A 256,213-nucleotide genomic window follows, 5' to 3' on the forward strand; every position below is an offset into this window, starting at 1 on the left:
AACATTGAAAAAAAAAAAGAGGGAAGACATACCTCCAGAATTTTACAGCACAGGTGCCATGATTGACCGAACATGGACAAAGGAAAACTTCGAAATGAGACACGTGATCACCAGATTGGCAGTCCATGGTTTCCACCACCTTATTTGCAACAACACGTTTTATCATGAACCAAACGAAATGTGTGAGTGTAAACTGTGTCACCAAATTTGCAAACGTTACCATATAGAGCTCTGTACCAAAAGGACACGAACAGTAAGTGACTATGCAAATCACAATATGTGAAATTTTTAATTTATCTTATTATTATCACTGTACATTGAATTTGTATGGCTATTTGGCTGCAATGAACTTATTATTATAATGGCTTGAAAATAACGACAGTAAACATATTTAATAGGTTCCACATTTCTATCAGAGCTAACAATGTGTAAGGCGTGATTTGCAGAACGCAGAGATTTGCTCATATCCGCAACTTGGTCTGACCAATTTAGTTTGCCGTCAGTTTGTAGACGCAGATATTTTGAAGCATCCATCCCATCTTTCTGCCGTACAAATTCGAATAAAGACAACCTTACGTGATGCACATCTCGAATTTCTTGGATACAGTTCTTTAAATCATCAGAAATGCTAACAATACATACGAAAACATTGTGATAAGAATTTTAAAAAAGCATAACTACAGTTATGTCCTTTGTTCATAACATTAGTATCACGTGGAAAGAAATGAGGCCAAACATTTTTCTCTCGCTCTCCTATGGCTTAAGCAGATCGTATGGGAAAAAATCCACGACTTTCCATAGAGAAAAGGACCCGAATTAAGGACAAGAATAATACACAGAAGAATGGAAGGGAAAATTGAAGGTCTGTTAGATGAAGATCAGTTTGGCTTTAGGAAAGCAATTCTAACGTTGCACTCGATAATGGAAGCAATATCTAAGAAGAATCAAGACACGTTCATAGGATTTGTCTTCCAGGAAAAAGCTTTTGACAATGCAAAATGGTGCACGATAATTAAAATTCACAGAAAATTAGGATAAATCTATAAGGAAAGACGGGGAGATATATTTTGTGTCAAGCGCGCCCTTACGATTGTTTGTAGGGCGGTGGCAGCTAGAGCTGAAGTTTTGAGTATTTTTCTTATTTTGGAAGACAAATGGCAACTTGTAAGTAGCCATAAAAAAGTTCCATTTCTGAACATGTTGAAAACCTACCCAACGCCGACTTTTAAATCATTTCCTTGAAAGAAAAACACTAGGGGACAAGGATGCAGCTTTTCTCTCGTGTTGTTAAATCTGTGCACCAAAGAAGCAATGACGGATATAAAAAATAGGTCCTGGAGTGGGCTTGAAATTCGGAGTGAAAGAATATCAACGATAAGTTTTGCTAAAGACACAGCTATCCTTATCGAAAGCGAGGAAGAATTACAGGAAAAACTCGACGGAAAGAACAGGCTATTGAGCACAGAATACGAAATGAAAATAAACCGATGAAAGATGACAGTAATGATAAGTAAAAGAAATGAGATTAGTGACAAATTAATGTCAAAATTGTGGATTATGAAGTAGACGGTGAAAGAACTCTGCCACCTTGGATGCAAAATAATACATGACGGACGAAGCAAGGAGGATATAAAAAGCACACCAGCATAAGCCAAGAGGGCATTCCTGGTCAAAAAAGATTTATTAGTATCATATAGTGGCCTCAATTTGAGGAAGAAATTTCTGATAGTGTTCTTCTGGCACAAAACATTGTATCGAAGTGAATCATGGACTGTGGGTGATCCGCAGAAGAAGAAAACTGAAGCGTCTGAGATGCAGTGCTACAAAGGGCGCTGAAAATTAGTCGGACTAATAAAATACGAAATGATGAGGTTCTCCTCAGAACTGGCGACGACAGAAACACATTATCAAAGATGTCCAGACACATATTAGTGGATATTAAAATGGGGTGTGTCCACCCTATTGCCTTTATGACGGCTTAAACCCTGCTGGGGACATTATTACCGAGCTTTCTGAATGTCTGTGAAGGAATGGCAGGCCATTCTTTCTCAAGGGCCGAAACCAGAGAAAGTAGTCATGTTGAAGGCTTGGACCTGGAGCGAAGTTGACGTTCTTCAAAGGCGTCCCTTGCGGAAGTCAAGAAACACGGCATCTACCAGGGAACCCGTGTCTATGGCCCTCTGAGTCTCGTGGACGCATAGCGCGAGCTGGGTTTCACACCATCGTCTTTTGCGAATCCCATGCTGATTCCTACAGAGTAGATTTCTAGTCTCCAGAAAAGTCATTATACTCGAACATAATACGTGTTCCAAAATTCTACAACTGATCGACGTTAGAGATATAGGCCCGCTGCTAGAAGGGGGGCAAGTTCCTTCGCGTACTCTGTGTAAAATCGAACTGGTATCCCATCAGTTCCAGCGGCCTTTCCTCTTTTGAGCGATTTTAATTGTTTTTCTATCCCTCTGTCATCTATTTCGATATCTACCACTTTGTCATCTGTGCGACAAGCTCGAGTAGGAACTACAGTGCAGTCTTCCTCTGTGAAACAGCTTTGGAAAAAGACATTTAGTATTTCGGCTTTTAGTCTGTGATCCTCTGTTTCAGTACCATTTTGGTCGCAGAGTGCCTGGACATTTTATTTTGATCCACCTACCGCTTTGACATAAGACCAAAATTTCTTAGGATTTTCTGCCAAGTCAGTACATAGAACTTTACTTTCGAATTCATTGAACGCCTCTCGCATAGCCCTCCTCACACCACATTTCGCTTTGTGTAATTTTTGTTTGTCTGCAAGGCTTTGGCTATGTTTATGTTTGCTGTGAAGTTCCCTTTGCTTCTGTAGCAGTTTGTAGCAGTTTTCTAACTCGGTTGTTATACCACGGTGGCTCTTTTCCATCTCTTACGATCTTGCTTGGCATCGAATGCATAGTGTACGATGGTTTTGAACTTTGTCCACTGATCCTCAACACTATCTGTACTTGAGATAAAACTTTTGTGCTGAGCCGTCAAGTACTATGAAATCTGCTTTTTGTCACGTAGGCTACACAGAAAAATTTCTTTCATTTTTTAATATTTCTATTTACGGCTGAAATCACCGATGCTGTAACCGCTTTATGATCGCTGATTCCCTGTTCTGCGTTAGCTATTTCAAATAGTTCGGGTCTGTTTGTCACCAGAAGGTTCAAATGGTTCTGAGCACTATGGGACTTAACTTCTGAGGTCATCAGTCCCCTAGAACTTAGAACTAATTTAACCTAACTAACCTAAGGACATCACACACATCCATGCCCGAGCCAGGATTTGAACCTGCGACCGTAGCGGTCGCGAGGTTCCAGAGTGTAGCGCCTAGAACCGCTCGGCCACCCCGTCCGGCTCACCAGAATGTCTAATACACTCCTGGAAATTGAAATAAGAACACCGTGAATTCATTGTCCCAGGAAGGGGAAACTTTATTGACACATTCCTGGGGTCAGATACATCACATGATCACACTGACAGAAACACAGGCACATAGACACAGGCAACAGAGCATGCACAATGTCGGCACTAGTACAGTGTATATCCACCTTTCGCAGCAATGCAGGCTGCTATTCTCCCATGGAGACGATCGTAGAGATGCTGGATGTAGTCCTGTGGAACGGCTTGCCATGCCATTTCCACCTGGCGCCTCAGTTGGACCAGCGTTCGTGCTGGACGTACAGACCGCGTGAGACGACGCTTCATCCAGTCCCAAGCATGCTCAATGGGGGACAGATCCGGAGATCTTGCTGGCCAGGGTAGTTGACTTACACCTTCTAGAGCACGTTGGGTGGCACGGGATACATGCGGACGTGCATTGTCCTGTTGGAACAGCAAGTTCCCTTGCCGGTCTAGGAATGGTAGAACGATGGGTTCGATGACGGTTTGGATGTACCGTGCACTATTCAGTGTCCCCTCGACGATCACCAGTGGTGTACGGCCAGTGTAGGAGATCGCTCCCCACAGCATGATGCCCGGTGTTGGCCCTGTGTGCCTCGGTCGTATGCAGTCCTGATTGTGGCGCTCACCTGCACGGCGCCAAACACGCATACGACCATCATTGGCACCAAGGCAGAAGCGACTCTCATCGCTGAAGACGACACGTCTCCATTCGTCCCTCCATTCACGCCTGTCGCGACACCACTGGAGGCGGGCTGCACGATGTTGGGGCGTGAGCAGAAGACGGCCTAACGGTGTGCGGGACCGTAGCCCAGCTTCATGGAGACGGTTGCGAATGGTCCTCGCCGATACCCCAGGAGCAACAGCGTCCCTAATTTGCTGGGAAGTGGCGGTGCGGTCCCCTACGGCACTGCGTAGGATCCTACGGTCTTGGCGTGCATCCGTGCGTCGCTGCGGTCCGGTCCCAGGTCGACGGGCACGTGCACCTTCCGCCGACCACTGGCGACAACATCGATGTACTGTGGAGACCTCACGCCCCACGTGTTGAGCAATTCGGCGGTACGTCCACCCGACCTCCCGCATGCCCACTACACGCCCTCGCTCAAAGTCCGTCGACTGCACATACGGTTCACGCCCACGCTGTCGCGGCATGCTACCAGTGTTAAAGACTGCGATGGAGCTCCGTATGCCACGGCAAACTGGCTGACACTGACGGCGGCGGTGCACAAATGCTGCGCAGCTAGCGCCATTCGACGGCCAACATCGCGGTTCCTGGTGTGTCCGCTGTGCCGTGCGTGTGATCATTGCTTGTACAGCCCTCTCGCAGTGTCCGGAGCAAGTATGGTGGGTCTGACACACCGGTGTCAATGTGTTCTTTTTTCCATTTCCAGGAGTGTATGTTATCGCCACGAGTCGGTTCTCTGTTTAACTGCTCAAGGTAGTTTTCAGATAAAGCACTTAAAAAAATTTCACTGGATTCTTTGTCCCTGCCACCCGTTATAAACGTTTGAGTCTCCCAGTCTATATCTGGTAAATGAAAATCTCCACCCAAAACTATAACATGGTCGGGAAATCTACTCGAAATATTTTCCAAATTTTCCTTCAGGTGTTCTGCCACAACAGCTGCTGAGCCAGGGGGGCTATAGAGACATCCAGTTACCACGTTTGAGCTTTCTTTAACCGTGACCTTCACCCAAATTATTTCACATTTCGGATCTCCGTCAGTTTCCTTCGATACTATTGCACTTTTTATCACTATAAACACACCTCCCCCTTCACTGTCCAGCCTGTCTCTGCGGTATACATTTCAATCTAAGTTTAGAACTGCATACTGTTTACATTTGGTTTCAGCCAACTTTCCCTAGCACTATGTGGGCATTGTGACCGTTTATTAATGAGAACAATTCTGGGACATTTCTCTTGACGCTCCTGCAGTTTACTATTACCGCATTAATATTGCCATTCCCTGTTTCGTTTTGCCTACTGCTACCTTGTCGCGTCTCAGGAGGCGTCTTGTCGGGCCTAGGGAGGGAATTCTCTAAACTAAAAAACCCACATGTGCACTCCACACGTACTCCGCTACCCTTGTAGCCGCTTCCTGCGTGTAGTGCACGCCTGACCTATTCAGGGGGACCCTACATTTCTCCACCCGATAGCGGAGATCGAGAAATTCACGCCCCAGATCTCCTCAGAATCGTCTGAGCCTCTGGTTTAAGCCTTCCACTCGGCTCCAAACCAGAGGATCGCGATCGGTTCTGGGAACGACACTACAAATAGTTAGCTCAGGTTCCAACCGCGAGCGAGGCTCTCCGCCTTCACCGAGTCCGTCAACCGCCTGTATGAACTGCGGATGACTTCTGAACCCAGACGACAGGAGTCATTGGTGCCGACATGAGCAACAATTTGCAGTCGGGTGCACCCAGTGCTCTCTATCGCCGCCGGCAGGGCCTCCTCCACATCTCAGATGAGACCCCTCTCCCCGGAAAGCAGACAGAGTGAACACTGGCCTTCTTCCCTGACCTTTCCGCTATTTCCCTACGGTGCTCCATCACCCGCCTAACATTGGAGCTCTGTACCACTAATAAACCCCTCCACCCGTATGCCTGCTCGGACCTTACTGAAGGAGCGGCCACGTGTCCACTCACAGGCAGAGCGGGCGATGCCACACGGCCAGCCTCCACATTGACCCTCCGCCTCGTGCGACGCGAACGCCGTTGAACCCTCCCCCCCCCCCCCCCCCCCCACTGCCCTTCGGGAGTGGGTGGCCCAACCGCGCCCGGTACCCGCGAAGATATCTCGACAGCAGGGACCGTAGATGAAGCATGTAACACCTGCATTGTACCATGCGACGCACCAGACTACCCACTGCCGCTACACTCCGAGGCAGCAGCCTGAAGACGGCGAACGTGGCCATCAGTACGTTCAGCTTTTCGCGAACAGTGGCCAGCTTCTCCTGCCTCCGTACACAGCAGTCACACATATTATCCATCCTAAGAAATCAACAATTTACTGTGGAGAGTTAAGTAATCAACTTTTAACTAAACTGCTAATTCACTAAAGGCGGCTGATAGCTGACTAAACTGTGGTTACTAGACACTTCTTGTTGGAAACAATGAAAATAAGCACTAACTGTCTCTGGACTGTAATCAAAACAAACACGAAATCTATGGAACACTATTACAAGTACCCGAAAAATAAAGCTTCCTAAAAGCAAAAACTCACCGAAAAATAGGTGACAAGTAAGAATAACACAGTTAATACTTCAATTTACACAGCTTGCTGCACAGGAGATGTGAAGCAGACGACAGTTACGGCGACACTGGCATTTCAATAATCTTAAATACAATAAGAGAAGCATGCCCTAACCATCAAAAATACCCACATACCGTAACACAACCTCATATGTACACCTGTTGGTCCTCCACATGATGGCACTTAAAGCTCTCCAGGCATTTGGTGGGCCCAAAAAAACCCTTCCATCGGATTTCCACAGGGAATAGCGTCGTTCGTCACTCCAAATCCTCGTTTCCATTCGCCAGTGTGAAGTGGCGTCGCCCTTTACACCACATCAAGTGTCGCTTGGCACTGAATATAGAAATTTGTGGCTGATGAAGAATCGGTCAAGCATTGTACTCTGTTCTTTTACAATCTTCTTCTTCTTCTTCTTCTTCTTCTTTTGCTGCCGCCTTTATCCCGCATTGTGCGCAGGATCGGCAGGGTTAAGTACGGAAGTGGCATGGTTAATTTTGAGGAGTGGCGGGATGCCCTTCTTGCTGCCACCCCATACCCCCCGGGATGGAAGTAGTGTACCCCAGCTGTCTGCATCTAGTGTAAATCGTGAAATAGTGTGAATGTGTTTCAAATGTCTGCAAGTCATGTAACTGAGGCGGGACGTGGGGACCAGCCCAGTATTCACCTAGTAGGATGTGGAAAACCGCCTAAAAACCACATCCAGGCTGGCCAGCACCGGCCGTCGTCGTTAATCCGCTGGGCGGATTCGATCCGGGGCCGGCGCGCCTACCCGAGTCCAGGAAGCAGCACGTTAGCGCTCTTGGCTACCCTGGCGGGTTAACTCCTTATGTACAATCATTCTGTTAAATGGGCCCCAAATAGCACTTTTGAATCCACGAGTGATTCCTTCCATTTATTTCACGTGATATTTTACAACCACCCTCCACAATGCTCGATGGTTGCTTTTGTAGATGTGCAATCTGTTGCAGTTGACAGCTGGTACAACAGCCAGTAGATGGCACTGCCAACACAGCTTGAATTCTCCACCCTGCCCCCCCCCCTCTCCACAAGAGGCCAATGCACTGGGAGTTGGTGTGGTGGGCGGAGCTTGTTTTCCTTCCACTACCAACGCCCCCCCCCCTCCTCCCTCCCTCAGAATTCATTCATCTCCTTCTGAACAGACTACTTTCGCGATTCACACTCAGTTTCATCTTGCCAGTATTTGGGTGGCAAGGGGAGGAGAGATGGTGCCAACGAGTGCTTGAAGACCAAATGTTGCACAAGAATGCTGGATTGAATTCCAAATCTCTCTGCAATGCCTCTTAGAGTGAGATCATGTGTCACCGGTGATAGTGAACGAACTGTAGGATGGGTAAGTGAAGCTTGGCAGCCCCCTTGGCGCTATTTGAGAGAAGTAATCTATGTGCCAGCACTGTGTTTCAACCTCTTCCTTCTCTTCACCCATAGCAATACAAATGCAACACTATATTACTTAATAACACTATATCATGCAATGACACATCACATGCCACAGATACATACACGACATTTAATAACATATAGGAGGCAGACGATGGCTCCTGCTACGACCTTGTCTGGAAGAGTACGGGATCCCTGTATCCTCACCCAGTACCCATGTCTTGAGTGTGGAGACAGTTTTGACGCTGATGATAGCGCTATCTCATTATATTACATATCATAACGAGTTGTCCAGCAAATGGTCTATGAATCGAGAAATAAACAATACAGTACCAAACACGCTTATTACAGAAGTGTTGTACAGAGTGCGACATCAATCTTTGTTAGTAAGGTAACTACTTCAACACAGAATATTAGTGTTGCCTACTTAATTTGAAGTTAGTCACACATATGCGTAAAAATAATTTTCAGACATACTTGTTTCCCAAAACTAAAGACACATTATCACAAAATAACAAGGCCTGGGAAAGGTACAACTTCTCTCCATTTTTCATATAAAGATTATTATTCTTTTACATGGTTTAAATGAATCACTTCTCCCATGACGTGTTAATATGATTTACTTTGTATAATAGGCCTGTTATGAAAGACACATGAAGAAAAGACTGGAGGTAATGGTCATAATAAGGATTTAAGCAATGTATAATCATGACGAAGTAGTTCACAGATGAATGGGCCGGTGTCAGCGTCCAACCACGCCACCACATTGCCATCATTACATGCGCTGATGAACTGACCACTCAGGTGCCGGCACTGAGCTTTAATTTCTCCCCGTCCCCTCCCACTTCCAATCTGCCTCTCTGTCCGCCATCCGAATCCAACATCTCCTCTCCAATCCCGCCCGCCGATTCGTTGTTCCGTACTATGCCCATATCCAGGTACTCATTCACCTTTGCTTCTTCTCCACCTGACTCCAAAGTTGTTGTGAGTTATCTCCTTCTTTTTCTTAATTAGGCTAACAGCTGGCTCCCAGGCCTTACTACGGATGTAATCACTATCACGGTTGATCAGAGATAGAGACTGTCCTAGAAGTTAGTCATCTGTGTCAGAACTTTAGTATGGTTGTAATCCATTTCGCGTAATTCCGATAGGCGATGTTTTGCGACTGTCAGCTTGTTAGGCTGCTGCAATCTGGAGAGCTGTTGGTGTTCTCATTAGCATTATTGGCAGGTTATCTCATAAGCCTAAGATTTCCACAGTCCAAGCTCGTCTTTGACACTACCAAGCAGTGCCCATGTTTTAGCTCGTGGCCAGAAGACTATCTTCACTTGGTGCTTCCGGAGAAACTGTCCTTTCTTTCCGGATAACGTGCCACAAAAAGGAATAAACGTAATGCCTGCATGCTTCTGAGGATCCTCATCTGTTTCCGCCTGGTGTCAGGGAGGGAGTGAGCCCAATGTACCATTGTATTGATCACCACGATCCTCTGCCTCGTGTGATGGCAGCCGGCCGCATGTTAAGTAGGTGCGCATCTTCCTACAGTACACACTGCGTCCCAAAGTGCAGACTGCTCTTCTTTTTATGAGGGGAGCACTTCATCCACTGCAGATTCCAAGGTAAACTGATATACTTGTGTATGAAATTGAGATGTACAAGAAAGTCATTCAGCTTGTCTCTTTCATGTGGCAATATGACGAAGATGACGTCTACATAGCGGAGGAAACAGGTAGGTTTTCATTGGGTTGATTTCAAGTCTTTCTCCTCAAAATGTTCAGTATATATGTTGGCGACAACTAGTGAAAGTGAACGCTCTGTGGCTATGCCATTTGCTCATAGTAGCCACTGCCAAAATGAAAGGATACCAACGTCAAGACATGCCTTAAAAGGCTGGTCGTCCCTGTGTCAAAGTTGTGACAAATAAGTTTTAAGGATTCTTGTAGAGACAATATGATAAAAAGAGAGACAACATCAAAGGTCACAAGGATGTTGGTATCCTTAAGCTTAAAGTTCTTAAGATATCCAACAAAATCCGTTGTGAATATGAAACACTGCCTAGCATAAGGGATAAGCAAATCCTTAAAGTACTGTATTTGACGATTGAGTATGTTGGGGCGCCAGTGATGGTAACAGTATGGTGTAAAGGCAGCCCATCTTTGTGAATTTTCGGCAGGTCATATCTCCTTGGGCCTCTGAAAGCTGGACTACGTAGCGAACATTTTCAACACTCAGATGTTGCTGTCAAAGCTGTAACGAGGAGGTTAGCCTCACCTGGTTGTGATTTTTAAAAGCGCGGCATGTAGACTCTGGTTCATTGTTATCGAAAGTGCATAATGAATGGTCGTGACTGTGTGGGAAAATGACAGTCTGCAGCTGAAATGTTGTTCTATTTAGCTGAGCTGTTCTGATTTATGTACACTATTGAACATTAAAATTACTACACCGCGAAGATGACGTGCTACAGACGCGAAATTTAGCCGACCGGAAGAAGATGCTGTGATATGCAAATGATTAGCTTTTCAAAGCATTCACACAAGCTTGGCGCCGGTGGCGACACCTACAACGTGCTGACATGAGGAAAGTTTCCAACCGATTTCTCATACACAAACAGCAGTTGACCGGCGTTGCCTGGTGAAACATTGTTGTGATACCTCGTGTAAGGAGGAGAAATGCATACCATCACGTTTCCGACTTTGATTAATGTCGGATTGTAGCCTATCGCGTTTGCGGTTTATCGAATCGCAACATTGCTGCTCGCGTTGGTCGAGATCCAATGACTGTTAGCAGAATATGGAATCGGTGGGCTCAGGAGGGTATTTCGGAACGCCGTGCTGGATCCCAACGGCCTCGTATCACTAGCAGTCGAGATGACAGGCAACTTATCCGCATGGCTGTAACGGATCGTGCAACCACGTCTCGATCCCTGAGTGAACAGATGGGGACGTTTGCAAGACAACAACCATCTGCACGAACAGTTCGACGGCGTTTGCAGCAGCATGGACTATCAGCTCGGAGACCATGGCTGGGGTTACCCATGACGCTGCATCACAGACAGGAGCGCCTGCGATGGTGTACTCAACGACGAACCTGGGTGCACGAATGGCAAAACGTCATTTTTTCGGATGAATCCAGTTTTTGTTTGCAGCATCATGATGGTCACATCCGTGTTTGGCGACATCGCGGTGAACGCACATTGGAAGCGTGTATTTGTCATCGCCATACTGGTGTATCACCCGACGTGATGGTATGGGGTGTCATTGGTTACACGTCTCGGTCACCTCTTTTTCGCATTGACGGTACTTTGAACAGTGGACGTTACATTTCAGATGTGTTACGACCCGTGGCTCTACCCTTCATTCCATCCCTGCGAAACCCTACATTTCAGCAGGATAATGCACGACCGCATGTTGCATGTCCTGTACGGGCCTTTCTGGATACAGAAAATGTTCGACTGCTGCCCCGGCCAGCACATTCTCCAGATGTCTCACCAACTGAAAACATATGGTCAGTGGTGACCGAGCAACTGTCTAGCTCTGCTGTCTGTAATAACCCTAACGTCTCTCTTTTGGATTCGGAAGGTCCCTGGGGTGCTGGCGAATTTCTCTAGACTATGAGCCCATATTTGAGATTTGCATTAAACTGAGCATAATATTAGTAACTGTCGGTTTATACATTCCCAGGATAACAGCCTGTAGAGCTATTCAGCTTGGAATTCATGTAGTAAATATTTTTTGTCCCTTTTAGGCCATTTTGCATCCAAATAATAAGAAATTTTGTTGCCTATTTATTCACAAATATACTAGATTAATGGCAACAAACAAACCTGACGTCTTTGAGGATGTCTTCATAGAAACGGGAATCAGTTACCACTACACGGTTGTGGCAACAATGATTGCAAAAGTGCAAAGAACAACTAAAATAAACAGAAAGATATATATGCTCGGTAAACTAGATAAGAAGTCAGTTGTGTCACTGCTCAATGAGTATCTTGAAACTTTCAGACAGGGCAGGAGCATGTAGAGGAACTACGGCTCACGTTTAAAAGAATAATTGACCATGCACTGGATAGATACTATGATGTATCATGCAGGATAACTTGCTGTGACAGTGCGAGAGAGAGACAAAGATATTGTTTATTACTCTGTGGCGGTCAGCGCTCACATAATTATTCTTAGGATATAGTTTTTGTTGGTTCTTGTTAAGAGTAATTTGAGGGGAAGAGAGCCATTCTTGTGATGTAAAAAATCGATGCCATTGCGAGTTTTTGATTCACATTGTAAAATATAAGTGCATATGGAAGGAAATCAGTTAATAGAACAATAAAATATTGTTCATTTCAAGAAGGTACGTCTTATTATACATCCAGCGATATACTGCTATTGTGATTTACTAATAAACACCAGCTGAGAACAGTTCCGACGGGAGCGTTCAGTTCTAGTGAAATAGTTCGATGTTTTCTTCGGAAAAGAAGTCACTTCATCGATCATTCAAATCCACCATAGTAACATCTATAAAGACTGGTCTTATTACTTGGCTAATTACTATTTAGCTCTATAGGGCCTTTATACTGAAATGGTTCTCCACACCACCTAGTATTGTCTTTCTACGTGTGTGAGTAACTGTTTGTTCACTGTTGTGGGTAAATACATACAGCGTACACAGGGCGGTGTGTGAAACTGATAGCGATTACATTCTTCCGCTGTTGTAGAAATCTGCTCAGATGCTGCAGATACCGTGTTGAGCTGAAAGTGGTAACCAAAGTACGGAGAAATATTCTTCGGGGCTCTGTTGCATAGCAATCAGATTGCTTTCAGTTCTGAGAAATGTCCAGTTACTATTGTGGATTTGAATGATCCATGAAGTGACTTCTTTTCCGAAGAAAACATCGAACTATTTCACTAGAACTGAACGCTCCCGTCGGAACTATTCTCAGCTGGTGTTTATTAGTAAATCACAATAGCAGTATATCGCTGGGTGTATAATAAGACGTACCTTCTTGAAATGAACAATATTTTATTGTTCTATTAACTGATTTCCTTCCATATGCACTTATATTTTACAATGTGAATCAAGAACTCGCAATGGCGTCGATTTTTTACATCACAAGAATGGCTCTCTTCCCCTCAAATTACTCTTAACAAGAACCAACAAAAACTATATCCTAAGAATAATTATGTGAGCGCTGACCGCCACAGAGTAATAAACAATATCTTTGTCTCTCTCTCGCACTGTCACAGCAAGTTACGCTGCATGATACATCATATATGCCCCTCTTGTGGACGAACGTTTTTGGGCAAAACAAACACGAGCGTTCACACAACACTATATCGGTGATTGTTTATGACACTGTATTAAAGTCCACTAGAGTATTAATGTCCACTGTATTTCTTATGATATTTTGGTATTGGTGAATGACTATCTAAATGTAAATTATAGATTTGGGTGTATATACTGCTGACAAAGGCTGTGCTGAATTCCTGATGCAGCATATATGCATAGCTTAGATGCTTGCTTTCATTCATTTGTCGAGGATGGCATGAGATGTGATCAGAAACCTTTTTTATCATCACTCAAAGCTTCTGTCACTCGCCTTGGGATGTCTCAAACGGATAATCTAGCCATTCGGCCAAGCCCCACAAAGGAAAACCAAGGAAAACCTCGGGGTAGATTTACCATCCTCGTATTTCTCATTTGCAAAGATAATTAATTGAATTACAATGGAAAAAAAATAAAAAAAAAATATTTACAATATGGATTTTTTTTTGTTGAATGAAGTTAAACACTGTTCACAAAAGAAACACAACACTGTTAATCTTCTGTGTCTTGAGGTGAACCGTCGACGCGTTGGTTTACGTCCATCTACGATTCCCCTCTATCAGTCATCTCCGGGTAACTGATTGAATTCTATTCCCATTTCACCGTCTCCTCGTGGGTATTATGGTTTTCCGCATGTGGTTAACATGAAAATAAGAGTCAGTGTAAGTTCCGTGGAAAAGGTGTTTGATCTATGCTGAGCTGAAATAGAATCTAATCTAAAGTTCTTTCTAATTCTCTGTCCTGAATTCGAAATATTCGGAAGTCGTAAGGTGTTCTTCATTTCTATCAACAACCCTAGAATGCACTATACACTAATCCAACTGGAGCTGCTGTGTCAACTTATGCTCGTCATCTTTCAGATGGACTTTAACAGTTGTTGATGTGCTTATAACTGAAAAGCATTCGCTGAGTTGGTAACTTCGCGAGCAACAATTGATATAACATAATTTACATACACAGGTATGTTACAACAATAGTACAATTTTAAAGACAATGTTCATCACAAAAGATTAAAACAAAGTAATAGGCGTCCTTTTAAAACTGAGAACGGTTTACCCCTTCCGAACAGCATGACTTCAGCTCAGAGAGTAAAAAAGCAAATACAAACATACATTGAGATTGTTAAATTGACATAAGAAAAAATATCTTGCCATAGACCAGATTCATTTGAGTCACTAACCCATGGTCATTATGCATTGTGAAACCTGATTGAAGTTACTATCAAGTAAATAAAAAAAATTTTAAAAGAAATCATTCATATTATAGCTAAATTCTCTGCATACTGAAAAGAAAACTTATCTTTACAGTGGAAAACAAATACATAATGTCTGCATATCTCTCGTACTTTATGCCTGAAAAGAAAAACTAACTACTAAATTGCAAAAAGAAAGAAACTATCCTAAGTATGATTCATAGGTTTAATGAAAATTTTCTAATCAATATTATTTGATAAGAATAGTATTTTCAATCTTCAGAATCTTCAGTCATCATGAAATTGCTTTAACAAGTGATGAGGATACATTCCTTTCACCTTTCCATTCTTCACATCCTTCAAAACATAAGTTCTTGGATGGGGCATTTTGGTAATCACAAATGGTCCTTGATACAATAATTGCCATTTTGTGTTCTTCCTCTGTATAAGTGAAGCCTTAGGATGAGTTTTTACTAAAACTTGGTCTTTCACTTTATATGTTTTATTTTTCCAAGTCGATTGTCAAAATATATTTTCCTTTTTCTTGCCTTGTCCATTATATTAAGTAAGGATTGTCGTACTTTATTTTGTAGGTCTATTTTGTTAATAGCTACTTTCGGAATTGGTCGAATCCAGTCATTCTGTTCCTGTTTTCCAAACATCAGTTCGTATGGGGTGTATTCTGTCGTAGTATGTGGCATATTGTTTACAATTTCCTGGAAATCGTGAAGAAATCGATCCATTTGGGTTGCTGGTTGTGGCAATATGTTCTCATGAACCGGTTTAATTCACGAAAAATTCGTTCCACGGGATTCGCCGAAGGGTGGTACACTGATGTTACAATTTGTTTTATACCACAACTGGCTAATGTTTGCCTCCAAAGAAATCCAGTGAACATTGACCCATTGTCAAAAAGAATAGCCTCTGGTTTGCCAACCTTGACTATATAATCCTTGACCAGCTTCTTGGCTATGGATGCAGCAGTAGCTGATTTTAATGGATAAAGTTTGACATACTTAGTAAATATATCAAGAAAAGCTACAATATATTTGCATCCTCCCTTTGATGATGGTAGAGGACCACAGACGTCGACCGAAATGATTGACAGCGGTTTAGTGGGTATAATAGGATGTAGGAAATCTTTCACACAAAAATTTCCTGGTTTGGCTAGCTGACAAATTTTACATTTCCTTACCTGTCTGTGCACTTTCCTGCGAATGTTTGGGAAGTAGCAATATGCTTGAATCTTCCGAGCACACTTTAATACTCCAAAATGTCCCCAAGTGAAGTGCGTGTGCAAAATTAAGTCATTCTCATTCTTCTCGGGAATACACACCTTCCAATTATCTGAATCAAGATGCCCTTTGAAAAATAAGACGTCGTCCTCAACTTTTTAGAGTCTCTTCAGATCATCGTTTCCAGGCTTTGCTAAAGTTTCCTTTATTGAATGCCAACGAGGATCTTCATTCTGAAGTTTTTCCATGTTCTTACACATGTCAAGAAAATGTTTCCTATATATTCTATCAGTCATTATAAGAACATTAAATTCGGACGGATTGTCCGTGATGTTGATAGTTGACAAATCTCCATCTGGCATTCTAGACAGTGCATCAGCGATGAAATTATCCTGTCCGCTTAGGTATTTAATTTCAAATTGAAACTCTTGGAGTGAGAGCGTCCATCTTGCTAATCTTGGATGTAATAATTTACATGTTTGCAAAAAACTTAACGCTTTGTGGTCACAGTATACTGTTGTCTTCGCTCCATATAAGTAGTAGTAAAATTTCTTAAATGACCAGACTACGGTCAATGCTTCCCTTTCGGTAGTCGTATATGTTCTTTCACAAGCAGTTAAGAGTCGGCTAGCAAAGGCTGTTGGACAGAAAGTTGATTTTCTGTCTATCATCTTTACTTGGAAGAGGCATGAACCTATTCCAATTTCCGAAGCATCTGCCATTAAACCGAATTCTTGGCTCATATCTGGATGATATAATATTTGTGAATTGACTAAGGCATGTTTTATTGCTTCAAATACACTCTGACATTGTTGCGTCCACACCCACGGAGTATTTTTGCGCAACAAGCTGTACAACGGTTCTGGGTTAATAGAGTGGTCGTGAATGAAACGCCTGAAGAAAGAGACAACTCCGAGGAAGCCCTTTAACTGCCTTTTTGTTGTTGGAAGTGGAAAGTTTTTGATTGACTTTAGTTTCTCGGAGTCCGGTAAGATGCCTTTTCCATTTATAAGATGACCCAAAAATTTGATTTTATCTCGAGCAAAGTGGAACTTTTGCAGATTTGCGGTTATGCCTGCTTCCTTGAAACGTTATAACACTCTTCTCAATAAATCAACGTGCTCCTCCCATGTGGTCGTAGCTATGAGCATGTCGTCCACAAACAAAGTTAAATTGCTTCGAAGTGCAGGTCCCAATGCATAATCTAGAGCATTTATAAAAACTCCTGAGCTCACGTTTAGCCCAAAAGGTAAAACCTTAAATTGATAGCTTCTACCTGCATGTACAAATGCGGTGTACTTTTTTGATGGTTCGTCTAGAGCCACCTGCCAAAATGAACTTCTCAAATCAATATTTGTTAAGTATTTCATCCCCTCGAACTTTTGAATTAGCTCATCGATATTTTCCGGATGAGTTCGCACGGGCACGATAATCTTATTTATCTGTCGTGCGTCTAGCACGAGACGAACTTTTCCTCCCTTTTTCGAGACAACATGAAGCGGACTACAGTATGGACTCGTCGAAGGTTCGATCAGATCCCATTCAAGCATCTGGTGGATTTCCGCATCAACTGCCTTTCGTTGGTGCCACGGTACTGGATAAAAAATACGGCAGAAAACTTGGTGTGGTATCACATCTAAATGGCATGTGTATCCCATGATTACACCAGGTCTTTCTTGAAAGACTTCATGATATTCCTGTAGAAGATCATATAATTGCTTTCTTTGGTGTTGTTGCAAATATTCAGGTTCTTGTACCTTTTCATATACCATATCTTCAGGGTTTAAAACTGGTTGCAAGTAATTAATTTGGTAATACCGTACAGGTTTGCTATGTATCCACTTTATTTGCAGCTTTCGTCCCTGACAATACTTTCCATGGGTACTATATTCCCTGAGAAGATTCGCTTGATGTTTCTGATCCATTGTTGTAAAACTGGCACGGCCTAGAGAAAAATCGATATGCCAATTTCTCTCTCTAAATTCATCTATACCCAGGATACAGTCCTCAACCAATTTTTCTATTACAAGGAACGTGCAATTTATAGCTACATTTCCTATCTCTAACTGGAGTTGAGTCTGCACTTTAACCTGAGAAGACTTATGACCAGTAGGACCTACAATTCAACAACATTGAACAGGAAAAATCGGTGGATTTGCTTTCTGAAGTATTCTTTGAAATAACTTCTCAGAAACGACATTTACTGCTGCTCCTGTATCTAAAGTAACTTGCACAGTAATGCCTTCAATTGCCGCCTGAATGTTCGCAACAGGTTCAGTGATATGCTCCTCTTGACAAGGCATCATATCCTGCTGAAGTTCTTCTATTAATAATTTGCCATCATTGTACCGAAAGAAATTGACGCTTGAATTTTCGCCCCTGAAAACTTCCTCGACTGCACCGTCGGGGCTTCTGACAGTCGAGTTTAGTTGGACGATTGTCCATTATTAGTAGATGTCTGCTCCGTTACGTCGGTTATTATTGGTGGTTGATTTCTCCATTCATTTGCATTATCATTTGGTATCCAACCTGAAGTTTGTGGTTGGTCGTGATATTCTTGGGTTGGTTGCTGATATCGGCGTTTTTGCTGATAATTCCCTTCTTGATAGTATCCTTTCCTCTTCTTATTATTCTTCCTCCATTTCCGTTTATATGTTTGTTCACATTGTTGGTCATGATTACACTGGTCGGGATTTTCGTTACCAAATTTCACGTTTTTCTGGAAATAATTCACCTGTAGGTTTGGTGAATTGTGTGCAGAAGGTTTGTTTCCATACTGTTTGTTGTTACTATTGTATTTGTTAGGTTGGTAACTTGGCTGGTTATAGCGCACACGTGATTCTTCGAACAGAATGTCTATTGAATCCAATGTGGCTAGAAAATCTTCCACATGTTGTTCAGGCACATGTATAAGTTTTTCCTTAACTTCAAGAGGAAGTTTGCCCTTTAATATTCGAATGATATCCTGCGTCGGGATTGGTTCATCCCAGTATTTGCTTTTATTTATATACTTCTCGAAATACTTTCTTAAAGATCCATTTTTGAAAGAAAAAGGTTGTGGGTCAAAAACTTCCTTACGTAGTCTTTCTTGTACTCCCTTATTCCAGTATTTGTGCAAGAAAGCGCGTTCAAATTGGTCATAATCTTGACACCAATCGGATGCTTCTGACGCCCACATCGATCCATCTCCATGTATGAAACCTGCAACGTACACAATTTTTTGTTGCTCAGTCCACATTCGCGGCAATATCCCTTTAAATTGCTTGATAAATACCACGGGATTGATCGACTTCCTTTCGGGAATAAATATCTGGAATTGACGATATTTAAGGATTTTTTTCTTCATTCATGGTCACAGGTGTATTCTGGTGGCTACTTCGCGGCGAATGACAATCTCGATAATTTGTTTCTGGTTGATTACGTAAATATGCACCAATACATGGATATTGTTGCATGGATTCGGTTTCACTGGTTTCATCAGGAATAATGCCTGCCTTTGATAAACTGCAAGTAGTATGTGCCCCTCTAGTATTAACTAGACCTTGCTGGCATGCTTTTAATGTATTTTCTATCTTTGCTTTCCAAGCAGGAAATTCATCATCTCCTATATTCTCCTTAATCTCTTTAACTTCTGCCTTAAGTTGTTCTTGTGCAGCTTCGTTGTTAACTTGCACGTTAGAAACCGTTTCTTTCAAGGTTTTGTCAGCATAATTTCGCACTGTCTCGGTTTGCTCTTTCGCCCAATCTTCAATGTCCTTAGAGAATGCGATCTTATGTTCATTGAAAAGTTTCTCTATGTGTTTCTCGCCTTCGAGACTGAGAGTGTCTATCCTCCGAGTCAGCTCAATGACAGCGTGCTCGTTATCGTGCTTAATTGTATTCACGTCTTGCGCAATAGTGTTCTGTACATGAATAACTTCCTGCACTTGATGATTTAGTGTATCTTGACGACATAAGATGTCTTTGTATTTGTTTGTTAATTCCTGATACTGTTGTTCTTGTGTAACTATGAGTTGTGCCTGACTGGTAATCAAGTGACTCTGCTTTGTTTCCAAACTCTGGAATTTTTCAGTAATCTTATCATTTATTTCTTTTAGTTTATTAGATTGCTCCTGAGCCAAATTAAATTGCGCACTCTCCAATACTTGGAATCTACGATTCATGTCGTTTGCAAACGTGGATTGTGCCGTTGCAAGATTAGACTGCGATGTTTCCAATGCCTTAATCCCTTGTGTTATGACAGTCAAACTTGACATCAGATGGGATAACAAATCGGTATTCTCAGCAATTGGCGATTGCACTGGGCTTAATGAGGATTGTACCGACACAATTTTCGGTGCAGTCATTTCGTTTTCGCACGCGTCTGTGTCAGAGATGAAATTCATGTTGTTTGTTGGTTGCTGCATATTTCTCTGGACTTCTTTCGACATATGAATGTCGGAACTAGCAACCGTTTGTGTCGACGGCGTGAGCGCATTAATTATTGCTGGTTGCTCAGCCGTAATCGACATATCGCTAACTACGGCGGTATTAAATTCTGTGGCACTAGTTTACGATGCAATCACACTATTTAATTCATTTTGTGGCATTGTGATGCGTGCTTGCTTATTGGCTTTGAACATAGATCTAGTTATCACCATGTAAATAAGCAATTGACAGTTTCTCCTCTAAATAAGTCCTACAAAAGTGACTATTGAACTTTTACACACGCAAAAAACGTTAATGTCCTAATGCTGTCAATGTACACTTTACAATGTGACACAAACACAGTACATAGATAACACATAAAATATTGTCTTACTATATCTACTGAAATACAGGAATTCTAGTAAAAGTAATATAGCAACACTATTTATACTTAGAAAATTAATAGATGAAAAGTCACTAAATGCATAAATATACCAGAAAGCTAGTAATTCAAATGTTCTGGCCTTTTTGAAGTTTCTGCTCGGTTGCTGGGACGGCGTACTCGTTCTCTTCGCAAGATACTCACGCACGTTCAGTTAGCATGTAACATACAAAGGACCGTAATGTAGTTACTCTATAAAACTAGACATATATACACACAATGAAACATTAATTACTAAATTACTAACATGGTTATATTTCATGTTCACTATGAGTGTTGTATCAGGATCGTGTCCTGTCTAACGGGAGACATATATAAAGACTGGTCTTATTACTTGGCTAATTACTATTTAGCTCTACAGGGCCTTTATACTGAAATGGTTCTCCACACCACCTAGTATTGTCTTTCTATGTGTGTGAGTAACTGTTTGTTCACTGTTGTGGGTAAATACATACAGTGTACACAGGGCGATGTGTGAAACTGATAGCGATTACATTCTTCCGCTGTTGTAGAAATCTGCTCCAGATGCTGCAGATACCGTGTTGAGCTGAAAGTGGTAACCAAAGTACGGAGAAATATTCTTCGGGGCTCTGTTGCATAGCAATCAGATAGCTTTCAGTTCTGAGAAATGTCCAGTTACTATTGTGGATTTGAATGATCCATGAAGTGACTTATTTTCCGAAGAAAACATCGAAATATTTCACTAGAACTGAACGCTCCCGTCGGAACTGTTCTCAGCTGGTGTTTATTAGTAAATCACAATAGCAGTATATCGCTGGATGTATAATAACACGTACCTTCTTGAAATGAACAATATTTTATTGTTCTATTAACTGATTTCCTTCCATATGCACTTATATTTTACAATGTGAATCAAAAACTCGCAATGGCGTCGATTTTTTACATTACAAGAATGGCTCTCTTCCCCTCAAATTACTCTTAACAAGAATCAACAAAAACTATATCCTAAGAATAATTATGTGAGCGCTGACCGCCACAGAGTAATAAACAATATCTTAGTCTCTCTCTCGCACAGTCACAGCAAGTTACGCTGCATGATAAATCATAATACGTACCCAGTAGAACTCTTCAAAATGGGAGGAATGCTCCATGGTATACCGTCACTGTAAAGACACTTCTAAAGAAACAGGGATCACTGCATAATTGCTGCAAAACAACGCCTAGGGCTATAAATAGAGAGATGCTGAATGAAACGAGTTTGGCTGTTAAGAGCAATACGCGAAGCCTTCAACGACTTCTGTAGCAGAATATTGTGAAATGATCTTTCATAAAACCCAAAGAAATTCTAGTCGTATGTAAAGGGTGTTAATGACACCAAAGTTAGTGTCCAGTCCCTGGCAAATGAGACAGGAACTGAAATTTAGAGTAGAAAAGAACAAGCTGAAATGCTTAGCTCCGTTTTCAAATGTTCCTTTACTAAGAAAATCCCAGGAGAATTGTCGTAATTTAATCCTCGACCCACTGAAAATATGAGTGTAATAAGTATCAGCATCAATGGTGTTGAGAGACAACTGAAATCGCTAAAACTGAACAAAGCTCCAGGGCCCGATGGAATCCGTATCAGATTCTATACTGAACTTGCGGCTAACTTAGCCGCTCTTCTAACTACAATCTATGGTAGATGTCTCGAACAAAAAACCGTGCCCATTTCTTAGAAAGAAGCACAGATCAGCCCCTTCTACAAGAAGAGTAGTAGAGGTGACCCTCAAAATGCCGTCCAGTATCCTTGACTTCGATTTGTTGTAGAATCTTAGAACATGTTCTAAGCTCAAACATAATGATGTATCTCGAACAGAATGACCTCCTCCATGCAGACCAGCATAGATCGACCGTTTGAAACACAACTCGCTCTCTTCTGACATAACATACTGAAAGCTTTGGATCGAGGCAGTCAGTTAGATGCAGTCGTTCTTGATTTCCGAATAGAATTTGACTCAGTACCACAACTACGCTTATTGTTAAAAGTACGATCATACTGGGTATAAAGTGAAATTTGTGACTGGTTTGAGGACCTTTTGGTAGGGAGGATGCAGCATGTTATTTGGATGAAGAGCAACTTCGGCGGTCTCAGGGTAGTGTGATGAGACTTTCGTTCATGTTGTGTATTAATGATCTTACAGACAATATTAACAGTAACCTCAGACTTTTTGCAGATTATGCAGTTATCTATAATGAAGGACTATCTGAAAGAAGCTGAATAAATATTCACACCGATCAAAGTGATGAAAAGATTGACAACTTGTTTAAAATCTTCAGAAATGGTAGATTGTACCTCACAAACCGTAAAAATGTAGTACGAAGTCAGTTCAAAAAATTCCGGAACATTTGTGATTTCGCGCCAATGGTGTGTTGCAGCGAAATGCAATTGACATCCCCGCTCTCACCTGTGTTTAATATGTTACTGCTGGAAGTTTCATTGTTGTACATCTGTTAGTTATTGTTCAGTGCTGTATTGAGTACAACGTCGTGTCGCACAGTTTTCGAATTAAGAGATGGCAGAGTTAGAGGAGCAACGCGTCTACATTAAATTTTGCGTGAAGGAAAACCTTTACAGACACACACCAAATGATGAAGGAGGTGTACGGTGATGAATGCTTAAGCCCTACTCGGTGTTACGAATAGTTCACACGGTCTAAAAATGGCCAGACGGAACTTAAAGATGACCCTCGTTCAGAACGCGCTTCGATGTCTACCAATGACGCTCAGGTCAGGAACGTCAGCTAAACTGTGCGCACCCATCGAACATTGACTATCCGGGAGATTGTAGGGGACTGTAACATTTCAGTTAGATCATGTCGTGAAATCCTGACACAGTATATTGCAATGACTAGTGTTACCGTCAAGTTCCTCCCACGACTCATGAGTCAATACTAGAAAGACCATAGCCCGCAGTCTGCGAAGAGCTTTTGCATCGCGCAAATGAGAACGAGATGGTCCTTAAGAGAGTCATAACTGGTGATGAGACGTGGGTCTACGGTTATGATGTTGAGACCAATGTTCAATCTTCACAATGGGTCGGGAAAGTTTCTCCATAACCAAAAAATGCTCGTCAGGTCTGGTCAAATGTCAAAGCCATGCAGATAGTTTTCTTTGATTTTGAAGAATTAGTTAATCATGAATTCTTGCCACAGGGACAAACTGTTAATCGATGGTACCATCGGGACGTGTTGAGACGCCTGTGAAAAAATGTGAGAAGGAAACAGACTGAAATGTGGCGCGACAATTCTTAGCTCTTGCATCGCGGTAATGCACCCGCACATCCATCCCTGTTGGTGCGTGACTATAGCACAAAAAATGAAATCATTGTGCTGCCTCATCTCCGTACTTTCCGACCTCGCCCCTGCGGACGTTTTTTTCTTTCCAAAGTTGAAAACGTCAAAGATTTGCAACGATAGACGAGCTGAAAGAAAATTCGCAGACGCTGCTTCGGATGATGCAGCAAGAGGCGTTATCAAGACTGCTTCCGGAAGTGAAAACGGCGCTGGGAGCGGTGTATCCGTTGTGGAGGAGAGTATTGCGAAGGTAAAGTAAAAGGTAAGCGTAAAAAAAAAAAAGTTGTGGACAAAGTTAGATAATTATTTGAAGAGACGTATCCTAATGACCAAGGGCGGATTCAGACAGACCGAACAAGGAAAAGAGAGAGAGAGAGATAAGCTCGGTTAATTACAATAATGTTTACTTACTGGCAGCAAAAATCGTGAATTTCAAAAATGCAAATAGCCTGGAATTAACGGAACGTAAATGTGACTTCTTCTGTTATGTGTTCATTTCATTGGTTCTTGTTTCTTCTTTGTCAGAATTTAGATAAAAGTACATCAAAACATGATGTCATTTATCGTTTCGTGTTTGCGTAGCAGACAAATCAGTTATTGTGTCGGTTTTACTCGCTATGGAAGTAAAGTTAAATCTTTTACTTTGTGAAAAATTTGTAAACTTTTGCGGTTGTGTTCAGGTTCACATATTCAGATATTTTCGGTAAATATATGATCTCTCTGGATTCTTTTGCTATACAGTAAGAAACAATACCACCACCAGTTACTATTGTTATAGTAACTTTACTTGAAGCTACACGTTTCGATTTTCCAGCATCGTCAAGGTTCTTACAGTCAGTACATTTGTTGTTCTACAGGTATGTGCCTTGACATTTCACCAAAGTCCTCGTGTTGGCAAATAATACCTTGCTTTCTGCTTGGCGTTTTTCGCAGGATCCATCGTATTTCAGTCACAATGTAGCACTTCATTTCTTGTTGAAAGGCACCTTAAGTAATCCGCAAGGTACCAATATCGTAAGTGTGAAAGTAACTATGTCTGCCACCTTTTCACGACTGAACCACTGAATCGAATTTGATAAAGGTTGGTATAGAGACAACTTGAACCCTGAGGAAGGACACAGGCTACTTAAAACAATTAAATCAGTAGGCAAAGGTGATAATAATCGATAATTTTGAATCAAGGCAGCAAAAAATTTGTTGGCAATGCATTCTCTCGCAAGAAGAGCTACGTCAAGTTGGAAAGTATTAAATTGTAGCTCTCAAAAAGATGTGCACATAAGTTCACGTTAGTAAATGCTTACCTTTTACGGTTCACCCATAATCATCATTTTTGCCTTTTGTTTGCGCCTGGGGAAGCAAATCGGAAAGGACTGGTGATTTTTCGTTAACCACAAAAGATAATGTTCTCGTGGACTTTTTTGTAGACATTTTTGAGATCTTTATGTTAGTATGATACCCAATTATGTACCACATGCTGGTTAGGCAGCGTGTTGTTGCCGGCAAATTCTTTATTTTATGAAGCAGATTGCCTTTAAACGGATGAACAAACTTCTGCCAGAAACATGTCGCGACAATTCTGATTAAACTAATCTTCAAATATATATAAAGGAACAGCACAATCGATGCATTCTTGTTAGAGCTGTAATGCCATAGACAGAGAAAGACGCTCAACTCACAACACCTGACTTCGTGCGATGAGGCAGCAAGGGGCGGCGCACACGCGAGTTATGCTTCTGCGATATTTACTCATCATAAAAATACTGCTCACAACGAGCGAAGCTGCGGGTAAAAGCTAGTTGAATATACAAATATACAAACACTATTAATAACCGATCGAGAACTTTCGGAAAGGCTTACAGATGGCACTCTGTTTACGTAGGAACGTACTGCTGTGCTTGAAGTTATTTGATCTCCTGATGCAGGATCAGTCAAGCTCACTTTGTTTTCGAAGAAGATTTAAGCTTCCCTAACTATTATTGGAATTCAACGTCACGTTTTTGCTGCTATTAAAATTTTATTTGTTCCAAATTAGAAACTTCGCCGGCATTTTTGTAAAAAAAAAAAAAAAAAAAAAAAAAACCATTTATGTATGATTTTTTTTTGACGTAAAAAGGTTTTTGAAAACGTATTACGTTTTGTGTAGAAACTTTACAAAGCACGACGAACGAACTGATTCAGTACAGCGCAACACTTAGGCCGTCAAGGAATTTCAAACTTAGCGCGGTATGAGCGACGTATTACTGACTGTTTGATTCTGACCTGTAATTGGACTGTTGTTCCATACTGCACTGTGTTCAGTGAGTTGTTTGATAAATACACAGCTTAGCCGGTTACAATAATCCGCTAATTTGATTCGGTTGTCGAATTTTGCAGTGCTAGAGTTATTGTGCAAAAGTCCACTACAGACAAAGAGGGAAAAAGACAGACCTGTATAAATAAGTTTTTCCTTACATGAAGACACAAAAGTGATGGTAGCGAGGAGGAAGCCCTTCGCCCCATACAACCAAGAAAGTCACCTTGTGTTGATGAGACGTCTTCTTTTCCTTGCTCGGACGCAACTACAGTTACTTCCACCAGTTACGTGAGACAGGAACGTGATACAGCAAATCAACGTTTCAAAACAAATTTATACACTACTGGCCATTGAAATTGCTACACCAAGAAGAAATGCAGATGATAACCGGGTATTCATGGAACAAATATATTATACTAGAACTGATATGTGATTACATTTTCGCTCAATTTGGGTGCATAGATCCTGAGAAATCAGGACCCACAACAACCACCTCTGGCCGTAATAACGGCCTTGATACGCCTGGGCATTGAGTCAAACACAGTTTGGATGGCGTGTACAGGTACAGCTGCCCATGAAGCTTCAACACGATACCACAGTACATCAAGAGTAGTAACTGGCGTATTGTGAGGAGCCAGTTGCTCGGCCACCATTGACCAGACGTTTTCAGTTGGTGAGAGATCTGGAGAATGTGCTGGCCAGGGCAGTAGTCGAACATTTTCTGTATCCAGAAAGGCCCGTACAGGGCCTGCAACATGCGGTTGTGCATTGTCCTGCTGAAATGTAGGGTTTCGCAGGGATCGAATGTAGGGTAGAGCCACTGGTCGTAACACATATGAAATGAAACGTCCACTGTTCAAAGTGCCGTCAATGCGAACAAGAGATGACCGAGACGTGTAACCAATGGCACCCCATACCATCACGCTGGGTGATACGCCAGTATAGCGATGACGAATACATGCTTCTACCAATGTGCGTTCACCGCGATGTCGCCAAACACGGATGTGACCATCATGATGCTGTAAACAGAACCTGGATTCATCCGAAAAATTGACGTTTTGCCATTCGTGCACCCAGCTTCGTCGTTAAGTACACCATCGCAGGCGCTCCTATCTGTGATGCAGCGTCGGGGGCAACCGCAGCCATGATCTCCGAGCTGATAGTCCATGCTGCTGCAAACGTCGTCGAACTGTTCGTGCAATGGTTGTTGTGTTGCAAACGTCCCCATCTGTTGACTCAGGGATCGAGACGTGGCTGCACGATCCGTTACAGCCATGCGGATAAGATGCCTGTCATCTCCAATGCCAGTGATATAAGGCCGTTGGGATCCAGCATGGCGTTCCGTTTTACCCTCCTGAACCCACCGATTCCATATTCTGCTAACAGTCATTGGATCTCGACCAACCCGAACAACAATGTCGCGATACGATAAACCGCAATCGCGATAGGCTACAATCAGACCTTTATCAAAGTCGGAAACGTGATGGTACGCATTTCCCCTCCTTACACGAGGTATCACAACAACGTTTCACCAGGCAACGCCGGTCAACTGCTGTTTGTGTATGAGAAATCGGTTGGAGACTTTCTTCATGTCAGCACGTTGTAGGTGTCGCCACCGGCGCAAACCTTGTGTGAATGCTCTGAAAAGCTAATCATTTGCATATCGCAGCATCTTCTTCCTGTCGGTTAAATGTCGCGTCTGTAGCACGTCATCTTCGTGGTGTAGCAATTTTATGGCCAGTAGTGTAATATGTATCTGTCTCGAAAAGAATATGGCGAGTACTGTACTCTCCGTTATCAGCTACTGAAATTACGTGACAAGTTTTATGAATATGAGACGGAGGGGAAAACGCCATGCTACAAAGGTGAAAAATGCTTTAACATTGTGACAAGAATTTTCCTTCTTCCACCACCAATTAGTGTCAAAAAGAGCAGCTACCTTTGAATGTAAAATGCGTTCTTGATGTGTTTTATATTTATACCTGGATATTCCCAATGATACTTCACATTAAGGCTCTCTTCCAGACCCTTTTTTTCGAGTATGGTGTATTATGTAACAGTAGTGGGATGTGCGACTTCTGTGTATAAAGGTGTGGTGTCTCTGGCGTGGAGCGGCCTATCTTTGACTCTGACCTCTTGAAACTGCTTTGTTCTTTCTCTCTCTTGGCGCGCAACTTGTGTACTGCCACGTTTTGTTCTTCTTCCTTCACGTCTAATAAACGCATTTTCGATATTTAAACCGATCAGCATTACATGATAACCACAGTGGTGACCCTGACATTGTCATCGTATGATCGCAAGTTATTTTGAGCTTCTCTTCATCATTAACAAACTTCGTGTGCCAGCCCACGTTGACTTCGGAACAATGGATCTACCAGTGTCTTTCGGTGCTAGTGCTATCCATCCTGTTAACTGTGCTTTTGAGCATGAGTGGTCAAGTGTACCTAATGTGCATTTGGTTAAAAGCGAACAATTATGTACGCTCAATCTTGCCAACAGCCACTTAACCTTAATCGCCCCGATATGGCCACCATCAAGTGTGACAGCTCAACAACGGCCGCAACATGGACAGTGCACGCCACCTAATGTAACACTGTGGAGGATCACTCAGTTAAGGACGTTGTGGTTTACCCCTCAGCTATGCCATCTCCTTCAGTTTGGTCTGATGTGCTGACGAAGTTCCAGAACTGTGATTCGAACATTTCTATGCATGGGGTTGCACATTCATATATGTCTAGTGTCACAGCACCCCCCCCCCCCCTCCCACAGCACGCCATCATCTCAGCGACACCAGTCGCCTCAACCATGCTGGTTTCCACAACCATCGCTCTGTGGTTACACAATGACTGCCTCCAGCCTGATTTCATAATGGTACCCACTGTTCAACCCACGCCGGTTACTTGATCACCCCCTGGCTGCACCGAACTGCCTTCTGCCCACTGTTGCAATCGCACTAGCCGTTACACCCACACTGTGTTCATCATCGGGCCTGAAGTCCTTGGGCAACGCACCGTCCATCGCTACTGCACTTCCGGTGTTGGGAGCTTCCTGCTCTGCTCGCACGGATCTCCACCTGCCAGTACTGCATCAACATGTGTTACCCAGCAGGCTTCCTATGCTGCCAGCTTTGCAAAAAGCTAACCCAAAGACTTGGTTCGCATTAGTGGATCACCTACTGGATATCCATGGTATTCTGGACGACGACGCACATTTTGTCTGCCTGGTGAGTCACTTCCACACTCATCCAAACCTCATCAGCGATCTACTTCTCTTACTACCCTCCTCGCAAAAGTATCTGACAGCAAAACAACTGCTCATCAAGCGCCTTTCTCTCCCCCCCGGTGGAGGCTCTCCACCACATTATTCACGATGAGCACTCGACGACTGCACACCTTCGCAGCTTTGGTGGTGCTCCGTGCATTAATTGATGATCAAGCATTACCTGACGCCGTGATTTGGACTTTGTGGATGGTCAAAATGCCTTCGGCTCTAGAACTCCACCTGCTGTCCCACATCACCCACCCACTTGAGGTTCGCTTACACATGACTGATCGAGCTTATACTATCATTTGTCACAGACACCACCAGTCACGGACGACTCCTTCATCACCATCAGTTGGCACACCTTCACCTTCAGATCTGCACCCTGCTGGCAGAGGCCAGTGTGCTCGCCTCGGCACCTCAGCTGACAGTCAGGAGCTGACACCCAGCGGCCTACATGAGGTGATGCCTGTGGTCTCCCAACAGCAGCCGACTTCGCCCTAGCGGCTTTCAGCCCCAATGCAGGCATCAGTGGCCTCCTCCCTCTCCACACCACCTCGCCTCCCACCCTACCCAGTGTGCTAGTACTATGGTACTTACAGGGATGCTGCGTGCAACTGTCACACACATTGTGCCTATCCAAATGATTCCAGCAGGCACGTATAGGCGCCACGTTCCTTAACAGAGCCTACCATCTGACGCCGCATCACTCGCTTCAGCGGGGCGACGCCTCTACACCACTGACTTGTCATCGGGCAATCGCTTTCTCATCGCCACCGGCGCCGACGTCAGCGTTATTCCGGCCAAGCACGCAGGCAACATGATTTCACCTGCTAACCTCGCCTTGATCGCTGCAAATCATTCTTCTATTGTGGTACTTGGCTCCATCAAGATGTCAGCTCTCCTATCGCCAGTCCACACTTTCCCTTGGACTTTCCACGTCGCCAATATGGATGAACAAGTGATTGGGTTGGACTTTCACTGGACCTGCAGGTCGCCACACTTCGCCATGCATCTGGTTCTGCTGTTCCGTTCTCAAATGAGTTCAGCACGACTTCTTTCCACCTCCTTGGCTATGCTTTCCACCTGTGCATCTCTGCTTGACCATATTACTACACAGCTCTCTGATTTGTCGGATGTACACACACATTTCGACGACCTCCGCATCCAGAATGATCGTTACGCGCCCGCATTGCATCTGCCTCTGCTGAATTGTCACATGCTCAGTGCACCATACGTTGCCTATCTGCAGAACCGCAACGAGGCGACCCAACACACGCCTCTACTGCATGTTCTCCCAAATCTGCTCATGTGTCGAGCATTCCACCACCTGCTGTCGTTTTTGCATCACCATGGACAAATCTACAGGATACACCTGCTCGCACTACTCCGTATTCCTCACACCACGTGGTTGCTGCACCACGCCTTCCTTCGTTGACTACAGCCGACATCTCGCCTACGCTGTCCCAATCCAGCAAGGTCAGTGAACCGACGTTGCTGACCCTCTCTACCCTTCTTGCCAGCCTCCCTTCGCGAGTATCGGCCATCAGTAATGACATTTGTCATAGGATTTCAAAAAATGGTTCAAATGGCTCTAAGCACTATAGGACTTAACATCTGAGGTCATCAGTCCCATAGACTTAGAATTACTTAAACCTAACTAATCTAAGGAAATCACACACATCCATGCCCGAGGCAGGATTCGAACCTGCGACCATAGCAAAAGCTTCGTTCTGGACTGAAGCACCTAGAACCGATCGGCCATAGCGGCCAGTGTCATAGGATTTGTAAAACAGACAGCCCAGCTGTACATTATAAGGCCATGCACATTGATGCCTCTAAACTTCTGTGCGCAAAAGTAATCTTTCAGGATTTGTTGGCTTCGGGCATGCTCCGCCCCTCCCATAGCAACTGGTCTTCACCTATCAACCTTGTTCCTAAAAAGGATGGTTCCTTACACATGTGTGGGGCTACAGGTCTCTTAATGCTCGCACAATTGTTGATGACTACCTGATTCCTCATATCCAGGATTTCACGCAATTACCACATGATTCTAAGTTTTTCTCTGTTTTAGATTTTTCGAAGGCAAACCATCAAATTCCTATGCATCCTACGGATATTCTGAAGACAGCCATCATCACCCCCTTTGGCATATTTGAATACTGTTACATGCCTGAAAAATGCTGCACAGACTTTGCAGCAGTTCATTGATTCCATTTTGCTACCTTTGCCATTTGCTTATGCTTTCTTAGATGATATACTGATCTTTTCCTCCTCTGCTGAGGAACATCAAGTTCACCTTGATGCAGTCCGTTTCGACCTCGCTGCCAATGGCGTGGTGATCAACCATGATAAACCTCAACTCTATTCCACATTTGTTACTTTCCTAGGCCATACAGTCTCTGCCGACGGCCTCTGACCGACGAATTCTCGTGTCGAAACTGTACTTCATCTCCCTCTTCTTGAAGATTACTCTCAGCTCCATCGTTTTCTGGGCATGGCAAACTTTTACCGCCACCATATTCCTCAGGCTGCCTCCGCCCAATTGGCCCTCATTGACACCCTCTCCGGCAAAAACTCCACAGGGAAACAGAAATTGACCCGGACCAAACCCATGCTCGATGCATTTGGTAACCTTAAAACTGCCCTCGTCAAACCCGTTACACGAGCCCAGCCTGACCCTGAGGCCCATGTTTCGATCACGACTGATGCCAGTGACTCAGCTGTAGGCTCTCTTTTACAACAGTAAACTGCTGACTCAACCCAACCACTCTGCTTCTTTTCCAAGAAACTGACTAAGAGCCAGTGTAAGTAATCGGCTTTCGATCGTGAGCTTCTCGCTGTGTACGAGGCGATTAAACATTTTACATAGCGACCTCGAGGGGCAACCTTTCACAATCTACTCAAATCACAAGCTATTCGTAATCCGGCTAAGGATCTTCCGCTGAGGCGTTTTCGTCATGTGGACTACATCTGTCAGCACTCTTCCAATGCATGCTATATCAGCAGCGCGGAGAATGTTGTGGCAGATTACCTATCCTGCATCTGCATGCTAACCGCACTGTTGAACTTGGAAGAGCTCGCCCGACTTCAGGCAGAAGACGATGAATACAGCGATTAATTTCAGACAATGATTCATTGCTCTGTGTCCAATCCCACATCCTACATGGGTCGACGACCCTGATCCTTTGCGACATCTCTACGGCCACTCCCCACCCTCCGGTCCCTACCGCTCTTTGGCATGGGGTCTTTACTGCTTTGCACCGCTTGGCCCAATTGGGAATATGGGCTGTGAAAAGGCTGGTTACTGAGCTCTTCATCTGGTCCGGTGTGAAGCACAACTGCCACACATGGACCCACGTGTGTGTACCTTGCCAGCACAGCAAGGTTGGCAGGCACACTCAGCCTCCATTAGGCAAGTTTGACGTTCCAAGAGGATGCCTTCAGCACATCCACATCGACATCGTTGGCCCCCTCCGCCCTTCTGGGGGTACAGATACATCTTATCAATCATCGACCGCGTAACCCGCTGGGTTGAGGTGGTCCCTCTTGTGGACATTACGGCCAAGACTATTGCTTGTTCTTTCGTTTCCACATAGGTCGAGTGATTCGGCTGTCCTCTTTACCTCACACCAGACCAGGGACGATAGTTCGAGTCCGTTCTCTTTGCATGGCTGTGTGAACTCTGCGGTGTTGCTGAATTCCACACAACAGTCTACCACCCACAGGCAAATGGCCTGGACAAACGGTGGCACCGCATCCTCGAGGCCGCGCTTATGTGCCACAGTGGCTTATGGTCTGAGGCACTCCCTTGCGTCCTGCTGGGCATCCACTCAGCACATAAAAAAGACTTGAACGCATCACTCGCTGAGATTCTATACAGGGAGCCCCTCCTCCTTGCAGCAGAGTTCGTGGAGGACTCACTGATGGCTGATACTATGGACCTTCCGGCTCTGGCTGAACAGGTTTACGCGCACGTCGCACGCCTCCGCAGCAGTCTGCCTCACCCTCATTCCACCCCACCTGTGTTCGTCCACAAGGAACTTGCATCATGTGAATTTGTGAAGCTGTGTTACGACTCCGTGCGAGCGGCCTTGCAACCACTTTATTCGGGGCCTCACCGAGTGTTACGCCAGGGTGTGAACACGTTCGTAATTCGTCTACATGGACGACCACAGACCGTGTCTGTTAATCGCCTGAAACTAGCGGCGTCACTCTCTGACCCGCCTTCCAATGCTTCCGATCTGCTTTCCGTTGCTGCAGCCTCGCCTCCGACCTGCCCTCGACCGATGCCTCTCCGCATGTGGAGTAACTGGCCGCAAGGGACTCTTGCAGCGCAGTTTCCGATGCGCCTACTCCTCGCAGCGGCCGCCACCTGCAACCAAAGCGCTGGCGCAAGGATTACGCTTTCGAGTGATGAAGCTTCCGTCCGCCGTGCTCCACACTGTCGAGGGGGGTGGGGGGGGGGGGGGGGGCGCTCTGTGGTGTCTCTGGCGCGAAGCGCCTTAACTTTGACTCTGACCTATTGGAACTGCTTTGTTCTCTCTCTCTCTCTCTGCCATGTTTTGTTCTTCTTGCTTCATGTCTAATAAATGCATTTACGATATTTAAAATGTGTTATCCCCGATCAGCATTACGTGATAACCACAAAGATTTCGCCATTCCATTGCTGGCAGGATATTCAAATAATTAGATTCTAGTACAGGAAACTTCAATGCTCTTTAAACACTTGTTCTATGCTCTTTAAACGCTTTCTCCGTGGATTTGAGAAAGGAAGTAAGAAGGCTTCGGATGGCAGTATTATTTCAGACTGAGAGTAGCTTTTCATAAAGGAAATCATCTTTCACTTATCACAGTGTCTTTTTAGTGCACTTGCACAAAGCAAACTTCAAAATTCGGTATAGAACAAACTTAACATTTTGCATTATTTGGGGAGCGAGAGTGAAGATATTAGCTATTAAATTAGTATTTAGGGCATCGTAAATAGCATCCAAGATATGAAACAAACATTTTGAAATTGTACTTTTCTGGAAGTGGTGTATGTCAAATACCGAAGTGTCACGTCTAATTTTGCTTGAGCTAGAACTGCATCTTTAACGTGAGTATCGGATTTTTTAACTGAGCTCGAATCATACTTTTGCAAGTACTGGAAGTTAGCTTTCGTTATCTGGAAACGTTTCACATATTGAGGCTTCGTCTTTAGATATACAAGATGATTAATGGTGACCCTGAAAAGCAAGATTAAAAAAACTATGTTTTGCGAATTTATTTGAAGTTGTGCAGGCATACTTAATCTTCAATGACTATCATATAGCATACTGTGAAAGATAAATAAAGCTTAGAATAAGATACTCCAAACATGTAAAACACTAAAAGCTGGATACACATAACACCACATATGCAAACCACTTCATGTAGTAGAATCAGCCCCTACTGATATAAAAACGTCAGTAGGCAGTAATAATAATTTTTAGACAGCTAATATCCACCTACCACCACACAAAAAAGATCCACTATAGTAACCTTAAGCATAAGATACTCCATCCTTCCCACGTGAACAAACTATTTTTTGAGGTCGTAATTCACACTTACAATTTCCGATAAAGATTTTGCCTACTTGTGGTTTCCAATAAACCTGCGATTTCTGTAGATACATTCCGAACTATATTCCGATTATGGTATTTTTACCCTCAGCATGCCACAAATTCATTCTTCCTTGGATTAAACATCGGTTTCTCAAAGCTCACATCGGTCGATTTGACCGACGAAACAAAATGATTTGAATTTCACTAATTGTTGTCCGAAGTCTAAACGTTCGGGTGATGAGATCGGCTACAGCGTGACTGCGCTCATAGTGGCGTATGATGTGAAAAAATCGGTCGATGTTGGCCGTCGGCGGAATTCACCGATATTGGTGCCACTATGACAGCAGCCTAATGGCCGACTTCGCCGGTTTTTGCCTTTGCTGCGATGCGTGTCTCGCAGCGCTCCAAATGCGACACAAATGTAATGCATGGTGCATCTAAACACAGTCTGCAGCGTTCGCTTGCGGAACCGCTTCTCACAACATTGATGCAGGTGAACGGAAATTGGATGAGGTGGAGCTATCTCCGCCGATGTCTATCGTTAGATGGACGTCGTAGCAGGGTACAGGGTTAAAAACGGCTGTGTGACCATTCCAATTTGCCTGTGAGCGCTGGGTAGTCCAGACAGGGGCCAAAAACATCCATTTTGCTCTAGCCTCTTAACCTAACTGCATGAAACGGAAGATGTTGCCTGTTCTGGAAGGGCTGATTGCTTGGTTACGACTACACTTAGTGTATATTGTTTCATAGCGTATAAATTTGCAATATTTTCATATCTGCTTTCTAAAGCTTTGTTAGTAAAGGCTAATGAGGGTCACTGCGGTTTATTTAGTTATTTAGTAAACCCATTACTGACTTCTTGACCTCTTACAGACACCATGTACAAGTGTCGATCAGAAATGTTGTGCTCACTGGCCCAGAAAAGGTGGGCAGCCAACCACTTGCTAGTGTGTGACGTAACAAGGTCGACTGGAACACTTCGGTGTGCTCAATAATTATTTAATTTTTCTTGTAATAGCCGACATTCGCGAAAGAAGCACATCTGGCTGTAAAATAATATTATTAGTCATTTAAGACGATTCCTCTAAAACAGACAAAAACATAGTTACAATCTGTCACGAAAACTAAATGCCAGTTCGATAAATAACGTACCAAAATAAATGTAGATGTAAAATTTGCTGTAACAGTAGTGCCAGTGTGGTATGCTGATACATACCAAAACATTTCTAGCACTGTATCTGTCTGATTGCACCCTTTTATATTATTCATTTGTGCTATGAAATGGATGTAATTATCTTAGACAGTGACAGACAGAAGTGTAGCCACTTCTTATAAATAATTGAAATTAATATTTACTCACAATTAGTACTTTTTTTAACTATGTGTTTCCATCCACTAATTATTTTTATAATGTGTTTGAAGAATTCGTTCTACAATGATTAAGAAACAGGTGTATAATGTTTTGTTGGGTAGGCCAATGTAAATAATTGTTTTCCTGCTATTATTACAATTACAGGTAAACTATTCAACCTGGATCAAACATGTGCTCCCACAGATGAAGGAAGGTGCCAGTGGTTAGAAAATTGTTGGCAGCCTACTACCGACTTTAAGTTTCCACTGGACCCTGAAAGCAAGAAAAACCTTTATTTCCAGTTATGTTGGTAAGGGGAGTTGGAACACCCTATCCCAACAACGTTAAATTTAGTGACTCGGCTTCCCTATATTTCAGGAACCACTGTAGCCATTGACATGAAACTTTTACAGGTCATTAAACTGTATGTTCTAAGTCTACTGAACTACAAAAATTGCATTTCAACCACAGCTGTCGGAAATACTATCTTTTAATTACACAGTTAAAATTTTGTGTACTTTTTTGTACGTTATCGTAAAGAATTTTAATTATAATTAACATTATGGTCTTCTTTTACTTCAGTAGACTCAGGATATGTATGTTACTACTCCCTGAAAATTTGAATACTCTGCTCAAAGTGGTTTCTGAGATTGAGGGAAAAATGCAACAGAAAATGTAAATTTCAGGAATGGCTTCTAAAATTTGAAAATACTGTAACTCACTTAATGTATGCTTAATTTTTTATTTTTGGTCAGTCAGAAGTACCCTGCACCATATTGCATATCATCCTCTTGATCTTTTACCAAGTTTTTTTCTTCTTTCTGGATTCCTTATTGGCCAACTGTGCTGCATACTCTGCTTTATCAATCTGGACCTTGACCATCCATTCAAGTTCTCTGATGCAGTTTGCTCCAAGATTAATTCCCATATGCTGTAGCACTTTCACCCTAGCAATGCTGCCATCATTAAAAGCAATAACAGCATCACTGACCCCCCACTTTAGTGTCTTCATTCCAACAAAAATATTTTTTGGTAAGCAAGTCCATTTAAGATTATTGAACGACTCATTGGGATTTTGAGTCTGACCATGCAGTCACTTCTTCAGTAATTCAGGATTTGCCAGGTCTCTGTAAACAGGTTTCATGATATCCATGACTGCTGCTGGGATGGAATGTTTATGGTTGTATGAACTGTTTGAGTGCTGGGCATTGCAGTAATTGCACCATGAATTAGGTCCAGGAGGGCAAAGGTGGTGTATTGGTTTTTCATCAGGTGACAGTCTGTGGAAGATGGTAGCCCATACTGTATGCTTCATTTTCAGCAAATCCTCAGTATTATTTCTGATGGCCATCCCATAATACTGCAGTAGTTCATCATTCATTATGTCTGTCAGCCTACCTCTTATGGTTTTACCATCAGAAAGTTTCTTGTCTCTCAAACTTTGTTTCAACTTCCCAACTTCCTCAACCTGATGCCCATCCTCTTCTGGACATGGCCAACACATTCCAGTTCTTCTCACTATAAGGCTGAGTGGCTACTACACTGTTATATGCTTTTGAGTCTCCATCACCTAAGAATTTAGTGTAACACACTCCCCTTTCATTCACAGATCGACTAAAAATTTCAACAGCTGCAGAGGCCTCCATACCACCACTTGTTCCTTCATAATTTCTGTCACAGATATTCCCTTCTTCATTCCCTGATTTACACTTATAACAATGTTTGGTTAAAATCTGGAAATCTATTACCTTTCCAGTTTCTACACTGGTCACCATAGCAACAGAATTCTAAGAACTGTAGCTGTGCTTCTGCCAAGTGCCATCAAAAGCTACTGGTATTTCAGTCATACCATCATTTACTTCAACAGCTTCGTTTAAAGCACCCTTCATTGAATCAAATGCAACAGACTCCACAGCAGTTCCAATAAGTCCTGCACACTTGTCGATTTTACAAGGTGGGCATGGCATATTCATCACGACACCTTTGCCAATAGCTCTCAATCCATAAAACCAGCTAACATTTATTTCAAAATAATTATTTTTACACTTATCAGAATTCCAAAATGAGTGAGTATATTTACAACTGGCACAATTAATGATATGTTTCCTGGCTAGTCCACTTGATACCTCACTGCTTCATGTAAACTAACTGGCCCACCACACATTTTACAATACACACATTCACCTACCACCCTTGTAAGTCTATCAGAATATAAGCTAACCTACCATTTACATCACTTTCGTTTTGAGGAAACTGTGTATCACAACGTTTTATCTTAATCTTTGAAGCACTAATGGGTGTTTCTCTAGATACTTACGAGTTTTCCTGTATTTCATTGTCTGTAACTTCACACACCACATGTTGAATAAGATGTTTCCCTTTATTCGAAAATCTATTACCATGAAACCCACGTTTCTTAAAAACACTTTACTTTTTGAGATATTTAGGAATCTATATGTCACTTTTCCTCGGAAAAACATTAGCACTTCGACATACAACGCATGTTTACTGTATGAAACGAAACGATACTGTTTTTGACAGTGCTACCAATACAGACACGTAATTAATCCTTTATAACACAGTAATCCACAGCCTTTCACACAAAAAAAATACCGATTTTATTAGATCTTGAAGTATTGGACGTAAAAATTTTAATATTTTCAACCGGTGTAGATTATATTTAAAAAAATAAAATAATCCCATGTGAGTTTATAAGTGATATATACAGGGTGCTACAAAAAGGTATGGCCAAACTTTCAGGAAACATTCCTCACACACAAATAAAGAAAAGACGTTATGTGGACATGTGTCCGGAAACGCTTAATTTCCATGTTAGAGCTCATTTTAGTTTCGTCAGTATGTACTGTACTTCCTCGATTCACCGCCAGTTGGCCCAATTGAAGGAAGGTAATGTTGACTTCGGTGCTTGTGTTGACATGCGACTCATTGCTCTACAGTACGGTAGCATCAAGCACATCAGTACGTAGCATCAACAGGTTAGTGTTCATCACGAACGTGGTTTTGCAGTCAGTGCAATGTTTACAAATGCGGAGTTGGCAGATGCCCATTTGATGTATGGATTAGCACGGGGCAATAGCCGTGGCGCGGTACGTTTGTATCGAGACAGATTTCCAGAACGAAGGTGTCCCGACAGGAAGACCTTCGAAGCAATTGATCGGCGTCTTAGGGAGCACGGAACATTCCAGCCTATGACTCACGACTGAGGAAGACCTAGAACGACGAGGACAACTGCAATGGACGAGGCAATTCTTCGTGCAGTTGACGATAACCCTAATGTCAGCGTCAGAGAAGTTGCTGCTGTACAAGGTAACGTTGACCACATCACTGTATGGAGAGTGCTACGGGAGAACCAGTTGTTTCCGTACCATGTACAGCGTGTGCAGGCACTATCAGCAGCTGATTGGCCTCCACTGGTACACTTCTGCAAATGGTCCATCCAACAAAGTGTCAATCCTCATTTCAGTGCAAATGTTCTCTTTACGGATGAGGCTTCATTCCAACGTGATCAAACTGTAAATTTTCACAATCAACATGTGTGGGCTGACGAGAATCCGCACGTAGTAGTGCAATCACATCATCAACATAGATTTTCTGTGAACGTTTGGCAGGCATTGTTGGTGATGTCTTGATTGGGCCCCATGTTCTTCCACCTACGCTCAATGGAGCACGTTATCATGATTTCATACGGGATACTCTACCTGTGCTGCTAGAACATGTGCCTTTACAAGTACGGCACAACATGTAGTTCATGCACGATGGAGCTCCTGCACATTTCAGTCAAAGTGTTTGTACGCATCTCAACAAGAGATTCGGTGACCGATGGATTGGTAGAGGCGGACCAATTCCATGGCCTCCACACTCTCCTGACCTCAGCCCTCTTGACTTTCAATTATGCGGGCATTTGAAAGCTCTTGTCTACGCAACCCCGGCACCAAATGTAGAGACTCTTCGTGCTCGTATTGTGGACGGTTGTGATACAATACGCCATTCTCCAGGGCTGCATCAGCGCGTCAGGGATTCCATGCGACGGAGGGTGGATGCATGTATCCTCGCTAACGGAGGACATTTTGAACATTTCCTGTAACGAAGTGTTTGAAGTCACGCTGGTACGTTCTGTTGCTGTGTGTTTCCATTCCATGATTAATATGATTTGAAGAGAAGTAATAAAATAAGCTCTAACATGGAAAGTAAGCGTTTCCGGACACATAACATATTTTCTTTCTTTGTGTGTGAGGAATGTTTCCTGAAAGTTTGGCCGTACCTTTTTGTAACACCTATATATTGCAAATTTTATGAGATACAAATCCGAAAATGTGAAAAAATTTCCGTTCTAACTCCCCTTAAAGAAATGCGAGTGGCTTGAATACAGTAAAATTGCCAGTAGGGGATTATATATAAGGTGTTCCTTGTTTTTGGACAGCATGAGGCGTGTACGAAAGATGTGAAATTGTGAAAATTAGTGGAAGAACTGCAGAAATTATAAAAGGAAGCTGTTCAAATTCTCACACGTCACGAGAACACCAAGCTAATATGGTAACCTGTCACAAATTCCTGATGGTGATGATGGATGGGAAGTCAGTGGATATTTTTGGCCAAGTGAGATGCCAGGAGAGCAAAGCTGTAGAAGACAATCGCAAAAAGCTTATAGTCATTTTAAAAACAATTATACTACGTATCATGTGAATCATTCCATTAAGAGGACATAGGGATGACGGTGATTTAGAATCGAAAAGTTCTCCTGGTGGAGGCAACTTCAGAGCATTGTTGAAGTTCCGAGAAGATCCTGGAGATGCCATACCTACTCCACTACGTGAAACCATATGCTACAAATGCTTCCTGCATTAGCAAATCGTTGCAAAATGAATTAATTGGAAGTTGTGGGCAGTCAGTAACAAACAAATTAGTAGCCAAAATTTAAAGATGTAAATGTTTTTCTATTTTAGCTGTTTTAGCTTCTATTAGTGAGCAATTCCATTTGTAATCACTATTCCGAAGTGGATACAAATCAAATCAAAGAAGATTTCCTCGAGTTTGTCCAGATTGTGGAGCTTACTGGTGAATACACAGCTCGCAGTACAGTGCAAGAATTGGACAGCCTGAACCTAGACATTTCACTGTGCCATGGAGAAGCATATGACGGAAGTGCCGGTATGAATCGTAAAATAAGTGTCCAGGTGTGCATATCCGATATTCAACCTTTATGGTTTTATACTCATACTTAGCCATCAGTACTGCCTGCACAGTACCTAGCGAAGCAACTGTTGTGGGAGTTATTTCAGCTGTGACAACCTTTGTCCTTGAGTCCGGTGGAAGACTGCATCTCTTCAAGGAAGATGTTCAAACTCATCTGCCCTGGAAAAACAAAGCATACTAAAAAAATGTGTGAGCCAAGATAGGTTGAAAGACATGAGGCGATTTTGAGATTTTTAGACATCTTCCTACGTCTTCCTGGAATTTTGCAAAAAATGGATGATAAAGGAAACAAACGAGTTACACATAAGTTTCGCTGCTCCAAGCTATAATTTCGTTGGAATTCATTGTGAGCTTCATCATGCTCACTGACGTTTCGGGAACAGTTCTTTCTTTACTTCGATCGTTACAGGCCTTTCAAACTGACATACATTCGGCGAAGAAGCTTGTCAATACAACCATAAAAATCCTCCAAAACAACGCGAAATTAGCATAGATGCATTCAAAATAAGTTTCAATAGGACCGAAAGTGTAGCAGATCAGATTTGCACAGAAATCACAGTCTACAGACCAGAAAACTGTCAAGCCAACAGACCCAGTTGTCTGTAGAAGAGTATTACCGCCTGTGAGTGTTCACACCATCTCGATCTTTTGTTTAATGAAATGTCATTAAGAGTCCCTACATCTCAGCTACAAAGAATCGGACATCTACAACAACAGTTGTCGCAGAACGAAAAAACTTTGTATCCTACAACTATAATATCAATGAGTCACTGTTGGAATCGGCCAACTCATACAGATAATTGGATGTAACACTTTGTAGGGATATGAAATGGAATGATCACATAGGCTCAGTCATGGATAAAGCAGATGACAGATATCTGTTTATTGGTAGAATACTGGGGATATGCGATCAGTTTACAAAGGAGGTTGCTTACAAATCAGTTGTGCAACTGGTTCTGGAATATTGCTCAAGTGTGTTTGACCCAGATGGGACTGGCAGGAGATATTGAACGTATACAGAGAAGGACAACACGAATGTTCACAGGTTTGTCTGATCCACGGGACAGTGTCACAAAGATACGGAAGAACCTGAACTGGCAAACTCTTGAAGATTAACGTAAACTATCCTGAGAAAGTCTACTAGCACAGTTGCAAGATCCGACTGTAAATGATGACTCTAGAAATATACTTCAACCCCCTATGTCTCGCTCACATAGTTATCGGAGGACACGATTAGAATAATTACAGCACGCAAGGAGGCATTCAAACGGCCTTTCTTGCCGCGCTCCGTATGTGAATGGGTCGGGAAGAAACCGTAATAACCCGTACAATGGGACGTATCCTATGCCTTGCACTTCCTGGTGGTTTCCACAGCGCAGATGTAGAAACACTATTGTCTTAGTTTTGTGTTCATAAGATTAGATTAGAGATTAGATTAATACTAGTTCCATGGATCATGAATACGATATTTCGTAATGATGTGGAATGAGTCGAATTTTCCAATACATGACATAATTAGGTTAATTTAACAACATACTTAAGTTAATATAACAACTTTATTTTTTTGTGTTTTTTTGTTTTTCTTTATTTTTTATTTTTTTTTTGTTTTTTTTTCTTAATTTATATCTAAAAATTCCTCTATGGAGTAGAAGGAGTTGTCATTCAGAAATTCTTTTAATTTCTTCTTAAATACTTGTTGGTTATCTGTCAGACTTTTGATACTATTTGGTAAGTGACCAAAGACTTTAGTGCCAGTATAATTCACCCCTTTCTGTGCCAAAGTTAGATTTAATCTTGAATAGTGAAGATCGTCCTTTCTCCTAGTATTGTAGTTATGCACACTGCTATTACTTTTGAATTGGGTTTGGTTGTTAATAACAAATTTCATAAGAGAGTATATATACTGAGAAGCTACTGTGAATATCCCTAGGTCCTTAAATAAATGTCTGCAGGATGATCTTAGGTGGACTCCAGCTATTATTTTGATTACACGCTTTTGTGCAATAAATACTTTATTCCTCAGTGATGAATTACCCCAAAATATGATGCCATATGAAAGCAATGAGTGAAAATAGGCGTAGTAAGCTAATTTACTAAGATGTTTATCACCAAAATTTGCAATGACCCTTATTGCATAAGTAGCTGAACTCAAACGTTTCAGCAGATCATCAATGTGTTTCTTCCAATTTAATCTCTCATCAATGGACATACCTAAAAATTTGGAATATTCTACCTTAGCTATATGCTTCTGATTAAGGTCTATATTTATTAATGGCATCATACCATTCACTGTACGGAACTGTATGTACTGTGTCTTATCAAAATTCAGTGAGAGTCCATTTACAAGGAACCACTTAGTAATTTTCTGAAAGACAGTATTGACAATTTCATCAGTTAATTCTTGTTTCTCAGGTGTGATTACTATACTTGTATCATCAGCAAAGAGAACTAACTTTGCCTCTTCATGAATATAGAATGGCAAGTCATTAATATATAATAAGAACAACAAAGGACCCAAGACTGACCCTTGTGGAACCCCATTCTTGATAGTTCCCCAGTTTGAGGAATGTGCTGATCTTTGCATGTTACGAGAACTACTTATTTCAACTTTCTGCACTCTTCCAGTTAGGTACGAATTAAACCATTTGTGCACTGTCCCACTCATGCCACAATACTTGAGCTTGTCTAGCAGAATTTCATGATTTACACAATCAAAAGCCTTTGAGAGATCACAAAAAATCCCAATGGGTGGTGTTCGGTTATTCAGATCATTCAAAATTTGACTGGTGAAAGCATATATGGCATTTTCTGTTGAAAAACCTTTCTGGAAACCAAACTGACATTTTGTTAGTACTTCATTTTTACAGATATGTGAAGCTACTCTTGAATACATTACTTTCTCAAAAATTTTGGATAAAGCTGTTAGAAGGGAGATTGGACGGTAATTGTTGACATCAGATCTATCCCCATTTTTATGCAAAGGTATAACAACAGCATATTTCAGTCTATCAGGGAAAATGCCCTGTTCCAGAGAGCTATTACACAGGTGGCTGAGAATCTTACTTATCTGTTGAGAACAAGCTTTTAGTATTTTGCTGGAAATACCATCAATTCCATGTGAGTTTTTGCTTTTAAGCAAGTTTATTATTTTCCTAATTTCAGAGGGAGAAGTGGGTGAGATTTCAATTGTATCAAATTGCATAGGTATGGCCTCTTCCATTAACAGCCTAGCATCTTCTAATGAACACCTGGATCCTACTATATCCACAACATTTAGAAAATGATTATTAAAAATATTTTCAACTTCTGACTTTTTGTTCGTAAAGTTTTCATTCAATTTCATGGTAATACTGTCTTCCTCTGCTCTTGGTTGACCTGTTTCTCTTTTAATAATATTCCAAATTGTTTTAATTTTATTATCAGAGTTGCTGATTTCAGACATGATACACATACTCCTGGATTTTTTAATAACTTTTCTTAATATAACACAGTAGTTTTTATAATTTTTGATAGAGTCTGGGTCACTACTCTTTCTTGCTGTCAGATACATTTCCCTTTTCCAGTTACAAGATATTTTTATACCCTTAGTAAGCCATGGTTTGTTACAAGGTTTCTTACGAGTATATTTAACTATTTTCTTGGGGAAGCAGTTTTCAAATGCATTTACAAAAATGTCATTAAATAAATTATATTTTAAATTGGCATCAGGTTCACGGTACACCTCATCCCAGTCTAACTGCTGTAGGCTTTCCCTGAAATTTGCAATTGTTAAATCGTTGACTGAACATACTACTTTGGAGGACTGTTTAGTATTGCTGAATGGAGCTATGTCATAAATTGTAACTAGCTGTGCACCGTGATCAGAAAGACCATTCTCAACAGGCTGAGCATTTATCTGGTTAAACTTATCTTGGTCTATAAAGAAGTTATCTATCAGTGAGCTGCTATCCTTTACCACCCGAGTAGGAAAATCAATAACGGGTGTCAAATTGAAAGAACCGAGTAATACTTCAAGGTCGTTTTTCCTATTACCCTCTTTCAGAGAATCTACATTGAAGTCCCCACAAATAATAATTTGCTTCCCCCTATCTGACAGATAGCACAACAAGGAGTCCAAATTTTTCAGAAATAGATGAAAATTTCCTGATGGGGACCTATATACAGTTACAATTATAAATGTGCCTTTATTTAATTTAAGCTCACAGGCACATGCTTCTATATGTTTCTCTACACAAAACTTCTTCGTTTCTATACTTTTTGCACAATGATAACTTTTGACATATATGGCAACTCCTCCTTTCTCCATATTTTCTCTCATTACATGTGCAGAGAGCTTATAACCACTTACATTTACCTTATCCATATCAGTAACAATGTGATGCTCAGACAGGCATAGTATATCTATTTCATTCTCAGCTTCTAAATCTTCTAAACAAACCAGAAGCTCATCTACTTTGTTCTTTAAACTCCCAATATTTTGATGAAATATACTTACATTATTTTTAATTATACTTTTATGAGAACCTTTCCTTATTCTAACATTTGCAGTACTCTCCTGTCTGAGTTTCTCATTGTGCTTAGGCCTAGTTCCTATACCAGTGGTCACATGGTGTTCAGAGAGGCAGATTATGTCAACTGGGTTGGGTGACTTTAATTCATCAATGCAATTACCTAGGACTGAGATACAACTTGGTGGAGATAAAATTTCTGGTGATTGGTGAAAATTTATAATTGATAGCTGTGATTGGTGATCCAATGTGCTAGAATTGTGCTGTTTAATTTCTTTCCTAAACTGAAGATTTGTTTCAATCCTGACCTCTCGTAGAACTTGACATCTTTCTGTCTTACCTATCCTAAAAAAGGTGCTGCTCCAACACCTGTAACCACTGGTATTTTACCATTCATGGCAGTGCCTCCCCCCCTTAAATTTCCTGCTATTATCCCAGCCAGTTTCCCCTTCCCTTTCCTATTGAGATGCAGGCCGTGCCTGGTATAGTCCCACCTACTGAGATAATCAACAGGAACCACACCAATATGAGCCCCCGCACCCGACCCAAGCAGCCGTTCCAACTCCAAATTAACTCTCCCAACAGAAGAGTTCAAATGAGGCCGGTCATGGTGTCTCAGGACAGATACAAATTCAACATTGGTGTGTCTCGATGCCGAAGCAATCTTTACCAGGTCACACTCTATACTGTACCCAGGATCTCTGTCGATGCTGTTCCCTGGCCCTCCCACAATAACCACGGTGTCTTCCCTGGTAAATCCTTTACAGAGTGAACCTAAATCCTCTGTCACCTGATCCAGACTAGCACTTGGTTTGAAAAAATTAGTGACCTGGTATTCTGGTCCTAATTCCTCCTGCAGAAGTTGGCCTACACCTCTGGCATGAGAACTGCCTAACAACAAAACTTTCTTCCTTTTCGATGACTTTCCTACATTCTTTTTCAATTTCCTATTGAAAGTTTGTTGTGTCCTGTCTACACCTACCTCTGCTTGAGGCTCATCAGTTTCTAACTGAAGCAACAGGTCAAACTTATTGAAGGTTCTGCAAAAACTATCCAACTAAACCCAATCCAAAATACGACTGATAGACCGCAACATAAATATGCCGAAACATGTCTGGGCAAGAAAAATAACGGAAGAAGATTATGTGGTTCACGTCAACAGGAGGAACCCAATTTACGTAACTCACAGTGATAGATGTAAGTGCGTATGATGTGTGTGTCACAACCTGTTTCTGCATGTAGCACACAGAGCTCGATGAAAACGAATTACAACGGTCCTACATGTGGTTTAGTTCAACTAAGGTATGTTGTCAAAAACAGTAAATGTAACTGAGTTAGAGCATGCGTTTTTACCATGTCATCTGTCAGAGAATCAAATTCTGTCCGAATGATTGAAGAAAACACACCTGAAAAAAGAGACCGAAACGTATTGCTTTCGAACAATCGTCGATACTGAAATTAAGTTAATGTTTCTGTCTACTGTAACAGATTACAGGGTATCATTTATGTTTTCTTGCATTCGCAACTCACGAAAGTGTAGCCAATAGTTGTACTTCAAAATGTGATATCGCAAAATTATACGTTGAGGTTGGATGCACTGCCTGACAAATGTGGAAAATCGAAATGTCTGATCTGCGAACGAAAGAGATGTTAAGGATGTGAGGGTGTTGGTTTATAGCGACAGTAAGTGCTTTGAGACATTTGTTTGTCAAAATATATACTATGTTGAGTGAAAGTGTAAGGCTTACGGCACTCGTCAACACATGGTGCTACTGCTAATCGTGTAATTCTTGTGTAGCTTTCTATGATGCTTGTGGGCGTTGTTCAGTTAGCGTGAATTAGAGGTGTTAAGTGATGTTTATGATGCTAACGAGTAATAAATCATTAAGCTAGATCACGTCGCAGCTTAGATTTTTACTCGTGGCCTAATTTAAAAAGAAAAAAGCGCTATCATAGCTAGAACGCCAACTAGCGACCGAGTTTCTCGAAAAGTTCCAGGCAAGTTTTGTTTTTGTTTTCTTTTTATTGTGACAGGAGTGCAGATCGTCTGCAGCTGTTGCTGGTACAGCACATTGTTTACAGACCTAGAGCTCTTCGTTAAGCGTAGTGAAATATAACTGCTTGCGATATTATGTGTGACGCTGTAGTTAAAATGTAGGTCGGCGTTTCTGTGTAATACAAGTACCTTGCAGATGATGTTGATATTTACGCTGACGGTTCATTGGCCAATAGTGTAGATATTTTACCAGTTACTCTCGGACTTGAGTGCATTCGAATTAATCATAGCATAAGGATTAATGAAATAGAGTTGGGCGTTCATTTCTTGATTGGTTTGAGTTGTGGACGATAATTTTTGTCTGTTAACGGACTGTTGAAAACATTTTTTGTGAATTGCAATGCGGTATGTTTCCTTCGTAGCAGTTAGTGTACTGTAAATTTGACTTGTAATTATTCATTCATATTTTGCCATTATATTTTACAATAGATTGTTTAAATATGTGGCCTACTCCTATAACACTGATACATTGAACAGTCATGATGTAATGAAGTCCCTTTCTACTTATGAGCTAGATGTTATGTATTTCAAAAAATCATCGTCATTTTTGTTACAATGTATAGGAACACTGGCCTGTTTAATGTTTCGTTATTTGAGTTCAGTTTCTGCTATATTGTGTTAGATTCAAGGGATTATACGATGAGTCATACTTAATGCACTTAATAGATGTATTTTGTAGGCTAGTTGTTAGTAATTAGCCAGAAATAGGCTTCTAGCATTTCATATGATGGAGCTTATATCACAAAGTGTTGATTGTGCTGTGCTTTTATATGCCATAATCAGGGGGTTTTGTTATAAATATTTTAATTTCAGGCTCTGAAGTGGTGTATTTTTTGTTTAAAAACTACGGATATCTCATACTCTGCCAAGATTTGGGGAACGGTAAATAAAGGAATGTATCAGGGACGCTAATGTCCTTAAAGAGTAGCTCAGCATCCCACACATCACTACACTGATTAGAGCAGTTAGGAATGTAGAACAATGCTTTATTGTGGTTAACAGTCTTCTAGATGGCATTGTAAGAGGAGTATAACACTGGACCCAACAGTTCATCCAAATTTGGGTTTCCGAGGTTTTCCTTAAGTGAATCGGGCAAATGCCAGACGATTCCTTTGGACATACTTGATTTCCTTCGGCATCATTGTCCTATCCAAGCTTGCCCTCTCTCTCTCTCTCTCTCTCTCTCTCTCTCATATATATATATATAATCTCATGTGACCTTTTCACTGATGGGATGTTAAATTATTCTTCTATTTACTTATGTCATTTTGTTTTCAGGTTTCTTTAGGTTCGTGCTCATGGGGTATCCCTTTGCCTGATGACATGGTGTCATTGGGAGTGTGATAAGACCTTTGTTATATTGAATACTTTATAATTTGTGGTTAGAGAAAGAAAGAATGTGTACAGTGAGTGGGTAATAATTGTTGACACGTCCAACTACTGCAATAGAAAGAAGATTAAAGGGAATTTACAGTTAATGGGAAAGAAACATTGTGCTGTGCACACTTCTGTGTTCTGGAAGTACTAGACCTAAAAGTAGAATATCCTGAAAAACAGATTCCTGTACATAAGTGGAAATATGCTGAGTAATCTAGCTTCTTCATTTTTAACTCACCTATGGCAGAAGTCATCATCATCATCAGGATTTCCTTCCAGCGAGCCGGGTAGGAACTTTGTAAATGATATGCCTCCATTGGTTTTTGTCCTGGTGTAGCTTTTCCCTCTCCACTACATCCCATGTTACTCCTTTCCTATTGAGATCCTCCTTAACCTGGTCTATACATCTCTTTCTAGGCCATCCAATTGGTCTTCTTCCTGGTACCTCAATCTCCAAATACTGGCGTGGAGTTCGAGTCGGGTGCATTCGCTTCACATGACCAAACCACATCAATCTCAAAGCACTCATTCTCTCCTCTGTAGTCAATGTCACCTGCAGGTCTCTCCTTACAAAAATCATTCCTGACTCTGTCTCTCCTAGTTTTTCGTAGAGCTGACCTAAGGAACTTCATTTCACATACTTGTATTTGACTCTCTTCTCTCTTATTTATGACACATGCCTCTTGACTACACATCATGGTTGGAAGGAGATAAGTTTTATACATGATCTGTTTGGCTCTTTGAGGGACTTCCTTGTCCCACATTAGATTTCATACTTGGTGGAAGAAGCTAGCTCCTTTTGTTATTCTGTTTAAGACTTCTAGTTGGGAACTTCCATCACGTGATATGATGCTATCCAGATAATGGAAGCTTTTCACACATTCAGCCTTCTCCCCCTCCAGTATGATGTGACAAGGTGTGGGTGTCCTGCTCATCTTCATTACTACTGTCTTGTTCCTACTCATCGTTAACTTGAATTTTTTAAATTTTGTGTTTCAATAATCTAGTCTTCTCTGACTCTCCATTTCCGTCTCTCCCCAAATGGCAATGTCATTAGCAAAAACAAAAGCATTGAGATCTTCATTTTCTTCTTCCTTGATTTCTTTCATGATTCTGTCTATAAGTGTAATGAAGAGTAAAGGGGAGAGCGAACTGCCTAACTAAACAGCTCTCTTTGTCTTAAACCATTTTGATCTTCCACCTCCTACTTGTACACTGCTCTCACAACTATCGTACAGTGTCTGGACTTTTTTAATTAATGAATCACGAACATTGTTTTCTCAAGCATTTCCGTATTTTATCCCTTGGTACACTGTCATGCTTTTTCCAAATCCACGAATACTACTATCAAGTTCTTTCCTTTTTCCCAGTATTTCTCCATCAACTGACTGAGGGAGAAAATGAGATCTATTGTTCCCCTATTACTTCTGAACCCGTGCTGTTGTTCCTCTAATTGGTGTTCTAGAATTTCCCGCAATCTGTTTTTCTATTACCTTTTCCATTATCTTAAGGCAGTGCGATAGCAGTGTGATTCCTCGGTAGTTGGTGCATTTCTTCCTACTACCTTTCTTGAACAATGGTATTATAATTCCTTTTCTCCATTCATTCGACACTTTGTTTTCTTTCCATATCACCCCCAGTACCTGGTGTAACCATTGTATTCCATGGATTCCTGTGGCTTTAATCATATCTGCTGTCAGCTCGTCTACTCCAGCCACCTTCCCATTATTTATCTGTTTCAGGGAATTCTCAGTTTCTAACCAAGAGATTGGATCCTGCTTTTCCTCTAATTCAATGACTTCGGTGTCAGTTTCTTGTGCATCTTCCCCATTCAGTAAGATTTCAAAATAATTCTTCATCTTTTCTCTGATACCATCCATGTCCCTGATAATATCCCCATCGTCTGTTTCAATCGCTTTTATGTCTTCTCTATCAGATCTTTTACTTTTCAATAATTCATATAGCAGTTTCTGGTTCCCTTTGCTATCCTGCTCTAGTTTCTGGGTGAATATTTCCCAAGTCTTCTTCTTTTCTTCTTTCACAATTGTCTTTGCTTGGCATTTCTTTTGTCAGTATTCCTTCTCGAGTGTTGTCGCCTCGTGTTCATCTTTTAGTACCAGCCCCTGGTTCTGATTTCTTTTTTCAAACTCCATGTTTTTCTTTTCTTTTTTAAAATTGCATCTTCTATTTTATTGTTCCACCAACTGATTTCTTTGTCTCTCACTTTACCCTTTGTTTTGCCATGTATCTCCACAGCACTGTTAACTATTGATGTTTTAAATAGGTTCCACTCTTCCTATACACCACCCCTCTCAGTGTTTGGCATTTTTTTTGCTACTAGATTTTGGAAACTTTTCTTATTTTCTTCTTCTTTCAACTTCCACTCCTGAATTTTTGGCATTCTTTGTACAGCATTCAAATTTTTCATCTTATAATTCAGATCAGCCACTTGTAACCTGTGGTTACTATCCCATTGCTCACTTGGTATGACTTTAGTGTCCCTTACTTTTCCTCCAGTTAATTTGTCTGTTAATATATAGTCTATAACTGTCTTAGATTTGTCATCCCAGCCATATCTAGTAATCTTATGGCTATCTTGTTTCTTGAAGAATGCATTCTTCACTAAAAGATGATCCTTTATGCACAGATTTAGAATTTATTCACCCTCAACATTTCTTCTTCCGTATCCAAAAGGGCCCATCACCTCCTCATATCCATTTATATCCATGCTGATCTGAGCATTCAGATCCCCAATTATCATAATGTTATCTTCTCTTACTTGGTCTTCCAGTTCTTCAAGGAATTCCATTTTTTCTTCCTCATTGCACCCTTGCTGAGGTGTGTACACTTGAAGTATAGGAAAACTATTCTTTCCTAAGTTCACTCTTGCTCTAATTATCCTTTCACTTACTAAGCTCACATCTGTAACTGAGTCAGTGTCTTTGTGAAACACAAACCCCACTCAATTTTTGCCTCTTTATTGTGTACCCACCTCTCAGCAGTTTAGAGTTTTTTCCCTTCCACTTGGTCTCACTCAATCCAAGGATATGAGTCTCTCTCCTCTCCATCATGTCTACAATCTCTTCAGTCTTTCCTGTCAAGGTTATTACGTTTAATGTTCCCATTCTCAACTTGTTTTTGTCTTTTTGTTGGGTTCTAGTTTCTGCTCTTGTTTAGTGTATCTTCTTACGTTCCTTGGTTTTTCTTCAGGCTGTGAAGAACTGTCATTCATTCCAGAGGAACAATAAGTGCTGTCTACATTAGGTATTTTTAATCCAAGGCTCGTTCTTTGATTGAAAGCAATGACAACTTTTTCTCAGCCTAACACATCCAAGGATTTTCTTTCATGGTTTACTCCCTCAGCCTTTGGAGATCCCTCTTCACCACAAGGCAGTGGTTCCACTCCTCATTTAGGTCTATCCTTAGGAGGGGAAAGGGTGCCTCCTCTACCAGCTGCACCGTAGCTGCCATTAAGGACTTCGCCATATCCCTGGGAAGGGTTTGATAATGGTAAGGAAAAAGGAGAGGTATAGGATAGGATATGATAGGAGACAGGCTAATGATAGGTCATATATTCTGCAAATATAGCTGAAACTAAAAAAATCGTAGGATACATGTTTCCTATTAAGGTTGTGATACATTTGTAGTTCTAAAAACTTAACATTATGTGCTTCATCTTGTGCACTCTGTGTGTATGACTGGAGGTTGAATACATCATGTTGAATGCATTGGGGGAACAGGGTGCAAATAAATACATATTGTGGCACATGTTGGAATGAACTATGCGTGCCACTGAGCTCGAAGGTCATATTTGGATCATTCCTGTAGTAAAAATTGAGAAGATGGGCCTTGCTTGCTGAATTACAGTAAAGCTCACAATCTGCAGCATTGTCACCAATACTAATTGTGGTCCCCTGGTTCTGAGTTAGGTGTCTGGCTTGAACCAGAGACTTCCTAAATATGCACAAGATGTTGAGAACTGTAGTCCTCTGCTACATGCACCAGTGGTGCACTACGTATTACATGCTGCTAACCAAATAGCTGCCTGTGGGTGGGGTGCACACACTTTTTTTTTAATCTTCTGTAGATGGGGCAACTCCCTCCCCCATGCCATGGTGGGGTGGGTTGTCTGCGCAACCACAATGAACGGGTATATGTGGAGCGTCCAGACTAACCCATGGTTCCTGAAGAGGGGCAGTAGTCATTTTAGTAGTTGTTGGGGCAACAGTCTGTATGATTGACTGATCTGGCTTTGTAACAGTTGACAATATGGTGGTTCACAGCTGTACTGGATGGTTTGAACATAATGGCATTCTACTGGGTAAAATATTTCTGAGGTAAAGTAGCAGTTTGGCTCTGCTGAACAGAGTGAACAGTCTAATGATTACAGAATATGGATTGAGAATAATAATAAAAAAAGAAAGAAAAAGAAAACACGAGAGTTATGAGAAGTAGCAGAAATGAGAGCAGCGAGAGACTTCACATCAGGATTGATAATCACAGAGTAGATGAAGTTAAGAAATTGTGCTTCCTGGGCAGCAAAATGACCCATGACGGGTAGAGCAAGGAGGACATCAAAAGTAGACTAGTACTGGCAAAAAGGCATTCCTGGCCAAGAGCAGTCTACATAGGCCTTAATTTGAGAAAGGAATTTCTGCGCCGGCCGCGGTGGTCTAGCGGTTCAGGCGCTCAGTCTGGAACCGCGGGACTGCTACGGTCGCAGGTTCGAATCCTGCCTCGGGCATGGATGTGTGTGATGTCCTTAGGTTAGTTAGGTTTAAGTAGTTCTAAGTTCTAGGGGACTGATGACCACAGATGTTAAGTCCCGTAGTGCTCAGAGCCATTTGAACCATTTTTGAATTTCTGCGAATGTGCATTCGGAGCACAACATTGTATGGTAGTGAAATGTAGACGGTAGGAAAACTGGAATAGAAGATAATTGAAGCATTTGAGATGTGGTACTACAGAAGAATGTTGATAATTAGGTGGAGGCGAGGAAAGGGATATATGGAAAATACTGACAAGAAGAAGAGAGAGGATGATAGGACATCAGTTAAGACATCAGGGAATAACTTCCATTGTACTAGACAGAGCTGTAGAGAGTAAAAGCTGCAGAGGAAGACAGAGATTGGAATAAATCCAGCAAATAATTGAGGATGTGTGTTGTAAGTGCTACTCTGAGATGATGAGGTTGGCACAGCAGAGAAATTTGTAGGGAGCTGCATCAAACCAGTCAGAAGACTGATCATAAAAAAGGAAAAATATTGTTTCCCCTTCATATCTCTGGCAGGAACTATTCAGGAGGATGTCATCATCAGGAAGAACAAAACTGACATTCTACAGGTCATAGTGAGGAATGATAGATCCCTGAATCGGGTAGGTAAGTTAGAGTTTAAAAAGGGAAACCAGTAAATTGAAGTTGGACATAATGGGAATTAGTGAAGTCTGGTGTCACTAAGAGGGTAATGCAGATAAGTCTAATGAAGATAAGATAATGGGAATGCCAGTAAGCTTTTATGAACAGCATAGTGAAAGTGTTAGTGTAGCCAAAATAAACAAGAAGCCAATGCTAACCACAGCAGTACTGCCAACTAGCTCTGCAGATGATGATAAGATAGAAAGAATGTATGATGTAAAATAAATTATTCAGATATTTAAATATACAAACATTTAAATGTAATGGGGGACTGGAAGTCAGTAGTAGGAAAAGGAAGATAAAGGAACATAGTAGGAGACCATCAGCTAGGGTAAAGGTATGAAAGAGGAAGCTACCTGGTAAAATTTTGCACAGAGCATAATTTAATCATCACTAATACTTAGTCTAAAAATCATGAAAGACCCATGAAGACTGAACAGGCATCCCACCTAATCTCCAGATTTGAAGATGATGATGATGTTGAAGAAATTTGATATTGGGCAGTTATTTGTATTTACAAAACTTCTCAAATGTTTTAATGATTATAGTTTGAAATTGTCCATTTGTAAAACTGATTTGAAAAGGGGAACTGAAACATTGGGACCATTTGTTTAATAGGATATTGGTCTCCTTTAGATGGTAATGAAGCAGTCTTTCTGCATGACATGGCTTGGTGGGTATCCAGAAGTTCAGTTCACAAAATTCCATTAAATTAATGGATGTCGAGTTGGTGCTTGATAGTGCCCCAGGTGTGTTCTACTGGGTTCAGATACGGTGAATAAGGTGTCAAAGACTTCTACGTGAGTTCACTGTCATGTTCACCAAACCACTGCAGCATGATTATGGCCTTATGACACTGACAGTTACTCTGCCGGAAGATGTCATGATCTTAAAGAGGATGCAAGTTGTCTGCAATAACGGTCGCATAGTCCTCAGTTGTCGTGGGGCCTTGGATTACTATCACAGGTACCATGGAAGCCAAGGTGAATGTACCTCATAGCATGAGGATATTATTCACCTGCAAGGCCTGATGCTGATTATTCAAACCTACTTAGTCTTATCGGCACATTTAACATGTGCTATTGCTGCTTAGAGTGATCCTTGCTGAGTGAGGATATCAAGCTGGTTTGTCTTTGGAGCTGAGCTTATCCTAGTCAGTCCTGAAACTTGAGCTCTTGTTGGCTGCTTCAGGGTCACTCTCATGACACTATTGTTTAGAGAAGCATTAACCATTTACACAGTGTCTCACACACCATACATCTATATCAATAACTGCATTCACATTCATATTCTGCAAGCCACCATGAATGCTTGGCAGAGGGTACTTCATATTGCACCATATATTAAAGTTTATTTCCATTACACTCACATATGGAATGCTTAAAAACCTGTGTGCAATCTGCAGTTTGTTTAATGTTGTCTTCATGGTTCCTGGAAGGATGATACATAGAGGGCTGTAGTATATCCCTCACTTAATTCTGGTACTCAAAATTTTTTTAACTGGTTTGTGGGTAGATATTTTGGCTGAGTCTTCAAGCCTCTGCCAGCTTAGGTATTGTCTGCATTCCCTGGATCTTTCTTGTAACAAACAAATGTCGTCTCTGGGGTTGCCCTTCTTTGAATATGATTGGTATCTTGGGCATTAATGTAGGATTGGTCGCATGAATGTTTTGTATGCAACCTCCTTTGTAGAGTGACTGCATTTTCCCAGTATCCTACCAAAATAACCACATTACACAGACAGTGATGTTTGTTGTGAGCTTATGAGATAATTTCAAGAGAGTATTTAAAGTGACAGTTTTAAACAGGAACTTACTGCAACCATTTTTTGACGCTAATCTATTTTGGACCAGAGGCATCATCACAACTGCTTCATGGTGGATAATATTAGGATTTAATAGTACTTGGATTTAATGTTTGGTAATTATTTTATGTCTTTCACATAGTTTATTGTTTGATACTTTTTGATAAAATATTAGTACAAAAATCTTAAAATGGCAGATGTAATACTTGAAGTAGATGTGGATAAAAACTGAGAAAATAATACCACAGTGAGTATTCCTACCAGTCACTCTTTCTAGAGAAATTGCCTTAGTAAGATTGCAGGCCGAATTGTCTTATGTTTAACTGTGGTGATACGTAAATTAGAAGAGTAGTTCTTACAGCCATGCCTCCTTTCTCCGTATTAATAACCGCATTTTTGGTGTGAGCAAATCCCTATTACTGTCATCAGATGATGCAGAGAGTATGATTTTTGCTTCATCGAACCTATACAACTGTCGTCATATGATTCAGAGAATATAATTTTTGCTTCATATACTGCAAGTAATCCAGTCAGCTAGTGATGTGAACAGCCTTGGGGTGAATGTTCCGAGTGAGGTGCCTGTGCGACGCAGTGATGTGCCACCAGCAGGAGTGCAGCATCAGTGTAACAAGGCTTCTGATTAGCAGCGAAATGTGGTGTGCGAACAGTGAGGTGCTGGCAGCAAGACTGTAGCACATATATACTGAACACTTCCCCCACCTGCCTGTGTCTGTGACGTGCTGCATGTTTGAGCAGCTGTTTGCCTATATAACGGTGTATCCAGATACATCATCATGTAACAAGAAGCTTGATTCTTTCAACCATTTGACACGTTTCCATTCATTTGTGGTCCAGTCGAAATGAACCTGTGCCCACTGCAGCTGTAACTGATGATATGGATCATCTTAAGACAAGATAGGGGTTGTCTGCTGCGAAGCAGCATGTTCAGCAATGTGCACTCAACAGTGTGTTCCAAAACCTTGTGCATGCATCAGCATTGCATGCTGTCATCAGATCTGCCACAGATTGCTGCCTATACTGCTTTATGGAGTGGACAGGCCTCCAAACTTCATGTTCTGTGAGGAGGTATGGATGTCCAAAACCACCTCTCTTACTTGTGGTTCACTGTGCTTCAGTCACTTTCCACAGGTGCTTTAACATTTCTGAGATACTTGTTCCCGAGCACTGGACCATATTAATCTGCCCATTGTCATGGTCACTTGAGTTAGTTGATTTCCCCATTTGCAGCCCATATCATCACTAGAATAATTCCCCATTTGCCTCTGCTCCTCTTATGGACTTTCCTTAACTGTATCACCTACCCACCATGCCATCAGCCAGCAGTCAATCTTGCAGTGACAGTGATCATATTGTAATTGTTGGCTCATCAGTGTAATTTCTTAAAAGTAAGCTTCTGTTACAAAATAAAAAATGTCTTTATTTCATGCATTTTCCAGGTATCTATGATACAGAATGACATATTGAAATAAAAAAAAGTCAGAAAATGTAGCAGTTGATGAAAATGATTCGGGTGCTGGAGTGATCCTTCTGACAGTAGGCCCCTCATTTGTAGGTAATGAAAAGTTTGTCTGTTAAAATATAATAATAATTGGTTTACCATGAACCATGTGTTGCTATTTTCAAACATCTCATTAGCTGCCTTTTCAGTGATAGGACTGATATTACTTTTTATTCCTGTATTTTTATGATCTGCCACAAGGACTAAATATGCGCCTTCTGAGAATGTAAGTGGAAGATGGTTTTTATGTCTTGGAGACAAATTAGTATCTCAGTGCAACAGGTAAAATTCACAAGACCTTCCACAAATCTTTTCTGTACCAGAAAAATGTAACTCGTCCAATCACTATCTTGATTGTGTCAGTGTTTCTATCCTAAAGTTAATTAAGTCTGTTAAAAATGATATAAACACCTTACCAAGTGCGGATCCAATTTACATGGACAATTTTTGGACTACAGATCTAGAGGTTCAAGATTCAATTCCCAATCACTTCTGGTATTTTCCGTATCATTTATCGCTTCTCTCACCTCTGGCATTGATTTGTGCATGTGAAAAATGCCAAGCTGTAACATGGTTGTGAGCCCAAGCTAAACTCTAAACCTCCCCTTCAACTGACTGGGCAAGTAAGTTCAAAGATTGGAGGAAGGAACCTTCAAGCTGACAGCTTTATCTTACTCTAAAGATTGGCTGAAGTTTTGGCAAAGTAGATTATTTATACCCAGTTGGAGAGCATTTAGCCACAGCTTCAATGGAAAGTAAGATACCAGTTAATTTGTTACTCCCATTGGTGTCAGTGGACAAGTCCTCCTCCTCCTCCTCCTCCTCCTCCTCCTCCTCCTCCTCCTGCTGCTGAACACAATGGTCTTTCCTCTCAGTAGTGTCACATGGCTGCCTGATCCCGATCTTCTTGTGACCCTACGTTCTCTTGAGCACTGTTGCCAGGAATCATATACAGTGACTACATTCTTGCCAAGCATTTCTGTGGTACCACAGAAGGAACATTCAGCTGATAGGAACATTCAGCTGATAGCACTATTACATGACCTTGTTCAAACTTGATGAAGTGTTGATAATGGCATCTTTGTCACCTTAAAGGTATCTTGACTGACAGCAACTCACCATGTCAAATCTCAAAGGTAGCCAATGCTCATGGTGGTTACAGTGTGTATTCAAAGCAAATCTGATTTGCTGCTTCACAGTAGCACTACCAGAATCACTCTTACGTGGCTTGTGCAAAATTTGCATAGATATCATCTTTCAGATGTAGAAACATGCCTGTCAACTTTTGTTTATGTTGGACAACTTCTTCTTGGTGTTACAATTTTTTCATCAGTGTATACATGTCCTTTCCCTTGTTTTTAATGTAGACTGTAGAAACAGACTCCTCTGTAGTGTAGCCTGAGGTATAGGTTAGGTTGAAAGATGGTTTGGTTGTGAGTTGACAGTGCAGTGTTAAAGGCTTCAGTTAATCCAGACTTTTTATAAACTGGGCTTTTGTCACATGCATTGATGTCATTCTTCAATCTGCTTTGTGAGTGACTTTTGATTTCCATCTTGGATGATATGTGCAAGGCATGAAAGATCTGTTTTTCAGTGATAGCATCTAGCAAGGCATTCAAAGCTAGCAGTTTTTGTTTTCATTCTTTGTTAATTCATTTGAAAGATTTTCCCCAAGTGAGGTGACTCATTGGTATTGGTTATAGGAATATCAGCATTTAATGTCCCATTAAGGACATGATCATTAGATATGAAGACTAAGATTGGGTAAAATGGGGATGGAAATAGACTATGACATTTTTAGTGTTGATATCCAGACACTTGCCTGAATAAGTTTAAAGAAATCCTAAAACTGGATGGCCAGGTGCAAGTTTGAACTCTGTTCCTTCCAAACACTAGTCTAGTGCCTTAGAAATGAGCCATCCCACTGGGGATGTATTAAGACACAAGACGTGCATGTGGGAGTGATGGACTTCAAATCGCTGCCCGGCCATCTTGAGTAGATTGTTTCGCATTGTTATCTAATTAACTGCAAGCAAATGGCGTAATGTTGTTTCACCAAATTCTAGTTTGGCTCTTCCTTGGTTCAGTGAAGTAATTCTTGGTTGATCCATTCTCTTGTTCATTGCCAGTTAAGTGACCCACCTCTCTCTCTCTCTCTCTCTCTCTCTCTCTCTCTGTCTGTCTGTCTGTCTGTGTGTGTGTGTGTGTGTGTGTGTGTGTGTGTGTGTGTAAAACACTAAACTTTAACCTTATTTACTTTCCGTTTTCCCTGAAGTTTCAACAGAAGTACTTGGCATATCTATGAGTCAGCAATAATATCAGATTATCAGATAGCTGATTCTTTTCTTGCAATGTACAAAAGCACTCTAGCACTCTGCAAGCATATGTATAGTCTGTTGCTGAACTGAAGAGCGAGCGAGCGAGCGAGCGAGCGAGCGAGCAGAGTCCCCACTCTGCCAACCCAGCTATGTCACAAGGCGGTTCTACAGGCTGTTTCACAGCGTGGTACCGGCACTGCCGCGGCGCGCGCTTCAAATATGTGACGAAGCTGTGTACAGATACGTCTCGGCTGCGTTCATTTTCAGGCAAATGCGTTAAGACCATTAAAAAAAAAAAACTATAGCTTCTTCCGAAACACAACATTATAGAGTAAATAATATTAAAATAAGAACGGAAGTCAGGATTCTACTACAAACATAGAACCAAATGCCTGTTTATGTGAATGTATGTTCCTCTATTACTATTTGTAAAATGAACCCCATATAATGCAGTCAGTCTGTAGAATATTAGGCTTGTTCTTATTTTGTGTTTCTACTAAAAGGTAGAAGTTTTCTTTGAAGAGCGTCATTGAAACTTAACAATTCTTGCAACACGAAGTGTGTTTAAAAAGTAAGCAGAAGTTTATAATTTTGTGTGTTGTATTAGCCCAATTTGCACTACTTTTTTGTCACTGTCTTCATAAACATGCCTCAAAAGTATGTGTTCAATGTTATGCGTGTTGGGTATTTACTCTGTTGTCAGCTGTCAGAAAGGTTACACGTGTTTTGGTAGCATCAATGATTATTTGTTTTGTATAAAAATAAATTAGAGAATGTGTATTAAATTTTGTTAGAAGAATGGAATAAAGTGTATGAAATTTTTAGAAATGGTAATATTGCTTTTGGTGAGCCTGTTATGAGTAAACCAAGGGCAGACAAGTGGTATAAACATTTCAAAGCAGGCCTTAAAGGACAGCGGTTTTACAAGCATGGATGAGATTAAAAATGCACAGTTAAGAGACTATAAACTATCCTGAAGAAACAGTTTCTAAAGTGTTTCGGGAACTGGAAAAATCACTGGCATAAGTGTATAGTATGTAATAGGGAATATTTTGAAGAGGATGACATTGCTGTAGATTAAAATATCAAAAAATAAAAATTAATATGTGAACGCACCTCGTATGTCAAGCTTTTTGCTTATTAGTCCAGAATCTGTGTACATGTTTCGAAGGAAATTTTAGCATTGTTTAGAAAAGCTATTGCCTACATGTTTTAAGCTATATGTCTTAGAATCAGGTCAATAGCGACCGAGATAGAGATTTAGTGTTCCATAAGCATCAAAGGTTTTACGTGATTTTGAAACTGTCTGTAACGATGGGTTTCCTCCCAAAATTATTAGTTTTCCTTCTTGGTGATTCCAGTAAACCATGTGGTTTATGTTTCCATTCCTTACTTATGCATCCTATTACGTGAGGCTGACGTTTGCATAAATTGCAGCCCTTTGATTGGGACTGGTAATATTAGCCAACAGTTCTTTTTCGGTCGCCACTTTAATACACACTGTAATAACATTAGAGACGATCGGACGCTCGTTACTCCCCAAATACCTTCTCTTCTTCGTATTCTGCACATTGTCTTGCAATGCTAGACGATTATCCATCACTTCCAGATATCGAAGTACATCGGTAAGTATACAAAGTTAACTCACTGACACTGGCAACTAAGATCCCACGAACAGAAACGACGTATATCACTGCACACCGATCTACACTGCTAGACATATAACGGGCAACAGATTTTGGGTGCCCCTGTAGGCTGGTGGCAGCGTTCTTCCGGGAAAGGCCACTTCCCCCACCAAAAGTGCTGCTCACTCTTTAGTTTACAGACAGACTATACACACCTCAGTAACGGTATTTGTTACTATTACATGTTAAGTCCCTCAAATTTTCTTGTTATTCATAAAGAAATTACTCTTTGTATACCCTAATCTTCTTCACTATATATTCAAAGATTAACAATATTGCATGACAGCTTTGTTTGAGTGTTTGAGATCAAATTTTCAGGTATGCTACAGATCTATCCCAGAATTTTCCATATAAATTGTGGAAGAATGTCTGTGTGCTGTTTTGTCATTACCCTAAACTGTTTGCCCAGTGGATATTTAATTTATACCAAGAAATGTGCTCTCTTTGCAACTTACTCTGTGTGAAACTGAAAGGAATTTTATCAGCACTTGATGTTTGGTTGATTTTTCATCATTTTATTTGCATTTGAACAAAATAATTCCTCATTTTATCATCACCCATTTCAGAATTCTGTGATGTTTATGTGAAGTCATGTGCCATCTGAACTGGGATGTCTTAATTTACAGCAGGGTCATCAGAGAAAAGCATATTGCAGGAGAGAACAAAGCACTACACACAAATATAGCTGTCTTTGTGTCTGCTACAGCATTTTCATAACAGCTAGTACTAAATGGAAATTTAATTATTTGGGAATTTGTTGTAGATTGGTACCAAAACTTACAGTTGCGCACAATGTTTCCACTGTAACTTTGCACATTTTAGTGGGCTTGCTGGGATTGGAAGAATCCTTGGAAGTTGGCAACTACTAGCTAGTATTGCCTTATTTGTGGGAAATGGCAAACTTGGCCATCAAACAGTGCTCTTTGTAGTGATATTGTGGTAGCCAGTGAGCTCCACCAGCTGTGTAATGTTTATTTTATTCGTTTCTTATTCGATTTCGGAAAACTATTTAGTCCGTCATTCTGCTTCTGTACAAGCACATAACACAGGTATATGCAGCACTGTGAGAGGGAGCCAGGGTCTTTTCAGCTCTTTGACACTCCTCTCCCCGTGCCAGACTGTGCCCAGTGAGGCTCCCTTTCTACTCTTCTAAAAGTGTCTTGTCACAATGGGGGCACTGCATTTGGGGAAGTAGTGTCATTCCATTCTCAATGGGTCTGCAGTGAGGGATCTTGTTGGATTTTTTAATTGTACATTTTTTATTTATACATTAGTATGAAAATACTGAGTTGCACTGCGGTTCAGAATTCACAATACACTATAAGATCCCCAATGGGAACGTACCTGATAAAGCACTGTAATTTCCAAGCCAGCCTCAATGACGTTTACTGTTAGTTTTCTTTCAGTTGTTACAGCTTTTTATCCTGGTATGTGTTCTTCTTGCTTTAAGCACAGATTATTGTAAAGACCTTCAGTTGTGGTTTGTTGCATGCAATCATGTTCTGTAATAAGTGTTAATTAATTAGTTAGGTGGTTGGTTAGTTGGTGCATTCCATATTTTGTAGATCAGTACATTCCATATTTTGTAGATCATGATCACAATAAGTGTTATGATGTGGAACATGTCAGTTGAATGAAAGATTTCACATGTATATTTATATAGCCTCATGCTGCCGTTGACAAGTTTGCAATTGACTGCTTATTTCTATTCATAAATTTGTGTGTGGCAATATGAGGAGTTGTTAAGGAGAAATGACTCTTAATCAATATTGGAAAACATTTCTGTGTATCACATATTTTATTTCCATTGGAATATCTTTAAATAGTTTTATAGCTGTGCTTCACTCCTTCCTGTGGCTATGTTGGGTTCATTAGAGATGATTAGAGATGATTTTTCCTTCTAATATTGTATATATGAATATGTCTAACTGTAATGAGTTGTTAACAATAAATTTCATCAAGTGACTGAATGAAATGTGAGGCTGTGATCAATATTCCAAATTGCTTAAACAGATGCCTGCAAGATGCACTGTCGTAAAGTGTTGTGTAGAGGCAACATACTCCTTATCTATTTCAAAATAAGTATATGGCCTAGGAGAAACTGTGAAATTAAGTCTGTGTTGTATAACAGTATGCTAAATCAGTGGACACATTATTTAATACTTTTATAATTTCATAATTTTCTCGTTCTGGTGCTAAAATTGTGTTGATTGTAAATAGCAAATTTTAATTTAGGCTGCTTGATGCATTAAAAACAGCCACTTCTATAAACAGTATTAGGCATGAGAAAGAATGCATTTGAAAAAATGTTGTTAATGATGGACAATAATAGGGAGTCTCCTCCATCCTTTTTTATTTGCCCAGTTGACCTGACTGAGCAAGGTGGGAGGAAAAGGGATGGTTGAGACACAGGGGAAGGGGGGGGGGGGGGGATCAAATTTCTGCCCAACCATGTGGATGTAGGTTTTTCCATTATTTCCCAAAATCACTTGGATAAAATGCAGAGCCATTTCTGCCAGTACTCGCACAAGGTTTCCCTTCCCTATACCCTCCTCCTCCTCCTCCTCTTCCTACTATATCTCTGATGATGCCAGTATTAAAAAGACATGAAAATCTCACCTTGTTTTATTTGTGGTGGCCATTTTAAATCTTTATGGGTCTCTGTTGCAGTGTATCAGACACCTTAGAAGGAGAGTGTTGCTATGCATATGTATGTTGGTGCATATGTATGTTGATGCATGCGTATGTCCATGCATACGTATGTTCCAGTGGTGCCCATGTCGAGGGGCAAGGGTGTCTGCAGACCCCACATCTCTCAAATAAAGGAAAAAAATATAGTGTAGCCAGGTGTTTTTCTTTCAAGAAAATGATTTAAAAGTTGGTATTACGTAGGTGTTGAATGGGGTCAAAACTGGAACTTTTTTATGGCTACTTACAAGTTGCCATTCGTCTTCCAGACTGTTGAAAGTACTCCATACCCCCAGGTCTAACCCCGTTCCCACCTGAAATCTATCATGTTGGTGGCCTTGATATGTTGGATGAAACATTGCCACCCTGTATGATGCTGTAATTATAAGTTTACTTATAAACAATAATAATTATACTTCTACCAAAGTTTGCATGTGGAAACTATAACCCAATTACATCAGTGATGATATTGGGCAGATGCTAAAAATGATTATAGGGGTGACTATGAGTAGGGGAGAAGATAGAAATAGAAGGGAGAAAAAAAATTAAAAGCACTGTTTATGACGTAATAAAACAGACTCGAGAGGTAGCATGCCCAAGAGAAACTGAAAAGGAGTGTTTTAAGCTCCCATTACATTACCATTTCATGACCCATAAGTTGCATTTTATAGATGATAAATCTTCTGACCCTGTAAGGCAGCTTCTCTCAGAAAGCAGTACCATGTGTGCAGATGAACTGTTACTAGGAGAAATGGAACCTCATCAAATTCATCACTAAGAACATAAGTCTATTGGCCAACACTACATTTCAGTCTATACGCCAGGTGGGAAATATTCCTGTGGAGTTTTACAATATTCCTTTGTCTTAACTGCCCAGTGAGCATGATTTCAATTTGCTTTGTATTCTCCATGTGGTTTAACTCTAACTCGCCTAAGAGAATATCTGTGGCATATACAAAAGATTCTTCTGAGCTGAAATTGGGTATATTAACTCCATTTCCTTTTGAAACTTGGATAATCATAAATAGGTCAGTTATACAATGTACTTAGATATTTCATAAAATATTTTTATGTTAGCAGTGAAAATACTATCAGGAAAATTTCATTAATTATTAGCTAAGCAAAATTAGTGCTATACTGAGGCTAGGGGAAATTAGAGTGTTTGAAATGTGCTCAATAATGAGACAGTTCGAAGCATTTTCTGAAACCCTGCATGTGTAAGTATTCCCTGTGAGACATTACAATTCAGCAGTTAATCATCTGAATATTTCTCACAGTGTAACACCTACCAATATTTCTGGTCTCTGCAGATTTTACTATCAGAACATCCTTGCCGGCTTGTCTCTCTTTTTGCAAGAAGCTTGCTTCGCCATATCTGTACTCTACAAATGTAAACGTTACTGTGTCTCTCAAAACTTTCATTTGATCCTATGCTTCAACTTTCATTCTGTATCAGTATTTGCCTTTTATTCTGCACCAGTTTTTGCTGCTTAATTTATCATGATTCTTAAAACCTATTTTCTCTGCTTTTCTTTCCTGATAACAGAGTAGGGCACAGCATGTCGGCCAATGTTGAAGGTGGTGGGAAGTGGAGCTGAGAGCGAGAGTCATGCCTCATGGCAGGAGAGGCTGCCTCTAGGAAGTCTCTCACTGTAGCATTCCAGAAGAGGCAGGACCTTGAGCTACGTAAGCTGAGAGAGCACCTGCATGAACAGTTGCAGCGAGATATAGCAAGGTGTGTCAACCTTTCCACTTCTTTGTATCTTCACCTAATTTTCAGAAATGTGTGCATTCTGTTTATGAATAATGGTCAGAAGTGGATGTTAACAATATCCATGCTAGAAGAAGAGAATCTACTTAGCAGCTGCTGAAACAGGACTATCTGGAACGAGCTGACACACAGATGGTGGAATGTCTAACTTTCAAAATTTTCTAACCTTTGATTATCAGTACAAGTATAAGGAACAGGAGTAGTGAAGCATATAGGTACGGGCACTGAAAGGAAGGAAATGTTGCTCCAAATCCTTTATCATGGGATGGCGGGGGGAGAATGGGGGTGAGGGGGGGGGGGGGGCACAGGAATGTTTAAAAAATGACAATGAACTGGTTCAAATTCCAAAATATTTGTAATAATTACATGTAGCTGGTTGGTTGCTAAGAGAGTTCAACTCAAATAGAATAAATGCCAAATAAATAACAAACAAAATAAAGTATTTGCAAAAATGAAGGCATGAAAATGTGTAGGGCGCACGCGCGCACACACACACACACACACACACACACACACACACACACACACACACACACACACACTCCACCATCGGACGCTGTTACTGAGCTTGTACCACAACACATGGACTCTATTCAAGATAAGTAGCTTCCTGTTCTTGTAAATAAAGAACCATGTTGATCCATGTGAGCATTTGTGTCATAGAAAGAGGATACTGGCCACCATAGCAACATTCTCTACCTTGCTCCCTTGGTCCAAGGCAGACAGTAGACATTCTGTAGCAATACTGAAAAGAACCTTATAGTCTGATTGAATTATTTGTTTGTTTAATGCAGCATGCGTGGAACCTAGTCCCTCCAATGAGAGCTCTCAATGTCTGACACTAGCTGTCCACCACTGCCAATGTGCTACAACAAACTGCCACTTCACTTGCAGTTTGAGTAGTTGTATACACCCATCAACCACTATTGACCCGGCAACCCTTTTAACTGTTAGCAGCAGCAGAAGGCAAAACTGCCATCTGTGTAAACTGGTTGTCCACTCCTGTTGTCCAAGCCGTAAGAGATGTAAAGCAGGAAGGTGATATGTTACCACAGTGGTACTACATAATAACTATTAAATAGCAAACAGTTTTAATTAGGGAGCAGGGGTCAGTTTTTCCAGAATGTGTTCCTATATGGCTGTTTCTTTCAGTATAGCATAGACATATACAGTGCATTGTATTGAATAGTTCATGTGGCATGAGAAGAATCAGCACATTTTGAGGCAGCCCATAAAAGCAGCTGAAAATAGCTTTACCAAAGACTGGCTGTAGATGAGGGCAAAGTCAAACCCTACCATGGTTGAGTTGAATCTGATGCAACGTAGGCCAAGTGAAAACATTAATTACATAGCAATGTACAATGTGTACTAATGTTCCAACCTGTAGCACAGTTATAATATTACAACTGCGAGACAACCACAAAGTACTAATAGCACTTCAATGGTCAAAATGTGCTTGGTTGAAAGCTTATAGAATTAAATAGCTTGAAGTACATGAAGATTTTATTAAATCAAAACCTATCGCTCACCCATGCTGGAGTGTATACACCTTTTTAATCAAAAGTCTGCACATGAGGGATTTATTTGGCACATGGGTACTCAACATTCAGTGTTCATGACACTAACCTGTTTCATCAGAAAATCACAGTTGTACATTGAATGAAGTGTCTTACAACTGAATTATCATTAGACAAGTGTAGTATTTTATTACTATTATTCTATTGTTCCTATTGTTGCTGCTGGCTAACGTTAAAGGTATCATATTTGAGAAACGTTTTAATCTGCCAGGAAGTTTCAGCTAGCCACTTCACTATTAAGGCAGTTTGAAACTTATTTCAAAGGCTCCAGTAGATCACAAGAAATTCTTTTTTGTCAGTTACTCCCAGGTGAGGGCACACCAGGGTGAATGGCTGCAGGATGTGATACCTGGTACACTCACTTTGGCCAGTAATAAGTGGCTTCAATAAGTTTATATGAATCCTGGGGATTTCCCCCTGTTAGTGAGCATTTAAGTGTTAATGTGACAATGAGATACATGAATGTCTCCTTGCCCACAATTTATGTTCCACAGTCTTCTTTCCTCACTCTTTCCAATTTAATGTGCATTATCGTTATCTTGGTCCCTCTATACTTATATTTACACAATTATTTAATTCAACTTTATTTTGGTATGACCTTTTTCTGTCAGTTTATTCCCCTCCTGATTTGCATCATTTTCCTTAGTCTTTCATTTCTATTATAGTTTACTTCCTACTAGCTCTCTCCAACATCTCACTTTTAACCAAACCCTTTCTGCATTTTGTTATTGTTTCATTTGACAGAGCAATGTGGTTCAGTAGTAAGACACTAGGCTTATATTTGGGAGGATTGGTTCAAATGTCTATTTAGGTTTTCAATATTATGAAAAGGAAAGTTGCTACTCACCATATAGCAGAGTTGCTGAGTTGCAGATAGGCACGACAAAAAGACTCTCATAAATAAAGCTTTTAACCTGTAAGGCATTCATAAAAAAATCAATCACACACACACACACACACACACACACACACACACACACGACTGCAGTCTCAAGCAACTGAAGCCACACTCGCTTTGTGTGTGTGTGTGTGTGTGTGTGTGTGTGTGTGTGTGTGTGTGTGTGTCCGCCCATCATCTATTTTTGACCAAAGCCTTACTGGCCGAAAGCTCTACTTGTGACTGTCTTTTTGTTGTACCTATCTGTGACTCAACATCTCTGCTATATGGTGGCAACTTTCATTTCACAATATTGTTACATTCCATCCTGGATTTTCTATTGTTTTGTTTAGGTTTTCTGTATTTTTCAATAAATCACTTAAGGCAAATGTCCGGGTAGTTTCACTGAAAGGGCATGACCAATTTCCGTTTTGATCCTTCTCAACTAGAGCTAGTGATCTAATGACCTTGATGTCAACAAGATGTTAAACCCTAGTCTTTCTTATTTTTTTCTGATTTAATTTGTACTTGCGAATGGTGGTTAAGATTGTCAGATTTGTTCTGGAATTTGAATCTCGGCTGTCAGTCATAATTAATTCCTTATTACTTCCTGTAGTTTCCGTGACTACTGATAAAGTGTTTGGAGCAATCTTTTCTTCCTTGCAGTACCCTTTCCTTGGTTCCCATCTTTATCGTGAAGGAGCGTTGGAAACTTGGAAGCTAGAGTATCAGTCGTATTTTTAATTGGTATCTTCCTAGGGCTATTCTCATTGTTACTTTTTGTGCACGTGTTATATTCTTTTTCTTACAGAACAATGAAAGTCACAATTAATAAAGAAATAATTTATGGTTTATTCCTTTTCATAAAGAAGTGAAGTGACTATTGTGAATGCTCTTTCGTTGGTTACAGAACAGTAAAGTGCTGTCAATTTCTCAAATGTGATACCTTTAATGTTAGCCAGCAGCAACAATATGAACAATAGAATAATAGTAATAGAATACTAGGCTTGTCTCATGATAATTCAGTTGTAAGACACTTCGTTCAATGTACAACTGTGATTTGCTGATGAAACGGGTTAGTGTCGTGAACACTGAATGCTGAGTACCCATGTGCCAAATAAACCCCTAATGTGCAGACCTTTGATTGAAAAGGTGTATACATTCGAGTATGGTTTGATTTAATAAAATCTTCATGTACTTCAAGCTATTTAATTCTATAAGCTTTCAACCAAGTACATTTTGGCCATTGAAGTGCTAACTACACTCCTGGAAATGGAAAAAAGAACACATTGACACCGGTGTGTCAGACCCACCATACTTGCTCCGGACACTGCGAGAGGGCTGTACAAGCAATGATCACACGCACGGCACAGCGGACACACCAGGAACCGCGGTGTTGGCCGTCGAATGGCGCTAGCTGCGCAGCATTTGTGCACCGCCGCCGTCAGTGTCAGCCAGTTTGCTGTGCCATACGGAGCTCCATCGCAGTCTTTAACACTGGTAGCATGCCGCGACAGCGTGGACGTGAACCGTATGTGCAGTTGACGGACTTTGAGCGAGGGCGTATAGTGGGCATGCGGGAGGCCGGGTGGACGTACCGCCGAATTGCTCAACACGTGGGGCGTGAGGTCTCCACAGTACATCGATGTTGTCGCCAGTGGTCGGCGGAAGGTGCACGTGCCCGTTGACCTGGGACCGGACCGCAGCGACGCACGGATGCACGCCAAGACCGTAGGATCCTACGCAGTGCCGTAGGGGACCGCACCGCCACTTCCCAGCAAATTAGGGACACTGTTGCTCCTGGGGTATCGGCGAGGACCATTCGCAACCGTCTCCATGAAGCTGGGCTACGGTCCCGCACACCGTTAGGCCGTCTTCCGCTCACGCCCCAACATCGTGCAGCCCGCCTCCAGTGGTGTCGCGACAGGCGTGAATGGAGGGACGAATGGAGGCGTGTCGTCTTCAGCGATGAGAGTCGCTTCTGCCTTGGTGCCAATGATGGTCGTATGCATGTTTGGCGCCGTGCAGGTGAGCGCCACAATCAGGACTGCATACGACCGAGGCACACAGGGCCAACACCCGGCATCATGGTGTGGGGAGCGATCTCCTACACTGGCCGTACACCACTGGTGATTGTCGAGGGGACACTGAATAGTGCACGGTACATCCAAACCGTCATTGAACCCATCGTTCTACCATTCCTAGACTGGCAAGGGAACTTGCTGTTCCAACAGGACAATGCACGTCCGCATGTATCCCGTGCCACCCAACGTGCTCTAGAAGGTGTAAGTCAACTACCCTGGCCAGCAAGATCTCCGGATCTGTCCCCCATTGAGCATGTTTGGGACTGGATGAAGCGTCGTCTCACGCGGTCTGCACGTCCAGCACGAACGCTGGTCCAACTGAGGCGCCAGGTGGAAATGGCGTGGCAAGCCGTTCCACAGGACTACATCCAGCATCTCTACGATCGTCTCCATGGGAGAATAGCAGCCTGCATTGCTGTGAAAGGTGGATATACACTGTACTAGTGCCGACATTGTGCATGCTCTGTTGCCAGTGTCTATGTGCCTGTGGTTCTGTCAGTGTGATCATGTGATGTATCTGACCCCAGGAATGTGTCAATAAAGTTTCCCCTTCCTGGGACAATGAATTCACGGTGTTCTTATTTCAATTTCCAGGAGTGTATTAGTACTTTGTGGTTGCCTCGCAGTTGTAATACTGCAACTGTGCTACAGGTTGGAACATTAGTACACATTGTTAATTGCTATGTAATTAATGTTTTCACTTGGCCTATGTTGCATCAGATTCAATCCAACCATGGTAGGGTTTGGCTTTTCCCTCATCTGCAGCCAGTCTTTGGTAAAGCTATTTTCAGCTGCTTTTATGGGCCGCCTCAAAACATGCAAATTCTTCTCATGCCACATGAGCTATTCAATACAATATACTGAAAAAATAGCCATATAGGAAATTCTGGAAAAACTGACCCCTACTCCCTAATTAAAACTGTTTGCTATTTAACAGTTGTTATGTTGTACCACTGGTACCATATCACCTTCCTGCTTTACATCTCTTACGGCTTGGACAACAGGAGTGGACAACCAGTTTACACAGATGGCAGTTTTGCCTTCTGCTGCTGCTAACAGTTAAAAGGGCTGCTGGGTCAATAGTGGTTGATGGGTGTATACAACTATTCAAACTGCAAGTGAAGCGGCAGTTTGTTGTAGCACATTGGCAGTGGTAGACAGCGTCAGACATTGAGAGCTCTCATTGGAGGGACTAGGTTTCACGCATGCTGCATTAAACAAACAAATAATTCAATCAGACTATAAGGTTCTTTTCAGTATTGCTACGGAATGTCTACTGTCTGCCTTGGACCAAGGGAGCAAGGTAGAGGATTTTGCTATGGGTGGCCGGAATCCTCTTTCTATGACACGAATGCTCACAAGGATCAGCACAGTTCTTTATTTACAAGAATAGGAAGCTACTTATCTTGAATAGAGTCCATGTGTTGTGGTACAAGCTCAGTAATAATAGTCCTCTTCCAGGCAATATTGGTAGTCTTGCTGTTGCTAACTTTTATGTCGCTGCTAGTCTGAATCTGGTCGCCATGCCCTGTCGTAGCCCGAATGAGGCAGTGAGTCACTAATTGAGAATGAATGACAGACGCCAAACTGGAATGTGCATTAGTGCCAATGAGTTAGTGAGTTAGTGACTGAGTGCACGTCCTCCAGTTTGCGATGGTGGCCTAAATACTTGCTGTCGAAGGGGCATTGTCGGTGTGTTGGTTGTAAGTCTTTCTCTGGCCTCTCTTGTGATATGCGCACTTGATAGAGCATCTTCTATCAAGCTTCACGCTACATCGTTGCTGACCGGTGTGCTGGCGACAACTTACGCCAGCACATTCCTCCCCCCCCCCCCTCCCCCCCAAAATGCCCCTAGTGTTGTCATGTAGGGAAGATGCGAATGACAACGGGGAGGGATGTTGAGATGAACTGGGAGCTCTGACTGTGGAGGAAGGTGAACTCCCAACTGTACCTTGCCATCTGGCTTTTGAGGAACAGGAACATCCTCCTGAAAACTGCTGCCAGGGCACACGTCCAGACCTGAGGGCGTGTCCTGGGCCAATGACTGTGATGGCAGGTCTATGTCCATTGGGTCTGCGAGCGGCGACGGCAGGGGTGAGGGCACATCATCCATCCGCTCCTCCTGAAGTGCCCTGGTGGCACTTTGGGGTGGCTATGAAGGCCACACGGTCCTGTGAGGCCTTGAATCTGGGGGAAGAAAAGCAGCAGAATCACGGGGCAAATGAAATGCACGAATTTGGTTCTGATGGTGGTGCAAACCATTGGGACCTGCAATCGAGTACATAAAAGAGCCAAGACATTCCTGGATCATGCTTCTTTCCCAGCGCCCACAGTTGCCATAAACACTGGAAAGAAAAACATGATGTGGTGCAAAGCGATACTTGCAGACCATTCACAGTGCCGGATGCTGTGGTGGGTGTAGCAAGTGTAGCAGCGTGCGATGGCGGCGGCCATGCACAGGTTCTGCTGGTGATGGTCCATCTTGTGGGTGGGAGCGATAGGAGGTGAGAAAGAGTTGCAGTGCCTGTTCCCGTGAGTGGATGATGTGAAGCTTGGCCGTCTGTTGTTCGAAAGTGTGTATGAAGCATTCTGCTTCTCTGTTGGACTGGGGCTGAGACGGAACACTTGTTACACAACAAATGCCATTTTGTGCACAGAACTGTTCAGAATCAAGCAAAGTGAACTGTGGTCCATTGTCTGACACAATTACTTCTGGGAAACCTTCTGTGCAAAATATGGAGGACAGTACTTTAAGGGTGCTACATATTGTGCGGTAGAAGCCATAGGCACCGCAAATGGGAATTTGCTAAAAGAGTCTACCACTGTGAGCCAACAATTGTTCCTAAATGGACCTGCAAAGTCAGTTTACACCAGTTGCCATTGCAATTGATTCTTAAGCCAAGCTACGGATGTTTGTGGCGGAGCTGACTGTTTTTATCCGCATGCGTGACACTGTGATGTCATCTGTTCAATATGGGCATCCATGCTCTGCCAAGTACAGTACCGTTGCGCTAACTGTTTAGTGCGAACAATTCTCCAATGTCCTTGGAGCAGTCACAACACATCCTTTTGCAGTACTTTGGGAATAAGCATACATGATTGTCCACTGTCATTTTGAACTAGAATCACACCCTGTTGAACTGAAAAGTTATGCTGACATGCAAAATATTGGCACAGGAGTGAATCCTGAATGTTGTTCAGTGAACAAAGCCAAGAAGTGTGAACATAATGCAACAAAATCTTGAGATCTGGGTCTGCTTCTGTGACCTGTGCAATTTTTCTGTAGTGCAAAGGAAAAGATTCCAGCAGTTTAGAGTCCTGCTCTTCGATTTGGCAACAAGATGTGGCAGATGCATCAAAATTGTAGTCTGGGCTAGTCGGAAGGCGAGATCGGGCGTCTACATTGCCATGCTTTGCTTTGGGTCTGCACACAATTTCATACTGGTACCGCAAAAGCAACAAAGCCCAATGTTGCAATTTTTGAGCAGTGCTGTAGGAACTGGCTTTGATGAATGAAACAAGGACTGCAAAGGTGTGATCTGTCACTATGAAAACTTGTGACCATACAAATAGTGATGGAATTTGGTCACACCATACACAATAAAGAGAGCCTCTTTTTCTGTTTGTGAATAATTGCACTGAGAATGAGTTAACAACTTTGAGATAAAACAATAAGTCCATCTTGTACACAAATTCTGTGCAAAAGCACAGCTCTGATTCCGTAGAAAGAAGTGTCGACTTGCAAAACTACCGGCTTGGCAGTGTCAAAATGCAATAAACATCTGTCACTAAGCAAAGCATTTTTGAGTTTCTGAAATGCATCTTGGCAATCTTTAGTCCACACAAAAGGTACATTTTTGCAATGCGGTGGAGCCGCAATCTGAGTGACATTCAGTATAAACTGAATGTAGTATGTCGTCTTGCCTAGTACTGACTGTAGTTCACACACATTGCGAGAAACAGGTAGGGGGTTCTCACCCTAACTATTGATCACAGGACCTAAATACTGTAGTTCAGTTTGAAAAAAGTCGCACCTGAGTGCTGCTTCTGACACTCGAAAAAGAGTACGCAAATTATCAGTGTGTTCCTCTGGTGTATGACCTGAGACAGCAATATTGTCTAGGTAGTTTGAACAAAATGGCACTTTTACAGTCAGCTGTTCCAAGCAATGTTGAAAAATGGCGGGTGCGGAAGCACTGTTGAAGGTCAAATGCAAATACTTGAGCGGTCCTAAGTGCGGATTTACAACAAACACTTTTTGTGATTTTTTTTTTCATCCAAAGGAATTTGCAAGTACGTATCATGAAAATCTATCTTAGAAAAAGTAACATCCTGTCCATGAGTTCCTCAGGGTGAGGTAATGGATAAGTGTCAACTATTGTCTGTGGGTTGACTGTAGACTTGAAGCCAACACAAATGCAAATACAACCAGAAGACTTGGGCAACAAAACTAGTGGACTTGCCCATTTACTAGCTTGAATGAGAGCAATTAACCATTATCTTGCATTTCTTTCAATTCACTGGCTGGTTTGTCTCTTAAAGCATTTGGAATGGGGCAGGCCCAAAAAAACTTAATCTGTGCATTGTCTTTCAATATAACATGTGCTATGAAGTTATTAGCTTTTCCCATTCCTACTGAAAATAGTCCAGGAAATTCTTTAAGCACACTAGTAACACTGTCATTTGGTGTGAAAGCCGACTCTGAAAGTACATTGTCTTGGATGCTAAGTCCAAAAAAGTCAAAGGCATCCAAACCTAATATGTTCTTACTGTCTCTTGATTTCAACACGGAAAAATTCACTGTCCTAGTGTGGTAGTGTGAGATTTATAAGTGACAGGCAAATTACACTGTCCAAGCACTGGAATTTCCTGTTTATTGTAAGCAGTGAGGTGCTTGCTAGATTTAGAAAGGCGTGGTGAGCCAAACTGTTTGTATGTGGCACAATTAAGCAAGGTTACTGAGGTACCGGTGTCTAACTGAAAGTTCACATGATGGCCAGCAATTTGTAATGAGACAGTTTGTTAGAATGTTATTGTACAGCACTAGTGTGAGGAAGAGGCGCAATCTTAATTTTACCTTTGTTAGGATCTTTTGTGGATTTTGAAAACGCAGTGTTCACTGCATGTGCATGAGCCTGGTTTTCCTGGGAGTGCGTAAAATTAGTGTTTTTGTGCCGTAGCAAACTAACTGTGTGGACATGGCCTTTTTTTTTCCCCACATGTGTAACATGTTGTGTTACACGATGAGCAGTCCTATCTTTTATGGCGAGTGAAACATCCAGGGCAAGACTTCACTAAATTCACAGGTCTGTTTACATGTCTAAGAGTCTGTCCATGCGACTGTGTATGTGCTCTATGTTGTGGGCGGACGCGAGCAAGGGGCGACTTAGCCCAACAAATCGGTGCCTGGTCGAACTTATCGGCTGCTATGGCACCCGAATCATATTGCTCTTAGATTTGCAATACTTGGAAAAGTGATGGATCAGAGTACTTTAAGATCTGTTCCTGTATTCTACTATCTGGGACATGGAACTTCATAGCATCCCCTATCATTAAATCACTGTAAAAACTGCCACAACTACACATAAATTTGCGCTTCCTAGTCATGCCTATTAATTCTGTGTACCACTGGTGGTATGTCTATTCCAGCTTTTTCTGCAATTGAAAGAACTGATATCTAGCTGCAGCTACTTGGACTTGCTGGTTATGTTATTGAGTTAAAGCAGTGATTACTTGGTCATAGCAGAGTTTTTTGGGAGACATGGTTTGGAATAGTTTTTGTATGAACCTGAACACTGGGGATCCCACAATCAAAAGGAAGTATTGTAACTCAACAGTAACTTGAACATGATGAATTTGACAATGTGCTTGGAACTGAGTCAGGTATTAGAGCCATTCCCCTTCTGTGTTGTTACATCACCAGAATGTTGTCTTGCTGGTTGGTGGCACATGTTGGGCTGGTCGGTTAGTTGTGCAGCGATGCAGCTTGTGCGGCCAGTAGTTGTTGTACGGTCATCAGTAGGGTAGCAATTTGTTGGTTCTGAAACAGAAAAACTTATTTTAGCTCCATCACATTTGTCATCTGCAGCTGAGGTGCAGGGGCAGGGGGTGGAGGGGTGGGGAATTCATGGTTTACACAAATACATTATATCGAAAAGCAAGTAAAGTAGCTGAAAAGAGAAACTTGATTAGTTCTGCGGCTCTCCTCCTGTAATATGCGCAAGAACACAACAAAAAATTAGCACATATAAACACGATCACCCCTGCAAACTGAAACACAGGAAAAGCTAGCGTAACCTTTGGCCAAGTTTACTATCTATGGTCTCCACTGAATTATCCTCATCACCACTGTACTATACTCATCTTATACCAAGGGAGCAAGGGAAAGAATGTTATGGGTGGCTGGTATCGTCTATGACATGAATGCTCACAAGGATTAACCCGGTTCTATATTTACAAGAACAGGAAGCTACTTATCTGGAATGGGGTCTGTGTATTGTGGTATAAATGTGGTAATAATAGTCCTCTTGCAGACGATATTGGTAATCTTGCTGTTGCCAACTTTAATCTCGCTCTAGTCCCCATCTGGTCGCTATGCCCTGTCATAGCTGGATTGAGGCAGAGAGTCAGTAAGTGAGAATGCATGACAGATGCCAAACTGGAGTGTGCATTAGTGCCAATGAGTTAGTCACTGAATGTGAGTCCTCCAGTTCGCGATGGCGGCCTAAATACTTGCTGTCGAGAGGGCATTGTCGGTGTGTTGCTTGTGAGTCTGCCTCTGGTTTCTCTTGTGAAAGGCGCGCTTGATCGAGTGCCTACTATCCATCTTCGTGCTACATCTTTGCCGACTGGTGTGCTGGTGACAACTTACTCTAGCACACTCCACATGATATTTTGTATATACCAGACATTAGAGTGTCCCATGTAATTCTTCATAGGCCTCAGTGGTCTATTTTGATTTTTGATGGAGACCTAAAAAACTGATAAGTCTCATCAGGAACTGGTTAATGTACCCAGCTGTTTGCTACATTTAGGTGCAGACAGGTTCTGAAAGTGAAAATGCATTGTCAAAAAATGATTTTCACTAACAAGCTTACTTGTGAAGATTTGAATTGGTTACTAGCCCAGTTAAATACCAGTTTTCTGATAATCACTTGTTTTACATGAACAGTGTGTAGAAATCAGATGTTCTGGTTTCTAGTTAATCAGCACTGTAGCTGTTTTCCTTTAATTAAATATAGCAGCTAGTCAACTTCTTTGTCCCTTCTTTATTTTTTTCCCCCTTAGTTTGCCATCTGGATTAGCTGACATTTTTATAAACAGATTCATACTTGACAACCCAAGCTCATTTCAGAAATGGTTGAGCACATACATTGTATGGAACATTGATTGTTAAAGAGTAAATCTGGCAGCGAGAACAAAATTTCCAGAATAAATATTGGAGTATTTACAAGTCCAGTCAGAAGCAGTATTGGGAAATTGACTGTTGAAAATTGGACTGCGAGACCTCTGTTATTGTGGTGATAAGTGACGCATAATGGCAGTAATGCAGCATTGATGTTTTCCTTTATGGCAATCAACTTGTTGGATTGTCTTGAATTTGTGTGGGGAATGAAGCAGTAAATATTTTGTACACCATATTGGATGCCATTTTGTGTAGTGCAAAATTTCAGCTGCTAGTCCCATACTGCAAAACTAATTTACTTTAATCACAGTTATTAATTATAGAATTTTACTCTGAGCATGACGTTTGCAGTTAATAACTAATAACATTTGCAGTTAATAACAAATAACCCCCCCCCCCATGAACCATAGACCTTGCCGTTGGTGGGGAGGCTTGCGTGCCTCAGCGATACAGATAACCATACCGTAGGTGCAGCCACAATGGAGGGGTATCTGTTGAGAGGCCAGACAAACATGTGGTTCCTGAAGAGGAGCAGCAGCATTTTCAGTAGTTGCAGGGGCAACAGTCTGGATGATTGAATGATCTGACCTTGTAACACTAACCAAAACGGCCTAGTTGTGCTGGTACTGTGAACGGCTGAAAGCAAGGGGAAACTACAGTCGTAATTTTTCCCGAGGTCATGCAGCTTTACTGTATGGTTAAATGATGACGACGTTCTCTTGGGTAAAATATTCCGGAGGTAAAATAGTCCCCCATTCGGATCTCCGGGTGGGACTACTCAAGAGGACGGCGTTATCAGGAGAAAGAAAACTGGCATTCTACGGATCGGAGCGTGGAATGTCAGATCCCTTAATCGGGCAGGTAGGTTAGAAAATTTAAAAACGGAAATGGATAGGTTAAAGTTAAATATAGTGGGAATTAGCGAAGTTCGATGGCAGGAGGAACAAGACTTTTGGTCAGGTGAATTAAGGGTTATAAATACAAAATCAAATAGGGGTAATGTAGGAGTAGGTTTAATAATGAATAAAAAAAATAGGAGTGCGGGTAAGCTACTATAAACAGTATAGTGAACGCATTATTGTGGCCAAGATAGACACGAAGCCCACGCCTTCTACAGTAGTACAAGTTTATATGCCAACTACCTCTGCAGATGACGAAGAAATTGAAGAAATATATGATGAGATAAAAGAAACTATTCAGATAGTGAAGGGAGACGAAAATTTAATAGTCATGGGTGACTGGAATTCGATAGTAGGAAAAGGAAGAGAAGGAAACGTAGTAGGTGAATATGGATTGGGGAGAAGAAATGAAAGAGGAAGCCGATTGGTAGAATTTTGCACAGAGCATAACTTAATCATAGCTAACACTTGGTTCAAGAGCCATAAAAGAAGATTGTATACATGGAAGAAACCTGGAGATACTGCCAGGTTTCAGATAGATTATATAATGGTAAGAGAGAGATTTAGGTTTTAATTGTAAGACATTTCCAGGGGCAGATGTGGACTCTGACCACAATCTATTGGTTATGAACTGTAGATTAAAACTGAAGAAACTGCAAAAAGGTGGGACTTTAAAGAGATGGGACCTGGATAAACTGACTAAACCAGAGGTTGTGCAGAGTTTCAGGAAGAGCATAAGGGAACAATTGACAAGAATGGGGGAAAGAAATACAGTAGAAGAAGAATGGGTAGCTTTGGGGGATGAAGTAGTGAAGGCAGCGGAGGATAAAGTAGGTAAAAAGATGAGGGCTAGTACAAATCCTTGGGTGACAGGAGAAATATTGAATTTGATTGATGAAAGAAGAAAATATAAAAATGCAGTAAATGAAGCAGGCAAAAAGGAATACAAACGTCTCAAAAATGAGATTGACAGGAAGTGCAAAATGGCTAAGCAGGCATGGCTAGAGGACAAATGTAAGGATGTAGAGGCTTATCTCACTAGGGGTAAGATAGATACTGCCTACAGGAAAATTAAAGAGACCTTTGGAGAAAAGAGAACCACTTGCATGCATATCAAGAGCTCAGATGGAAACCCAGTTCTAAGCAAAGAAGGGAAAGGAGCAAGGTGGAAGGAATATATAGTGTTTATACAAGGGCGACGTACTTCAGGGCAATATTATGGAAATGGAAGAGAATGTAGATGAAGATGAAATGGGAGATATGATACTGCGTGAAGAGTTTGACAGAGCACTGACGGCCTTGGGAGAGCCAGTCCTGACAAAACTCTACCATCTGGTGAGCAAGATGTATGAGACAGGCGAAATTCCCTCAGACTTCAAGAAGAACATAATAATTCCAATCCCAAAGAAAGCAACTGTTGACAGATATGAAAATTACTGAACTATCAGTTTAATAAGTCACGGCTGCAAAATTCTAACGCGAATTCTTTACAGATGAATGGAAAAAGTGGTAGAAGCTGACCTTGGGGAAGATCAGTTTGGATTTCGTAGAAATATCGGAACACGTGACGCAATACTGACCTTACGACTTATCTTAGAAGAAAGAGTAAGGAAAGGCAAACCTACGTTTCTAGCATTTGTAGACTTAGAGAAAGCTCTTGACAATGTTGACTGGAATACTCTCTTTCAAATTCTGAAGGTATCAGGGGTAAAATACAGGGAGCAAAAGGCTATTTACAATTTGTACAGAATCCAGATGGCAGTTATAAGAGTCGAGGGGCATGAAAGGGAAGCAGTGGTTGGGAAGGGAGTGAGACAGGATTGTAGCCTCTCCCTAATGTTATTCAATCTGTATATTGAGTAAGCAGTAAAGGAAACAAAAAAGAAATTCACAGTAGGTATTAAAACCCATGGAGAAGAAATAAAAACTTTGAGGTTCGCAGATGACATTGTGATTCTGTCAGAGACAGCAAAGGACTTGGAAGAGCAGTTGAACGGAATGGACAGTGTCTTGAAAGGAGGGTACAAGATGAACATCAACAAAAACAAAATGAGGATAATGGACTGTAGTAGAGTTAAATCGAGTGATGCTGAGGGAATTAGATTAGGAAATGAGAGGCGTAAAGTAGTAAAGGAGTTTTGCTATTTGGGGAACAAAATAACTGATGATGGTTGAAGTAGAGAGGATATAAAATGTTGACTGGCAATGGCAAGGAAAACGTTTCTGAAGATGAGAAATTTGTTAACATCGAGTATAGATTTAAGTGTCAGGAAGTCGTTTCTGAGAGTATTTGTATGGAGTGTAGCCATGTATGGAAGTGAAACATGGACAGTAAATAGTTTGGACAAGAAGGGAATAGAAGCTTTCGAAATGTGGTGCTACCGAATAATGTTGAATATTAGGTGGGTAGATCACATAACTAATGAGGAGGTACTGAATAGAATTGGGGAGAAGAGGAGTTTGTGTTAGGGATCGGTTGGTAGGACATGTTCTGAGGCATCAAGGGATCACCAATTTAGTATTGGAGGGCAGTGTGGAGCGTAAAAATCGTAGAGGGAGACCAAGATATGAATACACTAAGCAGATTCAGAAGGATGTAGGTTTTAGTATGTACTGGGAGATGAAGCAGCTTGCACAGGATAGAGTAGCATAGAGAGCTGCATCAAACCAGTCTCAGGACTGAAGACTACAGCAGCAGCAGCAACAACAACAACAACAACAACAAATAAAAGATTAGGTGTACCAGTTGCAGAAATGTAAATATAGTTCTTGACAAATTATTGAAATATTTAAAAAAAATGACAAAACACTGCACCAATTAGATTTTTTTCATGCATAGCATCTCATTATCAAGTGCACATATTTACATTGGTATTTTATGTGATATTTGAATTCTTGCTGTTCTGCCTCTCGTGCTCTACAGTCTTTTTCTTCTGCAATTGGAAGACAACTGCTGGATAAAAGAGGCAGAAAACACACACACACACACACACACACACACACACACTCAAATTTTCATACAGAATACTAATGTAAATATTTACACTTGATAATGAGAATAAATTCTTAAGTGTAATGCTGACCATTAAAAAAATTATATTCTCTGTTGTATTAATAAGTATTTTAGGTTCACTTTACATGGTGTTAGGTATTACTTCGAGACAAACAAAGCATTGGCAGGCAGAATTTTGCAAGAGTGCTTTAGTGCATGCGATTCCCAGGTCATGATCGATCTGTTAGCAGCATCGAGCAACTCGTGTTGTGTGCGGAGCATGTTTGTCAAGCAATTGTTGCATGAAGGCAACTACTGTGGCAGGCAGGTTAAACTGTGCAATGACTGACTGTCATAGTTAAATTCACAGCCAGTATTGGGTGATCTACAAGCAGCCATTGAGATTCCTCATCAGAGGTGTAACAGCCAAGTGTTCCAGTAAGACCATCCTTCTGACTGCATTGTTCTACAAAATTTGAGTGTAACCATGAATCCAATTGAAAAACTGAATTTTTTTGTCTCGGCAGCCAAATTATTTATTTGCATTTTTTTTTTTTTTTTTTTTTTTTTTTTTTTTTTTTTTTTTTTTTTTTTTTTCTGTGTAAGAACTATTTCTTCCATGGTGAAAGAAACATACATACCCCAGGCATGTTCCTTTCTAAAAGAATTCTTATGAAATCTTGAGAAATGTTTACAATGTTTACAAAACTCAACCTTTTGAGTTGTTTAATTTGTCAGTTCCATTCAATTGTGCTATTATCTTAATCTAAAGATGGAAATATGTGCTGTGTGCCTGTATGGACATAAAATTCCTGGGTAACATTCCTGCCTTATGAGGTAGGTGATCTGTTTGGCCCTGGCTTAGGGTCTTTGCGATACACACATTACACAGATCCCAATTAACGCCGTACTGAGTTTATGGTCTGTGCTTCAAAAGTAAAACCCTGTAATGTATTTTAATGCCTGAGATAAACGCTTATATTATATTCTACTACTCCACACATCATTTTCATTCAACTCTCTTCACATGACTGGGAATTACATGTAACAAAACATTCAGGTGTTTCCCAAGCCTTAGGATTTTCTAGAATGTTTGTAATCTTACCTTTCTAAATCTCTAAAATTATATCTGTTCCTAGACAATAATATCACGACAGATGATCCCAGCAATTTTTCAAATTCTACACCTATGACTACATGCTAACTACTTAACCAGATATGCTGTAACCCTCGTTATGACTACACGTCATGACGTGTCTATAAAAATAAATGAGAGTTCTGTTAACACACACAATAATTATGACAATTATTGTAACTTTTTCGATAGTCCAAAGTCTGCATACTGTTAAGTGACACTCATATTCATTCAGCAATATTTTATATGTTTAAAGGAAATTCAGTATACAGTAGTAGTAAAAATCAAATAAGTATCAAACTCTCGGTAAGTGCAAATAAAATTGATAAAAGTCAGCAAACTGCTACTCTTCTTATGAAATCACATTCACTGAGTAGGTTACTACGGCAAAATTCCCCCACCTTATTTATGTGTTTCAGTATACATATTTAGTGCTATCCTGATGACTTAACAATTTTTTGGAAATTGTCACATTTCTGATGTGTATGCTTGACCAGAACATCCAAGTGTCACAAATGTAGCTACATCTGTACATATCAACTGCCAACCTGCAAGTGAATCATTACTTATTGTTATAGTTATTTTCAACCCATAGTTGTGGTCTCAGCGATACAGCTTTCAACACTGTTTTTCATTTTTTGATATTTTCTGCCAACAAAAATATAATACAAATATGAAATTGTATCTACATCCAATCCCAGTTTCCATATAACCACTAGAAAAAAATTGTCAACCTGTGGTCAGATTCATAGGTAACCTGCTGCACTAATGACTCTCTCAATTTCAGACTTTGTATCATCTTTCAAATCACTGTGTGTGTGTGTGTGTCTGTGTGTGTGTAGGTGGGTGTAGGTGGGTGGGTGGGTTTTTTGTACCTCACAGTTATGCGACTATTGCCCTTGCAGCTTGTTCTTGCTGTCAAACAAACCACTGATTGCGAAAAATTCACTTTCTGACTTTATGAAAATTAACATAATATGACTGTATGTTGTTAAATTATTTAGGAACAGGGATCTTACTACTACAAATTGCTGCCATACCTAGAAGAGATTCTCTGTACCCAGGACTATGCTTCCTTTACTTACATCAGTTTCTTGCTCCACAACTACTTTGTATAGTATTGTCTCAATCTCTTGATTCCCTGTTTTGATTTAGGATGAAGCCTGGTCAACGAGAGCTGCACTGTCCTCCATTCTTTCAAATGTATGGCTTATAATTTACTCATTAGCATGCAATACCTTTTGTACTGTTAAGACTTGCTCATTTTCTTGTGTTTGGTTTTCCTCAGCATTTATTATGCCCTGTGTTACATGATGGTGTTCATTGGAAAATGCTTCTTGCATTATAGCATTCTCTTGTACAAACTTTTGATCAATGTCTTCTGAGATATCTTTAAAATCTATTAGCGAAATCATTTCATATATCAGAAAATAGCTATACCTTTTTATTTAACTCCACTTGTGTAAGATCTGTTCTTGCTTTAACATAATAAAGAACTTCACACACACATTATTTTCTGTTAGATTTCAAAGTTGACTTGTATCCCTGCGGTCAGTAATTACAGTGAGGAAAAGTTCTGGCAGAATGTAAATACTTCAGGAGTCTGCAGAATACACAGTGCTGGGATTGCTGTTTTGTAGGCAGACTGGTATTAATGGTTGTGTTGGATGGGATGGGTGGGAAGTGAGAGGCAAGAAGCAGGAGGAGAGGTTGAAGATGGGTAGCTTGTTACTTGGGAAGAGGTGACAGATGTGCAGGACAGGAATGTGGTAGGGATTGGCAGCTGATGCACAAGTTAATCATGTGGCACATGCGCATCAGAGCTGGCTCACGATGAAGGTGATATGGAGGTATGGATTCAGAGGACGTGACAGGACAGTGGAAGGAAAACTGTTTTGTAGAGGGTGTATGGAAAGTGGATTAGAGAAGATTGAGGTGAGGAGAATTACGACACTGAATGATGCATTGCAAGCATAATTCCCATTTAGGTAGTTCAGGAAGGCTGTTGCTAGAGGAAAGGATGCAGATGGCACGAATTGTGAAGTAACCGTTGAACTTGAGAATGTTGTGCTCAGCGTTATTCCACTGGGTGGTAAAATCTGTTCTTGAACACACTTTTGTGGCAGCCATTCATTCTGGTAGACAGCTGGTTAGTCATGCCCACATAAAATGCTTTGCATAAATTGTGGTAGAGCTCATATATGACCTGGCTGCTTTCACAGGTGGCTCTGACTTTACTTTGATGGGACAGGCTAATCCTGTGACAGGACTGGAGTAGGATTTGCTGACTGGTTGTATTGGGGTCAGTTCTTGTACCTGAGTCCAGGTCTTGCACTTGTCTTCCACAGGGATAAGGCCTCTGTAGGAGGGCTGGGGAGTGGCACTGGGATGGACCAGAATGTTGTGTAGGTTGGGTGGTTGAGGGATGGTTGGGTGGTTGAGAGGTGGCCAGAAACATGGGTAGGGTGTCCCTCATTTCCAGGCACGAGCATAAACAATCAAAGCCTTGGTGAAGAATGTGGTTCGGTTGTTCCAGTCTGGTGTGATACTGAGTGAAAAGGCAGGCATTCATTTGTAATTTGTTATTGGGGGTGGTAGGGGAGGATGTGTGAGGATATGGTGAGCTGCTAGCTGTCCATCTCCAGTGCCTCCTCTTGCTTCGTGCCTCCGTCTCCCTTTGCCCACTCCACCTGTCACAACCCCTCATCCCAGTCCACCTACCGAGTTGCAATCTGTCTGTCCCAGATTTCTGCTGTTGAACTCATATTGACAGTTACCTTATCTAAACTCATTTTTCTCTCTGACCTCAAAACATGAGCTATGTTCAGTATGTAACTCTGCTATTCTTCTTGAATAATTAAATAGAGGAAATAATGTCCTTAATTTCCCAAATAAATGAAAGAATGATCAAAGGAAAGATCATAATTGTAACAATATTTGAGATCACATACACAGACAATATGCTCATGTATTCAGCTCATATGTTTGCTGCTAACTACTTGCCATACCAAATATTTGTGCTGTTAAGAAGAAAATTAAGTCATAAAACAACAAAATATGAGAATACAATAATACAGGGTATTTCAAAATGGACTTTACAACTTTTAAAAAACATATAAATTTATTGAAAGAAGATATAGGGCAGGATTTAGTATTATTTTGTAAGGAAACACATTAAGTTTTTGTACCTTAAACTAAAGATGGTGTATGTGGTTTCCATTGTTTATCCTGCACATATCCCATCGGAATCCAATTTCTTCCCAAACTCGCTGTAGGATTGCAGGTGTAACTTGCCCAGTGACGGTGTAAATTCTTGCTCTAAGTTCAGGTAGAGAAGTGAGCACAGGAAGTACATTCATCCTTGATGAATCTCTATAATAATAGAAAAAAAAATTGTGTGGTTTCAGGTCTGGGGAACATGGGGGCCATGCAATTGGCACATCACGGCCAATCCTTTGACCTGGAAAGTGGTCACTGAGAAAATCCTGGGCATCCACCATGTAGTGGGGTGATGCACCATCTTGCGTGAAGTAAACATTTCGTTCTTGGTCATCCTCATTGCCTGTGGTATCAAAAATTGTTGTTACATATCCAGGTACACTATACTGTTGACGGTTCTCTTGTGGAAAAAAAAGGGGCCGTACACCAGCAGTGAGTATGACTTTGTACGGGTATGTCACTGATAGGAGTAGCATATTTAGAAAGAGAAAATGAATGTGTTTGCCAGAAGCAGTTTGCTGTCGAATTGTTTCCTTTTTTTTATAAAATTGTGAACTACACAGGCTTGTTTCAGAGGTGAATGTTGTGGTCTCAAAATAATGTTGAAATCTGTACCACAAACATTTTTTAGTTTTGCTAATTTGTCAAATATAATTGGACACACTAACGAGATGTACCTGTTGGTGCTGAGAAGTTAACTTATTAGGAAAAAGTAGTAGTTTTTCAAGTAAATGAGTGTGCCAGATATGTCCTGGAAGAATCACTTTTGTTTCATTCTTATTATTTATTAACACCAGTTTTGTTAATTGCAAGGACCAGGTCTGCTACATGTTAAAATCAATTGTACTGTACCCTCTTGCTGTGTCACCTTTTCCAGGCATTTTGTGGATTCATAGTGATAGGTGGTACATGATTGTCTTCTTAAGCAAGTCTCATTGACAAGTTCACAAGGTAAGCAATGAAAGGACATAACTTTTAGTGTAGTTCTCCCCCTTCAACTACCTTGTTATGTGTATTTGAGAGTCATGATGTATTATTCCTTCAGAACTCTCTAGGGCCACTTCAATAACTAATACAATTAGGTGGTTCATAAAGCATACAAATATCTGTGTTATACAGCATGATAAACGCTTTGCTGTCAGGGGGTTTGTTTGTGGCTGAGTTGTAAATCATATCCAATCTAACATACTATTTGATGGATGCCAGTACCTGGTTGTGGTCACATGATGTCATTTTAAACCAAACTATCAATTCTAACAAGTTTGGACTGCTTAACATGAATTTATTTGTGCAGTAGTTTCATCATCAAGTCATAGAGTGGTTGTGGAAACAGATACCAAATTCCAGAATGAATCTTTCTTTCTGCAACAGTATGTGCACTGTTTTGAAACTTTATGACAGATAAAAAGTGAGTGCCGGAATGGGACTTGAACTTGGAACAATTCCTATGGCTGGCAGTGCTACTACCAACTGAGCTATTGATGCGTGACCCACAGTCTACCCTCTCAGCTTTACTTCTGCCAGTACATCTCTCCTACCTTCAAAACTTCAATTCCAGGAGCAATACGCTATACTATGCAAAGCCCTTTCTGCCCAATATCTTTCCTTCTATTAGCATTAGTTGAACAAGGCATACAGGAGAACTTCTGTGAAGTTTACAAGGTAGGAGATTTATTTATATAGCTTATGGCTAGCACCACGTTACATAAGAAAACTTTTTTAACAATACGTATATACAGGTTGGTCAGAAACAATTTGAAAAACTTGTAAGAGTGTTGCAAGGGAGGATGTAGTTAGGAATAGCTGTTCAGAAAAAAAAATTCAATGCATTGTGCTGTTCTAGAGTTATTTAGCATTGAAGTTAGCCAGTCACATCATAACGTGTGCAAATTCTAGCATTTGCACATGTTAAAATGTTGTAGTTCAAGTTCACAGACATCTGTGGATCCCTGAGTTACCATTTGTTAAAATGATCATTACTAGTTGAAATGTGCCTTTTTTGGAAGTGATAAATTTAAGCAAGATTAGCAAAAACTGTTTGCTTGGTTTGACGAAATCAAATGCGGAACAAGTTTAGCAACACACTGTCTGGCACCCACAAACTGCTCAAATTTGTGCACACGGTGACCTGATAGGTTAACTTCAATGCTTAGTAACTCTGAAACTGTGGAATGTATCAAACTTTTTTCTTGACAATTATTTCCCAGCAGAACCTCTCTTGCAACATCTTTGCAGTCTTTCTAGACTGTTTCTGACCACTCTGTATATACTTAACACACACAAAAATTCATAATTATAAGTTATCCAGTGAACATAACAGTACTTCACAGTTGCTAAATATGTTGTTGTTGTTGTTGTGGTCTTCAGTCCTGAGACTGGTTTGATGCAGCACTCACTAAATATGTATGGGAATTTTAAATTTGATATACATCCTAATTCTAGGTTGATAGGATGCAAATTTTGGCTCTTCGTTACAACTTCAGCTACGTATGGGACTCAAAATTTATTGTGTTAGAATGTGAATGGAATCTAGTTTCTGGGATAATTCGTTGGAAGAGTAAATGAAAGAGCACATTCGCTTAATCTGAATGGATAAATCGGTTGGGATGATTGGTATACAGGGTATGAGAGAGACTACTCCAGCTGCTGGATCTGTGAGGATAGAAGCTTCATTTCATTATTTTACATAGTTTTAGTCTGTGAATGGGTAGCATTACAAAGTTGATAATTTAGATTGTGTAGTAGTATTCTGATCATAAGCCAATAAGCCAGAAATACAATGTTCCTCATATACAGGTTTTTCGTTATTACTGATTACGAGGAAGAAAATGAAACCAGCAAAGCATTTGCTTTCTCACAGTTGATTTTAACAGGAGACCTGTACATCATTGGTCAAAAAAATTATATAGTCTGTGTCCAGCTGAATGTTTATTAGAGTAGTGTGTAAAAATTTGAAATAAATTGGTCAAGAACTTTTTGACAACAAGATTTCCCATTTATATAACAATATAGATTAAATTTATAGTATTTACAGAGCACAGAAGCTTACAGACATTAACCCAATTGCTGAATACATCCAGTTGATGTCATTGTTGCCATCAGTACATTCTCCAGAGTGCTGGGAAATGATCATTTTGGGCACACACATAAGCTGAACTGTTTGTTGTTCTGCACCACAGTCACAGTTGGAAAGTGTTGTTAATCCTAATTTGTATAATGAGTCGACACATCTTCCACTATTTGTCCTTATACTATTGAACACCAACCAGATCTTGTAGTGCTCTTCAGAACCTGGTATCCTGGACAAGATGCAGCACAACTTGAGCTCTTCTGGGGTAGCATTGTTTTGCTATATTTCCTCTCATGAATCTGTTACTGTTACTCCATTGCCCGTCAAAACATTTGCACCTCATAGAGGTGGAAGAGGGAAGCAAAAATGGTTTTTACTAAGTGCAGAAATGTGCTTATATACAGGGGAATAACAATCAGCAAGTACTTTTGTGAACCTCTACTTTGGAGCAGATTCTCACCACAAAAGTGGGAGAAAGGGCCTGGCAGAATTACTGCTGTGGGGGTAGGTCATGAGTCATGCCTGAATCATTCAATTGCTAGAGCATTTGTGTGCAAAAGGCAAGGTTGCCGGTTTTTGTCTGGTTTGGCTAACAGTTTCATGCTAATCTCTTGTCTCATGTATAGTCAATGTGTAATAAAGTATGATTGTAACTCCAAGTTGTCGGAATACTGACTTAGTAGATGTTGGTGTCAAATCAAGATGATTTCATCTAGTCAGGAGTTCGATGACTGCTGCAGGGCAGATGTATAGTTAATTAGTAATGCACATATTGACTGAAGTCTTGCAGTTGAGGTAGGCAGTACAGAAAATAGCCAGTGAATTTCAAAGTAAAATTGTGTCTATTGATTAGTGGCTGGCCATTATTGGATACTAGTAAGATTCTATATGGATTGTATGTTTGAGTGTTCAATTCAAAGACTGGTTTGATACAGCTCTCAGTGCTGTTTTGTTTTATTAAGGCTCTTCAACTCTGTACAGCTACTGAAATCTAAACTGAGAAGTATGTGCTTAATATATGCAAGCCTTGGTCTCCCCCTTCCCCCTCCCATTCTTACCTCATCATATGTACCTCCATTACAAAAGTAGATAAAAGTTTCTTCCCTTTTAAGCAACAGTTTTTTTATATTCTGCTGAAGCAACAAAATTGTGCTAGTTATTTCTGTTTTCAAGAAAGGTCATCACAGGTGTTTGCAACTAAAGGCAAGGCACACGGTTCCTACTTGTGTTTCATGGCCTTGGTGAGGGGGCAGGGGATGAGAACCTTCAGAGTTAAATACATAGGGATTCTAAAAAAAAAAGTTTTCCAAAACAAATCTGTCTATTTCTCTGTGAGATCCAGAAATCAGTAGATAATGTCACAAAGGCTTATGCTCTCTTCTTTGTGTTCTGGAAAGCATTAAACACGGTCCTGTACTTGCTATCTGTCGAATGTAATATGAGCTTATGGAATACTGGACCAGCTTTGGATTTATGAATTTCTAGCAAATTGAACTTGAAACACTGTTCGTAACAGACAGAAATAATCTTTGAGTGTATACCAAGGATGGGGTACAGACTGTTACTGTTCATGATTTTTGTATATGACTTGGTGGGTAACATTGGAAGCTCCATGGGGCTTTCTGGAGATGGTACTGTTGTGTATAGGGAAGCTGAGCACTAGAAAATTGTAACAAAGTGCAGGAAGATCTGCATAGGATCAGCATATGGTGTAAAGACTGGCAATTGAACCTAAACATAAACAAATTTAATGTCTTGTGAATAAACAGGTGGAAAGACTGATTATTTATTATTATTTTTACACCATTGACAATCAATAACTGGCAGTCAGGACTGGCCCACTTTACATTATTATATCATGTGACATCTGTGGCAGGGTAGAGTCTGCATCTAGACTTTTCCATGCAGTACAGTATCCAGCGAAGTACTGAGGTTCAAGGACTAGTCATTCAGCTGGCTCTTGTCCAACTCCTTTTCGTTTTGTTTACAATAATAATTACATTTAAACTCCTGTGTGTTTTTTGATCCAGTTGTCATCATGCATCTCTTTTTGCTCACCGAATAGTCCTGAGTTTTTCAGCGGCTTTCACATTGGAGGTCCTTGTCTCACAGCTTTGTCAAAACTGTTGAAACACTGATTGTAAGCTTTTCTTTTCAAATACTTTGGAAGCATAGTTTTGGAAAACCTATTTAATTTATCAAAGCCCTCCGGATTTTTATATTCCTCTATTTATTTATTTTCTTGTCAATCCAGTTGTCTTCAACTACCATAAAAACAAAAGCTTATCAACCAGTTATATGACTACATTCTTAATTTGTACCGTTCTCTTTCAAACAAGTTGGTTGTATATTCTTTTAGTCTTACTGTAACTGAGTCTTTGTTGTACTTCCAAACTTGCTCTGATAAGTTTCTCCATTTGTTGTTGATGTTTATTTTCATTATTTGAACCTTAAATGTAACTGGAGTGGAACAATCACATAAAGTTGTAGGAAAGGCAGATATCAAGCTGAAAGTCAATGGAAGAATCTTAAAGAAATGAAATTTACCCACAGAGGAGGCGTCTTGCAAGAACTTCATTCTGTTGCTCCTCAGTATGGAACCTTTATTACATATCATAGAGGAAATAGAAGAGATGAAGAAAAGAAAATGCTTTGTGTTTTGTCATGGGTTCAAAAAAGTATTTGAGAATATCATGGAGATGCTTCTCAGTCAAGCAACATTACTTAGTTCCACAAACAGCACACAAAGTGACTATGACATTAAAATTGAATTTGTACAAAAGCTGACAGCCTTTATTCCCACACGCCACTTAACACTGGAACAAGTAAGGGCAAAATGATGATAAAGTCCGCCAGTCACCATGAAGTGACTTATGGAATATAGAAGTAGATGTTGATAATAACTCACCATTGGACAACTTTTACTGAACTAAAAATTCAGTAACTCCAAATTATGAGATAAATCTTGCCTTCAGTGTGAGCTATATTTTCTGCCAATGTATTCCACTAATGAATTTTATTTGATGTGTAATCTGATTCAGGAAGAGAGACTCAACCAGATTTCATTGGATATTTGCACTAGCGTATTGCCAAAATACTATCACCAAATGTATTTGCTCCAGCCAGTACTCTGTTCTGGACTGTGTGCACTCTGAAGAGAAATATTTGAAAGCTGAGCCACTGTGTTCAGATTCTCATTTGGGTGCCTACTGTTCAATGCTTCTATACTCAGAGTGGTTGTCTGGAAGTCTGTTATGTATACTCAGTGTGAAATAACGCATCAAAGAGATCAAATATTAATCTTTCTATTCGCTTAAATTAGTGCTTTGACATACTGTCTTATTGCCCAGTATGCAGTAAAATATTGCAATCATCTTTTTAGGAGAAAATGTATGAGATGTTTCCAAATGTGGGAAATTAAATTGCAAACAAGCTGTACATGCAGGATAATCTGGAGCAATTTTTTTGTGATAGAAATGTGGGATATTAATTCCCCTTATACCAGTTCTTCCAGGTGAACACAGTGCTGTCTGAAAACAACCATGAAGCTATATTCTTAATACAGTTTCCTACATGTCACAAACTGTTAGTCACATTCCATCAGTGTATTTCGAGCAGGAGGGTACAGAGACATTGAAAGATTTATTTCTTTCTTTCCTTCTTTTTTTAAATTATTATTTATTTTTTAAGAATACTTTAGGTTTGTAATTCTAATTGTGTTTCTGTTTGCATATTGTTTTAACTGCACTTTTAATTAAGAGACATGCTACTTCTTTACAGAAGGGCAGAGCACCACAATTTAAAAGATGTTATGGTTTCCAGACAGGTGGAATAGAGAAGCAGCTTTTTTCTGTATTTTCATTCCTAGCCCTTTACTGGTTTTAATTTAAGCATACCCTGCATTTTCATAATCATTTCGTATTTCCAGACTAAACAATGCATAGGCTAAATCAGCAGCCACGTAAAGATTTTGTGAAGCTGTCATGTTAATCAAAAACAATAAATTTTAGGGAGTATGGCCATTAGATACAGATGTACATACAGTAGTTTTCAGTTATGGCTTTGATTTTTGTATTGCCTTTTTAGTCAGTTTTTCAGTTAAGTTTGACTGTGTCATGTTCACTGCGAAAGAGAAAATAAATTTCCACCAATCCTGGGTCAAATTTTGAGTCTCCCCGCTTTGTTCCATGTTTGGTGAATCTTAGTGAGTGGAAATTAGATACTTCTAGTGTTTTTGGGATGTTCTATATTTTTATTTATTTATTTATTATTATTATTATTATTATACCACAGCTTTATCAGTTGGCCTAAATTTTACAGCTTCATATGTGTTGCCAATACATAAATTAAATCCCCTGCCATATTTTTCTGTCTGTATATGAAGTTGGCTTATCTCGGGAACTACTGTAGGGATTTTGACATAGTTTTCACTAATAGATAGACTGATTAATATATGTTTATGTATATAATTATCACTATGCCAGACAAGTCATCTGACTGTAGATACTTTGTATTATCCGTGCGAAGCCAGGGCAAATTGTTAATTATTTATAAAAGTAAAGTTAGGAAAAATAAAAGTAGATCCTCAATTTAAATGCATTCTCCTGTACAGTTGTTGTATTTATATTTATTTTTGATGTATTATGTTTTTCTTTTTTATGGTGAAAATGATTTCATAGGAAAAGAAATTGGTAGCAAGACTGTTATGTAATTGAAACATAAACAGGAAAGTTCTGAAACTTTTAATAAACGAGTTTTACAACTGCATTTTCAGTTTTGCTTGTCAGGTATGAAGGTTTTTTTTATGTAATACAGGGTGAGGCAGTGAAACGGCACGATTTCGATAGTGGTTGTCGGGCGCGGAGGGGGGTTGCGAGAGTGGGGGAAGTGACCTTGGGCGTCTAGAGTGGTGGAAGTTTCAGTAGCCATGGAGCGTTGATCGAGTGCGCAACGTGCATATGCCGTAAAGGCATATTACAAAAACGCGGATAGTGTGGTTGGTGCTCAACGCGCCTTTCGTCGTGAATTCAACCTGCCGCCACGGGCTCCCGTGCCATCAAGGAAAGCCATTCTCCTTTGGGTTAAAACCTTTGAAGCTACTGCTAGCACAACAAAGAAAAGAGTCGGCAGCACAAAAACAATCCGGACACCCGAGAACATTAATCGTGTGCGCGAAGCGTTGGGACGAAGTCCGCGAAAATCCGCGAGACGGCACAGCGCAGAACTTGGTCTCAGCAATCGATCAGTAAGACGGATTTTGAAGAGTGACCTTCACTATCATCCATACAAAATTCAGGTAGTGCAAGCCCTTAAACCTAATGACTACAATAACCGTATACGCTTTTGCCAGTCAATGCTTAACGTTATTGAACGAAATGAAGAAAGAGTGCATAACTTATGGATGAGTGATGAAGCCCACTTTCATCTTAGTGGGTACGTAAATAAGCAAAACTTCAGATATTGTTCCTCAGATAACCCGCACGAACTTCATGAAAAACCTCTCCATTCTGAAAAAGTAACAGTCTGGTGCGCAATGTCATCTCGTGGAATCGTGGGGCCCTATTTTTTTGAAGATGAAGATGGCAACACAGTGACGGTAAACTCTGGACGTTACGCTGACATATTGACCATTTTTGGTCTGCCTGGAATTGATCGACATGATCCAGATGCTGAAACACTCTTCCAGCAAGATGGTGCAACAAGCCATACTGCTAATGTCTCAATGGAATTGCTCAGACTTGCATTTCCACGACGTCTAATCAGCAGGAATGGCGATTTCCCCTGGCCTGCCCGTTCACCAGATCTGACGGCACCAGACTTTTTTCTTTGGGGCTACCTCAAGTGCAAAGTCTTCCAGGAAAATCCACCAAGAACAAAAGAAGACCTGAAGGCGCGAATTCGACAGGAAATTAACAACATTCCAGTACAGATGCTACGAAACGTCATGGGACAATTTCATCTCAGGCTTAGACAATGTGTGCAAAACCAAGGACGACACCTCACTGACACCATATTTAAAAAATGATTGTTTTTAAGTTAAATCTTTAATTTCCACTCTTGTACTTGAGATCCATGTTCAACTATTATGATTTTACTTGTAAATAAATCTTTGGTGGTTTTACAAAATCGTGCCGTTTCACTGCCTCAGTAGAAGAAATTATTTGTTTTATGAAAGTTATTGTAGTTGCTGCAGTTAAGTTGTTTTTGCTTTTGTTATTCCTGTTTAGTTTATTTCCCTTATTGTTTTCAGGCTTCTCTTATAATTTTGCTGGATCAAAATATTAATTGAGGCTTATTATTGTGAAAAAAGAAGCTTCTTTTCAATCGTGGTCCTCTTAAAAATAGTAAGTATGTAGCATCGGATTGTCATTTGCTGTAATTCTGGTGTAACTTCGTACTTTGCGGTAATTTGCCATGTCTGCTACCACTAAGATATGAGAAATTAACAACAAAAAACACTCCCACCTCTTTTCCACTAGTCTTTGTGAAAAATCTGATAATTTTTGTTGTTGGAGCATTTGAATTTATATGTAATGTCCTGAACAATGTGAAAAACAAGACTTTCATGTTCTTCTTCTTCTTCTTGGAGATTTTGACATATGTACATAATCCTAATATTATGTGGACCATTTTAATAATACCTCTTAATGCTTTTTTGCAGTCAAGAGTTATAGTCTTCCACTTTTCTTTTCCAGTAACTAGAACGTGTCTGTTGTCTTGTTGTATCTAAAACTTTGGATCTTGCCATCCTGTCTTTTTAGTTGTTCTTCATGACCTTTCTCTTTATCTTCAGTAACTTCATTAAAAGTTTGGATTGGCTACATTCTATTTCTGTTTAATGTGGCATGAAAAAAATACTCATATGGAACCTCTTTTTAAATAAGAGTTCATTGTTAGTTGTGAAGCAGTTGATCTTCTTGAAGAAACTTTGTCTCGTATCACCTAATATTTACCACATTGCTCTTTAATTTAATTCTGCTTCTGAAAATCAAAAAATTTGACTGACTTAGGAACGTAATACTTTTCTTCTTCCTTTTGCTAAAGTATACTGCCTATTTAATCTACTGTACAGTGAAAGTTTTCAGAGATCAATGTAATTCCATTTAATAATTTTACTTACCTATGTTTTGGATAGAACAGTAGCAACATGAATCATACCTTACTGCCAGCATCACATTCATAGGTAGGTGTTCCATTTGTCATAACCGCCATTACTTTTGTGGCATGTAAGATAATTACTCGCTAGTTAATGACTGTAACAAACACTGAAAACTTAGAACAGAAAGCTGTATTAAAAACAAAGATTCCATGAATTACCAAACGGGAAAGCGCTATATGGTCATTTTTAAGATTAAAATCTATATTTATGCACTATTGGTGATTTTACATAAATTAGGCGTTGTCGTATGCAGATAACAGTAGTGTAGTCAAATCCAAGGGGACAGCCACAATCTTAAATGCTAAAATGAACATTGCCCATATCATGGAATGCTTTTCTGTTGTACCAAGGTTTTTTTTCTGGTGAATTTTTTGCTGTAAAAATTCAGTAATATTCAGTGAGGTAAATGCAGAGTCAGAATGTGAGCTTAAAAGTGAACATGAACAGTCACAACTCCACGAAACTCCTTTCTGTATGAGGTCACCAGTTTTGGACTGTTTTAGACCATCTTCAGACCTACCATAGTGACAGTAGACTGTAGTAGTGAACAGAGCAAGCACTACACTACAGAATGTTCCTCTGTGTGTTTGGGGGCAAGGGGCCTTGCACTTGCACATGCACATGTACCTGTGCTTCTGTGCAAATGCACTGCACAAGAGATTGTAATGTTAACCCCCTCACACACAGAGTGATTCATAAAGATATACAAATATTTTAATATGTTATTCTACAAGTAAAGGTAAAGAAAGAAGTTCATATAAACATAGATCCACAAATGTTTAGTTACGGAGTTATGGCTCATAAAAGATTTTGCCTGAAATTTAGCAATTTCGCTAATATGAAGCCTTCACAAAACTGTATGAGGTTAAAGTAAAGCATGATTTCCATTTATTTTGTTGTTTTCGATCTGGTGAATCTAACAAAAAATGCCCAAGATGTGTATCTGCAGTAGTTTTCCAGAACATCCAGAGAAGCAAAGAAGTAATCTCGTAAAATTTTTAATTTATTAAATACTTGGCCCAGTTTATTTTTTAAATTCCAGACGATTGCTTAAAGTTTTTGACAGAAGTTGTAGAGAATTTAATTTTGAAAAAAATGATGGTAATAATGTTAACTGAAACTGTATGAATGTGTCAGGTAATCTGCTTTTATTAATACCATAGCACATGTGAATTCATGTTAAACCAGAAAAAACAAAGTTCATTGTTAAGGATGTTGTACAGTGTACTCACAGTTTCACAATACACTCACAATAAATGCTCAAAAATGCCTCCACCGAGTTCAATATGTTTAGCTGCACGTGTATGAACAGATTTTGTTGTTTATTTCAGTTTCACAGTGTTGTTTTTAATTTTGTCGATTGCATTCATAATGCGAGCAAGTAATGCCTCACGTGTATTGATTTTGTCTTCATAAACTGTCTTTCATTCATTCCCATACACAAAAATCCATTGGTATTAAATTGGCCGATCTGGGTGGCCACAGACATGTAGCACCACGACCAATCCATTTGTGGGGAAAATGTCCATTTAAATGTGTAATAAGTTGGTGAAATGTGGAGGTGCGCCATCATCTTGAAAATACATTTGCAATCGCGTAGCAAGTGGAATATCTTCGAGCCAGTGGAGCATTTCTTTTTGAAGGAATTGTAAGTACATCTTGCCAGTCAGACGTCCTGGAAAAATGAATGGTCCGATAAAGTGTGTGTTGATTATACCACACCACACATTCATGCTAAATCACTGCTGGAAATTGTGTTGCACTGTTGCATGTACGTTTGCTTCAGACAATATATGCTTGTTATATAAATTGTTTATACCCTCTCCAGTAAGTTTGCCTCATCAGTAAATAAAATTTATTTGTGTAACTGCCGATTAGTATTTAATCAAGTTGCACAACTACAAGCGAAGGGCAGGATCTCCTAGATGTAAATGATGCACTTTTCGTTCATGGTAGGATACAGATTATTGTATTTCTGTGTACGCCATACCTTAGATTTTGAAATGACTAATCGTTGAGAGATACATCATGTACTGGTACCTGGGTTACGTAGAACAGTATCCATAATGTCCTCATTGTCGTCTTCACATATTGAGTGCTCGTGCTGATTATGAACGCTAGGTAGAGAACCTTTCTCCTGTAACATTCGAAATACTCCACTAATGGTTTGTGCATTCGGAATCCTCGGAGTTGGATAATGTATGCGATATTTGTTAACTGCAGCTGTAGCATTACCATCACATTTGCCATAAATAAACACCATATTGGCATATTCCTTTGTCGTAAATTTGAAAGGCATCCCTCTATCATAAATAATCTACAAACTACAACAGTTACTATGTGGTTTCACTTAAATACACTGTTGTTATGTTCTTTCACTGAACAATACAGAAAACTAACTTGTTTCAGCTTTCGGAAATGACTGAAACAACTCACTAACGGTTGCCAACAATGACAGAAACATTTCTACATTCTTTATGAAAAGTAAACACATTTACTTGTATAATAATCTTTGCTTCTCTGGATGTTCTGGGAAACTACTGTAGACACATGTCTGTGACATGTTTTATTAGATTCACCAGACCAATAACAACAAAATAAATGGAAATTGTGCTTTACTTTAACATCGTACAGTTTCATATTAGCGAAGTTGCTAAATTTCAGGCAAAATCTTTTATTAGCGATAACTCCGTAACTAAAAATTTGCGGACCTATGTTTACATGAACTTTTTTCTTTAGTTTTACTTGCAGAATAACATATTAAAATATTTGCATGTCTTCATGAATCACCCTGCATATACTCTTCCCTCCATTAACCAACTGACTCTTTGTTGATGAAGCCTTGGGATATGCCTTATCAACTGAGCCCTTTTTTGTCGAGTTCTGCGATTAATTTCTTGGTACATCTTCATTAGGTATTCAATCTGCCCATCTAATCTTCAGCAATTTTAGATAGCACCATATTTCAAAATCTTCTGTTCTCTTGTTATCTGCATTGCTTATATTGTTTTACTTCCCTCCAAGGCTACACTCAAGACAAATACCTTCAAAAAGTTTTCATATTGCTTAAGTTTATATTAGATGTTAACAAATTTCTCTTTTTCAGGAAAGCTTTTGTTGCTGTTGTTAGTCCATGTTGTATTCTCTGTTTGCTTCATCTATCATCAGCTATTTTGCTGCCAAAGTAGCAAAACTTATCCACTACTTTCAGTGTGTCATTTCCTGAAGTAATGCCTTCAATATTGCTTCATTTGATTTGACTAGGCACTATTACCTTTACTTACTTTTGTTGGCTTTCATCTTATAACCTCTTTTCAAGACACAATTCAATTCGTTCAATTGATCTTCCAATTCCTTTTCCATCTCCGATAGAATTACTGGATGGTTACAATTAAACTTTCCCTATGTAATGCATTATAACATGGAAACTAATTAACGTACGAGGAACAAACTTGGTAACATCATTGTCAAGGACATGGGGAAGAGAAATAATGCAGTATCAGTTCAATTGAAACACATTTAATGTGCTGATACGGTACATAATACCATTAAATACCAGTGCCATTACAGCTACAAAAGGGACTCAGTATGGTGCTCATCAGTGTCCAGAAGAGTCTGAAAACACAGGATTGCATTCTGCATAGTGTGCCCATAGGTATGTGGCTATTGCTCTTGATATGCGGTGCTTCAGATTAGCATGTGTGTGAATGTACCCCTGGTAAACCTTCTCCTTCAGGTAGCCCCACAACCAGAAATCACTGGGATTGAGATCAGGTGATCGTGCCAGCCAAACATTTGGAAACAATTGGCTGATAATTTGATTGTTTCCAAATGTGTTTCGGAGAAGCAGGTGAACTTCATGACCGAAGTGCGGTGAGGCCCCATCTTGCACGAAAACTATTGAGTTCAGTGTGTCTCTCTCCTGTAGGGTGGGTATGACATGCTGGCAAAGTATATCACAGTAACACTGGCCTGTCACACTGCACGTCTTTGGTCCTTGAGTGCCAACCCAACCTGTTTGAAAAAGAATGTGCCAATGATGAAAGTAGTTGTGAAGCCACACCATACTGTGACCCATTCACCATACAGAGAAACTTCATGCACAGTGACTGGAGGTGGAGATTCCCACACTGCAATTTTGTGTGTTTACCTCACCCGTCAGAGAAAAATGAGCTTCGTCTGTCCATAGGATGGTCCAGGGCCAGACCTTATCAACTTCAATCCTTGCAAAAAATGGAGAGCGAAGTCAACACATCATTGTGCGACATGTGATGCAAGCTACTGTACAATATGGATCTTGTACGGATATAATTTGAAAATGGTTCAAAGCACCTTCCGTATAGTGGACCACGGCATGGTCAACTGTCGTCACAAAGCACGCACACTGCCTGACAATCGGGAATTGTGCGCAGCATTGTCTGCCTTAGCAAAAGCGATTTCCTCAACCACTTGTGCAACCGGTCATCCGATCATCAGCCTCTTCCCAGAGCAACGCCCGGTTCTGCAGTTGATTTGAACTTAATCAAGCTTTGCACAGCAGGTGGAGAAAGAGGACCCTGCCGTAATCCTTTCAGCCAGTGATATTCTCGAAGTGCAGCTGCTCCTTTTGCCCAAGCTTATGTTCACATGTCAACAAGTGCACTACAGCTGGACAGGTGTGCGATACTATGAATCATGATGACTGATGACGACACTTAGTGACCATAGTTGGAACTGGACAGTGACGCTGTGATACATGGAAGTCATACACCCCACACTCAGGACATTAATGCTACCAAGTTTGGTACTCATACGGTAATTAGTTTCCATGTTATAACGTTAAGTAGGGAAAGTTTGAAACTTCCTGGCAGATTAAAACTGTGTGCCGTACCGAGACTCGAACTCGGGACCTTTGCCTTTCGCGGGCAAGTGCTCTACCGACTGAGCTACCCAAGCACGACTCACGCCCCGTCCTCACAGCCTTACTACTGCCAGTACTTCGCCTCCGACCTTCCAAACTTTACAGAAGCTCTCTTGCGAACCTCCGCTGCAGAGTGAAAATCTCATTCTGGAAACATCCCCCAGGCTGTGGCTAAACCATGTCTCCGCAATATCCTTTCTTTCAGGAGTGCTAGTTCTGCAAGGTTCTCAGGAGAGCTTCTGTAAAGTTTGGAAGGTAGGAGACAAGGTACAGAAGTAAGGCTGTGAGGACGGGGTGTGAGTCGTGCTTGAGGACAGGGCGTGAGTCGTGCTTGGGTAGCTCAGTTCGTAGAGCACTTGCCCGCGAAAGGCAAAGGTCCCGTGTTTGAGTCTCGGTCCGGCGCACAGTTTTAATCTGCCGGGAAGTTTCATATCAGCGCACACTCCGCTGCAGAGTGAAAATCTCATTAGGGGGAGTTTGTTTATAAACACCCAGTATAATGTCATTGGCAGACCTCAAAGTTTTTATTTCTTCTACCTTTTCAAATTCCTGCTTGGGTTCCACTACTGCTAGTTTAGTGCACAGATGGAATAACATCTGAGATAGATTACAATCCTGTCCCATTCCCTTCTCGACCACTGCTTCTTAAAACTGGAGGACATTTCTTGAAATTCTGAATGTAGCAGCGAGAAAATACAGAGAGCGAAGGGTTAATTACAAGTTGTACAGAAACCAGAATGTAGTTGTGAGAGTTAACGGACATGTAAGGGAAGCAGTGATTGAGAAAGGAGTGGTACAGAGCTGTAGCATTTGCGAAATATTCTGTCTGTACGTGAAGGGAATTGAAATGTACAGTACTGAGGTTCCACAATAATATTTCTTTCATATTGTGAATCGGCTTTCAGTTTTCTAGACGATCATCAGACAACTTAAGATGAAATTGATCGCACAGCATCAGTGAGAGTTTATATCTCTACAAAGTGGTTTTTCAAAGATATATCACTTTTTACGACCACCCAGGGATATATATAAAATTTTCTCAATTTTGGGAGGTGAGAGTGTTTATGAAAACAAGATAAAAACTCCAGTAAACAGGGGCTCTAAAATGCATATCTTACGAGCTATGTGCACTTGTTCATCTTTGCTACTCTGAAACATACCTGTTCTCCTGCTACCTCTTTGCTATTATGAATGACCTTCGGAATGCAGTAAATAAATGAGTAAAACAATAAGAATAGTCCCTCAGAAAGAACTAATGTATTCACTGCACATAGCCGGAACTGCGAATAGGGTGTACAGATGTTTACTGTATGTTGTACCTGTGGACAGTAAATGAAGAATGTGTCCTCATTTGTTTACTGCGTTTGTTGTAATAGGAAAGAGCTTGCAGTAAAAGTGTTGTTTTTTGCCAGTAACAAAGATGAACAAGATGCTCATAGCTGTTAAAATGCACCCGAGTCTCACCCATGAACTGACACAATCAGTGCCTGAATGAAACTCAGGTGTCATCCCAAAAGGGTTAACATTATGACAGAATGAATCATTCACAAGAACAGAATGACCTTAATGGTTGTTGTTGGAATTACTTGAAAATGCTGCCACTTTAAGTGTTTTTACTGGTCTAATGATGTCACAGGCACTGGAATCGTCTGCAGAATAGTAAACACACTCATTCTTAAGGGCATCTGGATCTTCATTTTCACTACGAGCAGCTGAATAATAATCATCAAAAACCTCTTGACAGTGTTCAGATTCATTCATTTCCTTCAGTTTTCTGAATAGTGCCATCTCTAAAAGCAGGAAGAACTTCAAGATGGAAGTATAACTACACTACTGGCCATTAAAATTGCTACACCACGAAGATGACGTACTACAGACGCGAAATTTAACCGACAGGAAGAAGGTGCTGCGATATGCAAAAGATAAGCTTTTCAGAGCATTCACAGTAGGTTGGCTCTGGTGGCAACACCTACAACGTGCTGACATGAGGAAAGTTTCCAACAGATTTCTCATACACAAACAGCAGTTGACCGGCGTTAACTGGTGAAACGTTGTTGTTATGCCTCGTGTAAGGAGGAGAAATGCATACCATCACGTTTCTGACTTTGATAAAGGTGGGATTGTAGCCTATCGCGATTGCGGTTTGTCGTATCGCGACATTGTTGCAGGCATTGGTTGAGATCCAATGACTGTTAGCAGAATATAGAATCGGTGGGTTCAGGAGGGTAATACGGAACTCAGTGCTGGATCCCAACGGCCTCATATCACCAGCAGTCGAGATGACAGGCATCTTATCCGCATGGCTGGAACGGATTGTGCAGCCACGTCTCGATCCCTGAGTCAACAGGTGGGGACGTTTGCAAGACAACCACCATCTGCACGAATAGTTCGACGACATTTGCAGCAGCATAGACTATCAGCTCGGAGACCACAGCTGCAGTTACACTTGATGCTGCATCACAGAAAGGAGCGCCTGCGATGGTGCACTCAACGGCGAACCTGGGTGCACGAATGGCAAAACCTCATTTTTTCGGAATCCAGGTTCTGTTTACAGCATCATGATGGTCGCGTGCATGTGTGGCGACATCGCAGTGAACCCACATTGGAAGCGTGTATTCGTCATCGCCATACTGGTGTATCACCCGGCGTGATGGTATGGGGTGCCATTGGTTACACATCTCTGTCACCTCTTGTTCGCATTGACAGCACTTTGAACAGTGGACGTTACATTTCAGATGTGTTACGCCCCGTGGCTCTACCCTTCATTCAATCCTTGCGAAACCCTACATTTCAGCAGGATAGTGCACAACTGCATGTTGCAGGTCTGTGTGGGCCTTTCTGGATACAGAAAATGTTCAAATGCTGCCCTGGCCAGCACATTCTCCAGATCTCTAACCAACTGAAAACCTCTGGTCAATGGTGGCCGAGCAACTGGCTCTTCACAATACGCCAGTCACTACTCTTGATGAACTGTGGTATCGTGTTGAAGCTGCATAGGCAGCTGTACCTGTACACGTCATCCAAGCTCTGTTGACTCAATGCCCAGGTATATCAAGGCCATTATTACGGCCAGAGGTAGTTGTTCTGGGTACTGATTTCTCAGGATCTACGCACCCAGATTGCGTGAAAATGTAATCACAAGTAAGTTCTAGTATAATATATTTGTCCAATGAATACCCGTTTATCATCTCATTTCTTCTTGGTGTAGCAATTTTAATGGTCAGTAGTGTATTTGAAATATCAAAATACAAGCAAAATGCTAAATAAGTAAAAAGTACATGAAGACAATTAAATTTGATTCATTGATTACTGGTGTAAATGCCTAAATAGACAAAGTAGGTAAATATATTGCAGCAGATAGCATCTACAGCCAGCATGCAGAAAACCCAAGTTATCTCAAGATCAGTCTGTAACAAATGGCACCATGAAGCATGAGCATAATCAGTACGCATCTGCAATGTATTGCTGCCACTTCAGCAAGGGTGAATAACAGAACTGTATTTGAGGCTATGAGCCCCATAGTGGCCTAACCCATATTTTTGGAAAATATGAGATATTCACACAGAACATCACTTTGTGCCCTACCATTATGTCCTACAATTGCCAGACATGAATTCGAACACCAAGGACAATGTGGCAGCATGATATGTTGTTTATGCACCATGCAGTGCCATATGAAACAGCCGCAATAGTGGCCTATGCCACATAGGCCACTATTGCGCCATGTATGCATAGCGAGTAGGTCGGTGGGACAGTGTACCATACGTCATACAGCACGTGACAGCCAGTGGAGGACACAGCTGCGGCATAGACTCATAGTATTGTCATCAACACACTGCTGAATGGTCATTAGTATGTGTGTACTACAGAACGACATGTGCAGTAGCCCTGGTGACGATGTCAAAGCCGCATTGTGAGGTAAGGGTGGTGTTATGTTCCCTTGTTGGACTCATATGATTTGATATGGACACCAGTGCAGATAAGTAACATTTTCATTTCAGCCGTTTTTGGATCGGACACTACTACCGATGCCTCAGACGTGGAATGTGCACCTGGCCAATTCAGCCAGCGTGCAAGTGTACAGCGGATGAGTTGCGTGTCATGTTAGCAAAGTCCAGTGTACCCAGTTCATCGAAGGATACCACACCCACTACATCAACCATGGACTGTTGGAGGGGGATTGTAGTACTGGTACTGTAACTGCACCACTACGAGGAAGAAAATGGGTCCGGAATGCACACCTGTGGGCACAGAACATTTGAAAAGAGAAGCGATCGAAAGGGGAAGAATACATTAACATGAAGGGAAATGCAGTGCCAAAGAAATGTCCCACCCTTGGAGCATGCATGTGTGAGACAGAATGTGGTCGACAATTTTCACCTGAATAGCAGCAACATATATTTGACTTGTTCTATGCATTAGATAGTTTCGACTTGCAGTCAGCATATATTCTTGCTATGGTGAAGATAGTCCCTACGGCATGCGCGTATTCCTCTGGTACCACAGAGTCGCGGTGGGTAACAACATGCCTATACCATTTCCAGAATGAAGAGGGAGTGGACATGAAAGTGTGTAAAATGTTCTGAAAGAACATTTTGCAGATATCAGACAGTAGGATTACAAGGGTTCTTCTGCACAAAGTGCAGCGCCAGACCAAACCCATCGAAAAGTGTGGTGCTTGCCCTGCTAAAAACAAAACACCAATAGCAAAGATGTTTGCAGTAGAGAACTTCATAAAACGGTTTCCAGCATAGATTGGAGCAATTATGCACGAGTGAATGAAATAGTGGATCAGAAGTATTTGTCACCTGACCTGAGCATGGGGAAGTTATACCATTTATATAAAGCCGAGCATTATGATCTGGTCTCGTACTACATGTTTAGTCACATATTTAATACAAGATTTGATCTGTCCTTTCATCCCCCTGTACGTGATTCCTGCCATAAATGTGACCACTATAAAATCAAAGATACTGCAGCTGACACTGCGGAAGAGAAGGATAAATGGGAACGTGAATGAGAGTTAACATCAAGGAAAGGCCGAGAACGCTCGTACGGGAATGCATCCCAATGCAGCAGAAGGGAGGCATCAGGATAACGATACAACAGTGATTACATTTGATTTGTACTGACACCGGTAGTTATGACAGGTATTTGTTAGTACAGGCGGCAATTGTAGACATACTGCCTTGGAATACATGAGTTATGTACCAAGAAAGGTACCGTCCATGTATGGAGTGAGAGCGAAGCATCCTGAGGACTGCAAGAAATTGTATTGTGTCTTATGCATTACATTAAACATAACATCCAAACAAAGTGATTGGTTATGTTCTCGGATCAATGTGGCGCACAAAATTGGAATATAAAAATGGCATTACTGTGTCAATTCGTGGTTCTGCATGCAGACTTCACATCAGAAGTAATCCGCCATAAATTCCTAGTCAGTGGGCATTCATACCTACCATCTGACCAGGACCTCGGTATCATCACGAAGAACAGGTAATTTCACCCAAACATATACACACCCTCTGACTGGATCATTGTCATTTTCGCTGTACGAAAACAACCACCCTTCACCACTATAGTGATGACAAGGCATGATTTCATGTCCACAGTACGTTTAGAGAGAGACATGTGTAACCGTAAAGTGTACACACAAAATACCAGGGTGCAATGGTTCCATATTCAGTGGCTTCAGTATAAAGCATCATCTCCCCATATCATGTTTTATAAGTACTCCAAAGAGCCAGATGTCCCCTTTGCTGACGTCAGTTTTACTAAATGAGGGTTGAAAGTAATTGAGACTCTGGACGTACTATATCCCAATGGACACACTGTTAGTGCATTGAAAAAGACTGATTTAATGACCTTACTGCAATTTGTACCCTTGGTGTACCACGGTTATTACTGTAACTTGAAGACATCTGCACAGCCATGTGATGACACCATCCCTGTAAATGATGATACAGATGATGAACATTAACACCTCATGTGTATCTTGTCCAGTGTTTGACTACAGTGTGTAAAGCAATAACGGCCTATCCCACATGTTTCGTATATTATAGCCAAGAGCGCCGAAGCAATAGTAGACCAACGAACACAAAAATTTGTCTAAAAACACTATCACAGTTAACTCCACGTATAGCCGATTACCGGACACCATACCGCTTTATGTATACTACAATCATTGCTATGCATCACAATCACTAACTTGCACATCAAATCTGCAAACATCAGTATCTTCCAGTGGCCATTTCCACAAACCAGTGTGCTGTGGGTTAGGACACTATAGTGCTGATAGCCTCATTTGAGCATTAAGGGTTAAGTCTACATCTACATCCACACTCCGCAAGCCACTATAAGGTGAGTGGTGGAGGGTACCTTGTAACACAACTAGTAGTTACCTTTCCTTTTCCACTTGCCGATAGAGCAAGGGAAAAACGACTGTCTGTATGCCTCCAAATGATCCCTAATTTCTCGTATCTTTCCTTTGTGGTTCCTACGCAAAATACGTGTTGGCAGGAGTAGGATCGTCAGCTTCAAATGCTGGTTCTCTGAACTTTCTCAGTAGTGTTCTTCAAAATGAATGTCTTCTTTCCTCAAGGGATTCCCACCTGAGCTCCTGAATCATACTGATTGAACCTACCGGTAACAAATCTAGCAGCTCGCCTCTTGAATTGCTTCAGTGTCTTCTTTCAATTTTAGCTGGTGCGAATTCCAAACACTTAAGCAGTACTTAAGAATAGGTCACACTAGTATCCTATGTGCGGTCAACTTTACAGATAAACATCACTTTCCAAAAGTTCTCCCAATAATCCGAAGTAGACCATTTGCCTTCCCTTGTACAATCCTCACATGCCCATTCCATTTCGTATTGCTTCACAGTGTTATGCCCAGATATTTAAACAACGTGACTGTGTAAAGCAGGACATTACTAATGCTGTATCCAAACATTATGGGTTTCTTTTTCCTACTCATCCTCATTAACTTACATTTTTCCATATTAAGAGCCAGCTGCCATTCATCACAACAAATAGAAATTTTGTCTAGGTCATCTTGTATCAACCTACAGTCACTTACTTTAGACACCTTTCTGTACACCAGAGCATCATCAGTGAACAACCACAGATTGCTGCCCACCCTGTCTGTCAGATCATTTATGTGCATAGAAAATAGCAACGGTCCTATCACACTTACATGGCGCACTTGTGATGTTTGCCATGTTTCTGATGAATACTTGCTGTCGAAGGCAACATACTGGTTTCTATTACTTACAAAGACTTAGAGCCAGTCACATATTTGGGAACCTATTCTGTATGCACGTACCTTCATTAACAGATTTCAGTGGGGTACTGTGCCAAATGCTTTTCAGAAATCTAGAAATATGGAATCTGCCTGTTGCCCGTCATCCATAGTTCCCAGTATATCGTGTGAGAAAAGAGCAAGCTGGGTTTTGCAATAGCGATGTTTTCTGAAGCCATGCTGATTCGTGGACATGAGCTCTAGGAAATTTATTATATTCGTACTCATAATATGCTTTAGAATTCTGCAGCAAAGTGATGTTAAGGATATTGGTCATTCAGAGCATGTACAGAAAAGTTGGAGTCTTTCTTTCTCAATCTCCAGCTAATTTCATGTTCAGTCAGTCTAGTAGTCGTAGACTTACCTGATTGACCTACACACAATTTGCATGAAATGTTGTAAATCCACTCGCTACTAAAGGGGTAAGCTTGTCTTTATTGTTGAACAGAATGTGGACAACAGTATTCCTAGTGTAGAAAGATGGTGTATGTTTCCTGGATTTTAGTTCAGTGGTGAATACCTGTGAAGTCGCACCTACATGCAGAATGTGTGCCAATTTATTGTCAGTGTGATTTTTCTCTGAGAATGATACAGGAGTGTGATTATCTGTGTCTTTTTATTTCTCCTAAATGTGTTAGATAACTAGGTAAAACTATAACCATGACTGAGTGCAATTTCTTTGATTATTTTTTCTTCATTTTCAAAATCTGATTTAGTTTATGGTATAGATAGCAGACAGTGTACCAAATCAGATCAGAGAATGCAGATTATCTCTGTTTTTATTCAGTCTGTATATGACCTAAAGAAAAATTTGGAAAAGGAATTTTGGCTCCTGCAGAAAAAATGTAAGTAGAGATGAGTGGGGTGAGTAACTAATGGAGAGGTACTGAATAATCTCGAGAAAAGAAATTTGTCGCCTGAGACAACTTGACTAAAAGAAACTTTATTATAGGAGGGATGTAGTTTGAGGTCATTACTCGGAGATGAGATGGCTTCCTCAGGATAGAGTGACGTGCAAGGCTGCATCAAACCAGTCTTAAGACTGAGGACCAAAACAACAGAAACTTATGAAACTGACGTGTTTGTAGTATTCACACCTATCAGCAGCTGACTTTTTTTGGAATTGGAATTATTACATTCTTCTTGAAGTCTGAGAGTATTTTGCCCATCTCGTGTATCTTCCACACCAGGTGGAATAGTTTTGCATGAAAATGCTAGGAGAGGAAGCAGCTGCTTGGGTGCACTTTAATAACTTTTCTTATGTCTTGACCACACAGCGTATTATTTCCAAAATCACCTTATGTGTTTTGACATTCTGTCATTTTCAAGGGCAGTGCTATGACAATCATACAAAATTGTTCATTAAGGTAATTGGGTACATAAAAAAATCTACTCACCAAGTGGTGGCAGAACACACACATAAAAGATTATAATTAGGCAAGCTTTCAGAGCCAGTCGCTCCTTCAGGCAGAAGGGTTGAAGGGGTCGGAAGAGGGGTGATGGAAAAGGATTGGAGAGGTCTAGGAAAAGGGATAGATTTCAGGGAAGTTACCCAGAACCATAGATCAGGGGAGACATACTGAACAGAATGAGGTGACTTTCTCAAAATCTACTCCTTTTCCTAGACCTCTACAGTCCATTTCCTTTAGCACTTCTGTCCCCTTCAACCCTTCTGCCTGAAGGGCTTCAAAAGCTTGCCTAATTACAATCTTTTATGTGTGTGTTCTGCCACCACTTTGTGAGCAGATTTTTTTTAGTCAGATATCCAATTACCTTATTTTCTCAAAAATTGATTGCTTTCATTGTTATAAAATTGCTTATTAGATACATTGTATGTTGTGATTGAGAATGTTAATAAAGTATGTATCTAAATGGACAATTTTATATGATTGACATAGCAGTACCTTGGAAAATGACATAATGTCGAAAGACTTAAGGTGATTGTGGGAATAATAAAAAGTGGGGTCGGGACATAAGAAAGGTTGTTAAAGTGGAATAGTTTTGCTATGGCTGGTTCTCCCAAAGTTCTTAATAATTCTGAAGATAAGTCATCTACTCCAAGGGCCTTGGTTCTGCTTAGATCATTCAATACATGGCTTGTGTGAATGAATGTGTGTGTTTGCTTTTCTGATGAAGACTGTGGCCGAATGCTAATGTATAAGCATCTTTTAGTTGTGCCTGTCTGCAGCTTAGTGTGTCATTTTTGCAGTGAGTAGCAATTTATCTTTTCCTTATATTGTTGATATTCCAACCTGGAGTTCCCGTTGTTTGATTTTGCCTAACGGCTTTTCTTCCATTCCACAAGCCTCTGATGTTCTCCTTTGTTACTATTCTCTGTAGCATTATTCTTATCAGTGTCTGCTCTTTCTCTACTTTCCTGCATTTATGCACCACTTTCCAAAATGCATACTCTTATGAGCCACACTGTATCAACAATCTCATCCCCACACAACACATGGCTAAGTGGTAGTGCAGAATGTTGATGCAGCATCTGATACTGCAGATTATTCCCACTGATAATTATATTTATATTTATTCCTATTGATCCCACTTCCTTCCTCATCCTCACGTATTTTAGTATTTTTTTTCCACACCCAACCATGCCACACAACTTGTGACCCTTGGTCTAACTGATCGCCCTTCCCCCTCTCTTCTTATTGTAACATACACATGCAACCGTACTCCACCTGTTCCTTTTGTCCCACATTTTTGTACGTTTTAACATATTTGTGTGTATTTTTATGTGGTTTCACATGGTTTAATGCATTTGTACATATTTTTGCATATTTTTCCTTTCCTGTGCATGTCTTTATGTATTTTTTGTGTGTCTTTTCTGTTATCCATCTCCCCTCACAACCATCCGACACCTTCTTTTGCCCTTTTCCACGTCATTCCCGTTTCCCCTTGCCATCCCTGCAACAGTGCACTCCTGCACCCTCTTTCTGCACCAGTTCAGAAAAGTATCGCTTTCCCTGGCTAAAATCCAGTCCCACATCCTGTTTTAAGTGCTGCCTAAATTGTGGAATGCCGCCAATGGCCTAACCATAAAAATTCCTTTCTCTGGATCCCACCCCTTCCTTTACCAAGAACCTTCACCTTTTCACATTCTGCCAATCATAGGCCCTCACTGCAAAAACATATTTCCATGGCACAGGCATCCCAGAACCACCTCTGCTCCCTCCATAAGATGCTGCTACTGTGCAATCCCTGCTACATACATCACACACATCTCTGAAATTGAATCCTTTGCTCTCCAGCACCTGGAGGAGCACTACAGACATCAACTCCATAAGTTACCTAACCTGCTGACATCCTGCTGCTGCTTAGCGCCACTATCCAACCACTATCCAACCCCTATCCTACCCACAGTATTCCTTCTTGTCAGCCCCCTCATGACACTCAAACCATGCCAAGCTGACCTTTTCAACTTGCCACATCCTCCAAAAAGTATCTACCAACACTCCACCAAATATAAAGCTGAAACATTCCCGTAACACTGCTGTTAACCTTTCCACTGAAACCCTCAGCCATACAGAATTTTGTCTTATCCCAGGGCCTCATGTTTAGCTCTACATACAAATTTAACCATACGGAACTTGTCAAAGATCTACTCTACTTCTCCTGATCCCTGCAATAGAAACACTTCTTTGCCATCAAATCCCTTCAACCAAAGCCAACCTAACCCCAACATTAGATGCTGCCTCTCCCAGTTCATACCACTATCCAACTGTGATCACCCACTCCCACCTAACCACCTGCTGGTCATCTTCCAGGGATGCCTTACCTCTGACTTTGCTTCACCATCCTTCCCCAGGTTACTTCCTCAGAACGCCAACAGTTCAGCAGAAGAAAGGACACACATACACAAGCTCAAAACAAATCCTGACCTAAGCACTGGGTTTTAACAAGAAATCCATTCAACCACAGCATAATAGCCTGGAACATTTTAGTAATTGTAGTGCTGACCTAATCATGCTACCTGCAGACAAAGATTCCACCACTGTTTTTAGGAATTGCAGTAACTACTTGCTGGAAGGCATCTGCCAATTATCTGACACCTCCACCTATAAACTCTGCCTCAGTGATTCCAGCCTTGAAGTACAACATAACCTCTGATCCCTGCTTACAGTCCTAGCCCCTCTCCAGAACCTCTTCCATGAATCTATTTCCCTACTCATCCATATGACACTCCCCCCCCCCCCCCCCCCCCACACACACACACACCTACTACATGCTCTCAAAGATCCACAAATGCAACAGTCCTGGACAATCCATTGTGGCTGGTTATTGTGGCCCCACTGCGCCGACGCGGACTCTTCGAGTATTTGCTGCACAAAATAATTATAAAAAGCGTTGTTATAAGCTATTTTTAAACGTCTACAGGTGTTATAAATATAATATAAGTGTTGTTAAATTAGTGGAAGTGTTAGTGAAGTATAAAATAAGATTAAACGGTGTAAGAAGCGTATTTTTCTTCTCGCGCCTGTAGCACGAATCCTAGGCCTAATTTCACGCGCGCGAATCGTAAGTAAGCAGTGAATTAAACTTATAGGTAAATGTTTCCAGTTGGTATAAATATATTATAAGTGTTGTTACATTAGTGGAAGTGTTAGTGAAGTGTTAAATAAGATTAAACGGGGTAAGTAGTTTATTTTCCTTCTTGCACCTATAGCACAGACTTTAGGCTTAATTTCACGCGCGCGTATCGTAAGTAAACATTGACTTAAACTTATATGTAATCACCAGTGTTTTTTATTCATTACTCTTTCAACTTATTTATATCTGCCTGAATAGTTTCTAGGGTCCTTTGTTTACGTATTAGCCAGTACTTAAATCAGTTTATACGATTTCTGTTTTTGCAATGAGTGAGAAGTGTGTGACATGCCATAGGATCGCCGGCCGCGGTGGTCTCGCGGTTCTAGGCGTGCAGTCCGGAACCATGCGACTGCTAGGGTCGCAGGTTCGAATCCTGCCTCGGGCATGGATGTGTGTGATGTCCTTAGGTTAGTTAGGTTTAAGTAGTTCTAAGCTCTAGGGGACTGATGACCACAGCAGTTGAGTCCCATAGTGCTCAGAGCCATTTGAACCATTTTGCCGTAGGATCGTTAGTTCCGGGGTATGTTGTGATGGGTGTTGTAGTTTCTTTCATTGGGGCGAATGTAGTGGCGTGGGAAATGGGGACATACATGAGGCTCACCAGTGGTATTGTAGAATCTGCAGTAGAGATAGGAAAATACTGGATCAGGAAGGGAAAATTGCAGCTCTTCAAGCTGACCTAGACAAGGCAAGGGAGGATTTGGACAGGTTAAAGAGGGAGAAGGGTGAACAGAGGTGGGAAGTGGCAACAGGTAATAGGGGGAACAGGCAAAGGAGAGCATCAGACAGTTTTGTGATAAATCTTGAAAATGGATTTGACCTGTTGCCTCAGTCAGAATTGGATGAGCCTCATGTAGTTGAAGCTGTAGAAAGGGCACAACAAGCTTTCAAGGACTTGAAAAAGGTGGGGAAATTTGTAAAGAGAAAGAAAGTTCTGTTGTTAGGTAGTTCCCATGGTAGAGGTGTTGACCAACTACTGCAGGAAAATCTAGGTCCAAAGTACCAGGTCACAAACTTTTTCAAGCCTAGTGCAGATCTGGGTCAGGTAACAGAGGATATAGGTTCTTTATGCAAGGATTTCACGAAGGAGGATGCCATGGTTATAGTGGGTGGTCCGGGAAACAGCATTGACAGAGACTCTGAATATTCCATAGAGAGTGACCTGGTGAAGATAGCATCAGCAACAAAGCATACGAGTGTGGGATTTGTATCTGTGTTGAGACGCCATGATTGGCCTCATTTGAACTCTTCTGTAGGGAGGGTGAACTTGGAGTTGGAGTGGCTGCTTAGGATGGATATAGGGTCCCATATTGGTTTGATTCCTGTGGATGCTATTGATAGGTGGGACTACACTAGGCATGGCCTTCACCTCAGTAGGAAAGGGAAGGGAAAACTGTCTGGCTTGATTGCAGAAAACTTAAGGGGGGACACTGTCACAAGTGGTAAAATACCAGTGGTCACAGGTGTCAGAGGGGTGCCTTTTTTAGGATAGGGAAGGGGGATAGAAAACGAGTTTTAAGAGAGATTGGCAGACACACTCAGTTTGAGAAAACAGATGAACAGGAGTCAGATTTTAGCATACAGCCTCATTTAAACAATGTTTAACAGAAAGTAATCAGTAACTGCCATTTCATCTTCACCAAAGCAGTCATAATCCCATTAGTATGCAGTATCAGTTATCTTTATTACACCAGAACATTCCGGGACTCAGAAATAAAGTTGATGAACTACTCATTTGTATCGATGAAATGAATTCATCTAACCAAATTGACATAATCTGCCTCTCTGAACATCAAGTGACCACTGGTATAGATATGTTAGACATTTCAGGATTTAAGCTAGCTTCCTACTTCTGCAGAGTAGATATGTATAGAGGAGGAGTTGCCACATTTATTAAAAACTGCCATAAATTCAAGAACATTGACATTAATAAATTCTGTTTAGAGCAGCATCTAGAAGCATGTGCAACAGAAGTAGGGTTCCATAACAGATCCTATATAATAGTAACTATTTACTGAGCACCTGCAGGAAATTATAATCTATTCATAAATCATCTAGAAGCTCTTTTGGGTTATTTAACAGTAAGAAACAAAGAAATTTTGATTGCTGGTGACTTTAATACAGATTTTCTAATTCAATCTTCCAGTAAACATTTACTGCAGTCAGTAATGTTGTCTTTCAATCAAACTCACACTGTAAACTTTCCAACTAGGATCACTAAATCCTCAAGGACAGCCATTGATAACATTTTTATAGACAAATCAAAGGAACAAAATCATATCATAAAACCTGTAATAAATGGACTATCAGATCATGACATGCAGCTCCTTGTTTTAGATGTAAATTCTAAGCAGATTATCAAGACTGCTAAATCTGAGTACAGGAGAGTATTCAATCAACCAAAAATTGAGTGTTTTAGAAAACTGCTCAAAGATATGAACTGGAAAGATGTTTATAGTGCTCATGACATGAATGAAAAATATAACACATTCATGAACAATGTCAGTACCATGTTTGAAAACTGTTTTCCTCTAAAAGTTACTCAAATTAAACAGAAGTCTATAATAAAACCATGGATCACTCAAGGAATAAAGATTTCCTGTAAGACAAAAAGGAAAATGTATCTGTCGACCAAGAATAGCTCCAATGCTGATGATTTAGCTAAATACGAGGAATACTGTAAAGTATTAAAAAAAGTAATTCAGACATCTAAACAAATACACTACGAGAAGAAGATAGCAATGTCAGGGAACAAAATGAAAACAATATGGGATATAGTGAAAGAGGAGACTGGTAGAACCAGAAAGGAACAGGAGCAAATAGCACTAAGGGTAGATAACACATTAGTAACCGATGGGCATAGTGTGGCAAATCTATTTAACAAGTACTTTATATCCGTTACTGATAGAATGGGATTGTCAGGATCAGTAAATAATGCCCTTGAATATCTGAAACTAGCCTTTACAAATAGCTTCAGGTACATGAATATGTCACTCACTTCACCAAAAGAAATAACTTCCATAATAAAATCTTTAAAAACAAAGCATTCTAGTGGTTACGATGAAATATCAACAAAGTTAATTAAGGCATGTTCTTGTGAGTTTAGTATAATTCTAAGTTACTTGTGTAACCAGTCAATTATAACTGGAACATTTCCTGACTGGCTGAAATATGCAGATGTTACGCCTCTATTCAAGAAAGGGGATAACGAGATGCCATCAAACTACAGACCGATTTCACTTTTGCCAGCATTCTCAAAAATTTTAGAAAAAGTAATGTACAGGCAGCTTCTCAACCATCTGACCACAAATAACATATTATCAAGAACACAGTTTGGATTTCTGAAGGGTTCTGATATCAAAAAGGCTATTTATACCTGCAGTGAAAATGTACTTAATTCATTAAATAACAAGTTACAAGCAGCGGGTATTTTTTGTGATTTGTCAAAGGCATTCGATTGTGTAAACCACAACATCCTTTTAAATAAATTAGAATTCTATGGTGTCACGGGCAGTGCTGCAAAATGGTTCAAGTCATACCTCGCTAACAGGAAACAAAGGGTGTCAGTGCAAGGGACTAATGAATTAAGTCATCAGTCATCATCAGAATGGGAAGAAATTACATGTGGTGTACAAATCTTTAACATCATGCAGCGCGTCAGCAACCGTATATGTATAGAAAATAAACAATTTTTTTGGCAACTGAAGGCTGAAAAAAATTGTTTATTTTCTATACATGTGGTGTCCCACAAGGATCCGTCTTAGGGCCATTGCTTTTTCTTGTGTACATTAATGATCTCTCGTCAGTTACACTGCCAGAAGCAGAGTTCGTTTTGTTTGCAGATGACACAAGTATTCCAATAAATAGTATGTCGAGTGTAGTTCTAGAAAGATCTGCTAATGATATTTTCATGGATATTAATAAATGGTTTAAAGCCAACTCACTGACATTAAACTTCGAAAAGACTCACTATATGCAATTCAGAACCTGTAAGAGGTTTCCACCCAGCATATGCATAAAGTACGAAGAAGAGCAGATAGAAGAGGTTGACAGTCTTAAATTCCTGGGATTACAACTTGATAATAAATTCAGTTGGGAGGAGCACACCACAGAACTGCAGAAACGCCTTAACAAATCTGTATTTGCAATTCGAGTGTTAGCAGACATAGACGACATGAAAATGGAAAAGCTTGCATACTTTGCCTACTTTCATTCCATAATGTCATATGGTATAATATTTTGGGGTAACTCTTAAAGTCAAACAAAAGTTTTCGGAGTCCAAAAGCGTGTAATACGTATTATTTGTGGAGTAAACTCACGGACGTCTTGTAGAAACCTCTTCAAAGAACTGGGTATACTAACTACTGCCTCTCAGTATATTTACTCCTTAATGAAATTTGTCCTAAATAATATATCTCTTTTTCCAACAAACAACTCAGTTCATACATACAATATCAGGAACAAAAAATGATCTGCACAAGGACTTAAAAGCACTTACTTTAGTTCAAAAGGGGGTCCACTACTCAGGAACACTCATCTTCAATAATTTGTCAGTAAACATAAAAAATTTGGGTACAAATAAAGATCAGTTTAAAAGGAGTCTGAAAGACTTACTAGTGGCCAACTACTTCTACTCCATTGACGAATTTTTTTAATTGAAACAAATGATGTGTTGTATATATTCATAGTATTAGTATTGTTATTTCAGCTTCAACACGGATCTATGGAACGAAAAACTAATCTAATCTAATCTAATCTAGTCTAATCCACCACTGTTAGGAATTGCAGTGACTACTTGCTGGAAGGCATCTGCCAATTATCTGACACCTCCACCTATAAACTCTGCCTCAGTGATTCCATCCTTGAAGTACAACATAACCTCTGATCCCTGTTTACAGTCCTAGCACCTTTCCAGAACCTCTTCCATGAATCTATTTCCCTACTCATCCATATGACACTCCCCCCCCCCCCCCCCCCACACACACACACGCCTACTACATGCTCTCTAAGATCCACAAATGCAACAGTCCTGGACAATCCATTGTGGCTCGTTATTGTGGCCCCACTGATAGACTTTTGGGCCTCATTATCCAACCAATTGCCCTTAATCTAGTGTCCCATGTCAAAAATATCATTTGCTTCACTGACTCTCCACCATCCCCCAACCCCTTTGCCTCCTGGATGCCTACTCGCCACTGTTGACATCTCTTCCATACAGACAGATGCCCTCATCCCCATGGTCTTATTACTATTGCACACTATCTTTCCCGGTGCCCTTTGGACTCTAAACCCACTACCTCATTCTCCTTACTAACATTATCTTAACTCGCAACTACTTCTCCTTTGAAGGGAAGGTATACAAATAAATCTGCGGCACAGCCGTTGGCACCTGCAAGGCACTCTTCTATGCCAACCTTCTTATGGGCTGTCTAGAGGAGACCTTTCTAGCCTCCCAAAATACCAAACCCATAGTTTGGTTCAAGTTCATTGATGATATCTTCATAATGTGGACTCAGGGCCAAGACACCCTGCCTTCATTCTTTCACAATCTCAACACCGCCTCTCCTATCCGCTTCACTCCTCAAACCAGTGCGCAACCTTCCTAGATGTTGACCACCACCTCTCTGATGGCTCCGTCCATATCTGTGTCCACATTAAACCAACAGTACCTGCATTTTTGACTGCTGTCATTCCTTTAACAACAAAAAAATGTCTCCCATAGAGCCTGGCCACATGGGGACAGTGTATCTGCAGTGACAAGAACTCCCTTGCTAAGTATGCTGAGGGTCTCACCAAGGCCTTCACAGACAGACACTGTCCGCCAGACACAATCTGCAAACAGATCTCTAATGCCATTTTCCCTCTTGCCCCTAGTACTCCCACCAACTCCAAGAACCAGTCAGAAATGAGTGTCCCCCTCATCACCCAAAACCACCCTAAACTGGAATAAGTAAACCACATCCTTCGCCAGGGCTTTGATTAGCTATAATGTCCTGAAATGATGGACATCCTGCCCATGATCCTTCCCTCCCCTCCTGAAGCTGGGTGCTCCATTGCCCACCCAATCTTCACAACACCCTATTCGATACCTATCCCACTCCCAATCCAAACCCCATGCCACAGGATCATTTCCCTGAGGAGGAAGACCCAGGTGCAACAACTGCCCAATCCACCCACCCTATCACAGGCTTATCCGATCCTATCAGAGGCTGGACCAACTGTGAAGGCACCTGTGTCATACATATACAAGCTCTGCTGCAATCATTACACAGCTTTTAATGTTGGTTTGACTACCAACCAGCTGTCCAGTGGGATGAATGGCCACCACCAGACTGTGGCAAAGTCAAAGTAGACCATCCTGTGCCACAACAGGCAGCTGAACATAATGTGCTTGGTTTCAGTGGCTGCTTCATTACCTCAGCCATCTGCATCCTCACCTCCAGCACCAGTTTTTCTGAACTGCACAGATGGGAGTTATCCTTACAACATATTCTCTGCTCCTGAAATCATTTGGCCTCAACCTATGGTAACATACTGTCCCCCCAACCTCCACCCAACAGTTTCTGTCACCACTGCATTATCACCTCTCCACCAGTCTCATCTCCCACCCTCTTTGTGTGCCGCCCTCTGCCAACGCACCCACCAATCTTTCCCCATCCCAACTTCTCTCCTTTTTCCCCCTCCCCCCCCCCCCTCCCACCTCCCATCCCCACCTTCTTGTCCCTCAGCCTCCCAACATTGCCCGCTCCATCAGACAGCGCTCTTCTCTTCCCCATCCATACACTGCTGTCCCTTCCCCTTCCCCTTTCCCTTCCTCCCCTCCTCCAGATAGCTGCTTCCATTCTACATGACAGCTACACTCTGGTCCGAGCTGCAGGAGATGGTGGTCATGTATGTGTGAGGTGTGCTGGCTTGTGCTAATGAATGTGTGTGTTAAATTTTCTGATGAAGGCTGTGACTGAAAGCTGATGCGTAATAGTCTTTCAGTTGTGCCTGTCTGCAACTAAATGTCTCATCTTTACTGAAAGTAGAAATCTATTTTTTCTGTGTGTTATTAATATTCCAGTGTGGAGTTTCCATTGCTTTAAATTCAGTATCTCTGTGTGTAATCTAAGTATTTCTTCCAGGCCTTGTCTTTTTTTGTATTATATCCTCTGCTGCCTTAACTATTACATCTCTGAAGGCTGTCCATTCATCTTCCAAGGCTATCATTTCTTCTTCCTTTGTGTTCTTTACCCCTGTTTTGGTGAATCATTACCTACTGCCATCTTTGTATTGCCCAACCACTACAAGTTCCTTCAGTTTATCCAAATCCCATCTCTTTTATTTCCATCCTTTTTACCACTTGTTCAGTTTTAATCTACAGTTCATAAACAGTCCACATCCACCCTTAAAGATGTCTCGAAGTTTAAAATCTGGTTTTAAAATCCCTGTTTTATGATTATAAAATAAATCTGAAGCTGTTCATTGTCTCCAAGCCTTTTCCATGTATAAAACCCTCTTTGATGATTCTTAAACCTAATGTTATCAATAATCAAATTATGTTCCGTCCAAAATTCCTCCATGTGGCTTCCTGTTTCATTCCTTTCCTGCACTCCATTTTCTACTGTTTCTCATTCTCTTCCTTTTCCTACTGTCAGATTTGAATTCATCTCTCATCACAGTTAAATTTTCTTCTCCCTTAACTATCTGAATTATTTCTTTTATTTCATCATGCATTCATTCAATCCCTTCATCATCTGTGAAGCTAGAAGACGTATAAACTTGTACTCTACTGTAGTGGGTTTGGCTTTGTATATATTTTGACTATGATAATGTGTTCACTTTGCTATTCAAAACAGCTTACCAACATTCTTTTTTTCTTATTCATTATTAGACCTGTACTTGCATTACCCCTATTTAATTTTATATTTGTAACACTGTACTCACTTGACAGAAAGTCCTGTTCTTCCTGCCACCACACTTCACTTGATCCCACTATATCTAACTTCAAACTATGTGTTTTCCTTTTTAAATTCTCTAACATACCTACTAGATTAAGGCATCTGATATTCCTTGCTTGACATTTAGAATTCTAGGTATGTGTTTTCTGATTGCAGCCTCCTCCTGATTAGCCCCTACTGGGAGATGGCACCCTTGCAACTACTGAAAAGGCTGCTGCCCCTCTTAAGAAACTGGACCTTAACCTGCCTCTCTACAGATACCTTTCTGTTCTGATTATATCTATGGTATGGCTATGCGTATCGCTGAGGCAAGCAGGCCATCCCACTTTGGCAACATCTGTGATTCATGGGGCGATAATAAGGGAAATATTGTAAAACAGAATCTTTTCTCTAGTAACAAGTACGGATTTAGAAACATAGCTCTCTTGCTTCCATCGCACATTAGACATGTTGTTGGTTTTCACTTGAAACTTGTGGAACACCATCTTCGATGCTTGTCACAGTTCCAGGCAAAATGTCAAGGATAAGATGCACAGCTATTGGATCTCATCATATCACTTCTGCAAATTTTGTCTTTATCATTTGTGATGGCCATGAAAACCTAGGAAGAACACCATGAGATTATCCAAGAGATTCAGTCACGGTGAATATCCTGCTAGCATGTGATTTGGCTTGAAGAAATCATAATGGGTAGAGAACAGTATATTGTGCTGAATGGTGTGTTTGTCAGAAAGATAAGCTTGTACAAGCACTAAGAAAACAACGTAGACTCATCAAATTCTCCATGTGGAAGTATCGTTGAGTAGATGGTAGGAAAGACAAAACTACTTCAGTAAACACTTTACTTGCTGAGTGTGTAGTGATTTGCCTTAAATGTGGCATATGCAACATAAAGTATAAAATGGGAGTAAGAATTCGGTAGTATTGAATAACTGCGTTAATGATACACATTGGACTGAGTCAAATCATTTAACATCCTAGGGTAATGCTTTGAAGCATTATCAAATGAAACAAACAAAACTCTCTCTTGAAGGACAAATTGGAATTTTCAGTATCTGAGGAACTCTGACCAACACACTGCACATTGCCAGCTGATAGCTGGGTGCCAAGTACAGGGTTATTTAATTAAAAACTCTTGCTACATGCCCCCCCCCCCCCCCCCCCCCCCCCAATGAAAAACAAGTGATTGTAAGACAATGCAACATGTGGAAACATTTTTAAGGACATACGGAAGAGGGAATAATGGAATAAACGTTGAAAGAAACACATTTTAGTTTCCACATGAGAGGATAATATTTGTTTGTTGTGTTACCATGTGTACGTTAAAGGTTTAAGATGTTGCTCAATGTGACAACCATATGCATCTGTGACAGCCTGAAACTGGAGATGAGATCCCATTTCATAATTGCTTGCAGCACTTTTCAAACAATGGGTCGTGGAATGTTCAGCTGCCATGACACAACTTGTGCACCACTTGAAGATCTCACGTTGCGCCCAGAATTCTCAGTCGTGGAAACAGTAACTTCTTCAATAATTTGTGGTGCAGTTGGCCATCGGCCTGTCTCTGGAGCAATTCCCAAATCTCCAGTTATTTTGAATGTCCAAATAATATTCTTAAACTTCGGTGTGGATGAGGACCTCTCCGTATTTCTTTAATGTGTCAATACTTGTGAAGAGCAGCAGTAATATTGCTATTGTTCTGATAAATTTACAAGTAAAGTGCTGCTTGCCTTGTCCAGTCCTGTGTTGACTGTCTGCAACAGTTATGCACTGTGTCGCTGTACCAATACCAGCACCTGACAGCAAGTCGTGACACTAACAGTACTAACAAAGCAAATCCTGCAGTGCACAGTCTGAATGCCATCCCAATAAAGTTGGGTAACCATACACTAAATACTTTTCCTTCTACACTGAGTAAAGTAGCGAAAGTTTTAATTATATCTGTCCTGTATTGGATTGCCTCATCCTCTTATAGTTGCACTACCAGTTGTGATGTCACTGGTGCTCAGCATATTGTGAAGAAAGGCAAGATGGTAGCAATCACATGAAATTTTAATGGATAAATAAAAAAAACTGCTTATACAGAGACATACAGCAAGTCACTTTTCACATGTAGCCCTGTGTGTAAATGGAACAGGAAAGAAATACTGAGTCGCGATAGGCACAGCAAAAAGATTCACACAATTATAGCTTTTGGCCATTAAGGCCTTTGTCAGCAGTACACACACACACACACACACACACACACACACACACACACACACACACCGGTGCGCGCGCACACATACGCACGCAAACGCAACTTGCACACACGTCTGCAGTCTCAGAGAGCTGAAACCACACTGAGAGCAGCAGCACCAGTGCATGATGGGAGTGGTGACTGGGTGGGGGTAAGGAGAAGGCTGGGACAGGGAGGGGGAGGGATAGTATTGTGGGAGTGGCGGACAGTGAAGTGTTGCAGTTTAGATGGAGGGTAGGAGAGAAGGTGCGGAGGGGGGGACGGGATAAGTAGCGGAAAGGAGAGAAATAAAAACAGATAAAAAGAAATTAAAAGAGTGGATGTGGCAGTGAAATGACGGCTGTGTAGTGCTGGAATGGGAACAGGGAGGGGGCTGGATGGGTGAGGACAGTGACTTACGAAGGTTGAGGCCAGGAGGGTTTGGGAACATAGGATGTATTGCAGGGGAAGTTCCCACATGCGCAATTCAGAAAAGCAGGTGTTCGTGGGAAGGATCCATATGGCACAGGCTGTGAAGCTGTCATTGAGATGAGGGATATCATGTTCGGCAGCTTGTTCAGCAACAGTGTGGTCCACTTGTTTTTTGGCTACAGTTTGTCGGTGGCCATTCATGCGGACAGACAGCTTGTTGGTTGTCATACCTACATAGAATGCAGCACAGCAGTTGCAGCTTAGCTTGTAAATCACATGACTGGTTTCACAGGTAGCCCTGCCTTTGATGGGATAGGTGATGTTAGTGACTGGACTGGAGTAGGTGGTGGCAGGAGGGTGTATGGGACAGGTTTTGCATCTAGGTCTATTACAGGGGTATGAGCCATGAGGTAAGAGATTGGGAGCAGGGCTTGTGTAAGGGTGGACGAGTGTATTGTGTAGGTTTGGTGGACGGCGGAATACCATGGTAGGAGGGGTGGAAAGGATGGCGAGCAGGAAATTTCTCATTTCAGGGCACAACGAGGGGTAATCGAAACCCTGTTGGAGAATGTAATTAATTTGCTCCAGTCCCGGATGGTACTGAGTTAGAGAGGGGAATGCTCCTTTGTGGCTGGACTGTGGGACTTTGGAAGGTGGTGGGAGACTGGAAAGATGGGCACGGGAGATTTGTTTTTGTGCAAGGATGGGAGGATAATTATGGTCAGTGAAGGCTTCAGTGAGATCCTTGGTATATTTTGAGAGGGACTGCTCGTCACTGCAGAAGCGACGACCACGGGTGGCTAGGCTGTATGGGAGGGACTTCTTGGTATGGAATGGGTGGCAGCTATCGAAGTGGAGGTATTGCTGGTGGTTAGTAGGTTTGATACGGAGAGGTACTGATGTAGCCATCTCTGAGGTGGTCAACATCTAGGAAGGTGACTTGTTGGGTTGAGTAGGACCAGGTGAAGCAAATGGGGGAGAAGTTGTTGAAGTTCTGGAGGAATGTGAATAAGGTATCCTCACCTTCAATCCAGATAGCAAAGATGTCATCAATGAATCTGAACCAGGTGAGGGGTTTAGGATTCTGGGTTTTCAGGAAGGATTCCTCTAGATGGCCCATGAATAGATTAGCGTAGGATGGTGCCATGTGGGTGCCCATAGCCATACCGCAGATTTGTTTGTAGGTAATTCCTTCAAAGGAGAAGTAATTGTGGATGAGGATATAGTTGGTCATGGAGACTAGGAAGGAGGTTGTTGGTTTAGAATCCATAGGGCATCTGGAAAGGTAGTGTTAGATAGCGGTAAGGCCATGGGCATTAGGAATGTTAGTGTACTGGAAGGTGGCATCAATAGTGACGAGCAGGGCACCATGTGGTAAAGGGACAGGAACTGTGGAGAGTTGGTAGAGGAAATGGTTGGTATCTTTTATATAGGAGGATAGGTTCCGGGTAATAGATTGAAGGTGTTGGTCTAAGAGAGCAGAGATTCTCTCAGTGGGGTCACAGTAACTGGCCACAATGGGGCATCCTGGGTGGTTGGGTTTATGGACTTCAGGGTGTATATAGAAGGTAGGAGTGCAGGGAGTGGTAGGGGTAAGTGGAGAGATGGACTGTGGGGAGAGGTTCTGGGATGGGCCTAGGATTTGAGTAGTGACTGGAGATCCTGCTGGATTACTGGAATGGGATCACTGTGGCATGGTTTGTAGGTGGAAGTATCTGACAGCTGACAGAGTCCTTCTGCCATGTAATCCTTGTGGTTACATTCCATCCTGGATTTTCCATTGTTTGAACAGGAAAGAAAGTTATAGCTAACCTTGCTGACATAATGATTGAGACTCAGAACTACTGTGCAAGAGCAACTGATTTAAAATCACTGTTTGAATTTCCTGAGAGTAGGTTTCCATTTGTTACTTCAGGGGAAAGACATGCTACTTCCTTCAGGAAGTCGATGACTAAATTTGTGCCCCGTCGTTATGAAACAGGTGCTTGTGTTCCATCTCTAATGACCACAACCTTATTTCATTTTGCTGCAGCTGTGCTTCATAGTGACTGTGTTGCAATACTAACTGCCTTATATTTTTTTTACAAAATTGTTTGTATTTTAGTATAATGGGACATTCTTTATGTAGTACATGATAGGTCATTTGTAGAATTCTCATTTAAAAAATTGAGCATGATAAATTGCACAAACTAATTTCAGTATTGAGCTTCTTAACTACATAACACTTCGCATCAGGTGAAAGAATAATAGGGCTGTTGCATGTACTGTAGAGTGGTGTTGGTGGCGCTGGCGGCAGTGGCAGTGGCGTGGAGGTAGTGTTGGCGGTGGCTGTGACGTATGACAAGGTTGAATTTATGAAGAGGGTGATGTAAGGTACTTCATAAATAGAAGTGGTCTCAGTATTGACAGAATTACAAATATTAGAAGACAAGGAAATGAAGTGCGTAGAATATGAGCTCTTTCAGAAGAACTGCATGTGTCAGATATTTTCAGAGGATGAGAAAATGACAAGGCATGGAAGTAAAAAGAATGTTAACTATAGTTGGGGCAAAAGTACTAGTGAATGGAAGCAAAGCATAATTCTGTGTACATACTGAAACCAAAATGTTGTGCGGAGAGGATTTGACAGAAGGAAGGTACAGACTTTGTCACATGTGTTAATGGAATCTGAATAAAAAAGAGAAATATTGGCAAGGGTATGAGTCATATAAAGAGAATATTTGAAGTAATGGACACTTTCAGCGAGATGGTTTTTGTTGTGGAAGATTAACCAAAGGTTACAAAATCTTCCTAAACAATGCCTTTAACGTAGCCAGGGCTGGGTTCATACAGTGCAATTACAAGAAAACCTATCTGGACCAAATTATTGGTTGTGTGGGCAGAGAAATATTTTTGAAATCAACTTAGTACTTTGTTTGTTAAAGTCAGTTGCAGTATTCAAAGTCTGCTAAGCCTGATACTATTTTATATTGTGTAGATACAGGGCTTGACAATGAAAATGACTCTGTGGGTGGCATTATCAGTGCTGCTGAGCAGGAGGTCCAAGAAACATAATTTGTAGGGAAACTATAGTTAAGCCCTTCATTAGTAAGAAAAAGAAACTTTGATTATGGAGAAACATTATTGTTTAATTTAATTTTGTAGCACACAAATCTTCTAATACTTTGACCTTTCTCCTTCGTGTTTCTAGGTATTTTAGTTTTATAATTATAATACCTATATGCATTAGAGGAAGCAATAATAAAAATAATCTTTTTTTAAATACAGGATCTACAGCAATTCATTATATTGTGATTTGGAACTGGTGTTTAACACTACTACTATACATACACACAGCAGTATTTTAAAAGTGCGTGCTGAAAAATTTTTCTCAAAGCTGCGCGCCATTCCTTCTTTAACGTCCTTGCAGGATGGTTTGCAGTCAGTATATTTTGAGAAGAGATCTGTGGAATGCATAAAAAGCTTCATAAGGTACTGTATGGTAAATTCTCTCTCTCTTTGTCTCTCTTGTGTTTTTTCTTTATACCAGTGCAAGAAATTCTCTCTCTCATTCAAAGTATTGTTCTTGTTGCAGGGATATTTATTCAAAATGCACAGTTACTGAGGAGGAGAAAGATGCAGTTCGGTGCTTAGAAGAAATAAGTGATCAGGTTCATGGTAACACCCAAACATTCAAAAGGAATAATAGTTTTGATACTGTTTTGAGCCCTGAATCTGACATTTTTCTAACACCAAATTGTTCCCCCTCTGAATTGTATCCACAGAGTGGAAACCAAAAGCCTGTTGCCTCATTTGTTTTAGATGGAAGTTATCTGAAAACTGTTGAATCAAAACAAGATAAATCGATTATAAACCTTCACAAAACAAATCAGTCATACTATTCTATTGTTCCAGTGGATGAAATTTTTGTTTGCTCAGATTCTGTACCAAAACAGCAATGTACAATTTTGGAAAAAGAACTTGAAGAACAAGATGAGCTACTGAAGTCTTTTCAGTCTATTAAGTCTAAAGAAAATAACAAAAATACTACCAGAAAATTAAAAAAACCAACTACTTTGCCATTCTTATCTAGTCATTTAACCAAAAAGCAAAAGCGTGGTTGTGATTCTAATAGTAGAGAGCAGTTTTTAAAAAATAGCAAACGTGTCATTGATACCAGACAAGATAAGATTCATCAGAATTGTCGGAAAACAGACTCGAAAACCAGTGTAAATGGAAAGGTGAATTGTGAGACAAATGGACCATCTTGTGAGCAGTGTGAGAATAAAGAGAGGATAATTAAGAAAGACGAAGAAAGAGAACAAGAAGAAACTGAAGTAAAAAAGAATTCTAAGGTGAATTTTACCCTCCACTTTTCTGATGAAAAGTTTATAAATACATTTGTTGATAATACAGTTGAAGATGATTTTATGTGCAGTCCCATTGAAGTTGTAGACAGTGTGCTAGAGTGCTGCAAGAGAAGGGAAACTACTGAAGACCTGCCTTATTTCTCATGCAGCCCTGAAATGGATGCAAGTGGTGGTGGCCCAGACTCTGGCCTTGACACAAGTTCTACGGGATGTTTACCCGCAGGCGGTTTCAGTAGTCCTCGAGAGCACACAGTGTCAGAGACCTCCGGAGTTGATCTCACAGAAGCAGCCATCGGAGAAGATATGCCTCATGATGGTGATGATGGCGGGTTAGTTGCTCGACCTGTAAAGTCGTCTGCATCGTCTTCTGTGTCCTCAGAAGCTGGTACATGGGACAGTACTTTCCCTCCTTCAAATAGTGACACTGGTCAGGAGCAGAATACCGAAGATAAGACTAACACAGACTCCGTGAAGACTTTACCAGCTAATAGAAAACAAGACAGTGAGTATTGGAATGATGAGAAAGACGTAGATGGGGAGGCTGTAATAAAGCGTGAAAAGAGTGACAATGGTTTTAGCAGCCACGTTTCAGCTCCAGTTCAGGAAAAGCCCTGCATATCACAACAAACAAATAATGTTAATAGTGACTTGCCAATTCCTGTTACATCAGTCACTAATATTTCATTGCAAACAAAAAGTGAAGAAAATTTAGGAAACTCAAGTGAGCTTCCAAAAACTAAAATTTCAGGGTCAGCTGTAGTGAATAAGAAGCAAAATGATATTTGTGATAAATATTCAGAAATGCATGATAGTGACAAAACAGAAAAACATGAGGATAGGGAAATAAAAGAAGATACCAACAAGATTGCCCCTGAAGATGAGGCTTCTGATACAGAGGGAAAGTTGAAGGATGAATTTGGAACTAATTATGTTGAAACAAAATTCATACCTGGTTTGTACAGCTCTTATAATGAAAGATGCAATGACTGGTGGCTAGAGCCATCACCACACAGTTCATTGGGTTCACAGAATTATTTCATAGATGCTGCTAGTTTAGTAGATGATAGTGAAGTTAGTTTACCTCCCTTTCAGATGAGTAAATCAGATCAAGTTGTGAAAGATACCAAAGAGAATGAACTACCTGTAATGGATACAGTAACAGCAACACCTCATACTTCACCTGTAAGTGAACGTAGCAAACTCTCTAGTATCGCTGCACCTGAAATAGACATTGTTAGCAGTACAGCTCCTCCTGTCTCACAAGTTTTAAGTGCTGTCAAAATAAAACAACAAAATTTATTAGAGTCAGATCTGAACGTTGTTAATACGGATGAGGAGGTTGTTGATAGACCAAATGAACATCTGAAAGGTGCTCCTGAACTCGCCCAGCCTAAGTATACACATTTAAAACCCAGTGCTACGAGACTTGATGGGCAAGATAGTTATGCTGAGTTTGAGAAGGAATTGAAGTTGTCAGAATCCTTTGCACCACAGATTGCTTTACAAAAACTGCACAGAGAAGGAATGAGGAGAAGATGGGATTCTTGTTCGGAGGAAATGTTAGGTGGCAGTTCTAGGCAGTTTGACACGGTTGATGCCTTGGCAGAGGTTTGCAAGAGTGATTTGAATATTATACACACAGTTTCAATAGAGGATAATAAGGAAAAAGATGAACTGGGGCATGCAATTTCTTCTTCTGTGCAGAAAGTTGTTAAATTGGAGAGGGAGTCTCAAGCCAAAGATTCGTCTTGTGAGAACTCATTTTCAAATGTTGAACCTGCAACTGAAGCAGCAGTAGATTTGGAGTCTGAATTTGACAGACAGAAACAGTGTAGTTATATTTCTTGGGAAGGAGATAGCTTTAAACAAGAAATTTACCATGCAACAAATGAAAAAAATGATGAGTCTGTGCGTAATGCAAATTTGCATGAAAACCCTGATGCAAAGCACGAGGGTAATTGTACTGGCACTGAGCAAGTAGATGGTGGTAATGTAACTGTGGCCGCGGATGACAAAAGTAATACTTCAACAGAAGCAGAACCACGACCAAGTTTGATAAGAAGAAATACATTTGAACTTGATACAGATGATGAACATTTGGCTATTTTGCGCCAGGAATATGAGCGAAGACAAGGAAATCTGGTATTTCAAAGTCACATACCTCAATTCTCTGGCCACATTACAGGAAATGAAGGCTTTCGTGATGCTCAGAGCTTAATCATGGTTGGCTCAGATTTAACAGCAGAAGGGATTATGACAGAATATATGCATGGCTCTCATATTTCAGCTCCTAGCTCCTTGTTACTTGATTCATCTAAGTTAATTGCAAATATTGACCACACTTTGAATGTCGCAGTTCCTGCTGCTTTATCTGGTACTACTGTAGGGACTGTTGCAAATCCTTCTACCCGTATTCACACAGGAGAGGTGAAGGAATTAAGTGAGATGAGGGAGTATACACTTACAGATGGCTTAAAAATAGAACCATACTCAGAAGTGCCTGTTATTGAGTTAGGTGTTTCTGAGGATGCAATGTCTCTTTACACAAATGAGTATAAAAAGTATTGTGAGTCAATGCCACCTCAGAAGCAGGAATTTTTGAATTCAAATGGGTTGACTACTGATTTGGCTGCATTATCTGAGACTGATAAAGACTCACAAAAATATGCTGCTATTAATTATGATAGCAATTCAAAACCTGTTGTTTCTGGTGCATTAACATTCAGTGATATTGTTGAGGAAAAGAAACCGTGGGATAGCCCAAAGAAACAGAAACGCACAGAGTCAACCCCTATAATTTCTGGAGGTGTTTCAACAGTAGATTTTTCTGTGAAACCGAGAAAGATAAATGACAGCCCTGTCTTATCCCGTAGAAGAAATGAATTGGCTCCTATTCTTTCTGGTGCTGCCCCAGCATTACCAGAGACAAATGTAGATACGATTGATGCCCAGGCTCCCAAAAACGTATCTGCAAAGTCAGCCTGGGTAGTGGATATGAGTGACTGTGCAGTAACTGTTGCAAAAAAGCCACCTTTAGACTCCAGAAGGCGTCGCAAGAGTGATATTGCTATGGCACCTTCAAAAAATCTAACTGATTCTGTAGAACAAGATCAAAGTGTTGAAAACAAAGAAGCAACTAATGGTTATGTTGTTGAATTAAAAGAATCAGCATCACAAGGACATGGTCTAAATTTGAAGAGTAGTGAAGTGCTTCCGAAGGAAAACAAAATTCAGAAAAGTGCATCTGCATCATCAGTGAAGAGTTGTGGTTTAGGATATTTTGTTGACTTGTCTGAACCAAAGACTGGAAAGTCTGAGAGGAAGGTACCCAGTAATACAGAAGTAAAAGTTCGTTCCTTAAAATCAAATGCTCAGGAGGGCAAGTCGTGTGGATATTTTGTTGGCTTAGGAAAGGAAGAACTGAGTCAAAAGAAAGGAATTAATAGCATTGTAAAACAGCATTCTGCAGATGAAATTAAAGATGTTTCAAGTGAGAAAAAAAATCTTATGTTCTCAATGTTCATTGACATTAGTGCTCCAAAACAAGAAACTCATCCAGACATGAATGGAACAGATGAAAAAGAGCTCTCCCCTTCTTCTCCAAAGAGAAAAACTGTACAGTCTATAAAAACTGAGGGTCCTTCAAAATCAGGTAAACAAAACCGAATTGCTGGAACGACTTTTGATGTAGCTGATGAAAAGCAACACTCTTCGAAAGGAACGTACATGTATATAGATGCCAGCAATCCTTCATCTGTAACAGAGCATGCTGCTTCAGCCATTGACAGAACAGTTAAGGAAATGCCTGAGAAAAAACAGGCAGTATTTATGTTCATAGAATCTGATTCCCCTGTCACAAGACGCAAGACATTGCCCTCTGGTCTGAGGCCAACCTTCAATCGCCATTCTTGGAACCCAGAAACTGAAGAAAGGGCTGTTTCTCGGAAACAACATAAGCGTGCACACAGTCTATCTGTTGATAGGAGCTCTCTCTCAACCAGCAGCGAAGAAAAATCTTCTAGTGCCTCTTCATTATCAAAAAGTCGATTCCAAAGCAGCAGCCAGTCTCTTAGTGAAGATGGCCATATTGTTAAGCAAATGTCCTCATCTTGTCATGGCCGTCTGATGTCAAAGACTTATGAGAAATACGTGAAGCGTTCATTGAGTTCTGAAGGGAATTCTGAAAGTGAAATTAATACAATAGCAGAAGAAAAAAATTACAGTGAGAAAGTGCAACAGAAAAGCTCAGAAGCATTGTTTATAGCACTCGAAGAGACAGATATGAAGGACTCTGACTCACCAGTAGCTACAGACAGGTCAGATCAAAACAAGGGTTCATCAGTTGTTGATAATAAAGTTTACAGACAGCGTCGTTTGGCAAAGGGAGAGAGTGAACACACTGTTCTGGAGAAAAATGTTTCCAGTAGCTCACATGGCTCTGACGTTGAATGCTCTTCTGGAAGTGGTGACAAGAGATTACCAAAAAAATTGCTGGATCAGGAATGTCATTTACAAACAGGGAAGGAGCAGGAGCTTACTTCAGAGTCATCTAACAGAACTTCCACTGTGGAGGTCACGAAAGATGGGAATGCTGCAGAAGTCGAATTTCGGGAGTCTGAAGCAAAATCGGCCGTTAGTGGAAGCTTTGTGAAACTTTCAGATCTGGACAGAGAGCCAGAAACAAAACCAGATTCATGCAGTGTAGATCCTCTGCCTTCATTTAGTAGTACTGGCAGAATGACACGCAGCATTCCAGAAACATCTTGGATTGAGAATAAGCTATTGATGACTCGCTCTATTGGTAGCGGGGCAACAAGCAAATCGTTAGGTAGACTTTTTCCACACCTTCATTCAACAGCTGCTTCCAGTTCTTCACCCAAGACTGGGCACAGCAAGTCTCCTTCTTCCGGGCAGCTTGAAGGCGAAGATAATGAAACACAAGTGTCTGAAACATCTGACCTGAGCAGTATGCAGAGCAGTATGGGTCCTTCAGGATTAGGTAAGAATGTATGGATTTGTAACTCTTCTAGTTTTCATTCTAATGAGATGCCAAAGAGAACTGTTAGCTTTAAGAGAGATAATAGTATCAGAGAGAAGGAAGATGGCATGCATAAAAGCACTAATAATTTAAGGAGTAGAAGTAACAACTCACCAAATGGTAGAGGTTGTGAATCGTCGAATGTCGCACAGTGAAGAAACAGAACTTGGCTAGCTATCAAACAGAAGCTTATTGATGTGCCTTTTAGCAACTCAGTACCTCTACGATTTGGTGAGTTGTTACCTTTATTCCTTCAATTATTTACATTCCGCCAGGACTTTCTAATACCTGTTTATAAAGCAGAGGGTCACATCAATGTGAATCTTTACTTTTTGTGCTATTTAGAGTACTGTTGGAATGTCATGTGTTTTGAGTCAATATGTGATGACAATAACGTTTTTGAGCCTTCAGTTTAAAATTTAACATTGCCATTAATTTAGTTTACAGGGTATGGGGAAGACTATCATTTCATGCATATTACATTGCTCATTAGGGACTATTTGAGCCAAAACATGTAACTGAATTGCTTCATATGCAATTAAGAATGTGAACTACTTCTTCCATAAGTAATGACTTAATTCCTGTCAATTGCTGTACAATTGTAAGTTAGTTAGTTATTGAGAAAGAACAGTGCTTATTAGCTAGTGTAGAAGTTGTGGAACATAAAAAATGTCATGGGTAGTGGAGGTGGAATGTGTACAGCTTTTAAGATAAGTGACAACAGGTCCTAGAAATAAACATAGTGATCTCTTGGCTATTTTAAAAGTATCTTGCATGATTCAGCTGATGGCTCATAATGATACTGACATTTGAAATATCTCTCATTCCTACACCCCCGTGCAATTCCTGTAAAGGAAATTTTGTTTCTAGCAGTGTAACGTTCTGCATTTACTTCAGAGGCATCCTACGTTGTCTTATTGTTTGTGGCAAGACGGGGGAAAATAATTTTTACTTAATAAGAGTACAGACTAGGGTGGAACCAACAATGGAGCTTTGAAAAGACTGTATTGGACCAGCAATAGTTAAGAAAGGGGTGATGTAAAAGTCACTCAGAACTGTGAAACACGAGAGATGCAGATTGAGTAAGCAACAGTGGATTGTAACAACCAAGTCTCCAGTTCTTGTCTCCAGAAAGTTCAGTACCATAATCACAGTTGCTTCAGACATTATGTCCAGTTATTATTATTATTATTATTATTATTATTATTAAAAGGTGTACAACTTTGCTTCCACCGCTTTTTCCCCCAACATTTGAGGCTTTAATGAAACAAATTGGTTACACATGTATCATTCAAAATATTTTCCATTGCTGGCCAATACTTTCTCCCACCTTTTGGGCAGTGTACGAATCTCGCATCAAAAAAATTGTTCACCTTTTGAAGCGATCCACGATTCAATCCAATTTGTGACTTCTTCATGAGGTCAGAAGTGTTGGTCAGCCAGGCCATGCGACATTGATCTAAACAGGTGATAGTCAGAGAAGCAATGTATGGAGAATACGGCAGGTGGGGTAGGACTTCTCATTTTAATGTTTCCAAGCATGATTTGACCTCTTTTGCAACGTGGGGTTGGTTGAGCATTGTCTTGCTGCAAAATCGCTTTATCATGCCTCTCGCTGTATTGCGGCCGTTTGTCTTTAATGCTCTGCTCTAACACATTAATTGCATTTGATAAAGAGCACCTGTGATTGTTTCACTTGGTTTTAACACCTAATAGTACACGATGCCGAGCTGGTCCTACCAAATGCAGAGCATGATCTTGGAGCCGTGAATATTCGGTTTGGCTGTTGACGTGGAAGCGTGGCCGGGATATCCCCATGATTTTTGTGTTTAGCGTTATCGCAATGAACCCATTTTTTGTCCCCGGCCACAATGCGATATAAAAATCCTTTCCATTTTTGCCTCTGAAGCAACTGTTCACGTTCAACATCTCTTGGTTTCAGCTCACACGGGACCCAAATTCCCTCTTTCTAAATCATGCCCATAGCCTTGAGACATTTTGAAATGGCTTGCTGTGTCACTCCCAATAATCATGCCAATTCTTCTTGAGTTTGACGCGAGTCTTCACTCAGCAATGTCTCCAATTCTGCATCTTTGAAAACATTCTCTCTTCCACCATTATGCTGGTCTAAGAGGTTAAAATCACAGTTCTTGAAGCGTTGAAATAACTCACGATATGTTCTTTCACTAATAGCGTCCTTACCGTACATACTTGAAAGCATTCAACGAGACTCAGCTGCTGTTTTCTTCATATTGAAACAAAACAGTAACACCTCCCGCAAATTACGAGAATTAGGCTCATAAACTGCCATTTTCAATCAAGAACAACTTTATGATGCAGACACAAATCAACTAATGTTTGAATGAGGTTATGTTAACCGAGGTCCAAGCTGAGTGCCTGACATCTGCGATCTGTTTCTTTCGTCTGCTGCGTACCGTTGATGCCACCTATTGGCAAATGGTGGAAGCAATGTTGTACACCTTGTATTATTATTATTATTATTATTATTATTATTAAGACAAGCACCAGTAGAACACCAAATAAATGCTGAGACTGTATCAGTTTTATTTCCTTTAAAGGATGGTTGTCGTTGTTGTTGTTGTGGTCTTCAGTCCAGATACTGGTTTGGTGCAGCTCTCCATGCTACTCTATCCTGTGCAAGCTTCATCTCCCAGTAGCTAGTGCAACCTACATCCTTCTGAACCTGTTTAGTGTATTTATCTCTTGGTCTCCCTCTAAGATTTTTACACTCCGCGCTGCCCTCCAATACTAAGTTGGTGATCCCTTGATTCCTCAGAATATGTTCTACCAAGCAATCCCTTCTTCTAGTCAAGTTGTGCCACAAATTTCTCTCCTATTCAGTACCTCCTCATTAGTTATGTGATCTACCCATCTAATCTTCAGCATTCTTCTGTAGCACCACATTTCGAAAGCTTCTATTCTCTCCTTGTCTAAACTATTTATCACCCACTTTTCACTTTCATACATGGCTACATTCCATACAAATACTTTCTGAAATGACTTCCTGACACTTAAATCTATATTCGATGTTACGTACTTGATGTTAGCAAATTTCTCTTCTTCAGAAACGCTTTCCTTGCCATCGCCAGTCTACATTTTATATCCTCTCTGCTTCGATCATCATCCATTATTTTGCTCCCCAAATAGCAAAACTCCTTTACTACTTTAAGTGCCTCATTTCCTAATCTAATTCCCTCAGCATCACCCGACTTAATTCGACTACATTCCATTATCCTCGTTTTGCTTTTGTTGATGTTCATCTTATATCCTCCTTTCAAGACACTGTCAATTCCGTTCAGGTGCTCTTCCAGGTCCTTTGCTGTCTCTGACATAATTACAATGTCATCGGCGAATCTCAAAGTTTTTATTTCTTCTCCATGGATTTTAATACCTATTCCGAATTTTTCTTTTGTTTCCTTTACTGCTTGCTCAATATACAGACTGAATAACATCGGGGAGAGGCCACAACCCTGTCTCACTCCCTTCCCAACCACTGCTTCCCTTTCTTGTCCCTCGACTCTTACACTGCCATCTGTTTTCTGTACAAATTGTAAACAGCCTTTAACTCCCTGTATTTTACCCCTACCACCTTCAGAATTTGAAAGAGAGTATTCCAGTCAACATTGTCAAAAGCTTTCACTAAGTCTACAAATGCTAGAAATGTTGGTTTGCCTTTCCTTAATCTGTTTTCTAAGATAAGCCGTAGGGTCAGTATTGCCTCACGTGTTCCAACATTTCTACGGAATCCAAACCGATCTTCCCCAAGGTCGGCTTCTACCAGTTTTTCCAAAATAGTATCATCCTTATCCTGTGTGCTGCAGCTATGTATTTAATAGAGCTGTGCTGTTACCTGTTAAAGAATATGTAAATTACTTAGGACAAAGTACAGTTACTTCACAAAAACAATTGCAGGGAAAATAAAAACATGAAGCTAGAACAAAACAGAAATGAAATTAAAAAAGTCATACAAGGTTTAACACATGTTGTGCAATACATAACAAACAGTAAAAATGTGTTCATAAAGGGTTTATGCATGTGTCAAAAAATTTTGTGTCATGCATAACATGTTTTATCAAGAAATATATCTTTATTTTTAAATAATTTAAAACCCACATAGACCTTTGATGTTATTCAGTAATGATTTAAATATTTTAATACTGTACTCCTTTTTTGCACCAGAGTTAGATTTTTGAAATCACAATAGAGGTCAGCCTTCCTTCCTCATAATATGATCATGGTTCATTTCATTGGTTTCATAGTGCAGAGGTTTGTCAACCATGAAGCTCATAATGGAATAGATATATTGGGAAATTGTAGTAATTATCCTAAGTTTCTTAAAGAGATTAAGACGATGTTCTCAAGGGAACTCTGCACATAATTCAGACAGCACTTTTCTGCCAAAATGAAATTTTCTTTGATGTGAGTGAATTCCACCAGGAGATAATTCCATAGTACAGAACGTAGTGGAAGTACGTGAAGTAAGTGAACTTGGCGACACTGATGTTTCCAATACGAGAGATTGTCTGAATAGCAGAAGTAGCCTAGGACAATTTTTTTATGATATGGAGAACATGAGGTTCCAGGCGAACCCTGCTACCTATGTTGAAACCTAGGAATCTGGTGCATTGTACTCTGTAATTTGCTGGCTGTCAGGTGAAATAGTTTACCTTCTGTGGGAATTTGTAATCAGAGCTGAACTGGATATAATTAGTTCTTCTCAGATTTATTGACATTGATTTTACTTTGAACCAGGTTAGGAGTTTTGGAAGTAATTTGTTGGCATCAGTCTCTAGACCAGTGGTATGTTCAATGCTTATCACAATGCTAATATGATCAGCAAGCATAGTGGACTTGTATACTTTGTATCACAAAAGATAAGTCAGTTATATACATGGGAAACAGCAGTGGACCAAGTACAGTTGCCCCTGTCAGACTCTACCCCTCACAAATTTTGCTGCTCTCCTCAAAAAGTACATTGTGCTTCTTGTCTTGGAAGTAGGATTTTAACCAGTTTCCCATTGCCCCTCTGATGCCATAGTGGCATGCTTTGTGAAGAAGTATTTTGTGATCCACGCAGTCGAAAGCCTTAGAAAGATTACAAAATATCCCAAGTGGTTTCATTTATTTACGTAGGGATTTCTTGAAAGAAAATACAGCTTCAATTGTGGAAATACCTTTTTGGAAACTGAACTGTCTTTCACTGATGATGTCAAAGTTTTCAATGTGCCTTACAGTTCTGAAATACAATACTTTCTCAAGGACATTCGTGAATATGGTCAGGAGACAGAGGGTATGATACTTTGTGTCTCATATTTTGTGGAGAGGCTTCACTATAGCAAGCTTCATTCCATCTAAATCCATGCTCCCATCCTGATTCATAGAAGCATTAAATATGTGGCTTATTTGATCAGAGCTGGCTTAATTTCTGGTTATGGAGGCTATGCGTATCTAACATATAGAATTAGGAAAAAGGTGTTTCAGTATTTCCATGATACTCTGTAAAAATAAATTTGTGGGGAAAACTGACAACAGGGATGAAGTTGTAGGCGTATACCTGATTTTGTTGGCCCTTCTTCCCCTTATTGTTTGTTTGGAAACTTACATTGAAATCTCAAAGTACAGTTAGTCATCTAATTTGGAAGTCAGTATCTCACTGGACAGCATCCGATAAAAAAAGTCTAGTTTCATTTGTATTATAAATGTGGTTTAGGTTTAAGTTTTTGGAGAAAATAACTTCACTGAAAGATGGCATGTGCTATGAAGAGCTTACCATATTTCCAACCAACTTTAGCTTACTGTGAAGTTAGGATCGCAATTGGTTAGCTTACTGTTTAAGTTTAGTGCCTTTCTGCAGGATTGGACTGGATACCAGAACATATGCTCTCTTTTCTCACTTAAACAGATAAATAATGCTTCACCCAGTGCTTCATTTCATGCTTTCTTTATTGTACCGTAATTCCGAAAATAGTCTTTAGTCGTCATTTTGTAGCACAAGTGTTCCATTTCATTTTGGTTTTTCTTCCCATCTGTCACAATTGATGTACCTACATCACATTCTGCAGCTATCTTTTTCAACGGTTTTCCTTGTCTAGTCTGTTTAGTGCTTCCAACTTTTTGTCTATCAAAACAACCACTTTCTTTCTCAGTGTAACCATTTCACTCACATGCACTCAAAACAGGGGAATGAGAGAACAATAACGGTACATATTATTAACTCTGTAGGGTCTAAATCCACACTGACCATAATAATGGTTGATGGAAGTTACCTTTGGTGCCAACGTAACAACTCTATGTATACCATACTTTATCAACTGTATACCACACATTTTCGTGTTCAAGGAAGGGGAAACAAAAAACTGAATCCAGATAAATCAGAAATCTGGATTAATGAGGGCCAAAAAATGTGGTTCTTAGATGCTATGATATCTCTCTTACATTTAAACAGTTGCAGTGAAAACGAATCAAGCTGGTTTAAAAGTGAGCCAAGATTCCATGAAGGTGCCCTGTATACTGCTACAGTTAACAAGGTAGACTTATTTACAGACAATTTATTGGCATATGCTCCAAAACATCACTCTAGACAAATATCATATACATCAATTGAATCCCACTTGACACAGTTCTTAACAACAATAACAATCCATACTCTTTCCGTTTGCTTTCTCCAGTATGAAGTCGTCAGATTGTGATCAGCTATTAAGGCTTTCCACTCCAGAGTAAACATCGTGCTCAGTGAAGCACAGTATATGGGTGCAGTGTGTACTTCCATGGTCATGTACATTGATTCTTCATTTAGCTTATTACACAAGCCTCAAACATTCTGGTGGAAAATTACCAGTTGATGATGCTTTCCAGAAACTGTTAGCGCTTTTTGTGACAGCCTTCTTCTTCTTCTTCATTGCAATCCCCTCTGTATGTGCATATAAACTGCTTTTCCTCATATTATGCTGCAATAAATGCAGATATATTAGGTCATAGTATGTTTTTGAAAGAGTATCTTCATTCTGGTCTAGCATGGACCAGCGGCTTTTTATAGCCATTTGAACATCTGCCTTACTGTAGCTATGTTACAGTATATTAAGCAGGTTTTGAACAACAAACTGGAGCTGGTGCCCAGGCAAATTGTGCGAGTAGATTAATTCCTTCTGCAAAGGATTTTAACTGGGCACAGCTAATGGTACAGTTTGGATTTTACCTGTGGACTGGAGTGAGTCCGATTGTTCAGATTTGGTCAACTGGTGTATGTGACCTTTGTGTAAGATAAGTTTTAACTGTTTTAAAAAAAATCTTGCTACGGTCAGATTTTCTGTGCAGAAATGCATTTTTGTGGGAGGTTTTTGAAGTGCGCTGCTTGTATGAATCAGCTGAAACTTTGCATGAAGGTAGATTAATGAATAAAGTAAAAAGAAATCTTTTTATCCAATAATTTTGAGCCATTCTTGAGAAGCAATGGTTTAAAGTCAAGCTACATGTAGCTTGTAAAATTTGTTCTCATGTGAATTGAATCTGCGTAAACGATTTTAAATGAATCAGATAGACAAAAAATGCATTCTTATGATAAAATTGAAAATTTGTTTTCAAAAATCCAGCTTCATTTTAATTTTACATGGAAAAGACATGATTTTTGTTAGTTTTTTTACATGCACCTCTTCTATGTTTCAAACTTGTGCAAAACTGTTTTAATTATTTATGAAGGTAGACAAATACATCTAATTAGTTGTCATCCTGTTGTTTTGTGAAGTTTTTATCGACTGCCATGATGTGGCAGTCTGAATTTGCACATAAAACAGACGTAAAATCTGGTTTTATGTGTGTCACACATGCTGAGATGGTTTAAAGTGATACAGGTGACAGTAAAAAATATATTCTTACAGTAATTATAAGGTGTGGTTCCAAAAATCTTTCGTCATTCGGATTTTATATGCAAAAAATCACGCATTTGCACATGAAACTGTGTTTTGTAGAAATGTATTGCATTTTAAGTGCTGTATTCAGATATAATTTTAAAAAAACTGGTCGTTACAGTTGATTATTGTTTCATTGTTTACACATTAAACATGGCTTAAAATCATTGAAAAATCTTTGGACATGCAAAACAGTGAATGTACCAAACCAGAGTCACCTATCCCTGTAAAAGATGGTATACTGTTTGATCAAGCATTCAAAGCTTTATTGATGACCATGCAGAAAATTAAACAAACCCAAAAATTGCTTTAAAACAACTCTCAGAAAAAAAGTCACCTTATTTCTAGCCAACACAAAATGTTTTACTGGGTTTTCCTTCAAAGACTACTATATTATTGTGTAGAAAGTTTATTTTCAGACAAAACAAGCTTAAGTTCATCAATTTTCATACTGGATTGAAAAGTTGGTAGTATTGAGTTGTGCATTTATTGTTTTGCAGTTCTGTTTATATCAACCAATCAGACTCGTACTTAATTTGGATTGTTTGTTGCAACATTTCATGCAAAAATAATCATGTGCGATTTTCTAGTGGGCAGGTCTTAATTTTCAGTTTTTATTATTGCATACTGTAAATAAACAATGAAAAGAATTTCAAGATAAGAGATAATAACTAGATGTATAATTTTCAGTAGTTTAGTATTTATTGTCTGAATCTTTCAATTTGTTATATAATAAACTTTTAAGTAAGTTTGTGACGTTCACCTGCTTTATTTCTTTGTTGATAATCCTCAGTGTCAATGTACTGTGTTGTTATATTGGTAGAAAAATGGGGGGTGGAAGTTCTACACTGACTACTGTAAATGATGTAGCCGACAGTTGCACAGTTGTATTTCACAGTTCTTTGTTTTCACTGTTCACAACCCCACAATATTACACAGTTAATATGGCCAGTTCACTATTGGTTAACTTTTGATAAAACTCATTAATAGTTTGCAGGCAAACATCAGCATACTGCTGCAATAGTTTACCATTGAACATCTATGACCAGTAAAAACCTAACCACACAGTTCTTGCAGAATAATAAAGTACGTGTGGCACTATTGAACAGACACTGTCGTTATTTTAACACACTGCCTATATGTGTTACACTTATTTCATGGTTAAGTTGATGCATTGTTGCTGACCTAACCAGTACAGGTTTCTCGTCTGAAAATTGGCCATGGAATGACTATCCTGGGACCAAAAATCAGGCCTTTATATAGCCTCACAATAATAGGTACTGAAACTATACATTGTTTGAGGTTTAAGTTACTGAAATTACAATTAAAACATAACTCATTCAATTAACTGAATATATAGAAAAATTCCTCCTTTTAAACAGTTACTTCTACTACAAAGCTTAGGCCAAATTATTTGTTTAAATAATGTAATTAACAGATGTAGTTATACAAACAATACTTTTGACAAAACTGGTAATTACTTTGGAATTAATTAAGGGCTGACTTCGTTAATATATTTTAGAATAGAGCCAAATAAATATTTAAGACTGTTAGTGGTTCTTCTTCCAAATGTTTATCATTAGTAGAATCTTTGTCATGAAACAGTTACTGATTTCACTGTGTAACAAAAGATATTAACTAGGGTTAGTCTAAAGAAATTAACTACATACACAAAACTAAGCACAAAATTAGACGTGATGCTGTATTCCTAAGACTGAGGGCCAACCTTTCTCTTTTGTGGAAATGAAGATTATACTCATGTATGTTAATGGTAATTTGTCAAAAATTTAAAAAATGAATTTAAGATGGCAGGTGGCAAAACAAGAGAGGAAGTAAAGAGATCCCAGCTTGCTTCGTCACAAGTTACCAGGCAGGTAATTGTAGAGGAGCCAGACTAATGATCCCTAACTCGAGCAACATGGTTTGAAAGACAATAAAAAAAAAATCTGGATCAGTCTTGTCCAAGTCAACAAAAATCTTCATCGGTTGCCAAAAATATGGTAGAGTAAAAGCTGCAAACTAGAATGAAAAATGCTCCTGTTGTGGTGCAAAAAAGGCGAATATGTCCTGCGCAGAGTTAGGGATATAAAAGAAGGGAACTAGCTTTTCGACCTATCTGGCATCTCAAAGACATTTAAATTAAAACATCTCGATATATTAACACTTTTTTCTGAGTTAATCCTACTTCCTCAGTGCAATGAGCTGTCTCAGCCGCAAGGTGGTGGCACACCTGCATCTTGTAATTTGTAGGCTAATGTCTGTGGTCCTGCACCCAAAATCCAGATGATTTGCCAGCCGTAGTAAACAGCATATAATATCAATATCTTTGGTGTGTCTGGAAGCCTGCAACATATCAGCACGATACTTCAATAACATAACTTGTTATCTACATCAGATGCTACCTGAGACTGCTCTTTGAGTGAGTGGAATGGATCCAGTATTTATACCTGGACCCCCCTCCCCCTCATGGTCAGTTCCAGGCATACCCTCTGCAGATGTGTGTTCTTAGGCATTCTGACTTAGTTCTGGCACGCCTGTTGGCTCGCTGGTGTTCCATTTTCAGAATCTCAGTGCACTGGCATGCACATAGCATCGTACTCACCAGCACCTGTCAATTGGTAGCTTTTTTATTTTTTATTGTTTTTACACAAACCCCATGCAGGACATGAAGATAGGTACTGCCTTGAGTCTTCTGCAACATGTACTCAAAATGATTAGTCGTGAAAGTTCTCTTCCTATTAATAATTACCTCTTCTCTCTCGTAGTATGACAGTGGTGGTGGTGCAGCAGTCATCTTCTTGAGGATTATTCCTGTGTGTCCGAAGATCTACATCTACATCTACATTGATACTCCGCAAGCCACCCAACGGTGTGTGGCGGAGGGCACTTTACGTGCCACTGTCATTACCTCCCTTTCCTGTTCCAGTCGCGTATGGTTCGCGGGAAGAAGGACTGTCTGAAAGCCTCCGTGCGCGCTCTAATCTCTCTAATTTTACATTCGTTATCTCCTCGGGAGGTATAAGTAGGGGGAAGCAATATATTCGATACCTCATCCAGAAACGCACCCTCTCGAAACCTGGACAGCAAGCTACACCGCGATGCAGAGCGCCTCTCTTGCAGAGTCTGCCACTTGAGTTTATTAAACATCTCCGTAACGCTATCACGGTTACCAAATAACCCGGTGACGAAACGCGCCGCTCTTCTTTGGATCTTTTCTATCTCCTCCGTCAACCCGACCTGGTACGGATCCCACACTGATGAGCAATACTCAAGTATAGGTCGAACGAGTGTTTTGTAAGCCACCTCCTTTGTTGATGGACTACATTTTCTAAGCGCTCTCCCAATGAATCTCAACCTGGTACCCGCCTTACCAACAATTAATTTTATATGATCATTCCACTTCAAATCGTTCCGTACGCATACTCCCAGATATTTTACAGAAGTAACTGCTACCAGTGTTTGTTCCGCTATCATATAATCATACAATAAAGGATCCTTCTTTCTATGTATTCGCAATACATTACATTTGTCTATGTTAAGGGTCAGTTGCCACTCCCTGCACCAAGTGCCTATCCGCTGCAGATCTTCCTGTATTTCGCTACAATTTTCTAATGCAGCAACTTCTCTGTATACTACAGCATCATCCGCGAAAAGCCGCATGGAACTTCCGACACTATCTACTAAGTCATTTATATATATTGCGAAAAGCAATGGTCCCATAACACTCCCCTGTGGCACGCCAGAGGTTACTTTAACGTCTGTAGACGTCTCTCCATTGATAACAACATGCTGTGTTCTGTTTGCTAAAAACTCTTCAATCCAGCCACACAGCTGGTCTGATATTCCGTAGGCTCTTACTTTGTTTATCAGGCGACAGTGCGGAACTGTATCGAACGCCTTCCGGAAGTCAAGAAAAATAGCATCTACCTGGGAGCCTGTATCTAATATTTTCTGGGTCTCATGAACAAATAAGGCGAGTTGGGTCTCACACGATCGCTGTTTCCGGAATCCATGTTGATTCCTACATAGTAGATTCTGGGTTTCCAGAAATGACATGATACGCGAGCAAAAAATATGTTCTAAAATTCTACAAGAGATCGACGTAAGAGATATAGGTCTATAGTTTTGCGCATCTGCTCGACGACCCTTCTTGAAGACTGGGACTATCTGTGCTCTTTTCCAATCATTTGGAACCCTCCGTTCCTCTAGAGACTTGCGGTACACGGCTGTTAGAAGGGGGGGCAAGTTCTTTCGCGTACTCTGTGTAGAATCGAATTGGTATCCCGTCAGGTCCAGTGGACTTTCCTCTATTGAGTGATTCCAGTTGCTTTTCTATTCCTTGGACACTTATTTCGATGTCAGCCATTTTTTCGTTTGTGCGAGGATTTAGAGAAGGAACTGCAGTGCGGTCTTCCTCTGTGAAACAGCTTTGGAAAAAGGTGTTTAGTATTTCAGCTTTACGCGTGTCATCCTCTGTTTCAGTGCCATCATCATCCCGTAGTGTCTGGATATGCTGTTTCGAGCCACTTACTGATTTAACGTAAGACCAGAACTTCCTAGGATTTTCTGTCAAGTCGGTACATAGAATTTTACTTTCGAATTCAATGAACGTTTCACGCATAGCCCTCCTTACGCTAACTTTGACATCGTTTAGCTTCTGTTTGTCTGAGAGGTTTTGGCTGCGATTAAACTTGGAGTGGAGCTCTCTTTGCTTTCGCAGTAGTTTCCTAACTTTGTTGTTGTACCACGGTGGGTTTTTCCCGTCCCTCACAGTTTTACTCGGCACGTACCTGTCTAAAACGCATTTTACGATTGCCTTGAACTTTTTCCATAAACACTCAACATTGTCAGTGTCGGAACAGAAATTTTCGTTTTGATTTGTTAGGTAGTCTGAAATCTGCCTTTTATTACTCTTGCTAAACAGATAAACCTTCCTCCCTTTTTTTATATTCCTATTAACTTCCATATTCAGGGATGCTGCAACGGCCTTATGATCACTGATTCCCTGTTCTGTACATACAGAGTCGAAAAGTTCGGGTCTGTTTGTTATCAGTAGGTCCAAGATGTTATCTCCACGAGTCGGTTCTCTGTTTAATTGCTCGAGGTAATTTTCGGATAGTGCACTCAGTATAATGTCACTCGATGCTCTGTCCCTACCACCCGTCCTAAACATCTGAGTGTCCCAGTCTATATCTGGTAAATTGAAATCTCCACCTAAGACTATAACATGCTGAGAAAATTTATGTGATATGTATTCCAAATTTTCTCTCAGTTGTTCTGCCACTAATGTTGCTGAGTCGGGAGGTCGGTAAAAGGAGCCAATTATTAGCCTAGTTCGGTTGTTTAGTGTAACCTCCACCCATAATAATTCACAGGAACTATCCACTTCTACTTCACTACAGGATAAACTACTACTAACAGCGACGAACACTCCACCACCGGTTGCATGCAATCTATCCTTTCTAAACACCGTCTGTACCTTTGTAAAAATTTCGGCAGAATTTATCTCTGGCTTAAGCCAGCTTTCTGTACCTATAACGATTTCAGCTTCGGTGCTTTCTATCAGCGCTTGAAGTTCCGGTACTTTACCAACGCAGCCTCGACAGTTGACAATTACAATACCGATTGCTGCTTGGTCCCCGCATGTCCTGACTTTGCCCCGCACCCGTTGAGGCTGTTGCCCTTTCTGTACTTGCCCAAGGCCATCTAACCTAAAAAACCGCCCAGCCCACGCCACACAACCCCTGCTACCCGTGTAGCCGCTTGTTGCGTGTAGTGGACTCCTGACCTATCCAGCGGAACCCGAAACCCCACCACCCTATGGCGCAAGTCGAGGAATCTGCAGCCCACACGGTCGCAGAACCGTCTCAGCCTCTGATTCAGACCCTCCACTCGGCTCTGTACCAAAGGTCCGCAGTCAGTCCTGTCGACGATGCTGCAGATGGTGAGCTCTGCTTTCATCCCGCTAGCGAGACTGGCAGTCTTCACCAAATCAGATAGCCGCCGGAAGCCAGAGAGGATTTCCTCCGATCCATAGCGACACACATCATTGGTGCCGACATGAGCGACCACCTGCAGATGGGTGCACCCTGTACCCTCCATGGCATCCGGAAGGACCCTTTCCACATCTGGAATGACTCCCCCCGGTATGCACACGGAGTGCACATTGGTTTTCTTCCCCTCTCTTGCTGCCATTTCCCTAAGGGGCCCCATTACGCGCCTCACGTTGGAGCTCCCAACTACCAGTAAGCCCACCCTCTGCGACTGCCCGGATCTTGCAGACTGAGGGGCAACCTCTGGAACAGGACAAGCAGCCATGTCAGGCCGAAGATCAGTATCAGCCTGAGACAGAGCCTGAAACCGGTTCGCCAGACAAACTGGAGAGGCTTTCCGTTCAGCCCTCCGGAATGTCTTTCGCCCCCTGCCACACCTTGAAACGACCTCCCACTCTACCACAGGTGAGGGATCAGCCTCAATGCGGGCAGTATCCCGGGCAACCACAGTCTTAGTCCGATCAGGGGATGCGTGGGACGAGCTGGCCGTCCCCGACAAACCCCCATCCGGACCCCCACAGTGATGCCCATTGGCAACAGCCTCAAGCTGTGTGACCGAAGCCAACACTGCCTGAAGCTGGGAGCGAAGGGATGCCAACTCAGCCTGCATCCGAACACAGCAGTTGCAGTCCCTATCCATGCTAAAAACTGTTTTGCAAAGAACGTCTGAAGTAATCTACAGAGAGCGCAAACAAATCGACAAAATTTAAACGGTTATTAAAATACAAGATTGCCTAGTAAATGCAGTAATGCTGCTACTTGCGCACTGCTGACACTGCTCGGCGGCGGAAGGAGACTAAGCGAAATTGCACTATTCAGGTACTAAAACACGATGCTACACTCTCAAATACTATAATACGCCCGAAATTTATGAATTAAACAATGCAAGTACCAAAAACACGCAAAGAAATTAAGAATTAAACTATGTAGCAAATGGGTGAGCTAGGAGTATACGACTTGCTGCTGCAGCTGCTTATCCAACGGCGGCAGGGAGCACACTGACTGCGACCAACCGACACTGGCCGTTCAAAACAAAAACAGTAGACAAACGACTACGCGAATTTACACTATTCAGGTACTAAAACGCGATGCTACAACTCTCAAATACTATAATACGCCCGAAATCTATGAATTAAACAATGCAAGTACCAAAAACACGCAAAGAAATTAAGAATTAAACTATGTAACAAATGAGTGAGCTAGGAGTATACGACTTGCTGCTGCAGCTGCTTATCCAACGGCGGCAGGGAGCTGTAATGGTTCATGATGCACATAGAGGGGAACATGGGTACTTGAAGCTTGTAGAAATAGATACTTTTCTTTCACAAGCTATCCAATTTTTAGTTGCTAGACAAATAGAGAACAAATATACGTCTGCATACCTCGGCAGACAAGAACAGAAGAGCTATGTTACAAGCATTAAAACAAGAGATGTGTTGTAAAAAATCTGAAGGTAGATAATTTTTAATTTTTCTGCTGGCCTCTTAGATTACATTAATGTGGCGTAATACGAATTAATATATCTTTGGGACATTCAACTGGCACCTGTATCAAATAATACATCTCGTTTGTCTATGGAGATAAACATTACAGGTACGTACACAGTACAAATGCATCCAGTGGGTGCAGGCTGCAGAGGGCATGCCTGGAACCAACTATAGAGGGAGAAGGCCACAGATATAAAAACTGGACCTGTTCCATTCGAAGAGCAGTCTCGGGTAACATCTGGTGAAGAATGGCTCTGATATTTGGCAGAATACCCGACACTTCAAAGATGTCAACAGGTCGCTGGGGAAGGCAGAAGAATTACATCGATATATAATAGCATATGGCTGAAGAGGATACATGTAATAGCTAAAAAAGTTTTTCTCAGTGGGATAAAATTCGGGGGGTGGGGTGGGGGGGGGTGTGTTTGTTCTAGGCGCTTCAGTCTGGAACCGCGTGACCGCTACGGTCGCAGGTTCGAATCCTGCCTCGGGCATGGATGTATGTGGATGTGTGTGATGTCCTTAGGTTAGTTAGGTTTAGGTAGTTCTAAGTTCTAGGGGACTGATGACCACAGATGTTAAGTCCCATAGTGCTCAGAGCCATTTGTACCATTTTTGTGTTTCTTCCTGGGGTGGTGCTAAATCAATCTCTTTATTTCTGTGTTGGGGGGTGTTGATATTTTTTCACCAAGGTGACCATTTCTCCCCAAAACTCGCTCCCTGTTACATGTATGATGAGAGTTACAAGAACAAATACTTACAAATTTTTGTGCTTGTAGAGGGTGGGATGGTTCTACAATAGGAAGTATAATAGGAAGTATCCCACAGTGAGGGGTCCATGCATCCTAAACTTTAATGACACATCATGTCATGTTGGATGACATAAGTTACTTTACTTGACACAGTCCATTATATTACATGACATGTGTACTAATACTAATAAGTAAAAGAGTGTGAATATGTCAAGAGGTTTTAATTTAAATATCTTTGAAGCTACCAAATGAGTTGAAAAGCTACTTCCCTTCTTTTACATCCCCAACTCTGCCAGGACATACTCACCTTTTTGTGCTACGGTAGGAGCTTTTTCTTTCTGGATAGTTTAATACCCAGACTTTCATCATGCTGTACATTCTTTGCAACTGAATCTTCTAGTTTGGTCTGAAAAATATTTTGCCTATATGGCTTGGCTTATACATATGTTTAGGCTCACCTTCAAAATCAAACAATGGAACATCTAGAATGGAATAATGACAGTATTGTGAAAAGGATAGTTGATACTCAGCGTATAGTGGAGATGCTGAGTCGCAGATGGTCACAACAAAAAGACTGTCAAAAAGTGAGCTTTTGGCCAACAAAGCATTTGGCAGGGAGAGGCAAAAGGTGCCCCCCCCCCCCCCCCACTACACACACACACACACACACACACACACACACACACACACACACACACACGACCGCATTCTCTGGGTGCTGAGGCCACACCGCAAGCAGCAGCAAATTATGGGAGAAGCCATCCAGGGGTGGGGGTTTGGAGAAGGTGGGGGGGGAGGGAGGTGTAAGGGATAGCAGGATAGGGTTGGGGCATGGTAAAGTGCTGCTTGTAGGAGCATACAGGAACAAGGTGGAGAGAAGGTAGGACAGCTAGGTGCAGTCAGAAGGTTAGACGGAGTGCAAGGGGTGGGGGTTGTTAGTAGAAAAGGAGAGAAGTAAAAAGACTTTGGGTGCATTGGAGGAATAAAGGGCTGTGTAGTGCTGGAATGTGAACAGGGAAGGGGTAGATGGGTGAGGACAGTGACTAATGAAGATTGAGGCCAGGGGGGCTATGGGAACGGGGGATATTCTGCAAGGAGAGTTCCTACCTGCACACTTCAGTAAAGCTGATGTTGGTGGGAAGGATCCAGATGGGACAGACTGTGAAGCAGTCATTGAAATGAAGATGGCACGCGCACCAATGGGGGTTCAACTGTTTCTTGGTAACAGTTTGTCAGTGGCTATTCGTGCGGACAGACAGCTTGTTGGTTGTCATGCCAATGTAGAATGCAGTACAGTGGTTACAGCTTAGCTTGTAGATCACATGACTTGTTTCAGAGGTAGCCCTGCCTTTGATGGAATAAGTGATGCTTGTGACTGGACTGGAGTAGTTGGTGGTGATGGGAAAATGTATAGAACAGGTCTTGCATCTAGTTCTGTTACAGGGAATGACCCATGAGGCAAGTGGTTGGGATCAGGGGGTTGTGTAGGGATGGACAGGGATGTTGTATAGGTAGGTGGCGGAATATTGCTGTTGCAGGGGTTAGGGAGGGTGGTGGGTAGGACATTCCTCATTTCAGGGCATGAGGAGAACAGTCGAAACTCCGGTGGAGAAAGTGATTCAGTTGCTCCAGTTCTGGGTGGTACTGAGTCATGAGGGGGAATGTCCTCTGTGGCCAGACGATGGGACTTACGGAGGCAGTTGGTGAATGGAGAGATAGCATCTGACAGGTGGACCCCCAGTTGCTGAGCACACTGCCGAACACGACATTCTTCATTTCGGTACTGCTTCACAGCCTGGCCCTACAATATATCCTTTGTTCCCGTAACCCTCCTAGCCTCAACCTTAGTCAGTCATTGTCCTTTGCCCACGTATCCCCTTCCATGTTCCCATTACAGCACTACACAGCCCTCTTTTCCAGCTTCTCCCATCAACTGCTGCTTGCAGTTTGGCCTTGGCAGCTAGAAACAGTGGTTGTGTGCGCGTGTGTTGGTTGAGTGTGTGGAATTCTGATGAGAGCCTGTTTAGCCGAAAGCTTTGTTTGACAGTCTTTTTGTTGTGCCTATCTACAACTCAGCATCTCTGGTTTATGCACGTCTTGTATTATGCTGAGCACCACTGTTTGTACTTTCTACATTTGAGATGCTGTTTTCTTTCTTTCTTTTTTTAATAAAAGTTTGTAGACTGCCTCAATGTAATAATTTGTGACTTTTCTGAGATAGTTTATCATAATCTTTTATGAGAACGGTGTGTTTACCCAGAGTTATAAATACTTAGAAATATTTTTACTGTAGCTACAGTTTCTGTTGGGTAGAATCTGTATTTACTTTCTCTTAATAGGTGCTTCTTCTTCTTCTTCTTCTTCAGATAGTTGTCAGGACTGTTTTGGGCTTTGTTGGTCTGCAAGTTATTGTATACCATTTTATATGTTTGTTTATCTTCAGGCTTGCAGCTTTTGGCATTTCTCTAATAACCCAGTGTTTGGCAGAACTCTGAGCTTACTTACTTGTCAGTTGCATTTTTTGCCTACTGTTAGCTATGTTAGTAGTTAAATGATGTATTAGTTTATATTCAAATGCAAGTGCGCATGCACACAGAGATTATTTTTGCTTTCTGTAGAGATAAATACACAGCTTTTGCTTCAGTGCTGGCTTTTATTATTTGACAGACAATTTAGTGTTAACTGGTAATGAATTATTCTTCAGAGGGCAGCACTGAGGAAACTGATGCATCATCTTCATGTGCTGGTCGCAGTGCACCTGTGTCAAGATTAGGGGAAGACTTATTGAGGATGTTCCTTGAAGAAATAAATCCAGATGTTACTGTGGAAGTTGGAGGTAGACGGATGAAGGCCCATAAATGCATTTTGTCATCTCGCTGCCAGTATTTTGCTGCCATGCTTAGTGGTGGATGGGTTGAAAGTGCTGGCAATGTTATTTCATTACAAGGGTAAGAAACTATTACAGCTATAACTAAATTTTTAGTTGTAATGAACTTCATGTCAACAAATACAAAATGTGTTTGTTATCATTTATCATATAGTTTGCAGATATTGTTTTTCTGTATCAGTAGTAAGTATTGTCAGTCACAATAGTTGTTTTGAACTGTAAAGTGAAATGTTTCATGCCTGGCAACATAAAATACAGGGGAACTGGTTATATTGGATTTTAAAGTGGAAATTCACAGGTCATCTCAGTATGAAGGTATTGTGCATTGAATGATGACAAGGTTAGAATTGCACTCTGCATAAGCAAAGACTTCCTGTTTTAATTATGATGTTGGCATTGTCATCACTCGCAGAATTTGAACACTAAAGCAAGCACATGAATCTTAGTAGCCATATCGTTTGCGCCATTGTGGTTTTGTTTTGCAGAAATTCTTAGTACACTGTTGTAGAGTTATATGAAGTCTTCTGGACACACGAAATCAGAAATCTTCCAAGCACACTAGATTCATGTTGACTGTTCGTAAAGATAATTATTATTTGTGTTGCGACTTCATGGTTTTCAATCTATGAACAAGGAACAAGTGAATGTGAAAAATAGGCCTTTCGTTTGGCCAAATTGTCCCTTTATGAACAGCTATTGGCTGTTTACATCTGTCAGCTAATAAAAGATGTACAGTTGGTGGTATACCTACTTTTTGAGCATGGAATGACTGCTATCTGTTCCATACTTCAGTTCCTGGATACTCAAAAAATAATTCTATTCAGATTCAGGTGAAACATCCATCAATGGGGATCTGATACTCAATATCCCTAAATATGTGTGGTGGATAATGGTGAGAATTGCATTTTTGGTCATAAATACGTACCTGACTACTTTTTCACAAAAGTTCTTCGTTATGCCAAATCTAAATTCAAACACTAAGAGTTTATGTAAATTTCTGAGGTAAATGTTCTGCTCAGTTTTCATTACTATACACCACATACAATGAAAGCTGCACTGTAAATTATTCTTCAAAGGGTTACCACAGTTTATTACTGTCTCTCAAACTTGTTGAAACATAACTTTTCTATGTTCTGAAACTTTTTATACACACGTAATGCATCTTGTATTTCCCTATGTGCCTGTAAATACTCAGTTCAAATTAACATTCAGAATAATAAACGATCTGGTTTGGTACAACGTACAAGCATTAGATCAGTCTGCTAGCTAAGTAATACAATGACTGATGGGTACAAAGTTTTTAATCATCTATTGGATAGCTGCAGTGGTGCCCCAATGCACCTTGGCAGCCGTCCCATTGTCACACTGCTGCCCCTGTGCACGATGCTGAGAGCAAGATTTGGTAGGTGATATAAAAAGAGGCAAATGAATGGCAGCTATAGACGGATCGTTACATGCATCCCCTTAGAGACGAAGCAGCTCAGTGTAAGTTGCAGGTTGGACAAAACAAGTCGTTAGTTGGGTCAACTGCAAATTGACATCTTCAGAGGCAAAAACTTTAAGCTGATAACAAAAGATTAGACATAGACTCATGTTGGAATTGCTACAATTTAAGCACTGTGTACCTCTTTATGTTTTTACAACACTTTTCGTTGTCAATCAATCATCAGCAGGGCCAGGAAAATTTTGCGTAAATGATGAAGTGAAAAATAATGCAGTTTTCAGTGACATGATGCAAAATTAGCAATTTTTATGAAATGTTGTGAAATTTTGCATTTTCCCCATTGCTTTGTAAAAATATTGTAAATCTGTCAGCAGCAGTTTATATTGATAATTGATAATTATTGAATGCTGAAATTGGTTCTTTATTTTTTTTTCTACGAGAATTGCATATAATCTTAAGATCAGTTGCTTTTTGCCTAAGGAACTACGGCTCTAGATGTGACAAGTCTTACACTGAAGTAACAGTTTGTTATCTTTGTGACACTTTTCACGTCCAACTCTCTCGCGGATTGTAAAATTGTTACTCTTTGGTTTATTTATTCTCTTTGTAACAACACATTTACGAAAAGAGTTACGTGAAATACTTTTAGCAATGCTGTGCTTTGCTTTTCTTTATCATCATTACCTTTTAGCGGAATAAAATGTATATATGGAAGTCTTATTGTTCTGTATCTGGCCTACAATTTAAGGAACGATTTTTCATAACTGCAACTCATGCTAAGAATCAATATATCTTCCCTACTTCATAGTGATTAAAAGTTGAAATTACTTTGTTATGAACACTGATGTTACAGTTCGTGTGATCGTTCAAAAACACAAGTTCGCAGTGGATTTTATTTCTCGTTAAAATGCTATTTCATACCACGACTAGCCCAAGAACATGAGACTCTCATTAAAAAATACGTTGTCACTATAAAGTTTGCCAGATCAGAACGGAGCACAGCAAGATTCCTATCAGATTCTGAAGGTACATTAAATTTTTTTTGCACTGTAAATTATATCCTATCAGCAGCCCGCGTCAATCTGCAACACATCATAAAATCTGCTGATCTTCACTGCCAGTCTGGGAGCTAAAAGAAATAATATTATTTTTACTATTATTTTACCGCTTCCTTGCGGTATGCTCGACTATATTGTAAGTCGTTTAAATACGCCGCGGCAGCGGCTCTTCGTTCTCCACGCAGCTCAGCACCACAGATAATATTTATATAACTGAAAAATGTCTCAACAGGATGGGATAATATGCAAGCAAGCTTAACAATAAATAATACAAGTTTTCATTTAAACACCTCTATTAAAACCTTTAAATATCTCAGTGATTACAGACCTTTGTGAATTCACACGTAATGGCGTACATTGCTTAGTCTCGACAAAAGAATGCTACATTGGCGTTCTCTACGACAACAACAGGAGATCTTACTCGCACAACTTCCAAATTAAGACGACAAAGACATTCATATTCAACACGTATTATATACTAGTTCCTTTTTTAATCTCTGTTTAACATTTATCTTCTGTGTCGGTTTTATTACTCGCCGACGCAGACGTTTTCAGAAATAAATAATAAAAAAAATACATAATTTTATACAATAACACAATATGATACATATAATTTTCTCGTTACTACATAATATGCTGTTTTTGTTTCTTACTCGACGTTACACACTTCCTGACAATTTTGCACAAATTCTTGTACAAAAAAAGGTGTGTTTTTGAGAAATCTTTAACATTGTGCATTAGTTAAATTAGTTTATTTTTCTAGTATGCAAGCTTGCTTATGTGGGGTGCTCCTGTTGTCTAAATAGAAAAAAGAATACATTGTATTCTCCAGAAGGCAGAGTTTAAAAACCCAAAAATGAAAACAAATATGGCACTTTAGTTGTGCAAATTTCATAACCAATTTTTGACCGAACCTAGTCCCCGGCCTACACAACAGGTGCAACCAACTTCGTTTACAAAATAGTAAAAGGAATATTGACTAAGGATTCTCAGTGATCTGTTTTACTACTGGAAACACATTTGCCTGACATTGTGTGTCCTGAGCGGTGATTGGCTGATGGAAACAAACTGAGTGAATGCAATGTTGGTTTGTGTGTTTATGAAGGTAAAGTGATGTATTTTGTGCTGTTCATATTTATAATTGTGTACTAAACAAATATGCAGTTAAACTTGTGCATCATGTTAAAGATCTCTCCAAAAGACTCTATTTCTGTGACACAAATTGTACCAAAAACATTGGGAAATCTGATGTTGCTGGGTAAAATGTTACCTGTTTCCAATTTAAAGGTAAAGATTGCTTCAGTACTGTGGGAAAATGAAATTTTGGTCATCAAACCCATAAACTTGTGAGAAATGTAAAGGGACTAATACTTCAAGCAAAAGTGAAGGAAATGCTGAAACGCTGGGTTGCATCTTCAAATTAGGCTAACAACTCTTTTAGCCATTGATCCATGTATTAAGTCTGGATTCTTGATTCAACAGTGGGATGATAATGAACTGCTACAATGCTGACATAATAGTCTATATGCACACATAGAATGGCTGATCTCAGCTGTCTAAGATATTCTGAAGATATACAGATCCCTTTATAATTTAGTGGGAAAAGCAACTTTTCAAGCCAATAGGACATGGTGTTGTGCTGAAGACAATTTGCCTTCCTGTTCAAATGTAGTCTCCTGACACTTGCTTTCACATCACAGGAAAGTATTACACAATGGAAAATCCAGGATGGAATAACGACAATACTATGAAAAGGACGGACTGATACGCACTGCTATATAGCAGACACTCATTCACAGACAGGCACAACAGAGACTGCTACACATTGAAGCTTTCAGCTAAATGACCCTCATCTAAACTAGAAAACTCATACACACATCCACACAAGCTCAAATCACACACACAAGACCACTGTCTCTGGTCACGGTGTGTGTACTGTTTATAATGTGTGAGAGTGAAGCATTGTTGAAATTTACTGTTTTTTTTTGTGTGTTTTAATTTGTTAGTATTAGTTTCAAGTTGTAATTTGGTCACTGTAAGGTGTCTGTGTTTCTGCTCCTTCCCTCAGATGAGCTGCAATACGATTTATGGTTACTGTGATGGTGCAGACACATTTTAGCATGAATGCAGTAATCATATTTAAATCGAACAAGCTGAAGTAACCTTTGAAAGATATGACTGGAAGCTACTCCTATAAATAAATTGTGTAAACGTAGTAACATTACATTTTTGTGTTGTGTCATCAGTTAGAGTAATTGGAAGAGTTTTGACTTTTCAGTCATTTGGGATGAATTCTTTATCATATCTGATACTATTTTTCTATGCAGAAAGGTGCTATATTTCACAAATTTTGTGTTCATTTTCAGATTCTCATATAATGCAGTCCATTTTGCACTTTGCCACATCTATAGTGGAGCAAGCAACATACCAGATAGTATTAGCATAGTAGAGTTAGCAACATTGGCTGACATGCTTGGTCTGGAGGGCCTGAAAGAAGTAATTATGTATACTTTGAAAGTAAAGTATTGCCATTTTTTTCACAAGGTAGGTCCATACAAATATATTTATTATTAGGCCAAATATTTTAATTTGTCAATAATGCAGTAAAGCAATTTGTACTGACATTGAACAGACATGAGATATGTCTCAGTAGTGTTTTAATACACTTGTCAAAGGAGTGATCATTTATTTACTATATGTAATGAATGTACATTATAAATGTCAAAATATCATAAATTGTTGTAGTTAGTTTTAACCGCTTGATATGGAAACATGACCTTTTTATTCTGACGGATGTTCACTGTTCACCGTATTTGCTATAAAAAGCTTTTGAGTGACTGCATTTTATTTGTAAAATGCAAAACTGTCCTAGGTCTTTCTGAGTGTTTGATTTGCCACCTCTCATTGGGGCCCATTTATTAAGGAAACAAAAGATGATTTTAAATTACAAACAATGGAAAGTCTAGAATGGAATGGATAGATTGCTTCCCACTCTACAAAGGTGGTGTTGAGTCACAGAATGGACAATGAAGAAGAATGCTGGAAATATTTCAGCTTTTGTACAAAGTTCCTCTTCAGAAGCAGAAAACTCGTGTTGCATTTCTTTTATTTTATGTATTTCTCCATCCAAGAATTTCCATTATTGTTGTGTATTTGCAGCATTCTTTTTCATTGTGCTGGTCTTTGACTCAATGCCACCCCTGTACGGTGAGTAGCAGTCTGTCATTTTGTTGTAGGTTTCAGTTACAGTTCACTTTACACTTTATAGTCAATAATACAATAATTTTTTTTTCAGTGACAGTACCTCCATAACCACTGCACTTCCTGTTCTTTAATCTCATACCCTGCAAGCAGGTTTTGCACTTGATATCGGAGGTCCTGATTGCTTAATTGTTCTTTGTACAGCATTAGTTGATGTAATTTGTTTTTTATTAATGATGACACATCTTTCCTTTAACATATGAGAAGCAGATATGGTTTTGAGAGTGTAAAGCACTTTTATTAGTTTTTTGCTAACAAATTCCTATATCAATATGCAGGGTGAGTCATAAATAAGGAAAATATTTTTGTGCAATGTCACACATTGCATTACAAACACACAAAAATTTTCCCATGTTTTTGTGGCAGTAAATGGAACTGCAGCAAAATTTTGTAAAATTGAGAAATGTGGAGGGAAATGTTGAGTGTTCTTATGCAGCTACCTGAGCCAGGAGGAAAAACTGGCAAGGCTGTATAACTTATCTGCATTATAAGCAGCATTCTTCCTTGCATCATCACCCACTCTTTCTGTTTACAGCTCCAACTTCATAATGCATCAGACTGTTGTAGTTGTTGCACTGTGTGGTTCTCAAGTCCTTACACAATTGTTTTTACTCTGTGATGAGATGTGTTTTTTTCCCATATCTTCCAGTGCTGTCAAATACAAATCAGGACTTTAGAGTATCCTGTGATAAGTTTGTGGAAGACCAACATGTTCATATCTTTGAGGTTCAGTGTTTCATAAAAAGGTCAATTTGTTTCTTATTTTGTGAACAAGCCCTGGAGAAAAGACATAACAGCAATAGATCTTGATTTGTGTGTAGCAGTATGCGATATTTGGAATATTTTTCCTCATTTATAACTCATTGTGTATATAAGACGATATATTCCTGCTTATTGAACACTAGAGACATTGAGTAGCAGATAGGCATAGAACAACAATATGCAAAGATTAGAGTGCCACTCATGGCAAGGAAGTGTTGAGTTGCAGAGAGGTGTAATGAAAAAGAATACAAGAAATATTTTTTTTTGCTTTCGGACTGTCTTCCTTCAGAAGTAGAACTCTCACATACACGTACACATACACATGGCCATTGTAGTCACAGAATGCTAAGGCCTGACTCTGAGTCTGGCTTTAGTGCCTGATGACACTGAATCACTGTGTGTGTGTGTGTGTGTGTGTGTGTGTGTGTGTGTTTGTTGTTGTTGTTGTTTTTGTTTGTATGAATGCATGAGAGTTTGAATTCTGGAGAAGTATTGTTTGAAAGCAGAAAAAATGTTCCTAGTGTTGAAACTTCCTGGCAGATTAAAACTGTGTGCCCGACCGAGACTCGAACTCGGGACCTTTGCCTTTCGAGTGCTAGTTCTGCAAGGTTCGCAGGAGAGCTTCTGTAAAGTTTGGAAGGTAGGAGCCGAGGTACTGGCAGAAGTAAAGCTGTGAGTACCGGGCGTGAGTCGTGCTTCGGTAGCTCAGTTGGTAGACCACTTGCCCACGAAAGGCAAAGGTCCCGAGTTCGAGTCTCGGTCGGGCACACAGTTTTAATCTGCCAGGAAGTTTCATATCAGCGCACACTCCACTGCCGAGTGAAAATCTCATTCTGGAAACATCCCCCAGGCTGTGGCTAAGCCATGTCTCCGCAATATCCTTTCTTTCAGGAGTGCTAGTTCTGCAAGGTTCGCAGGAGAGCTTCTGTAAAGTTTGGAAGGTAGGAGCCGAGGTACTGGCAGAAGTAAAGCTGTGAGTACCGGGCGTGAGTCGTGCTTCGGTAGCTCAGTTGGTAGAGCACTTGCCCGCGAAAGGCAAAGGTCCCGAGTTCGAGTCTTGGTCGGGCACACAGTTTTAATCTGCCAGGAAGTTTCATATCAGCGCACACTCCGCTGCAGAGTGAAAATCTCATTCTGGTTCCTAGTGTTCTTTTTCATTGTGCCTGTGACTGAACACCTCCTCTATGTAGTTAGTATAAATGTGTCCTCTCCATGTTGTTGTTATTGCATCCAGTTATTTTCATTGTCTGAACTTTTGTTTTGACTACAATTTCGTGTTTTAATACCTGGAGTAATTTTATTGCAACTAGATACAGTATCTACATAATTTAAGGCGTTTTCATGTAGCTTGTAACTAATGAGTTTATATTGTCATAGTTGAAAACTGTTTCTTTATTTTTAAGCCATGTTCTATGTGTGCTGTTGGAGTACTGGAATGCCTTCCTCTGGCTGCAGCATATGGATTGGATGATATTTACAGAAAAAGTTTAAAGTGGATCACCAAACACTTTGTGAAAATTTGGCCTACAAAAGGTTTTGCTACCTTACCAAGAGAATTAATAGATAAATGTTTCCAGCAGCATGTTGTTCACATGGTAAGCTCTCAGATAGCTAGAAAACCAAACATTCATCTTTTAAGCTCAAGATCATTTGAATCACACACTCTCATCTGAAAATTGTCATGAATATTTTAAACAGCAGTTTCGCAGTTGTGTGAAAGAGCCAGTGAACTTGGCTTTGTGTTACTTGGCTGTTATATGAAAGGGACTGCTCTGTTTTTTAGCCCCCCCCCCCCCCTCCAAATCAGTTGCTTGATTAACTTTGAGCCTTTGTTGATTACACAATAGATTCTTTTGGAGTAAAGTTCTCTGCAGTCAGTTTTACTGAATACTGTGTCAATACCTTAGATCTCAGTAAAGTTGTGTTTTGCAGGGTATTGAAATTGTGTTTTGCAGGGTATTGAAATGTATTGCAATTGCTCTCTCTTTTGTTTTCCTCCAGTTCTGAAACGTAGTTGAATCTCGGACACCTTGATGCTAGTTATTCATTCACTAAAATTTCAAAGTTAAATAAATAATAGGAGACTGTTAATTGTCATTGATTCTCCAAGTTTTTCCAGTGACTAGAATAATTAATATTTTCATGTATTATTTGCACGTTTAATATTTAAATTGGAACCTTTCCTTTCATTATTAAGGTGAGTTAGTGATTGGCTTCTGATTGTGAGAGTTTGTTTGTTTGTTCCTCGAGATATTAGGAACATGTCATTGAGATGTAACTTGCGTGGTTAGTGCTGTATACATTACTGATGACAAAGTAGGAGCAAAAGTGGGAGTCAGTGTAAAAAAACTGTAAATTAAAGTTAAAATGTTGCAAGTACTGCTCATCAGAAGCTGTAAATGTGTAGTGATGTTGAGTAAGATGGTCGTCTCTCAAATTGGTGGCAAGTGTTTAGAGTCCCAGGTGATAAGAACTCTGAAAAAAATTATTATTTCTTGTATCGTAGCATAATAGCTGAAATTTAACACAGACTGTTACCCTCAACGTCAGCTACTCTCATTTAGCACATCCTTCCAAATGTTTTCAACTAGTGAAACATCATCTGCTACTGTGGCTAATGTAGTACTAGGGCTATAGGAAAGTTCTGGTAGATTTTAAATACTTCTGGATTAAAGGAGGCCACTCACATAAAAGAAGAAATGTTGAGTTAGGCAAAAAAAAAAAAAAAAAAAAAAAACCTTGCTAGCTTTCTCAAGCTAGAGTAAAACATGCCCATGCACGTGCCTATGCTCATGCACAGTGCCATTGTTGCATTTCGGCAGGTGGCCTAGGTTGGGGGGGGGGGGGGGGGGGGGGTTAGAGGGAGAGAAGCAGGAGACAGGGAGAGGGATTGAGAATGAGTGGCTATTAACTTGGAAGGAGGCAGCCAGTTTGCCAGCTAGAAATGTGGGTAGGAGGGGTGACAGGTACAGGGGCTAGGTATGTGATACACAGCTCTTGGAGCCTGTGGGGAGTGTTGCACGTTGAAGGTGACATGGGTTCATGAATTAGGAGGGGGAGACAGGACAGGGGAAGGGGAAATGTTGGGTAGAGGGTGTGAAGACATTTTGGTTACTGTTGATTGAGGCCAGCAAGATTATGGGTGTGAAGAATGTGTTGTAAGAATAACTCCCATCTGAGTACTTCAGAGAAGCTGGTGGTGAAGGGAAGAATCCAGACAGCTCAGGTTGTGAAGCAGCCATTGAAATAGAACATGTTATGCCCAGCTTCATGTTGTACCAGCATATGGTCAACTTTTTCTTAGCAACAGTTTGACAGTAGCCATTCATCCTGGTGGGCAATTGGTTGGTAGTCCTCTGACATAGAAGGCTTTGCAGTATTTGCAGCAGAGTTGGTATACACTGAGATCACAAAAGTCGTGGGATAACACCCAATATCACGTCGGACCTTCTTTTGCCTGTCATAGTGCAGCAGCTTGTGAGCACACTGGACTTACGTTCAGGACAGTGGTTCAAACCTGTGTCCGGCCATCCAGATTTAGGCTTTCTGTGATTTCCCTAAATTGCTCCCGGTAAAGGCCGGGATGGTACCTTTATTTCCTTCCCTATCCTTGACACAATCTGAACTTGTGCTCTGTCTCTAATGATCTTGATGTCAACGGGCTGTTAAATCCTATCTTCATTCCTTTTTTTGACATGGCACAGACCCAACAAGTCGTTGCAAGTTGCCTGCAGAAATATTGAGCTGTGCTGCCTCTGTAGCCACCCATAATTGTGAAAGTGTTGCCAGTGCAGGATTTTATGCACAAACTGACTTCTCATTTATGTCTCGTAAATGTTTGGTGGGATTCATGTTGGACAATCTGAGTGGCCAAATCATTTGCTCAAAGTGTACAAAATTTTCTTCAAGCCAATTGCGAACAGTTGTGACCCAGTGACATGGTGCACTGTCATCCATAAAAATTCCATTGTTGTCTGACTGCAAATGGTCTCCAAGTAGCTGAACAGAGGACCCAGTCATTCCATGTAAATGCAGCCAACACCATTATGGAGTCCCACCTTTGCACAGTGCCTTGTTGAAAACCTGGATCTCTGGTTTCATGGGGTCTGCACCACACTCGAACCCTGCCATCAGCTCATACCAACTGAAATCAGGACTCATCTGACCAGGTCACAGTTTGCCGGTCATCTTGTGTCCAACTGATACAATCATGAGCCCAGGAGAGGCACTGCAGGCAATGTCATGCCGTTAGCAAAGGCACTTGTGTCAGTCGTCTGCTGTCATAGCCCATAAATGCAAAATTTTGCCCCACTGTCCTAATGGATACATCTTATTTTTGCTGTTATTTCACCCAATGTTGCTTGTCTTTAGCACTGACATCTCTACTAAATGCCACTGATCTTGGTCGTTAAGTGAAGGGCGTTGGTCACTGCATTGTCTGTAGTCAGAGGTAATGTCTAAAATTTGGTATTTTTGGCACACTGTTGACACTGTGGAACTAGGAATATTGAATTCCATAATAATTTCTGAATTGGAATGTCTCGTGCCTCTAGCACCAACTACTATTTATGTTCAAAGTCTATTAATTCACGTCATGTGGCCATAATCATGTCGGAAACCTTTTCGCATGAATCAACTGAGTACAAAAGACAGCTCCGCCAATGCACTACCACTGCCCTTTCATATCTTGTATACGCAATACCACTGCCATCTGTAAATGTGCACATCACTATCCCATGACTTTTGTCACCTCACTGTATGGCATGGCTGCTTTCACAGGGTGGGGGTGGGGTAAGCCTGTGACAGGACTGGAGTAGAAAATGCTGGATGGGTGATTGGGTGGATCTTGCACCTTGGTCTGCCACAGGGATATGATCTCTATGGCAAGAGGTTGGGAGTGGGAGTGGCATAGGGATGGACTGGGGTGTTGTGTATATTGGGTGAGTGACTGACTGCCACTTTAGGAGGGGTGGTATGGACCTTGGGTAGGATGTGTCTCATTTCAGAGCATGATGAGAGGTAATCAAAGGTGTGACAGAGGATATGGTTTGGCTGTTCCCGTTCAAGATGATACTGGGTGACGAGTGGGGTGCTCCTTTGCAAGAGTGGCTAGACTGTATAGGAGGAATTTTTCGGTGTGGAAGGGATGGCAGCTAGTTGTTTTGTGTGTGTGTGTGTGTGTGTGTGTGTGTTTGTGTGTGTGTGAGAGAGAGAGAGACAGAGAGAGAGAGAGAGAGAGAGAGAGAGAGAGAGAGAGAGAGAGAGAGAGATCTCTTACCATTAATTAATGCAACATGTCTCTGCTGATTTCTGCTGGTCCCCTGATTGCAGCAACTGATTGAGGTAATGTACTGGTTAAGACAATTGATCCTCATTTAGGAGAATAGAGTTCAAATTCCGATCTGAGCATCCTGATATAGGTTTCTGTGGTTTTCCACGTTTTTTTTTTTTTTTTTTTTTTTTCCATGTGTTGCTTCTTTTAACTCTGGCACTGATTTGTTAATGTTGAAATTACCAAGTTGCACTGTAGTTCAGCATCCATGTTAACCTGTAAATCCTCATATAACTGTGAGGTTAAGTCCAAAAAAAGTGTACACCACCTCCAGTAGGACCCCACTGTATTGTTCAGACCAATCTATGGCCTGAGCAGAGCTTTACCTTCACCTACAAGAAGACTTTGAACATATATTAATACTGAGAATTAATATGGAAGTCTGTTCAAAACTTATTATTTCTTTGCATAACTATTTAGTTGGTATTCATATCTGTATGAATAACACTTTTTATAATAGATTGCCATGTCGTGTTAAGGTAATGTGCATTACTAAAGTAGTTGGCTGAGGATTATCTGTTCATTGATGTGTTGGCAAAGTGCCAAATGCCAAGTAAATACCCAGTTTACCCAGTTACTTCCCTTACTATTATTATTTTGAAAGTGCACAAAAGTACTTACAACATCTCAACAGATTTCCACAGTAACAGGATATTCAAACCGTCCTTTAACTTTTTGGACAGGCTTTCTATGTTTGGAACGTAATTGAAGGTAAATGTAACCATCCTCTTACTGTAAGTCCAGCTTCTTTGCTGTAGCACTAAAAGTTTTGCAGAGGGAGGCTTTTTAGGTTTGTAGCCAATGAGTCATTCCTGGTATGATCGACACTCAGCTGATCATTGATCAGCTCTGTACGAGCACGACACCTGTGCTGCTGGTATCGTGCAGCACTTCTGAATCTGATGCGATGTTCCGTTGCTTCTTTATCGTGTTACTGACTGTTGATCTAGAGTTTGCCCGTGAGCTGTGATTTCCTATTATTCATTTTTGCTCACCTTGTTATTTCTTCAGTCACCAATATCTCCCAATTAAACTTTGTTTTCTTTAACTTTCTGACAGAGATCACAGCTTCTTAATACATTTTTCATTTCTCTACTCAGATTTTTAAAATAATTAAACTTCATCATATATTGGACGCATTTTTGTATACCAAAATATCCGTATCCTTTGTGTATGGGCCAAATCAAATCCTCTGCCATTGTTTTTGGTATACGTAACTTCCAGTGATATGACTTCTCATGCTGTCGCCAAGATAATGTATCCGCTTTTAAGAACCACTTCTTACTAACCTCCCTTTCTAAAATACCTTCTGTACATAGTTATATTACTTTTCCAAAATATTCACCTGTTCTCAGCTCAGCTTTTATTTTTCTAGCCGACATTCTTACCTCATTGATCATGTAACTTAAAGATAAAAGAATTACTCTAAATATAACACCAGGGCCTTATGTCTTAGCTCTTATGTTCATTCCCACAGGAAGTTGTGAAAGCACTTGTGGCACTAGGTGTTGTGAATCTTTCACATAGTTTAATTTTAACTCTTGTAAAAGAAAAAGAAAAATACATTAAAAACAGTAAAGGCAAATGAGCTGTATATGTTTCAGTCTCTGAAATTTTTGTTAACCCCAAACTATGGACAATGATTCTTTTTCAGTAGCTGTATAATTTAACTCGTGTTTCTTAAGACTTCTTGTGGCAAAAGCTATTGTACTTTATCCCATATTGGGATCCCATTGAAAGAATTCATATCCACATCCATATTCTGGTGCATTTGTTGCTAGTTTAAAGGGTTGGTGCATTTTAGGATGACTAAAAATTTTGGTTTCCAGTAGAGCCTGCTTAATATTGCTAAACACTTCCATTTCACCTTCATCCTAAACCCATGGGATCATTGCTTTAAAAGCTTAAAGGGTCGTTGATCATCCATGGATTGATCTTTTAAAATCACCTCTAGAAGCCAGCTAACTTCGGCATCAAACATAACTGCTTTACATTTCGTGGGACTGGACGCTCTTTCATTGCCTGAATTCATTGCACAACAGGTTGTATCCCTTTCACTCCTATGTCATGCCGTAAGAACTTGTAATTCTTTTCTCTCAATTGGGCTTTCCATTGAGAAACGTGTGATCTTTGGTATCTACGTAACGCTTTTAGTGTTGTGGATGTGTATACATGTCCTGCTACGCTGTTCCCTAGGTGCTGTTGACATGTATACGTGCACTGCTTGGGTTTTTGCTGCAGTGCTGTGGACGTCTGTATGCGTACTGAACTGCCGACTTCTCACTGCTATAGTTGAGTTACTTCCATATCTCAATGAGTAAAAAAGCTTTGATTAGTTATCGTACAACACATGTGCCTCATTGCATGCCATTATTAAAAAAAACTCATTTCAATATTTTGAATTGTTTGAGATATGACGATTGATATATGACCATGATTCATGTCACACAAGGATGGGAATGGGCGCATCTCAAAGGAGCTCCATTTGATATAAAACCTAATAACTTGAGAAAGAAATGAGATGTTTTTCTTCTCCCTACTTTAAATAAAATTTTAATATGTTTTGTACATTTCATTTGCTGTGACTAAAAGGAGTCTCACATGTTTTGGCCTTTATGTGATGGTTCCCTGTAGGGTTTGACCTCCATTTTTCAAAATTTTCCCAGAGAGAGAGCCAGTTGGGGAAGGGCATCATGCATTGAGATCTTTAGCCCACTTTCTCCTCGTCACATTGCAGTCCCGTCCATTCTCCCTCTCTTGGGCGAGGACACCTTCCTGGATGCATTTTCCACCATGCACTATGCAGTATCACCTTCTGTGCTGACGATGACCGTGGACTTCTTCGCACCTCGTATCCAGCAAGGTAGCCAGTCCGTTGTGGTGGGGCCGCAGTATACCCTGTTGGTTGTAGCCCCCTGACACCACAGGGATCACTCTGCTGATGCCTGCACCATTAACTCCCCATGTATGCCAAGGAGTAGATGCTCATCACCCGGGAGCATTGGGACTCCCGCCAATGGCCATCCTGCCAGGTGGCCTTTGCTGCGGCTAGGTGGGCCCGTGGGGAAGGCCCATGGTCGGAGTTGGTGGCATCAGGACGGATGACATGCCATGAAGCGTAGTACATAATCCCTTGCTGGTGATTCGCTGCCAGCAATCTCTAAGTGGGCGAAAGCTACCTTCAACGCTAAGAAATATGACCCCAAGTCGTTCCCTTCCCCGGCCACACCATGGGAGGAACGCTAGGCTAAGGATGGCAGTGAAGGTTATTTGCCCCGGTACCTCGTATGTACAAGAGTTGGTGGGGAATCTTTCATGTCCATGAAGCCTCATTTTTTTGTGGAGCATTTGGAGGACAAGTTTGGGGAGGTGGAGGGCTCCAAAATGCGCTCTGGGTCAATTTTGGTAAAAACAGCATCCTCTGCTCTGTCACAGGCATTACTCACTTGTAGCAAGTTGGGGGGATGTTTCTGTTACCATAAGAGCTTAAATATGGTCCAGGGTATTATATTCCGACCTTCTTTCGCAGTCTGACGATGAGCTGTGCGTCAATTTAGAGCAGCAAGGTGTTGTTCATTGTGTCCGGCACGTCGAGGTCCGAGGGATAACCAGGTTGCCACCGGTGCCTTCATCTTGGCCTTCGGGGGTGACACATTGCCCGAGAAGGTCAAGGTGATGGTCTGCCGCTCAGATGTCAAGTCGTATATCCCTCCCTTGATGCAGTGCTGGAAGTTCGGCCATATGTCTTCCCACTGTACTTTCAGCCCCACATGTCGAGATTGTGGACGTCCATCACATCCCAATACTCCATATGCCCCACTTCCCTCTGTCAGTTGCGTAGAGCATCATTCACCTTGCTCGCCAGACTGCAGGATTTTACAGAAAGAGAGGAAAATCAAGGAATATAAGACCCTGGACTGACTGACCTACACTGAGGCTAAGAGGAAATTTGAGCATCTACATCCTGTGGCTATGACCACCTCATACACCGCCGCTGCGAGAACAGTTGTCGCCCCAACAATTCCTCGAATTCCTGTTGCCTCTCAGAACCAGGAGGCTACACCTGCCCCCTTGATGATGGGGGTCACTTTCCTCCCTGTTGCTCCCACACCACCTACTTTGGGAGCAACACCCCCCCAACCATTGGGGATTTCAGTCCCTAATTCTGAGCCAGAGAAGCGTAAGGCTTCTTCGGCTCCTCTCACTAGGAAAGGGTCCCTTGGGTCACTCCCTTCCCAGGTTTCTGTTAGTGGGAAAGATGACACCTGCCAGTGGCTGAAGACCCCAAAAAGCAGCTGATCTTAGGGTTTCATGCTCATCCTTAGTCCCGGAGACTGATTCAATGAAGTCCTCCCAGCCAGGGAAACCCAAGGGATAGCGTGAGAAATTGAAAACGAAGACCCACAAGAACAAGAAACTTCTGGTAACACCCACACCACTGACACATACAAGCTCTGTGTCTGAGGATGGGGTGGAGATTCTGGCATCCGCTGAGGACCTGAATCTTGCCGGACCCTCAGACACAATGGATATAGACTGCTCAGGCAAAAAGTCGGTGGCAGCAGGTGACCCTGAGACATAGACTGCCTCATTGAGTGTTTCATGCCTTTCCAGTCTCATGATGATGTCATCCTCCAGTGGAATTGCAGCGGTTTTTTCCACTGCCTGGCTGAGCTATGGCAGCTATTAAGCTTTACACCTGCTTTCTGCATTGCCCTCCAGGAAACCTGGTTTCCGGCAATGCAGAACCTTACCCTCCGTGGCTATAAGGGATACTACAGGAACCGTAGCGACTATAATAGTGTGTCAGGTGGAGTTTGCGTTTATGAAGCTGTGGCTGTCATAATACGGACAATGCAGGAAATAACTGTCTGCAATGTATACTGTTCTACACAAGCGACTATTAATCAAATTGCTTGCATATGGAGTATCGTCTCAGTTGTGTGACTGGATTCGTGATTTCCTCTCAGAGAGGTCACAGTTCATAGTGATATATGGTACATCATCGAGTAGAACAGAAGTGATATCTGGCGTTCCACAAGGTAGTATCATAGGCCCTCTGCTGTTCCTGATTTATATAAATGATCTAGGTGATAATCTGAGCAGCCCCCTTAAATTGTTTGCAGATGATGCTGTAATTTACTGGCTAGTAAAATCATCAGACGATCAATTCCAATTGCAAAATGATCTAGAGAGATTTTCTGTATGGTGCGAAAAGTGGCAATTGGCACTAAACAAAGAAAAAGGCGAGGTCATCCACATGCATACTAAAAGAAATCTGATAAATTTTGGGTATACGTTGAATTGCACAAATCTGAGGGCTGTCAATACGGCTAAATACCTAGGAATTAAAATTATGATCAACTTGAACTGAGAAGACCACATAGATAATATTGTGGGAAAGGCGAGACAAAGACTGCGCTTTGTTGGCAGAACACTTAGAAGATGCAACAAACCCACTAAAGAGACAGCCTACATTACACTTGTCCATCCTCTGCTGGAATATTGCTGCGCGGTATGGGTTCCTTACCAGGTAGGATTGATGGAGGACATTGAAAAAGTGCAAAGAAGGGCAGCTTGTTTCGTGTTATCGCGCAATGGTGGTGAGAGTGTCACTGATATGATATGCGAGTTGGGGTGGCAGTCACTGAAACAAAGGTGGTTTTCTTTGCAGAGAGATCTATTTATGAAATTTCAATCACCAACTTTCTCTTCCAAATGTGAAAATATTTTGTTGTCACCCGCCTAAGTAGGAAGAAATGATGATCATAATAAAATAAGAGAAATCAGAGCTCGAACCGAAAGATTTAGGTGTTCCTTTTTCCCACGCGCCATTAGAGAGTGGATTGGTAGAGAAGTAGTGTGAAAATGGTTCGATGAACCCTCTGCCAGGCACTTAAGTGTGAATTGCAGAGTAACCATGTATATGTAGATGTAGATATCTTCCTCCAGATGATGCACTGATCGATCAACTCCCTAAATCTTTCCTACTTCTGGGAGATTTTAATGCCCATAACCCCTTGTGGGGTGACACCATGCTTCCTGGGCGAGGCAGAGATGTTGAAACTTTACTGTCTCAGTTCGACCTCTGCCTCTTAAATACTGGGGCTGCCACACATTTGATTGTGGCTCGAGGTAGTTACTCAGCCAATGACTTATCAGTTTTCAGCCCAGGACTTCTCCCATCTATCCACTGGAGAGCACATGATGACTTGTGTGGTAGTGACCACTTCCCCATCTTCCTGTCACTGCCCTGGCACCAGGCCCACGGATGCATGCCCAGATGGGCTTTAAACGAGGCATACTGGGAAGCCTTCACCTCTGCTGTCACTACTGAATTTCCCCCACATGGTGCCATTGATGTTATCATTGAGCGGGTCATTAAAACAATCGTTTGTGTGGTGGAAAACGCGATCCCTCGTTCTTTAGGGTGCCCCCGCTGAAAGACAGTCCCTTGGTGGTCGTTGGAAGTCGCTGAGGCAATTAAGGAGCATCAGCGAGCTCTATAGCAACATAAGCGGCACCCTTCCCTTGAGCATCTGGTAGCCTTTAAGCAGCTCCGTGCCTGTGTACCCCATCTTATAAAACAACTGAAACGGGGGTGTTTGTGGGAGATACGTGTTGACCATTTGGTGCCATACGTCACCTTCCCAAGTCTGGACGAAGATCAGACATCTTTTTGGGTACTAGACCCCAACAGGTGTCCCTGGCGTTATCATCAATGGCGTGCTATGTACCAACACAAACGTGATTGCCAAGCACTTCACTGAGCACTATGCTCAAGCCTCTGCATCGGAGAACTACCTCCCAGTATTTCGCACCCTCACACGGCGGATAGAAAGTCCTCTCATTCACTACACGCCACAGTGAACCCTGTAATGCCCCATTTACGGAGTGGGAGCTCCTCGGCACACTTGGACATTGCTCCTGGGCCATATCGGATCCACAGTCAGGTGATTAAACATCTCTCGTCTGACTACAAGTGCCATCTTCTTGTCATCTTCAACCGGATCTGGTGCGATGGCATATTTCCATCGCACTGGCAGGAGAGCAACATCATTCCGGTGCTCAAACCAGTAAAAACCTGTTTGATTTGGATAGCTATAGGCACATCAGCCATACTAACATTGTTTGTAAGCTGCTGGAACGGATGGTGTGTTGGCGGTTGGGTTGGGTTGGGTCCTGGAGGCACGTGGCCTACTGGCTCCATGTCAGGGCGGCTTCCGCCAGGGGCGCTCCACCACTGATAATCTTGTGCCCCTCGAGTCTGCCATCCAAACAGCCTTTTCCAGATGCCAACACCTTGTTGCTGTCTTTTTTGATCTACACCAATCATATGACACCACCTGGCAACATCATATCCTTGCCACATTATACGGGCGGGGTCTCCGAGGCCCGCTCCCGATTTTTATCCAGAATTTCCTGTCGCACTGTACTTTCCGTGTCCAAGTTGATGCATCCCATAGTTCCCCCCCCCATATCCAGGAGAAGGGGGTCCCGCAGGGCTCTGTATTGAGTGTATCACTATTTTTAGTGGCCATTAATGGTCTAGCAGCAGCTGTAGGGCCGTCCATCTTACTCTCTCTGTATGCAGACGATTTCTGCATTTCGCACTGCTCCACCAGTACTGTGTTGTTGGGAGGCACCTACAGGGAGCCATCCACATGGCGCAATCATGGGTTCTCACCCACGGCTTCCAGTTTTCGGTCACAAAGTCGTATGTCATGCACTTCGGTCGTTGTCGTACCGTTCATCCGGACCTGGAACTTTACCTTCATGATGATCCACTCACTGTAGTGGAGACACATCGATTCTTAGGACTTGTTTTCGACGCCTGATTGACTTGGCTACTTCACCTTCGTCACCTTAAGCGGAAGTGCTGGCAGCACCTCAGTGCCCTTCGCTGCCTGAGCAACACCAACTGGGGTGCAGATCGCTCTACTCTGCTGCAGCTCTAGAAAGCCCTTGTTCAAACCTGCCTTGACTATGGGAGTCCGGTTGATAGTTCGGCAACCCCCTCAGCGTTGCATGTAGACCCAGTGCACCACTGTGCACTGTGGTGTTCACCTCGCGACAGGAGCTTTTAGAACAAGTCTGGTGACCAGTGTCCTGGTGGAGGCTGGAGTCCCTCTCCATTGCAGATCCGACGTGCACAACTGCTCGCCTGTTACATTGTACACATTCGTAGTTCTCCTGAGCATCCAAATTACCATCTCCTTTTTTCACCTGTGGCAGTTCATCTCCTGCATTGGCAGCCCAGGTCAGGGCTAACGATTGCAGTTCATGTGCGAACCCTTCTGTCTGAATTGGAGTCCTTCCCTTTACCACCTCCTCTCCAGGTCTGTCCACATACATCTCCATGGTGTACACCTAGGTCACAGATTCATCTGGACCTTTCACATGACCCCAAGGACTCAGTTACTCCTGCCTCTCTCTGCTGTCACATGCTCTCGATTCTTGACGTGTTCCGGGGCTCTGAAGTGGTTTACACCGACGGCTCAATGGCTGATGGTCATGTTGGCTTCGCCTATGTCCACAGAGGCCATTTAGAGCAGCATTCCTTGCTCGATGGCTGCAGTGTATTCACTGCAGAGCTGGTGGCCATCTCTTGCACACTTCAGTATATCCGTCCATGCCCCAGGGAATCTGTGTACTGACCCTTGAGCAGCCTACAAGCTATCGACCAGTGCTACCATCGCCATCCTTTGGTAGCATCCTGCCCTGGACCAGTCCCATCGTTCAGCGGTGTTTGTATGGACCCCAGGACATGTCGGCATCCCAGGCAACGAACTTGCCAACAGGCTGGCCAAACAGGCAACGCGGAAACCGCTTCTGGAGAGGGCATCTCTGAACCTGACCAGCGTTCTGTATTATGCCGTAGGGTTTTTCGGCTTTGGGAGACGGAATGGCATAACAGTACACACAACAAACTCCGTGTCATTAAGGAGAGTACGAAAGTGTGGAAGACTTCCATGCGAGCTTCTTGCAGGGAATCAGTTGTCCTCTGCTGACTCCGCATTGGCCACACTTGGGCAACCCACGGTTACCTCCTGCGCCATGAAGGCCCGCCTGAGTGTCGGTGCGGCGCCCAGTTGACAGGGGCCCATATTCTGGTGCACTGTCCCACTTTGACTGCACAGCGACAAAATCTTGGGTTACTGGACTCTTTGCCGCTAATTTCATCTGACAACGCCTCATCGACTGATTTAGTTTTACGTTTTATTCATGAGAGTGGGTTTTATCATTTGATCTAAATTTTAGCGTATGTCTTTTGTCCCTCTGTGTCCTCCACCCTAGTGCTTCTAGGGTGGAGGTTTTAATATGTTGCAGAGTGGCTGGCTTCTCCTTTTTTATTCTCATGGTCAGCCAGCCATGGTAATCTGCTGCATTGTTTTAATCTCTTCATCCCATTTCTTGTGTTTCTGTGGTTTTCTTGTCCCCTTTTGTCCATTTACACGTTACTTGCCCGTCATCGTTCTTGTGATTTTTCCTTTCATTCCATTTTGAGTTGGCAGTCTCGTTTGTTTTATTCTCACACTTATGGCATTATTTTATTCGCAACAAGGGACTGATGATCTCATCGTTTGGTCCCTTTCCTCCTCTTTTAAACCAACCAACCAACCATTTTTTCCTCTGTAAACTCTTTAAAACTTTGTGCAATGTTTTACTTGATGTGATGCAGTGCAGTTAAGTATGATGGATAATGCAAGAAATTCAGTTTTTTATTCAGTGAAGATATCGGACTGTAAGATGTGCAGAAATCAAATTTTTTCACCTAATAGTTTTCGAAAAATCAGGTGATATGAGGTCTGTTCAAAAAATTCCTGAACTTTGTCCACAAAATTTTTCTACACTTACCTTTTACTTACTATGCATTGTCTCCTCTGAAACATTCCCTCCACAATTGATACTGCTCACAACATCATTTACACTTCCAGAAGCAGTTTTTTTTAGTACGCTTCTTTCTGGGTCAAGCAACGTGCCATCTGCGTATTTTCTTTTATCTCATGTGTCAGTGCAAATCTTCATCCTTTAAACAGGATTTTCAACTTAGGAAATAAAAAAAAAGTGTCCGCAGTGGCCAGGTCTGGAGAGTATGGAGATGAGGCAGCACAGTGATTTCGGTTTTTGTGCAATAGTCATGCACCAACAGGGGCGAATGTGCAGGTGCTTTATTGTGATATAAGAGCCACAAATTGTCTCACCACATTTCAGGCCATTACCTTCTTACATGTCCTGATAGTACCATTGATTAACAGTTTGTCCATGTGGCACAAATTCCTGATGAACTAATCCTTCGAAGTCAGAGAAAACTGTCAGCATGGCTTTGAAATTTGACCTGACCTGATAAGCTATTTGTGGTCTCTGAGAATCTTTTCTGACCCATTGTGAAGATTGAACCTTGGTCTCAACTTCATAACCATAGATCCACGTCTCATCATCAGTTATGATTCTCCTAAGGAACATCTCATTCTCATTTGCATGATCCGAAAGCTCCTCACAGATTGTGAGGCGAAGGTCTTTCTGGTCTTGACTCATGAGCTGTGGGATGAACTTGGCAGCCACATGATGCATTCCAAGATGCTGTGTCAGGATTTTATGACATGATCCAACTGAAAAGTTACATTCTTCTGCACTCATCAACATAGGCTTCCTGCTTCATTTGGTGTGTGTCTGTAATTGTTTTCTTGAGTTTCATGCAAAATTTAATGCACATGCATTGCTCCTTTAACTCTGCCATCTCGAGATTTGCAAACTGCACTGAACAATAACTAAAGACATAAAACAATGAAACTTCCGGCAGCTGCACATTAAACATAGGTGTATGCAGGGATGCCAACCACATTTCACTCCAACATACCTTTGGCACAAAATTACTAATGTACTGGAATTTTTTGAACAGACCTCACAAGTATTTCAGATCTTCTGGAATCCCATCTCTCAGCACAGGCATCAGCTGTGGTGAGAAGTACAGCCTTAGCTAAAGCTGCCCTCATCATAGAATGTAAAGGGCATGTCTGTAGTAGTGGAAGGGTTAAATAACCAGAATTGGTAATGATCCAGAAGTACTTTAATATTAAAAATAGCATTGCAACACTAACTTAAAAGTTGTGGGGAAATAAATCTTGTCTCAGATGCACAACTTAAACAGAAATATCAAATCAGCATGGAATATTGTTAAAGTAGAGGGAAAAAATGCATTGAATATGTCCCTGTTTCTATCAGAGACAGAGACTTATAAAAGATGCATGTGATATTGCAATGGGTAATGCTCTTAGTCATTATTAACTCATGTTATTTTCTCTAGCAGATTAAAATACACCATTGTTAGGCCTTTCCACAACATTGTTTATGTCACAATGGCCAATTCTAAGTCTCTGAAGATGTAATGTACTGGTGTTACTTCATTCATTACATTCTGAATTTCAATACCGCTATTCTATTGGGGCAGCTAATCAAATAGCTGAGTACATAATATAATTCTTAAATGTAATCATCAGTTGTGATCCGCTGCTAACTTACCTTTGGTGTCAAAGTAGTTCAGACATCACATTCTATTAGGTAATTTGTGTTTTTACAGAATATATGATTTAGCTCTTGCATGGTTTGCATCATTTTTTAAGAATTGCTATGCACAAATTTACACTTAGTTGTTAAAATGAATCAAAAGGGCTACCACACCATCTGCATGGCAAAAATTTTAATGGACAGTGCACAGAATTTGATTATGGGTCCAGTAATGTTCTTGTTTCATGTTAATGACATACCATTTCATTTGAAACGGGAGGTAGAATGAATGATTTTGATGCACTATAGTGAGAGCAAGGAAGCATCAACAGAGAAACCAGTAAATTGATTTTTTTTTTTTAATTTATTAAACTTCAAGCTTCAAGAAATGTGGTTCCAGTGTCATATTGTTAAAAAACATTGATGCTGTGCAGGTTGCAGTATTAAGGCATCCTCAGCATTCAGTGTGAATAGCAGCCTTGTCATTGGAACTCTGACTTCGGAGTCTGCAAAGGATACTCCATAGCTTTCAGTTTCATCCTTGATTGTTCAAGAACTTAAACTTAATGTTCCTATACAATTTTTTGGAAACCTGGTGGATAAAATCAATAGGATGCTAATTTAATAGAAAATTTTTGGGTGTCACAAACAGATTTGGCTGTGCTTCACTAGCCCAGTACACAGTGCTAAAGTTACTGTAGGGTGTGCAGTGCTGTGCCATGGGGTAATAGGCACTTACTTTGAAGATGGAGGATGCACTGCTGTCAGATTGACATGTCAGTGTCATTTAAACATGATGCGGAGATTTTCGGCTCAAAGGCTTCATTCTATTTCAAATCCTGACATTTAGCAAATTTGGTTTCAACAGTATGGACTCATCTCACACACTGCCCAACTGTCCATGGCTGCAATGAAACGTGTGTTTGGGGATTGAATAATTTCAAGGAGACCGGACATCACTTGTCTGCCATGATCTCCAGATGTGTGCACCAAATTAGACCAATGAATTATGCTCAGCTCGAATTCAGATTGAAGAAAACATTGACAAAATCCCAGAGAACACATTGCGCCACACTGTGCAAAATTTGCAGTATCAACTTACTGAATGTATATGGCAAAATGGACAGCATTTAAATGAAGTAATTTTTAAAATGTGATGCCTAATGAAATTTCCACTTTTGTAGAAAACGCATTTCACCATCAAATAAAGTTTTGTAAGTTTTCTTCCTTTTTTTTTTTTTTTTTTTTTTGTAATAATTTAAAATTTCCTGTTTCTCTGTGCTACCCTACATTTTGTGGTAACTTCTCATACGTATTCATTGCACAAAAGAGTAATTAGAATTATATATCAGTAAGGTAATGGAAAGTCCTGGTAGAATATAAATGATTTAGGAGTTAAGGTAATGACTCACCTAGCAGCAGAGGTGTTAAGTCATTGATAGGCACATAAACAAGCTGAAAACTTGGCTAGCTTTCAGACGAATCCTTCCTCAAGCTAGAGTACACAATATACAAACAAACAAGTGCATAAAATCATGTGGCTGCATTGTGCTAGCTGCAGTTCTTTAGCTTGCCTGGAGTGGGAAGTTGTGTTGGGTGGTGTGGATGAGGGGCAGGAGGGAGGTGGAGGCAAGGAGTGGGAGGAATAGTTTGGATAGAATGACTGAGGGTTTGAAGGGAGATAGCGGATATATAGGAGGAAAAGGTCACCATATTGGTCAGCTTGTGCAGCATGTGACGATGAGGAGGAGGAGGAGGAGGAAAACTGGGTTGTGGGGCGGTGACAGAACAGAGAAACGAGAGACAGTGGGTCTGATTTATGGTCATACTCGCATGAAATGCTGTGCTGAAATTGCAGTTGAACAGGTATAAGTCATGACTGCTTTGACAGATGCCCTCTGATGGGATAAGACATGGAAATGATTGCACTGGAGTAGGATGTGCTGGACTGATGTGTCAAACATTTACAACAGTGTATGGCCCATGTGGCAAGGGGTTGGAAGTGGTGTGCTATAAGGATGGATCAGTATATTGCAGAAGTTGGGTGAGAAGTAGAATATAACTTTGGCCCATCTCTGAATCTCTCTCCTGAATTTGCCTCCCTCCTCCTCTCTCTGCATACCCATCACCTGCATCAGGTCTGGCCAAACAGCACTCCAGCCATGCTCTTGCATAACACTCTGAGCAGAGTGGTAAGTGGGGTGAGGAGGAAGAGGAAAATGTGTGCTACAACTGGACGCTGCTATAGCTATACAGTTGCCTTGTCAGACACCAAGCAGTTTGCTGCCCGTACTACTAGCATTAAATTAGATTTATGTTCTGCATTAGTACTATTATGGTGCCTATGCCCTTGTCCAGAAAAAGGAAAGTGGAGAAGCCACTCGTTCAATGCCAAATGGGAATTGCTTATTTTTCATATCTGTTAAAGACCAAGCAAAGGGCTTCACATGCCATCACATATTATTAACGGAAAAAATATTTATTGGAATGTCATTACACCAGCCACAAAGACGATATGATGGACTTGTTTTCTGACGAATAACAGTAAATGTTCGCTGAAATGAAGGTAGACATTAGGGAATAAAACTAAGTTCAGGGTAAGAAGAATGATGACAAAATCTTTTGTTTGAATTCATTAAGTGTATTGATGCAAGAGGAGAATCGTTTGGTAACACCTATAGCAGACAGATTACACTATCTAACAAAAATTAAGCCTGTGAAAAAATCAGCTTAAAGTTGATGACATGAAACATTTCCCATAACTCAAGGCATTCATTTGCACAACTAAAGATGGATTTAAGTTTATTCGTCAGACCGATTTTTGCTTTTGCGGCTAATGTACCTCCTTATTTCAAACTTGAGCCGATACACAGTGAAGCATCCAGCGCAGCAACTGCTTGTTTGTCCAATCCAGAACTTGGCAACACTTTTATAGACTGTAATCCCAAGAGCAATATCTTTGGCTACACAGACATCCGGCTAAAGTTATTTCAATGTTTGGTTCAACAGTGTGTGTGAAAATTTTTTCCTTCTCATATTAAACTGATAGTCTTACAAATGTTCAGTTTTAACAGACTTTAATCTATGCAAGCTTATAAAAATATATCTAAAAACAAAGATGATGTGACTTACCAAATGAAGGTGCTGGCAGGTCGATAGACACACAAACAAACACAAACATACACACAAAATTCAAGCTTTCGCAACCAACGGTTGCTTCATCAGGAAAGAGGGGAGGAGAGGGAAAGACGAAAGGATGTGGGTTTTAAGGGAGAGGGTAAGGAGTCATTCCAATCCCAGGAGCGGAAAGACTTGCCTTAGGGGGGGAAAAAAGGACAGGTATACACTCGCGCGCGCGCACACACACACATATCCATCCGCACATACACAGACACAAGCAGACATTTGTAAGTTGGCCTTTACAAATGTCTGCTTGTGTCTGTGTATGTGCGGATGGATATGTGTGTGTGTGTGTGTGTGTGTGTGTGTGTGTGTGTGTGTGTGTGTAAATACAGGGAGTGAAGAGCTGTTTACAATTTGTACAGAAACCAGATGGCAGCTCTAAGAGTCGAGGGGCATGAAAGGGAAGCAGTGGTTGGGAAAGGAGTGAGACAGGGTTGTAGCCTATCACTGATGTTAATCAGTCTGTATATTGAGCAGGCAGTAAAGGAAAGAAAAGAAAAATTTGGCTTAGGAAGTAAAGTTCAGGGAGAAGAAATAAAAACTTTGAGGTTTGCTGATGACATTGTCATTCTGTCAGAGACAACTAAGGGCTTGGAAGAACAGTTGAACAGAATGGACAGTATCTTGAAAGGAGGATATAAGATGAACATCAAATAAAGCAAAATGAGGGTAATGGAATGTAGTCAAATTAAATCAGGTGATGCTGAGGGAATTAGATTAGGAAGTGAGAGACTTAAAGTAGTAAATGAGTTTTGCTGTTAAGGAAGCAAAATAGCTGATGGTGGTCGAAGTAGTGAGGGTATAAAATGCAGACTGGCAAAGGCAAGAAAAACATTTCTGAAGAAGAGAAATTTCTTAACATCGAGTATAGATTTAAGTATCAGGAAGTCCTTTCTGAAAGTATTTGTATGGAGTGTAGCCATGTATTGAAATGAAACATGGACAGTAAAGAGAAGAGAATAGAAGCTTTTGAAATGTGGTGCTACAGAAGAACACTGAAGATTAGATGAGTAGATCACATAACTAATGAGAAGGTACTGAATAGAATTGGTGAGAAGGGGAATTTGTCAGACAACTAGACTAAAAAAAGGGCTCGGTTGGTAGGGCACATTCTGAGGCATCAAAGGATCATCAGTTAAGTACTTGAGGGAAGCTTGGGGGTTAAAAATTGTAGAGGGAGATAAAGAGATGAATACATTAAGCAGATTACGAGGGGTGTAGGTTGCAGTAGTTACTCGGAGATGGAGAGCCATGCACAGGATAGAGTAGCAACAACAACATTCTAACCACAAACATAATAAGGTATCTTGAACAGAATGACTCCTACCAAAATGTCCTCAAACCAGTCACAAATTTCACTTTGTATCCAGTTTGATTGTAGCTGTGGTACTGAGTCAGACGCTTTTTGGAAATCAAGAAATATTGCATCTACCTGACTGCCTCTATCCAAAACTTTCAGTATGTCATGTAAGAAAATTGCCACTTGGGTTTCACATGACTGATGTTTTCAGAAGCCATGCTGGTTTGCATAACCAGACTGGCATAACCAGCATGGCTTCTGAAAACATCAGTCATGTGAAACCCAAGTGGCAATTTTCTTACATGACATACTGAAAGTTTTGGATAGAGGCAGTCAGGTAGATGCAATATTTCTTGATTTCCAAAAAGCGTCTGACTCAGTACCACAGCTACAATCAAACTGGATACAAAGTGAAATTTGTGACTGGTTTGAGGACATTTTGGTAGGGAGGATGCAGTGTGTTATCTTGGATGTTGAGTCATTGTCAGATATAGAAGTAATTTCCGGTGTGCCCCAGGGAAGTGTGATGGGACTGTCATTCACGTTTTGTGTCAATGATCTCGCAGACAATATTAATACTAACTTCAGATTTTTTGAAGATTATGCAGTTACCTGTAATGAAGTACTGCGTGGAAGAAGCAGCATAAGTATTCATTCCGATCTTAAGATTTCGACATTGTGTCGGGATTGACAACTTGCTCTAAATGTTTAGAAATGTAAAATTGTGCACTTCACAACACAAAAACTGTAATATCCTCTAACTGTAATATCAGTGAGCCAGTGTTGGATTTGGCCAACTCATACAAACTCTTGGGTGTAATACTTTGTAGGGATATGAAATTGAATGATCACTTAAGTACAGTCGTGGGTAATGCAGATGGTAGACTTAGGCTTGTTGGTAAAATACTGCAAAGTGAAATCACTCTACAAAGGAGATTACTTACAAATCACTTGTGTGACTGGTTCTAGAATATTGCTCAAGTGTGTGGGACCTGTACCAGATAGGACTAACGGGGGATATTTAACATATACAGAGAAGGGCGCATGAATGGTCACAGGTTTGTTTAATCTGTGGGAGAGTCTCACAGAGATACTGAAGGAACTGAAATGCCAGACTCTTGAAGACAGACATTAACCATCCTGAGAAAGTCTTATTAACAAAGTTTCGAGAACCAGCTTCAAATGATTATTCTGGGGATATACTACAACCCCCTATGTATCACTCACACAGTGATCATGGGGATAAGATTATAATAATTACTGCACACATAGAGGCATTTAAACAATCATTCTTTCCACACTCCATAAGTGAATGGAGCAGGAAGAAATCCTAATAACTACGAGGGTTGTCCCAAGGGTAAGGTTCCCATTGAGCTACAGCCTCGATGGAAGGTGCTAGGCTAAATCCAATGACAATGCCATGTGCAGTGGTTCACCTGCTCTCGAGCCCGCCCGTCCTTGATTCGCTACGTCTCTCAGTGTTGGCTTGGCAGCCATCAGAGATGGAAGTCTTGATCGCCGGTCCCGCCAAATGCGAGGTTCGAGCAGTAATCCAGTTTCTCCATGCAAGGATGTTACTGCCCATCTAGATTCATTGGCAACCGACTGAGGTTTATGGTGTAGAGTGCATGTCCATTCAGCACGTCCACAAATGGTGCAGGGCTTTTGCTGAGGGTTGCATGGAAGTTCACGATGAAGAACGGAGTGGAAGACTGCAAGTTTCAGATGCGAATGTCTAGAAATCGACAGTGAGCTGCTCAAAGATCGGAGGGTCACTGTACGGGAACTTGTTGAGTGCATTCCTGAAGCTTTCCATGGCACAATTGAAAGAACTTTTAACAGAAACCTTGGTTTATTGCGAGGTGTGTGCTCGCTGGGACCCCGAGCAGAGGTCACACGCTTCCTCAAAGGGTTGGCTGGAGACTTCTTTGACTTAGGAATGCAAAAGCTGGAGGACCGTCTTCAAAAGTGTGTTGAAAAGAAAATGGAGAAAATATTGAAAAATAGATAAAAGTGTAAGCTTTTCAATGATGTATAAATTAATAATAATAGAAATAAATGTTTTCTATTTGTAAAAAAATATGGGAACCTTACATTTGGTACAACCCTCGTAGTACAATGGGACATACCCTCTGCCAAGCACCTCACGTTGTTTCCAGATCATAGATGTAAATTTAGCTGTAGACATTAAAACACGAATAATCAGTACATCAGCAGCGATTGAGCAGCACTGCTGTGTGGCAGTAGCAGTCAACATGGGCCAAGGCGGTGCTGTTGCTACTGGAATACTGTTTATTCACGTGTTTTAATATAAAACAAGCCGATGCTTTTCATTGATACTGGGTGTCACATGAAAGTTAGATATGATGAGCAGTATTTGCTTGGGGTGACTTCAGCTGCACATCACAAAAACGAAATTGCAAATATAGCTAAAACATCTGAGCAAATGGGGCTGAGACTCTTATGACTCTTATTTTTATTTTGCAGTTTCTATTATTAATTGCAATAAATTATTTTGAATGAGATCCATGGAATAGATAACTAATTAACTTGTTTTTTTCCTTCCATACAGACAACTGACAATGTTCTGGAGACTGTTACTTCCTGTGATAAGTTATTGGCCATTATTCCAAATGTACGATGGGCAGAGCCAGTATTCAGTCTCGCATCTCAGCTTTTGGAAGCCTGCATAAAATTTATGGCCAGTCACTTCAGTGGGGTTTTGACATCAGACAGGTACGTTGTGCCTGTTTTAAGACTTTTTGTATATTGACCAACATGAACGATGGTACCATATATTCTTTTCTCTCTTTAGCACATGTATTTATTGAGCAAATAAAAATGATATTCATTTTTCCCCTCCTCTTCCCCCCCCCCCTCCGCCCCCCCCCCCTTGAAAAGAGGTTGTCTTAGTTCCTCCTACTCAATATGAAATTAATGTGTGTGACAGATTTTGTAGGTGTGAAAAAGAGAGCTTTAATAGCAATTTGAAGCAAAAGGAGCAAGTTTTGACTTGGACATTACAAATTGTAATCCAGCTGCAAAATCATAGAAATTGCATAGATTTAAGAATGTTTCATCACTAGCACTTCGGCCAACCCACATCCATTTGAACTTGCTTACTGTATTCATATCTATTTTTCCCTCTACAGTTCAAACCCCTCCCCCATTACACACACACACACACACACACACACACACACTCACACTCTCTCTCTCTCTCTCTCTCTCTCTCTCTCTCTCTCCAATACCACATGACTGTTCGTCTTTCTATCAAAGAGACCATGTTTTCTCAATTCCATAAAGTACCTCCTCAGGTATTCAGTCTACCCATTAAATTTTCAGCACTCTTCTGTAGCATTACATTTCAAAAGCTTCTATTCTCTTGTTGTCTGAAGTGGACATCATCCATATTTCACTTTCCTACAAGGCTACATTCCATACGAATAACTCCAGAAAAACTTCCTAACTTATAAATTTAAATGATCAATGAAAAATCTCATATAAAGATGTGAAACAAATACTAACAAAGAGGTAGAGGGGCTGGCCAGTACTTACCTCAGCTCAGTACAGCCGATAGAGACACAAAAAACAGAACCGAAAATTTACATTCCTAGCTTTCGGAACAAATGTTCCTTCATCAGAGAGGAGAGAGGGGAAAGAAACCGTGCCTCCATCCTTGCTACCCTCCCTGTTTTCCTTTCCCTGTTGCTTCATAACCTGGGTTGTGAGTAACTGAATCCACTTTCCCTTCTTCCCTTTCTTTCCCCTCTCTCCTCTCTGATGAAGGAACATTTGTTCCGAAAGCTAGGAACGTAAATTTGCGGTTCTGTTTTTTGTGTATCTATCGGCTGTACTGAGCTGAGGTAAGTACTGGCCATCCCCTCTATCTCTTTGTTAGTATTTGTTTCATAACTTATAAATTTATAATTAATGTTAACAGATTCCTCTTTTCTGGGCATGTGTTTCTTGCTATAGCCAGTCTGCATTTTTCAGCCTTTCTATTTCAGCCATCATCAGTTATTTTGCTACCAAATAGCAAAACTTGTGTGTTATAATTTATTTACCCTCTGAAGTTTGTTTCTTCATGTAAGGCAGACAGAGACAATAGGAGATACATGCAGCAGGTCACTCATAACATTGGGAGAATGACTGATTTCAAGTTTGTTGTCACACTTTCACAAACGACTCAGGATATCAGTCTCATTTTATAATGTGTTGTTGCAAGCTGGAGCAGTGTGTATCTTTTAGAGGTATGAATACCAGGTGTTCAATGTTTATTTCAGAAAATGGATAACACACAGTGTTGGTGGCTATTATAGGCACCTTATTATTACAATAATGGTAAGTGGTAAGTACTCGGTAACCACGTAGTTATTATTCGTCATCTTGACTTTACAGTACTCACTCGTCATTCATAGAGTTGCAAAAATACAGTTTAAGAATAATAATTTCAAGAATTTATGTGGCAGTCAGTGCTGTAAAGAGAAGTACTCTTCAGAAACAAACACAAATTCACATGTAGTTTTACATACTTTCAAGGGTTTGTTGATATGAAAAATAGTTTTAGGAAACTAGAATCGAACTCAAAATATTGGAGCATGACATTGAAATAGTGTTGAGCGTTATATTTGATGAGAAATTGTAGTGACTAGGTAACAATCTGGACAGCGCAGAGCATTGTCTTGAAGTCCGCCTCCCTTTTTGAGGATAGTGTTTAACTTCACACAGAATTCTGGCCAGTGGTAGCGGTAATGTGTGCTTACTTGTGTGACTGTGACTGTGACTGTGTCTGCCTGAGGAGGAGCAGGGAGCCTCATGACGTCATTATAAGACTAGCAGCCTATAAGTAGCGGGTGGGGGGTGAGCGCACACAAGCTACGGTAGACTACTTATGTGCACATTGATGGGAGAGGGGGAGGGTAGGAGAGGTGTATTTGGTATTTGTGTGTCACCACACGATACTTACACCTTGTGGCTGACAGGAGCAGGAAGGATTCACCCATTGAATTAAAAAAAAAAAAAAAGGATATTGCACACTGTTGTTCTTGGTTGTTACATTGTACGCAGGATCAATATCAGAAGTCTCGGGACAGGACAAACAAGTAGGGATACACAGTTGCAAATTAATGATTTAGAGCAGTGTGTGATTCTCACTTATTGGCCAAGGGCAGCAGCAATAAGGCACTGTCATGTGGGGTTGGGTGTTTTGTGGCACATATCAGAGCATGATAAGAGAGGTAACAGCACACTGTTATGCACTCTGGACAGTGTCTCTCAACACAGTTTTGTATACCAAAATACCTCTGGAAAAGGGGGAACAATGCTGCATGTAACCATACTCTTGTTCCCTTTTACTTAGTCATGATTCTACTTGGTTACAAAATTTCTGTCTCAGTTCATCATGGAGATGCAAAACACTATACATTATGCTGAATAACTCTGAACACTGATATCCTACCCACACTTACTGGCATTAAATTATACTAAATAATACTTACATAGAACAGCAGGGGTTGGTTCTTTAATACTAAAAATCAACTTATGTGGCCATCATGACACTTCTGTGACTTGAGTGAGTCCAGTCGGTCAGTAGTCTCAGTGTGCAGTGGTTAGTACTAGTCATTTTTACAAATTGCTCGATGGTGATAAAAGTGCTAGCCAGCTGTAAATCCTGCAAGTAATTTTATTATTGCTTTAAGAATTTTAGTTGTGTTGGGTTGGTAGCTTTATTATTGCAAAATGAAGCATTTTTGTAGGTACTTAAAAGGAGGGCGAAAATCTTGATTTGAACTTGAATGGACCAAGACTTTCACGTTCATTCAGCGCTTAAATGGCCGTCTGAACTGTCCTATTTGTCAGGAATTTTCACTCACAGCGCAAGTTGTCTGCTTTGAAAGACCTGGAAAAGGAAGATTTGTTGATTTTATAGGTTTTCACTGGATGTAACTTCTTACGAGGGTTCAAGACAGTCAAGCGGCAAGGCAGTGGTGAGGACCAGTGTCACGCCCGAGGCGTCATTGAGACAGCATTAAATAAACATCCATTCATTGCAGTTAGTTATACAGTAATTCAGCTCCTGCTGGCTACTACCTGGTAGCAGCCATGCTATGCCTCTGTTGCAGGAATGTGCTGATTGGCACATCAGTGCCCATGTGGAATCTGTGGTTGAAGCATCTAGTGTTGCCCAAGGTCTGTTCTATGGCCTTATGCAGGGCAGAGTGTTAGTTGGCATGACCCCACAGGTTAGCATGACAGCGGACATCTGCTGAAGCTGCAGCGCTCTTGTTGAGTGTAGTTGCACTTAGGTTTTCCTCCAATAATCTGCATACCCTCGATGGCGGCTGTCATATTGGCGGGTAAGTGGAAGTCCCAATAGCGACACAGAAGACAGCCCAACGGGTGGTTCCAGAATTCGTGTTTACTAGTGGTACTGTAGAAGTGTCGGTGTGGGAACTTTTCAGAATATATCTCTTAAAGAACTCACAGTGGAATCCTGCAACAAACACCACTGATAATCTAATTTCTCCTACCTTTAGTTTGTTAATGTCAATATGCATTGTTCCATTTTTTTAAAAAAAGTGTATGTTTGCACAAAAATACACTTTCTAAGTATTACCACAATCTATTGACTGGCTAACGGTATGAGCCCTTGACTATCAATCCATTCTGTGAAAACCACACATCAATAGCACTTTCCATTTCCGCAATATTTGAGGTGCAAGTTTTATGAGATTCACACTGTAAATAATGCTACTTCTGTTTTGTAGTATCTCTGTTAGTAGAAACAGCCTGACATTATTTTAAATGGGCAGATCAATCAAAAAAAAAAAAAAAAAAAAAAAAAAAAAAAAAAAAAAAAAAAAAAAAAAGAATTGAAAATTTTGTTAGTGTACTTTAATGAAAACACTATTCTTTCTTCTGATAACAGAGATAATTCAAATTAGAAGTAACATTAAATATATTCTATGATGTATACCAAATATAATCTTTGCATGAACAGCAATTGCCAGTGACAGCTGCATATATTTTATAAAAAAAAAATCTAATACTGATTACATATATGTAAATATAAAATATGTAAGCATATTATCACATGAACATTACAAAATAATGTCACTGGGATACGTTAGAGAACACTACATACAAGGCAAGTAGAATTACAATAAACTGAAAAATCAGAGATGCATAAAGCTCTAGAATAAACAGTGTAAGTAATTTGTTATAAGAAATCTGTCTTTTGCGTAATATAGATACCGCTGATGATGAGCAATGCCCAAAATTAGTCCGGTGAAATAAAATACTACTACAAAGCAGTCTTTGTTGAACAGTTAGTTAGGCTGGTTTTACACTATCGTATTTCTTTGACCAAGAAATATGATCAAATATTCGTCAGCTTTCTTTGACAAAGATCTTCAATGTGGCGCTTAAAAGGGGTATTACACGTCGTCATATTTTTCATCAGATTTCAAGATGGCAGACAACAACTTAATATGTGTTGCAGTTGCTTGTATCACAATTGCATTGTGCGTGTATTTGGAAGAAAAGTAGCAGAAAAAAGGAAGCATACTTGGAGGAAGCTGCACGTATTCCGTCGAGATAATAAAAGGATTCAGCAAAATTTGTTAAGAGAGCTGCAAGTGGAAGACGTCAAGTCTTATATATAAATTACTTACGAATGGATGAGAGTGTATCTCAGTATTTGCTCAGTAAAGTGCCTTCTCAAATTACAAAACAGAATACTTTCTTGAGAAATGCTGTATGTGCAGAAGACAGACAAACTATGACACTGTGATTTCTTGATACAGGAGAAAGCTACTCTAGTTTACAGCACAGCACTCTAATATCACATTGCACACTAACCAAAATAATTCCAGAAATGTGTGAAGCGATTTATAAAGCACTGAAGAGGGAAGGTTGTAGCAGTGATTGTGGACATGAAGTCGCCTGCAGCATATTCCACCTGCCCATCAACACACAATTAATGGCATGCAATGTGCCAAAGGAACACACCAGCTTTGAAGCCATGTTTACAAGCACACTGCTGACTACAGAGACGTCAAATAGCTTTAGCGATGCCAGTGCTGCAGTTGGTTACATTTCACATCGACATAAATATCTGACATATCAACTTCGACAAAGAAATATGATAGTGTAATACCAGCCTTAATAAGTGACACATTTACAAGTTGTACAAGCTGCAGAGCACCAGATTTACAGGAAATTCTTTAAACAGAGTTTATTAAGCTAATTTTATGGAGCATTGTGGAGAGAATGAATATGTAATGTCGAGTATTGAGAAAGATTTATTGAAATCATTTGGACCATATAAAGAGGATGAAGAAAATAAGATAGATGAAACCAGTGTTTGTTTATTCTTATAACTACAGCCTGTTATCTGGGAAAGTAACATAGGCCATATAACTCCTATTTATGTGGATAATAAAACATGTATTAATTAATTAATTAATTATTCCCGGTACTTATATGGAAAATAAAACTAATATCAAAGACGAATATAGATGGGAAGTTGGATGTGGAGAAGCTTAGCAAATGTACCTTGATCAGATTGAGGACATTTTTAGCAAATCTCAGCTTAGGAGTCCCTGATTAAGTTAATAAAATTGTACCTACCTGTACAGCTTAAGTTTTAAAAAAATGGCTCTCAAAAGAAAAATTACTCACTTTGCTGTTGATATTTGCTCTTTCGACTAATGGGTTTGGTGACCACTGACCTAGAGGCTTCCGGCAGGATCTGCATCAGAAGCCATTGCTGTGTTTGCTGCACTCTTTGTGTGCATGGAAGACAAGCATGCACATATATTGTCAAGTTACATTGCAGATTTCACAACCAGTAACAAGTGGCAACTCGAGCAGTACAGCTCGCTTGCTGCTGTGGCAAGCTGGGCTTTTATTGTCTCTTTGAGATTTCAGTATTACTAACACACTTCTGAGAGTCTTACAATACAGTAAATTGTCTTCGAATACAAAATCTGGGAGAGTGGCATACTAACAACAAGTAGCGTCCTCTCTTTGCACCTCTCTGCTCCATTATAAGCATTTGATCTGCTTCCATTGTACAGACCTTCCTACTTGAGACATTTTTACGAAGTTTTCCCAATTTATGACATAGTTTGTAATCATACTCACTGAACTTCAATGCCCAGCGTGTTAAACAGCTACTAGGGTCATTCAAATTGAGTAGCCACAAAAGGGCAGCATGGTCAGTTACCACCATGAACTTCTTGCCTACAAATAGCACTTAAAGTAATTAATTCCAAACACCAAGCTAACAATTCCTGTCTGTTGCGTTGTAATTAACTTAAAGCTTATTGAGTTGTCGATAGGCATAACTAATCAGTTTTTCTTCACCGTCCTGTTTCTGACTCAGAATGCACCCTACAGCAAATTCAAATGGCACATGACTATATAAACGGCTTCTCAAAATCAGGGTGTATCAGCAAATGGGAATGTATTAACATATCTTTGATCTGTTGTATTAATGACTGACATTCTGCAGTCCGTCCAAATGTTATTCCTGGTTTCAACAACATTGTTAATGGTTTAGTTACTATGGCATAGTCTTTTACAAAATGATGATGTAAATATGCAAAATCAATAAAATTCTGTAATTCTTTGACAATACCAAGTGCAGGAAAATTGTCTACCGTATGGGTCATGTTTTACACCTACCGATGTAATAATACAGCTCAGGTACAGAACCTGTGATGCCACGAAGCATTTCCAATTTCGGGCTCAAATGTGCTTTCTGTAATCATGACAGTACACTTGACAACCATTTAGCATGTTCTTCAATTGTTCTAAAGGGTACAGTAATGTCATCTAAATAGACTAAGCACATTGTTGGCCTCAACCCTCTCAACAAGTTTGCATGTCACTGAAATGTGGTGGATGCATTCCTTAAACTGAAAGTATCCTTAAGAACTCATATACCTAGGAGGGCACTACAAAACCAGTTCTCAGTGTCTCTTGGGGTGAAGGTACCGTGATTTCATATCTAAAGTGCTAAAGAATTTACAGTTCCCAGTGTATTTGATGTTTAATTGATACAAGGCAGTGGCTCTATATGCGGCATTCTAACTGTGTTTACAGTGTTATATCCATAAATAAATGTTGGGTCTTTATACCATTAATGGACTGTTTCGGGACAACCATTATTGATGATGCCCATGGACTAGAGGAGGGCTGTATAATTCCAGCATTGAGTTGTTGCTGAAACTCTCATCCACAACTGACTGCAAGTGATGCAGAATTCTGTAAGGCTTTTGTGCTATCAGTCTGGCAACTCCAGTCAAAATTTTATGGTGGGCTATGTTATCTTCAATCAACCATGCAAATTCATCTTATGATTGGATACAAATGCCCCTTCTCAGGCTCAGACAAGTTTAATAATTTTTCGTGCAAGTGATTGGGTAGACTTCTTTTATAGGCTGTGATTTCTGATTTCTGCTTCTATATTTTTCTGAAACTGTTTTCCCCTGCCAAGAGGTAAAGAGGTAACTCACTAATATCTTCTGTGTATTGACCAGTATAGACCCAAGGGTTTTACGGCGTCCCTTATGCTATATCTGTCTAGACATACTTAGAAACTTATTCTCTTTTTTACCATTTATGCCATACAGAGATCTCATATTATTTGTACTTGAAGTGTATTCAGAATCTCATTCTGGGTCAGTGGGTCAACCAGGAAATAGCTCCATCAGGGTCTTGGGTTTTGGCTGTTTCCCAGAGACTTTTTCCTGTAACGTTGCATATAGTTCCATGGGTGTTGGCACTTAACACCAGGATATATGATTCATCAGAATTTCGGGGAATGGGCACCTTCCCTGGAGTTCCTCACATCCTTTTAGTGTGATCACTGCCAAAGTGATTAATTATTTCGCTGAATTGAACTGTCTGCGAATTGTAGTCAACCACACCCTGGAATTGGCACAGAAAGTCATTTCCCAGGCTGGTGTTAAAATCCTGACCTCATTTCTGTAGTGCTTCCACTGCATATTCATATCTGTTCCTGTCAGTTGACAGATTAACGTGACATGTTCCCACTGAATTAATTATTTCAATCCCCTAACCACTGATATGATAGCAGGGTGGCTTTAGCATCCACTTCTTGCCAGGAGGTAAGAACAGAGTGCACACATGGGCTCTCATGTAGATTAAAATTTTTCCTTCTTTTCAATTATGTTTGGCCTGTTCTATCTCACTGCTACACCCCCCCCCCCCCCTCCATGCATTTTGCTGATTCAGTTCTCAATTGTCCTCAAAATTTCTGGTACCTGCCCCAGTCACAGTTGACTTTACTTTACACTTGAGTGCATATTTCATCCAAATGTTTGATATCGTGGCATTTAGGACAAAAAGGAACTCAACAGCAGTCAGCAGTGTTGCCAGATTGGTTCTAGTGCCTGCAATTTGTGTCGTCGGTGGCCACACGACGGGTCTTGTCATTGCATGAGGGTGTGAAAACAATTTGTCTTGCTTCTTCATGCAACACTGATAAGTTGACCGCTTCATACAGTGACTGACTCCTGGGAGTTTCACTGGCATATCATTCATTCCTCTGTTTGCTGTGACCTTACTTTACCAGAACATTAGCTTGTTTGCCAATGATGCTGTAGTCTACAGGAAACCAGTATCACACAAAAGTTGTGAACAAATCAATGAGAATTTGCAGCAAATAAATGCGTGGTATAATGACTGGCAGTTATCTCTCAATATTAGTAAGTGTAACCTACTGCGTATAACACATGGCTTGGTGGCTGGCAGAGTATGTGTGTAGATGTAGAACATATAATACTAATGTGTTCAAATAATGAACAACTAAAAATCGATAGTGTTCAGCATTTGGCACTGTAAACAAACAGAACTTCAATTGACTTGATGATTTACCTTTGTGTTTAGGTTGTGGAACCTCACAGACACTGGCCCACAACATGGAAAATTGCCCCACTCCTCCTGGCTGTCCATGTCAAGATCAATCTTCTGGGTTCTTTGCATCTGATGTTGTGGATAATGTACGGACAGTTGAGCTGCTTCTCCATTTCCTCTAAGAATGTGATTTTTTACTTTTGGATCTAATGCTATTGGGGTGAGGGCACAGTGGTTTGGGTTTGGGTTTGGGTGTCTCCTGCTGCATACAGGGCCTGGTAGGCACTTGACCTTACCTCCTTTGCCACTCACTCTATTCATCTCTCTTTTGCTCTATTTTTAATTACTTTTAGATGTAGTTGGTCCTCTTTTTTGTCGTACCTTACTTTTTGAGGAGTGTACCTTCATGCAGCACTCTTTATTCTTGCTAGTAGCTGATGATGAAAGAACAGTTGAAATGTTTTGCTTCTACCTGGAGAGTGGGTTCTGTTCCCATCTTTAATACTTTGACTATAATGGGTATGGGGCCAGACAGGTGTGGGAGGGACACTCCTTTGTCACATGCCAAGTCCCGGGGGACACTCGGCTGCACCAACCCACCTTCAGATCCAGTTACTTGTCTCACCTTATTTTACTGTTGTCATTTCTACAAACGTTTATTACATTTTTAGCCATTTCACTTTTACTACTATGTATCTCCTCTTGTCCTGGTTTGAAGGAATTATTTATTCCGTTTGTCTTGCACCTACATTGGATTATTGGGTGGTCAGATGAGGGTTAGGTGCCTCTCATTGCATATGGGCCCTGGGGTGGGGGGGCTTGTCTGCTCTCTGACCTGCAGACCAGCTCAACCCATACTTTCATCTATTTTTAAATTATTTCTTGTTTGTGGCATCAGTATTGCTATGTGTCTCAGTATTATCATTTCTATATGCTACCACAGTTAAATAAGAGTTTATTCTATTGTATTACAATGGGCGTCCATGATCTCTTTCCCCATCTCAGAGGCTCCTCTCTATATAATCAGTGGGATATAATATATTTAATGTAAAGTAATAGGCTTGCTTCATCAACAGTAGAATGGCAGTCAGCATTTTCAAGCTAAGTGAGGAGTAAATAAGAAATTAATACACAGATTTGATTATGAGCATGGTTCCAAAGGAATCATTACCTCATTTTACAAGTTGATCCTCGGTGCTCTCTATCAGTATGTACTGTTGTTTTATCAGTATGTACTGTTGTTTTATGATGTCATTAATTTGAGTCCTGCGTGGTATGGACACAGTGTGTTTCAAATTATGTTAAGTTACTAATTGAAGTGGCAATATGGTGTGCCTACATGTGTTTTTGCATTAATGTGAATGTTTTCCAGTATTTTGTATAGCATTATTAGCATTCACAATTATTGTGCAGCTTTCTGTCATTGGCAAAAGATTCAAGTTGGAACATCAGCCAATTGGAAGATAGCCTTATGGCTGCAACAGATCGGTTACCACCAGACCAGGCATGCCAAAGTTATGCCCATTTACATCACATACTGTGTGCTGCAAAGTCTTCAGAACCTCAGCCAGAGGTGCCGTGGAGTTCAGTAAGTTATTTCTGTCTTTCTATTTTGCTGCTAATAAAAGCCTAGAGAGCAATTATAAAATTTGAATTTTTGGAACACAGTAAGAATTACCTTTATAATTTTGTGCAAAACTGCTCTTTGTGCTCATATTTATTTTAGTTTGTATTGTCCTTATTTGTTCATTTACAAGGTCTGTCTGTAAATTGCGATGAATGGTCTCAGGCGATATGTTTTGCAGTAAATCCCATTAGAGAGACAGCAACAGAAAAAACAGTAAATTATGGTTCTCTGAAAATGAGTTCTCCCTAAATTTTGGGGGGGGGGGGGGGGGGGGGGGGGGGGGGGAACCACTACATTCGGTGTGACAAATAGTCATACTAACAAATGGTGTAGCACATGTGCAGAAGTCAGTAAATATCGTACAGTCCTCCAAATTTTTGGGTGCACAGTTTGATGAAAACTTGAACTGGAAAAGGGATATTACTGAGCTTCTCAAACAATTAAGTTCAGGTACTTTTGATCTTCGTGTAATTGCTAATCTTGCAAACAAATGTATCAGTCTCCCTACATAATTTGCATATTTACACACAATAATGGCTTGTGGAATAATTTTTGGGGTAACTCTTCACTTGGAAAGAAAGTATTGATTGCACAAAAGTAAGCAGTAAGAATAATATGTGGTGTTCATCCATGGACATCATGTAAGTATCTCTTCAAGGAGTTAGGCATTTTAACTGCGCCTCACATTACATATTTTCACTAATGAAATTCATCATAAATAATCCATCACAATTCAAGAAAAACAGTGATGTACATACGTACAATGCTAGAGGGAAAAGTGACCTTTATTACCCATTGTTAATGCTGTCAGTTGCTCAGAGATTAGTTCAATATGAAACTTTAAAAATCTTTAATAATTTGTCCCATAACACAAAATGTCTGACTGGTAATGAAGCAAGTTTTAAATCTAATTTAAAATCGTTTCTCAAAGACAGCTTCGTCTATTCCATTGATGAATTTCTGCTCAAAAACTGGTATCCAGTAAAAAAAGAAAAGAAAAGAAAGAAAAATCTTGCTTGTAAGTGTAGTTGCATGACTAGGAAAAAAATGATAATGTGTTCATCAATGTTAACACTAATTATGAATATGTATCCTGTGAACTGACTCATTCCACGAATCGTTCAAATGGTCTATGGAGCATGTGACTAACTAACTGACTACTAAGAGAAACAAGGGTTACGAACAAAATATCTGTACTGACCTTCAGAGTAATCACCATTAGCTACAACACCCCTTGTGACATTCGTTGTAAGGCTGTGGGAAACTGTCAACAAATGCTATTTTTGGAATTGCTTGAAGCACTGCAGTTGCATGGTATTGGATATCCTCATCATTGCAGTAGATGAAACCTGGTGCTACCAATATGATGCGGAGACCAAGTGAGAATCAGTGGCATGGTGTTCATCTTCCCTGCCTCTGTTGGGTAGAAGTTTGTGATGGCTTAAGCTCTTGCTGCCAAAGAAAGATGATCATCATTATATTAATCTTGCATTTTGTCAGCTGACTATCTTTGGGGGAGGGGGCGGGGGAAGATGATGATCACCGTGCCATAGGCTGTCTCTTGGTCTCCAGATCATATTGGTCTCATCTTCTGCAGTTATGCCAATAGGCAACCGGTGATCATGGTGCTTTGAATTATTCCACAAGAACCATTTGCTGATAGTTTCCAACATCCTTACAGCCAATGTCAGAAGGATGTAGTAGTTAATTGTGATTACATTGAATGTCAGGAAAGGTATTTTGTTTGTAACTCTTCTTTTCTGTATTTTCTGAGGTTATTCACTGAATTTTTTACACACACCTTGTGTATAGATAACCCTGCAGTCACCAAGGTGTTTCTCAACCAGCTTGTTTGGTAAATGAAACAGATATTAAATTTGACCAAAAAATGCAGAAAAATGGCCTATGAATACATTATTAATCAAGGCATTGCCTCACCATAAAACATCCATAGTCAGATAATATCTCCTGGTGAAATTTAATGTGATCTTATGTTCCACATAATGCAAATAACTGGAAGCGACTGCAAGTAAGTGGGATATGGTGCATTGTATTAATGTAGGTAAAACTGTGTGCAAATTGTATTGTGAACTTTGACATAATATAGGACTGGAGCATTTTATTGAGTTGACAATATTTTATTTATGGCAGTACAGGAATCTGAATTGTTGTTGTTGTGATCTTCAGTCCAAAGACTGTTTAGATGATGTAGCTCTCCATACTGCTGTGTCCTGCGCGAACCTCTTCATCTCCGAATAATTACTGCAACCTACAGCCTTCTAAATCTGCGTACTGTATTCATCTCTTGGTCCCCCTCTAAGATTCTTAGCTCCCACACATCCCTCCAGTACTAAATTAGTAATCCCTTGATGTCTCAGAATGTGTCCTATCAATCAATCAATCAATCAATCCCTTCTTTTGGTCAAGTTGTCACAAATTTCTTGCTTCCATAGTTTTATTCAATATTTCCTCATTAGTTACATTATCGACCCATCTAATCTTCAGCATTCTTCTGTAGCACCACATTTGAAAAGCTGCAATCCTCTTTTTTTTCTAAACTATATATCGTCCATGTTTCATTTCCATACATGGCTACTCTCCAGACGAAAACCTACAGAAAAAAATTGCAAACACTTAAATCTGTATTTGATGTTGACAAGTTTCTCTTATTCAGAAATGCTTTTCTTACCATTGCCAGTCTACATTTTATATTTGCTGTGTCATCCGAACAAGACACAGCCAGGGCAAAAGCACCACAGGCGCAAAGTTGCGAGCTGGTGCCAGTGCCAGAGACTCACCACTTGCAGAAGTTCCATCAGTGCCACAGGCAGCACTGGTGATGAAGATATCGACTTCGCCTCGGCCAGTTGTTGGCCAATTACAATCCGCCAATGACCAGGTGACAATGGACAGAAGCCTACTTGGAAAATAGAAGAGCAGCTTTCACCCCCATGGTTATAGATCATCATCCAGGGCTGACTTGACAGTCAATGTTGTTTAGTGAACTCATGCAATTGAACAGACAGTTGTTGTAATTACATTTCCTATGTATTGTGAAGTTTACCTACAGTCAGTTGCACTTAGCCGTTGAGGGGCTTTTTTTGTATGCTACATGCAGTGTTGCAGACTTGATCATGCCACAAGTCACAAAGATGAGTAAACCTTTTTAACTCATTTAACAATGAAAACAATCAATTATTGACAAAATTATTTAATTGTATAGATAAAAATCTACGGCAGCAGAACACACACATAAAAGACGGTGGCAATTGGCAAGCTTTCGGATCCAGTGGCTCCCCCTTCAGGCAGAAGGGTTGAAGGGGAAGGAAGAGGGGTGAAGGAAAAGGACTGGAGAGGTCTAGGAAAAGGGGGAGATTTCAGGAAAGCCACCCAGAACTGCGGGTCAGTGGAGGCTTACCATAGGGGATGAGAAGGAAAGACTGATTGTTGGGGACTGCATCGGGAGAGATTTGATTTTCGTTTTCAAATCTCATCGTTATCAGGAGAAAGAAAACTGGCATTCTACGGATCGGAGTGTGGAATGTCAGATCCCTTAATCGGGCAGGTAGGTTAGAAAATTTAAAAAGGGAAATGGATAGGTTAAAGTTAGATATAGTGGGAATTAGTGAAGTTCGGTGGCAAGAGGAACAAGACTTCTGGTCAACAAGTGAATACAGAGTTATAAATACAAAATCAAATAGGGGTAATGCAGGAGTAGGTTTAATAATAAATAGGAAAATATGAATGTGGGTAAGCTACTACTAACAGCATAGTGAACGTATTGTAGTGGCCAAGATAGACACGAAGCCCATGCCTACTACAGCAGTACAAGTTTATATGTCAACTAGCTCTGCAGATGACAAAGAAATGTATGATGAGATAAAAGAAATTGTTCAGGTAGTGAAGGGAGACGAAAATTTAATAGTCATGGGTGACTGGAAGTCGACAGTAGGAAAAGGGAGAGAAGGAAACATAGTAGGTGAATATCGATTGGGGCTAAGAAATGAAAGAGGAAGCCGTCTGTTAGAATTTTGCACAGAGCATAACTTAATCATAGCTAACACTTGGTTCAAGAATCATGAAAGAAGGTTGTATACATGGAAGAACCCTGGAGATACTAGAAGGTTTCAGATAGATTATATAATGCTAAGACAGAGATTTAGGAACCAGATTTTAAATTGTAAGACATTTCCAGGGGCAGATGTGGACTCTGACCACAATGTATTGGTTATGAACTGTAGATTAAAACTGAATAAACTGCAAAGTGGTGGGAATTTAAGGAGATGGGACCTGGAAAAACTGAAAGAACCAGAGGTTGGACAGAGTTTCAGGGAGAGCATAAGGGAACAATCGACAGGAATGGGGGAAAGAAATACAGTAAAAGAAGAATGGGTAGCTTTGAGGGATGAAGTAGTGAAGGCGGCAGAGGATCAAGTAGGTAAAAAGACGAGGGCTAGTAGAAATCCTTGGGTAACAGAAGGGATTCTGAATTTAATTGATGAAAGGAGAAAATACAAAAATGCAGCAAGTGAAGCAGGCAAAAAGGAATACAAACGTCTCAAAAATGATATCGACAGGAAGTGCGAAATGGGTAAGGAGGCATGGCTAGAGGACAAATGTAAGGATGTAGAGGCTTATCTCACTAGGGGTAAGATAGATACTGCCTACAGGAAAATTAAAGAGACCTTTGGAGAAAAGAGAGCCACTTGTACGAATGTCAAGAGCTCAGATGGAAACCCAGTTCTAAGCAAAGAGGGGAAAGCAGAAAGGTGGAAGGAGTATATAGAGGGTCTATACAAGGGTGATGTACTTGAGGACAATGTGATGGAAATGGAAGAGGATGTAGATGAAGATGAAATCGGAGATACGATACTGCGTGAAGAGTTTGACAGAGCACTGAAAGACCTGAGTCGAAACAAGGCCCCGGGAGTAGACAACATTCCATTAGAACTACTGATGGCCTTGGGAGAGCCAGTCATGACAAAACTCTTCCATCTGGTGAGCAAGATGTAAGAGACTGGTGAAATACCCTCAGACTTCAAGAAGAATATAATAATTCCAATCCCAAAGAAAGCAGGTGTTGACAGATGTGAAAATTAGCGAACTATCAGTCGCAGCTGCAAAATACTAACACGAATTATTTACAGACAAATGGAAAAACTGGTAGAAGCCGACCTCGGGGAAGAGCAGTTTGGATTCCGTAGAAATGTTGGAACACATGAGGCAATACTGACCTTACGACTTATCTTAGAAGAAAGATTAAGGAAAGGCAAACCTACATTTCTAGCATTTGTAGACTTAGAGAAAGCTTTTGACAATGTTGACTGGAATACTCCCTTTCAAATTCTAAAGGTGGCAGGGGTAAAATACAGGGAGCGAAAGGCTATTTACAATTTGTACAGAAACCAGATGGCAGTTATGAGAGTCGAGGGGGATGAAAGGGAAGCAGTGGTTGGGAAGGGAGTGAGACAGGGTTGTAGCCTCTCCCCGATGTTATTCAATCTGTATATTGAGCATGCAGTAAAGGAAACAAAAGAAAAATTCGGTGTAGGTATTAAAATCCATGGAGAAGAAATAAAAACTTTGAGGTTCACCGATGACATTGTAATTCTGTCAGAGACAGGAAAGGACTTGGAAGAGCTGCTGAATGGAATGGACAGTGTCTTGAAAGGAGGATATAAGATGAACATCAACAAAAGCAAAACGAGGATAATGGAATGTAGTCGAATTGAGTCGGGTGATGCTGAGGGAATTAGATTAGGAAATAAGACACTTAAAGTAGTAAAGGAGTTTTGCTATTTGGGGAGCAAAATAACTGACGATGGTCGAAGTAGAGAGGATATAAAATGTAGACTGGCAATGGCAAGAAAGCGTTTCTGAAGAAGAGAAATTTGTTAACATTGAGTATAGATTTAAGTGTTAGGAAGTCGTTTCTGAAAGTATTTGTATGGAGTGTAGCCATGTATGGAAGTGAAACATGGACAATAAATAGTTTGGACAAGAAGAGAATAGAAGCTTTCGAAATGTGGTACTACAGAAGAATGTTGAAGATTAGGTGGGTAGATCACGTAACTAATGAGGAGGTATTGAATAGGACTGGGGAGAAGAGAAATTTGTGGCACAACTTGACTAGAAGAAGTGATCGGCTGGTAGGACATGTCCTGAGGCATCAAGGGATCACAAATTTAGCATTGGAGGGCAGCGTGGAGGGTAAAAACCGTAGAGGGAGACCAAGAGATGAATACACTAAGCAGATTCAGAAGGATATAGGTTGCAGTAGGTACTGGGAGATGAAGGAGCTTGCACAGGATAGATTAGCATGGAGAGCTGCATCAAACCAGTCTCAGGACTGAAGACCACAACAAAAACAAAAACAACAACAACAACAACAATCTCATCTGATTCAGTCCCCAATAATCAGTCTTTGATCTGGGTGGCTGTGACATGGCACATTGTTATCCATAAAAATTCAAACATTGGTTAGTAACATGAAGTCCATGAATGGCTGCAAATAGTCTCCAAGAAGTTCAGTTGGACTAGAGGACCCTGTCTATTCCTTGTGGACACAGCCCACACCATTATGGAGCCACCACCAGCATGCATAGTGCCTTGTTGACAGCATGGCTTCATGGCGTCTGCACCACACTCGAACCCTACAGTCAACTCTTACCAACTGAAATTGGGATTCACCTGTCAAGGCCATGGTTTTCCAGTCACCTGGGACCAAACAGATATGGCCATGGGTCCAGGAGAGGTGCTGCAGGCAAGGTTGTGCTGTTGGCAAAGGCACCCGCATCTTTCGTCTGCTGCCATAGCCCATTAATGCCATATTTTGTTGCAGTATCTTAACAGATACATTTGATGTACATCTCATATTGATTTCTGTGATTATTTCATCCAGTATATGTGTCTGTTGGCAATGATAAATCTGCACAAACGCTGTTGCTGTCTGTCGTTAAGTGAAGGCTGTGTCAGCTGCTGCATTGTCTGTGGTGAGAGGGAACACTTGAATTTTGGCATTCTTGGCATAATCTTGACACTGTGGAACTCAGATTATTGAATTCCCTAATGAGTACAGAAATGTAATGTCTCATGTGCTAGCTCCAACTACCATTCCGCATTCAAAATCTATTAATTCCTTCTTGCGGCCAAAGTCACATTGGAAACTTCTTCACATGAATCATCTGAGCACAGATGTCAGCTCTGCCAATGCACTGTCCATTTGTACCTTGTGTACATGACTCTGTCGCCACCTGTGTATGTGCATATTCCATGATTTCTGTCACCTCTGTGTATTACACTATAATCTCTCTTCCTTACTTCCTTCATTTTTTCGGGATAACCAGTAAAAATTAACAGCAAATATACAGTTACTTACAGTGCTGATGTGTTGGGTATCACACGATTAAAAAGCTTCGCCACTATATTTTCATCATTCGTTTGTTTATTGGAAATAACAATTTTAATTAATTAATTCCCATTGAATAAATGTGAAGAAGCTTCTTTAATGTGTGAAAATCCAGAGAGGGAGTTGGATATTGGGGTGAAAGGGGAGGGGGGAGGGAGAGGGGGGGGGCATAAATTTACATGGATTACACTCTGTACGTTGGTTTGAACACTATGGAGCTTCATAAGTTTAACCAAAATGAGGTAATGTTCCATTGTGATTCTCCATGTGAAAGACAAAAGTGTGTAGACAATGAGTGTTTTTCTGCCAGACCCACTCCTCAGTAGTACAAAGGAAAGAAAGAAAGAAATGCATTACATATTGCAAAACTAATTATTTGTATCACAAGTGAAGAGAAGTAGCAAACTGTAAGGGTTGTATGGAGAAAACGAAAATGGCAACAGCATGTATTATTTTGAAATAGTTAACTGTGAGTTTTCACTGGAAAGATGGTCAGCATCAACAGAGAGCTAGTGGATAGATTAAATACAGTATATTCTCAATCAGTCATGGTAATATGAGGGAAGAGATACACAAATAATTGAAAACCGCAAAAAATAAAGATATTTTCAAACATATATTTGGGACAATTTCTACTGGACATGTAGTACGGCAGTCTCGATGACCGAACACCTCTTCAGAATACCCATAATAAATTTTGGGACTTTGATACATCGAGACAGATGCTGTAGAAAAGGAGCATCAAAAGAAACCATTAGAAATATTTTTCTTTATGCTGTGTGTTCTGCATCAAGGAAACTGTGTGAATCGTTAGGTGGGCATCTCTCATCCTCGGGTCTGAGTGACCTACCCTTCTTTCTTAACCTTCCTCAACCTCCAGGAGCTATTAGCTCTGAAAGCTAGGCAATGTGTCAATCCTTCTTTTGTGTGTGTATTGGTACTACTTTACATTTCGTCTCGTGAAGGTAAGTAGATCCCAGAAATTGTGTCTCTTAATTTATTAGTGTCATTGATTCAGTTTTCCTTTGGTACAACTAATCTTTCAGTAGTATTTGTGCACGCTCTGGTGTGGCTTGGTGCAGTCTTCTTCGGCTACTGGTCTGGCATAGCGGCTGCTGCACCCCTTATTGGTCAGCAATTCCGTGCTGCTGGTCCCTGAATGCAAAATAGAAAACAGTATTGTCAGTTTACGTTTAGCACATATATATAGTATTTGAATGAGTGTTATTTGGTGTCATTGCACAGTTTCTCACCCTCCCCCACCGCCCCTCCCCCTTTTTTTCGCAGTATTAAAGATAAAATATTGTCAAAATAAGATATTTCTGCAAAACATCTGCAGATCATCAAATTTTGGTTAAGTGTAGTATGATGTATTTTGTTGTTGCAGTGCTTTTTGGAGCTGTTAGAACGATTACAAAAAAGGGTGGAAGTCAGCCTGGTGCGGCAGGCCCCCCGTGCTGCCCGAAGCCCCTCTTGGTTACTAATGGAACCTGAGCTGCAGCGTAGGATTCAGGAAGCTGCTTGTCTCGTATTGATGCCAAGTGATGAGACACACAGGTCACGTCATGTCAGCCTTTCTGCGAGGGTAAGTTTGTGTTTGACGCTGGTAGAGTACTACTTCTTCTCATATGCACATATTTTGACATCTTTGACATTCAGATACCAGGACAACATTGTTTTGGGTTTTGAGTTAAAGATATTAAATAATCCTCATGTCCAGCAGGTGGTGTGTTTAGTCCTTATGGCCAAAGAAGTTATCTCTGCATCTGCAAATTGCATTTGTGATCTGTATTCAGAAGCTTATTAATATCATTGTTGATGTTGCTGCTCTCTTTTAAAATGGGGTAGGAAAACTTTTATTCTGCAGGATTGTTGGAACAACTATGTTTTGTCCTAGGGAAAACTCACCATAATTAACCTTGTGTATACAACAGATATTTTAATATGTATGTTACAGCACAGCTCTACAAGCAGTTCAGGATCACGCAGTCTGGACTTAAGACAGGTTAAATTGGCTATGACCCAGCAAGCTAGGCGAACTGCATCAGGTGGAAGAGTCTCAGCCTTGCGTGCAGATAGCAGTAATACATCACGCAAGCAGCAGCAGCAGCAGCAACAACAACAACAACAACACCAACAGCAGCAGCAGCAGCAGCTGCAGCAGATGCCTGGGCAGCAGTCACATCAGCAGCGACAGCATCCATCGGGTTCTGTTGCACATAAAAATGGAGAAGTTAAAACGCAAGAGGTAAAACTACTATGTATAGCATACTCATCAGAAAGTCGTTATTGCACGTAAAGAAAAGAAAATATTAAAACAGAAACACTAACTTTTGTTTTCAAATATGTATTTTTAGAGTAATGAGATAGGACAGTAGAGACATTAATTTGAATGATGTGATAACATGGGTGTGCTTAATGCTGAACAGATAAGATAGAGAATGTGTTGTGTCTGTAGTTTGTACAAGATGTGAGTGCATTTTTTTTTTTTTTTTTTTTTTTTTTTTTTTTTTTTTTTTTTTTTTTTTTTTTTTTTTTTTTTTTTTGCTGAAGATGGCTTTGGCTGAAACCTATAATGCTTAATAGTCTTCTTAGTGTGCCTGTCTGGAACTCAACAGGCCATATTTATGGTGAGTAACAATCTGTCCTTTTTATGATATGGTAGAATGTGTTAAAGATTGTGTTGAGAGAAGAAAGTGAACATAGATGTGAAAGCTCATCAAAAAACAAAGTGCTGTATGTTGTAGAACTGTATCCTTAATATGTCAAAGAACTGAGAAATGGGACCCTCTGTATACATTTCTACTTCACATCATGCCGGACAGTCTGTAAATAAAAAGGGACATTGTGAAACTCATAGTACTTGTCATGTAATGAAGAACAAGGAAGACAAGTGAAGTCTCCTCTTCTCTCTTCTTCTACTTATTTTCTGGTGCTGTAGCCTGTGAGGGGCCCGCACCCTGTTGACTATCTTTCTCTTCCAATCATCTCTAGACTTTGTCAGCAGTCTCCAGTTCTGCACCCATCACCTTCTCAGATCTGTCTGTACATCTTCCAGCCATTGCACTCGTAGTCTCCCCACTGAGCAGCTACCCTCTGGCTTTGCAAATAGTTTACCTTTTTTGTCACTAGCTGTTCTTCCATTCCGTGCACATGTCCCAACCACTATAACCTTTGTGCCTTGATAAAAATCCATCAACCACAGTAGATATTGAGTTCATGCAGTTCTGGAATGGTTGTTGTTGTTGTTGTTGTTGTTGTTGTTGTTGTCGTTGTCATTGTTATTATCCATATTTCGGACCCTTACATAACATACATAATAATCATTTTGTAAACTGTCATCTTCAGCTGTCTTGACTTATTGGAGGATTGCAACATGTTAAGGAAGCTGTAATAGCACCTGTTACCTGCAGCAATTCTTACCTTTTTCTCTGTTGGTCCCATATTATCTTTCATAAGCATTCCACACACTGATTTACTCTTTCAAACACTGCAAACAGCCCAATGCCTCTCCACCTTTATTTTGTTTCTGGTGTTGATCATATATTTCATTTTTAGGGTATTGTGCCTCAGTCACAAAACCATTATAGGATCAATTTTTTTGTCTGTCCGTCCATCTCTCTCTGTCTGACTGTTAAGAATCGTTTTTCTCAGGAACGGAGAGATGTCATCATCATCATCATCATCATTTAAGACTAATTATGCCTTTCAGCGTTCAGTCTGGAGCATAGCCCACTTATAAAATTCCTCCATGATCCCCTATTCAGTGCTAACATTGGTGCCTCTTCTGATGTTAAACCTATTACTTCAAAATCATACTTAACCAAATCCAGGTACCTTCTCCTTGGTCTGCCCCGACTCCTCCTACCCTCTACTTCTGAACCCATGAGTCTCTTGGGTGACCTTGCTTCTCCCATGTGTGTAACCATCTAAGCCTGTTCGCCCTGACTGCTACATCTATAGAGTTCATTCCCAGTTTTTCTTTGATTTCCTCATTGTGGACACCCTCCTGCCATTGTTCCCATCTACTAGTACCTGCAATCATCCTAGCTACTTTCATATCCATAACCTCAACCTTGTTGATAAGGTAACCTGAATCCACCCAGCTTTCGCTCCCATACAATAAAGTTGGTCGAAAGATTGAACGGTGCACAGATAACTTAGTCTTGGTACTGACTTCCTTCTTGCAGAAGAGAGTAGATTGTAGCTGAGCGCTCACTGCATTAGCTTTGCTATACCTCGCTTTCAGTTCTTTCACTATGTTGACATCGTGTGAGAATATGCACCCTAAGTACTTGAAACCGTCCACCTGCTCTAACTTTGTTCCTCCTATTTGGCACTCAATCCGTTTATATCTCTTTCCCACTGACATTACTTTCGTTTTGTAGATGCTAATCTTCATACCATAGTCCTTACATTTCTGATCTAGCTCTGAAATATTACTTTGCAAACTTTCAATCGAATCTGCCATCACAACTAAGTCATCCGTATATGCAAGACTGCTTATTTTGTGTTCACATATCTTAATCTCACCCAGCCAGTCTATTGTTTTCAACATATGATCCATAAATAATATGAACAACAGTGGAGACAGGTTGCAGCCTTGTCTTACCCCTGAAACTACTCTGAACCATGAACTCAATTTACCGTCAACTCTAACTGCTGCCTGACTACCCATGTAAAGACCTTTAATTGCTTGCAAAAGTTTGCCTCCTATTCCATAATCTCGTAGAACAGACAATAACGTCCGCCTAGGAACCCGGTCATATGTATTTTCTAGATCTATAAAGCATAGATACAATTCCCTGTTCCACTCATAACACTTCTCCATTATTTGCCGTAAGCTAAAGATCTGGTCCTGACAACCTCTAAGGGGCCTAAACCCACACTGATTTTCATCCAATTGGTCCTCAACTAATACTCGCACTTTCCTTTCAACAATACCTGAGAAGATTTTACCGACAACGCTGACTAAACAGGTACCTCTGTAGTTGTTACAATCTTTCCTGTTTCCATGTTTAAAGATTGGTGTGATTACTGCTTTTGTCCAGTCTGATGGAACCCGTCCCGACTCCCAGGCCATTTCAATTATCCTGTGTAGCCATTTAAGACCTGACATTCCACTGTATTTGATGAGTTCTGACTTAATTTCATCCACCCCAGCTGCTTTATTGCACTGCAATCTATTGACCATTTTCTCCACTTCCTCAAATGTGATCCTATTTCCATCATCATTCCTATCCCATTCTACCTCGAAATCTGAAACATTACTGATCGTATTTTCATCTACATTGAGCAACTCTTCAAAATATTCCCTCCATCTGCCCAAGGCATCCACAGGATTCACCAGCAGTTTTCCTGACGGAGAGATGTATCAAGTTGAAAATTATATCACATACCATAGTAATTACAAGAGAAAGTGTCCCGACTCTCCAAGTTCACTGATACCATCAAGAGATTTCAGCTGCACCACATGTGACCTATGGAAATGTGTGTTACCACAGTAAATGCGGTACATGAATTGATTCATTCATGAAATTTATGTAATGAAATCGAACGTACTTGGATATAGTTAACTTACCTCAGTGGACATCAGTTGTCCACTGGTTTAGACAGTTTTGAGCATTCTTGAAAGTTTTTGAAGAGTTCAGCTCCTTCTGAATTTGTTTAATGCCTGTGGAAAACCGGCATTTCCATATAATGAAGAATCAGCTTAGGAATGATGTCCATCACATGATCTTTGCAGCATCTAACATTCGATATTTAAATGCTGACATGATCCAAGCTATTTAAACATTCGTAAAAAATGTTGCTCCCTAAGCTGTCCTCACAGAGTTTTACCATGGCAATATTTTGCACCTGGTTAAGAACATTGAAGACGCCTTTCAGTGGATACTGAACAGTGTCATTCCTGTAGAAGAGCTGTTATCTCTAATAGACATCAGTAAAGAGTGTTGCATGTCAGAATAATTCCCATTTAGGCAGCACAAACACTTTAGGAATTTTGTGAGTCTTCTTACGTGATGAACCATGCAACCTGCCAGATGATAAACACTTTTTTTTTCTGAAGATCTTTCAAGACACTCTGCTATATGTTGTGGATGTGGTTGAGCCTCTGTGAAGCTACACTATGGGATCAGAAGAATCCAGACACCTGGCTGAAAATGACTTTCAAGTTCGTGGCGCCCTCCATCGGTAAAGCTGAAATTCAGTAAGGTGTTGGCCCACGCTTAGCCTTGATGACAGCTTCCACTCTCGCAGGCATGTGTTCAATAAGGTGCTGGAAGTTTCTTGGGGAATGCCAGTCCATTCCTCACAGAGTGCTGCACTGTGGAGAGGTATCGATGTCAGTCGGTGAGGCCTGGCACGAAGTCGGCATTCCAAAACATCCCAAAGGTGTTCTCTTGAATTCAGGTCAGGACTCTGTGCAGACCCCTCCATTACAGGGATGTTGTCATGTAACCACTCTGCCACAGGCCGTGCATTATGAACGGGTGCTTCATTATGTTGAAAGGTGCAGTCGCCATCCCCAAATTACTCTTCACCAGTGGGAAGCAAGAAGGTGCTTAAAACATCAATGTAGACCTGTGCCGTAATAGTGCCATGAAAACACGACCACACCTTAACACCACCACCTCTGAATTTTAATGCTGGCACTACACACGCTGGCAGATGATGTTCACCGGGCATTCACCATACGCACACACTGCAATTGGATCACCACATTGTGTACTGTGATTAGTCACTCCACACAACATTTTTCCACTGTTCAATTGTCCAATGTTTACACTCCTTACATCAAGCGAGGCGTCATTTGGCATTTACCTGCATGATGTGTGGCTTTGAGCAGCCGCTCGACCATGAAATCCAAGTTTTCTCATCTCCTGCCTAATTGTTATAGTACTTGCGGTGGATCCTGATGCAGTTTGCAATTCCTGTTTGGTGGTTTGGATAGATGTCTGCCTATTACACACTGTTGTTGTCTTCAGTCCTGAGACTGGTTTGATGCAGCTCTCCATGCTACTCTATCCTGTGCAAGCTTCATCATCTCCCAGTACTTACTGCAACCTACATCCTTCTGAATCTGCTTAGTGTATTCATCTCTTGGTCTCCCTCTATGATTTTTACCCTCCACGCTGCCCTCCAATTCTAAATTTGTGATCCCTTGATGCCTCAGAACATGTCCTATAAACCGATCCCTTCTTCTTGTCAAGTTGTGCCACAAACTCCTCTTCTCCCCAATTCTATTCAATACCTCGTCATTAGTTACATGATCTACCCTGTCCCCTCATGTTTCCCCTTCACTATCGCATCAGAAATAGTGGACCTAGGGATGTTTAAGAGTGTGTAAACCTCAGCTACAGACGTATGACACAAGTGACACCCAATCACCTGACTACGTTCGAAGTCCGAGATTTTCGCGGATCACCCCATTCTGCTCTCTCACAATGTCTAATGACTACTGAGGTCGCTGATATGGAGTACCTGTCAGTAGGTGGCAGCACAATGCACCTAATATGAAAAACGTATGTTTTTGGTGGTGTCCGGATACTTTTGATCACATTCTGTATACGGACACACAGCAGTTTTTAAATTATGTGTTCCAGTTCCAGAACTCTGTCTTTGTTCCCTTGCTGCAAATCTCTAGTTAACATTCGTGTATAGCTTAGATATGAAGTCAAAGAAAACTGACATTTATGTTCTCTGTTTCTCTTGGAAGATAATGAAAGTTCAACAGGAATGTAAACACACTGTAACATGTACAAGCTCAGAAAGTCTACTACTGATGGATGATCATTGCAATTCAGAGACCTTACCAAATGATGTTCAGTTGTATACTGATTAGTTTTGCTGTCAGGTCATAGCTGAAACTTCTTTCCCACAAGTATTCAGATATTCCGAATGTACTTTCAGGGCTTGCTCTTAGCAGCTGAAGAGTTCTTTCATAAGCAAAGTTGTTTCTTCTGTCGGCACAAATGCTTCTCCATTTCAATAACATATTGTGAGCCTCAGAGCTTCTGCATAAAGCATCCTTAAGAAACAAGGAGTTACGTTCATTCCCTAAGTTGTTTGTACATCCAGTGAATGAATGATTCTGTTGATTTACTGCCTTCATCATTGAAAAGTAACTCTGCTTTATCACAAAAATTGTTTCTTATGCATTTTATTATATAAATAGCTCGACATTGTCAGATCTTTTTATTAGATAGGTCACCATCAGAAGTGAATACAGTAAATCTTGTTCTGGCTTACTCTAGCTGCATAATTACTTGAATCAATATCTGCGAAATAACATCACCAAGAGTTGCATTACGATTAGCATACTCGGCAACAGTTATGCAATAGGGGAACAAATGTAAACACTAGAGCATGATTTGAAAGTTTATTCTTACAGTTTTCTGAGTATATTCCCCTAAATTGATAAATCCGTCAACTTTGAACAAAGTGTCGCTGAAATGCAGTTCTTGTTGGAACTTAACTTCATAAAAAAAATCGGCACACCTAAGCATTTGTTTTCATCTCGTTCTTCCCCCAAAATGATTCTTAATTGCTTCCATAGCATGTAAATTGATTTCATATGAGCTTTTGAGAGCCTTTACTAAATTTCATAAATGTTTTGGAAGGAAGTTGCAACAATCCATGGTTGACCAATGTCTGTGTTCTTTGGGTGACATTATTTTTAAGAGCACACTGTCCAAAAGAAACTCACTTTCATACCACATTCCCTTACTGTTTTTCAATTGGAAATTCTTTGTCACAATGTCTTCTGTGTTTTTCTGTTTCTCACTGAATTTAGAATGATGTAGTAGATTTGACTGAGCTGTCTTGAGCTTTTCATCTGAGAGCTGTGTTTGCAGAAGATTTATTGTGCATGTCCTTTTCTTTAATTTATTGTGTAATTGCACAGCTTCTAGTTTCTGATGTGTGTTGTTCTTTTTAATGAAGTTACTGCTGCATCTGGTATCATTTTGTTTTGTAAATTTTCTTTGAGAGAAGAAACACTGTGACATCATAACTTCTTGTTCAATGTTTTCTTTGCCACAGCTTCTATCTTGTGAGAGTTTTACTGACAATTTTCTTTTGAGTAATATTTTCAGTAAATTGGGAAATAAATGAGGAATTGTTCCTAGTTTTCGAGACCACCTTTGTTTTGGAATTTTAACTTGTTTATCGTCAGTGACAAACAAGCATGCTTTTGTGACAAGTTCCTCACTAAAATGTGAATAGAACACACAATATTTCTGAGTAAGATCTCTGTGTTTCCAAGGTATTGCGCTCACACATTTGAAATAGTCTACTTTGTTTTTTTGAGGTCTAAAAAAATGTTTACCCTTTCTTTCTCTGTAGCCAGATGTGCATGCTGGAAAAAAGTGGGCATCTTTGTTGTTGTTCTTCTTCTTTACATACGAGTAACTATAACTCTTAACACCACTTTATCACCACAGCCTTTAACTCTGCAACATTCACTCGCAACACTTTAAACAAACACTTAAAATAAGCACAGGCACAACCAACACACACCTTCTGATATGGCAACATCATGTCAAGTTGAGTCTCAAGTGAAAGTGCTGCCCGTAGTTCATGAGCGCGCCAACTGTCGTATGCTACCTGGGTTAAAGTGCTGGGAGTCAGCACACTTTCTCTTGTACTTGCTATGTGCATACTAGGGGCTACAGTTTCTTGGTGGTATAAAACCATACGGGCATTTATCTCTCATACTCTCAAATGAACTTATCAAAACCTGCATGCTAGAATCGTGAAATTTGGCAAGAACCTAGGTTTCACAGTAAAAGTGAAGGAAAAAATTCAAAAGTTGTTAATTTGCAATTACATCACATGTAAAAATATTTTTAGTCAATTTTTTTGTCTGTCAGTCTATTAAGGCCCCATTTTGTCAGGAGTGGGTAGGTGAATCAAGTTCAAATTTATATCACACACTAAGGTCAACAGTCCCTGACAGTGTAAAACATTTATGGTTCAGAATGAATGTAATCAAAAGATGCAACCACATATGTCACATATTTTGATACTTGCAAACTCGCCATGTTTCATTAAAACTTATAGGGTACATCCAGTTGACCTAGACTCATGAAATTTGGCAAGAAGCAATGTTCCACATTACAAGTTAGGAAAAAATCTGAATATTGTTAAATTGTAATCATACCACATGAAAAATATCTTTTTGTCATTACAACTTACATTGCATTCATCATCCATCAAAAACATAATACAAAAATATTATTGCATGCGAACATAAAATGTAAATTGTAGTCATGTTTTAGTAAGGAAATAGGAATATTTTATTGATCTTCTCTCCCTACATAGATAACCTGAAGTCTCTTGCTCGCTTCTTTTTGTATGTGTGGTCTAGCCTCAGGAAATACATAGAGATTTTGGTCATGGAATTCCCAGGACCAATATCTTGCCAGTATCAATAACTATTAAATGCAAAATTGTTCATAATTCTTGATTCCCAGGATGGATGAACTATCTACATTTGTAATAAAGTTTTTATGGAGCCCTCAGTGCGAGGGTCCTACTGGCACTTGGCCATTTTCTCCATACTTATGGCAAAGCTAAGTAGAGATGCTTCTTGTTCCAAAGCTATACAGTTTCCCAGTAGATGTTCTCTGTTTCTCCCGAGCATGGCTGTATTGTCTGCAGTGTTGTGCTCTGAGTTGCCACATTGAAAATATTTACACCACTTTGACGACTTGGGTGTTGATGACACTACACTCGCCCAGTCCTGAGTGGAGAAAATCCCTGACCCAGCCAGGAAATGAACGAGCCCCCATGATCGAGAATCAGCAGTGTAACAACAAGACAACGAGCTGCTGTTAAATAATATCAGTTATACAGAGTCTCCTTGCTTAAATCCCTGAAAGATTGTAAAGTTACTGGAATATTTGCTATGAGCTTGTATTTTGCTGCTGGGTCACTTTCATGAGTCTAATTAGCTGTGGTGGTATCTCCAGCTCCCACGATGCCTTGAAAAAACCTTTCCTATTGATACTGTCATAATCTGCTTTAAAATCTGCATACAATTGATGCAACATTATATTAAACTAGTAAACTTTTTCCATTATTAGTCTAAGGGTGAACATCTGATCTGTTGTTGCTCGTTCCTTCCTTAGTCTTTGCTAGTATTCCCCAACCATGGCTTCTGCGTGTGGTTCAAATATCTTGTTCAGTTCCCTAGCAAGTATTTTGTAGGCAGCATTCACCAGTGCTATTGCTCCATGGTTACTGCAGATTGTTCTGACACCCTTGTTATGTATTGGTATTATAATAGATGTGTGTCAGTTTGTTGACATTTTTTCTCTGTTCCAAATTTTCTGAATCAGTTCATGGGTTTTCTTGAAATAGAGCTATACATCCATACCTGAAAATATCTTCCACCACAGCACTGTAGTTCCTCATCTCCTTTACAGCTACAATCACTTCATCCAATGTTGGTTCCTCTTCTTCATCATTGAAATAAACTTGTTCCACCTGTTCCTCTTCTCCATATTCTTGGATTTTTCCAGAGTTCAATAGCTATTTAAAGTACTCTTCCCATCTTTTTATGATTTTAGTTTTATCTCCAATCAGCTTTCTTCTTTTGTCCTTGCATATCATTGTCAGAGACTGTCATCCCTTATTTATCTCTTCTATTGGCTGAGTACCTGTCATTGCCTGGATATGTATTTATTCCAACCTTCTGTTAGTCCATCTCCTCCTCACCCCTCTGTCCGTCTCCTCCACCCCCAATCTCTGTCCATCACCTCCAACCTCCAATCTCTCTCCATGTTCCCTCTTTCCAGTCTCCGTCCATCTCCTCCTACCTCCCTTCTCACTCTGTTATCACCTCCGCCCCAATAGGATGTTGCAGGTTCTTACTCCCACAGTATTTATCTCCAAATAGTAAGTAATGCGTGGTTGAAATCAATCCAGAAGTTGCGGAGGAGCATTTGACTCATGCCTTTGCCTAGGTTTGCACAGGTCACATATATTTTATGTATAGTTCACACTTATCACTTGTATTCGTTCATAGATTTCACCTATATCTCTTGCGAATTTTGCCCTGCACTTTTGTTTTCATGCAGCTCAATGTTTATGACATATTTTATGAACTGTGTATTGGCGATGATATAATTTTGCAAGTACAGCCTACGGTATGTTTGGATACTGTCTGTGAAACGTTTTGCAAATAGAGGTAGTAGTAAAGAAGTAATAAATCAAAACATGATGCCTCATGCGGCAATTTTACTGCATGAACAGCAAAAATTTAATAAGCGATTCTTTTCATCATTTTGGTGGAGGTGTCAGGGAGGAAATAATGCTAGGTTTGAAATTATGTGCAGAGTTTGTTGCATGTCAGAGTGCTCTTATTCTCAAATACTGGATGAATATGGTCTGGCTTTTTGCATGTAATAAGCGTTGCTTCTTTGTCATGCACATCACCACTTCTTTGAAAGGTAGGTGGTTCTTAACCTCATAGTTGTTCTTTCAAGATAGTAAATAATGTGTGTACCAAGTTCGTCTGAAACTGATGCAATGATTGAGGAGGAGATGTGGAACATACTTACACACACTTTTAATATGTATGGATTCAATTAACCTTCTTCTAATATACTCGTCACTTCTACATTCCTCAGTGTCTTTCAGTTTGCTTTTCTCAAAATCTCTTTTTTTCCTTCTGCAAAATTGTTTCTGCTTTGGATCTCATTTTTTCATAATTTTGTCTGGAGCCTTTTCGCCTTGTGCTATCCTGTTCCTCAATACCCTTTTCCCAGTCGTCATCATACCACACACTCCGTCTTATTCTCTTTTTTTTTTTTTTTTCAGTTCCAGCTTTGATTCTGTCATGTGATGCATCCCTTAGATATCACTGCAGTCTGGTACTAGTTTCTGCTTCAATGGCAATTGCTCTAGTCCCTTCATTTATTTCTCTTTGGAATTCTGCCTATTCCTTTGTACATGGTTATAGATTTTTGTTAATATCCTCTGCTTATACTTGACCTCCACCATATAGTGGTCCAAGTCAGCACAACCCCCCCTCCTCCACCATTGCCCCACTCCCCCACCCCTTCAGTGTCTGAACCATACCTTTTTTGGGTAAGCACATGATTTATCTGGTTGGCTGTGTCCCTGTCTGGAGATTTCCATGCCCCTTTGACTATTTTTTTTAATGAGAATATAGCACTACTCGTGTTGAGGTTTTTGTGTACAGCAAAATCGACTAGCTAACCAGCTGCAATTCGTTGCCATTACACTCTTCATGTAGACTGTATTCTCACATTTGGGTTAAAACTGTTTCTCTTCCCACGCTGGCTTTCATATCTCCTAAATCACATTCACATTATTTTCTGCTATTGTATTGCATCATTTGTGCCTTCAAACTGTGTATAAAAAGTCTTTGGCCTCATCATCCACTTCCCCTGTTGGAACATATGGCAAATCAGTATCGTATTGAAGAATTTCATTTTTATTCTCAGTGTCCGTATCCTACCATTATGGCCTCAGAATTCGATATCACTGACTTGTGTGCCCTGTTTACTAGGAAACCAGTTCCATTGTACATTGACATTGTTGGGGCAGGTGGAGAAATCGGCCGTGGCAGAGCACGCACTCAATGAGACCGACCACGTAATAAAATTTGCCGACACGGAAGTTCTGGCTGTAGAGAAGCACTATCGCACTCGCTTGTTCAGAGAAGCTGTAGAAATACAAAAACACGCGAACAGTTTGAACAAGAAAGAACCTTAAGGTCAACGGATCCTGGCTTCCCGTACTGCAGCGAACGACCGTCACAGGTAGCAAGAGGAGAACCGCACCGGAAATGACCGCGGAGAAGCCCTCGGACGTTGGCACGCCAGGTACATATAGTCTGCGCCCGCGAGCTCGGCTCCAGTTCACCACCGGCAATGGAGGGTGAAGCTTTGACAATGCCAGCCACTCGTGCTGGCGAAACGTCAGAAAAATCATTAGATGAACGTCGGCCGAAGAACCCGAGACAGAAGCCAATAGGCAGTTTGTCAACAAGTGGCCACGAAAGCCTTAACAATTTTGTAATGGTGATTATGTCGAAAAATAGCTAAATGTTCAAGCTGTAAACTGATATAAACCATTGTAGAAATAAACAGGTATATGTACTTATAAAAAAAATAGGAGACCTTACTTTTGGGATTACCCTCGTATGTGAATGTTCCGCCCCCTTCCTCCTCATGATCGTGTTGTAGATACTCACGTCTTGGGCTGCATCAATACTTGCATTGTCCCACAGGCTGCAGTTCAGACACTCCTGTCCTAGATATTACAGTTACCAGTGTTTCCGGTTATTGATTAGTATTAATTTAACTGAACAGTGAGGGATCTTCTGAACCATTTTATGCACAGTATGCTTAATTTATATCTATTCTTATTTTAAATGAAGTTGCAAGTCCCAGCATGAAGCATTGATCCTCTAAGGATATTCCTGCATTTTGCTTCAATTTTATGGCACTGAGACTTTGTGATACACAATAGCATCATTCACAAGAGTCTGAAGGAATTTACCATGAATGTCAGGAACCCGGTAAAACATCAGATCTCTGACAAAAGATTCTGCAAGAACGGAACCAATGACGACTGAAGAGGATCGTTCAGAGTGACAGAAATGCAATCCTTCAACAGATTTCTGCAGTTTTCAATGCTGGACCATCAACAAGTGTCAACGTACAGACCATTCAACGAAACTCCATAAATATGGGCTTTCGGAGCTGAAGGCCCTTTAGTGTACCCTTGATAACTGCACGACACACAGCTTTGCACATTGCCTGGGCCCATCAACACAGACATTGGACTGTTGATGTCCGGAAACATCTCACCTGGTTTGGCGAATCCCGTTTCAAATGTATCAAGTGGATGGATGTATACAAGTATGGAGACAACCTCATGAATCCCTGGATCCTGCACATCAGCAGAGGACTGATATGGTACTCCCGATATGTCTAGATACGATTCTGCCAGGTGTCTTTTATGTAAGCATCCTGTCTGATCACCTGCATCCATTCATGCCCTCTGTGCATTCCAATGGGCTTGGGCAATTCCTGCAGGACAATGTGACACCCCACATGTCAAGAATTGCTACAGGGTGGCTCTTCTCAGTTTAAACACTTCCACTGGCCACCAGACTCCCCAGACTTTAACTTTATTGAGCATATCTGGGATGCCTTGTAACGTGCTGTTCAGAAGAGATCTCCACCCCCCTCGTACTATTATGGATTTATGGAGAGCCCTGCAGGATTCATAGTGTCATTTCCCTCCAGCACTACTTCAGACATTAGTTGAGTCCATACCATGTCATGTTGCAGCGCTTCTGTGTGCGCGCGGGAGCCCTACACGATATTAGGCAGGTGTTCCACTTTATTTGGCTTTTTAGTGTATGATATGAACAAGAACGTCATTATAGTGGTCCCTTTGGATAGGTCCAAGAGCTACATTCATGTGTGATTATTTCTCCCTGGTAGTTTATGCATGTGTGCCTAGCCAATGTGTGGCTGGTTGGTACATGAATGCAGCATTTTATTTAAATTCCTCTACTGCAAGAATTATTTTGTAGAAAAGTAATTGTTAACAATAAATTGTTAACAATAAGTTGTTACCTAATTTTCACTGTGGTATGCTTTGAAACAGTTTTCAAAACAAAGTGCTACACCACAGTTTCCGCATCACAATAATGTTTCCTTTTAATACCTGTCATTCTGCAGCATATTGGGCATCTCTTTATTGGCTAACTACTCTTCTCTGTGGGTGGAATCTTCTCTGTGAAATGCTTTAATTTGAGCCATTAGGCACAGCAGGTTTTTAAGGCTTCACTTGAATTCCCAGCTGTTCTGACATGAGAAGCAAATATACATGTATGTTTTCCTCTGCCTTGTTGCTGGATTTGTAAACAATAAAAGCATTGTGCACTGAAATATTTATCAGCCATCTAAACATTTACATATACCACCTTACACCTTTCTTTCCTTTCCGTGAGAAAAGGCTGTAGTTTCATGGTTCTTCAGATATACACTGCCTGTAAAACAATTGTATTTTGGAATGGATTAAGGCTTTCTAATTTCATTGCTCATTTTATTTGCTGTGGCAACTGCATAGTTATAGAATGTTGAAGTAAAGGCCACTTGTTTCTTGTCCATCCATTTCATCACCACTATGGCCTGTGAGTTATAAGCTATGAATTCACCTTTCTAGAGTCTCGCACTTTTCAAAATCAGGTACATTATTCTTATCCAGAGCTTGCCAGTTAATCCTTACCTCTTTGTAAATATACTCTGTTATAGTTGTCCATCCAGAGAGTATATTGCTAAAGTTCATAAGAGGCTCGACAAGCTTTTCTACTATTGAGTGGTTTTTGGAGTATCAACACAACTAAAACTCTTGATGCATGGTCTGGTAAAACAGTTGATGTGTACAGAGTGGATGCTTGCTGAAATAAGATTATGTCAACAAATGCAGTGGAAGAAAAAGAAAGAAAGGAGAAATAAAGCTCATCGGCATTAACACCAACTCAGTTACAAAGCCTACTATATGTGTGTATAACAGTCTCTTTCTGAATAAATTCTGCAGCATAATGTTTTAATTTGTGTATGATTCTTTCTATGATTCACTGAAATACAATTTGAATGTTTTTGCTCTAGAATTCACGTTTCACAGGTCTGTGTTTACCAACAAATGGTATTTTTTAAAGGCATGTAAGAGTTATTAACTTTTTCCTCTTCTCCGTCTGCTATGACCTGTAGCTTGGTGGAATGATGACTGTCAATTGACAATTAGAGCCAGACGAACAGCTCTATGAAACTTCAAACACCATCCAACTACAGAAAACCTTCATGCCTTCTGATCTGTGATAGCACATGCGAGGCAAGTGATAAAAGAACAAAGAGGGATTCCAGGAAGGAATTCGCAACTTCCAGTAATCTGTCCACTTCCACTGTACGAGTTTGGGAATCGAAAGGACGACTTCAGCAAGGGCAGTACACATCTCCTCTTGGCCTTGTCAAGAAATGGGGTCTTGGTGGATGCCCCTAAAGACATTTCTCAGGTTTTAGCTGAACACTTTTTTTACAGTAATTGCGTCATCCAGACAAGCTCCTGCATTTCAGGTTTTCCATACAACTGTGGAGATGAGGAAGCTCCATTTCTTCTCACACAATGAGGAAGTCTACAACCTTCCATTCTCCATGTGGGAACTGAAATCAGCTCTGTCTGCTGCCAGACACACTGCTCCAGGACCTGATGAGATTCGTTATGCCATGCTGAGTCATATGTGACCTGAAGTGAAAGGACGGCTCCTCACTTGTTTCAGTCAGATCTGTTTTGATACATAGTACTCCATGATTTGGAAGGAGAAAATACTAATTCCATTTTGGAAACCAGAATGTCCATAACAGTTACATGAGTATAGCCCTTACCAGTTGCCTGGGCAAGACTCCTGAACACATGATCAGCTACCATCTCATCTGGTTGCTCAAATCCTGAGGTCACCTGAGCCACTACCATTGACACTACTTGGAGGTACAGCATCCTTCGCCAGCTTCATGAATGGGGACTACATGGATGTCTGCCACTTCTTATCCAATCCTTTCTCGAGGAACAGCTCTTTCAATGCCTTGTCTGGCTGCTATGTTTAAGAGAATGGGGTCTCCCAAGGCAGTATTCTCAATGTCACATAGTTTGCCATTGCTATCAGTGGCATTTCCTTCACAGTCAGGTGCCCTGTCAAATGCTCCTTGTTTGTGGATGAGTTTGCAATCTTCCAATTTTCTTCAAATCTTACAATGATGACAAAGCAGCTACAGCTGACCATCAGGAGGCTGGAAACCTGGACAAAGACAACTGGATTTTGGTTCTTACCATAAAAAACTAAATGTGTCAGTTTCAATGGTGCTTGTTGAAGTTTTAACCAGCCATTGCTCACAATGGGGGCAATATTTTATGTTTATTATTTGACTCAAAATTAACTTGGTTCCCACACCTGAAAGAGCTACGAAAAAAGGGCTTCCAGTCATTGAATATTTTGAAATGCCTTAGTGTAAAATCATGGGGAGATGACAGGTCGTGCCTCCTGCAGTTTTATAGGGCAATTGTTCAGTCAGCATGGTCTATCGAGCAGCTCATATTTCCTACCTCAAGATGTTAGATGCTGCCTGCCATGAGGGCCTTTGGATATCGACTGGAGCCTTTCGAACCAGCCCAGTTCGGAGTCTGTGCACAGAGGCTGGTGAGCCACCACTCTGGATTTGGTGATGTATCCTTTTGGCTTGACAGGCACTGAAAATCTCAGCGTCACATCAGTCAATGGCATTTAGTGCAGTGGTCCAACCTAACTTCGAACAGCTGTTTAGGAATCGACCCCTTGTGACAAGGCCATTTGGGATACGTGCTGCTCACTGTCTAAAGGATCTGGATCTATCAGACCTCTGGATACACAGCCAGGGAAGGAACGCGTTGCCACTTTGGTGTCTGCAGAGGCCCAAAGTGATTTTAAGCTTGACACAATACAAGAAAACTTGTACTCCAGATTATGTTTTTACAACTTTGTTTTCTTCCACAGTTTCATCATTGTTTATACAGATGGATCTCAGCAACAGAAAGTCCTTGGTTGTTCCGCTGCTTCCCCTGAAAGGGTTTTCAGAGTGCATCTTCTGTAGGAACAATTTACAAATTACGGTGCGGAGTTGTATGGCATTATGATGACATTGGAGAGGATTCACGGACATCGTGGTACAAAATTTCTTGTCTGTTACAACTCGCTTAGTGCACTACACACACACTTCACCAAATGTATCCAGTAGACCATTTGATTTATTCATGGCTCTTCACAGCGGCTCCAACACCGTGGCAAGGAGGCGATCTCTTGAGTATATGGCCACATGAGGATACAGGGAAATGATACAGCCTACAAAGCAGCCAAGGAAGCATGTTGGGATGTCATTGTCCATCAAAGTCCCATCCCGTTGCATGCTGTTATCTCATTTTCTGACAAATGTCAGTGTTGTTGTTGTGGTCTTCACCCCTGAGACTGGTTTGATGCAGCTCTCCATGCTGCTCTATCCTGTGCAAGCCTCTTCATCTCCCAGTACCCACTGCAGCCTACATCCTTCTGAATCTGCTTAGTGTATTCATCTCTTGGTCTCCCTCTAAGATTTTTACCCTCCACACTGCCCCCCAGTACTAAATTGGTGATCCCTTGATGCCTCGGAACATGTCCTACCAACCGATCACTTCTTCTAGTCAAGTTGTGCCACAAACTCCTCTTCTCTCCAATTCTATTCAGTACCTCCTCATTAGTTATGTGATCTACCCATCTAATCTTCAGCATTCTTCTCTAGCACCACATTTCGAAAGCTTCTATTCTCTTCTTGTCTAAACTATTTATCGTCCATGTTTCATTTCCATACATGGCTACACTCCATACAAATACTTTCAAAAACGACTTCCTGACACTTAAATCAATACTGGATGTTAACAAATTTCTCTTCTTCAGAAACGCTTTCCTTGCCATTGCCAGTCTACATTTAATATCCTATCTGCTTAGACTATCATTTTGCTCCCCAAATAGCAAAACTCCTTTACTACTTTAAGTATCTCATTTCCTAATCTAATTCCTGCAGCATCACTCAACTTAATTCGACTACATTCCATTATTCTCATTTTGCTTTTGTTGAAGTTCATCTTATATCCTCCTTTCAAGACACTGTCCATTCCGTTCAACTGCTCTTCCAAGTCCTTTCCTGTCTCTGACAGAATTACAATGTCATCGGTGAACCTCAAAGTTTTTATTTCTTCTCCATGGATTTTAATACCTACACCGAATTTTTCTTTTGTTTCCTTTACTGCATGCTCAATATACAGATTGAATAACATCGGGGAGAGGCTACAACCCTGTCTCACTCCCTTCCCAACCACTGCTTCCCTTTCATCCCCCTCGACTCTCATAACTGCCATCTGGTTTCTGTACAAATTGTAAATAGCCTTTCGCTCCCTGTATTTTACCCCTGCCACCTTTAGAATTTGAAAGGGAGTATTCCAGTCAACATTGTCAAAAGCTTTCTCGAAGTCTACAAATGCTAGAAACGTAGGTTTGCCTTTCCTTAATCTTTCTTCTAAGATAAGTCGTAAGGTCAGTATTGACTCATGTGTTCCAACATTTCTACGAAACCCAAACTGATCTTCCCCAAAGTCAGCTTCTACCAGTTTTTCCATTTGTCTGTAAATAATTCGTGTTAGTATTTTGCAGCTGTGACTTATTAAACTGATAGTTCGGTAATTTTCACATCTGTCAACACCTGCTTCCTTTGGGATTGGAATTATTATATTCTTCTTGAAGTCTGAGGGAATTTCGCTTGTCTCATACATCTTGCTCACCAGATGGTAGAGTTTTGTCAGGCCTGGCTCTCCCAAGGCTGTCAGTAGTTCTAATGGAATGTTGTCTACTCCGGGGGCCTTGTTTTGACTTAGGTCTTTCAGTGCTCTGTCAAACTCTTCACGCAGTATCATATCTCCCATTTCATCTTCATCTTCCTCCTCTTCCATTTCCATCATATTGTCCTCAAGAACATCGCCCCTGTATCGACCCTCTATATACTCCTTCCACCTTTCTGCTTTCCCTTCTTTGCTTAGAACAGGGTTTCCATCTGAGCTCTTGATATTCATGCAAGTGGTTCTCTTTTCTCCAAAGGTCTCTTTAATTTTCCTGTAGGCAGTATCTATCTTACCGTTCATGAGAAGAGCCTCTACATCCTTACATTTGCCCTCTAGCCATCCCTGCTTAGCCATTTTGCACTTCCTGTCGATCTCATTTTTGAGACGTTTGTATTCCTTTTTGCCTGCTTCATTTACTGCATTTTTATATTTTCTTCTTTCATCAATTAAATTCAGAATCTCTTCTGTTACCCAAGGATTTCTACTAGCCCTCGTCTTTTTACCTACTTGATCCTCTGCCGCCTTCACTACTTCATCCCTCAAAGCTACCCATTCTTCTTCTACTGTATTTCTTTCCCCCATTCCTGTCGATTGTTCCCTTATGCTCTCCCTGAAACTCTGTCCAACCTCTGGTTCTTTCAGTTTTTCCAGGTCCCATCTCCTTAAATTCCCACCGCTTTACAGTTTATTCAGTTTTAATCTACAGTTCATAACCAATAGATTGTGGTCAGAGTCCACATCCGCCCCTGGAAATGTCTTACAATTTAAAATCTGGTTCCTAAATCTCTGTCTTACCATTATATAATCTGTCTGAAACCTTTTAGTATCTCCAGAGTTCTTCCATGCATACAACCTTCTTTCATGATTCTTGAACCAAACGTTAGCTATGATTAAGTTATGCCCTGTGCAAAATTCTACCAGGCGGCTTCCTCTTTCATTTCTTAGCCCCAATCCATATACACCTACTACGTTTCCTTCTCTTCCTTTTCCTGCTCTCGAATTCCAGTCACCCATGACTATTAAATTTTCATCTCCCTTCACTACCTGAATAATTTCTTTTATCTCATCATACATTTCATCAATTTCTTCTTCATGTGCAGAGCTAGTTGGCATATAAACTTGTACTACTGTAGTAGTCTATCTTGACCACAATAATGCGTTCACTATGCTGTTTGTAGTAGGTTACCCGCACTCCTATTTTTTTATTCATTATTAAACCTACTCCTGCATTATCCCTATTTGATTTTGTATTTACAGCCCTGTATTCACCTGACCAAAAGTCTTGTTCCTCCTACCACCGAACTTCACTAATTCCCACTATATCTAACTTTAACCTATCCATTTCCCTATTTAAATTTTCTAACCTACCTGCCCGATTAAGGGATCTGACATTCCACGCTCCAATCCGTAGAACGCCAGTTTTCTTTCTCCTCATAACAGCATCTTCTTGAGTAGTCCCCGCCCGGAGATCCGAATGGGGGACTATTTTACCTCCGGAATATTTTACCCAAGAGGACGCTATCATCATTTGATCATACAGTAAAGCTGCATGCCCTCGGGAAAAATTTTGACTGTAGTTTCTCCTTGCTTTCAGCCGTTCGCAGTACCACAACAGCAAGGCCATTTTGGTTAGTGTTACAAGGCCAAATCAGTCAATCACCCAGACTGTTGCCCCTGCAACTACTGAAAAAGCTGCTGCCCCTCTTCAGGAACAACATTTGTCTGGTCTCTCAACAGATACCCCTCCGTTGTGGTTGCACCTACGGTACGGCTATCTGTATCGTTGAGGCACGCAAGCCTCCCCACCAACGTAAGGTCCATGGTTCCTAGGGGGGAGACTGAAAGGTTGAAGGTGATAGCAAAAGAACTGCAGGTCCTCAATTTGAACACACAGGCAGGGCGTCTTCATGTCAGCCTCACCGCTGGAAGGAGGGGCCGGCTTCATGTCAGCCTCACCGCTGGAAGGAGGCTCTGCTTACCACGCTGCACTTCAGACATGCGGTGTACCACATTCAGTTCAGCATATTTTGGCACAGTGTCTCTTATGTACTGCTATCAGGCCAGCCCTCAGTCTCAATGGAGAGCTGGCCACCAGCCTCACGGATACTGATTCCAGTGTTATAAGAGTGGTGACATTTTGTGAACTGTCAGGCCACACCTCTAAATTGCTGGGGAAGCTAGGTAGACTTCAATGCATTATAAACTGCTGTGCATCTGGGGACAGCCTTCAATCCCACCCATGAGACTTTTCTTCAGCGCATTGATGACCCTGATGTTTAGTGCCCCTCACCTAAAATCATAATCATCATTCATCATAATCCAGTAACAACATACAACACATGCATTTTTAATATTTGCCAGAAATCTTTGTTTTCTTACTACTGTCACTTTACCTGTAGCACTTGTAAATTATTTACTCCACATAAGTTTGTTCACATACTTGATCCTTTCTGTGATGTCATTAATTCTTAATTTTATAGAAAAAGAAACAAAAATGGTGAGTGGGGAGTTACGCAAACAGCTGTGAGACTACACGAAACATATGATTGATCATAACCACAACAGTGTAAAGCAAAAGAGTAGACAAGAGTATACGAGGGTTGTTTTTTAAGTAAGGACCGTTTTTATTTTTTTTAAAAGATACAAATACTTTTGTAAAAAAACTTTTATTTTCTGATTCTACACACTTTTAATTATTTTTCTACATAGTTGCCTTGTTTATTTAAGCACTTGTCATACCGTACAACTAAGTTTTTAATTCCCTCTTCAAAGAATTCGGCCGCCTGCTCCGACAGCCAAGAGTTCACGGCCGCTTTCACTTCATCGTCCTCATTGAAGCGCTGCCCGCCAAGATGGTGCTTCAGGTCCCGGAAAAGGTGAAAATCGCTAGGAGCAATGTCGGGGCTGTATGGTGCATGGTCCAAAACTTCCCAACCAAAAGAATCAATCAAATCCCGAGTCTTTTGAGAGGTGTGAGGCCTAGCGTTATCATGTAGGAGCAAAACTCCTTTTGTCAGCATGCTGCGCCTTTTGTTTTGAACTGCTCTGCGGAGCCTCTTTAGAGTTGCACAGTAGGCATCGGAGTTGATTGTCGTTCCTCGTGGCATAAAGTCCACTAGCAAAACACCGCGCCGGTCCCAGAACACAGTTGCCATAATCTTGCGCTTTGACAGCGTCTGTTTGGCTTTGACCTTGACGGGTGAGGTTGTGTGTCGCCATTCCATCGATTGTCGCTTGCTTTCAGGAGTGATATGGGATATCCATGTTTCATCTCCAGTGACAATTTGACTCAACATGTCATCCCCTTCTTCCTCGTAACGAATCAAAAAGTCCAATGAAGTGGCAAATCTCTTCCCTCTGTGGTCCTCTGTGAGGAGTCTGGGTACCCACCGAGAACACAGTTTCTTAAAGTTTAGGTTTTCAGACACAATTTCGTACAAAACCGATCTTGAAACTTGTGGAAATTCCAAAGAAAGAGTGGAAATCGTGCATCTTCTGTCCTCACGAATCTTTGTTTCGACTGCAGCCACCAAATCATCAGTGATCACAGAGGGCCGGCCTGAGCGTTCTTCGTCACAGACGTTTTGATGGCCATTTTTAAACTCTCTAACCCATTGAAGCACTTTACCTTCACTCATTCCATTCAAGCCATAAACTTCTGTTAACTGATGATGAATTTCTGCAGCTGATAGGCTTCTCGCGGTCAAAAAACATATCACTGAGCGTATCTCACACGTGGCGGGCGGTTGAATAATCGTAAACATTACAAAGTAGCACAGCGATGCGTACACGTCAGCTACAGAGCTGCAACTTGCATCAGTGTGAACGGGAAGGATGCCGGCAAGTGGTGCGGTGGCTTGTTGCGGCGTCTGCGCGAACTACGGGACTATACGCGCGAACGGCCCTTACTTAAAAAACAACCCTCGTATCATTAGCATTAAATGCCTGTAAAGCGGTATGAGGTATGTAGAAAGGTCTTCAGAGGCATTTAGGTGTGGGTGCTTGGGATGATGTGAAACTATACTAACAAATTTTTGTTTGTAATACTATGGTTTTACTGAATACCATATTTATGCAAATCTAATACAGTAGAGTCTTGATAGTTCGAGTTTCCAATAATCCGAGCCTCTTAAAAAAAAAAAGGTTGCAACGATCTACTTTCTTTTTTTACTGAGATGATAAATAATGAAAACATCATTGTAAAAGATAGCTAGGGAGAGTACAGCTCAGTGACAAAGCAGACAACAATGCAATCAACACCGACGATTAGCTCGCTGCCCTGTTGCACGAACATCTGTTGTCAGTATGGCACGCAATACCCCGACTGCTGCTGATCAAAACTGGGGAGTTCATACACTGCTGTAGTTCCCAGTACCTGTACTGTACAGTGTTGTGTGTCATTTTGTTTGTTGACTGTGTTCCATTGTACACCTTACAAAGATGAGTGCTGTAACAAAAAAAGAGGAAATTTGTGCCTTTGCATCTAAAATTAGAAGCACTAAGACGACTTGACAAAGGAGAAACAATAAAAAAACTTGCTCTCGAATATGGTGTTGGTGAAGTTACTGCTGGTGACTGGCGAAGAAACTGACTCAGATTGGAACAGTTTTTTTCACAGAAATGCTCACACAAATCTCTCAGTCGAAGAAGTATAAAGAAGTCAGACTTAAACAAAACAAGTGAGGCATTGTTCATGTGGTTTACCCAACAGAGATAGAAGGGTGCTCCGATTTCTGGCACAATCTTGCAAGAAAAAGCTTTGTTTTTCAGAAACCAGCTGCAGGAAGGAGATGACAATTTCGCCACTAGTGTGGGCTGGCTCGACAAGTGGAAGAAGAGGTATGGAGTGCGCAGCTAGACGTACGTGGAGAAAAACTCTCTGGTGATGCTCAGGCCGTTTCGAAATTTATCGTCGAGTTTAAAAAAATCATAACTGACGAAAATTGGTCTAATGAACAAATATATAACTGTGACGAAACTGGGCTAAATTTTAAAATGTTACCAGTGAGAACACTTGCTTCTTGTGAAGAAAAAAGTGCTCCTGGGCACAAAAAAAAGCAAAGAGCGGCTCACAGTTATGGCAGCTTCAAATGCAACTGGAAACCACAAACTAAAACTAGTTGTGATTGGGAAGTCTGCCAAGCCAAGAGCATTCAAGAATGTATCCATCTCAGATCTTCCGGTTGTCTATACACATCAGAATAATGCCTGGATGAATCGGGAAATCTTCAAGACCTGGTTTTTTAACTCATTTGTACCTGACTGCAAGAATTTTTTAAAAGAAAGGGGACTGCCATGCAAAGCAATTTTGCTCATGGATAATGCGTCCTCACATCCAAGTGAAGGAGAATTGCAGTGCGACAGTATCCGATCCTTGTTTTTCCCACCAAACGTTACCTGTCTCATTCAGCCCATGGATCAGGGCATTCTGGAATGTCTAAAAAAAAAGTCTCGAGGGCGATTGCTACAGTCAATCCTGCATTCCAAAGACAACTAAAGCGTTGCAGGAGCTTTGAAGAAAGTGACTTTGAAGGACGTCGTATACTGGATTAGCGAATCTTGGAGCGAAACAAAGTCAGACACAATTTCTAAGTCATGGAGGAAAATTCTACAGGAAAGTATGCCAGACACAGAAACTGAAGATTTAGCAGATGAGGACGATCAACCCTTGTGTAATTTAATCAGAAGATTGCCAGAGTGTGAAGAGGCAGAAGAGGTGGAAGTAGGCGAGTGGTTAAATTCGGACAAACAGTTGGAAGTGACAGACTCTTCTGTAATTGACATGGTTAACATTCCATCGCAGTGTGAGAGTGACGAGGCAGAGGCTGCACCAATGATGAGTCACACCGATGGCTACGCTGCTCTTGAGGTCGCCACATGCTACGTGGAACAACAGCCTGAGGCGACACCAACTGACCTACTGCTCCTGAGACGGTGGCGTGACATTGCCGCAAGGAGACGTTGCAGCTTCGCCAACCAAAAGACACTTCACTATTACTTGTCTAAATAAATAATTATTGTTATTCTGCCAATGCAAATGCATGTGTAAATACTTTTATTTTAATGAAGTTCATATTTTGACCTGTATTACTTACAGTATCATAATATTTCTTTTTCCCATTTAAATTTCGATATTGAGAGTTTTAGGTAGTTCGAGGTGGTTCCGGTCCCATTCGCCGTGAAGTATCGAGTATGCACTTTTTGTTACCATATGCAGTATTCAAAATTGGAGTGTGGGTAACATTTGATGGCACATTATATTAGAGTACAAACTTGAATCTGTCAGTCACCTTCAACATCACTGAAATTTAGATATTGTTGTGTACTTCATAATGTATTATTGTAATTGTCAACTTTGGTGTATTATTCTTGGCCTATGACTGTGTTGTTTGTTTGCATTAGGTAGTCACAAAGTGGAAAGCAAGTGGAGAACATCATCATATGATGCTACTTTAGAGTGAAAAGTAATTTTTTATGCTGAAAGATACAGTAAGAAGAGATCGGGGTGAGAGTTCAGTGTAGCTGACAGAAGCGTTCACTTATGGAAGAAACAGAAATTGGAATTATTTACAACTATCACAAGTAGAAAGAAATTCACTGGGCCTAGGAAAGGAAAACATCCTGAAGTTGAAGTAAAAGTTTTGGAATTAGTCTGTGAAAGGAAGAAGAATAGGCAACTTGTGACTAGTGAGAATATAAAAAACAAAGCAAATGAGGTGGCTGCAATTGTTAATATACCAAGGCAAGAGTTTTAGGCTAGCCGTGGATAGGTTAAACGCTTTATGAAATGGGCGGGTGTATCATTACGATGCCGTACAACAGTATGCCAAATTGTGCAGGATTTTGAGAATTCACATGTCACATAGTTACACGACTGATGAGGAAGACGCACCACCACCACCACCACCACCACCACCACCTACTAACAACAACAATAATAATAAATTTCTACTATGAATGATGATGACGATGATGATGACAACAATCACTTTTATTTATAAACAAACTGGCAGATTGGGCATTTGAGTGTTGTTACTGTTAAACGAAGTTAACTCGACATTCCTTCTCCTTTGCAAATCTTTTGATGACATTGTCAAGCCATGTGTATCAGCTTTCAAGTGTTTGCAGTACTGGCTTCTTTAGTTGAGGTACAAATCGAGAGCTGATAAGCAATCCTGAGCCATACTGTTCCTCAAATACGTTTTTACATATTTAAGACAAGAAAAACCCTTTCCACTGCAACAGTTATTGCAGGAATGGTAGCAGTAAGACAAAATAGTTTGAAAACTTCTGGAAGAATTTGGTCTGTTTCATTCTCATTCTTTCTTTTGTTAACATTTCACAAACTGACAGAGTGAAATGTTACTTTATGCTGGGAACAAAATACAGCCTTCAGTCCTACATGCAACTTGATTAACTAAAGGACGCACTATATGTTTGTAATAATGAAGCCAAGCCATCTACAGGCATATGTTGACAATAACTGGTGAACCGAGTGGCATCTCGTAATTTAGGGAAGAGCTTTTTATCATATCAGAATTTTTTCCAGTTGTGTTAGGATATTACACAACACCTCGAAGTACACACGTTTGTATTCTAAAAGCAATGGATTGCCATTGTATTCATTCATCATTTTAGCTCTGTTTGTGGAAGCTTCAGTGTGCAAATTAGTAGAGAGTGTTATGGAATTTAAAAAGTCAATCAACTTACCTTCATTTCATAAATTTCTCCTGTAAGCAGTGCCTTCTGAGAAGCATTGTTGCAAAACTATGCAATCATTGTTTTTTTCCTGAAGAATGTTGAAAAGCAGTTCAGTCTTTAAAAATATCTTTTGAATAACAGAGATGGAAAAAAACTCGGTCTAGGAGGATATATCTGAAACTAGAGGCTTCTCTTGTGGTCACTGCATTAGAGTCTGAATCATCAGTTATTTCAGCGGCAGCAGTTCTAGCTTGGGTAGGATCATGAAAACCAAAAAATGTTCTTGAATGTCACCGATGGAGTCCACTAGTCTTCAACAATAAAGCATTGTGACTTGCCTGAAATGTTCATTGCTTCATCCACAATGCTGGCATAAAATGAGATTCTGTGCAAACTTGAATGTATATACTCGCAAAGCTACTCATTTATACATTCAATCAGTTCATTCTGTATAGCTTTTGAAAGTCCCTAGTAGAAATAGCCAATTTTCTTCCAGAGTGCTCTTGGATCTTTGTTTCTGTTTAACACATGTTAAAAAATGGCTCTAAAATTTCCAGGATTCACACAGTCTTCTGTCTAATCATGACCTCTGAAAGCTATTGCCTGCTTACACAAAAGAATTGTGATGTCTGTCAGAATATTCATGATGTTTCTGTTAGCTTTCACTTCATTGTAGTGTCTCATTTTCATCAGTTTGCCAAATGATGGAAACTTTATGTAGGAATGTCAACAATGTAGGAAAAGATAATTACTACTTACTGTAAAGAAGACATGTGAAGCTGTGGGCAGATACAATTAAGACATACACATTAAGCTTTCAGACACAGCTTTCATCAGCACAAGAGACACACATGCCGTTCATACTCACAAGCAAGCACACCTTATGCACACATGACCGCCAGCTCCAGTGGAGTTCGGGCAGAAATACCAGTGTATACCAGTGTTGGCTGTAAAGTGTCGTCAGGCGGCCTGGCCTCTTCAACATATGCTTTGCGCCTCTCTCTGCCTTAGGTTGGGGCTAAGCTTTCACACTTTGACTTGCTCTCTACTGCTGGAGGTTTAGAAGGAATAACATAAGCGAATGTATTTTGCAATTGTTGATAAAGGTGCATAAAGGTTTACTGTAGAAGTAATTACTACTACATCTACAACTACTATTACTTCCACTTCTATCTCCACGGAATGATCTCCCTTGCCTCCTCTGACCAGCCACCATTGTCATCAGTGCTTTGTCTTGATGCATTTTGTGGTCATCTCACTGATGACATTAAAAAAGAAGATCCATAACCTAGCCAGTGACCTCGTTGTTATTCCTGGAGGAATGACTTCTGTGTTGTAACCCCTGCACATCAGTATACATAAATCTTTCCAAAATTACATTCAGGAACAGTATGAAAAAGTGTTTTGCAAACCCAACCATAAACTGATTCCAACAGGATAAAATTAAGTGTGCTGCACCTAACATTATTGCACACTGGTTTTCGGCTGCCTGGAAGAGCATGTAAGAACCAGTGATTATAAATTCATTCCAGAAATGCTGCAATTCAAATACTCTGGATTGCAGTGAAGATGTATGTATGCTCTGGAACAACACAGAGGATGATGAGGAAACAGAAATGAATCTTTTTCTTATATAGACACCTTCAAGGATACCAGTATGGATAACATTCTTGAATAATGATGAGTTACACCTGTAATTTATGGTATGTTTGTTTGCATGTCATGTACATAGTCAGGTTAGGCATACCTTTGTTGTAATTAACTGTATCACTTAACACTAGTTCACTTAAAAAATTTTGTTTTGATTTTTCATGTATACATTCATTGTTGTGTAAAATAAATTTAGTCTACCACTGATGCACAAATAAACTCTCTTTTTATGATTTTAATTTTTAAAATTGGGGTGTCCAGTACATTCGGTGGCACATTAGATTCTCACAAATACTTATCCTGAGTTGATGGTTTTTAAGTACGAAACAATAACAAGATTAGCTTTGTAAGTATGATATTTCTGCATATGACACTGATTATTATCATTATTGCTTCGCCAACATTTTCATGTGGGAGAATTCCTTCCACAAAAGAAGTATTTGTCACAAGAATGCATTTGGAGTGACATATTACATCCGAATAATTTATCATGCTATGTTTGCATGAAAATGTTACACGCAGTAGCCATGCTTTTTATTGAATTTAAGCTGCTCTTGAATTGTGTGTTTTTGTATAATGTTTCAGAGTAAACAAAAGCTTCCGAAGCAAAAGAATAAGAGTACTTCCTGTGCTGCTACACCCGAAAAACTGACTGCTACGACTCGTCGACCAGGAAGAACAATATCTTCCTCTGACTCGTCAAGGACTTCTTCACCAGCTATGCGAAGGTCTGCACCTGGAAGTGACAGTTCAGGAAAGAGTCGAACATTCACTACAGGAAGTGTTTCAAGAGGAGTTAGTGGGACATCGCCAGGAAGGGATGCTAAAGGTAGGAGAAAAAAGGATGGGGAATTCAGCATGTCAGCAGACTCTCTTAGTGAATTGGCAACTAACTGTGCTAAAGTTCAGTTAAAGGAAACAAATGATATTACAAAGAGTAAGAGCCGATGTTCTGTGCCTGCAGAAACAATACTTGTTAAAAAAAGGGTTGGTGATGAAATAACAATATCCACTGATTCACTTTCTGAATCTGCAGCTGTACCAGAAAGGCTAAAAAGACAAGAAACAACCAGTCAAAGTGCTCCAAATGCCACACGTCCTGACACACCAAAAGAGCGAAGACATCATACTCTGGGAAGGATTGGTACAGATATCACTATGTCAACAGATTCACTAGCCACAGCAGAATCATTTGCTGTGGATAATGTCCCAAGCAAAACAGAGAATGGAAAAACAGTACCCAAATCACCAACATCAACTTCCCAAGCTGTTTCTTCAAAGCACGATCTTAACAGAACACCCACAGCAAAAGGACTGAAGGCAGGTTCCACTAGAATGGAGAACCAGCAGTCACCATTGCCTGCTATCAGAAAGCTAACAAATAGACAAACCGTTTTGTCTCCTAGAGATTCCCCAACTGCACGTCTGAGATCTGGAGCAACTTCTTCACCTTACAGTAGTTCCCCTTCATTAAGAAGGAATGTGCTGATTTCATCGAGACCATCACCTGACAATGTTTCATCCATAAATAATAATAGCAAGAATGCTGCTCCCACAAAGGGAGTTGTACAATTGAAATCAGAAAGGAGCTCAATTAAAGCAAATGCTTCTTCATCCCCAACCATGGTTTCATCAAATAGACGCACTCCTCCTAGACTGCAAGGAAAAAATCAGTTGTCAAGTCCAGCTAAGGTGAGTTCTGAAAATAAGACCTCTGGCACACGTAGTGCTTTGCGGGAAGCAGGAGGCACATTCACTCTATCGAAGACCGTAATTAATGTGAATAAGGTGAACAATAATGCTTTAAAGAAAACTGTGAATGGCGTTCTCAGTAGAAGTAAATGTGTGCCTGAGGCTGTCACTCAGACAAAGACTAAAGTTGAGACTAAAAAAGGAGGCCCACTTGAAGATAAGCCTCCCTCTGTTGGTTCTAGATCTGGTACATTTCTGAAAGATGAACCAACTATATTGAAAAAACCAGATGTGGACAATGTTCAAGAATGATTATTTCAGTTAAGCCATTTCAGTTTTAAAATGGTACGTATGTACCACAAGAGTTTTAATTGTGATGGGTAGTTGCAATGGTTTGTACAAATGTGTAATTTAGGTAGCATCTAAATAAGCTGCATTTAATGATGTAATTTTGTTCTGGTGTCAAATACTTGAACCAAATCTCGGTGTTAAAAATCTATTTTGGAAGTGAAGGGACTGTCAGCTTCATGAAGCCTTCTCTTTTTATACTGCGGTGCTAGGAAGTGAATTTGAATTGTCACATGAATACTGTTGTTTGTTTCTCTCTCTTGCTTATGATCTCAATTCTGTAATGAATATTTTGCATTTAGTTGCATAAATTTTATATGAAATTTATCATTTTAACTAGTGTGCAGACAGTAGAACTTAAATTCAATTATAATTTCACCTTCTGTTTATTAACAATTTGTAAATAATATTTAAAGTTGCATTTGTAGTCAGAACATTAGATATTCTGTCTCTGTGTTACGTCAGTGAGATTTATTGTACCTGTTTCCTCGAGTGTTAAAAAATGTCTGTAGGTGAATGTGCAATTATTACTAGTCATTTAAATGCCATCTAAGGCGTGTAAATAATATATGTGCTCGCTGCTTCATATTTAAATGTGTCTCTGTATGTATATAAATCAGTGAGAAAATATTTAAAAGAATAATATATTGACAGCATTGAGAGTATTTGTTTCTTAGCTGGTGTAAACATAACTGTTGTCAATGTTGTATACTCATTTTCATATTTTAGAGAAAACTGTTGATAACTCTCTGAAACTTAAATGATGGTAGTTGCAAGTGCTTGTTCTCAATTAAATCTGTTAATATCTTGGAAACTGAGTTTGTATTGAAGCGTAGATATGAATGAAACAGGAATTTCTTGCACAAGCTCTCAGTTTAATGATTATTTTAAATGAGCTCAGAAACACTATGTTGTTGAAATTTTGAGACAGCTCTTTAAAAAAGTCTGAGAATGACTGATGTCACTTGCAGTACAAATTTGTTTTTCTATAAAGAAAAATAAATTGCTTTTGGTTTTAATTTATTTACTCAAATGGGTAACTGAAATATCAGCACCAGATACCAATAAATATTCTTTTGAAATCTAATCTTTGAAAATGTTATCAACTACCACATACATAGAATAATTAATGTAAAGCAAGTCCTCCAAAATTGCATTGCGTGAGTATGCAGCCAATTGAGTTCTCTGTGATATCATTCATTTCTTCCCATTTTAGGACTTGTATCTCCCTTTCATTATTGTACAGTGAAGCTGTTGAAGCATAATACTACTATGTAAGCAGCTTGTGTGTGAGAGTACTGTTACTACTGAAGTATTTGAAATAATTTCTATTGTTGGAAAACATGGCTAGATCTAAATTTTTAGTCATTAAGTGTATGAGGTGTGTTTCAGTTAAATGTTTCTTTATATGCTTCTCTTTGTATTTGCCCTGGTATTATACCACCCATCTGGTATGTGGGGTTAGTGTCACACACTAAATCATTCATTTTCTTCATTCAGTGAGTGAGTGACAGTCACGTGTTCCAAATACATGAAGTTTGGTGATGACTGCCGTACTCATGTCTGCCATTTTATTTGAATTAACACAATACAGCTGCGTTTTTTCGATAACATACAGCTTTTGTTGGACATAGAAATTTAAGGCTTTTGAATTGGAAGAAAGCTGTCTTGATTGTGTTGTTTCTCCCCCCTCCCTCTCTCTTTTTCTTCATTTCTTGTTATTTTATTTTTGTCATTGTTTTGTTGGTGTGTTGACTAGGGAAAAAATGCCATAGAGTTTGGCTTGCACTGGTAATTAATGTTTTTTGTACAAAATGCTAAAAGAATCTGTGGATACACAGCTTTATCATCCTACCTCTGCTCCTAGGTTGTGATGAAATAATAATCTACTAAATTGGCATATGTATTGATGCCATACAATACATATTTTCAGACTCTGAGATCTAAAATCTTAAAAATGAAGATCACTGCTGAAGCTCTGTTTATGCTACATTTTGAATCAAAAGATTTATTTTTGTAGATGATCCTTGTATACATCTTTTGTTTTGAGTGGGGTTCTTGCATCTTTAACTTTCACATAATCCGGTACTTATATATAAAAGGGATAACAGAGAAGAGCTCCATTCTAATTACATGACATTTCTTATTACATTGTCTGCCAGTTTTTTTCCAAAGTTTTTTTGATAACTGTAGCTTTGTCATCCATCTGTAGGTAGATGTGTATACAAATTGTGTATTTGGCAGCCAATAACTGATTTTAATGATTTTATTAACCACAAGAAAAGTAAAAGATATCCAGCCTCTCATTCTTTTGTAAACTTTCAGACATTCTTCGAATTTTAAATCTGGATGTTGGAAGTTCAAGGTATGAAATTTTATATTCAGCACTTAAGCTGTAATAAATTATCTTCATAAATGGCACTTACTCTTTTGTATGTGATTACTACTGACTCGGGACACACTAAGAAGATGGTAGAAAAAGCACAGTATTCAGAGGAGCTGTTCAATATGGGAGTGTGTTTGTTTCTTGTTCTTCTTCTTATGTTCATTCTGCTCTATGACCTTTGCCTTCCACAGTGTCCCTAATTCATATTTTATTGTGCACTGGGAGTACACTTTTCTGTGTATTTATTGAAATAAAACATAGGCATTGGATGTTTATTGGTAGATGAATACACACTTTGGGTATGTGAAACTCATTGCTCTCTCTCTTTTGACAGTAAATTTATCCACAGTTTGTAACTACCATTACTGTAAAATTGTTTGTTGTAAAAGAATATTAGAGAGACTTTGTAAAATTCCAATGTTTAACAAGTCTAGAAGTGCATTGTTACCCAAATTTTTACTATTATGTCTCCCTCACTTTCTGCGCATTTATGGAGTAGACCAGATTCAGCATGTGAAACTCTTACTATCCATGTCATACCTGTTATTGTGATACAAAAAGTTCAGAAGTTGTTCCATTACAGAGGGTACAAAAAATTTTAAATATTGTCTTAAAGAAAGGAAGCTCAAGGTTTTCTCTCTTCCTCTTAGGTTTTTCTGATGGTTGTCAGATTCCATAAATATTATGTTAGAGGGAGGGAAGACAGAGGGAGACATATTCCACAGCTGTGTTATGATACTTAATAATTGGTTGTAGAGCTTGCTCCATTTGGAGTGTGTATGTGCAATTGACATTTTTTCTGTAGTTCAGGTTTTCTTTCAATGCCCTTATCTAACAGTAACTAGCACAGCGTGCAGTATTTGTAGTAATTAATGTTTCTGTGTACCAGCTTCCACATGAATTACTTTCTTACATCATCTGTGGTGATATTCTATCCTTATTTAAAATTCGTTTGTACTTTCATTAGAAATTATGATCAGTTTTCGTTCCTGCCCATATCCCCTTTTCCTTCTCGTTGTGACTGAAATACATGGAAACTGATGCTGCATAGTCCATGAGTAGAATTATTGAAAAGTCTCACTACAGTTTATTTTCATAATAAAGCACCTCAACAACAACAGTGAATATCTCATTATAATGAAATCATAAGTGCACTATGAATACATTACTCCTGCATGTGGATGTTTTAGTATGCCCAAGAAGGGACTTTAGTCATGAAGAAATAGCCCCAACAGTCATGTTGCCAATGTTTATTGGAAAACAATTTCTGAAAGAAGAGCCCCAGGCAAATGGAAACTCCTGCTTTTGATAGGAAGTATTGTTATGCCATAGGTGATGTACGTATCTTGTGAGGCACAAAATACAAGAACTGTACAATGATACAGTTAGAAATAAATGTGGGGATAATCTTTTAACTGGCAAGAAATCCTCTAAAAACAGGGTAGACATTTTCATTTGTGGTGTATGTCAGTATGCAAATGAACTATGATTTATAAAATGGTATTATGAAATTAAAATGCCAATTAATATTTGTTACAGGGTTCGTTGTCAGATTTAACCAATTTTAGTGCCATTGATATGATGTTACTATGTAAAAGAAAATAACTTTGTGAATTTATCTTGCAGTGTTTGCTATATGTTTTTAGACAGGACATTGAGGGGCAGCTTGTTGAAAGACCTTTTATTATTATTATTTTTTTAATTTTTTTTTTTATCACGTGAAATTGATTTTTACCTCAGGTATGGTACATATTCCTCAACATCTCTCTCTCTCTCTCTCTCTCTCTCTCTCTCTCTCTCTCTCTCTCTCTCTCTCTAAGAAATTAATAGGTAATCAGTGTTCCATGATTCCCTGTCCCCTGTTATTCCTGATCTGTTAGAGGACTGCAGTACAAGAATACTCATGTTAATGAATGACTTATGATTTTATCATGGCCATAACAAGTACCTGTGCAACATATTCATCATGTTTGATAAATTAATTTATTTTGTGACTGGTAATTAACAGCATATTATTTAACATTTATTCCCATTTACTTTCAACCTTTTTTTTTAAATTTCATCTTTATTATTAGAGTAACAAAGTAACTGCAGAGGTACCACACAAGAATTAGAGGAGAAAACATACATTTGGAATTAAATCACTTGAGCTGTAAAACACATTGTTACATAATTCTTGCCTTAATTAACTTTAAGGTGAACTGTTGATGGTACCATATTTTTTATTAGTTACTGTGAGTTAAAACTATTCAATATGACAAACAGTTTGATCATTACTGTGTACTTTTTCTCTGTTGACTTTTATTTCTGGAGTTATACAGGTTGATTCCCTATTCCGTGTTTAACATGTGGTAGTTAATTCATTTCTCTTCAGATTTTGTGCCTTGTGTTAATAAATATTTGCTGTGTATACATATATTCATGACTGTACTTACATATAGATATATATATATATTATATTTATACACAAGTATTTTCATTATTATTTTTTACATTTTTTATTTTGTCATCGGCCAGTATCTTTTTTGATAGAAAATATTGGTTGACACTGTTCACGCTTTTTGTCTTCAGTGTTGTATGTGAATTGTCTTCTTAAGAACACCCATGTGCATTGGTGGCAGTCACATCAGTTCTTTTAGTTGTTTATGTTGTGAATAATTTATATTTAGTTCTGAGCATGGCTGAGTGAGGAGAATCACATGTCCTTAACTTCAATACAATGTACAGTATTTCCTTTCACTTTTGCAGTGTCATGTCAGTTTTGTAAATGCAGCTGTTTTTAGCAATCTCACATAAAATAGAACTTGGGTTTTTGAAGCAGTCAGTCATACTGAAGGAAACTATGACAACCAAACTTAAGTGAATCTTGGACTGAGCCTTCGTTAAGTATGTGTGTGCTGCTATTTCAGTTCTGAATAATGTTTGCAATCAGCCATTTTATGACTTTTGACATTGTAACTAGTACTTACCTTGCAATTTATGGATGTTTGTGAAGGGTGATTCCACTGCATTGAAACAAGATAGTTACATGCCACGGCAGTGCAGTATGTGCAGTAAGGACAAATGAAGTTCAGTTTGATTCCCATGAATCCCTGTTGTTTGGCATAATATGTGCTGGGTATTTTTTTATTTTTTAAATTGCCATTGGGTCCCATGATCCTGAAGACAGCTAAGAACTATTCGTGTAGAAATAATATTGCAAAGTTAGTAGCATATTGTGCAGCTTATGACTCCTTGACAGAGAGAGAGAATCATTCTTATATGTCAAACATCACTACAATTTCATTTTTCATAATTTCTCTGCTTCAAAATACCTCATTAGTTCAAAATTACAGTTGGTGTAATTAGTGTAGTCAAGTTGCCTCCCTTACACCTCCAACATTTCTTAAAATATTTTGAATTGAGCTTCAATCAATGCACAAGGACAGAGATATATAAGTTGCACAAAAGTGGTACATACATACTTTTTAATGAGCCACTTTTTTTTAATCAAGATTTTAACCATTTTTTTTACATCACATGAAAATGCTGAATCTCGTTGCAGTTTTATTGTGTAGTTTGGTTGCATTATCAGCTTTATAATTACAAGAAAAATATAAATATTTTTGCATTTCCCATGCATTAAGTGTGCAATATTGTCTGTAAATGAATTTTGGGAATTCTTTCAAAGTGTGTGTAGTTGCCACTTTAGCAGTGAGGTAGTTCTTTCTGTAAGTAAAAAGTTCCATAATGATCCAAAATTTGTATTTTGAAACAGCAAGCTCAGTAAACATTTGTATTTTATGTTTATTTTTGTATGAGTTCTGATGAATTTTGAGAATTATTTGTCCAAGGTGTTCTGCAAATGTATTTTCATTGAATAAAAAAGGTGCTTCAGAATGGGGAAAGTTTATTTATAATGTTCCTTATCCTTTGGTTTATTGTCTCTTTGACGCCCTAACCCATCCTCGTCTTTAATGGCTTTGGTGCAAGTTTGGTGGAGACCTCTGTATTCATAATTTACAGAGAAAGCAACCTCATTGCACGAAAACTACAAAATTTGTTAAATAGTCATGTTTGTGCAATACTGAACTAGGACTTCCATGGATGAGGCTGTCACAATAGCATTTGGTGTAAATTATGAATCTGCATGTCTTGATAATGGAAGTTCTGTGATTGAATCAAACAAAGCTGAGGAAACACAACAACTTGTCTGTAGATGATTCATGGGTTCTACAGGGATGTAACAGATCATCTATTCCTTGTGTTAGTGCTACTTGCCAATCTACAGCTCAGTGATTGGCTTTTTAATTTGCTGTTGGCCACAATTTAGTGATTTTCGGTTATGTCGTTACTCTATAAAGACATCATTATCTTTACTAAATTAATGGTGTTATGTCAAGGCTGTAAATAGTGATATATAGTCAATGCAGATTTTTGTCATCATGTCTGTCATCAAATGTGGTTCAACTGAGCTAGTTTAATAGGACTGAAACTTGGATTGCAGAATTGCTGGCAATATACTACATAGACTAGACAGACTATTTCGTACCAGAAAACAATCTCCCACTCCCCTTTCTGCTGCCCTAGATAAGTGTTTGTAGCCTTGAGTTTGAATGGATGGAGATATGCACCATGGGTGCTCTGGTCTCACTGCCCAGTTTTTTGCAGTAAAGTAATTTCCTTCATTCTCATTCTGTGTATAAAACATTTACTGTTATCTCTGTTTTTGATTCTGTGGCTAAAGTTTCCTGTGTGTAGCGACTGATTTCTGTATAGCAGCTAGCACGTACCTCCTGTCTAAACTATTTCAATATTTTTCTCCAAATTTCAATAGATTTCCCTTTCTTTCTCAGTCACTCATTTGTCCTTCAAAATTGTATTGTGAACACATTTACTCTGACAGCCATGTGTTGTGAGTGATTTAATGTGATTGACAAAATCCTGAGTGTTACCAGTCCCTTTAAGACATATTGTGCACTTGCCAGCCGAGTATACTTTTATTGGCAACGTTCTCTCCCATCTCTGTCCTACGAAAGTCTGCTTACGTATTTTGAAGAACATTTACTTAATTGTCCTTAAATAACTTTACAAGATGAGCAATCTGATACAGATGCTGTGCAGCCAGAAATTAGAAAATTAGAACATCAAAGAAAATTAAGCTCCATACATTTAATGTTGATTTTGTTTTTACGAGCCAAATTTGTAGAAAGAAGCAATGATTCATTATTATTGTGGGAAATGGAAAGAAATCTTAAATAGTGAATGTGAGTCATTACCTTTAATTTTGATTGATTTACCACCAGGCAGAAAGGTAGTCAATGCAAAATAGATGTTCAATGTTAAAGAAACAGCTTATGGTAATATTAAATGTTACAAGTTTCATTTTGTCACAAGAGATTGTTCCCCGATACCTAGAGTGGACTTTTATTAAACATTCTCACCAGTTCATCATTCTTCACTTTGTATTCTGCTAACTCTAACAGCTGAACTTGATATTTACATTGAACACCTGGATGTTTGAACAGTGTTCCTTAGGGTGATGAGCGATGGTGGCACTTGGAGAGGGTGGCAAAATATTTGAAAAAAGCTGATTAAAAGATTACCTCAATAAACAGTTATGACAGAAGGTAATTGTTATCATTTTTGATAATCCCATACCCAAAATACCGGTTAAGACATTATTTAACTCTTTTCCTTATTATCGTGGATGGGGTATGGTCATTGTTTTCATCATACAAACCTATTAATGTGTGCAGGTACTTTGGTAAAAATCTAAATCACATTTTTACAGCTAATGACATTATATGCTTCAGTGGTGGGAAAAGATCAACTGAGTATTTTTGGATTATTTTTTCTTAGTAATCTTGCCAGAAAATGAGGTAATCATACTAATTATTGTTTGGAATAGTTTCCATCTCTCATTCTTTCTCCTGCTTTCATGATTAGTGCACCCTCTAGTGAGAGCTCTTCTTGTACTACCTTTTTTTTTTCCCCCCCCAGAGCAGCTATCTCGTGGTCAGTTGATCATTCATGTTATTTATCTTTTTAATCTCCTCTTCAAGATGCTTTTTTACAATGGAAAATCCAGGGTAGAATAATGACAATATTATGAAAAGGATAGATTTCTACTCACTGTATACAATAGATGAGTCACACACAGGCACAACAAAAAGACTGCTAAACATTTGAGCCAAAAGGCTTTCTTTTCAAATAGACAACTCTCTCTCTCTCTCTCTCTCTCTCTCTCTCTCTCTCTCTCTCAGACTGCAAGCTACTGTGCATGATGGGAGAAGCAATCTGGTTGGTAGGGGTACAGACTAGGCTGGCATGGTGTGGTTAGGGGGAGGAAGTGCAGGATGGGGGTGGGGGACTGCAAAGTGCGGAAGTGCTGTTTGTGGGAGCATGCAGGGACATGGTGGGGACACAATAGGGTAGTTGCGTGCAGTCAGGAGGGTAGGGTGGCGTGGGGAGGGGGGGGAAGAGCCTTTGGCTGCACTGGTGGAGTAGAAGGCTGTGTAGTGCTGGAGTGGGGACAGGGAAAGGGATAATTGGGAGAAGGATATGCACTAACTAAGGTTGAGGCCATGGAGGTTACAAAAAAGTAGTGAAGGAACAGTTTCGGTTCTCTTCTATACTCCTAAAGGGCGTACATATCTAAGTGGTGCACTAATTAAGGAAGATGACATAAACAACAGGGCATGCTGGAAGAGCTGTGTGAGCTGGTTCTGGTACACTATTCCCAGAAACTAACAACCACGGAAAATTCAATGAGTTAAAACCTTATTCAAGGAGTGCCCTCTCTTGGGTTAGTTTCTGGACAGGGCGGAGGTGCCAAAACGGCCAGGATGGAATAGTAATAGGGCCGCCTGGCACTCCTAGCACACTGCACTATTTACACTACACTGCACTTAGTATTCCAACTGTTGGTACCGGAAGTACGAACCAGGCATCTGGCATCAAGCTTTGTCACCTTTAGTCCATAGAAGCATATCAAGAGCTCACAGCTCGGGAAGGTAAACGAATTGCGACAGTACAGTGATAACATTGAACGTGAGATAAGAATTCTGCCATTTGCGCACACCCTGTTCAAATGTGGCAGAAGTTGTGTTGGGGGGGGGGGGGGGGGGGGGCGGGACTGGTTTCCGACCTTTGCAGCCCGTGATCTGCTGCTACAGGTGGGGGCGTTGGAAGGAGTTACCATGTAGTGTCGTCCCCCCCCCCCCCCGAATCCCCCCTTTTGAAAGGAAGAAAACACTGGTACCAACCACACAGAGGGATGTTTGAAGCTGATTGAAGATGCTTGCTGAGGGTGGAGGGGGGGCATGCATCATTTGTCGCTCTGGTTTCCGGTGAGAGGAGGACCATGGGCAGCTCCTGTGCATGGTGTTGGTAGTTTGTGAAGTAGTGTCACTGCTACAACAGTGCAGGTGCTAGCAGCAGAGGTGGTGACACACTGCTGGGAGTGACAGGTGCCTGTCGGGGTGGGGTTCTGTCTGTGTCAGCTGAAGGCTGCAAAAAGGGTAGTGGGGTGGGACAACAGGCACTGGTGGGGGGGGTGTCGGTCATGTAGTCGGTTGGCGTCGGACTATCGGACCAGAGGTGGCATCGGCCGGTGGTGTGTCGGGCATGGGGCTGGTGGCACATCAGCAACAATGGAGGGGATGGTGTTGGCCTGTGTCATATTGGGTGTATTGTTGACGGTGCTGTGACTAGGGCTGGTGGTTGGGAAAGAGAAAACTCCACCTTGATGGTGCTGAGCTCATTGGCTGGAGGGGGCTCTAGGATGTAGGCCGGCTTGAGCCTGTCTATGGAGACGGTTGTTGCAACCCCATTAAGATGAATGGAGAACCTCTTGTCCCCAAGTCGTAACACAGAGGGGAGGCTCAAATACTGAGGGCAGAGCATCGTGGTGAAGATATAGTGCTCACTGTGATATTGTAGAGGCATTGGTCACAGCTAGGACATGAAACCCTGGAGCTGCTACATGAAACCTGGTATGATGCTATCAGGAGGGAGTGGGGTCACTTCCAAAACACTGTGAGGCATGCCAATTGGCTGTCCGTAAACCAGTAGTTCCCAGGTCGGTTTTGTGTGTGATCTGCAGGCCTTGAAATACCAGGGGTAGGGCAGCAGACCATTCAGAAGAATATTATGTGAGCGTGGCTCTAAGTGTGCTGTGGAACTGCTCCACCATGCCGTTAGTGGCATGGTGGAAACTGGAGCTGCAGTTGGCTGTCGGAGATCAGAAGAGGACCGAGATGAACTGGCACCCATGATCTGTCGTGATGTCACGTGGGCAACCAAAGCGGTACACCCAGGTCCGAACAAAAGCTGCAGCCTCAATTTCAGGTCTGGCCAGTGAGTAAACATGTCAGTAATTGTCAATAGTTACCAATATCAATTGGAGGAGGGTAGTGGGCCGACAATGTCGAGGTGAACGTGAGTGAACTGGTGTTGTGTGTGTGGGGGGTCGGGGGGGGTGGGGGTGAGGGGGGAAGGCATCTGCAGGGGACTGAATGTGCCATCTGACCTCGGTGCGCTGGCACGGAACGCAAGGCTGGACCCAACTGCTGCAGTCATGTTGAATGCATGTCCAGTTGAAGCGTTGTTTCATGAGGTTGGCAGAAGCATGGGTGCCTGGGCACGTGAGGCCGTGGATGCTGTCAAATGCTGTTTTTCTCAAGGTGGGTGATAGGGAGGAAGGGGTGTGGGAGATCGTTGTAATTGTCAGGTTGTGAAGGATCCACAAGGACATCACACTAGATAGAGTCGGGTATGGATGTTAGCTGGAGGCTGAGGCCAGAGACCTCATTCTGCAGGGGGTGGGCTAGGTCTGGGTCCCCCTATTGAGCAGCAGTCAGGTCTTTGCAGTCTACGGGTTGGGTGATGGTCCAGGAGCAGCGAAGGCAGTCTGCCACAATGTTCTCAATGTCAGCAACATGCCAGACGTCGGTAGTGAATTGTGCGGTATACTTCTTTTGCAAGGAAGAAGGCAATGGCAAAGCACCTCCGCTAGCACCTTGCCTAGTATGGCGGTGCAGGTCTCCCGCATCGTCTCCTATGCTCCTCGGTGTGTGGGACATCATCGTCATCACTCCTTTAGCCTAAAGTGTCAAGGTGATATCTGGTCTATGTCTTTCCTGCAAAAACCAGAGGCAACGGTATGGTGGTCTCTGAAGATTGTAAAGACACATTGTTCGACTGAAGATCGGAAATAGTGGATGGCTTTGGAGTGTGAGCAGCTTGCGGTCATGTGCACCCCTTGACATTGTGCATCAGAGACCATGGAAGAAAAGCAGGAGAGGGGCTACAAGAATGCTGTCCCTGTACTGTGGTAGGATGGCCCTGATGGCAATCTGCCTCACATCCGCCACTATTGTGATTGCGAGAGGGGGCATTAGAGTCGGGGTGGACAGAAAGGGCCACATGGGCAATGTAATGCACTGTGACAAGCTGAATATGTGTGTGTGTGGGGGGGGGGGGGGGGGAGGTGCTGGGTAGCTAGATGAGGAGGGAGGAATTCTGCAAGGAGCTGAGCATATGAGCCTGGAACTGCCAACTGTTTCACAGCGAAGCACGTGGCGGGGAAGTAGGTGCGGCACGGCTGATGGTCGGTAACGTCCATGACAGTGAAGCTCCACAGGAGTTTCCACTGGAAGCCTAGATCGAGCGAGTGGATGTGGTTGTGAGGTACTATTCCTAAAAGCTAACAACTACAGTAAAATCCAATGAGTTAACACTTTTTAACCAGGAGGACCCAGTTAACACTTTCTAATCAGGGAGGGCCCTTGCTCGAGGTGGAGTCTCAGGACAAGATGCACCATGGATGGCTTTACAGCATTTATTCGGTGTTGTCTGGCAGTACAGGGAAAACCCACTTCAGACGTGTGCTTGGCGTCATAGGGGCTACCAAAATGTTTGGGATGTAATAGTAATAAACCCTCCCGGTGCGTGCACTTCACTGTGCTAATTACACTACACTGCAAGTAGTATTCTAAGTGCTGGTGCCAGAAGGATGTACCAGGTGTTCGGCATCACGCTATGTATGCCAGTAGTCAATACAAGCAGCTCAAGGTCCCGCAGCTCGGGAAGGCGGTGCGGAAAAATGCAGCAGCACTCAGAGTGTTAACCAAACTGCAGCAGAACACTAATAACATTGAACACACAGTAAGAATTGTGGTGTTCGCACATACTCCAGCAAAATTCGGCAGACGACGATGCGAGCCATGTTGTATTGCATGGGTGAGTTACCAAGAGCCCGGCTGGGAGGTGTTGCCTCATCGGAGCAGAACAAGAGACTGCTCGAGTGACAGTTCAGCATGTTTTGCATTCAGAAAGTGTGGCCAGCTAACCTCTGCCTCCAGTGGAAGTGACCAGTGAAGGTGTTGGGGGCCTGATTTCCAGACTGCACAGCCTATCGTCTGCTGCTGCTGCTGCTGCTGCTGCAGGTGGATGTGATGGCAGGAGTCATCACAGTATGATATATTTCAGGGAGTGTTCCTACCTGTGCAGTTCAAATATGGTGCAGCGTGTGAAGCAGTCATTGAACTGAAGACTCTTTTGTTGGGCAGCGACCGATTGGTCCAGCTGTAGCTTGGCCACAGTTTGTCAGTGACCATTAGTGCAGACAGGCAGCTTGTTGGTTGTTGTGCCCATATAGAACACAACACAGTGGTTGCAGCTTAGCTTTTAGATTACATGACTGCTTTTGTAGGTACCCCTGCCTTTGATAGGACAGGTGACACTTGTGATGAGAATGGAGTAGGGACAGGTCTTGCATCTAGGTCTATTATAGAAATACGGGCAATGTGGCAAGGGGTTGGGAGCAGGGGTGGAGTAGGGATGGATGAGGACATTGTATAGGTTCAGTGGGTGGCAGAATGCCATGGTGGGAGGGCTGGAGAGGATAGTGGTAGGATATGCATTTCAGAGCATGGCGAGAAGCAGTCAAAACCCTGGTGGAGAATATGATTAATTTGCTCCACACCTTGGTGATATTGAGTCACAAGGGGAATGTGCCTCTCTGGCTGGATGGCGGGACCCTGGTAGGTTGTGAGTGACTGGAGAGAGAAGGCTTGGAGATCTGCTCACCAACCTAGTCCTGCAAAGTGATGTAAATCAGGCCCAAACCTCCTTGCAATACCTCTTCTCCATCCATAAAATTCTCCTACTCTGCAATCCCAAATTCATCTAACCCATATCTCACATTGTCACTCTTGCCCTCCAGGAATTAGAGCAACTAGCACACCACCACCTCAGAAAACTCTCCAACCTTTTCACCTCCTATTCACATCTTGGACGACCACTATCCACCACATCTACAACAGCCTCCAAACCTGCCCCACTCCCCCTCATAGCTGACAAACCCTGCCTTGCTGACCTATTACATTTACAACACCCTCAGAAACTCCCTTCCAGCACCATACAGTATCCAGAACAGCTGACTAGAAACATTGTCATTAACCTTTCCTCCAAAAGTCCTAGTACCACGGAAGTACCAGTCCCTTCCAAAGGCCTCACCTTTTGTCCTACTTTGAGAATTTCTTAATCACAAACCTTGCTTCACCATCATTCCCTAAATCCCTCAACCTGGTAGCTAATCTCACATCTGCAGGAAGAACTGCAAACACCACCTAAAAACTTATCCCAATCTTATGATCCTCCCTACTGATAAAGGCTCCACTGCTGTGATTTTGAACTGCAGGGATTACCTGGTGGGAAGATGAAACACCCCCGTTTAATTTCTTAATTGGGTTTTGTGTAATTTTCCGAAGCCGCCAAACAGTTAATTATTATGATTATATGACCGTGTGCTTAATGGATGAAAGGCTATCAGTTTTTTTGCTGTGGTTTCGGGGGTATTTCAACCGAGTGCAGCTGTTCTGAGACTGAATAGTGGAATGATCGAAAGTTTGTCTATTATTAAGGACCATACAGGTTGCGATGTACAAACTGATATATATTTCCTACTAACACACAAATTCTGAGGCAGTTGCTACCTTCGCCTTACACGTCTAATTACAATTATATCTTTTTATTGGTTGCTGATTTTCAGTACTTCGTCACACGCAATGATGATGGTTAACATTTACAACAATCCTCACTGCAATCCATGGTTGTTGCTGGCCGACGCGGTTGACGTGAAACACGTAATTCGGCACTTGTCACTTTCTGTTTCATATCACTCGCGAATCAGTATTAGTGAGGGTCAACCTCACGACAATCAGGGGGACGTGCTCACTCGTCATACTCTGGCAAATATTACCATTTACAACTCACTCGACCACCATTCTTGCCTGTCTCTCCAGCACTACCCGCGCTCGACACCCCCTAGTATTAGTACTCACTCAACACTAGTCTCACTGCCTCCTGCAGCGCTTGACAATCGAATCCTGTCTACCATCGACCTGGGTGTTGGATACTAGCATCTATGTTCGTGGGATCACGGATCCCTTACAAAGACTCTGTCAGCTTTCAGAATCATCCACTTACAAACCCTGCCACAGTGACACCATTCCAGAAATCCAACAGTATTCCAGTCTCTCCTCAAATCCTTAGACCATCTCTCTCTTGAGTTTCTCTCTCTCTCCTCACCTCTACCACATACTTCCTAATGTTCATATACCTAACCAACAAGGATGCCATATTGTGGCCAGTTACTGTGTTCACATAGAAAGAATTTCTGCTTTTGTAGACCAACACCTTCAGCCTATTACCTGTAACCTACCCTCTTTAAAAGATACCAACCATTTCCTCCACTGAGTACGCAGTTCCTGTTCCATTCCTATCCAGCCATATGCTTGTCACTGTCAATGCCACCTCCCTCTACACTAAAATCCCCAATGCGCATGGCCTTGCTGCCATTGACCATTACCTTTTCCAATTCCTGACTGGCTCTAAACCTACAACCTCCTTCCTGGTCACCATGACCAACTGTATCCTCACCCACAATTACTTCTCCTTAGAAGTTAATACCTACAAACAAATCTGTGATACAACAATGAACATCCACATTGCACCATCCTACGCTAACCTATCTATGGGGCATTTGTAGGAACCCTTCCTAACCACACAGAATCCTAAACCCTTCGGTTTGTTCAGATTCATTAATGACATCTTCATGATCTGGATCAAGGGGGAGGACACCCTATCCACATTCCTCCAGAACCTTAAACCTTCTCTCTCATTCACTTCACCTAGAGTTCCTCGACCCTACAGGCCACCTTCATCAATGTTGATCTCCATTTCAAAGACAGCTACATCAGTCTCTCTGTACATATCAAACATACCAATCACAAGTAATACCTCCTCTTCAACAACTGCCACCTATTCCATACCAAGAAGTCCCTGCCAAACAGCCTAGCCAACTGTGGCCATCACATTAGTAGTGATGAGTCCCTCTCCAAATATACCAAGGGTCTCACTGAGGCTTTCACAGACCGAAATTACCCTCCCAACCTTGTACAGAAATAGATATCCTTTATCTTTACAGTTAGCCACTACCTCTCAGTGTCCCACCACAAAGCCACAGCCACAAAGGAGCATTCCCCCTATGAGTCAGTACCTCCCAGGTCTGGAGCAACTGAATCACATTCTCCACCAGGATTTCAGATCTCTCTCATTGTGCCCTGAAATGAAAAATATCCTACAGACTATCCTCCCCCCCCCCCTCCCCCAGCGGCATTCTGCTGTCCACAAAAACTATGCAATATCCTCGTCCATCTCTACTCCAAATGTCTTACCTCATGGCTCATATCCCTGTAATAGACTATAGATACAAGACCTGTTCCATATAACCTCCTACCAACACCTACTCCAGTCTGGTAACAAGCATCACCTATCCCATTTAAGGCAAGGCTACCTCTGAAAGCAGTCATGTGATCTACTACCTAAGCTGAAACCAGTGTCCTGTTTCTACATGTGCGTGACTACCAACAAGTTATCTGTCCACATGAATGGCCACCGATGAACTGTGGCCAAGAGACAGCCGGACCACCCAGTTGCTGTGCAAGCTGCCCAGTGACTGCTTCATGGCCTGTAGCCTCTGGATCTTTCCTACCAACACCAGCTTTTCTGAATTGTGCAGATGGGAACTCCCCTTCAATATATCCTATGCACCCATAACCCCCTTGGCCTCAACCCGCGTTAGTCCCTGTCCTTTACTCATGTATCCCCTTCCCTGCTCCCACTCCAGCACTACACCCCTACTCCCACTCCAGCACTACACCGCTCACTGTTCTGCCAATGCACCAAAGGCTCCCCCCCCCCCCCCCCCCCACCAAAGCCTCTACTTCTCTCTTCTGCCCTCCCCCCTATCTAACCACCAAACTGCACCTAGCTGTCCTGTCCTGACCTGTCCCCACCACGTCCCTCATGCAACCACAAACAGCACTTTACCTTCGCCACCCCTACCCTGCTATCCCTCCTCGTCCCTGCCACAGCCAACTCTGAACAGTACCCCACCACTCAAACCAATTCTCGTGTGTGTGTGTGTGTGTGTGTGAGAGAGAGAGAGAGAGAGAGAGAGAGAGAGAGAGAGAGAGAATGCTGTTGTGTGTTTTCAGAAGAAGACCTTTTGGTTAAAAGCTCTCATGTTTAGTAGCATTTTCTGTGATTCAACAATCTCCTTTGGTGAGTAGCTATCTATCCTTTTCATAATATTTCTGTGGGACAATGTAAGAGAAGCCTCAACAAATTTTGAAGCATTTGGACACTTTATGGATGATGTGCTGCTTCCAGTAATTGTCAATGCCTTTGTTATCTAAAGCTGGGTCATCTTTTTCCAACTGTAAAATCTTCCATGCATCTAGTATGTGATCTTGGCAGACATAAGTCAGCATTTTTTTTGCAACCTTTAACATGTCTTTGCCGTTTCTGCTCTTTATTCTTTCTTTGAGGTGTAAAAACATAAAATTTTTCTGCAGTGAACTTGATAAGTACCTCTTTACCATCACATTTGAAAGCTGTGATGTTACGTTTTTGCGCACTGTTTAGAAGCCACAGCTTGTCAAGTCTACTAAGGTCTTTGGTTACTTGCCCACTAACAACTAGTTGTTCAAGAGGAAGTAGATTACCAGATAGAAGGAAAGTTGCTACTCACCATATAGTGGAGATGCTGAGCCACGATAGGCACAATAAAAAGATTTTTATTGTGCCTATCGCAGCTGAGCATCTCCACTAAATGGTGAGTAGCAACTTTCCTTCTCTCATATTGTTACATTCCATCCTGGATTTTCCATTGTTTGATTACCAGTGTAAAGAGTTCATTAAGAAGAACTTTAGAAATGCTCTCAACTCTTCTCAAAGCAGAAGCCTTCAAAACACAAGCCAAAAAGTTTGAACTACGATATGTTTTCTATTTTTGTATTCAGCTTGTGAAGCAAAGGTGTTTGGTGTTGGAAACATTGTGTGAGCTTACTGAAAAGTTCTGCAGATGTAATTATCAAATGAAGTTCTACTTTCGTTGAAGCATCTGGATTGAACATTAGCAGAACCATTTTTAGGGATGCATGCTTAAAAAAGTAATATTGTATACAAAAATCCTGTGGCTGAAGGTCCTAAAGTAAGCCACCTTATGGTTATATGCCTCAAAAACTTGTGGAATATTAGACTGAATTCCTTCAAATTCTTAGCAGAAAACAGACCAACTGCCAAAATACTCATAAATATTGACCAGAAATTTGGATGCTTCTTCACTTAAATACTCCAATGCCTTAAAATAGGCATCATGCATATCATGAACGCTGCAAGTTCCTATGTTTGCTACTCACCTCATAGGTGGCGTTGAGTTGCAGACAGGCACAGTGAAGAATACTGCTGTGCCTGTCTGCAGTTCAACACCTCATTTATGTGGTGTGTAGCAGTCTATCCTTTCCACATTGTTGTTATTCCATCCTGGATATCCCTTTGGTTGAAGTTCCGATGTTTTAAGTCATCTGCCTTGGGTCTCCTGGACATTAGTGTCTAAGAGCCTAAACACTTTTTTTTTTTTTTATTAGCGTTAGGCTATCTGAGACCAGCATAAGGCATCTACTTAGGGATACATTGGCTTCCAAAAGTGCTTCACACAATTTCTGGTTTAATGTTTCACTGTCTGCTTTTCTGATAAAGAAAGTTCTTAGGTGATGCATTTTTATGCAACACTCACACTCTAGCCAAAATGGAACGATTTTTGAAATTCTGTTTTATCTTTAACATTGGTAGGTTCATCGAAACTGATTATGTAAAGTGGTGATCATGCTGCTTCTAATGTTTGTTCTCAGAAGTAATTAATAGAGAAAGAACATGCACTGAAAAATTTCTCAATTTCGTCACACCTACTGGAAGAACAGCATTAGCACTTCCCATACACAGAACACATTATGTGTGGGGAGACAGTCTAGTGCCAACCCAACCTCTGGAATTTGTAATCATTGCTATGGTGATGGTCCCACATTGCCACCCCTACAACTCAAGGGACATGAGGTCAACCGACAAACTGTAATGACAAACAGCCATGTGCGAGTATTGGTAACAAAGCTGCCGGCTGTCACAGAAATTCTTTCAGCGCCTCGGCTATAACTTTTCCCCCATTCAAAGACTTCACTTTTCAAACTATCTGCCTTTTCATGACACTCACTATCAATTTTGCATTTTTGCATCTTGAAAAGTATATTTTTAAAGTTTATTTGCCAAAATAGAAGCAGTTGTAATACAGGAACATTTGACAATAATAACAGTTGCACAAAATACGAGGGTTGGAACTTTAATAGTGGCAACTATTTATTTACAGCTCATACAAAATAGATACATGTTTCAAAGTTTACTGACCTTCAAAGTAGTCACCAGTATTGTGTATAACCCATTGCTAGCAATGTGGAAGTCATGGGATACTCTTAGCAGTGCCAGTTGTGTTGACAGTTTGAGTGGCGCGGTCTATTGTCTGACGAATTTGTAGCAGTTCTGAAGCGAATGCCGTGGAGTGTGTCCTTCAGTTTAAAAATTGAGTTGAACTCATGAGGGCTTAAATCAGGCGAGTGCAGTAGGTGGTATAGAATTTAGCAGCCCCATCAGTCAAACAAATCAGTAACAGCTTACACTGTACGTGCTTGAGCTTTGTCCTACAAAATGATGGTCAGGTTCAGCAGAAAGTGTCATCACTTCTGTCCCTTTTAAGCTGGTCGTAGGTTGTGTTCCAAAAATGATCAGCATAGAGACAGAAGGGATGACACTTTCTGCATGACTTGACCATCATTTTGCAGGACAGTACTCAAGCATGTGCAGTGCAAGCTGTTACTGATTTGTTTGACTGATGCGGCTGCTAAGTGCTATACCACCTACTGCACTCCCCTGACTTAAGCCCTCGTAAGTTCAACTTGATTCTAAACTGAAGGAAACACTTCACAGCATTCGCTGGCACTGCTAAGAGTATCCTATGACTTCCACATTGCTGGCAACGGGTTATACACAATGCTGGTGTTACTTCGAAGGTCAGTAAAACTTTGAAACACGTATCTATTTTGTACAAGCTGTAAATAAATAGTTGCCACTATTAAAATTCCAACCCTCGTATTAAAAAAATCAATCTACCTCAAATTTAAGAAGCTCCTCGGGTTAGATTTTATCTACTTCCATCATTGAAATATTACAAAAAGTTAAATGAATGAAAATTAATACAGAAGCTTGTAAACAGAAGTAAATAATTTAGTTTCCTTCTAAAAGGGCAAAAAGATTGAGAAAGGTGACCCAAATTAGAAAGACGACTCATTCCTCACTGTGTATGTGGTGATTAAATTTATGTGAAGATGGGGAAGAGACGAAGATTTGCAACCTAGAGGAGGCCATTTAGTCTCAAATAGGCTTGATACAATTTGTATCACCACTTAGATAAAGCATTAAGTAAAATGAAACTAAAGAATTCAAAATAAGATCCATGCATTTATTACAGAACTGAGTACTCACATACACGCATTTTGACCATTCATGTAGACAGCTTGCTCACCATACAGAATAAAAATAGTAAACTGAAGAAAGAACTATTAAATCCAGTTAAGATGAGAGATCTTGGTGCACTTAGTTTGTATTGTGGCTGAGGTGTTTTGTGGTGTACTTCAAGCACAGTCTGTCACCTACTAGCATGTATTTTCACTTTACCTTGTAAATAAATTCTGGTTGCCATTCTTGTAGTTAATTACGTTCGTACTACCATGCAGTCTCACAGGGTCCTGTTATTCGACTTCTCCTTGTGGTGATGTGTGGGTACTGGAAGGCAGCTTTAACCTGTCCTAGCTACCAAGTGACATAAACAAGTCAGTGTCAACACTTCTGTATTTTATTCACAGTGATACCTTTGTGCAATAGCAGGAGAACAAATCTTTCTAACTTCGTAGCTCAATGACAGATTACAATACAATGACACGGTAAAAGTCATGTGATACCTCCTAATATTGTTCGGGCCTCCTTTTGCCCTGTGTAGCGCATCATCTCAATGTTGCATGGACTCGACAAGCGGTCGGAAGTCCCCTGCAGAAATATTTAGCCATGCTGCCTGGTAGCCAACCATAATTGTGAAAGTGTTGCCGATGCAAGATTTTGTGCATGACCTGCCTTTCAATTATGGCCCATAAATGTTCGATGGGATCCATGTCGGGTCATCTGTGTGACCAAAAGATTCGTTTGAATTTTCCAGAATGTTCTACAAACCAATTGCAAACAATTTTGGCCCTCTCAGGTGGTGCATTGTCATCCTTAAAAATTCCATTGCTGTTTGGGAACATGAAGTCCATGAATGGCTGCAAAAAGTCTCCTCGTAGCAGAGCATAACAATTTCCAGTTGACAGGTTCAATTGGACCAGAGGACCCAGTACACTCCCTGTAAACACAGCCCACACCGTTATGGAGCCACCACCATCTTACACAGTGCCTTCTTGACAAATTGGGTCTGTCTCTATGCCACACTCAAACCCTACCGTCAGCTCTTATCATCTAAAATCAGGACTCATATCACCAAGCTACGGCTTTCCAGTCATCTAGGGTCCAACTCATATGGTCATGAGCCAAGGAGTGGTGCTGCAGGTGATTTCGTGCTGTTAACAGAGGCACTCACATCGGTCATCTGCTGCCATAGCCTAGTAAGACCAAATTTTGCTGCATTGTCCTAACGGATACATTTGTCGTACGTCCCACATTGATTCCTGTGGTTATTTCATGCAGTATTGCTTGTCTGTTGGGACTGACAACTCTATGCAAACGCCACTGCTGTAGGTCATTAAATGAAGGCTGTCGGCCACTGTGTTGTCTGTGGTGAGAGGTACTGCCTGAAATTTGGTGTTCTCAGCACATTCTTGACACTGAGGATCTCAGAATATTGAATTGCCTAATGATTTCTAAAATGGAATGTCCCATGCATCTAGCTCCAATTACAATCCTACATTCGAAGTCTGTTGTTTTCCATTGTGTGGCCATAATCGTGTTGGAAACCTTTTCACATGAATCACCTGAGTACAAATGACAGGTCCGCCAATGCACTGCCTTTTTATACCTTGTGTATGCGATACTACTGCCATCTGTATATGCGCCTGTTGCTATCCCATGACTTTTGTCACCTCAGTATATATGTGGCTTGCTCTGACCTCAAGTACTCAGCTCAGTCAACAATGAAATTTCTTGTAACTAACTTTTAACTGTGTGTTTTAAATATGCCTTTGGCCTCCAAGGCACTGTCAAGTCCCAATGCCCAAAGAAGAAGTGCTCCACCATATGAAGGGGAAGGATTTACTCGCAGCTGCACCTTGGTGATGACCAAGTTAACATGACATATATTTCACCTGCACATTCACAAAATGAGAGCACTCACAGTAGGATGTCCCAACACTTAAAAACTATCCAAGTCCACATTTTCGACCTGCTCAAACATCTTTCGTCAGCCTGAGAGGATAAAAATGTAACATGTTATCCCTTAGAACCCCACATTACACTACAGGTCTCTCAATGAGACAAGCAGTGTCATGTAAACAAAGTTATCCAGTCAATTACAAATATCTCATACCACTAACAAAAACTATTCTTTACATAACAAAAGGTTTCCTTAATGTACTTATTATTATCTGTCCTTGCCCCTCAAATCCCAGTTTATTCATATTTCCTTAAACATGCAAAC

General features: G+C 40.7%; 1 protein-coding gene across 1 annotated transcript; it reads left to right on the plus strand.

Annotated features, from left to right (window-relative positions):
- Positions 1–47,805: 47,805 nt before the first annotated feature.
- LOC126481757 (uncharacterized) lies at positions 47,806–237,800 on the plus strand. The gene is made up of 12 exons (XM_050105711.1): positions 47,806–47,844; positions 66,571–66,759; positions 127,871–128,074; positions 128,178–133,951; positions 152,912–153,155; positions 157,963–158,140; positions 161,023–161,214; positions 183,515–183,678; positions 194,245–194,419; positions 203,254–203,451; positions 203,824–204,114; positions 232,254–237,800. Exons 2-12 carry the CDS (start codon positions 66,641–66,643, stop codon positions 233,670–233,672), a joined length of 8,958 nt encoding a protein of 2,985 aa, XP_049961668.1. The 5' UTR covers positions 47,806–47,844; positions 66,571–66,640; the 3' UTR covers positions 233,673–237,800.
- Positions 237,801–256,213: the final 18,413 nt, after the last annotated feature.

This window comes from Schistocerca serialis, chromosome 5 (assembly GCF_023864345.2).
Source record: "Schistocerca serialis cubense isolate TAMUIC-IGC-003099 chromosome 5, iqSchSeri2.2, whole genome shotgun sequence".
Taxonomy (NCBI): domain Eukaryota; kingdom Metazoa; phylum Arthropoda; class Insecta; order Orthoptera; family Acrididae; genus Schistocerca; species Schistocerca serialis.

Excerpts from the sequence above, each read along its gene's own strand:
- LOC126481757 (XM_050105711.1), top strand. The coding sequence starts at position 66,641 with ATGGCAGGAGAGGCTGCCTCTAGGAAGTCTCTCACTGTAGCATTCCAG. Across the intron at positions 161,215-183,514 it reads AGCAGCATGTTGTTCACATG|ACAACTGACAATGTTCTGGA; the intron begins GTAAGCTCTCAG and ends CCTTCCATACAG. Across the intron at positions 183,679-194,244 it reads GGGGTTTTGACATCAGACAG|CTTTCTGTCATTGGCAAAAG; the intron begins GTACGTTGTGCC and ends ATTATTGTGCAG.